Source organism: Myotis yumanensis, unplaced genomic scaffold (genome assembly GCF_028538775.1).
Source record: "Myotis yumanensis isolate MYYU_CA2020_CCGP unplaced genomic scaffold, mMyoYum1.0.hap1 SCAF_2, whole genome shotgun sequence".
In the NCBI taxonomy this organism is placed as follows: domain Eukaryota; kingdom Metazoa; phylum Chordata; class Mammalia; order Chiroptera; family Vespertilionidae; genus Myotis; species Myotis yumanensis.
Window position 1 is genome coordinate 173,617,410 of NW_027223753.1, and position 248,425 is coordinate 173,865,834.

The 248,425-nt window shown below is 43.6% G+C and overlaps 2 protein-coding genes, 1 non-coding gene and 1 pseudogene across 8 annotated transcripts; 3 read left to right on the forward strand and 1 right to left on the reverse strand.

The window, feature by feature from the left end:
• The first annotated feature begins 34,152 nt into the window (after positions 1–34,152).
• IGF2BP2 (insulin like growth factor 2 mRNA binding protein 2) lies at positions 34,153–188,931 on the forward strand. Of its 5 annotated transcripts, none has more exons than XM_070406637.1 (17): positions 34,153–34,397; positions 35,933–35,993; positions 149,038–149,086; positions 151,000–151,051; positions 153,761–153,824; positions 156,343–156,615; positions 158,790–158,924; positions 164,457–164,537; positions 166,685–166,807; positions 167,162–167,297; positions 170,361–170,492; positions 179,410–179,478; positions 180,336–180,452; positions 183,479–183,553; positions 183,714–183,845; positions 185,713–185,826; positions 187,155–188,931. In XM_070406637.1, the coding sequence occupies exons 1-17, from the start codon at positions 34,220–34,222 to the stop codon at positions 187,245–187,247; spliced, it is 1,884 nt and encodes a 627-aa protein (XP_070262738.1). In that variant the 5' UTR covers positions 34,153–34,219; the 3' UTR covers positions 187,248–188,931. The 5 variants fall into 5 exon arrangements, with proteins under 5 accessions (XP_070262738.1, XP_070262739.1, XP_070262742.1 ...); XM_070406638.1 differs by having other exon boundaries at positions 164,460–164,537; XM_070406641.1 differs by lacking the exon at positions 170,361–170,492.
• On the forward strand, positions 60,818–61,058 carry LOC139002233 (small nuclear ribonucleoprotein G pseudogene; annotated as a pseudogene).
• Positions 146,273–146,379, forward strand: LOC139004513 (U6 spliceosomal RNA). The gene has a single exon (XR_011470394.1). It is a non-coding gene; the product is annotated as a U6 spliceosomal RNA (small nuclear RNA).
• Positions 188,932–195,746: 6,815 nt separating the features above from the next.
• On the reverse strand, positions 195,747–230,866 carry SENP2 (SUMO specific peptidase 2). Of its 2 annotated transcripts, XM_070406643.1 has the most exons (17): positions 230,579–230,866; positions 228,294–228,349; positions 221,765–221,907; positions 221,264–221,330; positions 219,397–219,487; positions 214,848–215,016; positions 212,876–212,979; positions 211,485–211,579; positions 210,904–210,955; positions 210,426–210,489; positions 207,906–208,082; positions 206,305–206,436; positions 205,043–205,246; positions 204,418–204,497; positions 202,450–202,534; positions 200,441–200,536; positions 195,747–197,263 (listed from the first exon to the last, which is right to left on the reverse strand). In XM_070406643.1, the coding sequence occupies exons 1-17, from the start codon at positions 230,677–230,679 to the stop codon at positions 197,201–197,203; spliced, it is 1,779 nt and encodes a 592-aa protein (XP_070262744.1). In that variant the 5' UTR covers positions 230,680–230,866; the 3' UTR covers positions 195,747–197,200. The 2 variants fall into 2 exon arrangements, with proteins under 2 accessions (XP_070262744.1, XP_070262745.1); XM_070406644.1 differs by lacking the exons at positions 228,294–228,349; positions 230,579–230,866 and having other exon boundaries at positions 221,264–221,296; positions 221,765–221,833.
• Between the last annotated feature and the right edge of the window lie 17,559 nt (positions 230,867–248,425).

The following is a 248,425-nucleotide window of genomic DNA, read 5'->3' on the forward strand; positions in this document are numbered from 1 at the left end:
GTTAACTTCTTTTTTCACAGAGGTGACTGGTACCCTGAAATTGGCATCCATCATTCCCACACATATTTACATACCATTATCTTATGTGTATACTAGAGGCCTGGTGCATGGAATTTGTGCACAGGTAGGGTCCCTAGGCCTGGCTGGCGATCAGGGCCCATCAGGGCCTTCTGGCTGCCGGCGGGGGCCTTCCTTCATTCCGTGCCACCCCCTGGTGGTCAGTGCACATCATAGCAAACGATAGAACTCCTGGTCTCCTGGTTAAACTCCTGTGGGGACACTTTGCATATTAGCCTTTTATATATATTGATGCTTTCATAAACAATGTATACAATTATTTTACAATTTACAAACTGTACATAAATGATGTGATACTTTATATTTTTCTGATATTTTGTGTTTTTTATGCAACATGTTTTTTGAGGTTGACACATATTTTAACTTCTATTTAGTGTTCCATCATATGAATAAAGCACAATTTATCTATCCTCCTACTGTTGGACATTTAGGTTGTTCCATTTTTTTCTATTGCAAATAATACTGTAATAAAAAGTCTTGTACTTGTTTCTTATACAAATATGCAAGGTTTTTATGGGCTCTACATCTAGTAGGGGAATTGCTGGGACATAGGGTATATACTCTTTTTCAGGTTTGGTAGATATTTCCAAATTTCTCTTCAACAACTATTCAGTTTACACTCCCATTAGTGGTACCTGAGAATTTCCATTTGTCTACATTTTTGCCAATATATGATCCTATCAGATTAAATTTTGTTCATATAAAAAATATAAAATGGTACCTCATTGTAGCCTTACTTTACCTCTTCCTGATTACTAGGGAAGTGAGCATTTTTCATGTTTATTGCATGCTTAAATTTTCTCCTCTGTAAGTTATCCCTTATTCTTTGACTAATATTCTATTGGATTGTTTGCCTTTCTTTTTCTTTTTAATATATTTTTATTGATTTCAGAAAGGAATGGAGAGGGAGAGAGATAGAAACATCAATGATGAGAGAGATTCATTGATTGGTTGCCTTCTGCATGCCCCCTACTGGAGATTGAGCCCACAACCTGACCAGAATCGAACCCTGGACCCTTCAGTTTGCAGGCCAACACTCTATCCACTGAACCAAACCAAGCCAGGGCTTGTTTGCCTTTCTCTTATTGATTTGTTGTGGCACTTTAATCTTTGCCATATGCTTTTATCTTTTTCAGTCTCTTTTCCATTTTTGTGATAATCTTTGTCAAACAGAATTTTTAAATCTTAAATCTTAATCCTATATAATAAAAGCCTAACATGCTAAGTGTCCGACTGGTCATTCAACTGTTCGACCAGTCGCTATGATGCATACTGACCACCAGGGGGCTAGCTTACTGACCACCAGTCGGTTAGCTTGCTGCTGGGGTCCAGCCGATCAGGACTGGGCGAGATGGACCAGACATGCCCTGGAGCCCTCCCTCGATCCCTTCCCGGTCCTGGCCCAAATCGTGAGATCATGAACCAGTGGGATCCCTCGGCCTTGCCTACACCCCCTCGCAATCTGGGACCCTTCAGAGGATGTTGGAGAGCCAGTTTTGGCCCGATCCCTGCAGTACAGGTCGAGGGACTTCACCAGTGCACGAATCCGTGTACTATGCCTCTAGTAAATATATATATATACACTTTTTTTGTGTGATTTATGCTTTTATATCTTTTTAAAAAATATATCTTTTATTGATTTTTTACAGAGAGGGGGGGAGAGGGATAGAGAGTTAGAAACATCGATGAGAGAGAATCATCGATCAGCTGCCTCCTGCACACCCCCTACTGGGGATGTGCCCGCAACCAAGGTACATGCCCTTGACCGCAATCGAACCTGGGACTCTTGAGTCCACAGGCCAACACTCTATCTGCTGAGCCAAACTGGTTAGGGCAGTGCTTTTATATCTTAAGATATACTTTTAAAATTATTTTTAATTTTGTTAAGTGTGCTAATGTTTTTATGTTAGTTAGAAAAGACCTTATCAATTAGAAATGAATACTGGATTATTTACAAGTGAAATTAAATGACATCTGACATTTCCTCTGAATTGATCCATCAAAAAATGGTGGAGGAGCGCAGATGAAACAACATTGGCAAAATATTGACAATTAGTGTAGCTGGTTAATAGGTGCGTGGAGGTTCATTATTCTATCCTCACTTTACTTTATTCTTGGTTTGGAATTTTTCATAATTGTAAATGTAGAAAGAGAAAGGAAGTGGAAAACCCTCTCCTAACTCGAAGGCATAAAGGTATGATCATTTTTTAACCTACTGCAAATTGTCTTCTGTCTTCACTATTCTATTGACACTACTCTGAAAAAGCCACCAATGACACCTTAATTACCAAAATAAATGGAATCTTCTTAGCTTACATCTTATTGACCTCTCTGTGGAATATTACAAATTTGACAATTCTTTTTTTCTTTAACTTTTTATTATCAGAAATTTTAAATCTATATAAAATGAAGACACAATAGTATAATGAACTTCCAAGTGTTCATTACCACCTTGAACAATAATCAACACATAGCTATGCTTATGTCATCTCTTTTTCCAGGAACTTTCTCCCTTCCCATATTATTTCAAAGAAAATCCAAAATATTTTATTTATAACTAGTATGCAGGACTAAGTTTTGAGAACTTGTTTCTTAAATTAAAAATGCTAAGTTTTTTCAAAATAAAAAACACAATATCTAGTAAATGATCAATAATTTCTTGATACCATTACATATTCAATTGGAGTTCAGTTTGCAATTGTCTCAGGTGTTATATTTGAGAGTATGAGTATGGCTTTACAATTTGCTTGAGTCATGATAAAAAAAAAATAGATCTCTACATTGTGATTTGTTGGTCTGTCTCTTAATTCTCTTTCACTCCAGTTTCCTCCTCCACCTCTCTTTTTCCCTTGGATTTTAAGAAAATGGCTCATTTGTCCTGAAGAGTTTACCACAATCTGTAAGTTGAGGACTGCATTTCCATGGTGCCATTTAACATGTTTTTCTATCTTCTGATTTTCCCCCACCCCTTTGTAAATTGATAATTGGATGTAGAGACCTGGTCATGTTCAGTCTTAAATTTTTTTTGACACAACAACTTTATGGGTGGTATTGTGATCTTCCATTAGGAGGCACACTATGTCTAATTGTCTCTATTGGTGATGTTAGGAGCTATTGAACATTAATAACTAGACCAGCGGTTCTCAACCTGTGGGTCACGACCCCTTTGGCGGTCAAACGGCCCTTTCACAGGGGTCGCCTAAGACCATCCTGCATATCAGATATTTACATTACGATTCATAACAGTAGCAACATTACAGTTATGAAGTAGCAACGAAAATAATTTTATGGTTGGGTCACAACATGAGGAACTGTATTTAAAGGGCCAGAAGGTTGAGAACCACTGAACTAGACCCATTAATTCATTAGGACTTCCAAATGGTGATATTCAACATCTATATATGTTCATCAGATGTCTTTTCATTTATTAGCTGGAATACTTTTTTTTTTTTTACTTTTTAAATAAAGAAACCCTCTTATCTATTTAGCTACCCAATTTTACAGTTTACAAAGGGAAACAAGGATATTTTTTAAAAATAATGAATTATTTACTTACATCTTCCAGCAGTGACCAGTTAATTTTTAGTATTATTGTGAACTGGTATTAGCTTACACATATTTATGTAAACAAATTACCCCATCTTTGGCCAGTGGGAGACTCTGAAAGTTGGCTTCTAAGCCCATTGGCATTGGGCTTTGATAACTCTCTTTCTATTTAGTGTTGCAGGCTGCCCAGACATGGAATCAGCCATTTCTCCAAAGAATCTTAGTTCTGCTCTGCCTGGGTGGCTCGGTTGGTTGGAGGTTTGATTCCTGATCATGGTACATACCTAGGTTGCGGTTTGATCCCCAGTCGGAGTGCATTCGGGAGGCAACCATTCAATGTTTCTCTCTCTCTCTCTCTCTCTCTCTTTCCCCCTCTCTCTAAAAATCAATAAAAACATATCCTTGGGTTAGGGTTAAAAAAAATTTCAAAAAGAATCCTAGTTCCTTTTAGTGGGAAATAGTACTTTAAGATCACAATCTGGGTACTAGCATGTTCATTTTTACTTATTGGTCATTATGTTTAGGCCTTCAAAATGGACAGAACTGGAAAATTCTTTTTTCTAAGATAAATTCATCATGAGTTTATACTGATACTTCCAATTCAAATTGAGGGTTTATACTTAACTTCTATCTTACATCTGTATTTTCTTTTTCCCATGCTAGGAATCCCAGTTCTCAGTGGCACTGTGGCTGATACTAGAATATCGCATCATTAGTTCATTTCTTCACCCCACAGTACACATTCAACAGTCTCAAAAACAGTACCAACACGGCTACCAAAAACATGATTGCCATAAACAGTTTAAAAATGTTAAGCAATTCTTTTTGTCTTTAGGGTATATCCCACTGGGATAAGCACTCAAATTACTGTTTTAAATTCACTTGAAGTAGGTCTCCTCCGTGTGTGTTTGCCACTAACTTGATTCACAGTTAGGTTCATTTGCTTTATTTTACTTTCAATTTTAAGAGATTGTTTTTAAATCTTAATTTTGTTTTATAATTACATAAAATATTTACATAGTTGCAAGTCAAATCTGCAAACAAGTCTAGCTTCTATTTCTCTCCTCTACTCTATTTCCCCCTCCTCCTACAGATAACCTTTCAAAAAATGTTATGACTTATCCTTCCAAATTTTTAAAAATATAAGCAGTTCTTTTAAATAACTAGCTTTCACTATGAAATCCATTTTATTTGTGCTCTCCTTTACTTCTCTCTTGGTATAATTTTTGGTATTCAGGAACACCACCTCCACGACACAAAAAGAGAACCTGACAGGGAGAAGAAGCAGGTATAATTTGAGGGATCAACCAGGACTTCTGGTCCAGAAGGGATGGTTTGGGGGTCAGAGGACAAAGTGTTCCTCTTTAACTCTTAGCACCTTGTATGTGGCTGATGGAGGTAGAAGGGTAGCTAGAGAGTGGAAAGGTTGTTGCCTCTATCTTCAGAAAAGTTAGGGTTGAGGGATTTTTTTTTTAAAACTACCTTAATAGAAAAAAATATATATAAAATCAAAAACCACTTTAATCATCAGTACTTATAGATATTCCATCCTCTTTTGATTACGTGCCTTTTGACTATGACTCACACTAAGAAATACATTTTACATTGTGACCTAATAAAATATATATAAGAAACAAAGATTTCACAAAAGACTATATATTCTCACAATGCATGAGAGAGAAAAAGTCTAATAAAGTTTGTATTAAATACTATTAATACTTAAATACAATCTAGAGAAATTCCAAATAAATAATATAAAAGAATTGGGAAAGTTTGGGACTTGGAAAATGTGAATATCGTTTCTAGATCCATAAGACCTGCTTATTACTTTCCCTGAAGACAACCAACAAACTTGGTTATAGATAGTTCCAATACTTGAACCAACCATTTTAAGAGGTCAGATATTTAATTATTTATAACAAAGGACTAGAAATAATTCAATGTAGATTTAACTCAATAGAATATCCATCAAGGGAACTGGTAGGATTAACTGTATATACATACAATGGAATACAGTGAAATGTAAAAGAAAATGAGGACTACATTTATATATTGCTATAGAGTGATATCCCAGACATATTAGCAAATGAAAAAAAGCAGCCAAAAAAGTGTGTATGGTGTACTAGAGGGAAAGAAAAGCTAGAAACATGGACAGAAGCTAAAACTGTCTCAATATATCTTGTTTGATCCATTTGACTGTGGGGTCATGTAAACATTTTATATAATCATAAAACATGTAATTTTAAAAAAGCAATCCCTAAAAATCAAAAGCAAAATGAAATAAATAAACCTAACTGTATATTGAGTTGGTTGGCATAACCATACAAATATGAATTGTTTCAAATGAGTTTAAAATGCTGTAATTTGACTATATATTCTTAGTGGGATATACCCTCAGGACAACAAAAAAAACTGAAACAAAATCTTAAACTGTTTTCAGTAATTATAATGTTTGTGTTAGTGTCAGTACTGTTATTCTAATATTGTGGTGTGTGCCTTGTGGGATAAAGCAAAAGAGTGATTACATTGGTTTTTCAGTGTTGAGAAAAAAGTAGAAACAGACTAAGATAGATGAGGTTAAGTAAAAATCTTGTAATCCTAAACTGGAATTGGAAATATCACTATAAACTCATGGTGTATTTTATCATTTAATAAAAGAGTACTTCTAGCTATACTTATTGGAAAGGCCTAGAAACAAGGCCAATCACATACCTGTGAGCACCCTACCCAGACTGTGGTGTCCAAAATTCATTTCATATTTAAAGAAACCAGAGTTCTTCAGAGAGGTGATTGATTCCATATCTGGGGCAGGAAATATGTAAATTGAGCCTGAAACATGTCATAAAATAAGAAAGCCATTAAAAGCTACCGAGGGTGTGTTACAATAGCCCAAGAACCAATTTGAAGAGACATCCAATGCCCAGAAATAGGACAACTGCCTAATTGCCTAAAAATGTTCATAAGAATAAGTCATTATTTGAAATAACTGAAATACATTCATAAGTTCATAATGATCCTTTAAAAAAAGCAATAAAACTTATTAGTCACCTTTGGAAGCTTTAGAAATTACATAGCATCACTTTTGTTGCTGAAGAACTCACAGATTCAAGAGCATAAACTCTGTCTTGTGGGGCAGTGTTTCAGACCACCTCAGGTGTCTGTCATCAGAGATTTTTTAAAATGGGATTTATTATTGAATGCTTTTTCATTATCTATGCTCGGGTTTCTTTAGTTCATTAAGCAAACCATTGGTTGAGCCCCAACCTTATGTCAGGCACTGTGTTAGCACTTATGAGAAACAAGAGAGATATAATTTCTACCCTCATGGAGCTGTTTCAAATGAGAGGGAGGTAGTAAACAAATAATCACATAAAGAATTCTATAATACTTCTCTATTCAGCAACTTTCTACACCTCCCCCCACCCAATTTCCCTGATAATTTCCACATTGTTAGCCTTCTCTAGTGCCCATAGGTGCACTATTGTTTTCACTTGGCTCTTTCTAATCTATGTTCTAAGTCTTTTAGTTTTTCTTGCATTGTTTTTTTTTTAAAATCTTTTTTGTATAAATATTCTGAGATTTAGCTTTCTGGGTTAGTGTTTTTTCCCAATCAATTAGTTGCTCAGTGACACTCATTCATATTTTTACTAGTAGCCCAGTGCACAAAATCCGTGCACATTAAAAGGGAATTAATTGCCCTAACTGGTTTGGCTCAGTGGATAGAGTGTCGGCCTGCGGACTCGAGGGTCCCAGGTTCGATTCCAGTCAAGGGCATGTACCTTGGTTGTGGGCACATCCCCAGTAGGGAGTGTGCAGGAGGCAGCTGAATCGATGTTTCTCTCTCAGCAATGTTTCTAACTCTCTATCCCTCTCCCTTCCTCTCTGTAAAAAATCAATAAAATATATTTTTTTTAAAAAAGGGAATTAATTAGCAGAGATATTTTAATATTGCTATTTGCCCTTTCTCTATAATAGAATTGTGAGAGATGAAAGGAAATGAGTAAAATGTATATGAAAATAATATATAAATTTATTAATAAATAAACAGTAACAAAAGGACCTGATTCCATGAGGAAAGGGGCTCCCTCCTCCCTCCTGTCAGGGTCCGGGGTGCAGGAGAATGGGGTTCCTGGCTGGCAGGCCACTGACAGCAAGCTATCCAACAGCGGATTTTGTGAGGAATGGGGCTCCCTCCTTTCTACTGTTAGGGTCTGGTTTGAAGGTCGACCATGCCCACTGTTGGGCCAGACCCAGAGTTCTACCACGCCGTGGCCTCCACCTCAGCAACCCAGGACTGACTGCTGCTGGGCACTCCTGGTGCTCTGAGGGTGGGTTCTTCCCTCAGGCCACACGGGAAACAGCTGGGGAGGGCACAGCCCTTGGCAAAACGACCCAGGATTCAGTGGGTCCACGCTCAGAGGGCAGGTTCCTGCCTCAAACCCCGCCCTCACCAGAAACAGCTCTGGGAAACAGCTCGGGGGGAGGGTGCAGCCGTTGCCAAGACAACACCTACAGGACTGACTTCCTTCCGCTTGGTCGTGGTGGTGATGAACACCACCCATGGTTTTTATATAAGTAGATTATTCTTCAGTATGAATTTGGTTCATTTATTCAACCCCAAAATATTATAGGCATGTTTGTTTCAGGCACTGTGCTAACCACATGAATACAGAGCTTGAACATAGCTTCCATCTCAGGCAGGAAATGCACTTTAGTGAACAAATTCACAGTCTAATGTCAGGCAAATTGCACCTAGAATTGCAGCTTCATCACTTACTAGTTGGAACCTTACTTGATAAATTATATAGTTCCTTGTCCTCTTTTTCCTCCTGAGGATGGTCATGCTACTAACATAAATAAAACAGTGCCTGGAATTTGGTGGAGCCCCTGTGTGGGCTGTGTGCACTGTCCTATTATAGTTGAGCCTTGATTGCTGTTGTCATCACTGGGACAGATTGACACCCAGGCCAATCAGCTTCAAGGACTGATTATATGCCGTGACCTTTGCGTCATGGTTCATGATCTGAAGGAGGGGCCAACACACAAATGAAAATGCTATATAAGAAATATGAATTTAGAAGGCATTTGGGCCAGGTGGAGCCTCTTTCTTGAAGAGACACACTGACTTCTGGCCTGGTCCGCTATTTGTTTACTTGAATACACATTTGCCCTTTAGCAATGCATACAGGCATATCAAAGGTAAAGTTTGGTAAACAGTAAGAGGATTATCAGGTTAGGGAATTGCCTTGAGCCACCACTATCTCAACAGACCAGGTGCTTAGCGTCAGCCCTGCTAACACCCAAGGTCCATCGGCCCTCCACATTCCTTGGTGCACTCTCCTGACAGTATTAGCAAGTGGTGGCTTCCCGTAATGGTGACTATAGTAGATAAGCTGCTGTGCAGGAGTTGACCCTACAGAGCAGGACTTGCTTCAGTGGGGCTTTGGTGTTCACTGAGTCCACTCCTTGAGTATGTCGCTTGTGGAGGTGGTAGGGTTGTAATCTAGCATGGACTGAAGCTATCCACTGGGTACACTGGCTCTGGGGCCTCCTGGGAAGTCTCAAGTTAGCCACTGCCTGTGCCTTGCTATTGAGACTTGCTAAGGAGATGACTGCTACTTATATTGGGCTTGGAGGTGCCCTGGAAAGGCCAAGCTGAGAGCCAAGGCAGACTGCTATTAGCAACGGGCCTGGAGTCACTTAGTAAGAGGTAGGGGGTTATGCAAAGGCTAGAAGCTGCTTATTTGAGTGATATTAGGAAAGCCCAAAGCATGAAGCACGAGAGGCCAATTGTATGGAAAAGCCATTAAAAATGGCTTGGATGGACCCAGAATTTGAGGAGTGGGGTATCGCAGGGAATCACCAGGGTGGGATGAACTGTGTGAGCCAGGTTGATGGAGACTCAGATATGGCACCTGCCTGTCAGCTCTGTTGGGGCGGTCTCAGAAAAGAAACAATGGCTTCTGTCAGCACTTCTGTCTGACAGAAAGCTGCCCCTTGCCCCCCCACCCCACCCCTCATTCTTGCCCTGATGCCAGAAAATCCAGTTCCTCCCCATATGTTGCTGGTTCCTTTCAAGCTTCTGCCCCAGCACTGGAGCTCAGAGGAAGTGAGTCCAAGTAAATCCGTGCATGGGGTCTTTAAGAGGAACTTCCTGGGACTCCAACAGCCTCCATGTCATTCAGCTTCAATCCCCACTGGCTTTTATAACCCAAAGCTACAGGGCACTGGAACTCTGGGCTGGGGGATGTGAGTGGGGCTTGGATCCTTCACTCCTCAGGGGAGACCTCTGCATCAAGATATCCCTCCCATTTTTATCTGCCCCACGTGCGTGTGAGACCAGCCCAGTCTGCATCTCTGCCCCTCCTACTAGTCTTGATGTGGCTTCTTCTTTAAATCCCTAGTTGTAGGACTTACATTTACTTGGATTTCAAGTGGTTCTAAATGATGGTTGCTCTGTAGTGTAGTTGTATTTTTGATTGTGGGAGGCAGCGAGTACCATGTTTACCTATGCTGCCATCTTCACTGGAAATCCTGAGCTTTCGTTTCTTCACCTGAAACATAGAACTAATAACACTGTGTAAAATTGTGGGGATTACAGAAAATGTTCTCTAAGTGCCTGAATCACAGTAGCTGTTCAATAATATTAAACATTACAGACGTTATCAGTGTCCTACCATGTGCCTTCAGCACTCAGTGTTCCCATATAACCAATAGCTTCTCACTGCAAGCACCTGTGCCTCTCTGCCTGAGGGCTTTCTCTAGACACAGAAGTGTGATCAACACTTGCTTGAGCAGTCTGGAAATGTCAGGAAGTTAATGCCCCAGGAGCTTCTCTGTTAACCAATGATGAATGGAAGTTGCCCCCTTCCAACCAACTCCTACCCCATTCCATGCCTTCACCTATCTATTGTCTGTGTCCATGGGCTATGACCAATCTGTACTTCTAAATCCCTTCACGTTTTTTCACCCAACCTCCCAACCCCACTCCCATCTGGCAGCTGTCAAGATGTTCTTTGTATCTTTGAGTCTGTATCTGTTCTGCTGGTTCATTTATTTTGATTTTTAGATTCAATTGTTGATAGACATGTATTCATTGCCATTTTCTTGTTTCTATTCTTGATTTCTTTTTCTTCTTCTTCTTCTTAAAGAAAACCCTTTAACATTTCATGTAATACCAATTTGGTGGTGATGAACTCCTTTAGCTTTTTCTTATCTGGGAAGCTCTTTATTTGACCTTCAATTCTAAATGATAGTTTGCTGGGTGAGTAATCTTGGTTGTAGGTTCTTGCTTTTTATCACTTAAAATATTTTTCTTTTTTAAAAAAAAAAAATTCTTATTGTTGAAAGTATTACATATGGCCCCCTTCCCCCCCCCCCCCCACAATTGACCCCCTCCAGTCTGCCTCCCTACCCCAGGCCTTCAGCACCCTACTGTCTGTATCCATGGGTTATGTATATGTGCATACAAGGTCTTTGGTTGATTACTTTCCACCCACCCACCCTCTCCCACCTTCCCTTTGAGATTCCATTCTCTGTTCCATGCTTCCATGTCTCTGGGTCCACTCCATTCATCAGTTTATTTTGTTACTTAGATTTCACATATGAGTGCAATACTTGTCTTTCTCTGACTGACTTATTTCACTTAGCTTGATACTCTCCAGGTCCCTCCATGCTGTCTCGAAGGGTAAGAGATTCTTCTTTTTTACTGCTGCATAGTATTCCATGGTATAAATGTATCATATCTTTTTTATCCACTCACCTACTGATGGGCACTTGGGCTTTTTCCAGATCTTCGCTATTATAAATTGTGCTGCTATGAATAAAGGGATGCATACATTCTTTCTGACTGGTGCTTCAGTTTTCTTAGGATATATTCCTAGAAGTGGGATCACTGGGTCAAATGGCAGTTCCATATTCACTTTAATATATATATATGTATATATATATATATATATATATATATATATATGTATATATATATATATACATATATATATATATATTTTTTATTGATTTTTTACAGAGAGGAAGGGAGAGGGATAGAGAGTTAGAAACATCGATGACAGAGAAACATCAATCAGCTGCCTCCTGCACACCCCCTACTGGGGATGTGCCTGCAACCAAGGCACAGGCCCTTGACCAGAATCGAACCTGGGACCCTTGAGTCCACAGGTCGACGCTCTATACGCTGAGCCAAACCGGTTAGGGCATATTCACTTTAAATATTTCTTGCCACTGCTTTCTGGCCTGTAAAGTTTCTGTTGGGAAATTAGCTGACAATAATATGGGCACTCTCTTGTAGGTAACTAACTGCTTTTCTCTTGCTGCTTTTAAGATTCTCTCTTTGGCCCTAACCGGTTTGGCTCAGTGGATAGAGCGTCAGCCTGCGGACTGAAGGGTCCCAGGTTCGATTCCAGTCAAAGGCATGTACCTTGGTTACGGGCACATCCCCAGTAGGGGGTGTGCAGGAGGCAGCTGATTGATGTTTCTCTCTCATTGATGTTTCTAAGTCTCTATCCCTCTCCATCTCCCTTCCTCTCTGTAAAAAATCAATAAAATACATTAAAAAAAAGATTCTCTCTTTGTCTTTAATATGTGGCATTTTAATTATAATATGTCTTGGGGTAAGCCTCTTTGGGTTCATCTTGATTGGGACTCTCTGTGCTTCCTGAACTTGTATGTCTATTTCTTTTAATAGGTAAGGGAAGTTTTCTGTCATTATTTTTTCAAATAGGTTTTCAATGTCTTGCTCCCTCTCTTTTCCTTTGGCACCCCTATGACACGAATGTCAGTATGCTTGAAGTTGTCCCAGGGGCCCCTTACACTATCTTCATATTTTAAAATTATTTTTGCAGTTTTGATTGGGTGATTTTTGCTTCCTTATATTCCAAATTCTTGACTTGATTCTTGGCATCTTCTATTCTACTGTTGATTCACTGTAAATTATTCTTTATTTCAGTTAGTGTATCCTTCATTTCTGACTGGTCCTTTTTTATGTTGTTGACATTATTACTAATTTCCTTGAGAATCTCACTAAGTTCATTTAAATTCTCAGTAGTTCCTTGAGCATCTGTTTAACCATTGTTTTGAACTCTGTATCTGGTAGTTTTCTTGCTTCCATTTCATTTAACTTTTTTTCTGGAGATTTCTCCTGTTCTTTCATTTGTAACATGTTTGTCTCTGAATTTTGGCTGTTTCCCTGTGTTTATTTCTATGTATTAGGTAGAGCTGCTATGCATTCCAGACTTAGTATAGTAGCCTTCTGTAGTAGGTGTCCTGTAGGGCCCAGGGCGCAGCCTCCCCAGTCACCTGAGCTGGGGACTCCAGGTGCACCCATGTGAGCTGTGTGCACTGTTCTATTATAGTTGAGCCTTGGTTGACATTGGTGTCACTAGGAGGTATTGGCCCCAGGCCAATCAGTTGTGAGGATCAGCTAAGACTACAGCTAAAGAACTGCTGTGCAGGAGCTGACCCTATGGAGCAGGACTTGCTTCAGTGGGGCTTTGGTGCTCACCAAATCCATTCCTTTAGTGTGTCACTTGTAGGGTTGTAATTCAGTGTGGCAAAGCTGACAACTGGGTGTACTGGCTCTGGAGCCTCCTAGGAGGTGCAAAGTCAACCACTGCCTGTGCTCTGCTGGGGGCCATGCAGCATGAGCTACAAAGCAATCTGCAGATGGCTGCTACTTGTGTTAGGCTTGGAGTTACCCAGAAGAGGCCAACCTATGAACCAAAGTGGGCTGCTGCTAGTGCTGGGCCTGGGACCACTTGTTGAGAGCCATGCTGAGGCCAACTGGTGCTTGTTTGAGAGATTTTAGGAAAGTCTGAAGCATGAGGCAAGGAAGGCCAGTTGTATGGAAAAGCCATTGGAAATGACTTGGATGAGCCTGTAAGTAGGGAGTATCAGGGAACCACCAGGGTGGGGCAAAACATGTGAACCAGGTTGATGGAGATTCAGATATGGTGCCCCACCTGTTGGCTCTGTGGTGGGGAGGGCTTAGCAAAGAAACAATGGCTTATGCCAGCACTTCTCTCTGGGAGGAAGCTTCCCTCCAGCTCTCGCCCTGACTCCAGGCAAGTTAGTTCTTCCCCGAATGTCCCAGGTTTCTTTCAAGCTGCTGCCCCAGTGCTGGAGCTCAAGAGGGAGTGAGTCAGAGTAATTGAGCATGGGCCCTTTAAGAGGGGCCAACAGCATCTGTATCACTCATCTACAATCCCCAATGGTTTTTACAGCCAGAGATGTGGGGACTTCTCTTCCTGATACCAGAACCCTGGGCTCGGGGGCCTGGTGTGGGGCTGGGACCCCCTCACTCCTCAGGGAAATCTCCACAGCTAAGATATCCCTCCAAATTTTAAACTATCCCCCTGGGTGTAGGACCAGCTGATTCTGCCCCGCATCTCCATGCCTCCTACTAGTCTTAATGTATTTCTTTAATTCCCTAGTTGTAGAACCTCCATTCAGCTAGATTTCAGGTGGTTCTGAATGATGGTTATTCTGTATTTTGGTTGTAATTCTGATGTGGCTGTGGGAGGTGTCAAGTCCCAAGTTTACCTACACTGCCATCTTTTTTTTTTTTTAAGTATATTTTTATTGATTTCAGAGAGGAGGGGAGAGGGAGAGAGAGCTAGAAACATCAATGATGAGAGGGAATCATTGATTGGCTGCCTCTTGCACGTCCTACATTGGGGATTGAGCCCACAACTGGGGCATGTTGCCCTTAACCAGAATCGAACCCAGGACCCTTCAGTCCACAGGCCAACACTCTATCCATTGAACCAAACTGGCTAGGGCTCCATCACCCAGATTTAAATCCTGTAAATATTTTGGTGTTTATTTTATATAGCATATATTATTTTCCCCCATAAATTCAGAATAACACAATATGGTGTTTTTTTAAAAAAAATTCTAACTTCTAAATAACATTTCCCCAGATAGTAAAAAAAATTTTTTTAAGAAAATTTTCTTTTTTCTGCTCCCTTCTCCAATTCTTGTCAATGTTCAGGCCCTGGTGGTGGTGGTTGGTGAGGGAGGGGGACCAGGGGTAAGAGAAGGAGTCTCAGGCTGTGCCCACATCAGAATCACAGGGGAATCTTAGTAAAAACATGGATTCTGAAGCCCTGAAGGCTTGAAAAGACAAAACACCTTAGGCTGTGTCTCAGGGTCACCCAAATGTCAGCTGGGCTCTGCTGGTCCCTTCATGTCTGAGCCCCATTGTGGCCAGCCAAGGTCCACAGCCCTCCCACGCCTTCTGCTGATTGCGGAAGGCGTGCCTTCCAGAGGTCTGTATGCCTCCCAGCTCCAGCTTTTCTGAGAATATCTCTGTTCTCCAAACTGTCCATATGGCTCCTTGCTCCTCTTTCACCAAACCCTGACTCATAATACAGAACATAACTATGTTCAAGTTCACTCAGATGTAGGGGTCTGGGGAAAGGGTCACATTACCCTTTATAGCATAAAGCACTTAAAATTACTTTTTAAGCTTTCTGCTCATAAATGTCCTTTGATCATTCCCTACTGGAGGTTTCTCACTGACTTTACCCCATGCAGGGCCCGTCCTCCAAAAATTTCCTAGCCCTCCCCTATCCTCTCCTCACTCCCCCATCCTATAGAGAGCACCTTTTCCCCATCCTGGCCTCCAAGAAAAATTAATTTCCTGCTTCTACAAGTACAGTACAGCCTTTTGGCAGTTTTTGGTTGCCTGAGCCCTAGTCAGCCCTTACGCCCTAAGGGCATGACGTGGTATTTCCTGAAACAGAGACGGCTACTTCCCCAAGAAGAATTCTGTTAATAGATTTTATCCCTGAAAGACACCCCCAAAAGTGATCAGATCCAGCACTCTGCCTCCAGCTGGGAATTGAGGCTCGGAAATTAAATGAATCATGTTCATAAGAGTAAAAAGGTGGTGAAGACTAGACTCAGGTTTTCTGTTTCTAAAGCTGTGCCCGTTCCTTGTCAAATTGATGTTCACCACAGGATGGTAGCCACATTCTTTCGTTTTTGATATGAGTTAATAACTTACTCGAGAAAGCCTGCTTTCGTGTCTCATCGAAAGAAGCATCTTTGTCAACATTATCTATTCCTTTTGTTTTTGGCAACAGGGTTTAGGAGTAACCAAGTGGGACCATTCAAAATTCTTTCCTGCTGGATTAAAAAAAAAGACAACTTCTAAATTGAATAATATTATAGACCTTGTAGATACAGTAACTACCTACCTCTCTCTCACCTCCTTTTCTCCCAGAAAAGACAGGCCAGATGAAAAGCTCAGAAATGGTTATAACATTCGTTTTAAGAATGGAGTCACAATTCCCACTGACTTCCATTATTAATTTGATGATGCCTTATCACAGAAAAAATGTTTTGCCTATAAGATAGGCAAATATAAATATATTTAAGATGGTGATAAGATTTTATAGTCTTTTAAAAAATAATTCAAAGCCACAACATACACTTACTCTACTGAACCAAAACCCTCCTCAGACTGGAGCACAGTGAAAATGTGCTCACAGGTGCCCTGCCTGCCTTCTTCACATTTAGTCTTTCAGTCTAGCTTGAGCTCAGGACAAATTCCCCTAGAGAATGTGGCAACAGTTAGCTGTTAGCGTATTTCATTGACCTGGTGAATACTGCTAATAGTTCTATGTCTAGTTATTCTTTTTAAAATAGCAACAACTAGGAAAAGAACAAAGATCACTCACACACACACACCCCACAGGGGAAAAAAAAATCCCCTAAAATAGCAACAATAAAAAAAATGCCTACAAGCAGCTGCATGTGTATTATTTAAAAATTGTCCATCTGAATAATGGCAAATTTCTGACAAAAACAACAATTTTTGTTTGGGAATGGTACTAATTTAGCTGTTCTTTTTGACAGTAATTAACTAATCCGATCAGCTGCTTCTGGAGACCCTTCTGGAATGATTGCTAAAAATGTCTTTCATATAAAGGAGGGTGATCTTTTTAAAAACATTATCCAGGAGGGCATATGTCCAGTTTGTCTAAAATGGAAAAAAATTGCATAGATAAATGAAAGCAAATAATGGTATCTGGGATATAAAAATAGACGTCTTTCATTAAAACTAGAATTTAGTCCACTCATTCTAATATCAATGTTCATTGGTTTTTAAGATTTAGAAAAGAAACTCTCAGAAACCAATGACCAGATGTGGTACTGATCTTAAAACAAATTACGGAGGCAAATGGCATCTTGTTAAAAATGTTGGTAATTACAGCAATTTCATAGAGACATGTAACTTCTCTGAGGCTTATTCAGTTGAGTAATTGAGTAATATTTTCAGCCATGCCTTCTCTTCCCTCTTCTCAGAAATGTTGTGAGGCCAGAAATAATTTTCTGGCTTTGAACAAAAGGACTCACCAGGTTTATTGCATCTTATTCCAGGCCGTTCTTTAGTGCCTTATCAACATGATCAGAAAACGCCAACAATGCTGGACTTCTAGAACTTTTGCTTAGGTTTATTTTGAAGTCACATGATAAGTCTAAGACTTTACTTGGGCGAACTGCTAATTAAGAACTCTAATTTTGAGAAGAGGTCTAGTTCTTCCTTTGACACACGCTCCTATCTCTAATCCTTGTTCCTTTTTAGTGTTTATTAGGGGGTAAAAGGTAAAATGAAATCTATATTAGTATTACTGAGCGCCTTTTCTGGACCTGGCACTGATGTTTTAAAAGTATATGAGACAAATTCTAAGTGTCCAGGGAAGAGGGCCTGCATAGAAGTGTACAACCACGACAAGCCCCATTTCTAAAAACAATTTGCTGGTTTTGTCTAGCTCAAGTTCTTGGCCTTTCTGAGATTAATAGCCATATACCTTTGCCCTGGATCTCACTCACAGATAGTCTTGTTTCACTCTGCTAGAGCCAGGTTGTAATAAACAGCAGGTTTAATTCTGGACATCACAAACTTGCATTTGCAAAGGTGAGTGATCAGAGCGGTGAAGAGTAGACCTTCATTCATGGGGGGAGGCGTGCCACATTTGAGGGAATGGGGGGCTCTGAAAGAACTAGAGGTCATGCTGACGGCTAGTATGGCAGGGAAGGAGACTGTTCCGGTAGCTCCACACAGCATTGCCATTAAGAATAGTGCCTTACCTTCCCTCTCTGAGCCTCAGATTTCTCTAACATTCATAAAATAAGTTGGTGGGCTTGAAGATTTCTTTTAGCACTAAATGGTTTTGAGTTTCTAATTAGTGGGAAAATTGATTTCTGCTTAACTCAAGGAAAAGCTTTCTTTCAGTCTTCTGATAACCTTCTCCCAGAGGTGGTGAGCTCTCCGTTGGCATGGGCAGAGTTGGGGTAGCCACCCGTAAGGAGGCCTGTTGCAGAACCTCCTGCATCCACTGGAAAGGTGGATGAGATTATTGCTAAAGTCCTTTCTAACTAGTCTAGAAATTTTTCCTGTGTCAGGTAGTTGTCCGAAGAGCAACACTATAGTGATACTAACGTGCTCCAAGTCAAGAACCTCAGCAGGAGGAGGGAAAGCCCACAGCCTGCACTAGGGCAGTAACACCCTCACCTGCCAACTACTGAGTGCCAGGCCTCATGCCAGGTACTTGACATGTAGCATTTTTTAACTTACAGCAATTCCATGAGTTAGGTGTTATTCTCCTTCTACAAAATGGAATTGAGGCTCAGAGAGGCTAGGTAACTTTATTAAGGTCATACAGCTAGTAACTGAAAGTTAGGGAATTCAATTCTAGGCTTATTGGCTAACCTACAGCACTTCCCACAATGCTTTCCTGTCTCAGAGGAGCAGTGTACAATGGGAGGAGGCAAAGAACATAGGGAAAGGGCAGAACATCAAGGAATCCAAATGCAGTATAAATTAGAAACCACGAACTAAGACTAAAGCCTCATGGCCTGTGGGCAGGGAGGGGGTGTTTACTTACTGAGGCCAGTGTACCAATAATGGACACTTAATTGAAAAAACAAGAGGCTCCCAGTGTTTCTGCAGACATGACTATTTTAGACTGAATGTTTGCAGCCCCTCCAGTGAATCTAATTAGTGGGATTCCCTCCCTGGGACCGTCCCCAATCGATTTCAGGCATTTACCACTTTCCAACCTTTATTATAATTATATGACCCATGTTCCCTCTTAGACCATAGAGTCACTGACGGAAGTTGGTTTTTATTGGTATTTTATTGTTTTACTATATGCTGTACATTTACTTAAGTGTGTGCGTAAGTAATTCTGTGTATTCTGCCCTATTGTGTGCTGGAGGCTGGTCATTACAAATGGCACAGTCTGTCCTCTGCCTTCTGCTTCGGTTCAGCCATTAGAAGGCACTGGCGGGAGTGGGAGGAGAGTGAGATGGCATTTATTCCATCAGCTCCCAATCTGTCATGCTGCAATGAACAGTGACAGAGTTTCATCCAAGTCCAAGGTTTCTATGGGGAAGTCCTCCCTACAGCTCTCTTGTTCCTTTACATTGTCCCGCCCATCACTCTCCAGGCCAAGCAGTGTAATGGCCACCTGTTGCTGCTAGTGGCAAGGGGCATCACCAGCCCTTGTTCACGTTCTTTAACTGCACTCACATCTCTACATAGTATTTCTATTAGATTCTCAATCACTTGGATTGCGTGTGCCATCTGTTTCCTACCGGGATCCTGACTAATATATGTACTAAAAGCCTCATTAAAAAAAAGTCCTCTCACTTGTGAAGCTTGTTCCTTCCCATGGTATTTATTTATGTACTAGAGGCCCGGCACCGGTGGGGTCTCTCGGCCTGGCCTGCAGGGATCAGGCCAAAACCGGCTCTCCGACATCCCCTGGGGGGTCCCAGATTTCGAGAGGGCAGTGCTTGGGTGATGCACCCTGGAATTGGGCTCCTTCCTCTCTGGTTCCAGGTGTGTCACCCTAGAACCGCAGCTGCTAAGTCACCACAGCTCCTGTGCTGAGCATCTGCCCCCTGGTGGTTGGTGCGCGTCATGACTAGCACTGTCCAGTTCTGTGAGATTTGATGGTTGTGGAACCAGCTGCCTGATGGCTCTTTTAACTTCGTCCCACAAATGCTCAATTGGATTGAGATCTGGTGACTGTGGGGGCCACCTAAGCAAGGTAAAGTCTCCCTGATGTTCTAGAAACCACTCCTGCACAATGCGAGCACCATGACATGGTGCATTGTTTTGTTGGAAGAAGCCATCTCCATTGGGATACACCATCAACATGATAGGATGAACTTGATCAGCAACGATACTTAGGTATGTTGTGCTATTCAGACTTTGTTCCACACGAATTAAAGGGCCAAAATCATGCCAGGAAAACATGCCCTAAACCATAACACTGCCCCTACCAGCTTGAAGGGTCGTACTCATGCATGTGGGATGCATGCTTTCATGCTGTTTCCGCCAAATTCTCACTCTGCCATCTGCATGATGCAACTGGAAACGGGATTCATCGGACCACATGACTTTTTTCCAATGCTCGACTGTCCAATCCTTGTGTTCCTGTGTGAATTGGAGACGTTTTACCTTGGTAACTGCAGACAGCAAAGGTGTTCGAACAGGCCTTTGGCTTTCATATCCCATACGATGCAGTGTACGGCTAATTTGCCTACAAACGTCAGGTGGTCATAATAATCTGGCCACTCAGTGTACATATAGATTTCTAACTAATCTGCTTATCCTATTCTTTGATTTATAAATTTTAGCCATAATCTATTGGCTTTCCATTGAGGTCAATGATATTTGGTTCTTCCACATCTCCCTTTTTCTGACATAGTTAGATCCAAATGTTTTTTGTTAAATGAGATTGGTGAATGGAATGACAGCCTTTGTGCTTAGATAGGATGATTCACATCATAAAGATGTCTGCTATCCCTAAATTAATTTATAATATAATGTGATCTCAATAAAATACCAACAACTTTTTATGGAGCTAGATAGGTTGGTATTAAACTTCATATGGAAAAACAAACTTGTAAGAATAGCCAGTACCCCCAACCCCCAATAAAAAGATACAAGGCAGACTAGGCATATCAGACATGAAAACATACTATAAAGCCTTTATAATTAAACAGTGGGATATGGGCACATGAATAGGTAGACAGACCAGGAGAAAAATAAGTCCAGAAATAGAACCAAGTACATATGAAATTTTAGTATGTGATAAAGGTGGCATCTCAAAATATCTGGACCAAAAGGATTTTTAAATAAATAGTACTGGAACAACTAGTTAGCTATTTGAACATAAAGGTAAAATTAGATCCATACTTCATAACCACACTCGAAAATAAATTCCAAATGGAACAGGGATCTAAATATAAACATGAAACCACACAAGTTCTGTTTGAAAAAAAATGAATGCATTTCTGTCTAACCTGAGCATAGAGGAAAGTTTTCTAACTATAACTCAAAATCAAATGGAATGAAAGAAAAGATTGATAACCTTGACTACATTAAAATACACACACACACCAAAAAACCTTTTGCATAGAAAATAAAAAAAACAAAGTCAAAAGGCAAAACTTGGGAGAAAATATTTGCAACATGTTTACAGATAAAGGGCTTATATCCCTAATATTGAAAATTGAGGAGAAAAATAGATCAAAACAAAATAGAAGAATGGATGAAAGATATGAACAGAAAATGTACCCCAAAAATGAAATAGATATAACCCTTAAACATATGAAAAGAGTTTCCTTCTCACTACATTGAGATGCCATTTCTTACCTGTTAGATTAGCAAAAAAGTAAAAAATGCAATCACACACCTTGTTGGCAGGCTGTAGGGAAATAGGCACTCTTATGTACATTCTGTGGAATACAACTTAGTATAATCTTTATGAAGGAGATTTTCACACCCTATACTTAAAACACACATGTACACATATATAATCTTTTGACCTAGGAATCCCATTTCTAAGAATTTACCCTGAAGATAAATTTCAACAATACAAAAATATATGCATAAAGGTTATTTATAGCATCATTGTTTTTTAAAGTAAAAAATATTGAAAGCCACTGACATGCACAAATATATATGAGTACTATGCATTTGTTAAAAAAATTAGATTTCTATGAGATATGGAATGATTTCCAGGACATATTAAGTGAAGAAATCAAAGTGCAAAAGGGTATCTGCAGTAGGCTGCTGCTTTTTTTTTTTGGTAGAAAAATAAAAAACATACATGTACATAATTATTTATACAAAAAGAAACACAGGAAAGATAAACCAGAGGTTAATAGGATTGGTTACCCTCAGGGGTTGGTTGGGAATTAGTTAGAGAGAATTGCAGGAATAGGGGAGGGATGGAAGTCATCTGGCTATACCTTTTGTGTTTTTAAGCTTTACACACTCAACAACAGCAAAGAGAGAAAAATAAATAAAATCAACAAAGATGAGGGGAAAATGTTAATATAAAAAACAAACGTATGAACTAACCTTTCAAATAAGTGGGAAATAAAACTCAAATAACTTTTAACCACTGTATTCGGAGCATATGCCCTCAGCCTCAACACAAAAGAACTCTAAACTAATATTAGATAATAGTTAGAAACTTGGTGAACAGTCTTCTGTTTTTGCAGAAGCATGGGTTAGCAATTCTGTGTATTCTAGGATTGAGCAAATAAGTAAATATATTGGGGATAATGGAGGCCAGGTTTCTCACTGCTGAAGGAAAGATACAAATATGAAAAGTGGGTAGGAGAGAATGAACCCTGCAGTATTTCATTGGAATCAGGGGTATCATCAGTGTGATTTGTGATTTTGAATATAGTAATAGATAAATATATACAGGTATAGATCTTCATGTGTGTGTATTTACATACATAATCTATTTCCCAGCTCTTAATGATTATAAAAGTTTATAACATTTTGAATCACATAAATAATTCATTAATCCACACCCTATATAATAAAGAATATGCTAATTAGCCGAAACCGGTTTGGCTCAATGGATAGAGCGTCGGCCTGCAGACTGAAGGGTCCCAGGTTCGATTCCGGTCGGGGGCATGTACCTGGGTTGCGGGCACATCCCCAATGGGAGATGTGCAGGAGGCAGCTGATCGGTGTTTCTCTCTCATCGATGTTTCTGACTCTCTATCTCTCTCCCTTCCTCTCTGTAAAAAATCAATGAAATATATTTTAAAAAAAAAAGAATATGCTAATTAGACTGGATGGAGGAACGACCTTCCAGAACGACCAGTGGGCAGTGCTGTGGTGCCACGAGGCAGCCTGGCCATGAGGGTCAAGGCAGCTGGAGCCGTGAGGGCCGAGCCCTTGCGCAAATTTCGTGCATTGGGCCTCTAGTTGATATAATAAAAGAGGGAGAAGGGAAAGCCCTTCCTTACATAGAAAGCAAACTGATATAAAAGGCATGATAAAATCAGAACCATCATTTGGCAACTATCTATAATAGTAAAAGTGTAATATGCTAATTAGACTGGACATCCTTCTGGACGACCTTCCAGACGAAGCCAGGTCTGTGAGGGGGGAAGCCCGGGGAGGGAAGCCCGGGTCCCATGTGCCTGCCGGTGGCTGGAGGGAAGCCCGGGTCCCATGTGCCTGCCGGTGGCTGGAGGGAAGCCCGGGTCCCATGTGCCTGCCGGTGGCTAGAGGGAAGCCCGGGTCCTGGGTGCCAGAGGGAATCCGGTGCTGACAGCCGGGGGAAGGAAGCCCTACTCTTGCATGAATTTTGTGCATCAGGCCTCTAGTAATAATAATAATTAACCTATGCAAGAACCAACAGTAGATACTAAAACTAATGATTAACGTTTTGAGGAGTAACAGAGTGTTTATGTAATTTCAAAGTAGCTCTCTGAGAGATACTTAGTAACTTTATAATAGAGAAACCTGGCACATACCACCTTCAGTAAATGAGCAAAGTTAACATCACCAAAGTCAGTAATGGGACAAATCAGCATTGCGTGCCTCCTACCTGGATGCACAATATCACTTCTGGAGTATTCCTGCAAGAAAATCTACCACCTAAATCTAATCGTGAGGAAACATCAGACAGACCCAAATTAGGGGAACTCTACCAAGTAAGTAGCCTGGTTTTATCAGCAATGTTAACATCATGAAAAACAAAGACTGACTGAGGAACTGTCCAGATTAAAGGAGAGCAGAGACAAAACCACCAAATGCCAACAACTGACTTGGGATTTCCTTTTGCTATGATGTTGACACAATTGGTTAAATATGAATAGGTTTGTAGATTAGATAATAGTATTTATGTTTACTTCCTAGTTTTGATCATTATACTGGGGTTACAGAAAGTTCTTTTTTAAAAAAATAGATATTAAGTGAAGTACTTAGGCATAAAGAGATAACCTATCTTCAGTTTACTTTCAAACTATTCAAAGAAATAGTGAAAAGGATAAGACAAATGTGGTAAAATGTTAACATTTGGGGAATCTGCGCAAACATTATAAAGGACCTCTTTGTACTATTCTTGCTATATGTTCTATATAAAATATATATTATGTATAGCATATGTTCATATAAAATCTATATATATAAATATATGTATAAACTAAAACAAACAGTTGGTTTTTTAAAAAATTCATATTGCTGGGCTCTAGCTCTAAAATTTTGGGTTCAGGAGTCCTAGTGGTTGGCCTTCAGAAATCTGTATTTTTTAAATTTCTCCTGGTGATTATGATGCTTAATCTGGTTTGAGAATCATCCCTTGCCAGATAGAGTAATAAAAGTATTGTTATTGAGGAGGTTAAAAAAAAAAAAGATAGCTAACACTTATTTACCTACTACTCAGCTTTAAAAGCAAAAACAAATAGTTAAATGGAAATTCCATGTGTACCCCTCCAACTCCTATTCCCTTTTCTCCCCTCCCAGACATAATCATTATCGGAAATTTGGAGCTTTCCCAAAAATGTGAAATGGTGATAATTATCTCAAATTTGAGGTTTGTGATTCCCATGCACATTTTTAAAAAATATATTTTATTGATTTTTTACAGAGAAGAAGGGAGAGGGATAGAGAGTTAGAAACATCAATGAGAGAGAAATATTGACCAGCTGCCTCCTGCACATCCCCTACTGGGGATGTGCCCGCAACCAAGGTACATGCCCTTGACCGGAATCGAACCTGGGACCCTTGAGTCCACAGACTCACGCTCTATCCACTGAGCCAAACCGGTTAGGGCTCCCATGCACATTTTTATACATTTACTAGAGGCCCGGCACAAGTAATTCCTGCACAAGTATGGTCCCTAGGCCTGGCCTGCGATCACGTCCATCTTCCCTGGCTGCCCGCAGCTGGCCCCACTGCCCCCCACTGCCCCCACCCCCGGTTCCCCATTAGCCATCGGGTGATCGGTGCCTGATGGTCAGGGGAAGGGACCGAGAGGTTGGCTGTTCCCACCAGCTCGCTGGCCCCGCCCCCCACCATGGGTTGCCCTCTGTGTGTGGGGCAACTGGCGGGGCGGGGGCCTTGGCCTGGTGCCACCCATGTCCCTCGCCACCCACCTCATTCCCTGTTCACCATCAGGTGATCGGAGCCTGCTGGCTGGGGAAAGGGACCGAGAGGTCATCAGTGCACCTCATAGTGACTGGTCCAGTGGTTGTTCTGGTTGTTCCGCCAATTAGGGTCAATTTGAATATTAGCCTTTTATTATATAGGATAGAGGCCTGGTGCACAGGTGGGGGCCAGCTGGCCTGCCCTGATGGGGGCCCCGGATTGGGGTGGGGGTCCCCACTGGGTGGCAGGGCCGGCTGGGGCGAGGGGCTGCCAGGGGTTTGCAGGCTGGCCAAGCCCCTGATTAGGGTGGGGGGCCCCTGCTGGGGGGGTGGGGCCTGCCTGGGCAAAGGGCCGTGGTGGTTCTGATCCCTGGTCATTCTGATGGTTCCGCCGTTTCATTCGCTGGGCTTTTATTATATGGGCTACCATGCAAATGTGTCCATATCAGCAATATTCTTGTTTTGCATGTTTTCAGACCTTACTTAAGTGTTATTGTAACATATCCTACTACAATGTAACTTTTCATTCAGCATGATGTTCTGATTTAATGTTGATACATGTAGCCTATTTCATTTATTTTATCAGGAAGGGAAACACTTATGATTCTAGTTAACACAAATAAATGTGCATACTGACCTGATATACATTAAGTTTTTTACTATTCCACAATTTATTAATTTTTATCCATTTTCTTGCTGATGGACATTTAGGTTCCACTTCTCATTACCCTAGTGCTACCATGAACCTTGTATGTTTCCTTGCACATATGTAGAACTTCTTTAGAGGAGAAATTGCCAGGTCAAAGTGTGTATGTGTTTCTTCACTTTCTCTGAAGTTGTCAGTTTGTTTCTCTACTAGACCACACACAGTCAGCCATCCTATCCTATCTAATAATAGACAAACATGGTAATTGACCGTACCTTTGCTATGCCTCCCATTGGCTAATCAGCGAGATATGCAAATTAACTGCCAACAAAGATGGCGGTTAATTTGCATACATAGGCGCGAAGCGGCGGAGTAAATGTTTGAAGGCGGCTCCGGCCGAAACAGCAAAGACTGAAGGTGGCTCCGGCCAGAGTGAAGGCCTGGGTCCCGGGTGCCAGAGGAAAACCCGTGCTGGCAGCCAGGGGAAGGGAGAGCTTATTGCACGAATCTTTTCGTGCAACAGGCCTCTAGTCCTATATAATAAAAGCCTAATATGCAAATTGTCCCCTCAACCAGGAGTTCGACTACTTGCTATGATGTGCGCTGACCATCAGGGAGCAGTGCAGAACATGACGGGCATTGGCGATGCCGTGCTGGCAGCAGTGGAGGCGCTGCCGGCCCTGATGGGCCTTGATGAGAGCGGAACTAGGGTGGGATGGTGGAGCAGGTGAGTGGGCGGGGTCAGGCCAAGGCAGTTGTGAGTCACTGGTTGTCTGGTGGGGGCCCAATGCCCTACCGATCCGATCACAGGGCGACCAGTGGCAGCTGGGCAATTGGCGGGGCGATTGGGCCCCCACAGGCCGAGACCAGCAGCAGTGGCGGGGGGTGGGGCTGCCACCAGGCTCCCTCAGTGCCTGGGAGCCGGGCAGTGGCGGCGGGGGGCGGTGGTGTAATTGGTGGGGCGATTGGGCCCCTGCAGGTGATGACCAGCTGGGGCGGATTGGGGCAGTGGGGCGATTGGGCCCCGCAGGCAGCGACCAGCGGCAGCAGCAGGGGGCAGGTGGCCAGGGGAAGGGAGGGAGTACCCGGCCGGCAGCCAGCAGCCACTAGGGACCCTACCAGTGAACAAATTTCGTGCACTGGGCCTCTGGTCTATATATAAAAAAGCCTAAGTGACCGTTTGACCAGTCGCTATGACATGCACTGATCACCAGGGGGCAGATGCTCAACACAGGAGCTGCCCCCTGGTGGTCAGTGCGCTCCCATAGCGGGAGCGCTGCTTAGCTGACCAATGGGTGCCAGATGCCAGGCTCATGGCTGGTGAGTGCAGCTGCGGTGGTGTGAGCCTCTTCCAAGGACACTCCCCCTGTGTGCCCCTTCCCCCATCTGGACCGGGACCTGGACTGGCATCGGGACTGACTGGGCGCAAGCCCATCACCGCCTCTCGGTTATGGGCGAGTCAGTATCTCCCTAGGATGGGCGCACGGAGACCGGAGCGGCAGCAAACCTATCAAGCAGTGGTGGTGGCAGGTACAGCGGGGCCAGGATGAGCGGGAGTGGCTCGGGCTCCTTCCTGGCCACCTGTTGCTTTGTGTACTATTACATCGTTGGGGGATGTAGGACTGCCGGTTTCAGCCCAACCCCGCAGGCCAGGCCAAGGGACCCCACCGGTGCACAAATCTGTGCACCGTGCCTCTAGTAGTAACAGAAGAGAAGGCAGTCTATGGGCACAGATGCAGGTATGCGGGCAGATATAGTTGAAGTTTGTTAAAGGGCTCTTCTGAATGCTTCTATTTTCTCAATGAAATACAAAGCAAGGTTATCAACTGACACCTAGCATAGATGAAGAGCAATAGGAGGGTGTGAAGAGAGATGAGATGGTAAGAAAAGGCCATCTATGAGAAGGGAGAATGCTTGCCAGGGGGCCTCTACCTTCATTTTTACTAGATATTGACAAATTGCTCCCCAGAGCAATTTGTCAACTCTTGCCAGCAGTGGATGGATACTTCTGAGGCTCCACAGTTTCACCAATTCCTTTTCTCAACAGAATTTTAAAATTTTTGTCAATTTGTGAATAATTTTAGTTTAATTTGTCCAATTACTCACGAGTTAAGCTTACTGTCCATTTGAGGTTCACCTGTGAATGAGCCCGTTAATTTTTCCCCATTTTTCTAATGGTTGCCTTTTTCTGATTGATTTGTAAGTTCTCTTTATGCCGTTTGGATCATACATCACTGTTTACATTATGACTGTACAAATATTTTCACTGTTGTGCCTATGACCATTGCTCCTTTCTCGTATGACCATGTGTTTTTCCTAGTTAATGATTTCCTTGTTTTTCCATGTGCCTAGTTTTTCCTATACCTGTGATCCCCCCACCCCCTAATTTCCAAGATGCCTGCCATCCTCTCAGAAATAATTACGATGCATTTATATCTGAGTCCCATTTTGTTTTTGTTTTGTTTTTTGTTCCTTGAAGTCTTCACTTTCCAAGCCATCTATTCCTTTGTTCTAATCTGTGTGGCTGCTCTCTGGATGGCTGCATTCCTGGTATTCTGGATCTTCTCATCAGTCTCCTGGGTTGGATTCCGTATTTCTCAAATCCCATGTCTTCCTCTTCCATAGTGTTGCTGGCATTTCATCCTCCAGTAGCTTCCCCAAATGGAGACATGTTTAAATCCTTCATATCTTTTATTTTCCAGTATATTTTGCTTTTTACAGAGGCCTGGGTTAGCTTTTTTAAAAATACTTTACATGTAATCAAGGATTGAGCAAATAAACAAACCTATTGTGAATAATGGGAGTGAGGGAAGGAAAAGGATTGGAGGTTCGAAATGGGCTGTATGGTACAGAGCAGGAAATGGTGCAAAAGGCATTGGACAGCAGAGGCCTGTGACCTACCCAGGGATCCACAAACCCTCACTCGGGAACCTTTATTTAGTTTCAACGACTCAAAAGAATAACATAGAGCAGGAGGAGAAGGCTGTTCCGTGGGCACAGGGTCCTTCATGTCTTTTTAATTGATGGTCTAACTTGGTTTAGAATTCTAGATTGAAAATCATTTCCATTCAGTTTTGAAGGCATTGCTTTACTGCTTCCTGGTACCTTTATGTTTTAGAAAAAATACATTCCCATTCTCCTTCCAAATCCTTTTTATGGGACTTCTATTTTCTCCTAGATGCTTTTATGATTTGATTGAGTTCTAAATTTCACCAGGGTACGCTTTTGCTCTGGATCTTTTGTTCTGGGCCTTCAGTGAACCCCTTCAATCTGAGATGCACTTCTTTAATTCTGAACCACCACCACTACCCCCTTTCCCCCCCATTACTTTCTTAGTTCTCTCTTTCTCAAACTTATTTCTGAAGTGTGGAGCAGATGCTATTTCATGTCTCCGTGTCGTTGCATATACTATTCCTTCTGCCTAGGAAGCGTTTCTTCTGCTATTCCTTCTATCTTAGCAAACCCCTGCTCATCCTTCAAAACCCATTTCCAACATCCGTTCTTCCTCGATCCCCTCCCTGACCTTAGACTGAATGAGCTGTGCCTCTCTTTTATGCTCACAGTCTACTGTGGCACCTCGAATGCCACACTATCATCTGTTTATTCATCTTCCTCCTCCACTGATCACAAACTCTTTGAGAGCAGGCTGATGTTTACCCACTTCTGTCACCTCAGTGCCTAACATTATGTAATGCCATGAATAAAGGAATGAATTCAACAAGGAAAGTGAAAATTTCCTCCTGTTACATGTCAAGCATTGTGCAAAACAGGTACCATTGCATACATGTCCATTTAATCCTTAGAGTAAACCTCCGATGGCATTGCTTAATCAACAAATACTGCCTGAGCCCCTATTATATGCCAGGTTTGATACTGGCCAAAGATAAAAAAGACAAGACCTCATTTCTCTAGAAATTTGCCATCGAGTAGGGAAGAGAAGACTTTATTTTCTTATACAATTTTTTTTATTGTCTAAAGTTTTACATGTCTCCTTTCCCCCCAATTGACCCCCCCCTTATACAATTCTTAAAAACTTGACATTTAATTCACACAACATCAAATTCACCCACTTAAAATGTATACTTCAGTGGTTTTTAGTATATTCCGAAAGTCATGCAACCATCACCACCAGACAAGATATTTTTTATCTGTATAAACAAAGTTCTGGCCCTAGCTGGTTTGGCTCAGTGGGTCCTGGGTTCGATTCCACTCAAGGGCACATGCCTGGGTTGTGGGCTCCATCCCCAGTAGGGAGCATGCAGGAGGAAGCCAATCAATAATTCTCTCTCATCATTGATGTTTCTATCTCTCTCTCCCTGTCCCTTCCTCTCTGAAATCAGTAAAAATATATTTTAAAATATATAAAATAAATAAAAGAAGCTCTGTGTGTATCTTGGAGTCAAATCAGAGGAGGAGGCAGGAGTTTATCAGGGGAATAAATGCATTCCAGGGGAAGGGAGCAGCAGAACTGTGAGATGGCCCAGTATATGGGAAACAAGTGCAGGAGAGACAAAGTTTACAGGGAGGAAGTAGGTTGGGCTATTTTACAAGTGAGGAATCTGAAACTCAGAGAGATGAATGAACTCAACTAAGGTCAGACAATTTCTCTTTTGCCGATTCAAGCAAAGGTCTCTAAAAGAGATCACCCTACCACTGAATCGTTCCCAATGAGCAAGCAGGGGCTGACACCTCCACCTTCCGATATTATTTTCTTCTCACACAGTACAGCAAATGAGCTTCATTTTCCTGAACACTCCTTATATCACCCAGAAACATTGGCCATAATGACCACCATCGTTAGTTGAACAAAAACATTCCCACCACAGTTTAGCAGATTCAGAAGGTTATGCTATCAGAAGGAGCTCTGTCCACAGACAACAATGTTTTGGTCATGAAAGTCTGAGACAAAGCCTTAATATTTCATTGGCTCATGGTAAGCTAAAATGTGCTTGCTTGGCAGGTTTCAAGTCCTCCGTATGACCATGAAGAAACGGTTCTACTTTCCTACCACTCAGTTTTTCTACCTGCAAAGTGATATTACTAGATCTTGCCCCAGCTACCTTACCACCATTCTGCCCAGAAGAATCATTGGGAAACCAGGAGGATCTGTACTACCTTTGAAACTCTTGAGGAAAAGGTCAGTTAATACATGCTTTAAAAAGTAATATGCCTAATACAAGAATGTCTCCAAAAATTGGACCTCAGTTGAACATTTATAAAATCTTGGTTTATTAGGTTTAAATTTAGTCCAGATCAATTTCCATTTCATCTCTGGAATGGAGGTAAGAGTTAAGGGAACTCAGGAGAAAACAGATAGAAATTAAAGTTTTGTCAGGCAGGGGAAATGACCTCTGGATTTCTGGTTTTGCATTTGGAGGCTGTCCTCTTGTGTCCTCTACCCTCCTCTCTCTCCCAGGAGAAGAAACTGTGTGGATGCTACAACTCAGAGGTGTGGTGGAAACATGTCCTCCATCATCCTTACCATTCAAACCCTTCTGCAGCACCACTGTTTACAAACCACCAGCAGGGCGAAATACACAAATTACAGCAAAGAGCAGTTATTTCTCAGGAAAAAAAGTCTGAAAGTGACCTGGTGAAACAGGGCAGAAGAGTTCACCAGAAGCCACCTCTGCCAAGAATCCTTAGATGTTTGCTGCCCACTAGAGAACCCATGCTAAAATGTTTGTGGTTTTGCAGAACCAAGGGGTTGACATATCTGAAAATATTCTACAACAAACAAATTTTACTAACCTTTCAGAGAAGAATGAGATCAATGATCCCTGCCGCTCTCTCGTCTCTCTTTTAGAACTGAATTACTGGATAGAAAACGTGCAAACATAAAGGTGACCATACCAGTTAGGGCAGCGGTTCTCAACCTGTGGGTCGCGACCCCTTTGGCGGTCGAACGACCCTTTCACCGGGGTCGCCTAAGACCATCCTGCATATCAGATATTTACATTACGATTCATAACAGTAGCAACATTACAGTTATGAAGTAGCAACGAAAATAATTTTATGGTTGGGTCACAACATGAGGAACTGTATTTAAAGGGCCAGAAGGTTGAGAACCACTGAGTTACGGCATCTGTGTTACAAATCTGATGATAGTTACCCCCTCCCCGAGTCTGCTGAAATTTATGCACACACAGTATTTTTCATTTGTGATTCTCCACTACATTTTAGTAGGGAAGCATCCATACCCCGCTCATCTATTATTTTGGGGAATAATGGCCACTCCCAACTTCTGGAGCAGTAAAATCCAATTCCTTTTCTAGAGAGAGGAAATATGTTAATATTTGAAACCAAAGCAACTGAAATATGTAGGTGAGAATAAATACATTGTTTTCTCCTCTGGATACATAATTACTTGAGGAGTCTCCTTTCCCCAAAGAAAGTATTTTAAAGCGCACAAGTTTCTGGGGGAAAGAAAAAAAAAGCACCAAGTGCTTGTCCACTGTGACTCAACACACTACTGTTATCCTTCATGTAGCCCTTACAACAATCCTGCCAAGGGTTGGTTGTTCTATCCTCTTATTATAGACGAAGAAAGCTAGGCTCAAAAATGCTGGAACATTCCAGGATACACAGGTGGGGGCAGAGAGGAGGAAGATCTGAGCCCTAAGCAGATAGGCCTTGCACCTGACAGTGTTTTCGGGACTAGAATCACCTGGCAGTACTTGTGGAAAATACAAAATCCAGGGTCAGAGTCAGTCTTTAGGGTCCAAGGAACGTGTTTTTTCTTTTCTTTTCTTTTTTTAAAGAACCATGCTCCCTCCACCCCTCATCAACAGGAAAGCTTGGGAAAGACAGTACTTCACAGCCCAGCCAGGAGATTCGAACCCGTTCCATCCCTACATTTGTGGCTTCTCCACCAAGAGACCCCTTAAAAAAACACTCATATTTCTTCTGTCAAACCACCTCTCCTAAGCCCCTCCACCCAGCCCCCCACGTCCAGATCTTGGAATCTCCTTCTGTCCCTTCACCTCTGAATCCTGCCAATTTTTTTCTTTCTTGTAATATTTCATTTCCTGGCTGGGAATGGGCTCTAACCAGCAGACTTCCAGCCGGGCCTCTGAACTCGCAGCGGTCTCCAGTCGGTCTGGCTCCTTCCCAAGCCCCTCGGCTCGGGCAGCTCTCATCCCAACCCTGCCTCTTCCGTCGGTCGCGTTTGTTCCTCCGCTTGCAAGGACCTCTATCCTCTCCCGGCCTTTCCCATGTTCGGGGAACTCCTACACAGCCCGAGCGCCTCCGCTCCGGCTCTGGGACTGAACCCTGCCTCGCAGCGAGCTTCGTCCTCCTGGCCGCAGCCCCTGTCCCCTCCCCGCTCGCCTCCCCACCCGCCACCTGGCTTCGCCCCGGCAGCCCCGGGAGCCATCGGCACTTCCCAGAATAGAGAGCAGCTGCTAACGTCAGGCTGCCGCCCGCTGCGGGGTTCCCGGCGCACCGGGTGCGGGCGGAGGGGATGTGACTCTGCTCTGGCCTTCCGTCTCCCCACCCGGGCCGGGAAACTGAGGCCCAAGGCCAGGGGAACTTCCAGGGGGTGCAGAGTACGTGAGGGCCGACGGGTCCAGAGCCCCAGTCGTCCCGACTCCTGTCCGCGATCCCTCGACCACACGCGCCGCTGGAGAGCTGGGCGGGGAGCGGGTCTCGGAGCGAGCGCTCCGCCCGGGAACGCGCAGGGCGCCAGGCACGACCAACTCGCCGCGAGAGAAAGTTGTTGTCTCCCAGCCTGCACTCGCCTCTCACCTCTGAGACACACCTTCCCGCTGGCCCTGGCACCCGCGCTCGCACATCCGGTCCACCTTGCGCACACCCCTTTCCACGCGCTCCTACGGCCCCTCTCCCTCCCACGCTTGCGGCTCCCAGCCGCTCCCCCGCGCCCCCTTGCGCACTCCCACCCGCCCCGGGGCGCGCCTTCCCCGCCCCGCCGCTCGCCGGGTCTCTGCGCCGCGCCCGCCGGGGTTCTGGCGCCCGGGAGCCCCACTCCTGGGCCGCGACCCGCTTCCGCCCGCCGGGCGCGGAGCAGAAATCCGGGGAGGCGCGCGGAGCGCTCCGAGCGCGAGGCGAGGGGCGCACGGCGCTGGGCGGGGAGGGGGGCGCGCGCTCGCTCACTCTCGGCTGCGCACACGCCGGGACAAACTCTCTCACAGACACTAGCGGGGTGCGCTGCCGCCGCCGCCCGCCGCTGCTCCTCCTCCCGCCGCCGCCTCGAGAGGGAGAGAGGGAGGCAGAGAGAGCGCTTTGTCCGCGCGCCGCCGCCCGGCCCGGGACTCTGCCCCGAGGAGGGAGCCGCGCTGAGTCCCCGCCTCCGCCTCTGCCTCTGCCCCCGGGCGGGCCGGGCGGCCGCGGTGGGGGGAGCCAGGCTGAGGGTGGGGGTGGGTGGCGGGCGGGCGGAGGGCGGGGAGGGGGGGGCTGTGGAGGAGGAGGAGGAGGAGAGACGAGGGTAGCGGAGGAGGCGAGGAGTGCCGGGTACCGGGCCGGGGGAGCCGCGGGCTCTCGGGGAAGACACGGATGATGAACAAGCTTTACATCGGGAACCTGAGCCCCGCCGTCACCGCCGACGACCTCCGGCAGCTCTTCGGGGACAGGAAGCTGCCCCTGGCGGGACAGGTCCTGCTGAAGTCCGGCTACGCCTTCGTGGACTACCCGGACCAGAACTGGGCCATCCGCGCCATCGAGACCCTCTCGGGTGAGCACTCGGCGCTGTCCCCCTCCCCCTGCCTCTCCCAGCTCCAGCCCGGACGGCGCCCGAAGAGAGGCCGAGCCCGGCGGGCGGCGCCCGGCGGGGGCTCCCGTGCCTGCACGCTCCCTTCCTCGCGACGGACCCTCAGCTCTGACCGCCGCTCCCCTCCCCCACAGCTCGGACTCACTCCTTGCCCTCCAAGCAGCAGCCCTGGGGCGACCCCTGTGCGGCTCCGAGGGTCCCCGATGCTCGCTCGCTCTCTGGAGGGCACCCTCGTTCCCCTGGCTCTCCGAGCTGCTCTCCAGAGTTCCCCCACCCCCATCCTTAGAGAGTCCCCGTCCCCCCACTTCACTGACCTTCCCGTCCACCCCCTTTGTCAGGGTCCCCCCAAATCCTGCATCTCCTCGCTTGATCGGACCTTATCCCTTCCCGTGCCTCGTGCCCAGGACCTCCTGCCCCTGGCGTCCCTGAGCCTCACTCTCCTTTCGAGCCCCCTCCCCACCTAGCCCTGCAGTCCCCCACTTTCGGCACCCCCTCGGCGTCACCCTGATGGCCCTCTCTGAAGTTTTGAGGCTCCCTCAGCCCCAGCTCCTGTACGACGGCACATCTCTCTCGATCCTCTCCCGAACCTCAGTTGCCTCTCGCTCGTCTCTCAAGCGCTCCTATTTTTCTCTGAATTTTTTGTCCGATTTTATTGAGAAGAACTCGAGGCGGGGGGCTTTCCGCCGCCTGCCCCCCCGCCTCCCGCTCGGCCAGAAGCACCTTTTTACGAGGTGCCCTGTCTCAACTCGGTGGGGGCCCGGGCTGAGAACCGGGAAAGAGGAGACCGGGGGGCCCCGCGAGCGCGCTGGAGCCCAGACGGGAGACGGAGAGCGACACACACCCGCGCGCGCGCGCGCACTCCCCAACTCTCCCTCTCGCACACGCACCGCCTGGAGCTGCGCTCGCCCCCAGACCACGAGCCTGCACCCCATGAACCCGGGGACAGGCCGGAGCCCCTTCCCCACCAGCGTGCGGAGTGGGGGCGGGGCGGCGGCGAGGCCAAGGTGACACCCAGAAGCCCGCGGGGACTAGCCTCTTGCAGGAGTGGACCCCAGGGGGCTTCTGCGCGTCTTTTGGGGCCCAAGGGGAGGACTAGGCTGGGAGGGGAGCGCAGCGGAGGCTTCGGGACCCCGGGCAGCGTAATGAAGAGGTGGGGGCCGAGGGAAACGGGGCCGCGCCAGCCCTGCAGCTTGAGTTTCAAATGAGCTCATCCTTTCAAATTGGCGCCGCTCTTTAGTAAATTTGTTTTTCCGGTAATGCCACCCACAGCTATACCTGGGGTCGGATCCTGGCTCACACCCTTCCCATGTCGACCTCAGAGCCGGGGCGCCCATCTTTCTTCCCACTGGGAACCAAGTTTGCCCAGCTGGAGCCGGTAGGAGACCCCTTGAGGGCGCCCGAAGGCGGAGCCCGAGCGTTGAGTTCTGTGCGTGCCCCTCCTAGACCCCCGCCGGTTTCATACAAGGAAGGTTCTGAGTGCTTTAATTTCTGTTTTAAAGGTAAAGTGGAATTGCATGGGAAAATCATGGAAGTTGATTACTCAGTCTCTAAAAAGCTCAGGTAAATATATTTTGCTTAGTTATTTTGTGATTGGGCTTACGTATAAGTAAAATATGCACTCCGTTTTTTAAAAGGTGCTTTTGTAATTTTGTAAAAAGGCATTTGTTTTGTTATTGGATATAAGATAGTTTAGAAAGTTACATTATTTACTTTCATTATATAAGGTGTTTACTGGTCTTGGAAAATATCTGGTGCCTTATTGGAGTAGTGTGTGTGTGTATCGAGCACTAGCTATGTTAAATTTTGCAGGGACTGTTGAACTTGTTTGTCAAAACTTGCCTCCCATCCCTACCCCCAGCACAATGGTAACAAATGCTTGTCAAGACTTCCTGTGAGATGTTAAGAGTAAATATTTACTGTGTCAGCTAAATTGCTTAACCAAACTTAGCAATTAATTAGTTTTCTTTTTTAGCTAGCTTAATGTTGAATAATAAAATAATTTAGTAAGGGGTCAATATTTTGCATAGTACTGTAAAGAAGTGGGTTGTTTGGATTGGATAGCAGTTAAAAGCCAGGCTTTTGGAGTCACTGTGCCCGCTGAATATTGCTTCTGAGCGCTTTGTTGTTGCTTTTAAGATATGTTTGAGGCTAATCTAATATCACTATGAAATCTATAGTTATATTTAACTGCACTGTTGTTAATGAAGGAGTAAAAAGGTTTGTGGAGATTGGAATTCTCCTGTGATTTGCTTACATGAGAAATGTCTGTCCAGGAGGAGAGAATGAACAACATCTTTGTTTTAAAGTTCATTGTGGACTTTAAATTTGGACCCTTTATTACTTATTCTAGATTTTTTTCCTCCAATGTGTTGTAACTTAGTTTGTATCCCATTCACACACATTTCTTCACTATTAGTCATTAAGTAGCTGAATTGGAGAGACTCTAAGTCTTTGATTTACTATCTTTAAAAATCTCTGATACTCAATAATGTAATCATTTACTTGATTTTTGCCAGATATTAAAACAAACTATCCAAATTTAATGAATGCTTAGATATTTTGTTAAAGGATATTTAAAAATTGTCTGCACATTTACAGATATGTTTTATCTAAGCAGCCAGAACATCTTTTGTTTGCAAATGATTCTGTGGCATATCAGAAAACTACTTAATACTTTTTTAAAAAAAGGTAAAAGTTGTGATTTGCAGTTTTGTGTGTAATATTAAGGTAGTTCTCTCTAGGAAAAGATGTATTCTAAATTTGTATACTTTATTTTTTTGCTTGAGAAATCCAAGTTGTAGCTTTCTGATATATTATTTGTTGTAAGTTTAAATTATCAATCTTACAACACTTGAAAATTTGAATATATTGAACAAAGTTTGAAAGAATCACCTAAAATATTTAATTGGCTATGTTTCTACAAATGCCTAATTGTATTGGCAATATAGCTGTTTTGAGTCCTTTTTTTTAGGTTATAATTTGTAAAACTCAGTGCTATTTTAACTTTGGTGTCTCATTTCATGTTGCAATATAAGTGAAAACCAGTTTATCTAAAGTTATTAGTATCTCTTAAAACTTCTCACAAACATACTATTTTTTTGTTGTTGTTCAAAAGGCAGAGGTAATTTGCTGGTAGATGGAGTGTTATTTAAATAATTTTGTGGTGTTTATATAAGAGTTCAGAATTAAGAGCATATCCTAGATTTTTAGTATTAATTAAATAAAGAGCAATCTAAGGCTTATACAGCCCTATTAGTGCATGATTTCTTTGAACATGTGGGCGATAGGAAATACCTAGGAGGCAGATTAAAATGTGCTGTGTATGATTCACTACACTGAAGATGTCTGACATACCAAATGTATGCATAAGCTGTTGCTGTAGAGGGTTACATCATTTCTGATTGGATGGTTTTAATCTTTTTTTTTTTTTTCCCTTTATTAGTTTAAAATGCAGAAATTAGTTACTTGTACTGCAGGCTAAGGGAGAGATAGCTAATGAGTGGTATGTACTGAGCTTAGACTCCTGGGATGGAGCAGCTGTGTGTTCTCATGTACAGGGCACTACCACAGTGGTGGCTTTCAAAAAGCAGGGTACTGTGACATTTGAAACCAAAGCTTTTATATTATATGGTGACTATTTTAGTGTTCTTTTGTTGCATTTCTATGAAAATTAACACATTAGGAGTAAATTTGTCAGAGTTAAGTCAGTTCTATATGTGGTTTTGTGTTAGCTGAAGTGAAAATGTGAAGAAAACAATTCATCTTGATTGCTTGCTTACTTAAATAATCATTCAACAATTGAGTGCTCATACTCTTTATATTGTTCTGATTTCTTTGTGTTCTCAAGAATCAGTTTTAATGTATACATTCTGAATAGATTTTTTTAAGCCAATGATACTTTGGGAGGAGATGTTTTTATCTTAAGTTATGAAATTATTGGCATGCCATTTGCTTACCAATTGGGTCTTTGGTATATCAGTTTATATGTGCTGTTATATTAGACAGACTAGATACCATTATTTTCTAAGGTCACTCAGAAATAGAAAACTCTTTTTCCTCTTTTTGCCACATGTATTTCATTCTTATTAGATGCAAATTATTGTAATGTAAACCATATACAAACCATCTATTTCTCTTTCTAAGTTGGGTTCAGGCTCCGCTGAACAAAAATCTTTGAATCTTTTTTTCTCTATTCATATTTCTTGGTAGTATATATGAAACAAAGATTTCTCATTGAGGAACAAACTGGTAAGAGCTTTAACGTTCTGTTGAAAGCTGTGGAAGTTTCCTTGATAGAAATTTCATTTTTGATGTTGATGAGTGTTTAGTTGTGTGTGTGTGTGTGTGTGTGTGTATAGGCACTGTAAAAATTGTTTTGAACTAAGACATATGCTAACTTGAATGTGCTTTCTAACTGAAGTTGAATGATTCTGTAAGATACAAAACTTTGAAAAATGCAATTTCTGCCCACTTCTAGGAAGTAACTAATTGGTGCTAGACATGCTTTCACTGAGATGTGTGAATACTATGAGGTAGTGTAGGAAAAAGCTATGAATTTGTCTTTCATGACTTAAAAATCAGTAATTGTGTTCTCTCCAATGCAAATGAATTTGGTCTCCTATAGGAATGTTAAAGAAAACAGTATCTCAATTGTATTTTGCTTGTATGTACTACATTGTGTATAGTTGAATTAAATACCAAAAAAAAAAAAAACACCCAACTTCTAGCCCTCCCTACAACAAAGGCTTTTACCACAACAATTTTTAATTCTGTAGCAACAGGAAAGATTTTAAGAGGTTAAAATCATATGGTAGCCTCTTCTATCAAGAATTTGTTGAATTGGAAATTAATGCCTGGATTTAATTATATAGGTTCCATATGGGGACATACTACATATTAAGGTAAAATTTTTAAATCAAACTGTCAGGTTACTTTTGATTTGACTTCAAGTTGAATGTTTAGTTTCCCATTTTAAAAAAGACTAATAATTTTTTTTTTATGTGGTTCTAGGTAATGTCATAGAGAATCACATTTTTGTGACCTTTAGGAGATAATTTATTAAAATTAAAATGGAAGCAATAAAGAAAAAAATTACTTGATAATTTATGTAATAACATAGGTTTAAAATTCTACTTTATGTTTTTAAATGACTGGTCATTTGATGTTTTTACATTTAGTTAAATATTAAAAAAACATTGAAATCTATAAATCAAAATAGATTTTATATACTGCTTGATTTTTCAATTTTCCAAATTCATATCAATTTTAATTTGTATCATAGCAACTTATAAAAGTATTAAATTGCTAAACACCTAAATATTCTAAAAGGTGATTGGGTGGTATGTAATACATTTGCCAAATTGTGTTTTCAAAAATAATAAATTTTTTTGTAATTATGCCTTAGTATAAGATGACCAGTAAATTATGGTCTCAGAGTTGTTTTTTTATGTTAACTTGAGATTATCATTTATATAGAGAAAATGAAGAGATTAGTAATAGTTGTATAACACCTTTTATACATAAAGATGTAAAGTATAATATATTTTTCAAGAAAGATATTTTAAAGGACATTAGAAAAGTTATAACTAATTGCAGGTTAAAGTTAACATTTCACTATTGTTTTGATTTTATGGAAGTAGCTCTGTTTTTTAAACTGGGGGATGTAAATAATGTTAAAATGTGTGTAAAAGAAAAGTAACTTGGGTACATTTATTAAAAGTCAAAACTATGAAAGACAGATTTCTACAGGAACTATTTATACATATTTGATACTTTTCAACTTTATAAATATTTGCTGTCGACTGCTGAATCACTCACTCTTCCAAGTCTGCTAATGAAATCCTCAAAAGTAGATGAGCAATTGGTCAGAGTTGTTAGAGGATATTATTTAAACTTCAGTGTGTCATCTCTGATTCAGTGGGGTGTGTGCACATGGGTGTGTGTGTGTGTGTGTGTGTTTTGTTGGGGACAGTAGTTTCAAACAGATGGTATCTAGAGGGAAGAGAAGGAAATCTTTAATTGAGCAACAATTACTCTGGATTTCAGTTATGAACAGGCAAATGAAAATCAATAGACGTTTGAACCTTGTGACAAAGGGAATGAAATCCAATGATACTTGCCTTGAGTGATGCATAACTCGTAGGAGGTTAACCTTGTGGAAGCCAGGCACTGGCACCTTAGTGGCTTCTTCAGTGAGCATGCCGCTGGAAGGACTATCCAACGCAAACTTTACTCTCCTTCCTTTTTGCTTGGATGTCCCCTCTCACTAATACAGTTAACAAGTGACTGTGAAGGCTTTGATGATCTGTAAGCCATTTTTAAGCGTTAGAAAATTCAAGATTTGCATATGCATATTTCTTTAGAAATTCTATACTGGGCAAGGCAATACATTATTTTGCAAAACAAATGTACTGTGAGAAAATCAATTTCATTAGAAGAAACATAGGATTAAACTGGTTTCTTTGGAAGATGTTAAATTAGATATTTCAAAAAGTATTTTTAAAAATTCTATTTAAATATCACTAAAGTGCCTTCAATGTTCTTTTCCGCGGGGCTCTCTGTTCTAAAAGAAGAGAGTGGTGGAGCTTGGCTAAACCAATTTTCTAAAACTTTGCATAAAAACGTAATCTCTTAAAAGTTATGATTAACTTCTTAATTTGAAGGGTGAAACAAATCTGTTTAATAAAATATGTCCAAATTTATTAGTCAAAGTTTAATTCTTTTTATACTTAAATCTTTGGGTAGTTATTCAAAGCACTGTCATTGAAGGAAACATAATAGCAAATAAATAAGAAACACCTACCAGTTAGTGTTTCCTCTGGTTGTCACCATTAAATTTAAAAAAAAAATCTTTTACTTTATAATTTGACTTCATGCTTACAAACTTGTAATTTTCATTTGGTGGCATGGACTGTATGGGTTCTATTTTGGGAAGCAAAATTGCAGAGCGCTCAAAGCATTATTTTTAAGGTTTTACTTTTCCTGTGTTGATGATGGACTTTAGTCTGGTCTTTCCATAAAATAGTGAAGAAAAATTATTTTCTTCTGCAAAAAAATTCAGATTCTGTTGATTTGGCTTACAAAGAGGATGGGGACTATAATAACTGTTTCTTTAGTTTGGTTTAGACTCTAATGACATATTGAGGTGTAGAGTAAGTAGACCAGAGAAAATGAATGCTATTGCATTACTAGCAGGCAATGAAGTCCAAAGGCTCAGCATATGTCCATCATTTAATAGATAATATGTCTCCTCTCCAAGCCTCTGGTTCTCTCTAAATAATAGGCTTACAGTTTTGAGGTACGTTTTATTTGCTTATTCCTGGATTTCCTGGTTATTTATCTGTTTTACATGTTATTTCTTAAAATATGAATGTTTAGTTAGAATTTTCCCATTCTGTTTACTACCAAGAACATTTCATAAAATAGGTATTTTAATGAGTCCAATAAATGAAAATTAAGAGGTCTGATACATGTTTTAGACTTTCTAATACTTATCCAGATTATAAGAAACGTTGTACCTAATGACCAAGGAAGTATGTTATGGGATCATTGCAATAAGAATGGTATTTTCAGTTTCTCTTATTAGCATATAAATAATGTGTACAAATGCGTGACAGTTTGCCTTAGGGGAAGTTTGGATTTTTAATATTTGGTTTAAATATGACCAGAATGGTTGTTTCATGATTCCATGGGTAAAAAGTAGCCTTATCTCAGGGAGATTAATGTATTTTTAAGCACCTGCCACATCTTACATTTATTATTAGTGCTGATGATGTCAGAGCCTCTTTCACATATTTCATTCATTTCAAATGAAGAATATTTGACAATTAATATCCCCCTTTTTACAGATGAGGAAACTGAGTCTCAGAGAAATTTAATAATTTGCCCTAAAGCCTCATGGCCATTAGAGCTGGAACTCAGCTCTTCTGAGCTTCAGTCCAGTGTGCTTCACCTACATTGACATAGTTTAAATTAAAGAAGTCACCTGAAAGTGTTGTAAGATGCAAAGGGTGCCATTCAAGAGTTACGATGAAAATAGGTTTGTTTGTGAATGACCCATTGCAACAGTCTTATTCTTACATCAGTCTGCATGGTCTATACTTTGTTACAGTTTTTTAGAGAAAATAATTAGAAACAGAGGTGATTACCAGCAGCGTTGCCTCCTCCCATCCTCATGCTTGCCCTTAGGCAGAAGTGGGGGGGTGCCTAACTAAGCAGGTTGGATTTTGTTTTTACATTGCCTTTTTCAGGGTTGCCTTCTTTGTGTTATGAAATAGGACATTGCCAGGAAAGATATTTCTTTCAGCACCTGAGCCATACAGATCGCACAGGTAGCCGTGGCAAATGGAAGTCTAGGATGGGTTCTTCACAGGTTTCAGCCAAAACATTGCTGGAGGGCAGATCTGTGTTTTGGTTTAAGTGTTTTCCTGGCGGCTGCCAGGTCTTGCCCCAGATTTGGTGCCTCTCTCTGCTTCACTCTCCGTGTTGAATATAGCCTTTGACCTCTCCCCTGGGGATGGAATGAGTATTAACAGGATAGCATCCATAAAGTTTTCTCAGCGTTCTTCATCAATGATATAATCCCTCAAAAACATAGTCAAGAAACTAAGCATGTGCAGTACAGTCCATTTTTCCTCAATTGTAAACTTCGGCATTTATCCTCATTTCCTTTAACTTCTGTGTACACTCCTGTTTATGATAGTGGTGGGGGGAGGGAGGAAGGAATTATCAAGAAAAAGAATAGGTGGAAGAAGATTATTTCCAACTCCCTAGGTGTTTCATTGTTTCAGTTCGTGCAGTTCAGAGTGGGTATCGCATGTTCTGTGAAATTCTCATTCAGGAGATGGGAGAAGGAAGAGAGGTGACTGATGTGCTGGGCACTGGACTAGGCCTTCTACGTATTTCATCCTGACCATAGCCTGGAGAGAGCTGTATGTCATCCCTTTTACAGCAGGACCGCAAAGCTTCAGGCGCCAAAGCCCCTCCTTCCGCCTGACCACCTGCTTCCTAGAAGCCGTGGCCCTTACCCTCGTGGTCCATCTCATTTGAATATAGTAGCAGCACCCCAACAATAAAGTAGGATGTTTGCTAATGTGTACATAGGTTATAGAGTAACTTTGTCTATTTTTCCTAACTCAGAATAAGTGATAAAATTTACATGTATGTTACTGATAGGCAGAGGAAATGACACTGAAGTTTAGTATATTTTTAATATAGTGCAAGGGAAAGAAAACTAAAAGTGTTAGTCATAATTTGACGAAGCTTTCTTGAAGTAGCCTATAGTAGAAGCATTGGTAATTATATAAAGTTAAAAATATATTTTAAAAATATCATTGTGGCTAAAAATTAAATGTGAAAAACATATATGTATGCAGTATGGGGGGAGGGTTTGATATATATATATTTTTTAATCCTGAAAACACACACACACACACACACCAAAAAAAAATACTCAAGCTTTTTTGTTCAGGACCTAGAATGTTGCACGAAGTTTGATATGCTTTCATTTTTATCTGTGTATTTGAACATGTCTAGGGTTTAGGAGAAGGAAAATAAGGGATTCTTCCAAATTACCTTTTATAAAGTGGTTCATCTTATTAACATTAGAAAGTTTTAAACTTTTTTGACCCATGAAAATGTCAGTGATAGCAAAGGAAGTAGAAAAGATATATATGTGTTTTTGGATATAATACATAAACTTACAATGCATTTTTTGTGACTTTCTTTTAGTAAATAGGAATTAAGATGCAATGATATTGCCAATGAAATGAGATATATAAGAGTTTTGCTTCTAAGTATAGAGGTGCTTATTTGATAAGAACATGATTTTATGAAATTTATTATGAGGTTAAAATAATGAGTTTTCTTAGTCAAGAACTTCTAATAGAGCTTAAAATATTATCAGAAAAACATCCTTATTACCATGTCATATCTTCTCTTCATTCTTTCTCTTCAAAAAACAAAGTGAAAAGTATGTAATTGAGTGTTGATCCTGTGGACAGGTTAACCTCAAACCAATTCATGAAATAGAAGGTAATTTGAAAAGCTCATTTGGGGATAGGCTGTTTAGTTTTTTTGTATGTCAAGGAGCCCTTTTACTGTAGTCCCTCCTGATCTTTGTGATTTTTAACAATGGATATTTGGAGGGGGGGGGGGGAAAGGTGTTTTTCATTGTCATTGTATGGATAAGGTTTCGGAGTAAAATGTTTATGTATCTTTTGAGTCAGAGGTAGATGATGAAGCAATGTAACACCGAAAAAATGCAGTTTAGCCTCTTCAGTTGTAAGGAAGAAAGAAGAAAGGAGGAAGGGAAGGAGGAAAGGAAGCAGAGAGGGAAGAGAAAGGGAAAGGAAAAAGAGAGGGAGAGAGGGAAGGAGACTGAATAGAAGGGAGAGAGGGAAGGAGGCAGGCAGCCATACAAGCATAGGTGACTGAACTTTGTCAGGTTGCTCGTGCCCTCTCTGGAGAGCACGTGGGAGAGACTGGTGCTCACGGATGGTGTGTAGAAAACAGTAAGTGATTCCAGTGGTGGCACAGGACTGGAAGTCTCCCACAAGTTGTTCTTTTCTTTGATGTTTAAAAAGTCTAGGAGTACGGGGCTGGCCTGCCCCACAAAAGGTTTTACATTCCTTTCGATGAGGCCCCACACTGGCCACTTCTCCTTCGTGTTTGGATGGTGGGGCAGGGCTGGAAGGTGCCTGGTGTGCGGGCTTGCCTCCACCCTGTGCCCCCTCGCGGGCTGAGTTTGGGGAAGCCGGGAGGCCTGTGTGTGCTTGCTCAATGTGTTGGAATGTATGGGTTCTGTGGCGTATACTTACTCGGCAAGTGAAGCAGACATGCGCTCCTCAATGGTTGTGGGGGTCAAACGCCCTTGTAGGCTTTTGTGAGGGTTGAAAACTTGGGAAGGATTTTCCCAGGGCTGAAAGCTTCCCCACTCCCATCCCCCCCGACCCCCCGCAGTGCAATTTGTATTTATTCTCTGTGAAGGGAAAACACATCTTTTTTATTTTGAATCATTGAAGGATAGAGACAATATTGTGAATGCATAAATAAGCTGGCCTCTTTCTCCTGGATCCAGCTGTGCTCTTTCCTCCTTTCTCTTCAGACTGATAGCGATGCCTTCAAATCGTGGACACGGAATTCATACCCTGAGTTTTTAAAAACGCTCTGAGTTGTGTCGCCCTTAAAGATGACATTGAAGACCTTGAGAAACCAAGTTTTAAGCTCAGGTATTTAAAAATGTAGGATTTAGTCTTCCTTTTAAAGAATAAAAGAACAAACTACTAGTTGATTGATATTCTTTCAATTTTTCAGTTTATATATATATATATATATATATATATATATTCTTTTTTTTTTTTTAAATATATTTTATTGATTTTTTACAGAGAGGAAGGGAGAGGGATAGAGAGTTAGAAACATCGATGAGAGAGAAACATCGACCAGCTGCCTCCTGCACATCTCCCACTGGGGATGTGCCCGCAACCCAGGTACATGCCCTTGACCGGAATCGAACCTGGGACCCTTCAGTCCGCAGGCCGATGCTCTATCCACTGAGCCAAACCGGTTTCGGCAATATATATATTTTTAAATTTACACTTTATGTATTTATTTTATCCTTCACAGAGGTTTGAGATGACAAAGGTTCTGGTAGCTCAGTTATTTTAAATGACCGAAGAGACTTAGGTTTATAAAGTAGGTAAGTTTGAAGTGGATTTTGTCTTAAGGGATATTAAAGACTGGGAACAGGTGGTTGATTCTAATAGAATTCTTTATACATTTTATGAGACTTACCAGGGAAGAGTTAGCACTTTGGTTCATTGATTTTTGTATTAATGGTTTGTATTAATGGTGTGAATTTCAACAATGATTTCAAAACAATAATTTTGATACTGAAAATGATTTATGGCTTTAGTTCATATATAACAATTATGGTCAAGGTGTTGCTATCTGCCTTAAAAATCTCCAGCCCAAAATTCTGTCTTTTATTTCCCATGGCAGTGCTTTTAACAGCATATTCCACAGAGCCTTAGGATTCTGGGGAGGTGGTACATTTATGGGAAGGGAGCGTGGATGTCTGTACATGGGGGATTCGGCCTCTTACCCACCTTTCAGTCAGAAGGCAGCTGCCTTCATTGCTGTTTTATCTATTGAAGTTTCATCTAGAATTTGAGGTTTGCTGCTTTAAAAAAACAGTTTGAAAGTATTACTCCTAGGCCTTGAGTCCATCCCCTGGTCAGGCAGTTGAGCAGATCCAAAGCTCTTTCTCAAGGGCACTTGAGACCCTGCCTCTGTTACTTCCTGTATCTCCTTCCTTTGGGTTGGCCTTCCATCTCCTGTCACCTTCGCTTTAGTAACAGATGTTTGCTTTGCCAACTACATGCCAGACGACTAAATCTATGGATTTTTCTACATCATCAGCACAGAATGCTTGCCCCTCGGGAACTTTCCCGGGAACTCCTCGGCCAATGGTCCTCCAGCTCTTGGCAGAGCCATTGGGGCCGACTGCCTTTGAAGACTGAGGGATCTGGCGACATGGGCCCTGTGTTGGGGTTTCACAGGGGTGATCTTCAAAATATTTTCAACTGGTTATTATGGACGGCCAGCACATCAGCAGGGACGCAAACCATTGTTCTCTAACACACACTTCTTCAGTGTCTGTCCCGCGTGCATGATTCTTGTTTAGAAACAGGGTATTACTTCCAAACATATATATCAGTCTCTCAGTGATTTCTTAACCTGTGACCAAGGGCTCTTGGGGCGAGTCCTTAAAGCCCTTGGACTTCGGTTTCTGTGTTGTTTAAAGAGCCTCCTGGGGGGTTCTAATGTGCGGGGTGTGGGTAGGGGGCTCCCCTCTTTGCTTTGCTCCATGATCCTGTTCACTCCATCACTCTAGCTTCCTGCAGACTGGCTTTCGGAGGCTGATGATTTCATATTACGCACCCACATTTTATAGTAAGACTGTTAAGAGGGACCACAGTTTAGATCAGCGGTTCTCAACCTGTGGGTCGCGACCCCTTTGGCGGTCGAACGACCCTTTCACAGGGGTCGCCTAAGACCATCCTGCATATCAGATATTTACATTACAATTCATAACAGTAGCAACATTACAGTGATGAAGTAGCAACGAAAATAATTTTATGGTTGGGTCACAACATGAGGAACTGTATTTAAAGGGCCAGAAGGTTGAGAACCACTGGTTTAGATAGTTAGCTCCAGCCAACTGTTGCCGGTGGAAATGTAGGGTCAGTATGCCCAAATCTGATTTTTCAAGAGAAGCCAAAACTCAGAGTTCTTATGTTAAGTATTGACAACAATTAAAAAAAATTGAGGGATGCTGTGAGGGTCAAAGAGGATAGCTATGGGTTGAATCTGGCCCATGGGTTGCCAGTTTACTGCCTCTGCCACATGAAACCCTACATTTCTACAAAATATTATTGAAGATACTCTCCATTATGTTTAGTATCTCTTATGCTTAAGGCTTATCTGTGAGTGAGGTAATAGTCCTCTTGATAAACTGGATAAACTAGTATGTCTCTTATCTAATGATGATAGCTGTTTGGAAGCTCAAAATTAAAATTAGGTCTCAGTTGCAGCAACCATCCTTAGTCTAGTTTTCTGGAATCATTATTTTCTTCAATATAAAGGCCCTATCGTTTTATCTTTATCGCACGATCTTATTGTGTTTTTGTTACATTTAAGCCATCTGAAGTCCTTTTGTAAATATGGAATGTACATATGCTGAATATGCGATAATCTTACACGTTTATGTGTGTAGTGTTTCATAATTATGTTCACGAGCAAAAAGTAAGCCTCTGTTTTCATAGAAGTGGAGAAGCATGTTTCCACATCAGTCTAATTACACCTTCTCCGACTAAACACCGGGCCAACAGCTATAGGTATTGTTTTAAACCATTTTCTAAGGAAATGTGATTCTCATATGTCCAGCAAACATTTTAAAAAATAAGAACTTGAGTTCTGCCTATAAATCAACATCTGATATAAGGCAGGTAGTTTGAAAAGCATAGAATGTAGTTGGTGGGAAAATCCCATGGTGAAAAACTGCTTTTAAAAATATGTTTGAAAAGTGTTTTGGTTACTGTTGCACTTCCTTGTATTTAAGTTGAGGAAATTGAAGGCCATATGGATTTCACTTCTTGGCCTCGGGTTCAGTAAATGCTCCTTAAGGCCAAACTAAAAGAAAACTGCCAGTTGCCTATGAGATCTTTAAAAAAAAAAACCAACTAAAAAAACCCTCACAAAACTACTCTGACAGTTGGAATTAGCATTTTCAAAGTATCTCTTTGTCCTGTAACTTACATGCAGAACGAAATAGCTCATTAGTAACCTCTAGAAGCACGTCTGCAGAACGTAAGTTAGCAAGTCTTCCCTGGGAAGCCATAATAGAGACGCATCCAGGAGTGGAGGCATCAGGTTTTCCCTTGGCTCCTCTCGTTTGTGATGGATCTAAATTTCAGTTCCACAGAAATAGCCAGCTCTATTATTTGGACTTGAATGCCTTGAATAGTAGACATAACTTCTCATTAAATATTTTTGGATGAATTAAAATTAAAGCCATAATAAGATATCATTAATAATTTACTTTTATTTCTTTCCCTCTTTTTCTCTTTTCTTTATTTTCAAATGGGGTTGGGGGTGAGGGGAATACTAGTTCAAAAATTTTGCTCTTTTGTGACTGGGTTTTTTCAAACCCTAAGTGGAATAAAATCTTCATGGGCATGTTAGGTATGAAGGCTCTTTAAAACATGAGGTGAGCTGCAAAGAGCAGCTGCACAGGGCTGTAAAATGAGTTTGGAAAGCAGAGATTCAAATTTGCTGGAATCAGAATAGGTTTTGTAAATCAATTTTTTTTTTTTTTTTTTTACAGTGTAGGTTAATCTTAGTGTTATTAGATTCAGTATGATTACGTGACAATATAATTTTCACTGTAGCTATTTCTCTCTGTAACCCAAATTACATTACAGCAGAAAAACCTACTTAAAAAAAAACATACCAGCTATCCTCTTATTGTAAGACAATAGGTAGATTACAAGAATCAAACTCAAGGTGTGTTTTTACATAATAAATACGATCAGTTTAAGGAGACAGCATTGGAAGTTACTGTTAAAAACAAGGCAAGTGTAAAAAATGACAGGATTTACCAATGAATAAGATCATTCATAACCAGGAAAGTTCGACTGTTCTTAAATGTTAATTAAGAGAGAGAGAGAAAGAAAGAAATATCGATGTTTGAGAGAGAGACATTGATCGACTGCCTCCTGTATGCCCTCACCGGATTGAACCCGCAACCTAGGTATGTGCGCTGACCGGGAATAGAACCTGCCACCTTCTGGTGCATGGGACAATGCTCCAACCAGCTGAGCCACCTGGCCAGGGTTATTTCAAACATTTCCTGAGGATCAGGACTGTGGCAGCAGTTTAGCTGGGTTGTTGTAGCTCAGCACCTTTTATGAAATTGCAGTTAAGTTGCCAATTGTGACTGCAGTCATTTGAAGGCTCAGCTGGTCTAGAAGATCTACAACCATGCATGTGGTTGTTGGCAGGCCTCAGTTTCTCTCTGGCTGTTGTCTCAGTTCCTCACACCTGGGCTTCTGTATAGGTCTGCTCACAACATGACAGTAGGCGTCCCAGAATGAGTAATCCCAGTGAATGAGACACCACACTGCCTTTTACCACCTAGTCACCAAGTTACATAGAGTCACCGTGCCTTATTTTGTTCCTTAGACATGAGACATTCAGTGGGAAGGGATTAGTCAAAAGGTGACTACCAGAGGATGGGGAACATCACCAGCCATCTAGCGTTTAATTAAGTCAATCAGGAAAAGTCAGCAAATCAAAGACTTGGTTGGTTTGGGGCTTATGATGAAAAGTAATTCCCTTATATTAGTATTTATAATTAGCCCTTTTGGAGCAAACCTGGAATTCCTTATAAAACAACAATAATGCCGAAACCGGTTTGGCTCAATGGATAGAGCGTCGGCCTGCGGACTAAAAGGTCCCAGGTTCGATTCCAGTCAAGGGCATGTACCTGGGTTGCGGGCACATCCCCAGTAGATGTGCAGGAGGCAGCTGATCGATGTTTCTCTCTCATCGATGCTTCTGACTCTCTATCTCTCTCCCTTTCTCTCTGTAAAAAATCAATAAAATATATTAAAAAAACAACAACAATAATAACAATTATGGATTACTGAATCCTTTTATAATCTTTATTTAATTTTCATAATACCTTGTATAGTGAGGGATGCAGATGGCACTGTCCTCACTTCACAGGTTAGGGAATCAAGGCCCAGTTGTTCCAAGTCCTCAGGTGGGGCCATGTGTTTGGCATTTAACCTAAGTTGTTGTTTTTTTCTTTTTCACCTCTTTCTGGGGGTTTTTTCCCCCCTGAAAAATGATTTTAGTGACTCCCCTTTTTATAAAACACACTTAAATTTTTACCTTTTCAGCCTTATCTGGAAGAGCTGGGGGTTTTTCATGCCTAATCAAAAAGTTTAGAAGATTATTCTTGTATCAGTACAGATGCTTGTCACTTTTCTGCCAGCAACAAGAGTCCTTTTTGCTATTTTTGTAACTGGGTGAGGTCTGATTTCTCCAGAATTGTGCCATACTGTGGTTAGCCATGGTCTACAAGGGGAAAATATATTCACTCTTCTTTAAAATCACTGGTTTTCTAAGAAATATGCTACTTACTATAGTACATCTTTCTCAGGCAGATGCAGTGGTCACTTTGATATAAGACAAGGTGACTGTTTCTCTCTATTAAAAATGCAGAAACATTAGGCCCTCAGACCTTTGGTGCCTAGCTTTATTATGCATTTGTTTATTGAAGAAATTGGTAACATTTTGTACTGCTTTTGATGTGAGGCATGTCCTTGTCGATTTGATGTTGAATGAATCATTCTGTATGAGCATTTTGCCAAACTTAAGCAAACCTACCAACTTTGCTGTAGAATGTCCTAAATTACTTCGACTTTAGTCAAATACAGCATTTTAATAGTTAGGTCTTTACCTTTTTATTGAATCTCAGTGCTTATTTTACTTGCATTACACATTCCCATAACCCGTTTAGCCTTTTCTCTTAAAGGTCCTGTTAACTTGATTTGTGAAGTGAAACGTTTCTTTTTTGAATATGTATAGACGAGGATTATAGAATGTCAGACTTTTGTTAAGACTGCCTGCACTTTAAGAAAGATGCATGCTTTTCATATTGTTTAAAAAACATTGAGGTAAATATAGTATTACATTTTCTACACAGTTTATATATTCTATTCAAGCAGAATGTATCCTACATCATCCTTTCTTGAATGCTCAGAGTAGATTGTTGACCTCTCCATAGTTAAAAATTTTGATGTATTTTTTTTTTACAAAACAATCAGATGTTTATATTTCACTCCCTTAAGTAGTTTAAATGTACCTCTTATGATCTTGTTTATATTGGTTTGTTAAGTACCACCTCCCCCCTTAAAGAAAAGTTAGTAAATTCTAGTTCTGTTCTGTTGCAATTAGAATTAGTGGTATTTCACCATTCAGTGAGCTATCATCTTGATTCATTTTAGGTTTACAATGCTCTTGAGATGCAAACTGCTAATATCTGCCATCCTACTATGGAAGAATTTAGGATGATGCCTTTATAACTTTCTCGTGACAGGAAGTGGTTACAAATTCACCCATTCAAAGGAGAGCGTTCAATTTAAATCATGGCAATCCAGGATTATGTAACAGACAGAAAATGGAGACAGATTTGATCAGATTAATCACAGCATAACAACATGGAGATACTTCTTTTTTCAGTACTTTTATTTGGAATATATTCACCAAAAAGAATCCAATTATTAAGAGTACTGTAATTGGGGGCAATTTTAACTTTTGATGATTTGACACTTGATTCTGAAGTGCTCTTTAAAGGTAAAATTTAATTACAATTTAGTTGTAAAAGAAATAATTGTGGATAACTTCTAAGATTGAGCCTAGCAAGCTAAAGCTACCTTATCAAAAATAAGATGACAACTTCCAATATCCAGCTGTTAAGTAGGAGGGGCTGCCTGGGAGCTGTGTTCTAGTGGGAGGCACAAAGCCTGCAGCCACATTGCACTCCGAAGGGTGCTTTCAGCAGTTCACTTTCTACATTGATTTCAGTTCTTCTGACAACAAACTAGTGTTTGTAGGTGTTCTCATCTTGAGAAAAGCTTTGACTTCTATAAATTTTCTCTGTCCAGGGTCTTTAGGGCCCTGAGTGCTGTTGAAGGTGCTTCAGTCTGGTTGGTGGGATGTGCGAGAGGGATTCTGTCCCTAGTTGGTGATGGTGCATTTGGATGTTGAAATTACTTCTTGCCTGCTCTCAATGAACTTCCTCAGCTGAATCAGCTGCTTGAATGTCAGATAAAGTCCTATAACTTAAGAAATGTTTTTGAGACTCAGTAAGGAACTCAAGTTACTTCAATTCCAAAGAGCATTACTTTCGGACCTACTATGTGTATAAGGTAGGGTACAGTGGGGTCCCTGCATTAAGGAGTTAATCTCTGAGGACTCTTCCCCTCTTACTGTTTCCAAATCTATAGAAACAAGCCACAGGAAAACTGCTGCTTTCACCCTTACCCCAACACCAGCTTCGTGTGTTACCTTACTCTGGTTACCTAAGCTCACTTCTTAAATGCCTATGGTGTCTTAGGCCTGGAATGGGGTTACTACTTAGAGAGCAAAAAACTGGTAACCTGAACCTGACCTCCCTCTCCCTCTGGGTGCATTAGGTTTACATTCCAGATTACATTTTTTGATCACTTACTCCCAGGTATTCAGCAACACCTATGTGTGTGAGGCGTTGGTTAATTGCAGTAAAAAGTTCAAAGGTAGATAAACGAAAGTGATATTTGTCTGGACTCCCATAATGCCTGGGGACAAGGTCCAGTGCACCCTCTTGGGGCAGGGAATCTGCTGCCTGGTATGGTAAAATTTGTGTGGACACGAGACAAATGGCAGCTGGGTAGTCCCCTTGGAGATCCTTCTGTAAAGCTCCCCTAAGTCCTTCTGAACGTCCCCTCCCCCACCTAGGTTTTCACAGTTACCTCCACTGTTATGGTCTGACTTCATAGCTACTTGTGTGCACAGCAGCCCTGTCTGATTGTCTGCCTGTCACTAGGAAGGAAAGAATGACTTACTCATGGTGTGTGCCCAGCATGGTATGGAGGTGCTTACTAAAGGTTGAATTGTATTGTTCCTGATTTCATTCTGGTTGAGCTTTAGTAACTGCAATTCTCAGGCAGTGGTGCATTCTGGCAAACTAAAGTTACCTGTTTTAATTGATGATTATGCAGAAGATCCTTTTCTTTTTTAAAAAATATATTTTTATTGATTTCAGAGAGGAAGGGAGAGGGAGAGGAAGAGAAACATCAACGTTGAGAGAGAATCATTGATTGGCTGCTTCCTGCATGCACCACATTGGGAATCAAGCCTGCAACCCAGGCATGTGCCCTGACCAGGAATCGAACCACGACCTCCAGGTTCATAGGTAAAGAATCAACCACCGAGCCACACCAGTCGGGCAGAAAATCCTTTTCTTTGGCTCACACTGTTGAAAACCACTGCTGATTAGACTGGACATCCTTCTGGACAACCTTCCAGATGAAGCTGGGGCTGCGAGGGAATCCCGGGTCCTGGGAGCCTGCCGATGGCCGGAGGGAAGCCCAGGTCCTGGGTGCCAGAGGGAAGCCGGTGCTGGAAGCTGGGGGAAGGAAGGCCTACTCTTGCATGAATTTTGTGCATCGGGCCTCTAATATATTTATCATAAAATTAACTTAGAATAACTTAATAGTCAGAAAAGTGGCAGTGATTCTCAGTGCGGCCCTTGGGCCATCAGTATGTTGTTAGAAATGCAGATTTAAAAAAATACATATTTATATTGATTTCGGAGAGGAAGGGAGAGGGAGAGAATCATTGATTGGCTGTCTCTTGCACGTCCCACACTGGGGATCGAGCCCGAAACCCGGGCATGTGCCCTGACTGGGAATCGAACCATAAACTCCTGGTTCATAGGTCAATGCTCACCCACTGAGCCATGCCGGCTGAGCAGAAATGCAGTTTTTAAAGTTCTGCCTCAAACCTATTGAATCAGAAATTCCCAGCTGGGACCCAACAATCTGTGTTTTCACAATACAATACCTTTTAGATAGATGATTCTGATATTCTTTCAAGTTTAAGAGCTACTGGTGTAGGGCAACTGTTCTGAATCCTGGATGCCCATTATAATTACTTGGGGAGCTTTAAAAAAAATACAGAGCCTGAGTATACCCCCAGAAACTCTGATTCAGTCGGTCTGGGGTGGGGCCTAGCATAGCTATTTTTTAAATGCCCTCATTGGGTACTGATATGCAGCCAGAGTTGAGGACCACTGATGTAGGGGGTAGAACAGAACTTTGGGACATACTCCACATTATTCTCTGGAGCTTGCTTAAAAAAATTAATCCCAAATAATGCTTCTTTCTCCTAAAAGTTAGGAGATAAAGAAAATTTTATCCTTATATTTTGCTTAATGTCCTCTTGAGCGGGCAGTTCCCGCCTTTCATGGCATTGCATTAATAAAAACTTTCCCATAAAAGTAGGTGTTTTAAAGTCAGTGGTATTTCCCATAGACACAATGTCGTTTTTGGGTGTTGACTTCCTGGTCAAGGTCTTGGCATCAAATAAATCATAGATGGGACCAATACTGTGCCATAAAATCAACGATAGCAATAACTAGAAAGCTCCACAGTCATTTAAAATAATAAAATTATGCTCCAGGTCCAATAAAATCATCATAAATATAGTGCATAACCTAATACCTCCCCAAGAGTCTTGGTGCTGTAGAAAAATGCATGTGTCATAGGAAACAGTTTCCTGAACCTATTATGTAGTAAGAATTAACACTGTTTGCACTCTTAGAATTTCAAAAGGAAAGATTTGAATAGTTTTCAGGGGCCCTCAAACTGCGGCCCGCCGAAAACATTTATCTGGCCCGCCGGGTGTTTTTGCTGCTGCTGCCTGTTGCTTAGCAGCCGACTAGTTTTTTTTTAAACTATAGTCCCGCCCTCCAACGATCTGAGGGACAGTGAACTGGCCCCCTGTTTAAAAAGTTTGAGGACCCCTGGTTTAAGTCTTTTAAAATGTCTAAGGAAGACTTGATGAATTTCTTTTCCCCCAATAGACTTCCCAGGAACCTACAGGAGGATGGAAACACTGGGACCCAATCATTATCTGCAGGTGTTGGAGGTGGTGGTAATATGGGTGTTTCTGTTGTAAAAAAATCATCCTATCTACACTAATAAAAGAGAAACATGGTAATTAGCGTACAACTGCAACCCTTCCCATTGGCTAATCAGCATATCCTTATGCAAATTAACTGTCAGCCAAGATGGCGGCCGGCAGCCATGCACTGAAGCAAACAGGGAGGCTTGCTTGCTCCAGTGATGGCGAACTCCAACGTTCCCCGCCTGACTTGCCGGCCTCTCAGCTGCAACTCTAAGCAACTACGTTGCAAATATAGAAGCTAAACAAAACCCTAGAAATCGGCTTTCAGTCAGCCAGGCTTCAGCCAGTCGGACCGCAACATTGTATCAAATACAGAAGGTAAAGGCCAGAAACCTGTTTTCAGCAGCGAGGCCTCAGAGCTAAAGCTGGCCCAGAATAGAAAAAAAGAAAAAGAAAAAAAGCAGTTGGGAGCTTCAGTCACCCACCAGCCTGAAAACGGCCCTCAGCCCCTCACCCAGACTAGCCAGGCACCCCAGTGGGGACACCCACCCTGATCCAGGACACCCTTCAGGGCAAACCAGCCAGCCCCCACCCGTGCACCAGGCCTCTATTCTATATAGTAAAAGGCTAATATGCCTCCCGGCACCGGGATCAGCGTGACGGGGGCAGCGCCCAAACCCCCTGATCACCCTGCGGCTGTGTGTGTGACAGGGGTCGGGGCCACAACCTCCCTATCCGCCCTGCTCTGTTCGTGACAGGGGAAGGCGCCCCAACCCCCTGATCAGCCCTGCTATGTGCCTGATAGGGGGGAGCTCCCCAACCCCCTGATCGCCCTGCGGCTGTGTGTGTGACAGGGTGCGGTGCCCCAACCCCCTGATCAGCCCTGCTCTGTGCCTGATAGGGGGGAGCTCCCCAACCCCCTGATCACCCTGTGGCTCTGTGTGTGACAAGGTGCGGCGCCCCAACCCCCTGATCGGCCCTGCTCTGTTCGTGACAGGGGAAGGCGCCCCAACCCCCTGATCAGCCCTGCTCTGTGCCTGATAGGGGGGAGCTCCCCAATCCCCTGATCACCCTGCGGCTCTGTGTGTGACAGGGTGCAGCGCCCTAACCCCCTGATCGGCCCTGCTCTGTGGGTGATAGAGGGCAGCACCCCAACCCTGCCCCCCCAACCCCCCGCCCACGGGCCCTGCTCTGTGTGTGACGGGGTGGAGCCATCACCTCCCCATTAGCCCTGCCCTGAGTGTGACAGTGGCGGCGCCCCAACCCCCTGATCTGCCCTGCTCTGTGTGTGATAGGGGGCGGTGCCCCAACTCCCCTATCGGCCCTACTCTGTGAGTGACGGGGGAGCTCCTCAATCCCCTGATCGGCCCTGCTCTGTGAGTGACAGGGGGGAGCTCCTCAACCCCCTGATCGGCCATGCTCTGTGCTTGACAGTGGGGAGCTCTCCAACCCCCTGATGGGCCCTGCTCTGTGCGTGACAGGGGGGAGCTCCCCAACCCCCTGATGGGTCCTGCTCTGTGCGTGACAGGGGGTGGCCCCGCAACCTCTCTATCGACCCTGCCTTGAGTGTGACGGGGCGGTGCCCCAACCCCCCAATCGGCCCTACCCTGAGTGTGACTGAGGGTGGCATCGCAACCTCCCAATCCGCCCTGCTCTGTGCATGACAGGGGGCGGCGCCCCAACTCCCCAATCGGCCCCGCTCTGAGCCCGACCAGGGGCTGCACCTAGGGATTGGGCTTGTCCTCTGCCATCTGGGAGCAGGCCTAAGCCAGCAGGTCATTATCTCCCGAGGGGTCCCAGACTGCGAGAGGGCACAGGCCGGGCTGAGGGATCCCCTCTTCCCCCCGAGTGCACAAATTTTTGTGCACTGGGCCTCTAGTCCTATATAATAAAAGCCTAATATGCAAATTGTCCCCTCGGGCGATCGATTCAACTGCTCATCACAACGTTCGCTGACCACCAGGGGGCAGCACAGAACATGGCTGACAGTGGGCGGCAGTGGAGGCACTGCCGCCCCATGGGCCCTGATGAGAGTGGGACTGTGGTGGGATGGTGGAGCAGGTGAGGGGGTGGAACCAAGCCAAGGCGGGTGTGAGGTGGGGGGGGGTGGCAATCGCCCCACAGGCGGGATGGTGGAGCAGTTGAAGGGCCAGTGCCAGGCCACAGCGGGATGCCAGGCGGGGCTGTGAGGCCACCCTGAGGGATACCACCCATGCACGAATTCGTCTAGTCCAGCCGTGGGCAAACTACGGCCTGCGGGCCGGATGTGGCCCGTTTGAAATGAATAAAACTAAAAAGAAAAAAAAGACCGTACCCTTTTATGTAATGATGTTTACTTTGAATTTATATTAGTTCACACAAACACTCCATCCATGCTTTTGTTCCGGCCCTCCGGTCCAGTTTAAGAACCCATTGTGGCCCTCGAGTCAAAAAGTTTGCCCACCCCTGGTCTAGCCTCTTAATGAAAGGGCTGATCTAAGTAAGGTTTCTCCCCTTGGTTTCTTCCAAATTCTGCCTATCAGTAGAAATAAAGGTAAGAGAATGTGCGATCTGTATACTTCACACCTGACCGAAAAGCCATGGATTAGTTATTAAATCATTAGAGCCTGCTTTTTAAGAGAGGAACCGCGAATGTTCTCTTGTGGGTGGCCAGGTGGTCATAGACTTGGGAGAGTAGGGGCAAATGGTTTAGGGAAGGGTCCCACCCGGCTGTGCTCTTTCCCTCCAGTGTGCCTCCCGACAGGGCACTCTCTGGGCTTCCATCTCCTTTCCTAACGTGAGCATGAACATACCTACCTCCCAGGATTTTACGGATTGAATAGGTTGTACCCAGCATAGGAAGCTTTCCGTAGAAGTTACTTTAAATAGTTGAACTATTGATTGGTGAAACAGACATGAGGAATTTTATCAGTATCTTGCCCTTCTGGCCCCAGGAGTAGAAAGCCTGCTTCCTGGTGGACACTAAAGCAGATGGCGTTGTGGGAAGCTGGGGGAGACGGGCACGTGGCTCATCCTGCAAATCCTTCCTGGGAAAGAGTGATGTCTGCAGTCTGGGTTGTTAGGAAGGGCCAAGAATGGCTGGGCTTGAGAGTGCGTTGTTGGTGTCTTACCTGTAGCCAGGCCTGCATTATGACTCAGAATGCATTTTCAGTTAGGGATCCTGGTATGTTGCTCAGTGACTGAAGTGTTGTTTGGATCAAACTATTGTAGCAAACTTTTCTTGGCAAGTATGTCCTGCTGATACTGAGCTCAGTGTGCATATAATAGTTTTATATCAACTGCTATAAAATAACCACAAGTTCACAGTGACTCAGATTATACAGGTACTACACCGGAGACATTCTAAGGCGATTAGCAAATAAATGTACTACTAAGAGAAAAATCATTGCCGATTCTTTTCCTAGCTTAGGAATTCTTCTCATTGCCCCTGGAACTCTTGTCTCAAAAAATATACTGAGTTCTTTAACTAGAAACAGCTCTTTAAACTCTAGTATGCTTAGTAATTCAAACATAAATAAAAGAAAATAAAAATGATTAAGAAAAATGATTCAGTAAGTTTTTCCATAGATTTATAGAACTCGCAGAATCCAGAGACTTGGCGTTATCTAGACCAGCGGTTGCCAACCTTTTGAACCTCACGGACCACCAGTTGACGACTGCTGATCTAGACCACTCTCTCTGCCCTGTGGAAATTCATGCTGAGAGCTCAGAAAGCTTGTCAGGTGTCACACTGGACATTAATACAAAGTCATCCTCCTCACTGTCATTGCTATGCTTTTCCCTCTACCTCTCACAGCCTCTAAAAGATTTCTCATAAAATTTGTTTTTAAGTAAAGCTAAGTCCAGGAACAAAACATTCAATAATTTTCATTTTTTTAAAAAGAATTTACCAACCAGCATGATTCGTTTTTTTTTTGTTTACTTCGAGACACTTATAAAAATAGCACTGATAACACCATATGATCTAGCAGTTTCACGGCTGGGTGCTAGGCCCAAAATAATTGAGAGTAGGGACTCGAACAGATATTTGTACACTTAGGTTTATAGCAGTAGTATTCACAGTAGTCAAAAGGTGGAAGCAACTCAGGTGTCTGTGGGAATGGATAAACAAAATGTGGTATATTCATCCAATGGAATAGTATTCAGCCTTGAAAAGGAAGGAAATTCTGAAACGTGCTACAGTACGGATGAACCTTCAAGACTATGCTAAGTGAAATAAGCCAAATACTGTATGATTCCACTTTGAGGCGCCTACATTAGTCAAATTCGTAGAGGCACACGGTAAAATGGTAGTTGCCAGGAACTGGGGAATTAGTATTTAATAGATACAGAGTTTCAGTTTGGGAAGATGAAAAGTTCTAGAGATGGATGGTGGTAATGAATGCTCAACAGTGTAACTGTACTTAATACTGCTGAGCTGTACACTTAAAAATGGTAAATTTTATGTTATGTATATTTTATAAAGAAGTTAGGAGGGGAAAAAAGAGGTGACCGCCAAATAAAGCCACACTTACAAAACACACAACAGCCTGGCCGGCATGGCGCAGTGGTTGAGCGTAGACCTATGAACCAGGAGGTCATGGTTCAATTCCCAGTCAGGGCACATGCCTGGGTTGTGGGCTTGATCCCCACTGTGGGGCGTGCAGGAGGCAGCCGATTGATGATTCTCTCTGGTCATTGATGTCTGTCTGTCTGACTGTCTGTCTCTCTCTCTCTCTCTCTCTCCCTCCCCCTCTCCCTTCCTCTCTGAAATCAATAAAAAATTAAAAAAACACACACGCAACAAAACACTAATAGGAAGAGAACTCTGGCTGTTCACTAATGTGAATGAGACGGTGAAGTCAGGCTTCTAATTCTGGTTCTAACAACTAGCTCTGTGACCCACACATCTGGCCATTAGTTTTCACATCAGTAAAGAGGATGTTGGCTGAATCATCGCCACTCTTCTGCCTGCTCTAGAATTCTGAGTCTACAAGTCCTTAGCAAAGAAATACTTGTTTAGGAACAACTGCCTGTGTAAGATAAGGAGCCAGGCATACCTGCAATTCGAGGGCAGACCAGTTCTCCAAAACCTGTTCTGACCAACCCTTGTCTGGGGCATGTTTGAAAATAAAGGGTATCTCTGAGCTCGCTGAGTAGACACCATGAGCAAAGCTCACCTTCCTGAGTTAAAGAAATTTAGGGACAAGAAGTTATCATTGAAATTAAATGGTGGCAGACACATCCAAGGAATATTGCGGGGATTTGATCCCTTTATGAATCTTGCGGTAGATGAATGTGTGGAGGTGGCAATTAGTGGACAACAGAATAGTATCAGAATGATGGCAACACGAGGAAACTACCATCATGTTTGAAACCTTGGAGCAAGTATAAGGAATGACTATGTTCACCAGCGACATCAGCTGCTTCCACCTGTCCCCTCTCCGCAGCTCCTGTTTTACTACAATATAAAAATTGGGTTGTGCACATTTTCACATTGAACTTTTGTTAAATAACCTTTTGTACCGAGAAAAAAAGAAAAGAAGTAAGCATTTTAATCTGTCCATCCTGTCTCGCTGCTCTCCATGCTGGACCAGAGCTCCTTAGAGCTGTCAGATTCCAAAGCTGTATTTTAGGGTCCTGAACCTGTTTTTGACATCAGGCCCAGAGACGGGTTATTTCTTATTAAAAAATTTTTTTTAATTAAATATGTTTATATTGATTTTAAAGAGAAAGGGAGAGGGATGGAGAGATAGAAACATCAGTGGAAGAGAGAAACAGTGATCAGCTGCTTCTTGCATGCCTTCTACTGGGGATCCCGAAACTGGGGCATGTGCCCTGACCAGGAATCGAACCCGTGACCTTTCGATTCATGGGTCTATGCTCAACCACTGAGCCACGCAAGCCTGGCAGGGGCTATTTCTTATAGTGCCTTTGACCTAACAATTGTGGCATCAGAAATCAGTTTCTTTATCACTGTTGCAAGGATAAGACTTCCTTCCAAGTTGTTTTTGTTTTCAGTAATCCACGGAAAAGGTTCTGTCTTACCTGAGCTATATGTAAAAGTTGTTCCTTTTTTGGCTTTGGAGCAGATAGTTATTCCTTCCCCTTAGGTTTCACAAGTAGGCCCATGTGTAAGAGTTTTGCTTTTTATTAAGCACACAGACTGATTGACAGGCTGAGCTTACCTTTAACACACTCCGAGTGCCATGTGTGGGCAGCATGCGATACATTGGATCAGAGGAGGTATAGACAGCCTGGCGTGAAAAACAGGCTGTTGACTGGGCTAATTGCTTTATATGGATTATTGCCCATCTCCCAATAGCCCTGTGAGGCAAGTGGTGGCAACTTCATTCCTCAAAAGAGGAGACTGAAGTTCAGGGAGATTTCCACTCTCCTAAGGCCACCAGTGAGAAAGGCAACAAACCTTTCATCTGCCTTCACTACAAAGCCGTTTGTCTTTCTTCTATACCACACTCCTTAACGTAAGGAGACTTGTAGCCATGCTATTTGATAATTTTTTAGAACTGAAAGATTATCTCTGGTTCAAGAAGCGATTCTTATCCAACCTGATTTGTAATCCAGCACCCCCCCCCCGCCCCCCCATGCTGAGATCTGAACAGTTTTTCGACTATTGAGCCATGTTTATGATATCCATGACTTAAGAGTCAAACCTCTTTGCTCTTGTGTGTTGGACAATAGAATATTCTAGCTGGGATAGAGGAGGAAGAGCTGTGGCCTACTTAGGAGAGGGTCTTAGGGGCTTTGGGAGCTATCAATTGCAGTGCAAGGCCACTAGTTCTTCATAGGTCTGCTTATGGTACCTTTCAGGAATGCTTATGGTGTGACCAGATACTCTCCTGGTTGTGTTTGCATCTGTGGATTTCTAAGTGCTAGGCGCACTTAATCTATTTTTAACTTCTACTCTAACTCTAATTTATTATGGGATAGGACTTGGAGTTTATCATCCACTCTCATTCCACTCATTAGTCATTCAGTTAGACTTTAACAAGTCCAGATAAGAAATAGAAAGAATAATACTTGGTATTACTAATTGAGGGTGTGTCCTCTTTGTGTGGCTATATCTCCCTATTTCCTGAGGCTAATGTGGTATCTGACACATAATTGGTGTTCCCTGTGTGAATAGATGGAGAGATGAAAGAGCTTGCAGTTTTTAGAGAACTTTCATTGATATCTTTGATAACAGCTGTGTTAAAAGAATACATATGCAATCTCAATCTCTCTCTCTCTCTCTCTCTCTCTCTCTCTCTTACTTTTGGTATTGGGGAGAATTCAAAATTGAGTATTCAGATACTCAATTCCAAAATTGTTAGACTTTTATTCTTTATACCTGCTGTGTTTGGAGGGGTTATAATTTGATGTTATCTGAAGCTAATAAAGTAATGATCTGCTTTTTAACAGATTTGGCTATAGTTTGATGAGTGATTTGTCTATGTTCATATATTCAAGCAGATGGCAGTAATTAGCAATATCTTCAGTAAGGTGGAATTCAGTATGAGAAGGTGCATCAGGGCTTAATGAGGTTCAAAATGAAAGATGCAGCCACACTCCCATCTTCAAGTACTCAAATGATCCATACATGCAGGAATATCACACCGTCCCCTTCCTCCCTTCTCATAGTTTCCCATAATAGGGGAGCCCCCATTGTAAAAGTTGCTCTTTATTCCGTCTCTTTCCCTCCACCTCTGCCTGAGAGAGAGAGAGAGAGAGAAGGGGAATTAGGGACGTGGAAGCTTGTTTCTGGAACTATAGCATCCTTGTTAGGATTCCTGTAGAAACGTTGTTATGGAGTAATAGGTTATATCTATAATAATAAAAGTGTAATATGCTAATTTAGACCAGACAGCTGAATGACCTTCTGGACGAGGCCGGGGCTGCGAAGGCCGAGCCCCTTGCATAAATTTTGTGCATTGGGCCTCTGGTGATACTCTAAGCTTTTATTTTTTTTATTTTCATATTTTTAAATGTATTTAATTGATTTTTTACAGAGAGGAAGGGAGAGGGATAGAGAGTTAGAAACATCAATGAGAGAGAAACATGGATCAGCTGCCTCTTGCACACCTCCTACTGGGGATGTGCCCGCAACTAAGGTACATGCCCTTGACCGGAATCGAACCTGGGACCCTTCAGTCCGCAGGCTGACGCTCTATCCACTGAGCCAAACCGGTTAGGGCGATACTCTAAGCTTTTAATGCCTGGTTAGGATACTTAAGTGCACTTAAAAATCAGTTTTCCATGGCCTCCTCCTCTCACTTTTTCCTACTTTTACAATCCTACTAAAGATGAACGTCCTGGTGAATGGATAGGTCCTGTGAGAGTTGGGCCTCCAGGTGACAGCAGCTCACTCAGATGCACACCTTAGGGGAAGGGGCTCTGTCGTCTTTATCTGTGTGACAGCAGCTACCAGTCCAGTGCCTGCCACAGAGGACATGTTTTCCCCAACCCCCAATACTTGCTGAATTCATTTGAATTTAAGAAAAAGAAAATAGGAACTTTTACATTCTCTATTTTCAACCTTGTCAGTTTCTCAAAAACTTTCTTATCTCAAACTCCTCATCAGCACTGGCAGTAGGACATGCAGTTGGATTTATTTACTGATCTCCTTACATATACAAAACATTCAGTGGTCACCTATGATGTGCCAGCACTAAAAGCATAGCAGTGGACCAGTACAGTTCCGTCGCCTGCTCTTCTGGAGCTTATAGGCTGGTAGGACCCTCGTCAGAAGGAGGGCACTTACCAAGTCTGGGGTGAAACTGTTCTCTAGAAACCTGCTGTTTTAGCAATGTGTAGAATGACTTTGAATTAAGTGCTATCTCTGGCAAAATCTCTTCTCTTGCCTTAACTATTAGTGACAAAAAAGTGACTTTTACAATTATTCAGAATTGTCTTTAAAAATAAAATAATGAAAAACATTATATGGGCACTTTGCTTTTACATAGTCTTGGATTAGAGAGTAATTCTTATTTACCTTTTTAAATAAAGTCTGAAATAATAATTTTAGATATTTAAAAAATAACCTTTTCAGATATTTTATTGCAAATTATTAATTTTATGAGTTTTTTATTAAGGCAAACTATCTGTTTTCCTTGTGCCTGGTGACTAATTTCATTGCATATTGTTTCTATTCATAGCTCCCCAATCTTAGGTAAAATGGAGCAGATTTAATGGTGAATAGCTTCAGCTAGTTTCATATGGAAAAAAATAATTAAAATCATAGGAAGAGGGTCTGGAACGAAACCCACAGTATTTCTAAGGTATGCCTGTCTAGACATCTAGGATCAGCAAGAAGAGGAGACACAGGGCCTCCATCTCTCCACCGTCCCACAGAGCGAAATTTTTGCACAGCAAAGGAAACAGTCAAAATGAAAAGACAATCCATTGAATGGGAGAACATATTCACGATATATCTGATAAGCGGTTAATATCCAAAATTTATAAAGTACTTATAAAACTCAACACCAAAAAAAAACCAATCCAATTAAATAATGGGCAAAGGACCCGAGTAGACATGTCTCCAAGGAGGACATACAGATGGCCCAGTGGACATATGAAAAGATGCTCAACATCACTGGTCATCAGGAAAGTGCAAATTGAAACCACAGTGATATAACACCTCACACCTGTCAGAATGGCTATCATCAAGACATCCACAAATGGCAAGTGCTGATGAAGATGAGGAAAAGGGAACCCTCGTGCACTGTGCAGATTGGTGTAGCCACTGTGGAAAGCAGTGTGGAGTTACATCAAAATATTAAAATCAGGAACTGCCTTATAACCCAGTGATACCACTTTTGGGGAATATATCCAGAACAGTAATTCAAAAGAATGTATGCACCCCTATGTTTATTGCAGCATTACTACAGTGGTCAAGATTTGGAAGCAGCCCAAGTGCCCATCAGTAGATGAGTGGATACAAAGGCTGTGGTACATTTACACAATGGAATACTACTCAGCCGTAAAAAAGAAGGAAGTCGTCTTACCTTTTGCTACAGCATGGGTGGACCGGCAGAGTATTATGCTAAGTGAAATAAGCCAGTCAGAGAAAGACAAATACCATACGATTTCACTTATATGTGGAATCTAATGAACAAAAGAAAAATAGCAAACAAAATAGAAATAGACTCATAGATACAGATAACACACTTGACAGCTGTCAGAGGGGAGTTGGATGGGGGCAGAGTGAAAAAGGCGAAGGGATTAAGCAAAAAAACACACCAGCAAAACCTCATAGACACAAACTTATGGTGGTTACCAGAGGGAAAGGAAGATGGGGGAAGGAAAAAGGGTCAATAAATAGTGATGGAAGGAGACTTGCCTTGGGGTAGTGAACATACAATACAATATACAGATGATGTATTATAGAATGATGATACACCTGGAACCTATGTAATTTTATTAACCAATGTCACCCCAATAAATCCAATAACAAAATCATAGGAAGAAAAGGTAAGAAAATGATGATACAAAATAAGTAACATAAAGGGTAATTGGGATGGTGGCTGGGTTGGAAGAAAGTGAATTTTTTTTCTGGATAATTCTCTTTGTGATGCAAGATTTATTTCACTAGATTAGTATGATTTGCATGAGCCGTTTAAAGGGATTACATTCTGAACAGTTCCCTTAAAGCTCTTTATTATGTATAGCCTGAAGTCCTGTCACTTTTTCACACTCGTTTCTGGATGCTCTATAAAATATCAAGGGGCTTTCAAGATAAAAATAATCCTACTTGGGGGTTCCGGGGGAGCTCACTTCTGTCTAAAAATCAAAATGCTTAAACAGTACATTGTATCACACCTGCCTTTTTAAGGGATTGGAACACACCTGGTAGCAATGAGGTTTAACCTAGTTTCTCAGATGAGAACTCGAGGTAGAGGAAGGAGGAGCCAGTCCAGGGTGAGTTGAGGAGCTGGTTACCTTTGGCCTACTTTCCCTGGAATGACGCATTTCATCCTTCCAGGTCAGTCAGCAGCCTCAGCCCTGCATTAAGATTTTTGGTCACAAGTAACAGAAACTCACTTCATCCAGCTTAAGCATTTTTTTTTTTTTTTTTTTCATTTAACCAAGCTGCAGGGTGGGTGGGCTGGATGGAGTGGGCTTTAAGGACGATCAGGAAAACCAGGGGCTTGAACACAGCTGTGTATCTGTTTGGCTCCTTCACTCTTTTTCTCCAACTTTTGTCTTTATCTTTGAGCAATGGCTTCATTTTTCTCTTACTAAACATGGACTTTTCTCTGCATGGAAGTTAATACCATCCATGGTCAGTGCCAGTCTATAGCCATCTTTACTGCCTGTGGCCTGGAACAAAATAGGGTCCTTTTCCTCCTAGTTTCAGTTTGAAAATCCCAGGGAAGACTTCTGATTGGCCTGGCCTAAGTCATGTGGCTGTGACAGTGGATACAGCCAAGGGGATGAGGTACCCTAGGCTCAGTGTGTGTCATAAGCCCAGGGAGATCACAGACTGTTGCCTTTGAGGGAACTGTTATAAACAGGCAGCCCCAGCAGTTTTTTGCTTGCTTTAGTCCATGGGGACTCCGTTTCAACAACTAGTTAAGATTCTTTTCCAAGCTCATTAAAAATCTTTCAAGGTCTTTTTTTTGTTGTTTTTGCCAAGTTATGGACTTTATACCCCACTACACTTTAGGTTCCTCTTTCATTTTGCTCTGTGTTTTCGCAAGAACACACACTAGCATCCTGTGCTGCAGTATGAGAGTTATGGTTGACTGACTGAAGGAATACCACTGGCATAACTATGAAATCATAAAACTTGAGCGATGAAAGAGGTCCTGGATTCTATCTGCCTTCAATAGTTTCACTGATATTATGAGGTTTCCTAAACACAAAGGGCCAAGAAATAAAGGAGGACGAGTAGTTCTTCATATTCCCACATATTGGGCCTTGTTCTGGGAACTGGGTAGTGGAGTGAAGCAGACAGATAGGAAAGGTCATCAGACCTTACATTTATTTAAAGGAAGATCTTAACTAGAATCCAAATGTCTTTGATTTTTGGCTGAAATCATGTCAGTTTAGAGGTTATCTTTTAAGAAGGGGCTGACCCCTGAAGGGCTCTGAAGCTCTGTTTGTCAGTATCTGTGAGTGATTGTTTAAGACGCAAAGCAAAGTATTAGTAAGTGATGCTTGTTTAGCAGATAAAAATCTTTGGCAAGACGGCATCTATTGGAAAAAATAAATAGAAAAAGTTCTTGGTGGTGAGAGAATGAGGAAGAGCTCAATCTTTTAGAACCAAAGACTGGGATTTAAGTCTCAGCACTCCAGCTGCTAGCTTTGTAGCGTGGGCAAGTTGTGAAAGCTCTTATAGAGTCCCATTCCTCAGCTATAAAATGTCTTTACTTTATGTGTTTTTTTTGGTATTATATGAAAGTTAAGCAGTTAATTAAAAAATATATATTTGTATTGATTTCAGAGTGGAAGGGAGAGGGAGAGAGAGAAACATCAATGATGAGAGAGAACCATTGATCAGCTGCCTCCTGCATGCCCTCAACTAGGGATTGAGCCCTCAACCTGGGCAATGTGCCTTTGACTGGAATCAAACCTGGGAACCTTCAGTCCGCAGGCCGACGCTCTATCCACTGAGCCAAACGGGCTAGGGCAAGTAGTTAATTTTTAACAACAAATACACGTAATATAAAATTTACCATCTTACCATTTTTAAGTGTACAGTTCAGTGATGTTAAGTGCATTCATATTATTGTGCTCACCCATCTCCAGAACTCTTTTCATCTTGCAAAGCTAAAACTCTATACCCATTAAACAATAACTCCCCATTCACCTCTGCACCCAGCCCCTGGCAGCCACCATTCTACAAACAGATACTTTTTTTGTAAATGGTAAGATCTCAAAAAATGTTAGCTGTTATCCCTCTAAATCAGGAGTCAGCAAACTCTAGCCCACAGGCCAACTTTGGCCAGTAGCCTGTTTTGATGTAGGGTGTCTTTGAAGTAAGAGAGTTTTTTATATTTCTAAAGGGCTATACAAACAAAACAAAATAAGGAAAAATATGCCATAGAGACAGTAGGTAGCCCACAAAACCGAAAATATTTACTATGGGGTCCTTTAAGAATTTGATTTTAAAATGTGTGTGTGTGTGTGTGTGTGTGTGTGTGTACGTGTGTACATACTCTTCCAGATATCTTATGGGACTTATATGAACATCTACCCTAGACCATGAAATTCTCCATGGGGCCATGTTGCCCCTAAAGGATTGAAATTTGGGGGGTGGTGAGATATCTTAGAAATTATAATGATTTGGAGCCTTTCAAAGAGCCACAATATGTAAAAAGAGATATAGTACGTCTCTAGGCCCACGGTCGGTAAACTGCGGCTCTCGAGCTACATGTGGCTCTTTGGCCCCTTGAGTGTGGCTCTTCCACAAAATACCACGTGTGGGTGTGCGTACAGTGCGATTGAAACCTCGTGGCCCATGCGCAGAAGTCGGTTTTTGGCCTGGGCGAGTCTATTTTGAAGTACTGTTGATATTTGGCTCTGTTGACTAATGAGTTTGCCGACCACTGCTCTAGGCTATTGGTTGGGCATAAACAGATGTTAGCCACTTTGGTCAATCAGATCTTGAAAGTTGAGGTGTTTTTACATAAAGTGGTAAAAACCAAGAACCAGGTGCAGATGCACTGGCATGTAGAGTTACACAGTGACATCCCGGTTCGAATCCAACTGACTTATGTCCTTGAGTTTGTAATCAACTGCTGTGTTGAATTTCTGGGAACTCTTGGCCCTGCCCTCACGGATGAGAACTCCATTTGCTGACCAGGCAATCACAGTGGCCCTGCCCCCCCCCCCTCCCCCCTCCGCGCTTTAAGTCCTTCACCTCTGCAGAGCTCTGTGCAGCCCTAGAGAGGCCCAGAGCGAAATTAGGCCTTCCATTGCCATCTTCTAGCAGAGGCATCGATCTGTTTTCAGTAAGAGTCCAAATGTTCAGAAACCAACATATATGAGAGGCATGTTTATTATTATTATTTTTAAATATATTTTATTGACTTTTTACAGAGAGGAAGGGAGAAGGAGAGGGATTGAGAGTTAGAAACATCGATGAGAGAGAAACATCGATTCAGCTGCTTCCTGCACACTCCCTACTGGGGATGTGCCCGCAACCAAGGTACATGCCCTTGACTGGAATCGAACCTGGGACCCTTCAGTCCACAGACCGACGCTCTATCCACTGAGCCAAACCGATCAGGGCGAGGCATGTTTACTTTTATTGCTGTTCATGGAGCAAGAAGGTCCTCTCTTGGTTTACAAGCATCCTGAGTGTCTCGAATCTGAATCAACCATATGGCAGCCTTTAAGCTTATCATTATCCTTTGGTCCATAAACCTTCCTAAATGGCCTAGTTTCACCATGACATTTTAGTGGAATTAAACTTGAACCGGAAATTATGTAATTAATTACAATTGCTAATTGTGTCAAGCCTGTAACTTGATCACACAAGGCACAGAGCTGACAGGTGGTTAATCCCTACCGCATAACTTCTTCATATATGTTCCTTAAGAAAGGATTTAAAGCAATAGCCACAACAGCATGACTTTGGTAAAAATCTTAAGTGGGTGCTATTTGGTGACCAAGCTGGAAAGCCAGTGACTTCCACTTCCCAGCCCTCAACCTATGATCCCAGTCAACTTGCATGGAGGCTGCCCTGCAACCCACAAGTCTTGTGCTTTAACATATTCTCGTCACTGTGTGGACACAGTTAGTCATGAAGCTATTTTCAGACAAGACCGGTAGCTGTGCCCATCAATTTACATTCTGAGCTTCTGGTGCTGGAATAAAATTACTAGGAATAACCATTTTTTGATGACCACCTTGTAAGCGCCACTGTGTAGTGGAGGCTTCTTTCTCAAAATTAGTGGGTATTAATACAACTTTCTATATAAATGGATGTGAATGTTACATGGCACATTATAGAAAGCCATGCCCAGAGGTTAATTCCAAGCAGAGATGGTCAGTAAAACTTATTTCAAGACTACCTGAAGCAAACATAGGGTGCTGGCCTAGTTGAGTGTCAGTGTGGTAAAGAAGACAAGAGGTAGGTTTTGAAGTCAAACACCAGCGCTGGAAATTAGCTGTGACCTGAAGCAGATTTTGAAAATCTTCAACTGGCTTTTACTCATTGAAAAGAAAGGGGAAGGACTAATAATTCTCTACATCATTAAAAAAGTTCCTGGCACATGAAGTTCCTGGCACACAGCGGGCGTTGTTAGCAGTCCTGTCTATTGGGGCAACTCTTCCACTCTGCCCTCCCCTGAAGAAGAAGAAGGACTTGTCTTACTCTACTGAGTCAGGGTTTAAATTTAGCAAAATCCCAGTTAGTACATATATGTTTTCAGTGGTTTTGGGAACTATGTCTAATATTTGAAATGAGCTGTACTTGATTCATATTTTTTAACAGTATATATATTCTGCCCAATTCTAAAAAAAAAAAAAAAAGTTGGGTTGTTTTTTTTTTTTTTAGGCAGCTAATTCATTTCTTAGTCATACTTTGAACTGCCAGCACCTTACCCCATAAATGCAGCCCTGGTTAGAGCTCTTCATAGAGCCTATAACGCTTCAAACCCACTAACCTCATTTTGCACGTTTCCCCAAAACAGGCACCCTTGTGTGCGTGCACACACACACGATTTATGACCCAACTTTTGGGAACAATGTTAAAACAAACAAAATTCTTAGAAAGTTGTGAGATGCCTAAAATAGTTTGATTTTTAAATGGTTTAGGATCTTTTCCCATAAGACTTGGTGCTTGCTGCTATAAATAGAGGCATGCAAGTGGGTTCAGAGTAGTTTCTCTCTAGTCACAGTGCTTAAGAGGATCAAGAAGTCAGTTGTATTATCTTGATAGCTAAAGACTACTGTGAGCTTTTAACCTCATTCACTCCAAACTTAAAAACAAATTAACTTTACAAACCTGTAAGTCAGATTGAGAATATTTCACATGCAAAGCTTCCAGGTGCCCTAGCTGGTTTGGCTCAGTGGATACAGCGTTGGCCTGCGGACTGAAGGATCCCAGGTTCGATTCCCGTCAAGGGCATATGCCCCGGTTGCAGGCTCAGTCCCCAGTAGGGAGTGTCCAGGAGGCAGCCAATCAATAACTCTCCCGTCATTGATGTTTCTATCTCTCTCCCTCTCCCTTCCTCTCTGAAATAAAGAAAAATACATTGAATAAATAAATAAATAAATAAAAAGAAAAGCTTCCAGGTGTCTTGTCACTTTCCTTTATTAAGGACAGACAACTAGATTCTCCCTTTCACCCCTACTCCCTAACACTTTACATTATCACTAGGATTTTTCTAATGGGCTGTGATCATTGTTATAGCTGGGAGATGGGTACTTAGTATTTATCTACTTTTTCCCCCTATTTTTCTTTTTGGTCACCATTTATCCCCCCATACCCTTTTCACCTCTCCCCTTCCCCCACAATCCCCCCACTATTGTCATGTCCATGAGTTCTTTCTCTTTTTCTCTTTTTTGTTCAACCCTCCACCTCCACCCCACCCCTGAGCTGTCTGCCTGCTCTCTCTCTATGAGTCTGTCTCTGCTTTGCTTGTTAGTTCAGCTTGTTCATTAAATTCCACATATGAGTGAGATCAAATGATATTTGTCTTTCTCTGGCTGGCTTATTTCACTTAGCATAATGTTTTCCAGGTTCCATCTACTTTTATATTGTTGTTTTTTTAAATTGATTTTCACAGAGAGAGAGAGAGAGAGAGAGAGAGAGAAAGAGACAGACAGACAGACAGAAAGACATCGACGTGAGAGCAAAACATTGATCAGCTGCTTCCTGCACACCCCCTACTGGGAATTGAGCTCGCAACCTGGTTATGTGCCCTGACTGCGAATCGAACCTGCGACCTCTCAGTGCACAGGATGAGGCTCAACCACTGAGCCACACTGGTCAGGGTGTGTTTTATTTTATCTTTCATATAAACTATAACAGCCACATTTTTAAAAAACAGAACAGTTAGAGTTCCCTCTTTTTCTACTTTGTGTTTGGGATAGGGTGGTAGTATAATGTGTTTTTTCAGTCTCATCTTCTTAGGCTGTTCTAGGCAATGTATGGGAAAAGAAAAGAAACTCAAAATAAATAGATATGAGATCCCCAAAATGCACATATTATTTGAATTTTAAGGTTTCTCTTGAGAGTTTTCCGTCTGCACCTATCTAAAAAACTACCTAAATGTGTAGGTAAGTGTCATATGTAAGTATGGCAGCATGGCAGATATAGTATAACCGAAAGGGTAGAGGACTTGTGGGAGCCAAGATCTGGTTTTGCCACTTACTAGGTAAAAGAATCCTTGGGCACATTATCCAGCCTTATGAGCCCGTTTCTTTAGCTACTATAATGAGGACAGTACATGCTCTGCCTACCTCTTAGGGATTTTTTTAAAAAATATATTTTTATTGATTTTTACAGAGAAGAAGGGAGAGGGATAGAGAGTTAGAAACATCGATGAGAGAGAAACATCGATCAGCTGCCTCCTGCATACTCCCTACTGGGTATGTGCCCGCAACCAAGGTACATGCCCTTGACCAGAATCGAACCTGGGACCCTTGAGTCCGCAGGCCGACGCTCCATCCACTGAGCCAAACCGGTTAGGGCTAGGGATTTTTTTTTTGCTATTATTTTACACGAGAGGCCTGGTGCACGAATTCGTGCATAGGTGGGATCCCGAGGGGTGGGTGTGGCCGGCATGCGATCAGCCTTTTGGGTGGTGAGTGGGACGTCCTTGCTGGCCCGAGATCAGGATTCATCCCGCTGACATTCACACCAGTTGTTGGGAGCCAACTGATGGCCACTTTTATATTGTTTCTTCCTTGGAAAGTTTCTAGGGAGGGGGAAGTGGCCATGGTGGTGCTCGAGGGCGACTTCCAGGAAGCCTGCGGCGCCGGCAGGATCATGCCAGCAGTGCTGGTCCATTGGTGCCTGGCCCATTCTCTGGAGATTGGACCTGCAGGCCTACTGAGGGAGTGAGTGGCTGCTGGGGACTGGTGGGCCCCTGGGACGGGTCGGTCAGCTGAGCTGCGCTCGCACTGTGGGAGCGAACTAACCACCAGGGGGCAGCTCCTGTATTGAACATCTGCCCCCTGGTGGTCAGTGCGCGTCATAGTGACTGGTCGTTCGGTTGCTTAGGCTTTTATATATATATATATATAGACTAGAGGCCCGGTGCATAAAAATTTGTGCCCTCGGGGGGGGGGGGGGGGGGAGAGGGGGTCCCTCAGCCCATCCTATGCCCTCTCGCAGTCTGAGACCCCTTGGGAGATAACGACCTGCTGGCTTAGGCCTGCTCCCGGGTGGCAGAGGGCAGGCCCAATCCCTAGGTGCAGCCTCTGGTCGGGCTCAGAGCAGGGCCGATTGGGGAGTTGGGGCGCTGCCCCCTGTCATGCACAGAACAGGGCGGATCGGGAGGTTGCGATGCCACCCCTAGTCACGCTCAGGGTAGGGCCGATTGGGGGGTTGGGGCGCCGCCCCCTGTCACACTCAAGGTAGGGTCGATGGGGAGGTTGCGGTGCCACCCCCTGTCACGCACAGAGCAGGGCCAATCTGGGGGTTGGGGCGCTGCCCCCTGTCATGCACAGAGCAGGGCCCATCAGGGGGATTGGGGCTCTGTACCCTGTCACACACAGAGCAGGACCGAGCAGGGGGTTGAGGAGCTCCCCCCTGTCACGCACAGAGCAGGGCCGATCAGGGGGTTGAGGAGCTCCCCCCTGTCACTCACAGAGTAGGGCCGATAGGGGAGTTGGGGCACCGCCCTCTATCAACCACAGAGCAGGGCCGATCAGGGGGTTGGGGCGCTGCACCCTGTCACACACACAGCCGCAGGGCAATCAGGGGGTTGGGGAGCTCCCCCCTGTCACACACAGAGCATGGCTGATCAGGAGGTTGGGGCACCTTCCCCTGTCATGAATAGAGCAGGGCGGATAGGGAGGTTATGGCTCCACCCCCTGTCACAGAGCCGCAGGGCGATCAGGGGGTTTGGTCACTGCCCCATCACGCTGATCCCGGTGCCAGGAGGCCTTGCGGTTCCCCTGATCCCGGTGCTGGGAGGCATATTACCCTTTTACTATATAGAATAGAGGCCTGGTGCACAGGTGGGGGCCAGCTGGTTTGCCCTGAAGGGTGTCCTGGATCAGGGTGGGGGTCCCCACTGGGGTGCCTGGCCAGCCTGGGTGAGGGGCTGAGGGCCATTTTCAGGCTGGCGGGTAACTGAAGCTCCCAACCGCTCCTTTTCTTCTTCTTTTTTTAAAATTCTGGGCCAGCTTTAGCTCTGAGGCTCGGCTGTTGAAAGCAGGTTTCTGGCCTTTGTTTACCTTCTGTATTTGATACAATGTTGCGGTCCGGCTGGCTGAAGGCCGGCTGACTAAAGCAGGTTTCTGGGGTTTGGTTTAGCTTCTATATTTGCAACATAGTTGCTTAGAGTTGCAGCTGAGAGGCCAGCAAGTCAGGCGGGGAACGTTAGAGTCCGCCGTCACTGGAGCAAGCAAGCCTCCCTGTTTGCTTCAGTGCATGGCTGCCGGCCGCCATCTTGGCTGGCATTTAATTTGCATATCGCCCTGATTAGCCAGTGGGAAGGGTAGCGGCTGTACGGCTAATTACCATGTTTCTCTTTTATTAGATAGGATAGGTTGGCGACTTACTCACTTGGCTAGTGTGCATCATTATCTGTTGAACTAGGAACCCGAAATATGTAGCAATAGAAACAATCACATATATAACTTGTTCTCACTTAGCTCTTAGACAAAAGAAGGGAATACAAAAATACACAGAAGCACAGCATAACACTTTTGAAGACATTTTTAAATAGTGCAGATATGCCCAGTACTAGCTGAATGCATGTGTTGAAAACAGAAACACACACACACACAAACACACACGGTCCATACAGCCTGTCAAAGATCTTTAAATTTTTTTTAAAAAAATATATTTTATTGATTGTTTACATAGAGGAAGGGAGAGAGACAGAGAGCCAGAAACATCGATGAGAGAGAAACATCGATCAGCTGCCTCCTGCACATCTCCCACTGGGGATGTGCCCGCGACCCAGGTACATGCCCTTGACCGGAATTGAACCTGGAACCCTTCAGTCCGCAGGCCGACGCTCCATCCACTGAGCCAAACCGGTTTCGGCGGTCTTTAAACTTTCTATCTATTTTTCTGTAGTCTTGCCCTGACCATATTTTCTCTACATAAATTCATTTGCCATAAGAAACTGTGTAGCTACTTTAAAAAAAAAATTGTCTCACAAGTGATACAAAAATTCACTCTCCTTTCCATAAATAAGGGAAGAGATAAAACATTATAATCCACCTTTTACTTCCCACTCCTAATCCCAATCTCCTTCATCCAACCCCAGATGTAATCACGTTGCCTTTTGGCACCTGTCCTTCCAGGTACCTGGTTCGCTTTCTCTTCCTCTGCCTATGCCTGTATGTATCTAGAGAAAATACGTACTGTTGCATTTGTGTTCCTTTTGTTTTAAACGAAGGTTATACTAAGTGGAACGTTCTGCAGCTTGCATTTTGAGCATCAACTTGTCTAGGAGAACTTCCCATGATCTGGCTCATCCACATTAAGCTCTGCTTGCTGTTCTGTGTGGATTTGTTTCACCATTCTCCTATTGATGGACAGTTAGGTTGTTTTTAGTTCCAAACAATGCTGTGGTAGACATCTTTGTAAAATCCTCCTTAAGCCCCAGTTTTACTCAGTGGATAGGGTGTTGGCCCTCGGACTGAAGGGTTCCAGGTTTGATTCCGGTCAAGGGCATGTACCTTGGTTGCAAGCTCAATCCTGGGCCCTGTTTGGGGCGTGTACAGGAGGCAACCAATCTGTGTGTCTTTCTCATATCAATATTTCTCTCTCTTCCCCTCCCTTCCACTCTCTCTAAAAGTTAATGGAAAAATATCCTCGGGTGAGGATTAACAACAACTACAAAAATTCTACTTAAGCATATATGTGACTATTTCCCTGATGTAGGTATTGAAAAGTGGAATTACTAGGTCACAAATTGCATGCCTTTAAGTTTGACTAGTTAACACTACGGTGTCGGGTGAATTTCCCGCCAAAACATAAGATGGCGCGGGCAATTATTTAGGTTTCCCGCGCAAAATCAGAGTTAGTTTAAGATACCTATTACCCCAATGGGTATGAAACGGTTCGCATACGCAGGTAGGTATCTTTGTGAACGGCAAACAAACAAATATTTGGTAATACGCAGTTACAATCGGCCCGAGTTTACACGTTTCCCGCACTCCACCGCAAATCTATATAAACCGAGTTAAGACGGCTCCCGCGGAGTACGCGCAATTCACGAGAGCCGACTTAACTCGTTTCCCGCAATCCAAGTGTTAATTGCAAACTTAAAGGTAAAATTGACACTGTTGTTCACACTTAAGTTTCTTGCCCAGCTCCTCAGAACCAGTTAATTAAGCAAAGCTTTGCAGAGGGGAGGTATGGTTGTCTAGAGCAGATCAATGCTTCTTAAATCTTAACGTGTAGACCAATTACCTGGGGATTTTTTTAAACCGCAGATTATGACGCAGGAAGTTTGAAATGGGCCCTGAAGTTTTGCATCACTGACAAGCTCCCAGGTGATACTGACGCTGCTGAGCAGGGACCACCCTTTGAGGAGCAGGAATCTGATGGAGAGATCTCACTCCAGTTGGTTTCTGCTTATGGTTTGGGAGTTACTGTTTGTATGGGTGTGTGTGTCCACGCATTAACTCATGTACAGGGGTGTGTTTTCAGAGGAAGCTACATTTTGCCATACGTGTTTGAGCTCTAGCCCTAGAAGGCATGACCTTTAAAGTTCTGGCCTGTGAACACAAATGGCAAAATGTTGATGGCTGTTGAAACTGGGTGATGGGTACATATAGGTTCATAGTACTGGTCTCTCTCCTTTTGTAGAAACACTCATATACCAATCTATATATATCTACACTAATAAAAGAGAGACATGGTAATTAGCGTACGACCGCTACCCTTTTCATTGGCTAATCAGTGAGTATATGCAAATTAACTGACAACCAAGATGGCGGCTGGCAGCCATGCACTGAAGCAAGCAGGGAGGCTTGCTTGCTCCAGTGACTGCGGACTCCAACGTTCCCCGCCTGCCGCTGCCGGCCTCTCAGCTGCAACTCTAAGCAACTATGTACTATGTTGCAAATAAGAAGCTAAACAAAACCCTAGAAACCAGCCGGACTGAAAGCCAGCCAGACCGCAACATTGTATTGATGTTTTCAGCAGCAAGGCCTCAGAGCTAAAGCTGGCCCAGAATAAAAAAAAAAAAAAAAAAGAAGGAGCGGTTTGAAGCTTCAGTCACTCGCCAGCCGGAAAACAGCCCTCAGCCCCTCACCCAGACTGGCCAGGCACCCCAATGGGGACCCCCACCCTGATCCAGGACACCCTTCAGGGCAAACCAGCCAGCCCCTACCCATGCACCAGGCCTCTATTCTATATAGTAAAAGGGTAATATGCCTCCCGGCACCGGGATCAGCGGAGCAGCGAGGCTCCCGGCACCGGGATCAGCATGACGGGGCAGTGCCCAAACCCCCTGATCACCCTGCGGCTCTGTGTGTGACAGGGGGCGGGGCCACAACCTCCCTATCCGCCCTGCTCTGTTCGTGACAGGGGAAGGTGCCCCAACCCCCTGATCAGCCCTGCTCTGTGCCTGATGCGGGGAGCTCCCCAATCCCCTGATTGCCCTGTGGCTCTGTGTGTGACAGGGTGCAGTGCACCAACCCCCTGATTGGCCCTGCTCTGTGTGTGACAGGGTGCGGCGCCCCAACCTCCCCCTCCTGCCCCCCCCCCCCCCCCACGGGCCCTGCTCTGTGTGTGACAGGGTAGAGCCATAACCTCTCCATCGGCCCTGCCCCGAGTGTGACAGTCGCGGCGCCCCAACCCCCTGATCGGCCCTGCTCTGTGGGTGATAGAGGGTGGCGCCCCAACCCCCCTCCACGGGCCTTGCTCTGTGTGTGATAGGGTAGAGCCATAACCTCCCCATTGGCCCTGCCCTGAGTGTGACAGGATGCAGCGCCCCAACCCCCTGATCCGCCCTGCTCTGTGTGTGACAGGGGGCGGTGCCCCAACTCCCCTATTGGCCCTACTCTGTGAGTGACAGGGGGGAGCTCCTCAACCCCCTGATCGGCCTTGCTCTGTGTGTGACAGGGGGGAGCTCCCCAACCCCCTGATTGACCCTGCTCTGTGTGTGACAGGGTACGGAGCCCCAACCCCCCTGATGGGCCCTGCTCTGTGAGTGACAGGGGGCAGCGCCCCAACCCCCTGATGGGCCCTGCTCTGTGCATGACAGGGGGCAGCGCCCCAACCCCCTGATTGGCCCTGCTCTGTGAGTGACAGGGGGCAGCGCCCCAACCCCCTGATCAGCCCTGCTCTGTGCATGACAGGGGGTGGCGCCACAACCTCCCCATCGACCCTGCCTTGAGTGTGACAGGGGGCGGTGCCCCAACCCCCCAATCGGCCTTACCCTGAGCGTGACTGAGGGTGGCATCGCAACCTCCCGATCCGCCCTGCTCTGTGCATGACGGGGCGGCGCCCCAACTCCCCAATCTGCCCTGCTCTGAGCCTGACCAGGGGCTGCACTTAGGGATTGGGCTTGCCCTCTGCCACCTGGGAGCAGGACTAAGCCAACAGGTCATTATCTCCCGAGGGGTCCCAGACTGCTAGAGGGCACAGGCCGGGCTGGGGGACCCCCCTCCCCCCCCCCCCCCGAGTGCACAAATTTTTGTGCACCAGGCCTCTAGTATATATATGAAAGGCTAATATGCAAAGTGTCCCCTTGGGAGTTCAATTGCCTGCTATGACATGCTATGACCACCAGGGGGTGGTGCAGAGTGAAGGAAGGCCCCAGCCAGCAGCCAGAAGGCCCTGATGGGTCCTGATTGCCCGCCAGGCGTAGCGATCCTACCCCTGCACGAATTTCATGCACCGGGCCTCTAGTTTTAAAAGAAAAGAAAGAGCCTTTGAAATTTAAGTTGCTTCTAACCATTTTCAGTTTGGTACATGCTGCTATGCCTTTCCTGGATTTCCTCTGATAGATCATTTGGAAGTATTATATTTTAATCAGAAGTGTATTTTGATTTGTGTGAGTTTTAATGTTAATATATCCATGTGTTTTTGTTTGTTTCTTTGTTTTAATCCTTGCCCAAGGATATGTTTTTATTGATTTTAGAGAGAGGAAGGGAGAAAGAGAGAAACATGGATATGAGAGAGAAACATGGATGTGAGAGAGAAACATTGATCAATTGCCTCCCCAGTGCACCCCAACCAGGGATCAAACCCACAACCTAGGTATGTGCCCTGACTGGGAATTGAACCCTCAACCTTTTGGTGTATGGACTGACGCTCTAACCAACTGAGCCACCTGGCCAGGGCTATCCCCATATTTTCAGACATTTAAAAATAACCGCACGTAAAAAAGAAGAATCTCTTACCTTTGAGATAGCATGGAGGGATGTGGAGAGCATCGTGCTGCATGAAGTAAGTCCGTCAGAGAAAGACAAGTATCACATGATCTCACTCATATATGGAATCTAAGTAACAAAATAAATTGATGCACAGAGTGGATCCAGAGACATGGAAGCATGGAACGTAGTGCAGAATCTCAGAGGGAGGGTTAGGGAGGGTGGGTGGGTGGGAGGTAATCAACTAAGGACCTTGTATGCATATATGCATCATGGACACAGACAATCATGATGAAGAGTGTAGTTTCTTTTTATGGAGGTAACTGGCTATCTCTGTTTTTAGTACTTTGGCTACTAGGAAGCTCAGAACCCAACGAGCTGCTCTACTGTAGCAACTCGGTAGTCCCTTTGGCTTGCAGAATTGTATTCTAATTCCACTTCCCCCCACCTGCTGTCTTGACCTCCTAATCTAATTCCGTGTTTTCTTGCTCTGGTTTACTCGTTCCATTTTATTTTGCTGTTTTATTGTCTGTTTTTACCATAAGCCGCATCAAAATATTTATGAAACAGATGGTATATAAATAAAGAACATTGGAATTTTGAAAAAGTTGTGGACAAGACTGATGAGGAATGAAAATCAGTGTCATAGTTCTGAGAAAATGTTGGTGGCTGCGATGGCTGCTTTCTTTTTCTCCCTAGTTTTCCTGTCTCCCCGACCTGCCTCCCTGACTGGTCCATCTTCATCACCGCCACCCTCTCTTGTGGCTGTGACTGCACTCCGACCAGTGACGGCTCCGTCTCTATCTCCAGCCTCATCCAAACTCACAGATGCGTCGCCATGTTTCTGACTTCTCTCTTATCAGGTGGCTCCGCCTGAACGTTGGACAGTTACCTCAACTCAGCACGTTCAAAACAGCACAGACAGCACCCTCTCCCCAGACCTCCTCTCCGGCATGGCATCCCTGTTTGCACCACCATCCACTCTGCTGCTCCAGTCAGAGGAGCTCACTCTTTACTTTTTCCATTGTTAATCCTCCGTATCTAATCGGTAACAAAGACCTGTCACTTTAACATCTCAATATTTTGGGGTCTGTTCTCTCTACTGCTCCTTTCTGAAAGACTCTTTGGGGTTTTTAAGCTATCCTTGCCCACTTTGGGCTTTTCATTATTGCAGTAATCGCCAGTCAGCCTCTTCCTCCTTTTCTTCCCTCACTCCAGCCCATACTTTGCCCTGAAGTCAAGGTCTGCATTTATCTCCAGGCTGAAGTTTAGATCAGTTAGGCTGTGGTCGGCAAACTGCGGCTCGTGAGCCATATGTGGCTCTTTGGCCCCTTGAGTGTGGCTCTTCCACAAAATACCACGTGCAGGCGCGCATGTACAGTGCGATTGAAACTTCCTGGCCCATGCGCAGAAGTAGGTATTTTGTGGAAGAGCCAAAGAGCCGCATGTGGCTCGCGAGCTGCAGTTTGCTGACCAATGAGTTAGGCCTTTCATATGCTTGCCTTTGCTAAGCGTGTTAGTCTTGTGTTTACTAGTAGCTATTCCCCAACCTTGCCCGGAGCAACTGTCCCTGTGTCTGCCTCGGTGCACTCCAGTCTGCCTTTTAAGACTTGGCTCATTGTCCCTTTCTCAACCTCTCCAGGTTTCTTGCTTCTCAGGAGCCTGTACACCTCTCTGTTATAGAGCTTACCACTCTGTGATATATTATCCCATTTTATTGGATGCTGTTTGAGGGCCCAGATTGTGTCTATATTTCCAGTGTTACGCACCATATTCATGACCCACATGGTAAGTGCACCTTGCAATGTTTGTTGAATGAAGACATTGCAACTCTTAGAACTTCTTAGAAAACAACACTGGTATTAGTAGTCACATCAGCAGCTGTTACTACCATCATGAATTGAGCTCCTACATGCTCCGATACTGTTCTAAATGCTTTTCGAGTTTATCTCATATAAACGGCACGATCCTCTGTGGTCAATACTGCAATCACCCTTATTTTACAGATGAAGGAACTTCGGCACAGCACTTCAGTAACTTGTTAGAATTTGCCCAGATGATAAGTGGTGGAACCAAGATTTGAACCCACACTCCCTCTTAACCATCACATATTCTGTATGTGAGACTTAATGTGTCTACCCGTGGGAAGGCAGGACTTTGCCCAGTAGTTATTCTTTGAAGTCACTTTTATTTTCTGTCTGTGATTCTGCAGTGTGAGGAAACAAGGGGACATTTGAAACCTGGCGAATGCCGTTGGTATCATGTAAGATGTATGTTGCAGGCTCCCCGCCTCCCTCCCTCCTGCCCGGGGCTCTTTACTGTCCTCAGCTGTGTGCACTGGAGCAAGGATGCTGCCACATTCTTTGCTTGCTCTTCTAGAAGGCGCACATTCTGGAAGTCCTCCACAAAACTGTATGAAGAAGAGATGGAGAGTGGCAGGCAGCTCTCACCCCAGCGTATCAAAAGAGACTTGTTTTTGTCCTTAATCAGCACAGTCAGGACTTCCTGGAAGGGAGGGCCAAAGTGAGAAGAATTCCGAGATGGTGAATGGAGCTGGAAAAGGATTCGCCTTTGTCCGATCTCTGACAGGCATGTGCTCAGCACGTTAAAAGCATGACAAAGGGGCTTTTAGAACACTTGTTTTTAGAATACTCACAGGGCAAGAAAGTAAGATTGAGCTAATGAGTGACCACAATATGAAAATAAAGAAGTAAATATTTTAGCCTAAGGAGTTACACTAAAAAAAAATTAAAATAAGAAAGAGAATTCGACGTGAGAAAATGGGGTGAAAAAAAGTTGTGAGAAACTGTAGGGATAAGGCCAGTTGCTCATTCGTTCATTTGTGATATTTCTTTCTACCTTATAAACAAGTCCCTCCTTGGTCTAACTTGGTTTTTATGATGGGAACTTAAACTTAAAGTCTGTTTTATTTTGTTTTAACTAAGTGATTTGAGATATGAACATTGACTTTGAAAGCCGTATATTGGGGGAGATTTTCTACTTTAAAAAATTATTGTCAACATGGTCTCCATTCGAATTTGTAATCTGGACTTGCACTTTATGTAGCAACAATTTATATTTATTTCACACTTCTGCTTTTTAAATTACTTAAAAATAGAGTAGATCATTTTATTTTATCTTAGCCAAACACCCAAGTTCTATAGTCTCAGTGCTATAATAGTGATTGTTCTCCCTTAACAATATAGAGAAGTGGACTGATATATCTTGCTAGTCAACACACAGAGCAGTTAAATGGCTCCGTTATGGGAGCTGGAGCAGCATCTGAGGTATGAAGATTTGGCCAGCTGTCTTTTTGTAGTTTGTGTGCTCCCCTGGTCCTCAGTGAAAGGATTCGGAGTTGTGTTGACATTGTCTGGCCTCCTGGGTAGCAGTCACGAGTTTTGCTGCTCTTGGGAACCTGATTGGTACCGTGATGGAGCCATTAGGTCTCTTTAGTCCAGGGGTCCTCAAACTACGGCCCGCGGGCCACATGCAAATACAAATATTGTATTTGTTCCTGTTTTGTTTTTTTTACTTCAAAATAAGATATGTGCAGTGTGCATAGGAATTTGTTCATAGTTTTTTTTTAAACTATAGTCCGGCCCTCCGACGGTCTGAGGGACAGTGAACTGGCCCCCTGTTTAAAAAGTTTGAGGACCCCTGCTTTAGTCCCTCACTGGTATCATTTAAATCCTGGAGCTTCTGACGCAGGAGCTAGGTCTTATGCCCATTTGTTTAATAGGTGGCTTGGCCAGTGACATTATTGAGAGCAGACATTTAGAAGAATAAAAGAGAAGGGAACAAGGCCCTGACCAGATAGCTCAGTTGGTTTAGAGCATCGTCCTGATATGCCAAGGTTGCGGGTTTGATCCCCACTCAGGGCAGAATCAACCAATGAGTACATAAATAGGTGGAACAACAAATTTCTCTCTCTCTCTCTCTCTCTCTCATCAATAAATAGTAGTACTAAAGTGCTAATGTAAGGGGAAGATAAAAATTAGAGTCAGGCTGAAACCGGTTTGGCTCAGTGGATAGAGCCTCGGCCTTCGGACTCAAGGGTCCCAGGTTCGATTCCAGTCAAGGGCATATACCTGGGTTGCGGGCACATCCCCAGTAGGAGATGTGCAGGAGGCAGCTGATCCATGTTTCTCTCTCATCGATGTTTCTAACTCTCTATCTCTCTCCCTTCCTCTCTGTAAAAAATCAATAAAATATATTTTTTAAAAAATCAATAAAATATATTAAAAAAAAATCAGAGTCAGAAGCATGGGGAATAGATATTTGGGAAAGGATGAATTTGAAAAATCTTCCAGCCCTAACTAGTTTGGCTCAGTGGATAGAGCATCTGCCTGCGGACTCAAGGCTCCCAGGTTCGATTCCTGTCAAGGATATGTACCTTGGTTGCGGGCACATACCCAGTGGGGGGTGTGCAGGAGGCAGCTGATTGATGTTTCTCTCTAATCGATGTTTCTAACTCTATCCCTCTCCCTTCCTCTCTGTCAAAAATCAATAAAATATTTTAAAAAAAGAAAAATCTTCCAGTTACTGCATGAAAACATGCAAAAGCCAAACGAGCCCTCTTCTCTCTCTCTCTCTCTCTCTCTCTCTCTCTCTCTCTCTCTCTCTTAACCCTCACTTGAGGGTATTTTTCCCATTGTCTTTTTAGAGAGAGTGGAATTGAGGGAAGGAGGGAGGGAGGGAGAGAGAGACACATAGATATGAAAGAAACACATGTACCTGGGACTGGGGATTGAACCTTCAACCCAGGTACATGCCCTTGACCAGGAATCAAACCCATGACCCTTTGGTCTGTGGGCCAACGCTCTAACCAGCCTTCTCTCTTAAGCAAATAGAATGTGTACACTGAATAAAGCTCAATATGTGGAAGATGCAGAAAAATTCACAATATTTGTTATTCAGCAAACATTTTTGAGTATCTACTATGGGCCAGGCATTGTTGTAGGCCCTTGAGATGTGACAGCGAACAAAATATATAAAAATCTCTGCCCTCATAGAGCAAACAATTTAGTGTAGGGAAGCAGAAAATAAATACATAAGGTGTATGATTTAGAACCTTTTGGCTCCAAGTAATAGAAGTAGAATCGAGTTAGCTTAAGCGAAAGGAATTGCTGTGGGGAAGTTTCTGCTTGGCTCTCTTTGGGACAGATGTCTATTCCTGATCAACCAGTTATGGCCATAGGGACGTGCCTTCCAGACCAACCCTGGGATGAAGAGGCAGTTCCTGAAGGTGTGGGTGCAGTGTGAGCTGCTAAGAGTCTCAAAAATAGGTCTCTTGTAGGCTATCTTTCCTGCTCCATTGTTTGTTTTTTCATTACCAAGAATGAGTTTTGCAATGCAAATAAGCTCGTAGGGTTTGAAATGTACCATCTTAAAAAACTCCAAATACAAGACCACTTATTCAGACTGTAAGTAAATAGAAGGAAAAATGAGGGTACAGGAAGAAAAGAAAAAGATTGAATAATTGATGGCAGTTGTTGAGAAGAGACTCTAGCCAGACCCTTGGTTACCCAGAAGGCTTTTGGAAAGGGGAAACTTTACCTCCTTAAGTACATGTTTTAGCACTTCTGGGTATCAGTGTTTCTAAAATGGATTCCTCACTTCCCTGCTTCTTAAAACTGAGTATAGTGTATTTAGTTGTGGTACAGTGACCCTCTTAGGCTCTTTCCTGGTTTTGTAGGCCTGTTTGTCCCTATTCGAAATGGTCTCAGGCGTCCTGGCTTTTTAATTTCCGTGATGTTTCTTGGATTTTGAAAAGCCTTTCCACAATGTCATCTGTTACCAGTCGCTCTCTGCTGCTCTGACTGTGACTGCCTATAGGAGCTACTCTTCCTCTCATAATTTGTATTTGCTGCTAATTAAGCCACCTGCCACTTGGGTGTCACAGGTGCTATGGGAAGACAGTAGACCTCAGGATGAGACTGGAGTCTTTTAACTTGCCAGGTAATACAAACAAGCCACTTAACTTCTCATCCTTCTTTTCTTTTCTTTCTTTCTTTTTTTCTTTTGGTTAATTCTCACCTGAGGATATTTTTTCCATTGATTTTTTTTTTTTTTTTTTAGAGAGAGTGGGGAGAGGGAGGGGACAGAGAGAAACATCATCGGTTGCTTCCCACACGCACCTCAATCCAGCCTGCAATCGAGGTATGTGCCCTTGACCGGAATCGAACCTGGGACCCTTTGGGCCGACGCTCTAAACTGGCCGGGGCCAGAGTCGTCTTCTTAATCTGTAACCTTGGAATAAAGGTCCTTTTCTATAGGGTCATATCCAAAGGAGCAAATGAAGTATTTGTGAAAATACTTTGCAAATATAAACCACTACTGCTGCCCACATCTACATGATGGTCTCTGTTCTCTGGTTTTGCCTCTCTCACCACATCCCATTTTCCCTGAGAGAACGCGAGTGTTTCCTGTAAATCACTAGATATGTTCCCTGGGGTTGGCCGGTCCTACTTGACCAGTCCTGAATCCTAACTCTGTGGGTGGGTGAGCTCCTGCAGAACAAAGATACAAGCTTCATTCTCGGATGTTAATTATACACCCACTACCACATCCCTTCTTATGAGACACCGATTCTCTTGGCATTTGAGCCCTAGAGAGAGAGACAGTCTCCCTATTCTACTCACTGAGGGACGTGGAGGAGAGAGTCATTTCCCTTCTGGGCGTAGCTGGACCTTACACAGTTTGTGTGGGCCCCGAGTCCACAGGGGCTGAACTTCGGGGGAAAAGAATGTTGTGGCTGCTGCTACAGGCAGTTGTACTTTGTTAGACATAAAATATGAACTGGTTGCTCATTCATTCTTAGTTTGTGTTTTTTGCCTAATAGGCAGTAAGCATGGCAGAGACAGAGCCCTCTGGGTTCATTTGATGAAATAATTTCAAATCTTTTTTTTAAAAAAAATGTTTTTATTGATTTTAGAGAGGAAGGGAGAGGGAGAGAGAAATATTGATCAGCTGCCTCCTGCACACCCCCTATTGGGGATTGAGCCCGTAACCCGAGTATGTGCCCTGACCGGGAATTGAAACAGTGACCTTTTTATGCATGGGAAGATGCTCAACCAACTGAGCGACACTGGCCAGGGCAATTTCAAATCTTTTGAGACTGTGGTTTCTCCATCAGTAAAATGGACTTGAGAGCAAATCAAGGAACGGCCATAAAGCTGAAACCCTTTTTTTGGTCATGGTCTTCACATTTAAGAGATACTGGCTCTTGAGAAATGTTTGCTGTCTCTTGACAGCAAACTTTATTTTTGTGGATTCAGCCTTTATAAAAAGTATGTTTTATCGATTTTAGAGAGAGAGGCAGGGAGAGAGAGACAGAAAAACATCTATTGTCTGCCTCCTGTGCAGCCCCTACTGGGGATCGAGCCCGAAACCTGGGCATGTGCCCTGATCGGGAATCTACCCAGTGACCTTTTGTTGTATGGGATGGCACTCAACCAACTGGACAAGGCAGATTCAACCTTTTAAAGAGGCTTATTGATCTATCAAAAGCCTCAAAATGAAAGTGTGATGCTCCACCACGAGGGGGCAGTGCTACCCTAGTCACATGATCTGAACCTACAAATTGCAAATCTGAAGCTCTCTTCAATCTTCCACTTATAATTTGTTATTTCTTTATGTATATTAAATATATGGGAGAATACAAACACAATAAATGACTATTTAAGTGAGATTAAGTGATGTTTTTAAAAGTATTTAAATTAACTTAAAAAATAATTATTTAGCATACTGATATTATCATTGTCTTGGTATTTATCAAGTTAACCTGAATCCTGGAGTAAAAAAAATCTGTCCCAAAGGTTTGTAGTTTGTCATCAGCCTGTAGGTTACCTCAGCTACTTGTCTATGTCACCCAGGTTTCTTCTCCCTGCTTTATTTATGGGGATGCTGTGTGTCCAGCCAAGGATATTTTAATTAACAGTAGAGATATTCTTGGGAAAGTTTTCAATTTTCCTTCTTCCTTTTTCTATAGAAGGTAAAGAGCTAAATAAATGTTTATATAGTGTCATGATGCCACTAAGAACATAAAAGCGACTTTGTTTCTTTACCCTCGACCATAAGGAAGTCCTTTCTCTGTCACCTGAGTTTGAAGGTGAAATAGCCCCATTATGTGTTTTTCTCAAGTCAAAGCATATTGTTTCTCTTTTTCATAAATGACCAAGGGGTACATAAGAACTGAGGATCTGGCATTTGTCTATGTTTCAGATTATTTTTTTAAGGATAAATTCCTAGAAGTGGAATTACTGAGTCTCAAAGATTATAAATATTAGGACACTTGCTAATTATTGCCAAGTTGCTTTCCAAAAAGATTGTACTAATATATACCAGCTCCAGCAGTGTATAAAAGTATTTTTCTCACTGTAATACACTCCAGAATTGGATTCCTCCTTTTGACAACCTTGTTTTTTTCTTTCATACTTTAGAACTATAACTATTTTTTTTCTAGGTAGAGGATATGTTGATCAGTATTTCTCAAAATGTATCCTGGTGAGATATTACAGTAGAAAGTGGTTCAGTGGTCCAATAAATTTTTTCAAATGTTGCATACTTGTGCCTTTCTTGGAGATTTATGAAGCACACATGCATAGTAAGGCTCTGAGAAGTCCTGCAGTAAAAAAAAAAAGTTTAATTCCGTGTTTCCCAAATTTATTTATTTTATTACAGAGTCCTGGTTTTTTTTGTTTGTTTGTTTTTTTAAAGATAGCTGGTAATATCTTATGGAAATCGGATTGTATATTTTGGAAAATTTTAGGGATCACCACAGTGTTATAAGGATTCCATCTGAACTTAAATTCCATTGGTTTATGATCTTAGTTCTGGAAAAGAGAACCCACCATGGCTTGATTAAGCAGAAAAGAATGTCTTGAGGTATGTATAGAGAGCACAGAATGGTTCTCTGGGCTGAAGACACAGACTCCAGGTTGAGCTTCCAGGAATTACATAGAACTGGTTGACCAAGTGAGCTGCTGCCTCTGCCACCATCAGGTAGCTTCTGCCAAGATGGGAAACCATTGAGTCCACTCATGGGCCTCTCCCCTAGCAGGAAGTGTAGTGTTTTGGTTCCTATTTTAGGGAAGAGGAACTTTACACTATGGTGAGTGGAGGGAATGTTTAAAAGATCTGAGTAGCCACAGTTGGCAGACCTCCAAAAGGACAGAGTTGTGTGATGTGAACACCTCTGGATGTAGCTCAGAAAGTTGGAGTCTAACCTTGGCCTGGCCATTAGCAGCAACATGACCTTGGGCAAATCCATTTCCAAACTTGTGTGTCCTCTTCTCTAAAGAGGGGATGGTAATTCCTGCTTATCCAGGCAGAGGATTGGAGTCAAGATAGAAGTTTTGAGTGTGAATGTTGCTGGAAAAACTGTAAAGTATGAAATCAGTGAATTCTATTTTTCACACCCCATTTATGTCTCTAGACCAGGGGCTGGCAAAATTTTTATGTAAAAGGCCAGATAGACTATATGTCTTTGTAGGCCATATAGTCGCTTTCATTCCTATTTTAACTCTCTGCAGAAGCAGCTATAGGCAATATGTAAATGAATGAGCTTGGCTGTATTCCAACAAAATGTTACTTATGGACACTGAAATTTGAATTTTATATAATTTTTACATGTCATGGAATAGTATGCTTCTGATTTTTTCAACCATTTAAAAAATGGAAAACATTCTTAGCTTGCAGAATGTACAAAAAAAAAAGTGGCAGGCTAGATTTGGCCTATGGGCCATGATTTGCTACCTCCTGTTCTAGAACATTGCACTTAAAATATTTTAAAATGTAGAGTTGTTTTGCCTTAATGTGGTAGCAAATAAATTTGGATTTTTTTTTCTGATTATATTGTGTAAATAGAGCATGTAGTATCTTTGTAGTACCTTCCACGTTGATGGTCGTATTAAATTAATTTAGTAGCCATGTATGGGTCCATGTATAGTGAGAATACTCTGTGAAGGATTACTTTGCTATCCAACCAGTAGGTTCTGAGAACCTCTTTCCAATGTTTTGTGCGTAAGTTCATTCTGTGCCTTTGTTTTAGTAAAGGGATGGGACATTCGGGTATTTCTTTTATGGGAAAAGCTGATGTTGCATTTGATGCCATTCCCCTTCCCTGTCCACAATTCATGCTCCTCAAACCCACCCAATTCCCTCTTTGGAATGTTCTGATTTTAGGTTTAGAGCTTTGCTGCCTTGCGGACAAGTTTTTCTCAAAAAATCTTATTGCCATTGTAGGCTCATTATCCCGGTTGGAAAACCAGAACTTGCACCACAGTGTTTCCCTTGTCCTCAAGTCCCATAGAATCTCCTCAGTTGACAAAAGCCCGAGACCAGTTTTAAATAAATCAACAAGTAAAGCACCCGGGACAGCAGTTACAGTGCCGTGCTTCTGAACATCGACATATAGAAATGGAGAGCAGGAGGTGGGTGTGGCAGCAAAGGTGGGTGTGTGTGAGGAGGCGCGGGAGCAAGAAGGGAGAGGAGTGATCAGAGACTGAGGAAGGGGAGACTGTGTTTGCCCTCCCGGGTGCACCTGCCACTGGGTGAACCAGGCGCGGCTGCAGGTCACCTTTGGACGAGGGCAGTGCATCTCATGAGTGTGTTCATATCAGCTTCTCTTTCTTGACTGCTGCCATACTATATAGACTAACTCCGGGGTTTACTGAATCAAAGACGCTATATTTAATTTTGCTTTGCCTGTATCCCTTTTATTTGGGCTTTACTAAATATAGCTGGGTGGGAGGGGGGGAGGGAGGGAGGGAGGGAGAGAGGAGAAAACAGTATGTGTAGCAGAAGTTAAAACACACCAGAGCTTTGGCAGCTTTGGGACAGAAAAATAAAACTTTAAACCTGCTTTCTATTTTGAGGCCATCACAAGATGTTTTGTGCTGACGTTCATTCCTAAGTCACAAACAGGGGTAGGAGGGACAGGGAATTAAGTAAGTTATCTCTTGAAAAATGTTAATTTGAAATTGAGTTAAAATTAGCAAAGGGAAGAAGGGGGAGGAGTCAACCATTGGACTCAGCCTATTTGGAAGCAAAGTAATAAACACCTCGGGGGAGGGTCTGGGAGGGGGGTTGTTGAAGAGGCATGCAAATTTCCTTCCAGTTTTTGGCCTCTGCTCCTGCACAGAGCCCCATTGTCTCCCAGGAGGGGGCAAGGCTGAGTGCTTTGCTGTGGGAACTGGCTTGGCAAGTAGAGCCCGACACAGGTCAGCCTCTTCTCGAGGCTGTGATCTCAGAGTCAACATGATTTCTGACTAATAGGCAGTAGCTGTCGTAGCCTGGGCTGTTTTATCGTAATGTAATGATCACAGACGCGATGCGGTAATTGCCTATTTTTAGGTATTTCCCTACTGGGAATTGTGCATGCTGAGGACGGTCTCCAGGAAAGCTTTCTCCAGTCCTAGGAAACAGCCCCCCTTCCTGAGATAAGGCTTCCCTTCCGGGAAACCTGCTGGTGCCTGCAGATCAGCGTCTCCACCGCCACTGAGGTCCCTCGGCTTTGCTGAATGTTATTAGGAATGCTGACCCTCGGCTTCGGCCTTCTATGTCGGGTGCCCTGTGCCCCTCAGGACGTGTCTGCGGGTCAGCCTCCATAGCCAGCCTCTCTTCTGACTCGTGCAGGTGCAGACACATAAGCGGGAGAAGCTGTGAATGAGTGTGAGGAAGCCTCGGCGTGTCGTTTCATTCCCAGATACCCCACTTTGTACCCCGGCCTTCTTGTAACCCAGCCTTCCCGAAGGATAGCCCCGATGACGTCACAGCCCTGATGACATCACAGCCCTGCTAAAAAGTCTCCCGTAACCACGTGCATAGAGAAAATATTGAAAGGAAATGTGCCAAAATATTAGCAGTGGTTTTCTCCTTCTGATGAGCTGCTTCCTGGTGATAAGATTGATCTACTTTGTGGTTTTTAGTCTTTTCCAATTATTATTATTTTTTTTACAATAAATATATATAATACTATTTTTTGAGAAAAATGTTATTTTTATAATGATAAAAAATAACATTTACAAACTGTCAGCGGCTCCCAGTTGCTGATTATAATCCCTCCCCCAGCGTGACATTCAAGGCCTTTGCAATATTGCTCCAATCTCACCTCCTTCTCTCTGTCCTGCTCTCCAAGTTACAGCAAAACAGAGCTACTCACGTTACCAGATACATTTGCTGCTTTGTCCTTGCTTATGACCCTCTCTACCTGCCAGTTTTCCATTCTTCAGACTGACTTTACCTTCTTCAGAGAGTATTTTTCGTCACGTGCTCCTTTTGGAAAAGACTTGGAAAAAACATAGAAAAACACAAATAACAAATTCCTCAGTCCCACCGTTAACCCCACTTCCTAGAGAGAACCTCTGTTAGCATTTTGATATATGTCTTTCAGAAATATTTTTGAGCTGAGCGCGGCCAGCGCATCATCCTGAGTGTCTATTACTGATTTCATATTCTAACTTGTGTTGTTATTTCTACCTGTCTTATCTCATCTCAGCCCAGGTAATTGAGATCTCGGGGGATGGCGGAGGGGGCCTAGCTGTTTGTAAAAGCTGTTCAGGTGAATCTCTGTGCATCCAAGACTGAGAACCACATCTGCGAAGAGAAATCTTTCTTAAAAAAAAAAAAAAGGAACATGTCTTGCCATGGCATTGTAGGAGACACCAGGAGGTTGTCACTTTGAAGAGGGGAGAGTTCTGGCGGTGGTGAGAAGAACTGTGTTCTGTGTACTTTAAAGGGCCTGGATGAAATTCATCTCATAGCTTTTATTAAAAAAATAGCTTTGTGCATCTCACATTGCCCATCCTTTCCCCCACCCCCTCCCGACGGCTGCTGCCTCCTAGAGCACTAACTGAAATAGAACACAGCCCGTACAAGTTAGGTTGTCATGTTCATTTCTCTTACTATATCGAAGCCTTTCTCAGGTATTTGACCCCTATTCAAATACTGTGAAAAACATGCTTACTCTCAGACATGGTATTTCCCACCTTTGTGTCTCTTTTTACATGTTCAAACCCAGCACCCTCCCCCAGACAACAAGCGAAATTTTCTTCGCAAGCTTTTGTACCGCAGAGCGGGGTGGATATGTGCTGCAGTTTATCTTATGGAAAAGGAAACCCCAGCCCTTGCTCTAGCTCTCAAGTAGCCATGCACCCTGGAAGAACACACTTTCCGCTGTTTGCCCCTTACATCTAGTACAGGAAATGTTACTTTGCTAAGTTGTGCTTTCATGTTCTGAAACATGCCTGCATGTTGTTGTACAGTAGTGTTTAAATACAAACCAAAGTGATTTTGTTGCAGTGGAAATATTTCAATTAATGTTTATGGCTAAAACATATAAACAAAACCGGGGTTGAAATTAGTTGATTAATCATTGCATTCCTGGGGGCAGGGAGAATTTTGTTGAACTCTATCAAGCGAAGGATTAATGTCCTCTGCCTGTGAGGTCCTTGGGAAAGCCTGGGTTTTAATGTTCCTTGGTACAGGATATTTTTCTTTTGGCAAGAGCAAACAGCCAATACCACCAAGTAAAATGTGCTAAATAGCCAGCTCTTGGCATGAGGAGAGCATGTCACACTTCCAGCAGTAAAGCTTCAGTTCTTGTTCTCTGATATCACACATGCACACACATGCACACATATGCACACATGTATACACCCCTCCCAGTGAATGCAGTAGCATGTTACTGAGGCACCAGCCCGTGATCTCAGAGTGTACCTGTCATGTCTCTTTTCTTCTTTCTCTTTGTTTCCCCTGTCCACCAACTCTGTTATGTTGGGTTGAATGAGCAGCTTTTTCTTCACAGATTCTGCTCCCATGCGTACACCTTGTTTGTGTGTGTACATATCCTCAGGCAGGTCACCTTTTCTGCATTCGTATCCTTTAGTAGGAGTCCCGGGACTATACTTTTGGGGATACCAGATTAAGCATCATCATCAAAAAGAAAATAATCATGGCCAAATGGGAGAGGTTTTCCTAGGCTTTTAAGACATGATAGGATAGTACCAGCATGTCTGGGGAGAAATGTGATACATTTAAATCTTACCTTGTTACAAAAAAGTACTTGAGGTAAAGTACAAAAATTATTGAAGTATAAGGGGTAAAATGCACAACCAAAAGGAAAATTAAGGTAGGATATCAAAGTGAGGACAGATGGAAAGTATGCTACACATTATAAAAGTTGGGTCATAAATTCAACTCTGAAGGCAAAGAAACAGCTGATCCTTCTGCCGCCAAATTAGGGGGAAAAAGGGGAGCCCCCTGCTAGGGAATCTTGTTCTGAGTGTCAGGTACCTCCCAGGACAATTTCTGTCTTGGTTGGGGGGCTGGGAGCAGACCCCCAAACAATTTTAAAACAGCATGAGAATGGAGTAAGAATGTCCAGAAAAGGCAAAATCCACAGAGACAGCAAGCAGACTGATAATTTCCAGGGGCTGGAGAAGGGAAGATGGGGAGTGACTGCTAATGGGTACAGGTTTCTTTTTGGGGGTGGGGGTGGGGAGAAGTGTTCTTGTTAGATAGCGATAATGGTTGCATAACCTTGTGAATATACTTAAAAGCATTGAATTGTACACTTAAAATGGGTGGATTTTAGGGTATGTGAATTGTCCTATATAATAAAACCCTAATATGCAAATCGACCCAACGGTGGAAAGATTGACAGAACGACCAGTCGCTATGATATGCACTGACCACCAGAGGGCAGACGCTCAATGCAGAAGCTGCCCCCAGGTGGTCAGTGCGCTCCCACAGAGGGAGCGCCGCTCAGCCAGAAGCCGGGCTCATGGCTGGTGAGTGCAGTGGTGGTGGCGGGAGCCTCTCCTGCCTCCGTGGCAGAGCTAAGGAGCAGCGGGCCCAGTGGTAAGGAGCACCGAGCAGGCAGGTGGTAAGGAGTGAGGGGTCCTGGACTGCGAGAGGGCTCAAGCCAGGCTGAGGGACCCTCCCCCCCCAGCCCTCCCCCTCAGTGCATGAATTTCATGCACTGGGCCTCTAGCATCTCAATAAAGATGTTATGTTAAAAAATTAAAAATTCTATGATAAAAGATGGTAAAATAACATGTTGGGAAAAATCAGCTCATGAGTCTAAGATTCACATCTCCCACAAGATGCACACTTCTTGGGGGCAGTGGCATAGCTGAGGTGCTGCTTAAAAGGGATTCAGTCATACTGGGTAGAAATTGGACTTTGTAATCTCTATGTTTCTCTTCATTGTGAACATTCACTTTTGACCAACTATAAAAAGATGATGAGCCCTAGCTGGTTTGGCTCAGTTGATAGAGCATCAATCTGTGAACTAAAGCAACGGTCACCAACTGGTGGTCCGCAGACCGAGGTCCAAAAGGTTGGTGACTGCTGGACTAAAGGGTCCCAGGTTCGATTGTGGTCAAGGGCACATGCCCGGGTTGCGGGCTCAATCCCCAGTGGGGGGCGTGCAGGAGGCAGCCAATCAATGATTCTCTCTCATCATCGATGTTTCTCTCTTCCTCTTCCTTCCTCTCTTAAATTAGTAAAAATATATTTAAAAAAAAGATTCTCTCTTAAAAACAAGATGATGTAGTATGAGGCAATTGGGGCATATATGAACACTGACAACATATTAATAAGATAAAGAATTTACTTTTCATTGTGGATAGAGTATAAGTGAAACAAGATTGGCCATATGTTGATAACAGTTAAAGCTGGGTTCACCACACACTCTCTCTACTTTTGTGTACGTTTGAAATTTTCATGATAAAATGAAACAGAGTTTGTCTTTCTCTACAAAAAAATCTAGCAACATCGCCAGAGTTCTTGCTCATGAGAAATGGTATTGCAGCACTTGTCTCATTTGCTGATTTGTGGGTGACTTCTGAGAGGTTGGAAGCCTGGGTATTGTGTCTAAGTCACGTGTATAAGTAAGCATGAAATTCTAGGAGGGTCAAACACAACTTTTTCAGCCTTCCCTGTGCTGCTAGATGCTGCTGCATGGAGTTATAGAAGGAATAGTTGACACTCTTCAGAAAGGTGGAGGAGAACATTCTTTTCTCTTTTAAGAGTAATTTGCCCTATACGTTTGTCTCCTAATTCTCTACAGTGGGATTTGAGTGCTAAAGTACTTAAATTTAGTATCTTCTTGGGAAGGGAGCAAATTTTTTTTTTTTTTTTAGCAAGTTGCTAAAGAATAGCATTTATCCTTGACTTCCTACATGAACTTGGAACCCACACAACTATAATACACATACACCCCCCCCCCCCCCCCCCCCAAGACTGGAGAAAAAGGAGTAACGTGGACAGTCGGAACGTTTGTGAGTACCAGCTTCTCTTCCAGTACCTTTTCCAGGCACTGGTTGCTGTCAGGAGAGATGGAAAGTGGGCATTTGTATTTCCTTCTCTGACTCTGAAGACTGGAACTCTTATTCACAGAAACATTTATTACATTGATATCCCAGGTGCTGTATTACACTGGATGTACAGGTTCATTGTAATGGAAACTCATTCTGTGTTCGGCAAACATTTGTGTGTCTCCTATTTGCTAGGTGTGTTATCTTTACAGTGACCTGCACGGGAGCTGACTTGTTACACTAGTTTTGGGTTCCCTGCATTATCTTCCCCAAAGACCCAACTTTGATTTTGGGAACAATAATGGCTTACTAGGTGGTTACAAGCTATTCGGCTCAAGGTCAAATAGGTAAAAGTACTTTGAAGTGCAGTCAAATGTTTTACCAGTGTCTTCTGTCCCCAGAGCAGTTTGAATTGTTGAACGCACCAAGTGACTATGACATGAGAGTAGTTGGCGATAAATGTTTTGCTTCATAAATGCTTTAGGATAATGTTGCTGAGGATGTCGAGAAAACAACCGAATCTCCACAGTTCCAGGGCATCAGACAGTTTTATATACAGCATGGGGCAAAAGTAGGTAGGTGTACAGTTGTGAGTATGTGAAACTGAGTTTATTCTTGTACTATTATTATTTATTAATTATTGTATTATTTTTCCATAAAAACAACTGTAAACCTACTTTTGCTCCAGCCTGTATATGCATCTTAGTTCTCTCACTAAGTTAGGGTCCCTTGAGCTGCGCATGCTGCTGCCTGCTAGTCTCCTTCAACCATAGCAACACCACCACCTACTAACAACTACCTGTGCCGGGTACTTTCCATGCATTATCTCATTTAATCCTCAAAACAGCCCTGTGAGGTAGGTTGCCCTATTCTTGTTTTACAGAGAAGGAAACCCAAGCTGAGTAAGGTCAGATGTCTTTCCACACAATTAGTTAGCGGTAAATCTAAGAATCAAACCTAGGTTTTCTTATTTCCAAAGCCCATGCATTTCCTAGTAAAGTCTGCTGCCTCTTCTTGGTGTTTGGTAAATATCTGCTGACTGGATGCATATTTTGGATGCTTGATAGATCTTTACATATCTTCTAAATTTCTGTGAATAAAATGGTTACAAATCTGTAAGGAATATCAAAGGCATTATATGAGTGGGAATTTTTGAACAAACTCATGTTTTGTTGCCTTGACATCTGAAGGCAAAGACCACCTGGGCCATCTCCTGTTGCCATTTCAGGAGTGTGCCTTTTGTTTGCATCAGGCTTTCACAAAAGTACTCTCAGTGCTTACGGAAACAGTTCACTTTCTCTATTGGAAAGAAAATACTGTTCTTGGTCAGTTAGCCCAGTTGGTTTTGGAGCATAGTGTTAATAAAGGTTAGCCTCTTTGAAAAGGGCCAGTTAGCTTGGATGCATAAATAGCTGCTGTCACAGGCAGGACAAGGGTGCTTATAGATTGGATTCTATAAGCACTAATCAAACATTAATCATCACACGTTTACTGAGCATTTGCTGTGTGCCTGACACTATGCTAGGAGTGCTGAAGGATTTTTTTTTTTTAATGTGTGAGATACAGCTTCTAAAAGGATCACACCTAATTGGTGAAGGTAGGACTCATGGAGAAAGAAAAGCATGGCAACAGGAGCCATGTCTGTGTTTTGTTTGTTCGTTTTATCTCCTTATACTCAGCACTCAGATTAGTGCCTGGCACTTCATTAGAACTTGATAAATATTTTTTGAAAGGCTGACAATGTAGAGAAGAGAAATTAGTAGCTCTTTTGATGGCCTCATAGAAGTAGGTGGATTTGAACTGGACACTTAAGTCTGAATAAAAGTCAAGGACGAGGAGGAGAGTGGGAAACTGGGAAGGACATTCCAAATGCAAGTAGTTTGGAAATATGTGAGTGTGTATATAAATGTGCCCCAGGAATAGAATAGACCTGTTTTGCTAGGCCAGAGATAGGCTGTAACCATGGAGCATCGTGAGTGCTGGATGAAGACTTAGATTTTAATCTGTAGCCACCTGAGTTTCTGATCAGCAGAGAGGTATGATCAAAACAGGTAGCCATGGATCAAAAGGAGCGATGGGTGGGGAAGGCCAGTTAGGAAACCACAGAAGTTTAGGTAATGAGGACTAGGATATTGGCTGAGGAAGCTGAAAGAGGCATACAGATGGAAGAGATTGTGAAGAGAGGAGAAATAGGACCTGGTAAGTTAGTGGCTGGATATGCAAGTCTGGTAGGAAGAAGAAGAATCAGAGATGGCCCAGTGTTCCTGAACTGTAGAGAAAAGGGTGGTGCTCTTTTTTTATTAAGTATAATATGGAAACCAGAAGAGGGAGGTGAGTTTGAGGAGATAAGATTTTACATTTGAGATACTGGGACATCAAGGTGAAATGTCTACTTAGCGGAGGGAGAGGATGGCTGTGCCTTGCTGGTCCCATTTTCATTAATTTGTACACAACTGTAATAACATCAAATTATTAATAGTGGTTTTGTGATAAAATTACTAGTGGTCTTAATTTTCTAATTTCTTTCATATATTTATTTTATGACAAAAAAGTTTTTTTTAAAAATGAAACAAAATTTTAACAGGAAGAATGTGCACTGAATTACCTGAAATTCAAAGGAAAAGCAGGTGATCAGGTGGTGTAATGGTTTGCTTATCTTTTGGTTGGCTGGATTAATGATGGCCTACACCTTTCTTCTCTTTATTCAAAAAGACTGATTTTTGAACAGTGATGAAAGAATTCGGAGTGCCTGGAGGACTTAAATTGAAAGCACACCGTGAACTTCATCCACCAGTGTGTGCGGAGGGTCTGGGTTAGAGCAGAGATGTAAGGATGGCAGGAGGACCAGGAGATCCAAGAGAACTCTGATGATGTTTTCCCAGGATAATGCTCCCTCTCCTGTCTTGGCATCTTGTTTAAAAGTCTGGGTAGGTGGGAATTATCAGTGGAGAAAGAGTTCCTGGATTATAAGAGATCGAGTAGAAATTTCTAGAAATCCTTAGAAATGACTAGACATGATAGCATTTACTGAATTTTCTATTAGTTAGACTTTGGGCTAAGAGCTTTAGATGTATTATTGTTTCATTGAATTCTCACAACCACACTGACTTGTAGGTATTGTTACTCTGATTCCCATTTTACAGATGAGAAAACAGCATCTTAGAGATTCACTTGCCTGAGGAGTCACAGTTTAATAAGTGAAAGAGCCAAGACTTGAACTCAGGTGTGTCTTACCCTAGAACTTGTCACTCTAGGGAATAGGGTACATGCTTCTAGGCTAGAGGAATTTTTTGAAGGTTTCTAAAGTCCAAAGAGGTTTATAATATCTGTTTAAAGGCCAACAGATAATTCCCAATGTCAAAGGCAAAGAGAAGTGTGATCCCCTTACCATCAACTGGGGACTTTGTTAGAAGTGCAAATTCTCAGGCCTCACCCCAGATCTGTTGTATCCAAAACTCTGCAAGTGGGTCCTGCTACCCATGTGTTAAGTCCTGCAGGGGATTCTGATGGGGGCTAAAGTTTGAAACAACTGAGCTAGGATATCATCCTTACTTTTAAAGAGTCATATATTAAATCAGCAAAAGAAATAAAAGCCAAGATGCCATTGTTGTATTTGGTGTACTTTTAATTTTGTTAAAGATGTGTGCTTGCCTGATTTATCTCAGGAACAGGCTCTTTCCTATCTGAGCCAAGCTAATTCATGTTCTTGGCTTGGTATCAGGGACCTTTTTAACACACTGCAACTTTGCTCATTGTAGTAGTGCCTTTGCCTTTCAAGGAGAGATTGTATCCTGGCTAATTACAAGTCCGATTATAAGTCCTATTATTATTTTATTTTTTCACACTGGTTAGTAAAACAACTTGAAGTTTTTTCTCAAAATTACCCAGAAGAAGAAGTGATGGTCAAAAGAGATGAACCTGTATTTAGAGTATTGCTAGTTTTCAGAGCTTTTCAATATGCACCTGGGAGGCAGTGAGTGACACAGGGGTTACCACGGAGATTCCAGGGTAGCCCATCCCAGCCTCTGAGGAACAGGGACCAGTCTCCATTGAGAAGAGCAAGCAGGCCATTCACTAATTATTTACACTTCTTCTATCAACCCTAATTGCTTGTAGGAACTATAGACCCCAGCATTCATTGCAATCATTAGTGTCTAATCAGTAATTGATTATGCATTTTAATATTGCTAGGTGAATTGGATTTCCCTGGGATGACCCCAACTTCTTGTTTGTTTGTTTTTTTTCCCCTCCTGGCCTTTATTTTTAAGACCCAGAGTCTAATAAATAAACTAACAGGTAATTATCCATTTACAACATGATCTTGGCATGTACACGTTTAGGTTACATCACCATTCTCAATACCATCAAGTAGGAAACAGGAGAAGTTCTTAATTACTATACATATTTTAAAGTGACTTTACTGGCTGGAGAGAGGTAAGAGGATCTTATGCCATTTCTGAGGTTACCAATGACATTGGAGTTCTTTGTGTCAAGAACTTGGGGAACAGTTTTCACATAATGAGACTAATCAGGCTGATTCTTCAATTATGTGCGGACAGCCAGACCTTTTGGAACAGGGTTGTCACAATGCGGGCTATGTAGGGAGGTTGGGGTGAGGGTGATAGTTACTATTTTTTTTTTCAAGAGTTCAGCTTTTTATTGGACGTGTTACAAAAGAGGTTTAGTGAAAATGACCAAAGCCCATGTCATCAGCAGACTCCTCAGATTCTTCTTTCTTTGCTTCCACTTTCTTCTCCTCAGCTGTAAATGGAAAATTATAAGAGAGGGTTTCGCGTGCCAGCAAAAGTTACTGGTGTGCCATGTTTGGCACGTGTGCCAGGGGTTGCCCACCCCTGACCTAGACCATAAATACCAAAGACCTCCAAGCCCAGAGTTAGTGTAAAACATAAGGATAGTGAGAAGTAATGTCAGTGTATTACTAGTTTCCATAGTTTTTAAACATGTTAACACCTTAAAATCTAAATATCTTCAAAGTTAAAAGAGTACCTATTTATAAATTGTTAGAAGTTGGTTGGTAAAAATTTAGAAGCTATAAGTAAGTGGGTAATTAATTTTGGAAGAATGAGGATCCCTGAAAGTTAAAATATAGTAATGTTATTAATACACTAGAGGCCCGGTGCATGAAATTCATGCACTAGTGGGGGGTCCCTCAGCCCAGCCTGCACCCTCTTACAGTCTGGGAGGCCTCGGGGGATGTCCGACTGATGGCTTAGGCCCATGGAAAGCGAGTCTAAGCTGTCAGTCGGTCATCCTTAGTGCTGCTGTGGAGGCAGGAGAGGTTCCTGTCACCGCTGCTGTGCTTGCCAGCTGTGAGCCTGGCTTCTGGCTGAGTGGCACTCCCCCTGTGGGAGAGCACTGACTACCAGGGGTCAGCTCCTGTGTTGAGCATCTGCTCTCTGGTGGTCAGTGCACGTCATAGCGACCAGTCGTTCCGCTGTTCGGTCAATTTGCATATTAGCCTTTTATTATATAGGATCATTAGATAATTATCCTCAATTCTTAGTGATTTAAAAATAGTTCCTTTTGCTCTTTTCTAGGTCTCTGACTTATTTCTTCATTTTACCTGTTTTTTTGCTTTTGTTTGTTTTCGATTTTGCTTTTCTCTCTAATCACACTTACAAAAGAAGGCAGGCCAGGAAATGAAAAAGCCTACACTTAAATTTAGCAGGGCCAGATGTAACTTTTCAACTTAAAACATCAGAGAGAGCCTTTTCTGGTCCTGCTTCCAAACATAACAGTAGTTTCTATAAAATGTTTCAGGTAATTTCTGCAGGAGTCCCTAGCTTCAAGAATCTGTCATTTAAATGAAAGTTTTAAAGTTATAAATAGGTATCTCACCAGTATAATATGATATATGCTTGTTGTTGCCTCTATCTCTACTTCTGCACTTCCTTCCAGGGGCCCACAAAGCTTGTGAATCAGATTGTGCCTCAGACCCATGTTTGTGAGAGCTGGCTTTTCTGATCCAGAAGGAAGAGACGTTCACTTGGAGCTAGGCCTCCAGTGCTAGAAAGGCTAATCCTTCTGAGTTATGATACCTTAGCTGATTTCCCCAGTGTTGCTCAGAAAAATAAGGACTCGCCCTTCAGTAGATCATTCCTGCTGTTACTGGGAGGACGTGGAGTTGCCCGAGTGAGAAGCAGCTCCATGGCAGAGCAGTGCCTGCCATGCGGAGCACTGGCCCTTGAGATCGATGTTTGGAACTAGCAGGCGCTTTATGCCCACAGTTGCTGTGAGCAGTCAGGTGTGCTGTGGTTTCAGCAGCTCTGGAAGATGACTTTCTCTTTTTTTCCTTCTTTTTTTTTAAAATATATTTTTATTGATTTTAGAAATAAACTAGAAATGAGAAGGGAGAGGGAGAGAGAGATCGAAACATCAATGATGAGAGAGAGCCATTGGTTGACTGCCCCTGCAGGCGACTGGTGATCAAGCCCGTAACCCAGGCATGGGTGCCCTGACCGGGCATTGAACCGTGACCTCCTGGTTCATAGGTCAGTGCTCAACCTCTGAGCCACACCGGCTGGGCTGGAAGATGACTTTCTATCTCTTTGAATACCCCACCTCCCAATACACACACACACACACACACACACACACACACACACACTGATGCAGGATGTCCCCAAGCAAAAATTTGTCATGCCACATAGACTATATTTAAAGTTATATGAAAAATGGGCTTGTTTTTTAGGATCAGGGGTTAGATTAGAATTGACTGGAGCAGAGGGTAGGCTTCCCAGTAAACTGTAAACATTTTTGTGTTTCCCAGTAGGTTTGGAATCACTATTTCTGGGGTCCTAAAATGATGGATTGATTCTCTTAAGTCTGCAGTGATTTAGTTGTGGTTCTGCCTGGAGGAAGGTCGACTTCCCACCCCTAGGTTCTGGCTGCTTCAGTTAGCAAAGCAGGGAGGGGGAGGGGCGGGAGGAAGGAAGGGAGGTGGCCTTGCCAGAGAGAACTCTCAGACCACCCACCAACCCAAAGGTAGGCCAGGACAGCCTCCCCACAGCTGATGATTCTTATTCCCACCCAGTGGCTTTTGCAGTGTTAACTGATGCCAGTGATATTTCAACCTGTTGGGAAACAGCTAAACTGTGTACTGCGTCCAGAGCTGTTTGTTTGGCCAGCAACTCCAGGCTCTCATTTTTGTGGCCAGTGTTTTGTTTATGAGTGTCCTCTCCTCTATGGTTTCCGGCCTCAGTGACTAGGGGTGGGAGTTGTGGGGCTCGGGGGAGAGGACAGAAGACGACGGTTGGACTCATTTCCTGAATATTAGGCATTCCTGTGTCTCTTGGTCCCATCTTGGCTGGGCAGCGTTTCCCACTGGTTTGTCAGACCAGCTTTCCCAGCCTTCTCCGGGGGCGGGAAGGAAAACCACACCTTGCTCTGTCACCAGTTAACAGGCAGAGTTTTGTTCAGTAAATATTTATAGAACCTCCCTCGTAACCTCGAACCCTGCAACCTTTGTACCTTTGAAAAGTTTGTTCTCCCTCCCCAGCCTCCCAAGTAGCTGCCCGTCAGTGCACCTCCGAGGGACGGCGGGGGTGCCCTTCCTCTCCCACGGGCACCACAGAAACACATCCTTCCTGATCTTAACCCTGAACTTGGTGGGTTGTGACCCTTCCTCGGAGGAGAGAGAGTTCATGGGAAAGGGTTAGGGGTGGTTGCCTTTCACTGTTTTCCCCTTTGATTTGTCGAGTTAAACCTTTGTGATCAGAGGAAGTGGGGAGCCTCCATGAGCAGGGAGCCAGCCTCAGCCTCTCCCGGTTCAGCATGGGCGGGTCAGGGCAGCACCTCCACCAGCCTCAGCCTCTCCTGGCTCTGCATGGGCGGGCAGGTCAGGACGGCTCTTCTAGCTGCTCCTTCTCTGGCGATTTTAGAAATAAACTAGAAACAACCTAAATATCCAACAATAGGGAATTGGTTAAAGAAACGAGGCTTGTCTTTGTTAAGAAATACTAGGTTGAATTTTTAATGCTGTATGAGAACATGGTATCTTGAAGCAAAAGGGACAAACGGTGCAGAAAGCATGGTTCCAGTCCTATGAGAACAAAGAAGGGAAAGCATCGAGTTGTTAATGGTTTCCTTTGATGCGATTATGGGAGATTTTAACCTTCTTTTGTAATTTCCTGCAGTGAACATTTATTACCTTTTTTTTGTGGTTGTTTTTTTGCAGACTATATCATACACAAAAGTACATAAAACACATATATGAAGTTTAACGAATGAATCTAAAGTGGATAGGAGCCAGTTCAAAAATGTTAAAAGCAACATCACATTTATTTATTTATTTTAAACGTTTTATTTTATTATTTTTCAAATATATTTTTATTGATTTCCGAGAGAAAGGGAGAGAGACAAATGTCAACAATGAGAGAGAATCATTGATTGGCTGCCTCCTTCACGCCCCACACTGGGGATCAACTTGGCAACCCGGGCATGTGCCCTGACCGGGAATCAAACCGTGACCTCCTGGTTCCTAGGTCAATGGTCAACCACTGAGCCACACCGGCCGGGCAAAAGCAACATTACTCTTATCATTGGAATGCTGACAATAAATGTTTTATTAAAATTGTTTTGCCAGAGCCCTTCCCATGGTTATGGTAGGAAGAAAATAAGACTGTATATGGAAGTGTTGTCCTTATTAAATCTTAAAATGTCTACCAAAGCCAAGGAGTTATCTCTTCCTCTAAAGTGCCAAATCTGACAGGTGCATGTAAGCGGGAAGTCACTGCCGAAGTCTGAGGGCCATTTGTGTCACACAGAGATTCGCACTGAAAATGCATCATTTAAACCAGTTGTCCTGGCTGCATGCTCTTCCCTCGCAGGGAAGCCTGAGGCTCAGCGTGGACACCGGGAGAAGGACTGTGCCTGACTTGATATGAAAACATCTTTTCTGCGTCTCAGGCTGAATTTCCTTCATTTTCTGGGATTTCCTTGGTTGTAGCACCTGGGGGAAGAAGGTTGTATGTGCTGATTAGTTGATTTCACGAGAGTTGGGATTCCAAGGAGTATTATTTTTCTGCTTTATTATGGAATTAGTTAGCCTTTCACCTTTTGATTTGAAGTTTGACTGGAAGCAGGCAAGGAACTAATCCTAGTTTAATCCTTTCATCTGTTACTGTTGTCAAGGCCTCTACCTAATTTGTGGGACCTACTGCAGAATAAAAATGTGGGGTCATTTGTTAAAAAAAAAGAAACCAGGGGAAACAGTGTTGTAATAGTTACTAAAATAGCAAGCTTTTTTATTTCTTTCATGTTCTCTATCCTGACTTGTCATTGTGTATTTTCATTTGCTATTTCATGTCATTCTACGTAAAAAAAAAAATTAAAATTTTTAATTCTTAAGGATTTTACTGTTCACCTTTGTATTGTTCAATGCTAGTTTGAAATGCAGATATAAGAGCATTTAGCGCACATGAAAGATCACAAAAATTGCACAGCTTGTATTTTGTAGCTCACACATAGTTCTAACTATGTCCAGCACTAAACTAACTCAGCCATCTTTATTTCACTCAGTATGTGCACGTTCCACCAACATCCAACCTTCAGCTTACTGAGAGTAAGGGTTAATGTAAGAGGAACTATCTTTTCCTTTTATGTCATCGTTTTCAGTGTAAGTGGTTGGCTAACATGGGAAAGTAACATGGATAAGAAAGCATATTACAGGGTCCCTTGGTTGCTCAAGTTTCTTAGAATGCCCGTGACTCCTTTCAACATTCAAAGCAAGTTCTGGTTCCAATGCAAAGCATGCCTTCTTGGGCTGCACCTTTATTTATTCAGTTGTAGACATCACATGCTTACCTTGTACTTGCTCTGAGTCTTGCTGAAATCCTACATACGGTGGATAAATTCTGGGCTTTTAGGACATCATGGATGCTCTATGCAAATAGGGTAACAAGGAATAGCAATATGCACCGTGTACCTCTCTCCCTGCTCACACACATGCTTTATTATTGCACTGGACTTTAGTTACAAAATTCTGATTTGAAGTCAAAATTATTAAGAATTCCTTAATAACCAAGTGCAGGGCCCTGTGTGCCGGTATAGGTCACCATGCCCATGAAGCTGGTCCTGACTATTGTTATTTTTGTAATCCTAATGACCAGTTCTTGTTGTCACCCTCCCCATGGTTTTCTATTTTGGCTTATGAGTCCACCTTATCTGTAATTCCATGAGGCCCGGAATTCTGTTCAGGGTGAATTCCAAGCTTCTGACAGTGGCAGATTGTCAGGTGCCACTCGCTATTGTTACCCATTTTTTCTTTCATTGTGCGTTTATCAGTCAGACACGTTTGCTCATGGATCCTGAAAAGAAGTAAATGAAACTGAGTCCTGGCCGGTGTGGTTCAGTTAGTTCAGCGTCACCCCAGGCACTGAGAGGTGTTTGGTTCTATTTCCAGTCAGGGCCCATGTCCGGTTTATGGGCTTGATCTCCAGTCGGGGACGTGCAGGCGGCAGCCAATCTTTGTTTCTCTCTCACTTCTTTTCTCTCTAAAATCAATAACATGTGTTTTTTTTTTAAAGAAATGAAACTGAGTCTTGGGATTTAAGAAGTTTGATAAAAATCAAAATTTATAAGCAGTAGCTTCAGAATTGTACTTTTGCTGGCAGCAGGATATTCTCCATGTGTTGCTGTTGGGTTTATAAAATCATCTGTGGGCTGGTAAGATGTTTGCAAACCAATAACTTTCTGAACCTGTCTTTGAGTGGCCAGTGGAGTATTTTGCCCCTCTGCCCTTACTAGAACAAGTAAGTCCTCAGAAAATATCCCAAAATTCTTTACGTTTGTAACTAATCTTGACAGTCCCCTTGAGGCAGGGAGACCACAAATCTTGGTAGTCAAGAGCTTAAGTTCTGTTCTGGCAGAACCAAGTTTTACATCCTGGCTGTACCTCTGAATAGGTGTAAGACTTGAGGCAAGTCACCTATGGTTCTGAACTTGGTTTCCTCACCTGTGAAGAGGCAGTGAAAAAGTAGCTAACTCAAAGGGTTATGCTTGATAATATACAGAAAATGGGTTAGTTTGATGTTTGACACAGAATGGGCATTTAATTTTAACTATTATCTTATTAGCATAAAACTGAAAGAAAAGACTTCAAGTGATTGTGCTTGTAAGGCTGGTAAGTGAGTAAGTCTGATAATGAACATGTTATCAGATTAATAATAGTCTAGTCTAGTTCTGCCAGAAACCCAGCAGATAGGAATTGAATACAGAGGAGAAAATGGCCTTGGTCTGTGTTTTGAGAGTAGGAACTGTACGCCATTTATTTCAGCATCCTTAGCCCAGCACAATATCTAGCACATAGTAGGGACTTGTTGATTAAATGTTGAAGGAATGAATAGGCAGATATTTTATTTTTCACCTCATGTGACATCTATCCTTTTATAAATTTACAAAGAAGTCAAGAGATTTATTTTTCAAGCCAGTAAAAATTGTGTGGGCATATGTGATTTTGTGTGTCTCATAGGGCCCAATTTGCTTTTTGACAATTGAAAATAAAAAAAAGGAAGATAGCAAAAAACCAAACTGATAAAGCCTGGCAGTATCTTTAATATATATATATATATATATATATATATATATATATATATATATTCCTTAACTGAGGATATTTTTTCATTAATTTTTAAATATAGTTTTATTGATTTCAGAGAGAAAGGGAGAGGGAGAGAGAGATAGAAGCACCAACGATGAGAGAGAATCATTGATCAGCCTCCTCTTGCACACCCCTACTGGGGATTGATCCCGTAACCCGGGCATGTGCCCTTGACCAGAATTGAACCTGGGACCCTTCAGTCCACAGGCCAATGCTCTATCCACTGAGCCAAACTAATTAGGGCTCCATTGAATTTTAGAGAGAGTGGAAGGGAGGGGGAGAGACAGAGAAATATAGATGTGAGAGAGAGACATCGATTGTTTGCCTCCTGTGAGCCCCAACCAGGGCCAGGGATTGAGCTTGCTACTGAGGTACATGCCTTTGACTGGAATCGAACCCTGGACTTCAATCCACTGGTGGACGCTCTATCCACTGAGTCATACTGGCCAGGATGGTATCTTTATCTATACTAATAAAAGGGTAATATGCTAATTAGACCAGATGTCTTCTGGACGTCCTTCCGGACTAAGCCGCAGTGGCTGTGCGGGCCAAGGAGGGCTGGCAGCCGCGGCGGCTGGCAGTAGCAGCAGCAGCAGCGGGGTGATGGGGTTGGCACCTTTCCCTGATTGGCCTGGTCGCCTCCCACAGGGAGCGGGCCTAAGCCATCAGTAGGACATCCCCTGAGGGCTCCCGGACTGTGAGAGGAGGCAGGCCGGGCTGAGGGGACCGCCCAGTGCACGAATTTTCATGCACCAGGCCTGTAGTTTATCATAAAGATGGAATAACTGATACTTTTCTGTATCTGAACACTTGCCTGACCTGTGAATCATGGGCCTAGATGCAGATGGCCTGGAGCTACAGCCATGATCTGGGCCGCATTTTGGAGCTGGGCAGAAACCATAGCTATGTATGGCTGCTTATCTGGGCTCTGGAGTCCTAAGCTTTCCCCTAGAGCTCCCAGGCCAGAGAAGCTGTCCCCATGATGGGTGCAGTGTCTGCTCCCGGCCAAGCTCAACTGCTTTCCAGCAGGTGGTGGTGATTCCTGGGGAGCCAGGAGAAAGCCAGGCTTTTAGATTTGGGGGAAGATCTGTTTGCCTTTTGATAACAAAGCCTTTAGTTTAGGAAGACATTTGAGCCATAGGGCACAATTTGAAGGGCTTAAATTTGAAAGAAAATAATTGACAAAGTAATTCAAAAGCCATTTTCTAATTTATAAAAGACCAGAGATCCTTTGTATGTGGTTTTCTGCCAGTTCTATTTAAATCCTTTGCAATTTAAATTGGAGAGGATTAGTGCCCTGGAGAGGTGTTTTTGGCTTTGAAAATTCTGGATAAGTTAGAGAGTTTTAATCTAGTATACTCACAGTTGCCCCCCCCCCCTTTTTTTTGAAGTGTGCTATTGAAAAGCATATACACAGAGTAAGTTTTTTTTAGAACAATTAAATCCCAGACACAAGTATTTATTTCTGCCACTAATGACATGAAAGCACATAAAAAGGCAGCTTTTGGGGTATTTTTATTATTTGAAAATGATTTGATGCCATTAATATATTCTTATTCTATTTTTAAACTAGGTTTTGTGTAAATCCAATTGATTTATTTTTCTAAGAGTGGGAAGGAAAGTTATGCATCTATTTTATATACCCTCCCACCTTCTGAAATGCTTGAGAAACTATTTAAGGATCTTTAAGAATTAAAGATCCTCTTAAATCTTGACAGTCTGATTTTTAAAGTTTGTATTAAGAAATGGCTTCCTTCCCACTTTTGTGAAAGAACGTCTTCTGCGAAGGAAGCAGGCGTCATCTTGCATCCTGAGTTGTTGGATGAAGTAGCGGGAAGATTTGTTGATTGCCTTTTTCATGGACAGAAATGCAACTGCAAATGATAAAGAGATGAAAATAGTTAAACTACCCTGAGGCTTAAATCTGGAGTGATAAAACTATATAAAACATTTTCTGGGAGAGGATTATAGTGGCTGCAAAGACCAACAGCTGGTTCCTATGCCTGGATTACACCTCTTGGTTCTCCCTTCTGTGGTCAAGACCTGTTCATCCTTCAGAATCCAACTCAGTTGTCACCACTTTCTTCAAGGCTCCCTGACTGCTCTCTTGGCTTCCTTCCCTGTGTTGTTTTTGTGCTTCACATGTACTCTTCAAGGAAGAAGCATTCCCCACCTGGTTCTATAAATATCGGTGTTTATCTTTTGCGCTGGATTATGAGCCCTTTGAAGCTCTTTGGGTCTGTTTCATCTTTATGGTCTAACCCCCAGTAGATTGCCTGGAAAGTAATAAACACTCAGATTCTGTTGAACACTTAACTACCATAGGTGATACCAAAATAGATAGCAAGTGTTGGTAGAAATAAATTTATTTTAGAATTTCTTTTGTTTATGATTTCTAAAAACAATTCATTAATGGAGGGACAAAAGATAATACCCAGTGTTGGCAGTGGTATAGTAAGAGACTCATACGTTGGTGATGAGGGTATAAATTGGCACACCCCTTCTGGGAAACTATTTGAAAATTTGAGGTTCAAATATGGGCATACCCTTTGACCTAGTAATTCTGTTATCTATTATCAAATAATTAAAATCACCCCAATGTTACAACATAAAGCATAGTCCAAGATATAGAAATTACATGTCAATTATACCATAATAAAAATATTTTTAAAGACACAGCAGCAACAGCTTTCTGATATTATACAATTCAAACCAAGCAGTGAGTTCCTAAGAACTTGGAATGATAAATACAGTTTCTTGAAGTCCTCGTTTGATGTTCTCCTATATCATCCACCCCATTGTCTCACATATAGTAGAGGTCCAGTATATATTTTTAGTGAGTGAATGAATAAATAATTCCTTAAATTGAAACAAAAAGCACCAAGTACACAGAATAACCATTACTCCTTATGCCACTACCAAGTTTAACAACTTATTATTTGACATACTTGTTCCCAGTCTTAATTTGTTTATGCTTTCAAAATGATATGAGTAATATATGCACATATTCTTCATGCACAGTACTTTATAATCTGCAAAATTATTTTATATGTTATGTTCTCTTGGTCAAATCAGAAGAGACATCACTCCCATTTTATAGGCTTGGAGCAGAGCCAGGACTAAAGCTAACACTTCTGATTCCTGGTCCAATATTCGTTTTACTATGGGAGTCTTTTGAAGACTCTTAGGAAACAGGGAGTCCTGTTTATTAAGGGAGGGTCTGCAAATATTCCAGAAAGATGTGGGCAGATTAGGAAGAATTTAAAGGGGAGCCAGCACTGCTGGAAGGAAGGACATAGGATAGATGAAAGGAGCTAAATATGTATAGTTTGGCCAAAGGATGATTAAAGGGGATATGATATCAGTCCCTAAGAATGTGAAGGATGTAAACATCATGGAAAGAGAAAATGTAGTTAGAACCAATCAAAGCAGTATGTAAAAAGAAGTAAAAATGAATGCTAAACATGAAGAAAAGCTATTTCATGGGAAGACTTGTTCGTTTATGAATTGTAATCCCAAGAGAAGTATCAGAAGCCTATATAGGAAGTATTGACGACTGAGCTGTCCTGCCTGCATTTGGGGAGTGCTTTTCTAGTTCTAATTTTGATGGCTGAGATCATGGTCCTTCCTAACATGGACTTGCCAACCAGTTCTGAGTGCACAGTTTTGCATGTCTGGGTCGAAGGGAAGAGTCTTGTTACAATCTTTTAGAAGCCAACCTCAGGCAGTCCCCAGCGGCCTGCAGTCCAACCTTGCAGGCTGTCGGTGAAACCTAAATTGAAAACCTAACAGTTTAGCTGATTAACTCTGCCATCAGGTGACTGCTTCCTCTTTCCACAGTGCCCCCTGATGGGAATTTCTGGTTGTCAGCATGATACAGAGGAGCCTCATTTACTATAGAATTAACAATCCCCTTGGGTAAGCAGGTGGCAGCGTTCCTGAAGGAGCCCAGGAGGCAATGCAGTCCTTCATCCTTTGCACACAGTTTGATATTGCAGTCGTGTGGGTAGGGAATGATCTTGCACAGGCGTGTGTGAAGTTATATCCCCAGAAGGGGCACCAGAGCCCGTGGGGACATCAAATGAAATCTGAGGTCAAGCTGTAAAAGGTATCCACCTTTCACTGGGATGTAGCCACGGAATTATCTCTACCGTACAGGGGTCAGGTAAGGGAGATGTCCAGACTAAACAAGAATGTAGAGGGCAGTCTTAAAAGGAGTGTGATGTTTGGAATGCGAAGGGATCAGAGGTCTGTTGGGGCTCTAGGAAGGAGCTGGAAGGCACTCAGACCTGTGAATGTGCGGGCCACCCCACCTCTGAGCCACATGACCTCTAGTGCGGCAAACCTAGTGTCTTCTTAGACTTAGAGGCTTCCATCAGGTGCAGGAGCAGCCAGCCTTCATGATCTCGAGAATTTGATCTGGTAAACTGTACGGCACTGAAAAAGGTGATCCAGGGTCCCCTGTGGAGCCGTTGACGTGGCCACTAGGAAAACCTTCTGAGAGAGAGGGAAGATACAGATCAAATAAGCGCGGGGACCTAGCATGCTACCAAGTCAGAGCTAAGCTAGGGCTTTGGTGAATAAGTGTGAGTGTATATAGTTTGTAAACTAACATCACCTTCCCACTCCCATTGTATCTTTGCTGCCTTCTCCTTCGATGTCACTGTTCCCAGCCCCATTTATTCACTCATTCAAAAAAATGGAATGAGCCCTACTTTTGTGGCAGTTAGGAGTCCATGATGATAAGGATCTGAGTTGTGACCATGGTGGTAGGAATGAAAAAGAAAGGTGAATGTCCAGAGATATTCCGGAGCTATGGATGTGGGATTCGCGGCAGAGCTGGGACTACACCCTAGGTCTTCAGGTTCCTGGTACAGGCAGCTTTCCTTCTACCGTGTAAAGCACACCTCCTCCCAGAGGGGCTCTGTATTTTACCTTTTCTTTCCTGACCCAGGACTTGGCATTGGATTTACTGTAGATATGACAAACAGTGTCATACAAAGCAAAGATATGAGAACTGTGTACTCCTTTGCTGGGGTCCAGCCCCAGCGGGTCCAGGGGTCCCCAAAGGTGTGGACGGAGTCGGCGAAGAATGAATGACATGGAAACTGGTTTCAGTTCATCAGCACAGCGAGGTTCTCCCTCCAGGATCTCCAGCGAAGTTCTGGCTAGGATCTCCAGCGAAGTTCTGGTCAGGATCTCCAACCAAGTTCTGGTGCCATGTTCTCTCGCTAGGTTCTCCAGCCAGGTTCAGTCACCAGGTTCTTTAGCAAGGTTCTATCCAGGTTCTTTTGCCATGTTCTGTCTAGGTTCTCCAGTGAAGTTCTGTAGCCAGGTTCTGTCCAGGATCTTTTGCCATGTTCTCTGACTAGGTTCTGGTTAGGATCTGATGAGGAGCTGATGAGGAGCTGATGAGGAGCTGATGAGGAGCTGATGAGGATCTGATGTTTATTGTCTTGTTACATCCCATATTTATACCAGCCGATTTTAATCCTGTCAATTTCTATTACAAAGGTTAGGGCGTTTCTTATCTCCATTCCAGGGAGTAAAGATTATGTAGCTTAACTACCCGCCTGGCACTTAATTAAGGGGTTGTATCCCCTCCCTAACCTCAGGGAAAGATCCCCACCTGGGGAAACAACCTTTCTCGGAGAGGTGACCTTGGTTAAAACACATGGCGCTAAAGGGAGCAAACATATTAAGAACAGTATGCTATATACGCCAGGTCCATTGAAACATATGCTGTGCAGATGTTTCTTTCCTGCAGCAACTGTGTCAAGCAGCAAGGATGGACCGGCTTCCGGCACTCCTTAGTAATTTATATTTTCCTAGGGGCCCAATGCACGAATTCATGCACCTTGAAAGGAACTGTGGGCCACGGGGCTGCAGTAGGCACGGGGGGCAGCCCATCCTCCATGCCCCAGCCTGGCCCCTCCTGCCGCAGCCCCAGGTCCCCTGTCTACAGGCGGCCATGCTCCCTCTGCTGCCACTCCCATGCACTGTGGGTGCGAGTGCCAGGTGGGACCGCAGTGTGTGGGAGCAAAGAATTTTCAGTAAAGAATTTTCAGAAGCGCCCCGCCTTGGTCTGGAGCCCCGGCTCACCTGCTCCACCATCCCATCGCGGCCAATGCCCCCCATGTTCTGTGTATGCCCCCTGGTGTTCAGCGCATGTCATAGAAACCAGTTCCATTGTACCGGTTGTTCCGCTCTTCAGTCTATTTGCATATTAGCCTTTTATTATATAGGATGCTCTAAATTCTTTGAGGCAGTGGTCGGCAAACCGCGGCTCGCGAGCCACATGCGGCTCTTTGGCCCATTGAGTGTGGCTCTTCCACAAAATACCATGTGCAGGCGTGCACGTACAGTGCGATTGAAACTTCGTGGCCCATGCGCAGAAGTTGGTTTTCGGCCTGGGCGAGTCTGTTTTGAAGAAGTGGCGTTAGAAGAAGTCGGGGTACGTTCGCTGAGGTCGACCCCTCAGATTGAGGATGTTTTTAGCAAAGGCCAGCTTAGGAGTACCCTAATTAAGTTAATAACAATGTACCTACCTATATAGTTTAAGTTTAAAAAATTTGGCTCTCAAAAGAAATTTCAATCGTTGTACTGTTGATATTTGGCTCTGTTGACTAATGAGTTTGCCGACCACTGCTTTGAGGTATAATTTGCTGTGCACATAGATTTTTCAGTGATTCAAATGTATTTCCAAGGGTACATCTTGTCATAAAATACAGTTCTACTATGACATAAAGCACATAAAATTGTTTTCGTTAATAATTACTTTAATAATTTTGGGGGGGTGTAACTTGAGAGCTTACTCAGTGTGTGCTTTTTTGTGTAATGACTGTATCTTCACTATTACACTGGGGGGTGGGCACTGCTCTTTCTATTCTTCAGAGGGAGACAGAGTCACGGGAGTTGAGGAATTAGCAAAGATCTCACAGTAAATGACAAAACCTGGATTCAAACTCATTTAGTCTGGCTGCCAAGTTTGAATCTTTAACCACTGTACAATACTGTCTCTCAGAGAAGGCCTTTGGAGTTATGTTTTAGCCTGAATCTCTTAAGATCTGTCCAAAGAAATATGAGTTTACACAGTTAATTTCCCTGTTGTAAGCAACACTTAAAATGATATTCTAGGCCATGTTAATGCTGCCATGGAATACTGTAGACAAGTGTCAGCACACTTCACACCTCATTGGAAACCCATAAAAATAATTGCCAGGTGTTAACACAGACTTTTTTAAAAGAGAACTCTCATACGGCAGAAGCTCCAGATCTGCCCAGCATATGACTCTGCTCAGAAATAAGGTGGGGAGATACAGGCACTGAATAATTGCTGTCTGGGTTTTTATTTTGCTCTTACCAGGAAATAAGGGAAATGTATGTGGGATTTGGGAATCAGAAGACATTATTAGTTTCACTTTGGGCTCTAACATTATCATCACCTTTAAAATGGGGTTGATACTATTCGCCCTACCCACCTTCACAGAGCTGTTACTAGAATTACATGAGATAATGTATGTGAATGGAGATTAGCATGCCTGACTCTGCAGGTGCACATTACCTGTGGCTCCGGGGTGGGGGGTGGGGAGGAGAGGTGCCTTTTAGCAGAGGTGGCCAGCAGCTTGTAGGAATCTAAGGGTTCCCTTGCTTACTGTAATAATAAGGAATTGTGCACCCTCTTGTGGCGAAGTGAGGAGGTTAAGAGAGTTTTCTGAAAAATACTTGACTGCTGTTATTGTGGGTTTTTTAATTGTCACCAGAAATCCTTTCCCAGTAATGAATGTACACACTCTTTCTAAATAAATCCTTAAATTGCAATATGAATAAACTGGGGTCCGGCCAGCCTGCCCGAATGGGAGCCCATTGGGCCGGGCCGACGCAGGGGAGGGGCCATGGGCGGTTGGCTGGAGAGGGGTGGGGGGGTGGGGGGCGATTGGGGCCCAGATCAGGCTGGTTGGCTGCCACAGCACCGTCATAGCCTCTGGTCGTTCTGGTTGTTCCTCCATTCCGGTCGCTGGGTTTTTATTTATATAGATTGCTTACACTTTACCCAGTTTTGCTTGCAGTGAGATATTACAGTTTTTTCTTTAATCAGAATACGTGTATTATGTTTTCCTCCATTCATTTTCTGTTCCATTCAGAGAGCCTTGCTAGGTTTTTAAATTTGCCTAGGCTCCTGTATTGATTGTGCTTTCCTTTGTGCTGTTTTCATTTCTTTCTGCTACTTTTTTTTTTTTTTGCTCTGAGTTAGTATCTGTTAAGTTTTTAATACATAGTTGGGGCTTTGTTTGCCTGTGCCAGCAAAGGGCCTCTGGCACCCAGGATATACTCCATGCTCAGTACGTGTTGAGTGGATGCTGACACCCTTCTTGCCATTCCTCTGTTTCTTTCCTATTTACTATGCCCACCTGCTTTTCCTTGGCATCAGTTTTTGTGAAACAAATAAATCGAGGAAGTATGGCATTTCAGTCACAATATTATTTTTCTCCATTTCCTCTCTAGTAAAATGAGGGGGTGAGAATAGGTGACTTCCATACTCTGTAGAGAGAAGGGAGAAAGAAGGTCACGTTCTTGGGCAGCGCTGAGGAGGCTGTGAATGTCTCATGCCCATCAGCTTTATTAATCCTTCCTCAGCTCCTCCGTGAACAGAGGGGAAGCAGCAGAACAAGGAAAGGCAGGAGGCAGGGAAGAGACAGGATGAACAACAGGATAAGAGGCCATGGGGGGAGGCGGTAGAGGGGGATTAACAGGACAGTAGCAGCATTCCAGAAAGAAGCTGTAACATCCTGAGCGATGTGAAAACTTTTCATAATTTGTACACATTGCATTGTCTGTGATGCTCACAGGGGATTAGCTGACTCAACATCCTTTATTCCCACACATTGCTTACATTTGGAGAAAAAGCCTTTTCCCTAATTGAGTTATGAAGTCCCTGATCTTGTAGCAGTTGGCTTTATATGTTCTGCATTTTATTAAAAATTTTTCTTCCAACTTGGCTACTTAGAAGCATTTTGTTGGTTTTAGAGAGTCTGTGCCACTGGCATCACAGAGGGAGGCCCGTGTCTGCGTCCGGAGGGCCCTTGCAGTGTGGGGAGGGTGCAGGGAGAGCTTGTCTTGATTGGCTCCTACTTTTATAACATCAAGATTCACACCGATTTAACCACCAAGGGACTTAACAGCAAGTCAAAATGCCAGTTGAATAATGCACTGAGAAACACTAAATTACCCTTTAGGTTGGCTAGCAGTCTTCCCTTGGAGAAGTCAGGTTGCTATTAGTGCTTAGTAAGGAGTTATTCCATTTTATGAACCGAACAGATCTTTTTTAAAAAAATATTTTTTATTGTTGATAGTATTATAAGTATCGCCCATTCCCCCCCCACCCCCACTCCGTATCCCCTTCCTCCCAGTCCCTACTCCCTGCCCCCACAGGTCTTCACTGCCCTATTGCCCATGTCCATGAGCTATGCATATCTACATAATAGAAGCCTTAGTGACGGTTACGGCAGAACGACCAGAACAACTGGTCACTATGATGTGCACTGACCACCAGGGGGAAGATGCTCAATGCAGGAGCTGCCCTCTGGTGGTCAGTGTGCTCCCACAGGGGGAGCATCGCTCAGCCAGAAGCTGAGCTCATGGCTGGTGAGCATAGCTGCCACGGCGGGATCCTCTCCCAACTCCGTGGCAGCAGGTGCAGCGGGCCGGGATGAGTGCAAGTGGCACGGCGCCTGGCCCCGATTTGGGCTCCTCCCTGGCTGCCTGCCGCTTGAAACACTGCTATATCCCCTGAGTGGTCCCATACTGTGAGAGGGATGTCCGATTGCCAGCTTAGGCCTAATCCAGGGATCAGGCCTAGGCCGGCAGTTGGACATCCCCTGAGGGGTCCTGGACTATGAGAGGGCTCAGGCCAGGCTGAGGGATCTGCGCTCCCTCCCCGCCCGCAGTGCATGAATTTCGTGCACTGGGCCTCTAGTAAGTATATAGATTCTTTGGTTTATCTCTTCTTGTCCCCCCAGCCCCACATTGAGGTATGTCAGTCTGTTCCATGCCTCCAAGCTTCAGGTCTTATTTTGTTAGTCAATTCATTTTGTTCATTAGATTCCACAAATAAGTGAGATCATATGATATTTGTCTTTCTCAGATTGGCTTAATCCGTGTAATTAACTGAACAGATCTTTAAAAAAAAATTTTATTTATATATATATATATACACACACACACACACACACACACACACTAATAAAAGGATAATACGCTAATTAGACTGGACATCTTCTGGACATCCTTCCAAACAAAGCCACAGTGGCAGGGGCCGAGGCAGAGGCGGTTAGGGGGCGATCAGGCCAGCAGGGGAGGGCAGTCAGGGGGCGATTAGGCCGGCAGGGGAGCAGTTAGGCGTCAGTCAGGCCAGCAGGCAGACGAGCAGTTAGGAGCCAGCGGTCCTGGATTGTGAGAGGGATGTCTCACTGCCGGGATTGGGCCTAAACTGGCAGTTGGATATCCCCTGAGGGGTCCTGGATTGGAGAGGGTGCAGGCCGGGCTGAGGGAACCCACAACCCTCCCCCCGCCCCCCCCCCCCCCCCCCCCGTGCACGAATTTCATGCACTGGGCCTCTAGTATTTTAATTGATTTCAGAGAGGAAGGGAGAGGGAAAGAGAGATAGAAACATCAATGATGAGAGGAAATCATTGATTGGTTGCCTCCTACATGCCCCCTACTGGGGATGGAGCCCACAACTCTAGCATGTGCCCTTGACCAGAATCGAACCTGGAACCCTTCAGTCCACAGGCTGATGCTCTATCCACTAAGCCAAACTAGCTAGGGCTAAAATATATTTTTATTGATTTTAGAGAGGAAGGGAGAGGGAAAGAGATAGAAACATCAATGATGAGAGAGAATCATTGATTGGCTGCCTCCTTCATACCCCACACTGGGGAGCAAGCCCGCAACCTGGGCATGTGCTCTGATTGGAAATCGAACCCTGACCTCCTGGTTCATAAATCAATGCTCAACCACTGAGCGACACTGGCTGGGCTGAACAGATCATTTTTTATTTTTACTGCGTGCCAGGTACTGAGCAAAGTGCTAGAATTAAGATAAACTTCTGGCTTTCAAGGCCTCACACTCAGCTGAACCATGTAAGCAAGTGTCAGAGCCATGTGCTTTGTGCTTTAGAAGAGGGATATACAGGTGCTTGAGGCAGAGAGAAGAGATAGGCACCTCCTATGATCTTTATTGCTTATTGTCATTAAGCCATGAAGCCTAATGAGAAATTGGGCCATTGACTGACTTGCTGAGAAGTTCATGGTGGTTACTCATGGCCCTTCCCTCTCACCTGGAAGGTGACACTGAAGCACAACTTGTCCTTTCAGCTCTTTTCGATTTCGTGCTGTCCAGCAGTGCTTTTCACACTTTTGGTCTCTGGACCCCTTTATGCTCTTAGGCATTAATGAGGACTCCAAAGAGCTTTTGATTGTTACCATATCTGAAGATAAAACTAAGAAAGTTTGGAAGTATTTAATTGAATTGATAACAATAGTAAAACAATTACATGTTAATGTAAATAATATTTTATAAAATACTAGAGGCCCGGTGCACAAATTTGTGCATGGGTGGAATCCCGAGGTGGGGAGGGGACGGGACGCGATCAGCTCTCTGGGCCAGCGGTGAGACACCCTTGCGGGCCTGGGATCTGGATCTGTCCTGCTGATCACATTCGCGCTGGTTGTTGTGGAGCATCTAGGGAAGGAAAGTGGCTGTGGTGCTCGAGGCCAACTTCCAGGAGGCCAGTGGAGCTGTTGGGATTGTGCTGGCAGCGCTGGTCCATCAGTGCCTGGCCCGTTCCCCAGAAATTGGACCTGCAGGACTACTGAGGGAGTAAGTGGCTGTCCGGCGGGCTGGTGGGCCAGTCGTTCGGTTGCTTAGGCATATACACACACACACACGCGCGCGCGCACATGCCAGATTATTATGACCACCTGATGTTTGTAGGCAGATTAGCTATAATTTCGCGCTGAGGTTGCTAGAGGGCCAGACCATTATAAATAGGGAAGCAGGTTGTTTACCACGACAGTAGAAGTGATTTTTTTCTGAAGATATGGATAAACAACGTGATTTAAAAGCCTTTGAACCTGGCAGATTATATATATATGCTGAGTGGCCAGATTATTATGACCACCTCATCAGTACTTCATTGGCCACCTTTTGCCTTCAATACTGCGGCGATTCTTCTTGGTATTGACTCCATGAGATGTTGAAAGGTGCCACGCGAGGAATCTGACACCATGCCGGATGAATAGCACTGTCCAGTTCTGTGAGATTTGATGGTTGTGGAGCCAGCTGCCTGATGGCTGTTTTAACTTCGTCCCACAAATGCTCAATTGGATTGAGATCTGGTTATTGTGGAGGCCATCTAAGCAAGGTAAAGTCTCCCTCATGTTCTTGAAACCACTCCTGCACAACACGAGCACCGTGGCATGGTGCATTGTCTTGTTGGAAGAAGCCATCTCAATTGGGATACGCCATCAACATGATAGGATGAACTTGATCAGCAACGATACTTAGCTATGTTGTGCTATTCAGACGTTGTTCCACACAAATTAAAGGGCCCAAATCATGCCAGGAAAACATGCCCCAAACCATAACACTGCCCCCACCAGCTTGAAGGGTTGTATTCATGCATGTGGGGTGCATGCTTTCATGCTGTTTCCGCCAAATTCTCACTCTGCCATCTGCATGATGCAACTGGAAACATGATTCATCAGTCACATGACTTTTTTCCAATACTCGACTGTCCAATCCTTGTGTTCCTGTGCGAATTGGAGACATTTTATCTTGGTAACTGCAGACAGCAAAGGTGTTTGAATAGGCCTTCGGCTTCCATATCCCATATGATGCAGTGTATGGCTAATTTGCCTACAAATGTCAGGTGGTCATAATGATCTGGCCACTCAGAGTGTGTGTGTGTGTGTATCCCACGTTCAAAGGCTGTTAAATCGCATTGTTTATCCATATCTTAAAAAAAAAAATCACTTCTACTGTCGTGGTAAACAACCTGCTTCCCTATTTATAATGGTCTGGCCCTCTAGCAACTTCAGCATGAAATTATAGCTAATTTGCCTACAAATGTCAGGTGGTCATAATAATCTGGCCACTCAGTGTATATATAAAAGATAACTGTTTTATAAAGCCAACAAATTTAGTGAGAAAAAAAATGGTGTGGTTTACCTTTTTGTTTTTGCTGATCTCTTTCATGCCTTGCTTAAGAAAAGGCATACAGATTTGTGTATCTGCTTCTCCACTCAATCTGATGTAATTTATTATTTTGGTTAAGTATTTGAAGAAAATCTGGGCATACCCAGATATGTAGTTAGAAAAAAGAATGTTTTAAAAACATTTTAAATACGTTTTTTATTGATTTTAGAGAGAGGAAGGGAGAAAGGGAGAGAGGAGAAAGAAACATCAATGAGGAGAGATACATAGATCTGAGTATTGAGTTCATAATCCTGGTATGTGCCCTGACCAGGAATTGAACCTGTGACCTTTGGGTTCACTGGATGACACCCAAACAACTGAGTATTTTAATAGTCGTTCAGTTAATTATGGGTATTCTTCTTCGGTACTACACCAAAACTTGACAATTAGTAAGTAGTCTTTAAAGGTTAGTTTCCATATAGTATCTGAAACCATATGCATGAACTTTAATATTCTGTTATGTTAGAATCTTTTACTAATGCAGGATTTTGTAACATCATACATTCTTCATTTTGGATTACTATATTTAGATCTTCCAAATGTTGACATGCTGCTATTCAGTATGAAAAGAAATCACAGTCATCGCTATCATGACCGGTCTCCTCCTAAAACAGAGCTTCTCAACCTGTGGGTCGTGACCCCTTTGGGGGTCGAACGACCCTTTCACAGGGGTCACCTAAGACCATCGGAAAACACATATGTAATTACATATTTTTGTGATTAATCCCTATGCTTTAATTATGTTCAATTTGTAACAATGAAAATACATCCTGCATATCAGATATTTACATTATGATTCATAACAGTAGCAAAATTACAGTTATGAAGTAGCAACGAAAATAATTTTATGGTTGGGGTCACCACAACATGAGGAACTGTATTAAAGGGTTGCGGCATTAGGAGGTTGAGAACCACTGTCCTATAAGTCCTTAAGTTTGGGAAACTGCAAGCTCCTGATGGAAATACAAGTTTTCCAGAGTTGATTTTTGCGTGAGAGGTCATATTTCATCTTTAGTTACAAATACTGTCAGTGTTTTTTCTTCAAGTAATAGGCTCACTTCATTCATTTTTAAGAATGTCAAATACCCAATTCTGAATAAACATAGTTGGCTGTCAATCTGTCAAGAAAAAGTGGTGTTTCATGAAGAAAGTGGCCTTAAATTTAAGCTCACAACTCAAGCAACCACACAGGTGCCCTTCCTTGAGGCATCTTACTTCAGTATGCAGAAGTGTTCGATGCATGCTTTCCATTTTGTCACACAGAATATTTTAAAATGTCAGCATTGCAGGGTCAAGATTTTTAAAAAGTGATAATATTTATGGCTTACCAAGGACCCCTTTACTGAGAATGTACTAGTATAACAATGAGAATACTATGGCTAGTAGTACAGTTTGGTGCCATTGCCTTCATTCATGCTAAGGTTCCAGCAGTTTTACCCACGATTACTTTTGCACCATCTGTGCAAATATCAAAACAGTGAAAAAAAGGAAGTAACATTTTGGTAGTATTAGGAAAATAGTTTTAGCCGAATGGAACCCAGCAAAAGGTATTGGAGAGCCTAAGGGTCTGCAAATCACACGTTGAGAATGACATGGGCTAGTAGTTAAGAGCATGACTCAGAGTCTAGCCTGCCTGGGTTTGAATCCTGCTTCTGCTGCTGCTTAGCTGTGTGGCTTAGGGAGGATATTGGACCTCTCTGTGACGGTTACCTTAATCTGCCTGATAGTTAAGCCATCAGTGGGTATTGGTAAAACTTAATACCTAGTTGATTGATTGATTGATTATCTGGGGAAATGCCCAAAGGCCAGCTTGCCCAGAAGCTGTCTCTGTCAGTCTTCCAGAATGCCTGACGCGTCCACCAGTATAATTACTCTTCTGCATCCTTGTGGTAAAACACACCTTAACGGAGTTAAACCCCATAACCTAGAAGGGGCCGTATATTAGCTAGCAACTTAGCAGGAAGCAGTTTATCTAATTAACCTAACAACTCTTGCCAACTGAGTCAAGGCTCTGAAGGACTGTAGAAGGATAGTGCTTGATGAAGGGATAGTGCTTGATGATAGAGCTTGTAGGGAGGGGCTGCCCCCAAAGCAGCAAGGGGGTCCACTGGACAGCGAGAGTACAGTGAGGGAGTGCCGAGGGCAGGCTCTCTGGGGAGAGAAGGAGTGACAGTGACTTTGCCTCAGACATTGGGATTGGTCCTGGTCACTTTATCTGTGTGAATTGTAAACACCCTTCAGGCCCCCGTAATGTAAGCGCCCTTCCCTACACACTCTCCAGTTCTACGGTGCAGTGGCCTCTGGGCCGGTACAGTAAATCCCGTTAGTTTAAACCTCACTAATGTTGAACTGGTGACTGTTGGGAAGTAGGCAGTGCAATGCACAGGAAAGAGCAGCTCTGCAGTGAGGGTGTCAGAGCTGAAACCCTGCTCTCCTAAACACTGGCTGCATGGCCTTGGGCCTCTCCTTTGTTTATATAAAATGGGGCTGCCACTGCCTCACGAGGGGCTCATAACTATTAAATGGGGTAGCCGATGGTAGGCACTCAATAAATGCCTGTTACCTTTCCATGCCAGCTTCATTTATCTTAAGCTCCATCACTGCTAACTTATAATAAGGGGCCTACCTACAATTCAAACAAAGTCATTGTTACTTTTTGACTTTTATTAAGAAATGGAGATTTTAGAAAAAGGTAGGTGTAGAACTGAGGAATCGTGATGCTGCTGCTTCAGGATTTCAAGTAACATTTTACAGAAGCATCACCCATCCTCTTCACTGTTTCCAGGCCCCTGCGCCCCAATCCCAATCCCCTCTGCTCCATGGCACTGCTCTCGGGTTCATCAGCGCAGTCTGGGCGGAACCCAGTTACTGCTCGGTCTTTGCCCCTTGCGTGCTGTGTCTGCCCAAAGCGAAGCGGCAGCAGGAAGCGTGTGTGGCACAGCTGGCTCACGGCCACCTCTCCAAGGTCCTTCCCCAGACGCCTGCTCCCTCCTGGTTGCCACCCAGACTGGTTTCCCCAGTGCCCTAATCTCCCTGCTGTTCACAGAATCCCACTGTTCCTGGAATTTGTTTTATTGTTTCTAGAATCTGGGTGGCTGCACCTTTCATCCATACCCCCCTCAGTAAGTTTCAGAGAACCTTATGGTCATTAATGAGTCTATTTTCACAACCTCCCCAGAAGCAAGCCTCTTCTGTGTTGCAGATCAAAGAACCTACCACTGACACACGAGGAATCCAGCCAACTGGCCCTCCCCACACGGAAGGCGGGCCCTGTGCTAATCTCGCCTTGGCTTTTGACTTGCTGTGTGGCCTTCGTTTCCTCCTCCAGTGATAATATCTACCTCACAGGAATGTTGTGGAGTTCAACAACTGGTTGGAACAGTTCCTCTTGAACGCTGAACGATAGGGATCGGATCTGCTGCGGTGCCAGGGAACTCGGAGCTCTTTGTGGCAATCTAACCTGCACGTTCTCTCTGTGAGGTAGATAAGTGGCAGGTGATCCTATGCCCACTTTAGACCCTAGAAATGTGCATTTTACCGTCTCATGTTCACAGTTTCTATCCACTTCCCCTTTCCAGATCCACAGGAAGCCGTCTATCTGAGTGGAGGCTAAAGACTGGTGTACAAAGCAGGCTCTGTGTCATGGCAATCCTTTGGTTTGTGTGTCTGATTCCACTTTTGGTCTGAAGGAGAGAGATGCCTTCCTGGGACCTGGGTCCCTTCCTGGTGCCCTTTTTGGTTTTGGTCCCTTTCTCGATGTTCTGTTTCTTTGACCTCTGCAGCATTTGGCGCTAATAATGACCACACCTTCCCAAAACTTGGGTGTGATGTTAATACTCCCAGAATTCTGCCTCTGGGACTGACCAAAACTGGTTCCCCTAAATGCAGGCTGAGGTGGAGACCTTTTCTCAGTGTAATCTCAGAGGGAATCACATCCATTTTAAAGATTTGAACCAAAACCAGTGGTCAACTTCTAGATCTGAATTTCTAACTTGTTTTTTCTAAAATGTTTTTATTGATTTCCGAGAGGAAGGGAGAGGGAGAAAGAGATATAAACATCAATGATGAGAGAGTATCATTGACTGGCTGCCTCCTGCACGCTCCCTACTGGGGATCGAGCCCACAACCCGAGTATGTGCCCTGACCAGGTATCGAACCTTGACCTCCTGGTACATTGGTCCACGCTCAACCACTGAGCCACACCGGCCGGGCTGCATTTCTAACTTCTTGCTTGGTACGTCTTCCTAGATTGTCCTGACATCTTGCAGATTTCACATATTTAGAGTGGAATTTACTTTCCTCTCCCTCAACTACCCACCTGAAAAAACAAATTAGTCCCCTTTGGGATGAACTGAATTTCGTCAGGGGCACCGTCGTTAGTTCAAACCTTGGAGTCATTTGACCTCTCTTTCCGTCAACCCCTGCATCTGATGTGTCCCCCTAACCACCTGTTTGTGCCAGCCCACCCACATTCAGGTTTGTATCACACAGAGCTGCCCTGTTACATCAGGGCTTTCCTGCTGGATCCCTCTGCCACAGGCTCCGCCCACTGCAGTCAGGCGAGCCTTCTGTGGGGAAGCCTTGACCTTGCTTTCTCCCACTCTCAGGCTTCTCCCTGCCCTCTATTGCCTTACAACAATTGTAGTGATTATCTATTGCTGTGCAACAAACCCAAACTGTGTGACATAACACTACCACCAGGTTCTGGACTCCTGATCCTCTGGGTCGGGAACTTGGAAGGCACAGTGTGTCAGCTTGTCCCTGCTCTACGACGTCTGCAGCCTCCCGGGGACGATTCAAAGGCTGGGGCAGCTTGGCATCTGAGGGCTCACTTGCTCATGTTGCTGTGTTGTCTGAGCCCTCAGCTGGAGCTGTCATGGCAACAGTGGTCTCTCCCTGTGGTTGCTTGTGCTTCCTCACAGCGTGGTGGCCGGGTTCTTACCTTTTAAATGGAACTCAAGGGTACCTATCACAGAACGCTTTTCCAGGCACTGTGTTAACACTCCGGTGTGGGGTGAATTTCCCGCCAAAATATAAGATGGCGCGGGCAATTATTTAGGTTTCCCACGCAAAATCAGGGATTTTTATGATACCTATTACCCCAATGGGTATGAAACGGTTCGCATACGCAGGTAGGTATCTTTGTGAACGGCAAACAAACAAATATTTGGTAATACGCAGCTACAATCGGCCCGAGTTTACACGTTTCCCGCACTCCACCGCAAATCTATATGAACCGAGTTAAGACGGCTCCCGCGGAGTCCGCGCAATTCACGCGAGCCGACTTAACTCGTTTCCCCCACTCCAAGTGTTAAAAGACTTTCTAGCCCTGGCAGGTGTGGCTCAGTTGGTTGAGTGTTGTCCTGCGAACCAAAAGGTTGCTGGGTCGATTCCCAGTCAGGGCACATGCCCAGGTTGGGAGTTTGGTCCCCAGTTGGGGTGTGTATGGGAGGCAGCTGATCAATGTTTTTCTCTCTCATTGATTTTCCTTCCTCTCTCTCTCCCCCTTCCTCTCCCTCTCTCTCTCTCTCTCTCTCTCTCTCATCAATAAAAATATACAGGGTAATCCCCCCAAATATATACACACTTTGAAGACAGTGTTTATTAAAATACATTTTATTTTCAAAATATAATAGAATCTACAGCTATCAGCTGTTAATGTGTGTCTATATAAAAAAAAAAAGACTGCATTTTCATCTAATCTAACAATTTGGAGGGTTTAGATGAGGCACCTGGGGGCTGCGGTTGTCTAGATTGGATGGAATCATAGACATGTCCACAAACCCTTTCCCTTTACCACATAAACCTCAATGGATCCTGGTTCTCAAGACTTGTAAGTATCTGTTGATTTTATTGTCTTCTCTCCAGTTTAGCCAACGAGAAACATTTAAACAATGTTCAGCTCTTAAATAGCAAAAGCAAAACAAAGGACATAGCCTTTTGGGAACAGGAGAAAACAATATTTTTATGGCTAACAGTTTTCCTTTATAATAATAGTCTGGCCTTAAAAACACCCTAACATAGTAGATTCTTATAACTCAGTTATGATGAGATAATTATATATAATAATTTGTCTATAAATGTATAGTAGTCCCTCCTTATCCATAGGGAATATGTTCTAAGATTCCTGAAACCATAGATAATACCAAACCATATACAGTATATGCTATGGTTTTTTCCCTTTATATACACACACCTATGGTAAAGTTTAATTTATAAATTAGGCACAGTAAGAGATTAACAACAATAACTAATAAGATAGGACAATTATAACAATATGCTATAATAAAACTTATGTGTGAATACTAGGGGCCCAGTGCACGGATTAGTGCATTGGTGGGGTCCCACGCCTGGCCTGCACCCTCTTGCAATCCAGGACCCCTTGGGGGATGTCAGAGAGCCGGTTTCGGCCAGATCCCCACAGGCCATGCCGAGGGACCCCACTGATTGGCCTGCAAGGATCGCGCCAACACTGGCTTTCCAACATCCCCCGAGGGGTCCCAGATTGCAAGAGGGTGCAGGCCAGGCCGAGGGACCCCACTGGTGCACAAATCCATGCACCAGGCCTCTAGTATGCATATAAGATCTTTGGTTAAATCTCTTCCCACCCTCCCCCCTTACCCCTCTTCCCTCTGAGATTCATCAGTTTGTTCCATGTTTCCAGGCCTGTGGTTTTCACTCCTGCATTGAGCATCTGCCCCCTGGTGGTCAGTGCACGTCATAGCTATTGGTCGGCCGGTCGGCCAGTTGCTTAGACTTTTATATATATAGATGGTCTCTCCTCAAAATCTTACCATACTGTATACACCTTGATGGCTTTTCTCTGGTGTATCTGAATTGCTGGCGTCACTACCCTGTGCTTTGGGGCCATTAGTAAGTAAACTAAGGATTCCTGAACACAAGCACTGCAGTACCACAAGAGTCGATCTGATAACCGAGATGGCTACTGAGTGACTGAGGGTGGGTAGCGTGGATGTGCTGGACAGAGGATGATTCACGCCCTGGATGGGACAGCAGGATGGCATGTGATCTCATCACACTACTCAGAACGGCACACAATTTAAAACTTACTTCTTTTTAGAGAAAGTTTATTTCTGAAATTTTCCATTTAATGTTTTCAGATCACAGTTGACCATGGGTAACTGAAACTCATGGGTGCTAGTATCTACTGCACGTTTCTGTGTATATATCTGTGTATATAGGTGTGTACCTTTACCTATATTTACACACGTAACAGCATCAGGCCTTATCAGGCCTCAGTTCAGTGCCCGCCAGCCCTGATGTAGAGCTGTCCTTGCAGTCCTCCAGTGCACTGTGTGTGAGCAGAGTGGAGGGTCATTTCCTGGAGTCTGTGTGGCCTCGATCAGTCTGTTTATTCTTAGTTTGATTACCCCAGGGTGGGTCACACAGGCCTCTCACTTTACTTCCCTATTTTTTAATTTTATATTTTATTGATTTTTTACAGAGAGGAAGGGAGAGGGACAGAGAGTTAGAAACATCGATGAGAGAGAAACATTGATCAGCTGCCTCCTGTACACCCCCCACTGGGGATGTGCTTGCAACCAAGGTACATGCCCTTGACCGGAATCGAACCTGGAACCCTTCAGTCCGCAGGCCGACACTCTATCCACTGAGCCAAACCGGTCAGGGCTTTACTTCCCTGTTTTCACCTCCCACTGTGTCACCTACTTCCAGGCTCGCTCTGCCTCCTCGCTCCGCCTCCTAATGTGGAAAACTTAAACCGGTCAGTGTTGCCCCTCATTTCACAGTTCAGTTGGCTGGGGAAGGGAGGCAGTACTCTGTTGCGTACGATGTAGTTCTTGTTGCAGTCTCTCCTTTGGTTTTTTGAAATAACCCAGGAAGCTGCATCACTCTTCACCTGTCACTCCCTGTGGCGTGTCCTGATGGCGATCTCTTTGTCTTGTGCCTCAGTTTCATCCCCTGCAAAATGGGGATCAACAAACACTGCGCCTGGAAGTTTCTAAGGGCCACCAAGCAAGCTGGTTAGTTGGGTAAACAGGAGGCATGATCTGTCCGCCACCCAGAAGAAAGGCACCCCACGAGCAGGCCAAAGGCTGCCCCGACTTGCCAGAGGAGCGTTCTCTGTAAGCAGAAGAGTCAGGAAGAACGCTGACATGGGCGAATTTCCCCCGGGGTCTGCTGGTCCTAATGACAGAGGGGACCCACTAGATGGTGTTCATGTCCTTTCGGATGAAGGTGAAAGGGGAGGAGTGGGCAGAAAGGGAGAGGAAGACAGGTGTGTGAGAGACCTGCGTGAGGTCTAGACGGATACACAGCATTTTATTAGCCTGGAGGAAACCAGCATGAAAGTACAGTGTTTAGAGAAAGAACTGATTTCTGATAAAATCTGTAACTCATTGGCTGAGGTGAGGAGGTAGCAAAGTTTACAGTTCTAACCATAGACATGAAATTAAGAGAGAAAAAACCCACTTGCAGGGGGAAGAGAGTATGAGCTTCTCCTTTCCCTTATGACATCAGCTGGTGAAATTCACACACACAAGTCCACATGCGCACAGAGCCAGGTGTCCCTGGGACCTAGAAGCTCCCCTTGGAGTGACCTTCGATGTGGCTCGGCCATTTGTGGACTTGGCTACTCACTAGCACGTGTGCAGTCACTACTTGCTTCGTTCCAGAGTTTGTCTCTGACCACGCAGAGCATAACGATTCCAGCCTGGCCAGGTCGCCCCAGGTGAGCATTTCGGAAGCTCCGGGGCCTCCGTGTCCTGACCTCTGCAGAGTGAAGTTCCTCTGCGATCTGGAACCGGTTCTTCAAAGCCTTTGAGAACGCCAGCCGTCAGAGCTCGTCTCTGCATAACTGTGTGGCTGGAGTGGCCGCAGCAGCACGACTCCTGAGCGACCTGTCGGTGTCCTGTCACCTCAGCCGGTGAGAGCTGCTGGGAGCAGCGTGCTGGCCTCCCAGGGGTTTGCTGGGGAAGGCTAGCTCCTCACCAGGGCCAACTGTGGGCATCGCTCCCCAACTTCTGCTGGGTGACATCGCATTAGTCACTTTAAATTAGCTATGGTGACAGTATTCACACCATGGAACTTGGCAAAAACCACAAATCACCTCCTCCCCACCCCCACCTGAAGTGTAAGGGTGTATTATTGGTCCTTGGATCCAGGACAGCTAGCTTCTCTGATTTGAGTTTGTCTCTATCAAGGCTCATTCCTTTGTGCTCCAACCTTCACTCCCCAGTCAACACGTCTAGCCACTTCAAGGTCATCACGGCCTTCTTTCTGCTTATTTAGCTCATAGAGATGTCCATGCAGACGCAAGGAAGCGTGTGAAAGAAGAGCCTTTGGTTTTGAGCCTGTGGCTGCAGCAGATCCTCTTGCTGCTAGCGACAGCCTTCTTTGGTCTTTAATACTGTAGTTAGTCAACAATGGGTAGGGTCTTAATAGTTCTGTCACAGCCCACGCTCTTTGCCCCACAGATACCTGGAATGGCCAGTGACTGCCCTGCCCAAATGCCTGCAAAGATCTCCCATAGCCTACTGCGTAGTGCACACTCCTCACAGTGGAGTTAAATCATGCCGTCCTCTAGAGTTAGCATTCATCTGTCTCCTTAATAGATGTGTCCTGTTTGCCTTTGCCCAAACACAGTCTGTTCTCTCTTCTCTTAGCCCAAGCTCATCTCTGACCATCATAATCCTGTCATGGTCTCCACTGAATACCACCCGGAGCCATGGCTGGGATCCCTGACTTCTCAAGGACGTGACTCCTTTATGCTTCGAAGGGCAGCTCCTTGGGCAGGCCCTGGAGGCCCAGAGTAGCCGACCAAAGGGGTAGCTCCTGACTCTAAAGATGCAAGACCAGTGACTCTGGTGTCCCCCCACTCCTTGTTCATCTTCCTTGCTTCTCAGGTTTTGGTCACGGCTTTGCTCCTACGGGCCAGCTTTCCACCCAGACTTTTTTCTGTCCATCTGCCAGAATGGACAGAGGAGGGAGTGTCTGACATAATTTCTGGCAAAGTTATTGCTCTGGCCCTTGAACTACACTCACACCCTCCCTTGGCCCTGAACTTCTCAATTCAAGGCCTGTCCTCCTTGGTGCAAGCGGCAGCATTTTGGTTTGTTAAGGGTAAGTTAATAATTATATTAGGCTTTGTGGCCGCTATGGCCTCTGTCACAATGACTCTGTCCCATTGTAGTGGGAAAGCGGCTATAGACAATATGTAAACAAATGCATGTTTCAATAAAACTTTATTTGCAAAAACAGGCTTTGGGCTGGATGTAGCCCATGGGCCAGGGGTCCTCAAACTTTTTAAACAGGGGGCCAGTTCACTGTCCCTCAGACCGTTGGAGGGCTGGACTATAGTTTAAAAAAAAAAACTATGAACAAATTCCTATGCACATTGCACATATCTTATTTTGAAGTAAAAAAACAAAATGGGAACAAATACAATATTTGTATTTGCATGTGGCCTGCGGGCTGTAGTTTGAGGACCCCTGCCATGGGCCATAGTTTGCTGAACCCACCTGAGTCAAACACCTGCTAATATCTACACCTGGCGACTACTCACGTGCCTGACGGTCAGCCTGACTATGTGATGTCCATCAGTGTGGCCCAGGCAGGAGCTCATGCTGGGGACATGCCCACCTGGGAATCTTGCAGCCTCAGATGTGAGGGTCCTCGAGGACATTATTTGTCCCATTTGCTCTACCCATCAAGGAACACGACTCAAAACCAGGCAGGAGCACTGTGTTCTGAAGGCCAGTGTCACAGAGCAGCATTCCTGCAGTGCAGCCCTCGGTGTCCTGCTTTCATGTTTTCTGTCATGTTTCTACTGCTGGCACTGTTAGCTACTTCATATTCTCCTTTTAAAAATGATCCCCCTTTAAAAACCTTAACCAGTACTTTAAAAGGAAACTGTATATCGTTTATATAAATGGAAAACCAGTACCATTTGCAATAAATAGAAAGTAACCATAAAAACAAAATATACTGAAAACAAAGTGTTATTAAATTCTAGTTATTGTTGCTGCTTGGAAGGCTCCAAGGGTAACACCTTTTCTTTAAAAGAGGGAGGAAGATTAGTATTGCAGAGGTTATTGAAGACTGTCAGGTCCCAAACTGATCCATTTCTTGGTATAAAAAGTCATATTAGAAAATAAATGCGGTGCTTTTTTCTCTTTTTTTTAATTGCTGTATTTGCTCACCTACTGCAGTCGTTACATGGAACTCTGTCTCATGTCCCACCTAAAAACGCCACCAGAATGAAAGGGCTAGCGATTTGCGTGTGAGACAGATCCGTGTTCATATTCCTGGCTTCATCTTAGATTCCCTAACTGCAAAGTGGGAACTTAATACTTAACCCCCTTCGTTCATGCAGCGACTCGGAGCCCGGTGTTGAGTGTCTGGGCCAGCCTGCATGCTAGTGTGGGGCAGTTTTAGGCACCGGAATTGGTGCTGGTAAAGCACTCAGCACAGTGCCTATCCCTTGCGTGGGCACTGTTGTCCTTGGAATCCTGCAGAGTCACAGTGTCTTTTACAATAGCATCCACAAAACGTCTGTCATTGACCTATGAGGTTCTACAATCGCCTCACAGCAGAAAGACCTGGGGCAAGTTACTTAAATGCTCTTCTGGCTGTTGACCCGTGTGAGAATCAGTGCGGTGAAGTGTGTGAAGTGCTTTTGAATAGTAAAGTCTGCACCGGTTTATGGTTGGCAGTACCTTGGGTGGTGGGATGTGGTGTCCTGTCTCCCTCACCGTCTGGACCGAGGTCCTGGGAGGCAGACCGTGGCGGTGGGCTTCTAGCCATATCACCCCTTTGCGTTCGCAGCTTGTGCAAAACTGTCCGTGAATGGCAAATGTCACTCCTGTTGGTTCTCACTTCCTCTCTCCCTCTCTGCCGCCCAAGAGCAGGGCTTGTTACCTTATAAATTCTAATGAATCTTGGTGGTCCCTGCTTCCCATCGGGAAAACACTAGGCTGTCCCCGTTGGTACAGGCCTGGGGCATAAATGGGTCTCTTTGTCCTCTGGTGACTCCAGGTGCTGCTTGGGGTCACGTGTCACCTCCTGTAGTCACATTCTGCACTATTTGCCCTTTAGCTGGTTAATTCTCTGCTGTCTCAAAGTTTCGAAGCTCTGGCTCCACCTCCTGTGATTCTTAGCCACAGGGTTCTTTTCTTCTAGCCTTTACAAACCATTTTTCTTGGCTCACAGATTAAAGTCTGTCTGTCTATCAATGCCATTGAAAGGAGATTTCTAAAACTTCTCTGATTCTATTCTCAGAAGAAACCACTCACAGCACAGAAAGTCTTTCTTCAGAGGTTTCCTTTGCCTGGCCAACTTCGTTCTTGTACACATTTCTTTCCTTTTTAAAATTTTTATTGATTTCAGAGAGGAAGGGAGAGGGAGAGAGAAACATCAATGATGAGAGAGAATCATTGATCGGTTGCCTCCTGCACACCCCGCACTGAACATCGAGCCCTCAACCTGGGCATGTGCCCTTGACTGAAATTGAACTTGGGACCCTTCAGTCACAGGTCAAACCTCTATCCACTGAGCCAAACCGGCTAGAGCTTGTACACATTTCTGTAGGAGGAAGAGGCATGTGTTCTGTCCTTGAGGGAAGGTAGCCAGCAGGACTGGAGAATTCTTGACCCCGAGGAGGATTCTAGAAAGAGACCATCTGGCCCAGAGAAATGAAGTCACCCGCCACAGTCACATATCCGAGTGGTGGCCCCACGCCAACAGTTCTGATGCCTAGTCTAACTTTCTCCCCATGACCTCCCAGTCGGCTGGGTGGTATTATTCCAACCTGGGGAAATGAGCTTTCTCTCAGAGCTCTACAGCCATCAAAGGGCTGCAAGGAGCCTGGTCAGAGAGAGAGTGGTCCCTTTTCATTCAGATAACCTGGCCTGATCACAGTGGGTTGACTTCAGATAACCTGGCCTGATTACGTGGGCTTAAAAGGCAGCCACACGTGCAGTCTGTGTACTTGTGTATAGTCATCCCTTGACCATGCAGTGCTAGATGGTGGGATGAACAAATCCCAGGGTTGCAGAGCCTGGCTGGGCAGCAGAGATGTAAACAGACGGTTGTGATAAATGCAACAAACACGGTACTAGCTAAGGGCTGTGAGAGCACTGATCCTGCCACTCTAGGCAGCCTTCCCCCAGTTAACGTGAAATTTTGATCCTGACAACTGACGTTAACCAGACATGACCTGGAAACGAAGAGCACCCCCGACCCCATTTGGATGATCACCGATGTGATTGGCTTCCTCATGCCCCAGCATGGCCCTGAGGAAATACTCTCTCCTGACCAGAACAGGGGGCTCGAGGCAGCCAAGGGTATTAGTCTCCCTGGGACTGCATCTCTTAAACCTCCCCAAGGGAAAGTGGGGTGGCTCTTTATGACAAGAGGTTGGTGGCATGGGCATTGTGCCAACCCAGCAGCCCTGGCATGTAAGGAGCCAAATAAGGCAGCTGCCTCCCCAGAGAGCAGTGCTCTTTGCTGTTAGCAGAGGCAGGGGCGAGGCCTCCAGGGTTGGTTTGGTTTCTGTTGAATATAGGAAGAGGAAGAGGAAGGAAAAGAGGCATATTCTTTGGCAGCACAGAGCCTATTCGTAAGATTGCACTACAGACCAAAGGCAGAGCAGTTAGATCCATGTTTTTGGATAGACGTGGCAGAAAATACCAATAAAAGGATTCCAAAAATATGTTGGGCAGAGGAGTCATTATTGCAGTAAGTAAATAGGGCATTACTTTGATGGAGGCATTATTCAGGTTTTAGTGTAATGGTTTTAAACAATGAATCATGGTCATTCAGTCATCGTCCACTAACCTGAAACACTGTTGCAGTCCGGGGAACAGAAGAGTATTGTAATGGTAGTGGATGAGATGGTTTCATTTTGGGATAAAGAGGCACTTAATTTGGTGGTTAAGTGTGCCTGGCAGCCCCATGCCAGAGGAAGGTGAGGAATTGTCGTAGACTGCCCCGGTGGTGGGGTGCACACGGCCACAAGGCTCTCTTCTCTGAGGAGGGAAGTCAGTAGAGGAAAACGGCTTTGGAAAAGGAAGTTAATGCTGGGGCTGTGTTGTGTGATTTCCAGTGTTTTGCCCAGTGTTCTCTGGGCTTCATGATTCCTTTCTGGGTCTGGGAAAGGTTCTCACCTTCACGGTTCAGCTGAGCAGACAGGACGCCTTTCCTATCCTCGCCCCTGCCAGCCTCTCCTGCCTGCTCTCTTCAGACCTGATGCCCTGGCCTCCCTGCCTTCGTGCACCTCCTCCCCTGACACAGAAGGACCCTCTGGACCCCTCCCTCTAAACTTGCAACCCTTACCCTTGTGTCCCGGGCCCACTCTGCAGCCTGCTGCTCAGGACTCAGCTGAGGCATCGCCTTCCCTGGGGGCCCGGCCAGGTTTCCTTCTGTCTGTGTAGCCTCCCGGCTACGGTCCTGCAGGGCGCAGACCTGTGTCAGAGTCGTGTGGCATGGCGGGGGCCGGGGGGGGGGGGGGGGGCGGTGCACTGACTGCTTGCTTGGCGGGGTTCAGAATGTGAGCTCCTCGTGGTGGGGAATGCACTTTCCACCCGTCTCTCTGGTGTCCAGCATCATGAATGCTCAGTAAGGGTTTGTCAGATACATGAAATGAAGAAAGTTAATCAAACTGGGAGTCAGCTGCGGGGACACAGTAAAAGCAGGGAAGAATTCTGTGGCGATGTCCAGGGTGGTTGAGGTTCTTTGACATAAGAAAAATCATCAACCTCGTTCATAATTAAAATGCAAGTAAGACAGTATTTTTCACCTATGAACAGGCAGAAATCAAAATTTGATAACTGGGTTTTCAGATGTGTGGGGAAACAACACTATATTTGTGTGTTGACATTACAGATGTAGAGTCCTCTGACCCAGTGATTCCCCTTCTAAGAGCTTATTGTCCAAGATATACATACACATGTGCAAAACTAGGTAGATAGACAGACATTCATTACTGCAGTGTTGGTTTTCTGGCAGTAGCTAAAGATTAGAAACATCCTATCCCCATCAGTAAGAGACCAGTTAGGTTAATTATGGCTCATTCATAAAACTAACTATTATACAGCTGTCAAAAAGAACAGTACAGCTCTTTGTGTATGCGTATGAAACAATCTCCAAGTGAAAAGCATATATGGAGCATTAACAATTATATTTGCAGGGAGGGAAATGTTTACATGTTTTGTATAGAATACTCAGGAATGATAAAAACCTGGTATCAAGAACTGGAGGGCTGAAGAATAGGTACAGAAGGGTGAATTTTTCTACTATTTATTTTTCTATTTTGGTACCTTTTGAATGTTGTTCAACGAATATGTAGTACTTATCTACACCAATAAAAGAGAAAGATGCAAATTGACCTTCATGACGCCCAACAGCCAATCAGGAATGAGTATGCAAATTAACCCAACAAAGCTGGCGGGTTGATTTGCATACACAGGTGCCATGGTAACGGCGCAGGCGTTCCACACAGCCCCAGCCACTCTGGGCCTCTGGGCAGCGTGGGAAGGCGAAAAGGCAGCTTGGGGCCAGAACGAAGGTGAAAAGGCGGCTCCAGCCTGGAGCGAAGGCAGAAAGGCAGCTCCAGCCCGGAGTGAAGGTGGTCCTGGCAGCCAGGGGAAGGAAGGCCCATTCTTGCAAGAATCTTCGTGCATAGGGCTACTAGTTTCTAAAATAATTTGTTTTAAAGTAACCAGTCGAGTGGTAAATACGTGTCCAGATTTGCTGAGATCTGCAGAATCACTCTGTAAAAATCACAAAGAAGAATTCCATGTAATAGAAACACTTTTCATCCTGATATCTACCCCCCCCCCCCCCCCAAACACACACCATCCCCCTGCCTTTGAAGTCTTACCCATGGTTACCTAGACCAGCGGTTGCCGACCTTTCGGACCTCACGGACCACCGGTGGTCCACGGACCACCGGTTGGCGACTGCTGGAATAGACCATTGGAGTTGCAAAGGGCTCGGACACTTATCTAGTGGTGTTTTCCTGAGAGCTGAACACTGCTGCTCTTCCAGTACATGTGCCATGCCTTCCGTTTCTCTTGCCTGCTGCTACAGCGTGTTGGCTTTAAAAACATGAATGCTGTCTTTACAGAGCTATTTAGATGAGAGTTGCAATCGCAAGTAGAGTGTCACTACGACACTAATTAACCAACATATGACGTATGGGCCAGAGCTCTGTTTCTCTGTAGGGGAAACATAAGCTTTGATCCTCTGGGTTATTATATCAGTGGAATTCCTTGGAGGCATTATAGTCTCCTCATTCGGTTACACACCAAGACCTATACATACCTATACGAAATGGACACGCTCCTCCTTTGTGCCACCCTCCCCCCCCCCCATAGTAAATTTCATGAAATAACATTGTACCTTCAAAACCCAGATACCTTAGTAACCTTGGCAGTAGGGAAAGGGTGAACATAAAGCTTTCTGCTATAAGATAGAAAAGGACAGAAATGGGACAAGGGTGGCTGTAGAGGTGGGTTGTGATACAGGTGAAGTCACAAACTATTTTTGGATTGTAAGCCATCTCTCTCTCTATATATAAAAAGCTGATATGCAAAGTGTCCCCATGGGAGTTCGACTGGGAGACCAGGAGTTCCATCGATCGCTATGATGTGCTCTGACCCCGGGTGGGGGGCGGTGTGGAACAAAGGAAGGCCTGGCCAGCAGCTGGGGAAGGGAGGCCCAGCTGGCAGCCGGAAGGCCCCAATCAGCCCTGCTCGCCGGCCAGGCCTAGGGACCCTACCCGTGCACAAATGTCATGCACCAGGCCTCTAGTCCCATTATAAAATACTATGGACTTTGCCATCTAACTGACTTATTAAGTTATTAAAAATTGTGACCGGAAGAAAATGAAAGATTTGTTGATATGATTTTTTTTTTAATTCAGTCTCTATTTGTAGCCTAAGATCGATAGAGATACTTCTTGCTGCTCCTTACCTTCTCTCTGTGACAGTGCTGTTTTGCTGCCAAAATAAAGTGAATCTTAGATTTGGAAAGAATCTTGTTTAACTGCCTGTCATATTGTTTCAAATACCTCATGCCTGAGGTATTAACCAGAGAGGTTAAATGACTGGCCCAACATCAGCATGACAGCTTCTCCGAGGTACTGCTGCGGTTCAAGGGCTGATCCCCTATTCCCCGCGCAGCGCTCCTCCCCCTCTGTTTCTCTGTCGTGCTGAAATAATGGTAGCCTTGGGTAGCATAAAGTGTTCTATTAGGGGTGAGGAAGAATTATCTTGTTAGAAAATCCAGGGAATACATTTATATATGTTTTTAAGTCATTGTTCTCTAAGTGAAGGCCTCTGCTTTTGCTTATAAACATTAGTAAATAAAGGTGTTTGTATTTCCACAAGTATCTTACTTGAATATTAAAAATTTTGTCGTCCCCCCCCCCCCCCCCCCCCCCCCCCGCCACCACCACCACCACCAAAGAGCAAAAATATTCGGAATTAAGCACAATAATCAAGGTGCTCTTTGAGTCTGTAGGGTGATGCTCTATCCACTGAGCCAAACCGGTCAGGGAAGGTGCTCTTAAATGAAGAAGTATTTAGTCCCTTGGTTTGCCAGTTGTACTTCTCAGCTTCTGAAATTATCCTGAAAGAGGTCTTTAGCCTGAATCCACAGGTGCTTTGGTTCAACGACAGTAGCTTCTCTCCTGGGTCAGTGCTGGCTCCATGCAGTGCCCTCTGGTGACTGATCAGGTGAAGTCAGATTCATTCACATTTCCTAGGAGAAACAGGTACCAGCTCCCCTGAGCACAGCGGTACCAGAGCTGGGAATGAGCGATGCAAGGGGAGTGTGAGAGCGTCGTGCTTCTGTCGAAATAACCACGGTGCCCTCATCTGTAGGATGCACTGGAGCACTTTTCATAATTCCCTGGGGTTTGATGAGGGACCAATGAGAGGAGAGGACAGAAGCTCACCGCATACCCAGGAGGCTGGGACTCTGTGAACCGCTGTGGGAAGGGCATCTGCTCAACTCTCTTCCTGCCTCAATTATGCTGCTGAGGACCTGGCTCCATACAGTGAAAGGAACAGGGTCCCTGAAGTAGGAGGCTGCCCTGGGCTGCATCCAGGGAAGGAAGAGGGAAGAGATGGAATCTGAAGCTGTGGTCGCATGACCTCCTGTGGTCACCTGCTGAGCCAGGTAGATTGTTCACCTTTGTGCACGTCAGGCATTGACACCCATATGCCACTTCCCATGGATGGGTACTGCTGGTGCCTGCCCGGCTGTTGGTGCTGGCTTGGGAGGAAGTGATGAAAAGTCCGAAACCAACGGAGACAGATGCTCTGCGTCCTGTCTTTGTAAGATAGGGTACTCAGAAGAGAGTGTGAATCAGCAGCTGGAAGGAATTCCGTGCCTAAGCGCCAGAGGTTAACCCTGTCACAGACGCGTGTTCATTCATCCAGCGTCCCGAGCGACTCCTGGGTGCCTGGCACCAGGTTAGAATGGGATGCGCAGGGGCAGGGAGAGGATGGGCATCGCTCCGGAAGGGCACAGCTTGGGAATCCAGCGTTTCCTCTGTGGAAGGCTGGTCTCCCAAAATTGGTTATAAATCACAGGTGTGTATTTGGAGTTATGTCCCTACTCATTTGTCTCATTTCAAAATCGATGTAAAGGAATCTCAAGATGAAGCCTCATTCAGATGACGGGATCCTTTTTCAAATAAGAATAATTTATATGCCATTTCCCCCAGTTCATTCATCTGTTTTTAAAGTTGTCTATTTTCAAGAGTTTGCAAAGTGAATTTCATTGCAGTCAAATCATGTAACTTAGCTTAAAGAGCTGACCATTTTCTTTTTTACTCATCAACCAACACCTTATGAGGTATTAAAGATGTTCACTGATTTTGCGTGTGTGTCGTGTGAAGTACTTTTATTTTTTACTAGAATCCCGGTGCACAGATGGGGTCTCTTAGCCTGACCTGCGCCCTCTTGCAATCAGGGCCCTCTCAGGGGATGTTGGACTGCCGAGTTTCGGCCCAATCCCCACAGGCCTGGCCGAAACCTGGCAATCTGATATCCCCTGAGGGATGTAGCAGTGCTAAAGCGGCAGACAGCCAGAGAGGAGCCCCAGCTGGGGCGGGCGCAGCTCTGCTGCTGCTCATCCTGGAGCCGCTGCGCCTGCCGCCGCCACCACTCGGCAGCGCTGCTGCCATTGCAGCTGTGCTCGCCAGCTGTGAGCCCGGCTTCTAGCTGAGCAGGGGGCAGCTCCTGCATTGAGCGTCTGCCCACTGGTGGTTAGTGCGCGTCATAGCGACCAGTCAACTGGTCCTTCCGATTGTTTGGTTGTAACGGTCACTTAGGCTTTTATATATAGAGATTGGTATTGTATGAGAAGTTACTTTTATGACTCCTCTCCCAATTTTGAAAAATAACTCTTGTTATAACCTTTTTCATTTTCTCCAGAGCACTCCATCAGGTAGCAGCGGAAACCTCAGGGGGCTAAGTGCCAGGTGCAGACCCTGGGTGACAAGGAAAGCTTTAGCAACACCCCTTGTGAGAATGCAGGTATCTTACTGCTGTTAGAAATACCTGTCCCAGCTTTAACTCCCATACGCTTGGAAACAAGGGCTTGAGTGTTGCTATTTACTAGCTGCAATTACTTTATAAGGTTACTGAGCAGAAATAGGTGTGAAAAGATATTTTGTCCATTTCTAGTTAAAACATAAAAAATATGAGCTAGGCAACAGCAGGGATAGCCTTTTTTCTTGAAGATTTCATTAGACCAAGGGACCAACTCTAAAGTATATTCTTCTTTTCATTATTACTGAAATTAAGTAGAGAGATCTAAGGGTTGCTGAGGTCAGTATTCTCTTATGTGAGTGTTAATTGTTGTTGTTACTGTTCTTTACTCCTAGACTGTAAGCAATGTGAGGACATTTCTATTTTGTTCACTACTATACCCCAGAACCTAAGTGCTTGGCTTATAATAGACTAGAGGCCCAGCGCATGGGATTCGGGCACTGGTGGGGGGCGTGGCTTGTGGGGATCCGCCCACCGTGGGAGCGCCGGTCATCCCAGTCAGCTGAGTGGCTGTGGACCTGCCATCTGAGCAGCTGCTCCCTGATCCGGCATCTTCTGTGGAGCACTTGCCTCTCCAGGGGAACTGGTTGGGGCTGGGCCCAGGGACAGTAGCAGTGAGAGGCGGCGGAGTAGGCCTCAATCCTGTGGTGGCCACAAACCCACCTCCCAGCCTCCGGGGTCAGGTCTGCGAGTCTGGTGGCAGTGTTGCACAGCCTGCAGGCGTCGAAGGAGGTGGCAGGGAGCAAGGAGGAGGAGCCTGGGGCGAGGAGGTAATGATCGCAGCCCAGGTTCCTGCCCGTCGGCCCGGGATTTGCAGCCACTCATCCTGGTCAGATGAGCAGCGCTCCCACTGTAGTAGCAGACTGACCACCAGGAAGCAGCTCCTGCATTGAGTGTCTGCCCCCTGGTGGTCAGTTTGCATCATAGCAACTGGTTGGCCATTCATTCTTGTCATTCTGCCATGCAGTCGCTGGGCTTTTATTATATACTAGAGGCCCGGTGCACAAAAATTTGTGCACTCGGCGGGGACGGGGGGTCCCTCAGCCCAGCCTGTGCCCTCTCGCAGTCTGGGACCCCTCAGGGGATGACCACCTGCTTGGCTTAGGCCCGTTCCCCGGGGGATTGGCCCTAAGATGGCAATCAGATATCCCTCTGGCAGCCCGGCAACCCTCGGGGGATGTCCACTTGCCAGCGGGGAGCAGGCCTAAACTGCAGTCGGACATCCTTAGCGCTGCTGAGGAGGCAGGAGAGGCCCCACCACCACCGCTGTACTGGCAGCCATCAGCCTGGCTTGTGGCTGAGCAGAGCTCCTCCCATGTGAGAGGGCCCTGACCACCAGAGGGCAGCTCCTGCATTGAGCGCCTGCCCCCTGGTGGTCAGTGTGTGTCATAGTGACCAGTCATTCCCAGTTGTTCTGCTGTTAGGGTCAGTTTGCATATTACCCTTTTACTATATAGGATAGAGGCCTGGTGCACAGGTGGGGGCCGGCTGGTTTGCCCTGAAGGGTGTCCTGGATCAGGGTGGGGGTCCCGCTTGCGTGCCTGGCCAGCCTGGATGAGGGGCTGATGGCTGTTTGCAGCTGGTCACACCCCCTTCAGGGTGGGGGTCCCCACTGGGGTGCCTGGCCAGTCTGGGTGAGGGGCTGAGGGCCGTTTTCAGGCTGGCAGGTGACTGAAGCTCCCAACCTCTCCTTTTTTTCTTTTTTTCTTTTATTCTGGGATTTATTTACCTTCTATGGCTGTCACTGAAACTGAGAGCCGGCTTTAGCTCTGAGGCTCGGCTCCAGCTCTGAGACCTCGGCTGCTGAAAGCAGGTATCTGGGTTTGTTGGGCTTCTATAATTGAAACACTGTTGCAGCTCCAGCTCTGAGGCCCGGCTGGCTGAAAGCAGGTTTCTGGGGTTTGTTTAGCTTCTATAATTGCAACATTGTTTCTTAGAGTGCAGCTCAGAGGCCGGCAGCGGCAGGCGGGAAACCTTGGCTTTCTCCATCACTGGAGCAAGCAAGCCTCCTGTTTGCTTCAGCTGCCTGGCTGCCGGCCGCCATCTTGGTTGGCAGTTAATTTGCATATTGCCCTGATTAGCCAATGGGAAGCGTGTCAGAGGTACGGTTAATTACCATGTTTGTCTATTATTAGATAGGACTAGGGGCCTGGTGCACGAGTTTGTGCACCTTGAAAGGAACTGTGGTTGACCTCCTGCTGGGACAATTAGCATATTAGACTTTTATGTATATAGACTAGAGGTCCGGTGCATGAAATTCACGCACTGGGGAGGGAGGTGTCCTTCAGCCTGGATTGTGAGAGGGCGCAGGCCAGGCTGAGGGACCCCATTGGTGCATGATTGGGGCTGGGGAGGGACACTGGAGGTTGGCCAGCCAGGGAGGGACCAAAGGAGGGCTTCAGGGCGTGTCTGGCCCGTCTTGCTCAGTCCCGATCGGCCCGACCCCAGCAGCAAGCTAACCTACTGGTCAGAGCGTCTCTGCCCCTTGGTGGTCAGTGCATGTCATAGCGAGCGGTGGAGCGGCCTTAGCATATCATTAGCATATTACGCTTTGATTGGTTGAATGGCTGACCAGATGACCGGACACTTAGCATATTAGGCTTTTATTATATAGGACTAGAGGCCAGTGCATGAAAATTCATGCACTGGGGGCGGAGGTGTCCCTCAGCCTGGCCTGCACCCTCTCACAGTCCGGGTGCCCTCAGGGGATGTCCTACTGATGGCTTAAGCTGCAGTCAGGCCTCCCTCTGCAGGAAGCAACTGTGCAGGTGATCAGGGTTACAGCGCTGCCCTCATCACCACACTGTTGCCACCGTTGCCAGTGGTCTCCCTCTGTGGGAGGTGACTGGACCAATCAGGGGAAGGCACTGACCCCATCATCCCGCCGCTGCCTGGTCTGCGAGAGGCAACCAGGTGGCCGATCAGGGGATGGCGCCAGTCAGCGTGGCCCTGCTCCCCCAAGCCCCTCCGCCACTGCTGGTCACTGCCAGGGCGCCCTCCCTTCCCCCCGCCCCCATCGTCGTTCCCTCCCTTTGCCCGCTGGCACGTGCCTTGGCTGGCCTGGTGCCACCTGCCAGCCCCGCCCCCTGCCGACTGCTGTTTGGTTGATTTGCATATTATGCTTTTATTATGTAGGAGAATATTTAGTGAGCATTTGATAAATGAATTTGGAAAAGCTTTTAGTTTAACCTTAGAAATCATTCTGTTCTCCAAAATCAAATAAAATGTCCAGTATTTAACTTCCAATCAGAACATTTGGGTGCGGGGTGGTTTGGATTGTCCCCTCACCCCCACCCCAGTCCTCAGGGTAGGTGAGTGCTGGCTGGTTTACCTGGGCATGGGGGAGGAGTTCCTGTGTGAGGGGTGTGGCTTAGCTGGCTCGCTCCTGCCTTTCTCTGGGATTTAGGGCTGTATTAGAGATGAATTTAATTTTCCTTGATCATCATCCTGACTATGACAAATAAGATCAAAGTCTTATAACAGCTGGAAATAGTGCCTTCTTTTCAGAGGTACAAGGCTGTTGTTTATCACTTGTTCCCAAACATTGAGGACTCACCGCTTCTGGCTTGAGTTTTTAATTGTGAAATTATCTTCAGTTAGTCAGTGCATGCCATTGTACTTCTTGTCTTCAGGGGGAAAAACCCACCACCTCCACATGAGTCATTGTGTCTAATCCCATCACAGGAAGTGAATGTGGTGCCCACTGTGTCAGGAAATGTCTCCCCCAGTGGTTTCCAGTCAGCAGCAGCCTGTTGTGCTGAGCCGATGAGCATAAACGAGTGAAAGGAGCTGGCTTGGTTGGAGATGAGTCAGTGTCTTCGATGAGCACATGTTCTTATAGTTGGAAGACAAGAGTAGGGGATGGAGTGGGCCAGGAAAAAGAAGCCAGCTGTCAGCAACAACTGCTCCTGGAGAATTTGCTGATTGCTGGGCACCTGCTGTTTTAGATGCTACTTGGGCTAAGGAGGAAAAAAAGTGGAAAAGACGGAAGGGAGGGAGGGGAGGAGGGAGGGAGGGATTTGATGCTGTTGGGAGAACTAAAGGAAACAATTATTTGAAAATGAAGAAATGCTGAAAGGATGGCACAGTTGTTGGTCACGGGGCTCCCTTTGCCTTTGCAGAGCTGATTCTGTATTTACCATGTGCCACACAAGGCAGGCATTTATATACTCAGATTATAACTTGTAGTACATCGTGTTTATGCACAAGTTATGATGTGAAAATATTTGTGCTTACCCTAGTGTTAATTACGGATAATGGGTTGAAGCCCTTCTAAGAGTAATTAACCACCTCTGTAGAAGCACATTCCGGTTTTGCTACCTGGAATCTTCATCACAGTAGAATACAAGCATTACAGAAAATGCTTCTAGTTCTTATTCGGTTAGATGTTGGAAAGCTAGAAGCTGGCATGCAGATGTTTGGCTCGCAAAGACTCAGCCTTACCTCTCTGCCTCTCACCTTTCCAAATCTAAATGCCTGCTCGTACTCGGGCACACCTGAATGTCCTAGCCTTCTGAGGACTCTGTCTACCTGTCTGTACTTCACTCCACCCTTCTACACTCAACAGTCCATGTTTTGGGAGGGTTCTCAAACTTCGTCTTGCTGCAGGAAGTTCAGCACAGCCCTGGTTGGGGCCAGTGATGGTAGCAAAGGTTTATTAGGCTTGCAGGTACACTCAGCCTCCAGCCATGGACCAGAAGAGCCTGTCAGCCAGGGGCCTGACTCTGTGGAGGTGTTCACTAGTTAATCCCTTCATCACCTCCTCTGACCTGACTTCTCAGGACCACCTCATCATTACCTATACCATCATCTAGTTGGTTTTTCTCTTATCCCCTCCCACCTCATTCAACAATAATTAAGAATTGCTGATGTTTTCTTTTTTAAAAAATATATTTTATTGGTTTTTTACAGAGAGGAAGGGAGAGGGATAGAGAGTTAGAAACATCGATGAGAGAGAAACATCGATTCAGCGGCCTCCTGCACACTCCCTACTGGGTATGTGTCCGCAACCAAGGTACATGCCCTTGACTGGAATCAAACCTGGGACCCTTGAGTCCGCAGGCCGACGCTCTATCCACTGAGCCAAACCGGTTAGGGCTGATGTTTTCTGTGGAAGGGAATTCGGGGATTGTATTAGCAACCTCTTAAAAGGTCAGGGCCTTTTGAAGAGCTGGTCAACTCTTTGAGAGGGGATAGGAGGTAAGTGAGGTACCACGTCTCAGACACCTGCTTATTGTTTCTGTGACTTCTGGTCATTCAAGCACTGGACTTTCAATAGTTCCTGTCCCTGAATGCTCATAAAGCATGAGTGTGTTTGTTAGAGCCACTTGGGGGTTTATGATTTTGTGGACGTGAGTTTATATTGGGAAGTTCCTGGGTTCCTAACTGCAGCCCTCCTGGCTCAAAACTCTTGTGCTCACTGCAGCAGCACATATACTAAAATTGGAACGATACAGAGAAGACTAGCATGGCCCCTGCACAAGGATGACACGCAGATTCGTGAAGCGTTCCATAATTAAAAAGAAAAAGCTCTTTACAGTGGGCCACCGCAACGTCCGATTTCATCCTTTTACGGTTTGGCCTATAACACTGCTCATATCCACAAGGACTTCACTCTGATCATGTGCCCCTCCTCCCCCCTCAAAAACAAAACCAAACCAAAACTCCTCTGTTTACTTTTCAACAGTTTTTGTGCTGAAAGCATTTAGTTTTCTAACAACTATTAGACTACATTTATTTTAGATTCCATAGAGGCAGAGGCAGTTGTTCCTAATAATTTTGTAACGAAGTGACTAAACAATTTGTTTTATTGACTCTTAATCATTTCCTGTGCCCTGCCTCTGTGTGTGAGAGAGAGATTGGCTTTGGCTATCACCAGTTATTCATTTGCTTCCCTGAGGAGCCCTAGGTCCTGGTTCAATTTAGCACAGAATGACTCTTGTACAGAATGTGCAGACGCTTTAAGGGGAACTTTGAGAACTAATGAGGAATGGGCAACAGATAAAGTGCCTCAAACACATACTAATGAGGGCATGGGAGGCAGTGGAATCTGACTGTAGCATGGAGGGGAGGAGGGGTGTGGCCAGAGCTCCGGTGGTTTCAGCTCCCACAGTCCTTGGAGTAGGATAGCACACTTGCCCCTCTTACAGATCATGTACAATCCATGCCGTTTCCCTCCCTGTGTCATCTGATGGAGCTCAGAATTGCTATGGAAACAGATGGGACCTCGCTGGGGAGAATCTCATGGAATCCCACCCTCTCACAGGAATCTCCTTGCTTCTTCTGTTGCTTCTGTTGCAGTTTACCTGGGGGTCCCACAAGCCTTAGCTGGCCTAATTTTTAAATGCAACTTGAGATTCTGTGAGCTGATTTCCTACAATTTATGTTAACTTTGTTCTTTACTCAGGTCCCCAGCAGGAGGGATAACAATGTCTGAGTTAGACAGATAACAAGTTAGAGTTCCCAAGGTGGCTGATCAGACACTCCTGGCTAATTGAACATATGCCCGAAAACTATGGCATTATCTTCCCCACGTGCAATCTGGCATTTTACCTTTTTAAAAATACATGTGAAATGGTTCTGCAAATCACAGATTTCTCAACAATTAACTATGATTTTATTTCCCCAGCTAAATTGTTTAACAATGAAGAGACAGAGAAGGGGGCAGTAACAGGGTCATGAAAGGGATTTTGGGCGTGGTGACAGAGTCATTCAAAAAAGACAGGAGAGCCAAACTAGTATGGCTCAGAGGTTGAGCGTCGACCTATGAACCAGGAGGTCACGGGTTCAATTCCCGGGCAGGGCACATGCCTGGGTTGTGGGCTCAATCCCCAGTAGGGGGCCTGCCGGAGGCAGCTGATTAATGATTCTCTCTTACCATTGATGTTTCTATCTCTCTTTCCCTCTCTGAAATCAATAAAAAATATAATTTTTAAAAAGATAGAGAAATTCTTATTCTCATATTCCTATTCTTTTTTTTCTGCCTAATTTTAATGCTTAACAAAATCCAGAAACCATCTACATGACTCAGTTATCAGACCGGCAGGATATCCTGGAAAAAGAACACAATCCTCTGAATAAAAAAGCAGAAGGCCCAAACGTTCACCAGTAGGGTGGGTTAAATACACTTCAGTGCGTTCAGGTTATAAAATAGAATGAGAACACTTTCTATCTACCAACATAGAAAAATCTCCAATATATTACTGTTAGGTGAGAGTGTGCGGGGGGTGGGGGGGGGGGCAGTGCAGCAAGTGTATAGAACATGCAAATATTTCTGTAAGAAAAGGGAAAATACGAATTAATTTTGTATTTGCTGTTATCTGCATAAAGAAACTGAAGGATACCCAAGCCAGAAGTAAAAATGTTTATTTCTGTAAAAGATGAGGCAGAGGGTGAGTGGGAGTTAGACTTTATTATACCTTTGTATAGTATTCTAATTCTTGAATTATGACTGTATTACCTATTCAAAAATGAAGATAATTTTTTTAAAGAGAAGATGTACACTGTTAGGTAAGGGATAAGTGAAACCTGATCTTGTTTAAGCATATTACATATGTGATTTCAGCTATCAAGTTTTAGCCGATGTGCCCTTTGGGATAGGGCAGTGGTTCTCAACCTTCCTAATGCCGCGACCCTTTAATACAGTTCCTCATGTTGTGGTGACCCCCAATTTCATTGTTACAAATTGAACATAATTAAAGCATAGTGATTAATCACAAAAACAATATGTAATTACACATGTGTTTTCCGCAGGTCTTAGGCGACCCCTGTGAAAGAGTCGTTCGACCCCCAAAGGGGTCGCAACCCACAGGTTGAGAACCGCTAGGATAGGGTCATTTGCAGGACCATATATTTTGAGGAGGAAGGTGATAATCCTAGAATTAGAACCTGTATGGCAATTTAAGTTCTAACCACTTTGGTAGGAAATTGGAAAGGCAAATCTGCATTTAAACTGTTTAGCTTGTTCTGACTTCTTGGATTTTTTTAGAAAAACCCCTCACTCCCCCAAGTAATTGAAAACCTTAAAACATGATAGTCATGATTCACAGTGGAAATCTCTTGCTGATGCCTCGGTGAACACAGTGGGAAAGTGAACTCAAATTATGGTCTCAGCCTGTTCTTATTTAAGTTTGCATCCTGGAGAAAGTGTTGTATAGTCTGTGCTTTTATTTTTACAGGAGCAGAAAAATTCAGATTAGAAACATCCCTCCTCACCTGCAGTGGGAGGTAAGCCAGTGTCACTTCTGTTTTCACTGTCCTCTCGCTTCCCTTCCTCTTTTAGTTCCCTTTCACAGTTAGGAACTGGAGGTCCTCAGACTTGTCCCACCTTTCCCAGCGCCCTAATGTGCACGATCTGCCATGAGTTTGGGGTGGTGTCTGACCCTCTCATCATGCAGAATGTGCGCTTCGATCTCTCAAGTTCTGTCTTCTCAAGCACCAACAAACTGTAAAACAAAATGTATACCTGGTTTGTGATTTTTTAAAAATATGTTTCTTAAAATTGATTTCAGAGAGAGGAAAGGAGAGAGAGAGGGATAGAAACATCAATGATGAGAGAGAATCATTGATTGGCCGCCTCCTGCACACCCCTCCTGGGGATCGAGCCCACAACCTGGGCATGTGCCTGGACCAGGAATTGAACCGTGACCTCCTGGTTCATGGGTGGACGCTCAACCACTGAGCCACACCGGCCAAGCATGGTTTGTGACTTTTAACTCATGATTTTGTAAACAATTTTTACCTTTCTAAATTATGATTTTTTGGGGGGCTGGGAATCCATGGAAAACCAATAGTTTTGTTAGTTTGAGCATTTTTTTGTTTATTTTGATTTAACTGCTATGAATAACAGTTAAGATATATTTTCTGAATTGTAAAACTTATTATAAGATTGCTACCTTCAAATAAATGGACATATGAACAGACTGACAGAGGTTGGGGGGGAGGGGGGGGGGGGAGACTGGATAAATGAAGGTGAAAAGAGTAGCCAAAGAACATACATGCATAGCCCTTGGGCACATAGCAGTGGTGAAGGCCAGAGGAGGGGTGGCGGGAACTGGATGGAGGTGGGCAAAGGGGGGCAAATGGAGGACATCTGTAATAGTGTCAATAATAAAGAAATGTAATGCCCTGGCCGGTTTTGCCCAGTGGTTAGAGTGTTGGCCCGAGGATCCAAGGGCTGTAGGTTCGATTCCTGGCCCCGGTCATGGTGCAAGTGGGAGGCAACCAATCACTGTGTCTCTCTTGCGTCAATGTATCTTTCTCTCTCTCTCCCCCTCCTCTCTCTCCCTCCCACTTTCTCTAAAGAAATCAATGGAAAACATATCCTCAGGTGAAGATTTTTTAAAAATTAATAATAAATAAGATATAGAATATGGGGAGTGGCATTATTGCATTATTTAAAAACAATCTGCCTGATATTTTATTCCCCAACCCAAATGAAATAAAAATAGCTGTAAAGGAAAGATATGTTCTGTTTAATATATTCATTACTTCAAAACTTTTTTTAAAAATGTGTTTTTATTGATTGTAGAGAGAAAGGGAGAGGGAGAGAGAGAAACATTGATGAGAGAGAAACAGCAGTCAGCTGTCTCCTGTACACCCTCCACTGGGGGGCGTGTCCTGACCAGAAATCGAACCTGTGACCTCTTGGTGCTTGGGTCGACACTCAACCTCTGGGCCACACCAGTATTTTCATTACTGTAAAAAATCTTTTTATTATGCAAAACGTTAAACATACACATCCTCCTGTTCTTTAAAATAAAGAGATTCCTAGAGAAAACCAAAGGAAGAATGGTTCAAGCTTCCAAGAAACAGTGAGCCTTGTACTTGATTCTGCTCTCATTTCAAGAGCAGAAAATAGGTTCCAACTATCAGAATGAACATGATTGACAGTTACTGAGACTGAAATGCTGGTGTCATGTCAGGGGACAGATTACTTGGAATCCAGGAAGCACATCAAAGTCCCACATATTTATTCAGGTCCAACTGTTTTTATGGAAGACTTGAAATATCAATTTGATTGTGCTAGTCCTGTCACCGTCCTTGTTTTGCGATGGTTCATTTGCGTGGAGAGAGCACTGTACCGTTTCTATGAGCACAGTCTTGTGTTGCCATTCTGACATTGAAGCTTTCTCTTTCAGGTCTTGGATGGACTTTTGGCTCAGTATGGGACAGTGGAGAATGTCGAACAAGGTAATAAGTGAGGAAATTAGCCAACTGAATTTGGAGAGGGATGTTATCTATTATATCTTGTAGGTTGGGTCAACTCCTGGGAAAAATAATAAGTTCAAACTCCTTTGAAACAAACAAGCTTCTTAGAGTATATGTTTGTGTATCTATGTGTGAGAGATGCCTATATATAACCTATCTACCCGTATCTATATAATTTGTTTTTTCAAGGAATATGATTTTCAGGCTATTTTTTAATACTCTGTAATGGGCTCAAGCATTGGACAAACACTGTCAGGCTGGGATACGCGTAATTCACTTGGAAGTAATTGGGATTTACACTATTATAACAACTTCCTTCTTCCTGGTTAAAAATAACAATCTTGGACCGAGTGTTTCTCAAGAAGTAGGACTCCTATGCCAGAATCCTCTGGAGTGGTCGTAAAAATGCATATTCCTCGGGCTCCCCCTAGACCTACAAACGAGACCTTCTGGGGCAAGAGTTCATGCATCTGTATTTTAAACAAGTACTCCCACGTGATTTTTGTAGGTACTCAACTTAGAGAGCCACTGTCTTGGGAACAGTGTAATAAATGCCCATGAAATACATATTCTTCTGCCTCCCTTATTTTTACTTTTACCTTCTAAAACATGATGTGGGTTAGAGAGCGATTGGAACACACCCTGGGCAGAGGCCAGGGCTGGGCTCACGTTTATGACGTGTAAATCTCAGTGGCAGTTCCTCCCTAAGGCTTACACGTTCCCTCCCTACGAAGGCTGTGGCTACTTTGAAGTTATAGGATAAACTATAACCTTTTTGAGAATCTGATGGAAATTATAAACCAGGAAAATTCATATATCCACAGATTTGAATCTTTGGGTTGGGTAGGGAGAGTCAGGTTATAGAATTCCTAAAGCTTTAGTATAGTTCCAAGATTAAGAATCCCTACTCTATAGGGCAGTGATGGTGAACCTTTTGAGCTCGGCGTGTCAGCATTTTGAAAAACCCTAATTTAACTCTGGTGCCGTGTCACAGAGAGAAATTTTTTGATATTTGCAACCATAGTAAAACAAAGACTTATATTTTTGATATTTATTTTATATATTTAAATGCCATTTAAGAAAGAAAAATCAACCCAAAAAATGAGTTCGCATGTCACCTCTGACACGCGTGTCATAGGTTCGCCATCACTGCTATAGGCTCTTATTATTACTTTGAGAAGGAGCTTTATTGTGGTTTTCTTGAATTATTAGCCTTAACTTCATGTCGTTGTTAACTCCAGGTCTCCCAGTAGCTTAAAACATTTGAAGGGAGGGTTTGATTTAGTCATGTCTTCTTGTTTTTGTGGTTTTTTGGGGCGGTGGGGGTGGGGATCAATATTTTTGCTTTAAGTTTACTAGCTTGAATTGAACAAATTTTATCTTTCCTTTTGAATTTATTTTCAACTTCTGACTTTGGATGAAGAAGCAAGTGAAAGACAATAAGCCAGTTCACAAAATGATTTCTTATTGGCCATCCTTAGAGTTTATGTGTTCTCTCCTTTAGCCAAGTGAGTCGGGATTGTCAGTTTTCTTTAGTTATTGTATGTAGTTACTAGGTTTAACTCCCACAGTCAAGGAGTTCAGTCAAAGGGAAACAAAAGGAGTAATTCAACCTTATCAGTGAAATAAAAATAAAAATACTTTCTTATTTTCCATATATATCCAGTTATTTAAAACTAAATGCAAATTATAACAAATAAAATTTATACCTTGATAGTGGTATAATAAATTGATACAAACTTTTAGGAAAGTAATTTGAAATTATACATTAAAAGCATTGTGCTCTTTTACCCAGTTTATTTTTTCTTCTGTGATTGGCTTAAAGTAATTCAAAAGACCTAAAATTAATGATGTTTGCAACAAATATGGTTTTCAGCAACACTTTTTTTTAGAATAGCAAATACTGAAAACAATCCATTTGTCAACATTTGAGGGATGGTCAGGCAAAAATCATGACACAGTTGCCCTCCAGTGGTCGGCAAACTGCGGCTTGGCAAACGGCGGCTCACGAGCCACATGCGGCTCTTTGGCCCCTTGAGTGTGGCTCTTCCACAAAATACTGACTTCTGCGTATGGGCCATGAAGTTCCAATCACACAGTACGTGCGCGCCTGCACATGGTATTTTGTGGAAGAGCCACACTCAAAGGGCCAAAGAGCCTCATGTGGCTCGTGAGCCCCAGTTTGCCAACCACGGCCCTGGCCAGTTTGGCTTAGTGGATACAGCGTTGGCCTGTGGACCAAAGGGTCCTGGGTTCGATTCCAGTCTTCGTGCAGGAGGCAACCAGTCGATGTGTTTCTCTTACATCGATATTTCTATCTTTTCCTCTCCCACTTTCTCTAAAATCAGTGGAAAACTATCCTCAGGTGAGGATTGAAAAAAAAATCATGGCACAGTTATTGCAATTTTATGTAGGCATTAAAAAAATACAAAAAAATGTACAAGTAACCATTCAAAAGTGTTTAAAAAATAAGTGAAAATATAGCTTTGAGTTTTATGTAAATTGATTACAAATGTATATATACAATTGGTTACAAATCATTATGAATATAAATAAATAAATACAAGTAACTCTAGAGTTAGGACAGTGAATTATTTTGTGCATTTTTCTCTAAAGTAAGCCTGTTTACATTGAGCCAGAGGGCGGCAGCTTTTTTCCTCTATGACAATGTAGTTTTTGCTTCTTCCCCAGTCAACACAGACACAGAAACTGCCGTTGTCAACGTCACATATTCAACAAGAGAAGAAGCAAAAACGTAAGTGCATTTGGGCTTCCTTAAAGTTTCTGAATGGTTGTCTTTGAATTCCATTGAGTCCTGTGTTTATAAACCTTTTTGAAAAGATGCAGACCTTTGACGTGTCACTGGAATTCCAGAGCATTTATACCAGGATGTCTCTTTGTTGATTGCACAGAGACTTTATCTTGAGAAATATTGAGCTGTGGCATCCAAACCAAGGTGGGAGTGTTCTTGGCCTGGTCAGGAATAGAGCACCGGCTGTGATGCTGTGGCCGGGACTCTGCTTTGCCACGGGAGCCACTTCCACCTGGACCTTCCTCCAGGCACCGGATGAAGCAGCACAAGCCTTAGTTGTTGTTTTTTAATTTGTTTTTATTGATTTTTAGAGAGAAAGAGGAAGAGAGAGATAGAAAAATGGATGATGAGAGAGAATCACGGATCAGCTACCTCCTGCACGCCCCATCCTGGGCATGGAGCCCACAACCCGGGCATGTGCCCTTGACCGGGAATCGAACCCGGGACCGCCTGGTTCACAGGTCGATGCTCAACCACTGAGCCACGCCGGCCGGGGCCAAACCTTATTTTTTATCCACACTAATTGAATGGACACTCAGACATCCATTTTTACTCTGTTGAAGAGGGGATCCACCTCAGTGACATCAGCAGCAGGGAGAGGTGTCTGGAGGATATGAATCAAGGAGCATCTGGCTTGGGTTCTTTTTCCTACCCCCATTCACTCCCTAGTCCCCATTCGTGACTAAACTGCTTCAGTGGAGGTTACTTTTGAGCTTGACTATTAATGGACACGGGATTGAGGTTTTCAGAAAAACAACAAAAATAAGTTCCTTTTTATAGGAAGTTCTTGAAGGTCACTGTAACTAGAATAGGGTCATGCTTGGTTATATATCCCAGGAATACAGATTTATTTCTTTTTCAAGGTTTCAACACACATGAAGACTGTATATAATAGTAAAAGTTTGGAAAAAAAAAAAAAAATATATATATATATATATATATATATAAAATTTTCATACCGGTGGTTTTTAAAAAGTTAATTTTGTATTGGAAAAGGCAGTAATTCATTTGCTACTGACTTTTGCACACATCTATACCAGTAACTCACCTTTGCAGTTCTTGTCCAGCTGCCACTTTGGTAGGACCTTTCTACACATTACTTTGCTGCTTTTATTGAATTCAAAAGGTGCTGCTTTGTAATAAATTCACAAACCCTACACATTAAGCTAGTTCAATAGGGTTATTATTTTCACAGGCTGCCGAAAACATGTAAAAAAAAAATATGTTCCACGTCATGTATAATTTTTAGAATGCAATAGTGGGATATTATTTATTCCCTCTCAAATGAATAAATATTTTTAGATAATAATATTTTGTGCTTTTGAAGACCCAAGGAAACAAATGCTCCTTTAACTGTTATAGGATAGTAAATGTTGACACCTATCCAAATGGACACGGGGTCATGCTAATGTTAGAATTCTGCAACTCCACTAGGAATTTATCCTGTGTGCACAGTTATAGTTGCAAAGATGCCCATGGCAACATTGTATATACTAGTAAAAGGCTGGACTTCATCCTATATAATAAAGAGCTAATAGGCAAATGGTTGTCACGCCCTCGCGCCCTTGCGCCGGGGCCGGGGGACCTGAGGCTGCACCCCCCGCGCCCTGTAGGGCTTGATGGGGATGGGGCCGGCCAGGTCTGGGTCTTGCACGATTTCGAGGCGCACGCAGGTGGGCGAGGACTTGACTCTGGGTCCTGTGGCACGCCCCAGACTCTGACAGGAGCGAGATTTTCATATACATTTTATTAATTTTCTTTCATCTCTGACACTTATATTATAGAGAAAGGGCAAATAGCAATATTAAAATACTTCCTCTAATTAATTCCCTTTTAATGTGCATGAATTTTGTGCACCGGGCCACTAGTATATATATATATAACAATGGAGGATCATTTGCAAAAACTATGATAAATCAATAGAATGTTAAATAGCCAGTAAAAATTAAATTGGAGAATATTTAATGACTTGGAGAATGTGTAGAATATTAATGTTTTTTTAAAGGTTAGAGAAAAGTATGTATGATATCAACTTTTGTAAATATATTTCTGTTTAAGAAAAATAAGATAGATATCGCTGTTAGGACTTTTTCTTATTTGTGGTTATCTGTCTCTGAATTTTCAATGATACATACATACTATGATAAAGAGTCATAATTTTATACTGATATTAACAAAGAGTCTTTGATAAGGGGGAGACAGCCTTGGTTGGTGATAAAAAGCGGAATGCGTGATTGTATAGCAAGTGCGACCAGGCCTGTGGACTGTGATTAGTGTTCATTGTCAGCCACAAGCTCCGAGGGGGCAGCTGGGTGTCTGTGGTGCTCGCGCTGGTCCTCAGCGAGGGCGAAGGGGACTCCCACAGGCGAGAATGAGTGAGAGTGAGGACCAGTCCGCCGGCCCGCAGGGTCTTCTGGCCGCTGCTCTCTAACGGAGCTCGCTTGCTTCTGCTGCGTTTCAGAGCCATCGAGAAGCTGAGCGGGCATCAGTTTGAGAACTATTCCTTCAAGATTTCCTACATCCCGGATGAAGAAGTGAGCTCCCCTCCGCCCCCTCAGCGAGCCCAGCGTGGGGACCACTCTTCCAGGGAGCAAGGCCACGCCCCTGGGGGCTCTTCTCAGGCCAGACAGATTGATTTCCCGCTTCGGATCCTGGTCCCCACCCAGTTTGTTGGTGCCATCATCGGAAAGGAGGGCTTGACCATAAAGAACATCACTAAGCAGACCCAGTCCCGGTACGTGCCTCCGGGGCTTCCTTTGCTTCCTTCTGAGGGGTCCCCTGAGTGCCGGGGGGCCCAGCCTCCAGTGGCTCTTGCTTGCATCAGTGGGGGGACGGGGGCTGTGCTGTATGGGACGGTGGCTTCTTTAAACAGAACTGTTAACAGACTAACAGAAAGCCGGGCTTTAATGAGCTTTCATGCCAGTTGCCGGAAGGTTAAACCCTGAAACAGCAAAGGTTCATAAAGAAGACACTAATGACCTCACAGCCCAGGATTGTTCTTATAAGCTAACTAATGCTTGTGAATGCATCTGTTTCTAAAACAGCAGAGGTATGGAGCAGAACTTTGTGGGATCCTTGAACCCACTTACCTGAGCCCTGACCTCCTCTCCTGAGGCAGAGCGCTGGGCGGTAATCATTCCCTGAGACCCACCTAGATAGGCTCAGAAAAGCTACATCAGGGGAGTGGATGGGTCACTTGCTATATTGAGCAAGAAATAAAGTATATTAGCCTTACATTTAGTTTTCTGACTCAGGACACTGGACCGGTGGTAGGAGTTGTAGTGAGTAAAAAGACTTGTGGGGTTGTTGATTTTTCTGTGTTCATATGACCACAGCCAGATGTAACCAAGAAAGCACTGTACTTCAAAGCAAAGACCCTTGTTCAAGTTTTACCACGTAATGGCGTTACGATCTGGGAAAAATTTTCACTTCTCTGAGCATCAGTTGCTTCTTCTGTAAGCAAAGGTTACTGTGAAAATTAGGACCATCAGGCAGATTGAATGTAGTACAGACAGTCCTCGGGTTACGTCGGACTCGACGTACGTCGCCATCTCCCATTTATTTATAAAAAAAAAAAATAGTTCCGTCATTTCAACGTATGTACATATGTGCTTTATGTTTTTTTCTTATTTATTTACCACAAGTAAAGGTCACAAATTGTTATCTTTTAAATTTTTTTTTTTTTACTGTTTCACTTCATTACTGCTGTGTATGTGCTCCAGGTGAGTGACGTAGGTGCTTATGTCTGTGGGTTCCGACTCACAGGGAAATACGTGGCGCCGTAGGAACGGATCTCCGACGTAACCCGAGGACCTACTGTAATTATTATGAAAGCACTTAAATTGCAAAGCAGCAAATTACTGACAATTACTTACATGCCTTGTGCATTTTATTCAGGCCATGGATAGAGTGTCTTGTAACGTGAAAGAGAAAACACAACTTTTCTTAAAGCATCTGAGTTACTCCCAAATAATGGAAATTTATTTTGCATCCCAGAGTTCATTATCTTGGGAGTGAAATAAAGGGACAGTAGAGAGGGGAAATACCCTTTTATTTTAAAATCAGCCCTTTTGTCCTCTCTACGTTTTCTTCACTTTATGTAAAGTGATTTTTATTTATTTGTCTTTTTTGTTCAAAAAAATTGTTTAAAGTGGCTTTAAAAGTGCCACACGTTTAAATAAAAGCAAGGTTAGTGCTCAGCGTGTGTGCCCGTTTTTTAGAAGTAGGCTGAAGACTTGGATCTGGGCTTTCTAACAGAGTAAAAGGGGATGCAATCAATTATGTGATTTTGAAAAATTAACAAAAACAAGTCGGGCCATGACTACCTTGAGAAGCGGGATACAGTCATCAGGCTGCTGAGCCATGAGCTTTAAGAGCTGGAGGAAGGCAGGCTGCCAGTGGCAAGGAAACCAAAACTTAGGCAGAGCGAGGGATGCCTCTGCTTTCTCTCCACACTCAGATACCTAAAGCTTGCTTGAATTTGTGTTTGGATTTGGATTAACACATGGCTTTAAAAAGCTGCTGTCAGTTCAGAGAGTGGCACGGTGCCGACGTGCGTATTAACCCTGCTCCCTTTACTCCTCACTTCTACGGTCATCTGAAAGACGGCGCAAAATACTTCATTTACCCACCTGGCTTTGTGACCAAGTTGGCCGGGGGCCCCTGTCCCACAGCACGCCGTCAGAAATATGCCCTGCTAAATGGAGCCGCAAAGAATACGAGTTTGGCACAAGACCCCCTGCACTGCTTGCCGCCGTGGGGAATGGCACTGGTTGCAAACATGCTGATGACCACGCCTTGTCTGTCTGTGTCCTTGCTGTACGTTGGCTGGTGCGGCCCCGTCTTGGGACGAGCTAGGATCCTATCCCCGATGACGATGTGCTATGGCTCCTGATTCTTTTCCCACAGGGTAGACATCCATAGGAAGGAAAACTCTGGGGCTGCGGAGAAGCCCGTCACCATCCACGCCACCCCAGAGGGGACCTCGGAAGCGTGCCGCATGATTCTTGAAATCATGCATAAGGAGGCTGATGAGACCAAAATGTAAGTTTGCGGGCCATGTCCACGTCACTCAGCAGAGATTAAGAGTAGGTTCTCATTCATGGAACACAATACATTTTTTAAAAGCTGTAACTCTTACTAAGTGAAAGGAGCAGGGAAGGATTATTTTTAAGAAATTTGTTTCCAAAGAGAATACAGTGGAAAATAGATCTTGTACATTTATAATATGGCGGTTTCTCCGTTTGTATGTTTCTCCTGACGATCCTAATGCTTTCATCACTCAGTGGTAATAATTATTGGTAGGAATACATAGACCAGTGCTGTCCAGTGTCATGTGATGATGGGGATGTTCTATATCTGCCCTGTTCAATAAGATGGTGATTTGCTACATGTTGCTATGGAGTGCTGGAAATGTGACTAGTGCAATGGGGGAACTGAATCTTTTAATTTATTCAGATTTGAGTCGTTACATGTATGGCTAATGACTGTCACGTTGGACAGTGCAGGTATAGAAGGTGCACTGTCATCAAAACCATCACTTACTGTTCTGGGAAAGGTGTTTGTTTGTTTTTTAAATATATTTTACTGATTTTTCACAGAGAGGAAGGGAGAGGGATAGAGAATCAGAAACATCGATGAGAGAGGAACATCGATCAGCTGCCTCCTGCACACCTCCTACTGGGGATGTGTCTGCAACCCAGGTACATGCCCTTGACTGGAATTGAACCCGGGACCCTTCAGTCCGCAGGCCGACGTTCTATCCACTGAGCCAAACCGGTTAGGGCCTGGGAAAGGTTTTTGTCATCTGCCCCTACACCACTTGCACGCTTTTAAAATTGAATTACATTTCCTTTAGGAGTAGATACTGGTAGTGTGGGTAGCTACTTTATTCTTCTTCCTCTCTGTTTTCTTCTGTCTCCTCCTTTTCTTTTACAAAATACTTCTTAGGATTCCTGAGTGTTGTATCCATTTGAAGGGCAAATACAGTTCTTACTAAAGCAATTGGATTTTTATTACAAACAAATTAGTGGTAATTGAATAGATAATATAATAAAAAGGGTTATATGCAGTTTGGCAAAATCCACTTATGGGCATTGGTGGCATGTTCATAGAGAAGTACAGAGGGATGAATTGAATATAAAATTAATTTAGCAAATAATGTCAAATAAGAGTGCTCCAAAGCCAAAAAGAGGAAAGTAGTCCTAAAAACAAACAAACAAAAACACATTACAAATCTATCCTTAGATTTCATAAGGGACTCTAACCTTTCACTTATGAACAGTTAATTTCTTTCATTTACTGTATTGCAGGCTTTTAATCCACCCCCCCCCCCCCCCATTCCTCCCAATGCCATGGCTTAATTTGAAGAAGCTCCTCCCTCATCCAAGTTATTGAAAACTTTTAAAATAACACACTCTTTGGTCCTTCAACCTAGGTACCAAGCAACTTTCAATATTCTAAATAATTAACAAGACTGATTTATAAATTAGATATTTAAGTTTTTGTGTAGAGCCAAGATAGAGTTTGAATATCTTTGAAATAAATGTTTGGGTGGCCCACTGTGTTAAGCACTGTGTGGGGGTTGAGGCTACAGTCATGAACAAGACCCAGGCCTGCTTTCATGGAGCCTACAATCCAGTAGGAGAGACGTTCACTAAACAAGTAATCACACCAGCATGTAAGCACAGCTATGAAAAGTGGTGATGGTGGAAAATGACTTTATTACTGGAAGCCCTAACCAAGGCTTCAGGGGAGATGGGAGGAGATTGGGGATTTCAGAGACAGCCTCTCTGTGACATTTAAACTGAGCCCTGAGGGGGATGAGTAGGAGGTAGAGGTTGTAGGGGAAGAGGGATCCTAAACTTTCATTTTATTCATTTACCAAATAGTTATTGAGTGCCTACTGTGTGCCAGGCACTGCTCTATATGCCAGTGAACACAACTAACCTAAATAAATAAATAAATATGTCCCGCCCTCCCAAAGTTACACTCTAGCGGAGCTTCTTCAAGCATCCATGTATTTTGAGGCAGTAATAATGCATCTGTTAGATGCTCTTGATTTCAATAACAGAAAACGTAAGTGGCGTAAGCAATAGGAAGCAATTATGATGCCACATAGTAGGAAGTCCTAAGGTCAGAAAACTCCAAGGTCACTTGGCTCCTGGATTCAAAGACCCATGACTTTTCTTTCCACTTCACCATCTTCAAGGTGTCCAGTAGCTTCCTGGTGATGACACGATAGCTGTAGTGATTTCAGACCTGTGTCCTCACAGGATAATATTCAGAAGCTGGAAGAGAAGGCATCTTTGCCTTGCTCTTTTCTTTTTTTATTGTGGTAATAAAACCACATAACATAAAAGTTACCATCTTAACCATTTTTCAGTATACAGTTCAGTAGTGTTGAGTGTATTCACATTGTTGTGAAACAGGCCTGCCTCTAGCACTTTCTCATCCTGCAAAACCGAAACTCGGTTCCCATTAAACAACAACTCCCCTTTTCCCTCTCCCTCCAACCTCTGGTAACTACCATTCTACTTTTTCTTTCTATGAAAGAAAGTGGAATCATACAGTACTTGTCTTTTTGTGACTTGCTTATTTCACTTAACGTAATAGCCTCAAGATTCATCTGTGTTGCAGTGTGTGACAGGATTTCGCGTTTTGGCTATTGTAAATAGTGCTGTTATTAACACACGTGTGCAAATATCTCTCTGAGGCCCTGCTTCTAATCCTTTTGGATATATACCCAGAAGTGAGGTTGCTGGACTATATGGCAGTTCTATCTGAATTGTTTTGTGAAGCCTCCGCACTGTTTTCCATAGGAGTTGCACCACCAGTGCATAAGGGTTCCAATCGCTCCAGATTCTCACCAACACTTGTTATTTTCTGTTATTTTGATGGTAGATATATTAATTGGGTGTGAGGTAGTATTTTGTATTCACAATGCCTCATTGTCATTTGTATTTGCATGTCTGTGATGATTAGTGATGCCAAGAGTCTTTTTTATGCTTGTTGGCAATTGTATATCATTTTTAGAGAAATGTCTGTCAAGTCCTTTGCACATTTTTAAAATAGGTTATTTGACTTTTTTAAAATTGTTGGGTTGTAGGAGTTCTTTAAATGTTCTGAATATCAATCCCTTATCAGATACATAATTTGCAAATATTTTCTTCCACTCCACAGACTGTCTTTTTACTTTTGATTGTGTTCTTTGATACAGAAAAAATTTTAAGCTTGATGTAGTTCCATTTGTTTATTTTTTCTTTTTTTTGCCTGTGCTTTGGTGTCATAGCCAAGAAATCATTGCAAAAGTCCAATATCATGGAACTTTTACTCTGTGTATTTTCTAGGAATATTACAGTTTTAAGTTTTACATTTAGGTCTTTAGTACATTTTGAGTTAATTTTTGTATATGGAGTAAGATAAGGGTCCAGCCTCATTCTCTTGCTTATGCATACCTAGTTTTCCCAACACTGATGAAGAGACTATCTTTTCCCCGTTATGTAGCCTTGGCACCCTTGTCAAAGATCATATGACCATATACTTGAGGGTTTGTTTCTAGGATCTCTATTCTTTTCATTTGGTTTATTTGTCTCTTGATGCCAATGCCACACTGTTTTGATTACTGTGGCTTTGTAACACATTTTTGAAATGAGGAAATGGGAGTCCTCCCACTTTGTCCTTTTTCAAAGTTGTTTTGATTATTCAAGGCCTTTTGATATTCCATACAAATTTTGGAATGAATTTTTTTATTTCTGCAAAAGTTGTCATTGGGGTTTTGATAGGGGTTGCATTGCATCTGTAGATTACTTAGGGTAGTATGAACATTGAAACAATATTAAGTCTTCCAGTCCATGAATGTAGGATATCCTTCCATTGATTTATGTTGTCTTTTATTTTTTCAGCAGTGTTTTATAGTTTCATTGTATAAGTCTTTTACTTCCTTGGTTACGTTTATTCCTAAATATTTTATTCTATGATGCTATTGTAAATGGAATTGTTTAATTTCATTTTCATATTGTTTATTTTTAGTAGATAGAAACACAGCTGATTTGTGTGTGTAAATTGTGTATCTATGATGTTGCTCTATTAGTTTATTGTAACAGTTTTTTTGTGTGGAATCTTTAGGGTTTTTAACATATAAGATAATGTCATTAGCAAATAGAGATAATTTTATTTTTTCCTTTCCAATTTAGACACATTTTATTTCTTTTCCTTAACTAATTGCTCTGGCTAGGACTTCCACTACTATGTTGAATGGAAGTGGTAAGAGCAAGCTTCCTTGTCTTGTTCCTGTTCTTAAAGTAAAAGATGTCAGTCTTTCACTGTTGAATATGATGTTCACTGTGGGCTTTTCACAATGGAATTTATTATGTTGAGGTAGTTTTCTTCTATTCCTAGATTGTTGTGTGTTTTTATCATGAAAATATATTAAATTTTGTCAAATGCTTTTTCTGTATCAAGGTGATCCTATGGGTTTTGTTTCTCACTTAGTTAATGTGGTATATTACATTAATTGATTTTTATATGTTGAACTATCCTTGCATTCCGGGAATACATCCCACTTGGTCATAGTATATAGTCCTTATGTGCTTTCAAATTCAATTTTCTGGTAATTTTTAAAAGGATTTTTGCATCAACATTCAAAATCAGGGATACTGGTCAGTAGTTTTTGTTTGGTTGGTTGGTTTTGGTTTTTTTGAGGTGTCTTGTTTGGCTTTAGTATTAGAGTAAAGCTGACCTAATAGAATGAGCTTGGAAGTGTTCACTCCTCTTCAGTCTTTTGGAAGAGATGGAGAAGGATTGCTATTAATTAAGTCTTCTTTAAATGTTTGGTAGACTTCTTCAGGGAAGCTGTCAGGTCCTGGGGCATTTCTGTATTGGAAGGTTTTGGGTTATTCATTCAATTTCTTTACTTATTATTGGCCTGTTCAAATTTCCCTTATCTTTTTTTAATCCTTACATGAGGATATGTTTTATTATTATTATTATTGACTTTAGAGAGAAAGGAAAGGAGAGAGAGAAACATTAATATAAGAGAAACATCCATCAGTTGCCTCCCATATGAGCCTTGACCATCTGTAATTTTTATTGAATATATTGGGGTGACATTGGTTAATAAAATTATGTAGTTTTCAGGTGTACAATTCTATAATACATCATGAATATATTATATTGTGTGTTCACCACCCCAAGTCAAGTCTCCTTCCATCACCATTCCCCCCATACGTTCTTGTACCTCTACTTTGTTATTGATGTCACAAATTATTATTTATGTATTATATACCCATTAACATAGATTTACCGTTTTTGTTTTTTTCATTTAAATTTTATGCATCAAAGTTACTATAGTGTAGGTTATTGTATTTGTATATTTTTTAAAAAGAATCTTATATTTTTATGACTTTGTGTTGCTATCTACTGTGCTTTTATTTCAACTTAAGTTTCTTGTAGAGCAATTCTAATAGGAATGAACTCTCTAAGCTTTTGTTTTCCTGGAAAAGTCTTATTTCTCCTTCATTTTTGAAGGACAATTTGCCAGATATGGTATTCCTGGTTGACAGTTTTTTCTTTCAGCAGTTTGAATATATCATCCCACTCCCTCCTGGCCTGCAAAATTTCTGCCGAGAAATCCACCGATAATATGGAAACTCCTAGGTATGTGACTAATACTCTTATCTTGCTGCTATCAAAATTGTCCTTTGTCACCCTAGCCAGTTTGGTTCAGTAGTTAGAGCATTGGCCCACAGACTGAAAGATCACAGGTTCAGTTCCAGGCAAGGGCATGTACTTCGGTTACAGGCTCAATCCCCAGCCCCAGTAGGGTGCATGTAGGAAACAACCAATCAATGTATCTCTCTCACATCAATGAATGTGTCTGTGTCTCTCTCTCTCTCTCTCTTTCTTCCTCCTCCTCCTCCTCCTTCTCCTTTTCCTCCTCCTCCTCCTCCTCTTCCTCCTCCTCCCTTCTACTCTCCAAAAATCAGTGGGGCGGAAAAATGTCCTTGAGTGAGGATTGAAAAAAAAAAAAAAAGGTTGTGCTTTGTCTTTTGTCTGTGACTTTAGACACATGGGTTACAATATGTCTCAGTGTAGTTCTCTTTGGATTTATCCTAGTTGAAAGAGCATCTTGAATCTATATGTCCATTTCTTTCCTCAGATTTGGACAGGTTTCCATCATTATTTTTTTTTTTTTTTGAATAAGCTCTTTGCCCCTTCTCTTTCTTCTCCTTATGGATTCCCATGATGTGTATATTATCACTATAGTGTCCTTTAGCCTCTCTTTGCCTTCCTGTATTCTTTTTTCTCCTCTTGATTTCAGATGATCAGTCTTCAAGTTTGTTTTTCTTTTGCCTGTTTATGTCTACTATTGAACTTTTTAACTAAAAGTTTCAGTTTAGTTTTGTAATCTTTAGCTTTATTATTTGTTAGGTTGGTTTTTTATAGTTTCTGTCTCTTTATTGATTCTTATTTTGTACATACATCATTTTTCTGATTTCATTTAGTTGTCTGGTCTTTTTTAGGTCATTGAGTAGCTTTATGACAGTTTTTCACATTCTTTGTCAGGTAGTTCATAGGCCTGCATCTCTTTAGGATCCGTTTCTGGAGTTTTTTTTGATCCTTTGGTTAGTCATTGTTTCCCTGTTTCTTTGTATGTCTTGTAGTGTTTTTGCTGGAATTTACAACCACCTCTCTGTCTTTGCCTCCTGACTTCATTCAGGGAAGAACTTCACTAATGAGCCTGGCTGTAGGTTCTAGATCTCTCAAACCTTTTTGATCTCTTTCTCCACCTGGCTTCCGACTGTGTAACTGCAGCTCTAACATGCTGGTTACCTCTGTTTTCCCCACCTTCCACACTCCGGTGCCAGTCTCGTCAGCCCTCCAAGTCAGGAGAGACAGAAACCAATCTCTTGGGTAGCCCCCAGACAATCCAGAATGTTGGACTCATACTCCAATCTTTTGTTTCTGTTTTAAAGGGAGGAACCCTGGTATGAAGGATTGCTTCTTAGTTGCTCCTGGCTATGCTGTGTAGGGGAAGGAACATGAACAGGCATGCCAGATACCACAATTTTCCTTCCCCTTTTGCTGGAATTTCTTCTTGGTTTTATAATAGCCTGGGTGCTATAGCTTCTCAGTTGATCTCTAGGGTTCTCACAGAGGTATTTGTCTGTTGTTAATTTGGTATCTCTGGGGGTGGGGGGTTGGAGGACGTGAAGCTTTCTAGTTTGTCATTTGACTAATGTCATTAACCCTTGTACCTTTTTAAAAAATATATATTTTATTGATTTTTTACAGAGAGGAAGGGAGAGGGATAGAGAGTTAGAAACATCGATGAGAGAGAAACATCGATCAACCGCCTCTTGCACACCCCCTACTGGGGATGTGCCCACAACTGAGGTACATGCCCTTGACCGGAACCAAACCTGGGACCCCTCAGTCTGCAGGCCGACACTCCATCCACTGAGCCAAACTGGCCAGGGCAACCGTTGTACCTTTTTAAGAGCAAGGAAAGCCTTCCTAAAGTCACCTAACAGATTTCTCCTTATATCTCATTGGCCATATCTACCTCTTGGACTTACTCCCAATCAGGCACAGCAGGGGAGTATAATCACCATGGCTTGGCTTATGTTAATGAGAATTCACGCACTGGGATTAGTAAGGGACTCCTCTCCTAAAGCTCATTACCACTTGGTACCTGAACAAAACAGCTTCTATTTGTAAGAAAAACAAAAGAAGGTAATAGCCTTTGGGGAAGCAATTGCCTTTTCCACCTTAAATGTTAAATTGTTGGTTGTCTTTTTTAGAACTGAAGAGATTCCTCTGAAAATCTTGGCCCACAATGGCTTGGTTGGAAGACTTATTGGAAAAGAAGGCAGAAATTTGAAGAAAATTGAACATGAAACTGGGACCAAGATAACAATTTCATCGTAAGCCACCCATTCAGATTCGTTGTGCCCAGTAATGGAGAATTTGGTCATCTTGCTATGCCCAGTTCATTCATCTGCTTTTCTATAAAATGGGAGTGTAATCAGAAGTCACATAGTTATCTCCAAAACCATAAAGACAAATACATAAATAGTCACCAATCAGATATTTTACTATAGATGTGATCTGTCACTAGCAAGATTTGAGATAAGGCGGTAAGTGTTCTGTACTTCAGTGTGTGGTGAGGAAATTCGGTCTTCTCCCCACCGTCTCCACCAAGACTTGTTTGTTATCCTCTGGGATTTATTTCTCCTTATGATAAAAGAAAATTTCTGTTTTTTTTTCCTCGTGGCCAGCTTGCAGGATTTGAGCATATACAACCCTGAAAGAACCATCACTGTGAAGGGCACAGTCGAGGCCTGTGCCAGTGCTGAGATGGAGATTATGAAGAAGCTACGTGAGGCCTTTGAAAATGACATGCTGGCTGTAAATGTAAGTGCCTAATGCTTTCTTCTCCTGGTTTTCACATGTTTTCGGTAGAATTCAAGCCGCTCTAAGAATAGTTTTCCTTCAGATAGAGAATAAACATCTTCTAATAGTTATGCAGAGTTATTGCTGCCTTCTTGGGGGCAAGGGCATTAAACTAATCAGGAGACCATTATGATAAATGCACTGGACAAAATAGTGTGAAACCGTTAAAATCATAACTGAAAATTTTAAAATAAGGAATCGTCTATGATATAATGTTAGTAAAAAAAAAGTATATAAAAGTGTATAAAATTGGAGTTATAATTATGTAAAATAATATCTATCAAAATGATGGAAGGCTACATATAAAAATAGCTTTTATATTAGGAAGGTGGGTTTTTTTCCCAGTTGCCAATTGTAAAAGTAAATACTTTATTTTTTTTTTTTAATATATTTTATTGATTTTTTTTTTTTTACAGAGAGGAAGGGAGAGAGATAGAGAGTTAGAAACATCGATGAGAGAGAAACACCGATCAGCTGCCTCCTGCACATCTCCTACTGGGGATGTGCCCGCAACCAAGGTACATGCCCTTGACCGGAATCGAACCTGGGACCTTTCAGTCCGCAGGCCGACGCTCTATCCACTGAGCCAAACCGGTTTCAGCAAAAGTAAATACTTTAAAATGAACTTCTGATTTTCATCTCTTGCTTAATGATCTGCTCTTTTAGATTACCTAATAAATATTATCTACCACCTCAGCTCTAATATTCCTAACAGACTGATTTGGGTTTATCTTTCCTATTATTGCTATGTAGTTCCCACTTTATAATAGGAAGACACCAGTCTGGCATAAGAAATTTTAAAAGTATTTGTCCATTGCCAAAACTCAACTCAGTAAATGTTTTTATTTTCTATAATAATGATTTTCTAACATATATTGAAGAGGAAAGGATGCTGTAATGCATCCTCCTAACCCCATAATCCAGCTTCCACGGTTATCAACTCACAGCCTGTTTTGTTTCATCTGAACCATCATCATCCACTGCACCCTCCCCCCCTTTGGGTGACCTTGCAGCAAATCCTAGGCCTGGTAACATTTCAGAGGAGTAAAGCTGACAAAGAGCAGTTCCCTCCCTGCAGCACATCCCACAGCACCTACCCCCTTCCTCAGGTCAGTGCTCTCTCTCCCACCTGAGCAGCCACGTTACGTGGTACTTGGGAGACATGACGAGAAGCGTGACCTTCTCTCCCCATGTGTGTGTGTTTGTCTGTAGAAGTGTCATTAGCATCCAGTGATCTCATTATCTTCTTTCGGGATCTTGACATCTTACAAGAAACATCTCTTTCTGTGAACACCCAGAAAAGCTACAAAAGGGTCTGGGTGCTCCACTCGTCTTCACCTGAGCCCACCACGTAGATTCATTCATGTCTGTACCAAAGTCACACACTGATCGATGAATAGCAAAACTCCTAGATCTTATATATCCAGTTGGGTAAAGGTTAAGGACCCCAGCCCTACTGTTCCAAACATTCTAAAAGAAGGCAAGTTGGTAGGCGACCCTGGCCGCAGAAAAGAAGGAAGATGTTAGAGATCTGCTTAGGGTTTGAGGACACAAAGGCAGGAGAAGGAGAAGGTTGGGCACAGGCCAGGGTGGGTGACTACCTCTGTCTGCCATTGATGGGCTGTGTAGTTAAAGTTCGACTCTATCCCTTTTGCGGCCACCGCTGAAGTGCCAGCGGCCGATGAATTCAGACCCTTTTGACTTCTGACCAGAGCAGGAACCATAAAAGGCATTTCAAAGCATCTTCCCAAATTCACAGGAAGATTATCTTCTCTTCCCGAAGAGCTGAGACAGTAGTACAGTGTTCCATCCACGCCCGTCCGAAAGGATGATGAAGTTCAGGTTTAAGGACACTACAAAGAGCAGCAAATTGGCAAAGTTGTCCAGGTTTACAGGAAGAAATGTGCCATCGACATTGAACGAGTGCAGTGGGAGAAAGCGAGCGGTACAACTGCTCATGGGGGCATTCACCCCAGCAAGGTGGTTATCACTAGAGTAAAGCTGGACGGAGACCACGAAACAGTCCTTGAACATAAAGCCAAATCTGGCCAAGTAAGAAAGGAAAGGGGCAAATACCAAGAAGAACAATTGAGAAGATGCAGAAGTAAAGTAATCTCATATGCACCTTTCATGAAAAACTATTAAAATGGGTGATGGGGCGGGAACACCTTGACTCTAACCTATGGGAGCGTCCCCATGTTTGAATGTGAAATAAACAAGCAAGTGAGATGATCACGAAGCTGTTAACCAAATGGTGAAAAGGCCAAAGTTGTGAACCATTCTGCACCTGGACATGGAGATTCCATATGTGGTGTCCTAGATAGAGTTAGGAAACAAGTGTTAATCCAGTATGTGTGAAACATATCCATTCAACAAGTATTTATTGAGTACTTACTATGTACCTGGCACTGAGCCCACAACACAAGACAGTCTCCGTGCACAAGGAAATTATGTCTGCAAGGGGAAGAGGTGCCTACGCAGGTGATCCACATACCATGTGGGGAGTGCTCTCTAAGGAAATGTAGGAATGTTAGCACAGAAAGGGCATGTGGATGAGGCCTTCGGGGTGAGAGAAGGCTTCCCCGATGAGGGGACACCTACACTCAGGTGAAACCCACGTGATGAGTAGGACTCAGCCAGGTGAGGAGCGAGAGAAGCACGTTCCTTGCAGGGTGGGCAAAGTGTACTGGGGCCCAGAGGTGAGAGGCACAGGAGTGGCAGGTTGGGGAGGAGGGGTTGGCAGCAGAGAGGCTGGTGGTGTGGCCTGGGTCCCCAGGAAGAGACTCATTTGCTGCTGAGATGTGTAGATACTTTCATGGGTGGCAGAGAAACTTTGGAGGAACACCGTGGTCACATTGAGATTTGGAGAGCCCACCCCAGCAGCAGGGTGGGGAAGAGGTTGCAGGGCCAGGGCAGAGCTCATGAGGAGTCCCTGGTGCCACGGTGGCAGGAGATGGAGGTTGACCCAGGCAAGCCGAGACTCTGCTCGCCTTCCTTCATCTTGTTCTCCATTTCTGTTCCCAGCAACAAGCCAACCTGATCCCGGGGTTGAACCTCAGCGCACTTGGCATCTTTTCAACAGGATTATCTGTGCTGCCTCCACACGCGGGGCCCCGAGGACCTCCTCCTCCTCCTCCCCCCTACCACCCGTTCGCTGTAAGTAGCTCAGCTTCAGAGGGTTGCTCGCGCTCTGGGCACTTCCAGGCAGCAGCATGGCTCTGTCGTGTTGCTCAGAGCTAAAGCTTGAACGTGGAGGCCTTGCTCATAAGTGACCGTAGGAGGAATCCAGCATGTCTTAGACTTCTTCCTAATGGACAGATTGATATTATTCCTCCTTCCTCTAAACATGTACTATTAAATATAATAGGAAAGAAAGAATCCATTAGCAAAGACATTCACGAGAAGCCTGTTGATTGTAAAAAAAAGGATTTGTTCGTTCAAATAAGACTCTTCCTGAGTGCTGTTCATTCATTAAAATGCTAGGCTAGCCCTAGCCAGTTTGGCTCAGTGGGTAGAGCGTTGGCCTTTGGACTGAAGGGTTCCCGGTTCGATTCCGGCCGAGGGGACATGCCCGGGTTGCAGGCTCCATCCCCAGTGTGGGGCGTGCAGGAGGCAGCCCATCAGTGATTTCTCTCATCATTGATGTTCCTATCTCTCTTTCCCTCTCCCTTCCTCTCTGAAATCAATAAAAATATGTTTTTAAAAATAAATAAATAAAATGTTAGGCTACCTGGATGTCTCTTTCCCACCTATGTCTGCAACTCAGATGCATTCTGTTTTAATATTGGGCAGATTTTAAAAGAAAATAATAGTGTTTCAAAATACTTAGAACAATGCCTGGCGTTTAGTGGGCTCTCAGTAACTGTTGTTTGAATCACATTTAATAACAGAAGAAGAAATGGGAAGTTACGAGTTTTCTGCTTGTTGCCTGCTTGCGGCTCCCACTCATGAGCCTTGTTCAGAATCAGGGCATCACCAAAGTGGGAGTGGGGGACAGGATATTTGCCAGCTGTTTTTTTTTGTTTTTTAATATATTTTTATTGATTTCAGAGAGGAAGGCAGAGGGGGAGAGAGAGAGAGAAACATCAATTGGCTGCCTCCTGCACGCCCCGCACCAGGGATCGAGCCCACAACCCGAACATGTGCCCTGACCAGGAATCGAACCATGACCTCCTGGTTCATAGGTCCACTGAGCCACACCGCTGGGCTGCCAGCTGGTTTTTTATCCTGAACTCTATATACATACAGCTTATTCTTAAAGCAAACTTTCTCTCCCCCAACGTTTATACTGTTTAAATGGGAAGAATCCAGTTGGTGAACATAACCTTAGCCACTCCTTTCTTTCTAGTGCTTTGGGTTATCTGTAGAGAGACAGGATAAACCTACTCTGCTGTTTTACCAACAAAATACTGACATGAGTGGCAGCCATGTCCTCAGTCACAAGAACTTACACATTTCTGCAATCTGTTTATACACAGATCTGAGTCATTTCTAAATCTCTGTACCATTTATTTAAAATTATATCCATTTTCCCTTAAACTAAAGGATAGGGCCCAATATTAAGCCGTGTGTGTGTGTGTGTGTGTGTGTGTGTGTGTGTGTGTGTGTGTGTATGAGAGAGAGAGAGAGAGAGAGAGAGCGCGCGCGAGCGCGAGCTGGAGATGAGACAGGAGGGATTGTTGATGTTCCCAGGAGCAAAATAGATACAAGAGGGGCACGTCCTCATATCTTTGCTATGAGATTTGAGAATGAATGAGTTTGGCACAAGTCAGTGGCATTGAGACACACCTCATTTCTTAGGAGAAAAACTGTATATACTGCCTACAGAAGGTAACGTAAGGCCAGGCTACCCTCTCAACCTAAATACTTAAATGGGGGTGGGGGGAGATATAATAAAACAACCTACTTCTAAAATCGATCATCTAAAATGGGAGTCATCCTCTGTATTTTTCATCTTTTTCTTTTTTTTTTAACTTTTTAAAAATATATATATTTTATTGATTTTTTTACAGAGAGGAAGGGAGAGGGATAGAGAGCTAGAAACATCGATGAGAGAGAAACACCGATCAGCTGCCTCCTGCACGCCCCCTACTGGGGATGTGCCCACAACCAAGGCACATGCCCCTGACCGGAATCGAACCTGGGACCCTTCAGTCCGAAGGCCGACGCTCTATCCACTGGGCCAAACCGGTCAGGGCCATCTTTTTCTTAATGATTTGTAACAACTGTTTACATATTAAGGCTCTTAACCATTTGTCATATTGTAAATGTTTTTTTTCAACAGTTTATCATTTCTCTTCGCTTTATTTGTGGTGTCCTGTGCCATAATAATTTAAAATACATATATTGTGAACAAACTATTACATGAAGTAAACTGTAAATGTTTCCCTTCAGCCTTTCTTCTCTTACCCAAATTTTACCCACCAGCCATTCTCCAGAAATATAACACTACTATGTTTATATATATTTAAAATATTTCCTCAGCATATATACAATCGTATTTTTGAAAAATACAAATGGAGTGAATTAGAAGTTATTTTTTATGTTTTATCAGCATCTTTCCATAGCTGGACCTAATTCTCCTTACTGGTTAAATAATAAATTCCATTAGATGAATTTATTATAGTTTTTCTAATCACATGATTTTTAGACATTTAGATTGTTTCCAGGTTTTCTTTGCTACGGAGAGTGTAGAAATGAATATCTGTATACAGAAGTCTTTGCACCAGTATGTGAATATGAAAATTCTCTAAGATTACAGTTACTACATCAAAGGAGAGGTGCAATTTAAATTCTCACGGATTTCCTGTCAACAGAATTGGTGTGGAAATGTTAAGAATGAAGGTAGCTAAATCAGTGATGTTCCCTTTATGGATTCCTTGCCTCTGATGTCATGCTAAGGAAGGAACCTTTTCCCATCCCTGTGTTTGCTTATAGTAATTTTTAGTTGCTGGTTTGGGGGAATTGTTGCTTATATTTACATCTGTAACTCCTAGGGAATTTATTTTGACTTATACTTTGAGATAGGAATCTGGCTTTGTTTTTGTTGTGTTTTTTCCCAAATGGATAGCCAATTTTCCCCAAAATCATTTATTGAGTAATGTACCCTTTTATCACTCAACTTGAAATGTCAGCTTTGCCATGCACTGAATTCCCACTTAGTCATTCGTGGACACTGTCCCATTACTCATTTTGTTTTTACACTGTGATTACTATAGCCTTATATTCTCTGGACAGTTTTAACAGCAGGCTTCTTCTCAAAGAATGAATGGGAAAGATGACTAACTTTTACTACACTTGGGAAATTAGCGAATATGTAGGTATTTTCTGTTTCTTGAAGATTTGATAAGACATATCTGTGAAACATCTCAGCCTCTAACACTCGTAAGCTATATGATTTCTCTAAGTTGTTGGCATAGTTTTGTTAATTTATCTTTTTCTTAAAAGTATTCATTCCAACCCGGCCAGCTTGGCTCAGTGGTTGAGCTTCAACTTAGGAAGCAGGAGGTCATGGTCCATTTCCCAGTCAGGGCACTAGCCCGGATTGTGGGCTCGGTCCTAGTTTAGAGCAGGTACAGGAGGCAACCGATTGATGCTTCTCTTTCACATCAATGTTTCTCCCTCTCTGTCCCCCCTTGCTCTCTCTCTAAAAGCAATGAAAACATACCCTTGGATAAGGATTAAAAGAAAAAGGACTAACTATACCTTTATTGGTTTCTTTGCTCACTGCAGACAGTTCTTATATTCCATATTCTCTAATTTTTTTTTTTGAGTTGTTCGTTTGTTTGGAGTACTGCCTCAAACAACTCTTTTCAGGAATAATACATAAGTAGTATACTTTCTAAACCTTTCTGTGTCTGAAAATTCCTTTCTGATTCCCTCACACAGGAATGGAAGTCCAGCTGGATATTTAGAAGTTCTAGGGCCATAGTTCCTCTAGCATTTTGAAAACATTTAGCATCTCCTTTTAAGTGTGCTACTCCCCTGATTCTCTCTCTTGTCGGGAACTTTTGCCCTTCTGTCTGAGAGTGCTCTGCCTTTGTAGTATTTTGCCTTTACCCCTGGAATTCAGAAATCTGAATCTGAGCACTTTGATCTGAAGATTCAAGTTTTTCTTTGCTCAGGAAAGTCTTTTGCGTCTCTTATTAATTCCAGCATTGCTTCTCCTAATTCCACTGTGTTTTCTGCTTCTGGAGTTTCCAATTTATGGATAGTGGATCCTCTCATTCTACCCTTCATGTCTCTAATTCCCTTTTTGTTGTGAAGGGGTTAACCTTCTAATGCACAAATTGGCTTTTCAGGAGTGTCTGTTCATATATATATCTATATATATATGGCTTTTATTGAGTTTTTACTTCTCTAGTCATGTTTTTAATTTCCAAGATCAATCTACTTCTCTGATTGGTCTTCCCTCCTAGCAGTCTACTCAAGCACTGTCCTCTTCAATCTCACTAAGAAAGCAGGTGACTCTTAAAAAAAAATTCTCCCCCCTTTCTGAATTAATTCACTGGGGTCCTTTGCTTGCCTCACTCCCCTCTTTCATGCTGCTGATTCTCTACATACATCTGATGAGTTTTCATTTTTCATTCATGTATCCAATAAACTCAACAGAGCTCTAACATCTAAATATATTAGAACTTTTCCAAAGCTTGCACCGTGGGCCCCCTGACCCAGTGAATTCGGAATGCTCCAGGAGAGCAGTGCTGGGTGCAGTGCTCAAGGTCCCAGGCGGCAGAACGAGACAGATCTGTGCTCAGATCTTGGCTCTGCCTCACGCTAGCTTACCTGGTCCCTGTCAGCTCCAGAGGTTGTCCTAGGCGAGCTCACAGAGGGAATAAGGAGGTGCTTGAACAAGCTGGGTAGAACGGTGCACCTTCTGAGTCTTGGAGAGCTCTGTTCATGACCCTGACCCCTCTGGCCAAGTCTACTGCCCTTCCCAGGCCTGTGTCCATATCCCTGGTTCCCAGGGTGAGCACCTGCCCTCCTTGCAATGTGGCATCACACTGTTATCATACTAAAGCTGTACGCCTGATTTCTTCATGCTGCAGAGTGTCACCTAAATCATGCGTCAGATGGTCACAGGAAACAGCTTGGAATGAAGAACCCTATAGCTCTTCCAGGAAAAGTAGGCCCAACTGTTTAAATTTCCCTTTTTAATTTTCGAAAGTGTGTTTGGTATATACTCTTCTACCTATCGCCCCAGCATAGTCAAGCATAGGGGAGAAGCAGACACCAGGTCCCCTCTGACTCAGAATTTGACATGAACCATGGATAATAATGACCATGGCAGGCGGTGGGGCTCCCCTAGCAGTGGCACCTTCCCCATCACACCTCCACTCCCGTCCCCAGGGTCATAATGCTTTTGACACACTAAAAAATAGAGTAGTTTCTCCGTCATAAAATAGCTCGGGACCCTCCAACTGAGACAGTGAGCCCAGCTGCCATATTGGGGTTGGGGCTGCACACTGGCCTCCCCGCTCCCTGGGGCCTCGGTCCATCAGATGGCTACAACCTGCTTTCCCACTGAGGAAAACATGTATTTAGGCCGTCAACAGGTTACTTTTCTGATCGTTATGTCTAAGCACGTTTTGAAAGTCCTTTTCCACTTGAGATGATCGATGCCATGTAAGCTTGGGCCGATGGGAAATAGAAAGTATGCTCAGATAAGCCACACGTTTTATCACAAGTAAGTGCCACGCATTCGGCCATGCAGTGCCTGGTGACAGATTCTTCCTCCTGCGACCGTATTGAATGCCACGTAACATCCTCCAGGGGTACCCATTGCACTTGGGGTCAATCCATGTCCACACCTGGGCCCACAGGGCCCTGCGTGATCCCGCCTGCCTGCCTCCCCGTCATACCCTGCTGTGCTTTTATTCGCTTTTGCGATACCGGCCTCCTTTCTGTTCTTCAAACAGGCCAACCCCTTTTCTAGCTCTGGACCTCTGAGAATCGAGCTTCGAATGTTCCCTTCCCCGTGCCTTTCCCAAGGCTCCATCCCCTCCCAACTCAGAGGCCACCCCTCTAGCTAAATCACCATCCCATCCCTCATCCCGCAGCTCCCCTTCCTCACACCGCCCTGTTCATTTTCTTCACAGTAATTGCCTCCCCAGTAGAACCTAAGACCCATGGCGGCAGTGTGACCTCCTCTGTCTGAATAGCTGTGTCCCAGCACCTAGAACAGTGCTTCACACATAGTAGGTGCTCAAATCTCTTTTGCATGAATGGACGATTGAATGACCCCTCGCCAGTGTGATAAGACCTAAATGTCCTATTTTAGTCCATCTGTGGGTGAGGCTCGGAAAAGCTGAATAAATTCCTACAACTTGTAAAGAGCTAGTGGTTCAGCCTGGGGCCTTCTGAGCCTTCTGACTCCAAAAGCCCCCTTTTGTACACAAAGGCCAGCGGCAGAGCCTCTGGGAAGACCGGCTCCTGATTGCAGAGTCCGGGGCTCTTCCCGCACAGTCTTCTAAGCTGTGGTAGCTCACGAGTAACATGGGGAGCGGGGAATCTGTTCTCTTTATCCTTTTAAAGCTCATTCTCTCCCCTAACCCAAGTGGTAGATCTACATTTAACCGTGTTCATGTTGAGAGAATTTGAACCTGGAATAGCAGCCACACTGTGCAGCCTGTGTGTTCTTGACCTCACATGAGTTTCTGGAAAAGGCAAATTGCAATTGAAAAGAATTACTTCTGCTGTGAGGGCTGTCCAGGTGGGAAGAGGGCAGAAGTGTCCTTACCCCAAGCTAGAGCTTTGTCTGAGCAGAAAACCTGCAGCAGCTCTGCCCCCACCTGCCATGGCCCAGGGCAGCCCCCAGAACAGGGACCTGCACAGACAGGGGTCTGGAGCTGATGCTCTTCAAGAAAAGCAGGACCAAGTGAGCCAAACAATTGGAGGTGTGTGTGCAAGAGAACGCTGGTCTCCTAGCCCCCTCTTGTGGGTAGTAGGTGTCACTGCAGCCTCTTTCTAAGTCATGAAAGCAAAGGCTTGTACTACAGTGATGGGTCGCTTCTATAAGCCCCACAGGTGCTCTGCGCACCTAGAACTCCCCACAGAGATTGCACCTCTCTTTCTCTGAGGCCAGTCTGCTTTCCAAGCTCAAACGGGGAACATTTTCATTTTGTCCCTAATGTGCCATAAGGCAAAGTTGTGATATGGAGCTCAGATTCAGGAGACAAGGGAACCAGATTTGCTCAAGGGCCCTCCCTCAAGTGAAAGCTGGGACCCTTACCTCCTCATGTCTGACCACTGTTGGAATGGGTTTCCTGGGCGGTTTCTCACGGGGCAGGCGTGAGGGATCGGTGCCCAGAGCCCAGCTTTCCTCTGATGGGCATGTCGGCATTTACATGGCGGTGTGTAAAGCACATTTAACCTGACTTTGGTAACTCAGGCCAGTGTCCTGCCTAAAAGAATATACAAAATAAGCCCTGGTCGATCAGAGTGCCGCCTGCGGACCAGAGGGCATGTACCTTGGTTGCAAATTTGATCCCCAGCCCTGGTCAGAGTGCATGTGGGAGGCAGCCAGTTAATGTGTCTCTCTCACATTGATGTTTTCTCTCTCCCACCCCACCCCCACTTCCTCCCTTCCACTCTCACTCTTAAAAAAAAAAAAGAAAAATATCCTTGGGTGAGGATTAAAAAAATATATATATGTGTGTGTGTGTGTGTGTGTGTGTGTGTGTGTATATATATATATATATATATATATATATATATATATATATATATATATAAAATAAATAATAAATAGCGAGCCAGGGGCCGTCACATCCGAAACAACTGAACAGGTTGAGTCAGGTGACAAGGCCGGCAGGGGGGTTAGTGAGGGACAACCAAACGACTGAGCAGCAGGCTATGTGGGGCAACCAGGCCAGCAGGAGGGGCAGTAAGGGGCGACCAGGCCGGCAGAGGGGGGCTGTTGGGGGCTACCAGGCTGGCAGGAAGGGCAGTAAGGGGCGACCATGCTGGCAGGAGGGGCAGTTAGGGGTGACCAGGCTGGTGGGGGGGCAGTTGGGGGCGACCAGGTTGAGGGGGGGGGGCGGTGCAGTTAGGAGCCATCAGGTTGGCAGGCAGAGGCAGTTAGGGGCGGTCAGACAGGCAGGCAGGTGAGCAGTTAGGAGCCAGCGGTCCCAGATTGGAGAGGGTGCAGGCTGGGCTGAGGGGAACCCCCCACCCCCTATGAATTTCGTGCACCGGGCCTCTAGTATATACATAAAATCAGACATATTCCTGTTTCCAGGACTATTGTGAGGATTAAAAGTGTTTCAGAGTAGCCGTAACCGGTTTGGCTCTGTGGATAGAGCGTCGACCTGCAGACTGAAGGGTCCCAGGTTCGATTCCGGTCAAGGGCATGTACCTGGGTTGTGGGCACATCCCCAGTAGGGGGTGTGCAGGAGGCAGCTGATCGATGTTTCTCTCTCTCGTCGATGTTTCTAACTCTCTATCCCTCTCCCTTCCTCTCTGTAAAAAGTCAATAAAATATATATTTTTTAAAAAAGCGTTTCAGAGTAGATGTAAAGTATCTGTCACAGTGCCTAGTACAAGCAGGTTTTCAATAACAAAGCAGCTCCTTTTAAATGTAATTCTCCTAAAGCCCGTTTTCTTCTATCCACATCTGCCCTCCTGTCCCCTGCCTCCCCTTCCCCATGCTCACACACGTGTATTTATTCTTTCTCTTCCTCCTTCAGTCTGTTTTTAAGTTTCTCTCTTCTCAGCCTCCCCATTCCTTCTGAAACGCTGTGATGAGCTCACTGATTTCCCAGGAGCATCTCTGCTTGTTCTGTGTGACTCCTTGCATTGTGTGGGGGTGGGGGAGGGTGTGGGGGAGGGGGCGTGCGCACGCGTGTACTCGCTCCCGTGATAAGTTCCTAGGAGTCAAAAACATCTCAGCTAAAAACGCTAAACCCTCGGCCGGCCCAGCGCTCTGAGGGGGAAGGCGGTGCAGGGCTCCCAGTGCCGCAGGGAGGTGTGCGGTGGGACCGGGAGCCTGTGTTGCCGGCGGTAACCGTGCTGCCCCGAGTTTGGTGAGTGTCCCCGAGGGCACCGCTGACTGGCCCTTTCTCTCCTGCTGCAGAGCCACTCCGGATACTTCTCCAGCCTGTACCCCCCTCACCAGTTCAGCCCGTTCCCGCATCATCACTCCGTAAGTGCCCCTCGCTTCAGCCCATCCGCCCCTCCCCTCGCCTGTGGCTGGCACCACGTCGTCCTGGCGGACTGACCGGTGTGAGTGCCGGGCGCTGTGCTCCAGGTCGCCCTGGAATGGCCCACCACGGGGGTCCGTGTGCCCGGCCTGCGCTCTAGTGCGCAAAGGCTCCTCAGTGCGCTGGTGCTGTCCCGCTGAACGGCCTGAAATGCTCACAGGCCTATGGGTGCCGGTGCGAAAAGTGGCACAAATGAGTCGTCAGCGGGTCAAACCAGGAGGCTGTGTTGGGCTGAAGACCAGAGTTCTCAGAGATCTTTGAACAAAGTCTGGCGAACGGGGTCCTTTTATTTCTGTGAACCCCGTGGCACAGACCCCTGTGGCCTTGCCCACGTCTCTGGGCTGTCACCAGGCGGCTGGCCAGGCACCGTCTAGTGGAAATGCCGTTCGGCTGCAAGGCGGCCGGGCAGCGGGCAGCTTCTTGTTCCCGCCGACAGCCTCCCAGCCCCGTGTCAGACCATCCATTTCATGGATTTCTTGCCTGGAGACGGGCAAACCACACAATCCCATTTGTCTGTGGCAGAAAACCTGTGAATGGATGGCTTCCTGTGTCCAGCAAACGGGTGATAGGTGCCCAGGAGGCCTTTGCCTTTTGACCGGCGCATGGTGCTTGGTTGCGTTCAGGTTCCTTCTGCAGGCGTCACACCCGCAGAGCTCTAGGCCCCCAGAGAATCCGGGCGCCACTGGGGCCATCTTCTTGGTGGTGGGGCCACCCCACCAGGTGGCCCATGGTGGGTGGCGGGTAAGTTCCTGCAGGAGCCACCCCCTGGGAAGGCCTCTGTCTTGTCTTGCCCTTCCAGTACCCGGAGCAGGAGATCGTGAATCTCTTCATCCCGACCCAGGCCGTGGGGGCCATCATCGGGAAGAAGGGCGCGCACATCAAGCAGCTGGCTCGGTTTGCGGGCGCCTCCATCAAGGTAACGCCTCTCTCCATAGCGCCTGTGCCCCACCCACTTCCTCCACCACCACCGTGTTCCTGCTGTCAGTCCCCAGGATGGCAGCTCCTGCACCATCCAGGGACAGAGTCCCACGGGACCGGGACAAGCCGCCCACAGAACTTTCCCGCCCGCTCTCATCTTTACCTCTCTCATTCCTTTTCTGTCCAACTAACAACTGCATTAGAAACGGCATGCGTAGCAGAGGAGCCACCCAGCTCTCTGGGTGACCAGTGTCCCGCCCTGAAAGGCTGAGGACTTTTCCGAACTAAGGGAGTGAACTTAGTGGAGCAACCGTTCATGCCTAGCAGGTCAGCGCGTTGAGGCTTTAACTTAGTCTCCGCTTCACAAACCCTCGAACTAGGAGAAAGTAGTTGGAATGAAAAACTCTTTGAAAAGCAGCGGGCGATAAACAAGAAGCCGGTGGCATGACCTGACAGGAAGCCCTGGGACTGCAGAGAGCACAGGAAGGAAGGCCCTTGACCGATGGGAGGGGCCCGAGTGCAGGCGTCGCTGCAGTTACACACCCACATCCTGCCTCCTGGAGCACAAGGTGCAGATTGGTCAGGGAAGCTGAAAGGGGAGGATTCCTCGGCCCTGGTCCTGCTCCAAGCCCAGCTATCAGCTCGGACTCACAGGCAGCATGCTGAGCACGTCCTGAGCCTCATGAAACACTTTCGGAAACAGAGGTTCCATTGTTACCTAAAATAATGTGCTGCCATGCGACAACCCGGAATTCCGCACCACAGGTCTCGTGACTGGGGAGAGAATGCCTGCACTCTCGCCGAGAAGAGCTGGATCTCTCCCACAGCACGTGTGCTGCAGAGAAAAACCCAGGCACAACCGCTGAGTCGGGCAGAACAAGCATTGCAATGAGGGCATTAAGGAATTTGTTTTAGGGAAATCCTTTCCCCTCCCAGCCCTCGTTTACCCCACCTGTGAAGTAGTCAGGATGAGAGCCCTGGGGGTGGGGGTGGGGGTGGGGGTGGGGGGGAGACAGTGGTGGATCACATGGTGGGGCGGGGGCGCTTTGCACCCAGCAGGTGCGTTGCAGGGAGACCTGGTCCAGGCTGTGCTGGCCCCGCCCCCTGAGTAGGTGTGAAGACCACAGGGCTGGCTGCACCACCAGGCCCTTCCCCAGTGTTCAGTCCTGTAGTCTGACATCCCATGCAGGAGACAATGAGAGTATTTCAACTAAATCCTCCCTTTTTTTCCCCTAAGGGAGAGTTGGAGGTAGAGGCATTCAAGGCCGGCAGGGAAAGGACTGGCTCTTAGGTGTAAATTTTGAGCACTTACGGGGCCAATGACAGAAGTTAGAAATTGGGACCCAGATATTAATGAAGGCTGCAAAGCTAAAGAATGTGAGTGCCGCCCTAGCCTGTTTAGCTCAGTGGATAGAGCGTTGGCCTGAGGACTGAAGCGTCCTGGGTTCAATTCTGGTCAAGGGCACATGCCTGGGTTACAGGCTCAATCCCCAGTAGGGGGCGTTCAGGAGGCAGCTGATCAATGATTCTCTCATCATTGATGTTTCTCTCTCTCTCCCTTCCTCTCTGAAATCAATAAAAAATATATTTTAAAAAAAGTAATGTAAATGCCAAGATTTTACCAGGTTACGCTATTTTTCTGGTCCAGTGTTTTTCCGTATGTCCACCTGAGTGCTAGAGCAGAATCACTCCCAACAGTCCTTCCTGAAAATGAGGGAGAGCTCAGTCCCTTGGGCTTCACCCCACAGCATCCCCACAGCCTCTCTACACCCAGAAAGCCTGAGTGGTGGGGCATCACTGCGGATGGCCTCTGTGATGGGGAGAGGCAGGGCTGCCCGGGGGACAGGACGGGCTCCGCAGCCTGGCAGCGTGTGGATGCCCCTTATGCTGGGCCAACACCCTGCTCCTCCCCTAGCCCTGCCTCCAGCGCATAGGGAAGAGGAGAGAAAACCAGGGAAGCCAAGTATATGTGAGAGAAATTGCCCCCTTTTTCAAATCAACCTGGTCTTTGCTGGATCCCCTTTATCCCAAGTTTCTGAAAGCATCTGTCTCTGAAGCAAGACTCACACCAGAGGAGCCCGTTCCTCGCCTCGCCAGTCCCCAGAGTCCACACCAGGGCACGTTGGGAGAGCTTTCCACTAACCAGTACCCGGAAAGGATGGGTGGAGCTGAAGTGGGGGAGGTGCACCCCGAGACTGCTCTGGTTACATGCAGGCAAGAGCTGAGCTCCCCCTGCCTCCCTGCACAGCACCTGGTCCGTAGGCTTCAGATGCCACACAAAACCCAGACACCCAGACCTTGGTCTTGCTGCAGCCCCGGCTCACCCTGTGACCTTGGCAGTCACCTCACTTGTCTGGGTCCCATTTGCTTCAGCCATAAAATGAGGCCTTTATGCCTGGCCCTCCAGAGGGGCCTGTAGAACACCATCCTGAAACCTCAGGTCTGGGCTGGTGAATGCCAGGCGATTGAGGGGTGGGAGTTTCTCGCAGAATCTGAGCAAGGCAGGCACAGGTCACTAGGAAGTGAACAGGCCGGCAGACCTGATTTGGTCAATGGGCGCCAAGAATTAGCCCTTCAGGCATCTCTGGGCCGTGCCTGCTCTAGGTCGGCTGTTGCATGCGGCGGCTGCCTCTGGGCGCTGAGACTTAGCACCACGGTTACTTTCCTGCAAGCTGGCTACACGTGGAGGCCTCTGTGGGCCAGTCCCTCCTCCCCTCTAGGCCCTGGTTCAGTTGGCACAGTCTGTCCCTCCCTTTTCCTAGAGCTTTTGACTCCCTTAGTGACAGGAGGCCAGGCTCACTGGTGCTCGGGGCAGGGACAGGCAATGACTACTGGCCTGCTGCCAACTCTCCCTGGGCAGCCAAACACCCAGTGACTTCCTGTGTCCCAGCGTGGAGGCAGCGGTAAGACGAAACAAAGGTGGGAGCCCTGAACTCTCTTGCTGGTGTGTGTGCCGTCCACTGAGAGGAGGAGGGGCAGGGGGTGCAGCCGAGCGCAGCATGGTCCTTTCCTTGTGACCTGCAGATTGCCCCAGCGGAAGGCCCCGACGTCAGCGAAAGGATGGTCATCATCACCGGACCGCCAGAAGCCCAGTTCAAGGTCAGTGCGGTCTTGGGAGGTGGCGGGAGCAGCGCCCCACGCCTGTGCACGGCTTCCCTGGGGCTGGGTGTGCAGCTGCTGGCTCCCCATTCCCGCAGCCACACTGTGGAAGCCGGGGACTGGCAGCTGTGCGACCGTCCGACATGTCTCGCTCTCTCAGGCTCAGGGGCGGATCTTTGGGAAACTGAAAGAAGAAAACTTCTTTAACCCCAAAGAGGAGGTGAAGCTGGAAGCCCACATCAGAGTGCCCTCTTCCACTGCTGGCCGGGTGATCGGCAAGGGCGGCAAAACCGTGAGTGTGCCCGGAGCTGGCTTCATCTTGGGGCTGCCTCTCCGCCCGGCCTGACTCCCCTCAGACCCCGTTGGCTCTGCAAGAACCAAATGTAATGAGCGTCACTCGGAGCCAAGGGCCCCGATCCATGGTGCTGCTAGAGCCCAGTGTGTGTGCCCAGGAGCACCGCCTCGGGACCTGCCGGGAGGGTCTCCACCCCCTGGCACCGGAGGCTGCCTCCTGCCGCTCTGTATCCGCATGGGCAGCAGGAAATGGACAGGAAACTGACAGGGAGGAGAGCCCCACCCGCGCACACCCCTTCCGCAGACCACCGTCTGCACCGAATTTCACGCTCCAGGCCCGCGGCCTTGAGTGTCCTACACTCTCTCTACTCTTTAAACTCTCCCCACAGATGCCCAGAGGCCCTGACTCTCCCTCCTGCAGATTCGGTCTTCCGGTTACTTCCCAAACCTGGCCCTCTGCAGCCCGGAGTAGTTCAGCAGCAGGGCGGTGGGTGAGAAGGAAATTGTTCTGTAATAAAATATTCAAGGTTTTAGCCTGAAGGTGGCAATACCACAAATGCAATTTGAAAAGCAACAGTGAATGAACTCTGCAGCCTTTAGACATGAGCCGGTCGCCAACCCCAGGTGTGTTCTAGAGCGCAAGCTACCCGCCTGGAGGGAACACGGCCCCTGGGATGTTCCCGGCAACAAAGACTTATATTTTTGATATTTATTTTATATATTTAAATGCCATTTAACAAAGAAAAATCAACCAAAAAAATGAGTTCGCGTGTCATAGGTTCGCCATCACTGTTCTAGGTGGCAGGGATTCGGGAGGTTGCTGTGGGCCTGAGTGAGTGTGTGAGTGTGTGTGTGTGAGTGTGTGTGTGTTATATTTTCTTTATATAAAAACTCTTCAAGGAATCACAGATAGAATGATTTACCTTTAGGCAAAAGAGTGAAGCTGTGTGGCATGCGTGTTGCTCCCCACATCCAACTATGCAGGTTGGCGTGCAGTGGGCAAAAGGAAGCAGACAAAAGCGGTTCTCAACCTGTGGGTCGCGACCGCTTTGGCGGTCGAACGACCCTTTCACAGGGGTCGCCTAAGACCATCCTGCATATCAGATATTTACATTATAATTCATAACAGTAGCAACATTACAGTTATGAAGTAGCAACGAAAATAATTTTATGGTTGGGTCACAACATGAGGAACTGTATTTAAAGGGCCAGAAGGTTGAGAACCACTGAGATAAGACCACGAGGGTGTAGAATCCTGCGTCCTTCGAGGTCCTATTTGGTCATTTTAGAACCAGTCATTGAATTCTGTGTGCACCCCTCTCCCCCACTGTCAACTGTCCATCGTACGTGTGTGTGCTCAGCTCTGGGACAGGGCCGGGGCCATGGCGCAAACCCTCAGGAATGTGGTGCTACTGCGGCGGGTGAGGGGGCTGAGATAAGGCAGGACCCACGGCCTGGAGGCCTCACAAGGAGGGGTGGGCCTGGCAGAGTGGCAGGGAGAACACAGGGTAGGAACAGCATGAGCAAGACTCAGAGGCAAGAATGAGAATGAAGGGTCCTTAGCTGTCCAGCAGTGATTTCATCCCTGGGTTATTGGGATCCTGGGGCCCCAGGGAGCGTGGGTGGGAACCACACTGGTGAGAACTGCAGAATGAAAATTCCGCCCCATGGAGCAGCTCCATGGACTCAGGGACTGGACTCCCTGTCCCTGTCCTGGAGCCTCCCAGAGTCCAAACCAGCAGGGCCCCAGGTGACCAGGGCGGGGAAGGCCCAGGAGCGTGCCAGACTGAAGGGAAGGTGGGCACCTCCACCTCCTTGCTCTCCACCCCCCTGCTGCCCCCTGAGCCCACCTTTCTCCCTCCCAGGTGAATGAACTGCAGAACCTAACCAGCGCAGAAGTCATCGTGCCTCGTGACCAAACGCCGGATGAAAACGAGGAAGTGATCGTCAGAATTATTGGGCATTTCTTTGCGAGCCAGGTACTGTGCTGTGAGGGTCTGGTCTTTCTTGCCAGTCTCTTTTCAACTCTGACTAAGCTAGTGGTGGCCCGTCAGGTGGCCACCGCCCCTGCATATACCCATCGCCCTAACCCCGTCCCCGGGATGGAACCTCTCCCTGACCCTTCAGGCACCACTGCAGGGCAGGGCAGCTGTTCAGCACCTGCTCACCACCCTGTCCCCCGGCATGCTGCAGGACGCTGAGGGTAGGACTTCGTAGTCAGGCCAAGCACATTTCAAGCCCCCTCGCCCTCCTGTCCCCTCGTCCTCCTGCTCAGGCCCGACAGCCTTCCTCCGCTGGGAGACATACCCATAAGGGCCCACCCTTAGGGTTCCCGACTGCACCCTGAGAACCAACCTGCGTGCCAAAATCTCACCATTCAATGCTCATTACAGCAGACTCTCCTATCTCTTACCTCTACTTTTCCAAGTCACTACCACCCCCGCTCAGGACACAGGGCCTCCATACAGCTGCTTCTCGTTTATGCAGAAGGGACAGCTCTTTTTGGTGCTTTTTGTTGGTTGGGTTTTGGGATCGAGAAATCTCGGTCCTTGCTTAAGCCCATGAAGGCAGTCGAAGCTAAGCTGACATCCAAGCCTGCTCTCCCAAGGCTGTGCCTTTTTTTAAAAAATATATATATATGTATATATATATTTATTTATTTTTATTGATTTCAGATAGGGAGAGAGAGAAACATCAATGATGAGAGGGAATCATTGAATGGCTGCTTTCTGCAAGACCCCTACTGGGGATCGAGCCCATAACCCAGGCATATGCCTTTGACTGGAATTGAACATGGGACCCTTCAGTCTACAGGCTGACACTCTGTCCACTGAGCAAAACCAGCCAGGGCTGTGCCTTTGCCTAGAGAGCTGACTGTCCCTGGAGAGCAACTGCCACTTCGGCTGCCCCACCCCAGCGCCCCCCTGTGTGAGCCACAGGTTCCTGCAGTGGGTGGGCAGCACTGGGAGCCGTGTGTGTAGTTGGGAGGGGGGTGCTCTCTGACCTCCGCAAGGTCCCCTGGTCACTGGTTTCTGCTTCCTGGCCTGTTTGTCCAGCAATTAGCTGGAAGCTTTTGGTGTTCTACCCCCTCACCCTTGACCCAGCAGCCTTGAGGTTGAGTGGTGGTTGGCGGGGGGGGATTCTGCCACTTTACTTCCAGGCAGAAAAGGACCCGTAGTAAGGGCTTTAGTGGGTGGGTGACACTTTGCCCAGCTTAGCACCTCCTTTCCCCAAGGCTCAGCCCACCCCCATCGCTCATCCTGAGAACTGGGTTCCTTTTCTCCGCTCACCCCCTCTCCCGCTGCAGACCGCACAGCGCAAGATCAGGGAAATCGTACAACAGGTGAAGCAGCAGGAGCAGAAATACCCTCAGGGAGTCGCCTCACAGCGCAGCAAGTGAGGCTCCCACAGGCACCAGCAAAACAACGGATGAATGTAGCCCTTCCAACACCTGACACCACAAGACCAAACACAGCCAGCCGGATCGGGAGCAAACCAAAGACCATCCTGAGGAATGAGAAGTCTGCGGAGGCACAAGGGCTCTGCAGAGGCCCTGAGGACCTGGTGGCCAGGAGAGGGGTTTGAGGGAGGCTGGCGGCTCACGGCCCAGCCTCCCGCCTCCCCGGGCCTCTGCAGGCTGCCCAGCCATCCACTTCACCGCCCACTCGGATCCCTCCGTAACTCCCACCACGCTATCCCTTTTAGTTGAACTAACATAGGTGAAGGTGTTCAAAGCAAAGCAAAATTCACTTTCCTTTTGTGGAAAATTGTCTCTGTACATGTGTGTACATATTAGAAGGGGAAAGATGTTAAGATATGTGGCCTGTGGGTTACACAGGGTGCCTGCGGCGTTAATATATTTTAGAAATAATATATCAAATAACTCAACTAACTCCAATTCTTAATCAAGTATTAATTTTTTTTCTTTTTAAAGAGAAATCAGGCTTTTCTAGACGTTAAAGAATCAAGTCATTCTTTGGGAGGTCTAATGGTTTAATAAGGAGCTTCAAGGCCACCCACACAAATCCACCCAGAGGGAAATCTGGTCAGGACACTCTCGGCAGCTCCGGGTCACCTGTGTACGTCAACAGAAGGGATACCGTCTTCATCCCTGTCGAGCTCACACCCATTTCTCTTTGCTTCACGGGTTTTAAACTGGTTTTTGCATACCGCTCTATAAGTCTGTCTCTGTTTATCTCTCCCCGTCCTTCTCCACACCCATCCTTTTAGTCCCCACACCCCTCTGCCTCAGTCCCACTCTCTATGCACCCCCAGGCAAAGCAGTGCTCTGAGTATCACATCACACAGAAGGAACAAAAGCGAACACACAAACCAGCCTCAACTGACACTTGAACAGAACAAGAGTCAATGGTACTTGTCCTAGCTTTTCGGAAGAGGAAACAGGAACCCATCGAACCAACCAAAACAAAGAAAAACCCCCGCAAAGAAAGAGTATATTTTGTCTTTTTTACATTTTGGTGTATAAGCCATCCATTTTCAGCAAAATGATTTCTTTCTTTTGAAAAAAAAAAAAATGTGGAAAAAAATAGCAATTTACATGAGGTCGTTGGCCCAGGGCGTTAAATTTACAGATTTTTTTTAAAAGAGAAAAACACACAAAAAAAGCTACCTCAGGTGTTTTTTACCTCAGCACCTTGCTCTTGTGTTTCCCTTAGAGATTTTGTAAAACTGATAGGAGCATTTTTTTATTTTTTTAATAAAAATGAGTTGGAAAAAAAATACAATATCAGCTGCCAGCCCGGAGAAGGTGACGGTCCAAGTGTGCACCACCCGCCTTCCGCCAGCCAGGAGCCCACGTGGCCTTCTTTTGGACAAACCTTGAAAACGTTTATTAAAAAAGAAAGATGACCAAGAGACACAGAGAAGATGTTGGAGATGTCCTGAATCTCACTAGGGTACGTGCCATTAGGGCTTTTGCGCTAAAGGATGGACATGTACTGGTTTCTGTGAACAAGCCATTTTACCATCAGACTGCAATGCCAGTTTCCTCTACTGCAAACAGTGTTCTGTGACAAAAACAAAAACAAACAAACAAAAAAAAGAAATATATCCAGCTAACAAGATCCTGGTGTCTTGGTCTCTTATTTCGAGAAGCATCGCCTGTCCCAAGGGGTCAGCCGAGTTCCAGCTCTGAGGGGACTTGGGAAGTGGGTGGCACATACCTTTAGGACTGGCCAGCTCCTCCCAGGAGGTGGCTGGGAGAAGCTAAGTGCAGTCACCAGACCAGCAGCAGCATTAGCTCCGGGGAACTTTTTAGAAATGCAGGTTCTTGGGGTCCACCTTGAATCAAATTCTGGAGGTGGGGCCCCACAGTCCGTTTCAGCAGGCCCTCCAGTTGACTCCCATTGGTGCTCAAATTTGAGAACCACAGAACCAGAGGGATGGGCTGTGTATCAAGCGAGGTAAGACCAGCCTGTCTTTAATGAACTTGACGCCTGGCCAGGGAAGGAGTTTATCTTTCTGGGGGAGAAGAGGGAGGATAATGGGCCTGACAATTCAAGGGAAGAGGTACTTCCCTGCTCTCCAGAAACCACACTGAAAGGAGATTTGAACAGGCGGATGAGAGTGGTCCTGTTCCCTTTATGAGCCCATGTTCATAGAGCTGTGGGCTTTGCCAGAGATTGCTGGCTGCTAAAAGCCCAAGCAACTCAGGAATGAAGAGTTGGTACTTGACCGCCAGGGGTGGTCAGTCAAGCTTTTTGGGGTGACCACTCAAAGCCCAGCAGGGACGGGCGGAGGTGAACTGATAGGTTCCACAGTGGCCACATCCCCCTTCTAACAAACTGAGGGCTCCTAATTCACTTAAAATGTGTTCTTTGCCTATGTCCCATCCACACTCCTGATTTCCCTTTTATTTTCAATATCTGTGATGCTGATTTTAAAGTTTTTTTGTGTAGAAGCCAGCGGTTCCTCTCACTGCTGTGGTTGGCATGGACATGGGCAGGAACGTGCTATCCCCTCATGTGGCCATTAGAAACCCAAGTATCTGTGGCTTCATCTCCCTCCCCACTCAGGCCTCAAGCCCACTGCCCTCAGAAGAGGAAATGGAACATAGTCTGCTGGCCCGAGAGAAGCCGGGGCTCCTGACAATCGGGGTTATTTCTGAAAACCTTTCCCTTGGTTGAGGTGTGCATGCCAGATGAACAGCCAGAGAAACGGCACACCCTTAAAGGAAGGGCCTTAAATGTAGGCCTGAGGGCTTGGTGATGGATCTGTGAGGATGCAGAGCAATCGGCAGGAGAGGAGGCATAACGCAGGACCCCTCTTGGCTCTGCTGCTCAGATTTCCTTCCTTGGCCTTTATTCAGGTGGCAAAATTGGAGGTTTAACTCCAGCTCCTAAGCTGCCCATTTCCAAAATATGTGTCTGAACATATGAGAGACAAGTGAGGATGCTAACAGACGCCCTACTTGCCATGGGACAAAGCACCCAGAAGTGGTCCCAAGGTTGCAGCAATGGAGGGGAGCCACATGGAGAGGCAGGTGGCAGGAATGAGGCCAGCAGGCTTGTTCCTAGCCAAGGTGTTCTCTCGGCCCGTTTTCTGAGAGCCCGGGTGCTGGGTTGTTTGACACTTGATGCAGGCACTTCTGAGCTTCCCCAGGGCTGCGCGAGCTGAGACCACCCTTTACAGGACGGGGCCTACCCCGTCTTACCTACATAAGAGCAGCCGCCTGTGTGTGCCTTGTTCCCACATGTGGACTCAGGCAAACGGTATTTCATCTATAAATCCCAGACTTTTTCTGTCTTGACAAGACATCCTGACATCCCAGAAAGTCCTAATTGAGCATGATTTTATGAAAAAAATTAAATGGCAGTTGTTAAATGGAGACTTAGGTCAATACCAAATGTTTTGAAATTCATTAGCCTCCGAGACTCAAAAAGCCCCTCCCTGATCCTTTGGATTGACCCCCTTGAAAACCCGAGACCCACAGTGGCTTTGCATGTGCTAACATCTCCTAGGAATGGTAAGGAGGCCTGAACATCCCTTCTGTCCTAGTTACCTCCCCTGCCGCCCCAACTCTGCCTTGAGATGATGACTCCAACAAAGAGTTCTGGACGGGAAGGATGGCAGGCTGGCGGCAGAGTAGAAGAGGGTTCCAGCAGAGGAGAACTTACAAACTTGAGAAAAGGGAGAATCGATAGAGGTTTAGGGGGATTTCAACCAAGAACCAAAGGAAATGAGTAACCATAGATAGAAGGCATCTTGACAGGATGGGCAAAGGTGGGGAAAAACACTGGACTTCTAAGGGAAGCAGGGAAAACTGATAGATAACCTGGCTTCCATTTGGGATGGAAGTGACTCAGTGACTGAGTAGACAGATACGCAATAAGGACTGGAGTATGACAAGCTCTTGGCATAGTCATTCCTACATCCCTGGGGAAGGAAGTAGGCAAGAGAAGCATCCCCATGGTAACAGTTATGAAAAGCCCACACCGTAGGTATTGAGAGATTAGCTTGAATTGTATATGCATCCAAATCTCTCATTGTCTACAGCCTGATGGAGATTTCTTTGTCCTGCTACCACTAATGTCAAATAACATGACTAGCAAATTCCCATCTACTGTCAATTTTTGCTGCTGCTTTTTCTTTCCTCTCAACATTCCCTTTAAGGTGTGTGCTGGTGAATTAAAATTTAAGACATCCTGCATATGGGCTAATTTTCTATTCTAGCTCACATCAGCCACATCCAGGTGCTGTCTTTCTAGAAGCCAGGAGTGTTAATAGCTCTCTCAGGAATAGCTGGTATAAAGAGAAAACCTTAGAGAACAGAATTATGCTCCAGCTTAACCTCAACGCTCCTTGTATTCTCTTGTGAAAGCAAGATGCCCAGATGCAAGGCGGTTTGTTCCCATGGGTGACTGGGGGAACTGCCTCTAATCTCAGATGTGGCTGACAAACAAGAACATTCCCATTTGCCTCCAGTAACCTTCAGTGATCAGGACAACCAAAGGCAATTTACATATTTTATTTGGAGCTGGTAGTTTCTTGAGATTGCTGTGGCCACCACAAATTTGATGGATTAAAACAACAAATTTATCTTCTTATGGTCCTGGAGCCCCAAGTCCAAAATCAAGGTGTCAGCTGGGCCATGTTCCCCCAAAGGCTCTGCCAACTTGGGTGGCTCCAGGCTTCCTTGGCTTGTGGAAGGAATACTCCAGTCTCTGCTTCCAGTCTCATTGCCTCCTCTTTCCGTTAAAAACAAACAAAACAACCTCCAAACTCGTTTATAAAGTAACAGAGCCTGCCCAGACCACCGTTACTATAACACTGGGTGTCTTTCTCCAGATTTTGTTTTAGATGCATAAACAGATTTCCCCCCACAAAAAATGGGTATAAAATATCAAGTGCCTAGGCCCATCTTATTGCCTCCTCTTCTGTCTCAAAACTCCCTCTGCTTTTCTCTTATTCGGCATGTAAATGCACTTAGGGCCCACCCAATAATCCAGGGTAAATTCCTCAAGCAGTGTGGTGATTGGGGGGGGGGGGGGGGGGGGGTAGAAACGGGTATCGGGGGGGAAATGGTGACGGAAAAATAAAGTAATACAGATTCCAGGGATTGTTATGGACTTATGTTCTCAGAGGCCACCATTCAGCCCACTGTATATATCCAGGTTAGAAGACTATAATAAAGTATTTTTTAAACAGAGAAATTTGAATATGGACTGAGTATTAGATGATATCACCAATTATTAATTTTGTTAGATGGTAAAAATAACATGGGCTTTTTAAAAGTTAGGGAGACATTCTTAAGTATTTAGCTAGAATGACATGTCGGGGTTTTGCTTTAAAATACTCCAGACCCTCTTGTCCCCTCTGAATAAAAGGTGAGTCAAGATGAGCCACATTTGCCCAGATGGTGTGGCTCAATGGTTGAGCTCTGACCCACGAACCAGGAGTTCACCGTTCAATTCCCGGTCAGGCACATGCCTGGTTTGCAGGCTTGATCCCCCGGAAGTAGCTGACCAATGATTCTCATCATTGATGTTTCTCTCTCTCCCCGCTTCTCCCTTCCTCTGTCTGAAATCAATAAAAAACATTAAAAAAAAAAAATAAAGATGAGCCATTTACGGTAATGATTGTGTATCTTATAAAATGTAAGTCAATGACTATAATCTCTTGTGCCAGAACAAGTCCAAGTATCAATGAGTGATTTTCCCCTGATTTTATTGCTATACATAACTTGTCAGAAATTTTATTTCTAAGAATTTCTCCTAAGAGCATAACCCAAATATTGTGCAGTGTGGTGTGTGCAACAATACTGGATTAAATGATTTACGTTATAGCCATACACTGCAAAAGTATGCTGCTATTAAAATGTCAATATTTATTGACATGAAAATATGGTCAAAATAAATTAAATGAAGAGGGGTTATATAGCCATATATCGTATCAGTCCATACTTGTTAATAACAAAAATATATACATGCGCAAGCATACACAACACACAATTACACATAAGAAGGAGTATATGCCAAAGACCACGATTTATACCAAAATGTTAACACAATGTTATTAACTCTGGATGGTGAGTTTGCAAAATTCTTATTCTTTACCTTTGAGCAGTATTTTTTTTTCTGCTATGAACACCTCATACAGATACAACTGAAGTATAAGTGAGAACCACAGACTTTAGGATCACCATATGATCTTCAGGAGGTAATATGTGTGCTTGGGGTAGGAAGCAACACTTGCTTCCAAGAACTGTGTTGCCTCTCCTGACACTTTCCAAAGTATATCCATACAGGTTCCACGAGTGTCACAGGAAGGGCTAAGTGTCCTAACTTTTCAGAAATGGTCGATTAAGACAGTAATTCATTCTGTTGACTATGCATCACTTGGCACACATTCATTGAGCCATAGAATCCTTTGATCTGCATCCTACATAGATTAGGACTTTTACTTAACATATTTTAGGAAATATCAATGTGAAACCCTAAAGAACAAGGACTATTTATACCCCACATTTCTGCTGAGCTTCTGGCCTGTTTTCTCAGGTTGATTCATCTCAAAACAGCCTCATATTTATCACATCTTTGCAGTCTCAAGCTTTATAGTTTTAAATATAATTTGCATCTTGCTGCCAGTTCATTTAGAGCAGTGTTTTTCAAACTGTGGATTTCCATCTACTAGTGGGTTTAGGAATCAACTTGGTGGTCACAATGCACATTTTTAAAATATCAAGATAAAATTCAGAGGGTAGTAAGAATAAGTCATGTTTTTGTAAAACTTGTGTCCACATATACTCATGACACACAATATGAAATACATTTATTACTGAGTTGCAATAAAAAAAAAGTGAAAGCCAACGAATTAAAGAGATTAATTTATTGGGGAATAGATAAAATGAACACCTATTTCAAACACCCAAACCCTTTCCTTGTATATATATTTGGTAAATTTAAATTAAAAAATTATCAAAGGAACATAGTAAGCTAGATCTCCAACTTAAAAACAAGTACCAAAAGTTTAAATACTGGTTCCTTAAAGTTTTTCTCAAACTACCATAAAGAATTTAGATTCTCAATTAGTTCACAAAAGCCAATTTAAACAATGTAGCTGCACTACAGTACTAATGTTATTACTTAAATTACCTTGTTTATTTATTGTATCAGAAGTTCAACATATCTCCAAGGACACATTCTCCCCACACCCACACCTTGGTCCCAGCACCAAGCAACTCAACATGCAGGCAAACGATGACCATTGGGCAGGGCAAGCTGTGCTTCACAGTTCGGAGGAGGAAAAGACAGGAAGTCTAGCAGCCTAGGGAACTGAGGTAGAATATGGGGCCCTCCAGACATCTTCCACAAGCCCCAAGCCTTTCCCCTCTGCATCCCAACTCTGGTACAAGGTCAAACATGACAAAGACATCTGCTTATCAACAGTGGTTTATTTTTTCTACTTTAATCAATTTTTTGGAGATTGCCTACTAAAAAAGGTTCACTCTACCCTTTTTCAGACCCTCAAACTGCTCTAATAAATATATATCATCTCACTGACTTTAATATTGGTAATTTCACTATTGATATATGTTGATAAAATCATTAACTTTTTATCACCTGATTGCTTTTATCATAAACTGTTAAGATAAAAAAATTCTGTTACCAACAAATTTCTCTGCATCAAGACAGACATGGTCAGTGCCTAGAGAAGCATGAGTATCTCACATTAACTTCCGGAAGTCTGGGTTATGTAGAACGCCATTCTCTAACTCTGCTCTTATGACCTGGGAAACAGCTGCTCTATGAAGCCCCTCAGTAAGATGCTTAGAATGTAATACAAATACATTAACCCCCAGCCTCATTTATATGGGCAGAACACAGACTGCCATTCCTGACAGGATTTACCCCACATAGAACAAACATTCACCAAGGTACTACATTCCCAGGAGAACTTACTAGCGCTAAGTGGGAACCAGGTTTTCAGTATAATGCTACCCAGGCAATCTCTTTTTCGGCTGTGCCTGCTGCTCGATCCCAGTGCTCACTGGCCCCACTCCAGCAGCCCCGGGGAAGGAACCGAAGCTGCAGGAAGGGTTCTGTGCAGCCTGAGCCTGAGGGAGATGTGGGACAGCTGGCTCATTCTTTAACCACCACCTAAGCACACGTCCTCTGGTTTGCCCATCAAGTAGATGCAGCAGTTTAATCCACATCACAAGCCCCAGGTCCCACACCTAGACGTTCACATGTCTCAGGGAAACTGGCTGCAATCGCACGCCTCTGAGCAGCAGCCCAGGCCCTCCAGGGGCAGACATGTTCATTCATAGCTAACACATGCCCGCGTTTTCTGGTTTTACCTCTTGCTTTTGTGTACCAGGAAAAGTTTGGGAGTTTAGTAGGGAAAGGGTCAGAAATCATTTCAGCATATACTTTTCAGGTTCTGCCAGGCAACCTTTTATTACATTGAAAAAGCAACACTAGGCACTAGATCTTGCAAAATATGTTTTGACCAATTCTAAACTTTCTGAAATTAAAAATGCATAACCACTGTAAATTTTTTAATGAACAAAAAAGTTAAATACAAACTTTCATATGCAAAATAGATTATTCTAACCTCAGAGCCAAGTACTAAATTTTCTTCCACAATTTTCCTTAGGGTGGAATGGGGGGTGGGGGGAATGTAAATCCTAATGAATACAAAACTTAATTTCAGCTTTCTATATAGAAAAAAAAACACGTTGAGGAAAAATAGCTTTAAGCTGAATAGACCCTTTTGAAATAAACAGCTCAGGCCAGCCCTTACAATTCTGAGGTTTATCCTCAACCAGATCTGGGGTAAAAATGAAGATTTAGGGTTTAGTTACTTCAAATCCAGTTTCAAGAGCAGCAGTCACCTCATTTCCAGAAGGAAAAGTCTCTCTAGACCAGCGGTTCTCAACCTGTGGGTCGTGACCTCTTTGGCGGTCGAACGACCCTTTCACAGGGGTCGCCTAAGACCATCTGCATATCAGATATTTACATTATGTTTCATAACAGTAGCAACATTACATTTATGAAGTAGCAACGAAAATAATTTTATGGTTGGGTCACAACATGAGGAACTGTATTTAAAGGGCCAGAAGGTTGAGAACCACTGCTCTAGACCATTACAGTCTTCGGAAGATGCCTGGGCAGCCAAAATCCCTTGGCCACAGTCCCACTTTCCCGACACCATGCTGGTGCCGGAGTCTCTGCCTTCCCTGAAAGGCAATCAGAGGCCTACACCCCAGCGCTTCTCCTGGCATTTTCAAACCTCAAAAAAAAAAAAAAAAAAAAAAGACCTCCCGCTTCAGGTTGGCAGTTACTGCTCCAACGTCACAGAGAAGTCAACTAACACTTCCTTCCTCCCACCCCCACTGCTTTCCCGCTACATCTTCAGCAGGGAATGGCAGCTTGATTAACAGTCTTTTCAGAAATAAATAGTTCAAACAATTCAAAGTTAACTGTAAAAGAGCAGCAGAAAACAGCCACTGCCCATTATGTATGCAAATGAGTGAGCGAATGAATACATGTGAACAAACACAGAAAACAACAGCTCATAGAATAAATCCTGCATTTTCCACATTCACAGGGGGGAAAAATCTTTTTAAAAAAAGTATTAATTAGCGTTTGTTCCTATGTGGGTTGAATAGTCCAGGCTCTGAGCAGGCACAGTCTTACAAACAGGTTGCAAGCAGCCCTCTGCATACCGAGTCAGGACACTAGGGTGCAGGGCCTTCATGCATGTCTGACAGCTCAGTACCTGTGAGAGAACAGGCGATGCAGGGACTTTTAAACCCACAATGCATGAGGTATATGAAAACGTTTGTCCATGAAAGAACCACCAGCAGCTAAGGGACTGGGCCAGGCATTCTCACAGCAACTGCTGATGAAGGATTTCCCACACCATCTTCTTCCGGAAGAGAGGCATCTGGTGCTGCAAAGAATCCACCAACAACATATACATTAACTCACTTGCACAGCATCAACAACTTTTAGGTGAATCATGCAAATAAAGTAAGATGCCCTGTCCATTAGGTAAGCCTTAACTTTTTTACATCCTGGTGCAGACTTAGGAAGCCATGAAAAAGGAGGTTTATAATGTTTATTATTATACTAGGGGCCCAGTACACTAAATTTGTGCAAGGGGGGGGGGGGGGGGGGGGGTAGGTGTGTGTTCCCTCATCCCGACCTGCACCCTCTCCAGTCGGGGACCCCTTGGGAGAAGTCCTACCGCTGGTTTAGGCCTGATCTCTGGATGGGCCTAAACTGGAGGTTGGACTTCCCTCTTGTAATCTGGGACTGCTGACTCCTAACCACTCACCTGCCTGTCTGCCTGATAGCCCCTAATTGCCTCTGCCTGCCTGCTTGATTGCCCCTAACCCCTCTGCCGCATGCCTGATCACCCTTAACCTCACTGCCTGCCTTCCTGATCACCCCTAACTGCCCTCCCCTGCCGGCCTGATCTCGCCTCAACTGCCTCTGCCTGCCTGATCACCCCTAACTGCCCTCCCCTGCCGGTCTGGTTGCCCCCAACTGCCCTCCCCTGCTGGCTTTATCTCACCCCCAACGGCCCACCCTGCCGGCCTGATCTCGCCCCTAACGGCCCTCCCCTGCCGGCCTGATCTCACCCCCAACTGCCCTCCCCTGCCGGCCTGGTTGCCCCCAACTGCCCTCCCCTGCTGGCCTGATCTCGCCCCAACTGTCCTCCCCTGTAGGCCTGATCACCCCTAATGGCCTCTGCCTTGGCCCCCACCACCATGGCTTTGTCCAGAAGGAAGTCGGACATCCAGAAGATGGCCAGTCGACCCGGTCTAATTAGCATATGACCCTTTTAGTAATATAGCTACATTATATAGGATAGGATTGCTTAAATGGGGGGTGGGGGGTGCCTTTTTCATCAGGAGGAGATGCTTTTGGCAGACAAAAATACATATGTCTGGACTGATAACCAGTCATATGCACTATACTGCCAAACCGGTCATTAAAAAATTGAACCGCTTTCTTACACCTTACACCAAACAACTGTTGCCCTTAAAACCCCTCATCAGCCCCCCACCTTAGGTTCTGCCTTCACAGTTCACCCAGATTAGGTTCTGATTGGTCGGTTTCTATGCCAGTCAGCATCAAAAGCTCCGCCTCCTAGGCAGCCATTGGCTTCTCACACTTTACCCAGATTTGGTTCTGATTGGTTGGTTTCTATGCCAGTCAGTATCTCCAGGCCTATCAATGGGCCTGATCAGAGAGGTGGGGCTGATCAGCAGCCCCAGCAGAGGCCCAAGGGAAAGAGAGTCACGGCTGATGGCCAGGCCCGGAGCGAGAGAGAAAGGCAAGTGTTCATCAACTGCTGCCACAGAGGCTATGGATTAGATCCTGCTTCTCTCTCCAGGCCTCTCTTTGGGCCTGATCTGCAGCCCCCTCAGCAGTCAGTGCTGGGTCGGGGCGCCCACAGCGGTGGCAGTGACTGACTTCCTGTTGGTCGAGCCTTTGGTCGTTTTGGATGTTACGGACCCTGGGCTTTTATATATTAGGATGTATCATTAGTATTTTTACATGTTAAGGAAAATTTGCAGAATTATACAGTAAAGTCCAACAACCTCATAACAAAAATGTGTACCAAAAATGGGAATATCCAAGAAGTGGCACAATAGATAACTTTTCCTACTTATATCTTTTTTTCAAAACATTCTAAAATTAATATATTCTGCTCTCTGAGAAAAACATGAACTCTAAGTAAAGAAAAAACAACTCAACAGATTTCTTTATGCTCTACCAAATGTTGTGCATTGCCAATACTGTTCAAACAGCAACTTCTCCCCTTCAAATCTTATGTCATTAGGCTCAGAACAAATAACCACTTGTTATTTAAAAGCATCAAAAAATGAGATTCTTTGCTTAGTGTTATTTTGCTTTAATTGATAATCACTACATGGGGCAATTTTCAAAGCAGCAACATACAAGGTAAATCCAAAATCATCTGTAACTCAACTAGTCCTCTTTTAATGAAATCTGAAGTTACGCCCTTGAGGTATTCCTGGTGTCTCGTTATAAATACTGGATAGCCCTGACCGGTTTGGCTCAGTGGATAGAGTGTCAGCCTGCAGACTGAAGGGTCCCAGGTTCGAGTCTGGTCAAGGGCATGTACCTTGGCTGCAGGCACATCCCCAGTGAGGAGTGTGCAGGAGGCAGCTGATCGATGTTTCTAACTCTCTATCCCTCTCCCTTCCTCTCTGTAAAAAAATCAATAAAATATATTAAAAAATAATAATAAAAATAAATAGCTGGCTATACCCCTTTACTAGTGATTTCCCACCTGGAGAGACCAAAAAAGTCTTAAGTCATGGATTTGTATTTTCTTTTCTTTTTTTTCTTTCTTTCTGGATTTGTATATTTTAAATAGCTCAAAACATGTAGTAAAAAACTGTACATTTATTCTTAGTAAAAGTGCTGAAGCTCATAATAAGTGCCTTTATTTAAGACTGGAACAGTATTAATTCCACATCAGAGCCCTGGTTCTTTCACGTTGCCCCAAAGCTTGGAATGGGGTTATCAGTCCTACTAGTCAATAAGTACAGTTTGGTAGACAACATCTATCAAAATGAGGTGTGGTTAAGAAAAATATTTTTAGAGGGGGTTTTCTTCAGTTGTAAAAAGGTTGAGAATCCACTGTTACAAACACAAATTTTCGTTTCCAACATATTTTAATTTTCACTCAAATACAGAGCTTTGGGAACCAATAATAACTAGAATAGAAGGGAAAAGCAGAATTCATAATTACAGCTTAGACCTGTGGCTTACAAGGCCTGATTTCCCCTCGCAGTTACCTATTCTGACCTGCCTCCTTCAGCTAAAAATATCAGTCATATTCAGAAACTGGTGAACACTGGAGGTGAAAGACAGCATACTGACACAATGATCATGAAGACTTGGAAAAACCGAGAGCAGATGCAGTGACAAACCCTCATATTAGCAAGAGTAGGGCTACAGCCAAGTTTAGAGCAATGACAGCAGCACAGCTACCATTATTAAGATCTTAATGTGCGCCAGGCACTGCTAACATGCTTTAAGTTTATCTTGTTTAGTAACAAGTGGATGGGGAAGAGTCTTCACTCACCTGAGTAAATGTGATAGGTTTGTCCCTAGACATATAATCTGCATATTTACAAGTAAACATTCCACAATCACTCCCATTCAACTGTTGAGGAATCTCCTAAAATTACAAAAAAAGGAAGGGAAGAAGAGGTAAAATTTCATTAAATACAAACTCCTTTGGCTTTTTCTAAATGTTACTGTGGATAAACAATATTATAAAGGTAAATATTAAACATATACACAATAGACACACACACACACACACACACACACACACACACACACACACAATTAGTCTTTATGTAGCATTAAAATCCCAACCATGACATGGAGTATGTGACCCCATAGAAAATGTTTTTCAGAAGGAAATAGAAAAGGAAAGTGAGAGTTCCATGAAGAAACTTTAAAGAAACCAAATTGAAAGAAGGTTTATTACCAAGAAAAGGAATTCTAGTCAGAATTATTTCAGAAATTTATAAATTCTGAAAAGGGCTAAGTGTGGCTCAATCAGGAATATGTCTACAAGACAGCTAACCTACTTCAATATTGCAGAGTTAAGTTTCTCCTCCCTAGAGGAGAATAAGACTACTGCTCTGGCAAGCAGGGGAAGATTAAAAAAAAACAAGAAAAAACAAACCTCTCGAAACAATAGAAACTGACAAACAAAAACAGATCCAGAGATAGAGAAGCATCGATCAGACCATCAAACCTCAGAGGGAAGGTAGGGGAGGGTGGGGGTTAGGGGGAGAGATCAACCAAAGGACTTATATGTAAGCATATAGGCCTAACCAATGGACACAGACAACAGGGGGGTGAGGGCATGAGAGGGGGAGGATGGGGGTAATGTGGGGATAAGGACACATATGTAATATCTTAATCAATAAAGAAATTTAAAAAACAAAACAAAACAAACAAAAAAAACCTCTTGTAGGCTCTAACTAATTAGGAAACCTTGCCTTGCTGCTCAGTTCTGTGCCGAAGCAAAAGGGTATCATAAGCCCAAGTGACATAATAAACGCACACATTCCCCAGCCCCGCTGCACTAATCTGGGCCAGCCCCTCACACACTTCGGCTCTGTTATAATGAGCACAAGGTAATAAGAGCATAAGAGAGTCTGATTCCACTGCTGGAAAACATACTAGATGAAAACAGCTCAATTTTTAGTCAAAGAAATACAGATGATTATTGTGGAAAAATTGTTTAAACATGCACACCACCCATACAGATGGTAGGTACTTCTCACTTTTCTCCCAAGCCCAGCATCTCCTACAGACTGGAAAGAACTATAATTGCCAATATACAAATAAAGACAACTTGTTTTCTTTGTTACATTTCCCAGTACACGGTTTTCATCCTAACAGACTTCTTGTATCTGTGCTCTCCTCAGGAAAATTTAAAGCTTACCTTTCTAATTATTCAACTTAGAAACGAAAATGCTTTTGGCCAGGTAGACACAGGCTAGGGCTAAAACTAAATTAATGTACCTTACTTTAAAAAGAAGCCATTAGGACTCAAAGATGTACACTTTTTTCAACCCTGAATGAGATTCAAACCTGGCAAGACCCAAACACATTCACAAACAGCATAGAACTGTCCAGTAGGAGATGTGCAGAAGGCAGCTGATCGATGTTTCTCTCTCATCGATGTTTCTAAAGGCGACTAAAGACATAAATATATAAAATGTCAAGGTAAGTTTTGAACAAGAACTTCAAATTTTCATTAGGGCCTACCAAGACAAGTGGCTGACCTGAATTTATTGAGGTTTTTCTTTTCTGCTTTTTCTTCAATTTTTTGAGACATATGAGCATGTAGATAACATTTATAAGTTAAGCAAGAAGATAAAGGCTATGAAGCAAACATCTTGGTTAAAAAGATTAAGAAGTAGATCATTCATAAGATGTACACACACTTCAGGAGAATGCATGCCTAAGGGTGAGTGTGAGGGAGGGAGGGAGGAGGTCAAGCAGAAGTAATATGCCTCTGACAGTAAGTGCAACGAAGTACGTGAAATACAGATGCTCAGCACTTACATGTGGCTTCATGCTGTAGTGCGTCCACTCTAAAAGATTCAGATCAACATTTCTTTTGGTCTTACTTTCATCCTGCAAATACTGACTAAAAAACAACAAGAAACAATGTATTGACAAACCCCTTAAAGACAACATTATAATTACAAAGGACTTTGTGATGTTTAACAGATATGCCATTCTCAATCCCATCTCCATAAGCTTTTGGTCTTAATTTTTAATTTTGGGATTCTTTTCTGCTTACAAAAATTGTACATGCTTTTTTTCTAAAAGTTAAAACATATAAATGTAAAATGCAAAAGACCCATAATAACCACTTCAGAATTATTATTAATAGTTTGCTGTGGCTGGCTGGTGTAGCTCAGTGGTTGAGCATCCACCCATGCATGAAGAGGTCATGGGTTTCGATTCCTGGTTAAGGTACAAGTCCAGGTTGTGGACTCAATCCCCAGTGCGGGGTGTGCAGGAGGTATCCAATCAATGTTGATGTTTCTCTCTCATAGATGTTTCTCTCTTTCCCTCTCCCTTCCTCTCTCTTTAAAAGCAATAAAAACTTTTTAAAAAAATCATGCACGTCTTGGCTAGTGTTGCTAAATGATTAGAGCATCGGCCTGCACACCAAAGGGTTTCAGGTTCAATTCCTGGTCAAAGGCATGTACCTGAGTTTGCTCCCCACCGTGCAGGAGGAAACCAGTCGGATGCCTCATCAATGTGTCTCTCTCTCCCCCCGCCCTATCTTATACTTCTCTCTGAAAAGCAATGGAAAACATATTCATGTGAGGGTTAACAAACAAAAAAAGTTTGCTGTGTATTCCTCTACTCCACCCTGTACACACAATTCAAACATACATTTTAGTCCCAGTCTGGTTGCTCAGTTGGTTGGAACATTTGTCCTAAACACCAAAAAGGTTTCAGGTTTGATCCCCGGTTGGGGCGCATCTGGGAAGCTACCCATCGATGTTTCTCTCTTACACGAATGTTTCTCTCTCTCTATTAAAAAATGAACTTCATGTTACAACCTTTTTTCTCACTTAAGGACAGATATAAAACAAAACAATTGGCGTGGACTTTTAAAAAAAGATACAGCCGAAACCGGTTTGGCTCAGTGGATAGAGCGTCGGCCTGCGGACTGAAAGGTCCCAGGTTCGATTCCGGTCAAGGGCATGTACCTGGGTTGCGGGCACATCCCCAGTAGGAGATGTGCAGAAGGCAGCTGATCGATGTTTCTCTCTCATCGATGTTTCTAACTCTCTATCTCTCTCCCTTCCTCTCTGTAAAAAATCAATAAAATATATTTTTAAATAAATAAAGAAAGAAAGAAAGATACAAAGCCAATTCCAATGAAAAACAAAAAAAAGGCAGGAAGACTATTCTAAATTAAAGGCGACTAAAGACATAAAATACATGCATGAACCCTGAATGGTTTCCTGGATAAGGAAACAAAATCAGAACATGGACCACATACTACATTAAAAAATACGTTTTTATTGATTTCAGAGAGGAAGGGAGAGCAAGAGAGAAACATCAATGATGAGAATCATTGACCAGCTGCCTCCTGCATGCCCCCCACTGGGGACTGAGCCTGAAACCTGGGCATGTGCCCTGACAGAATCAAACTGTGACCTCCTGGTTCATAGGTCAATGCTCAACCACTGAGCCACACTGGCCGGGCATCATTCAGAATAATGTTATCAATCCCAAATAAATCTCATTCAAATCCCAGGATTCTAATAAGATATATTTTACATTATAACACAAGACAAACTTGCTTTCAATGATGCTACTAAACAAGACTTCTCAGTTAAGATCAGATATTAGGTTATTTTTAAACAAAAGAGTGGGTTCAAGTTAAGTCCTGAACAACTGGGAAGATAGCCTTGACTATACATTAGACTACAGGATTAAACTGAAGACAGATCACCTACCAAAGGCATAATGAGGTAACAGTGGAGTTTTTTAGCCTTTACTTACAGGAGAATTTCACAGATCCTGTTGCCCTTCTGTCCCATAGAATCCAGATATTTAAGACACCTTTTTCTTAGGTCTATCACCTATAATGGAAAAATGCAACATACAGAAACAATCATAACAGGAGTGAGAATTTTATTTCTAAAAAAGAAAAGCATCTTTTAAAAAAGTCAATACATGTACCAACATGAATGATCTCTAAGACACATTTTTAATAAACATCACAGATGAGCTTCATTTCTATAAAACTTGACTCTTCTATTCCTACAGAAAGGCTTAGAAACTCAATCCCCAAAACACCAGTGGTCCTCTCAGAGTAATGAGATTTCTTTTTTGCTTTTTTCTTTATACCTTTACTTTTCTACAACTAACCTGTACCATCTTGTAAACAAAACTAACAAATGACCCATGTGTACTAAAACTCTTGCCTATTAAAAATGAAAGCTACTCAGCGAAAGCAACTCTCTTCTATCTTTCTAAGATGTTCAACTCAAGAACCAAGAAGGGATTCTGTAGAGTATGCCTTTAACATATAGTATGAACTTTTCACTGGACAGAAAAGGGCAGCCTTCATTATTTAAGAAAACGGTCATTATCCAAACTCCAACAATTAACCCTCTCGACTCACCACCAGGCTCCAATGTACCTTCCGATGAATAGGTACCAGAATTAGTTCCTGTTCAAAGAGATTGACCCCTTTGGTCCATCTTTTCACTGCTTGGTAACCCCCAGACTTTAATTTGGGATAGAAGAAAGTACTGAATGCATGAAGTACTGGATAGCCTTGTTTTTTATTTCTTTCCACGAGAAGATTCATGTAAAAATTAATGACCTGTAATACCAAGAGTAAGCATTGGAACACGGCAAGTACATTATCAAAACTAAGTTTCTAACCTAACTGAATTCAGATTCATTAGACGGTAAGAAGCCTAGCGAAGGGAAGGTACCAGAGAAGGAGATAAAAGAACTCTCCATGGCAGAAGATGAAATATAAAAATAATCAGTATAAAATGGGAGGAACTAAAAAGAAATGAAATTATACTTTTGAAACATATTAATAAGAGAGTCAAGAGAAGGAACTCAAGAAGGAAGTCTGCAATAATGAAAAGGAGTATGTAACCGTATCACAAAAAAATATGCAGAAATATTAAATGGAAGTAAATTTTGCTATATATAAATTATACCTCAATTTTAAAATATTAACTCAAAGGAAATATACCAAAACATTAATATTTTATTAGTTTTTTAGTGGTGGCACTTCTTTCATTTTTCCTGTATTTTCTAAATTTTATGTAATAAACATGTTAAATTATCATGTGAAATAAAACATACTAGTATTACAAGAATTTGTTTATATATAGTCAGTAGTCATGGGAGGGCGGGCAGGAAGGAAGGCAAAGAAAGAAAATGTAGGGACTGAGCAGTTGGGTAAAGGACCAACTGGAAAATTGGCAAGAATTAAAAGCTAGCTTGAGCTAAATATGTAAGGACACAAGATGACAATTAGGTGAATTTTTGCAGTTATCACTCAAATGAAATAAAGAAAAAGACATATAGTGTACATATAGTGATCAATATATCCCTTTATTTTAAAAATTAGAACAGCTCCTATAAAAATATCACTTGCTGCTTTCTTCCATTCATCAGCTGCACCTAGGGTTTATAAAAACATCAATGAAGACTAGTGAATGAAGTGGTGGATGAAGTGAAACACAGATGCAGAACAGGGAAATAATGCCAATTAAAGGCAGCAAACAATCAGAATGAACCATCTCTCTAAAGTTCAAGATGCTTTTGTTGTAGATTAAACTAAAAGTTGCTTTACCAAGCCCTTATAATTGGGTAGATACCACTGTGGTTATGGATAGTAACTGGTCAAGCATAACTTACTTCATCATTGAGCCAGTGAAAGTTCCTCAGGGTCTGGATGTCCCCTCGAGTGATGCGCAATTTGAAAGCACTACTTAGGATCTCATCCTGTGGGCCATGGCCCAGGGCGTTACTGATTTCCTTTTCCATGTCCTAAATTAGAAAGTCCAGAGGTTGCTACTTTAATATAAAGCCACTATCAGAGACTGAAAAAGCCAATTTCACCTCTGTTAACACCTGACCCTTGAGAAAATATACCTCAAAGACCTACTAAATTAACGTATGAAAAGATTTAAACTTAGACTACAAAAGTCTTACTAATGGTTATAAAAAATGCTAGTTGAATTATTAGCTTCTGAAAATAATTTGTGAATATTATTTACATTTAAGGTAGTCTCAAGTATCCCACTGCCATTTATTGAGCACTATGGGCCAAACATGGTACCAGATGCTTGAAGCACATCATTGATCCCTGCCTCTGGGGAAAATAAATTTTATGGAAAAGGCAACACTCACAGAATTTAGGTTACGTGCTCGAACTCATGGATTATTAACAGGCAGAGCCACGATTTGAACCCAGGAGTGGCTAACTTACTAGCCTTTGCTCCTTTCAAAATACTTTATTAAGAGTATCTTCATACTTTCTTTATTTCCCTCCTAAACTATTATTTAACTACATCAAAGTAATAAAATTAGGACACCTAAGAGATCACACTATTCATCTTGGATATGAGAGTAAGCAAACAGGCAGAAACTGGGAAACTAGGCAGCAGTCTAACCCTGAGTCCTTAGTGAATAGATGGCTTCATCTAAAAAATTATGCAGATAAATACATATTTAAGCTACAAGACCAAATCTATAAACCCAACAGAAATTATTTCAGACCAATATTGTTAATATTGCTTGTCCCTACTGCACACAGTTTTGTAATTGTATGGCTCCCTTGCCACCTGCATGCCCAATATATAGTAAGTGCTCAAGAGGTAATCACTGAATAGGACAGACTACCACCTACTAAGATGACAGTGAAGAAGGAGCCAATAAAGAGTAATAATATATCTAAATTGAACTTAAAAGTTTAAGGAAGACCTAGACTTTAAAGTTTGTACCTTTAACAAATTGAGGATTGAGTTTTAGAAATAAAAGTGGGGGGGTGGGGGGGGGGGAGGAGCCAAGATATGAGCTCACCTTTAAAATTTTTAACTACCTTCATTTCCTTGTTTTCTATAAGTTTTTACTATTTTCAAATGCAATGATCAACAAAAGAATTTTAGTAAACCATAGTCACTTAAAACTGCAACGAACTCATTCCTCATGCCAAACCCATTCTATGTAACCCAAAACATTTTATGGTTAGAGACTATACAAAGAATCCATTATATTCCAAGATATGTAACAATTATGTCTACCCACATTTGTTAAACATTAAACTGATCCCTTAGGCGACCTTCACAGATCACTAATGATCCATGTAGTCAGTGAGTGAATAGCCTGTATGATGGATTTCTTTCATAAATTTATCCATAGCCTGGAGAAACTCTTCAAAACAGTCACTCAAGTCTTGAATAACTTGGGTTATTCAAAACCATGTCTCTTATTCTGAGCAACACATGAAACAATACCTCTGTAAGTTCAAGAAGATCATCTGTTCTTTTATCTCTCTCTTTGCCTGAGCAATTTTTTTCTTTTGTCTCAAGTGTTGACATTTTCCTCCTGAATAAGCCATTGCTCCCACTGCCCAGGCGGAGTCGGGCTGACACTTCTTCGGACAGGTCAGGTTCCAGCTGGTGTCCCCTCCTCTGATTAAAAAAGTTTCTATATTCTATTGACTTGTTTAATACTTGTATATGTAAGCATACATAACACATGAAATATAAAACAGTGACATTATCTTGAAGGAATAGAGAATTAACAAATCATCATATGAGTAGCTTTAGCATATCTGTTCCTGCAAGAGGGACCAAACAATGTTCAAGATATAAGGCTCACAGGACACTTCCATTACAAAACCATGAAACAGAACACTCATCATTTTCCCTGAAGGTAAACAAGAAAAGTATTTTTCAGTTCTCTTATCCAAATTAAAAATAATTTAGTTAAAAAATATATTTGAAAGTATTAAACAGCAAAACATACAACCATAATCCCATCACCTAGAATAAACCACTGCAATCCATATATTAAGTAAACTTCTAAAAATTATAAATTATAAAAAAAAATGTTCAAAACATTAATGTATCACTTAAGTTTTACAAAATCAACACCAATGTAACCACCATTCAGGTTAACAAGTAGCATCCTGCCAGCATCCCAGAAACTCTGGTAAGACCCTTCCTTATCATGACCCCATGTAACCCTTAATACTGAATTTAATATGTATTCAAACTATTTTTAAAATTTGGAAATTTATTTAGAAATAAAGTTTTGGACTAGAACCACATTCTCAACACACCTAGCCAGTACTCTTCACTCTAGTTAACTGCCAGGCATACCAGGTCTGGGATACCAGTAGCTGCTGGCCCTTCCCCTGGTCGCAGACAGCAAAGCCTTCAAGTTCAGCAGGGGTAGAAGTAGGATGTGGTCTTCAAATTATTACCACCACAACCACCACTACCCCATCCATCTTCTCTCAGGCTTTCTGCATAGTTTTTGTCCCATGGGTGGTAAATGATAATTACACACAAAGGGCTTCACTCTGAATCACCAGAAATGGGGAAATCAGAGAAGGTAACGTTCTAAGATTTATGACTTAAGACCATGGCTTAAAACTATAACTTAGGCCCTAACCGGTTTGGCTCAGTGGATAGAGCGTCGGCCTGCGGACTCAAGGGTCCCAGGTTCGATTCCGGTCAAGGGCATGTACATTGGTTGCGGGTACATACCCAGTAGGGAGTGTGCAGGAGGCAGCTGATGGATGTTTCTAACTCTCTCTCCCTCTCCCTTCCTCTCTGTAAAAAATCAATAAAATATATATATTTTTTAAAAAAACCAACACAAAATAAAATCCCCCCCAAAAAAATACGACTATAACTTAGGCCAGGGGTGGGCAAACTTTTTGACTCGAGGGCCACAGTGGGTTCTTAAATTGGACCGGAGGGCCGGAACAAAAGCATGGATGGAGTGTTTGTGTGAACTAATATAAATTCAAAGTAAACATCATTACATAAAAGGGTACGGTCTTTTTTTTTTTTTTAGTTTTATTCATTTCAAACGGACCGGATCCGGCCCGCGGGCCGTAGTTTGCCCACGGCTGACTTAGGCCCTACTGGTGTGGTTCAGTGGTTGAGCATCGACCCATGAACTTACTAGGTCATGGTTCGATTCCCAGTCAGGGCATATGCCTGGGTTGCGGGCTTGATCCCCAGTAGGGGGCATGTAAGAGGCAGCCAATCAATGATTCTCTCTCATCATTGATGTTTCTGTCTCTCTCTTCCTCTCCCTTCCACTCTGAAAAAAAAAAAAAAAAAATATATATATATATATATATATATATATATATATATATTTTTTTTTTTTTTTTTTTTTTTTTTTAAAGAGTATGACTTAGTCGTAAGACTAATTCTTGTAGTCCCCTAGACTTTGGTATTTGTATATATCTAAGATGTGAAATAATCTAAAACTTCAAGTTTGCATTTAATTTAGGAATTTTTTTTGGATATGGAATGTTTGCCATTATTATAAAAATATTGGTATTGCTATGGAGATCACTGGAACACATTATTCTGATAACTTATATAGAAAAAATCTAATTAAGTATGAGATTGATACTATTTTCAAGTAAATCTAAAATCTTGACTCTGAAAATAAAGTCCTGAGTATATATCTCTCCAAGAGATGTATGGTTTTTAAAAATTCTCTAAAAGAAGCCAGGCAACACCCATAGGGCTGAGATGGAGGCAAATTAGTCTCTCTTACAAACAAGGTGGCTATCACACAGCAATAAAATTCCAGCAACTCAGAAGGAAGCTATCTTCCTTGAAGTTGTATATCTTCAATGTCTGTTGATTTCTCAAAGAAAACAACAGAGTTAGCAATCAAATTAACATATATCATCTTTCTTTTTTTCATGGGCACCAAAATATTAATAGTAAGTTAGGTGAAAGAGATAAAATATATAAATTTTAACTAGGGTTTCTACTTACACCTTCATTTTCAAGTCTAATTCCAACTGTCTTCTCTATATCTGAAATTCTACCCTTTGAACACCTGAGGGGGAAAATATAGAGATTACAGATTGGATTATTTTAACCTGGTACGTGTAAGACTAGTTTTAGAAATAAAACAGAATCATTTACAAACAAAAATTGCCTTGAACTATCATCCAAATCCTAACGCACATAGAACTGCCTCCACTGGTCACATACTAGAGATGCCCACCGTACCACACTCTTTTCTAAGTGGCATCTGTACCTCCCAACCCCTAATGCCTAGGAGACAAAGGCCCACTCCCAAGTTAGGGTGGGCATCTGACACAAAAGCTATGTATATACCCATATATGCTGACCAGCTAACCAGAGGTGAGGAGAGTTCACAATTCTTCAGACATGGTTACTCATAAATATAGCTTATAAGTAAGAAAATAATGTCAAAAGAAAACTTAGAATGAGCTGAACCAGGTACCTCTTTTCACTCCTCATTGGACATAGAGGTCCCCTTGTTTCAGCAGCTCTATCTGTGAGGATGGTAAAGAAAAAATAAAGTGTCTTCTTTATTAATCAATATATAGCTAGAATTTCAACTTACATAGTCTCCAAAGTATTAAGACACTGACTTACATTGAAATGTTAGAATAAATTCCAAAAACACTAGCCTCCTTACAAATCAAGTTGCTTAAAAATGCATAAATCGCTTTCTTCTTTAAATATAATCTTTAGTGTAAATTGATGTCTGCTCATTTGGAAAGCTATCATTTAGTGTCAAGAAAATTAATATAAGAAAAATAAAGAAATTAATTTTAGGCTCACAAAATATATACTACTATATATAAAAGCTAGAAATTATAATAAAGAGGTATTTTATAAATCTGTTTCATCTTGAAATAACCTTTTTACTAAATTATAGTACTGGGTAAACCAGTCAACACCCTGGGTCTAATAAAGTTTTAAGGTCACACCATCTTTCATAAGTACACCATTTGTCAATTTTATATGTACATGGACTAAGTTCAGTATATTAAGATAGAGCTAAATCTGGGAACTCACATTGTTTTGGAACAAACTGAGTTGTTCTGACTCCATGACTTTGCTCTTCCCCCCAGCCTTTGGTCTTTAATGTATCCATGTGACATCTTTGAGAACTTAGAAACACAAAAAGCAAAGACGTTCAGATACAAAAGGAAAATCTACCATAAATACTCATTATCTCTGTCTGACAAGCTTCTCTAAACAGGAGTTATTGATTACCCTGAATCATCAAATTACAAGAGAGAGCATGTAACACAGCACCATCTGGGACTAGGATAAAATGATTCTAATCCTGATTCTAATATTTCTGTCAAGTTACTAACCTCCAGTTGTTCTATTTGTAAAATTGCATGTTCTCAAGCCCCAGCATCACCCTAACTGAAAAATCTCATGTGATAAAACTCTGGTCAAAAGATGGAAAATTTTACATAATACACTAAAATGGATCCTAAAACAACACATTAAAGGCAGGAATGTGAAAAGCAAAATAGGTTGAGGATTTTGCCGACGTGACAAAACCAATAGTTCACGAAGCATACTGCTGTTTTCAACAGTGGCTAGACAAAATGGAAAAAATATTAACATTCGGACTTACTACACTAAGAGAACTAAAATTTTAAAAATTCACAACCAAAATTAAAATTCCCAGATATTTCTTTGTTATTTCTGCACTCAACCAGCTAATCTTGTGACTGTTTCACCTTCAACTTGCTGTTACATAATTTCTGGGACAGCCCTCTGTGTATTTGCACTTGTTAAAATTATCAAATGTACCTAAATTCTAAGCTCACATATTTTTTGTCCCCTTTTTATAAGGCCAGATATCAACTCCTCCTGCCATTCTCATCTATTTGCTCAAATCATTAGAGTATTAACAAAGAGTCTTATAAGAAAAACTTCTTATGACCTGTGTGACTTTAATCTTCTATCTAAAGTGGAGGGTTTCCAATTGTGCTAAGATGCATCCACTAAGATGCCTCAGGAACTGTGTACATAGGGAGGTAGGTGCAAGGGCGGGGGGTGGGGGGGGGGGGGGGGGAGAAGTGAGGGACATGCAGGAAAGGAGGAGGGGGAAAGAGGCAGACAGAGAGACAGAGACAGAGATTGTGGCGAATGTGTATATTGGGAGTTGAAAAAACTCTCTGCTTCCTGATTTCAACCAGTGATTCCACTTTCCTATATCAGAGTTTTAAGTCAGAGTACACTTGAACAAGGATTCTAAAGCTAACAGAAAACTATATTTACAAAAGCACTATTCTATATAACCATTACTAGATGACAAATTACAGGCTAGTTCTCTCCATGTTAATCTCTTTTTTTCCCCATAAAACCCTTCCTACCAATTCCCTCTCGAAAAATAAGGAAAAAAGATGTCTGGCAAAGCACTGATCTTGTTAGCTCATCTTTACCTATGATGAGTTGAAGTTACAGGAGGAACAGAGTTTCCATGAACACCTTCTTTAAGTCGCTCCAATAACCTTCGGTACTTCTCTCTTTCTTCTTTTTGAACACCCTAAATAGAAGAAAGCATGTTGGATAACTTCTAGCACATTAAACATATAAGTAAATCTTAAGCAAAGGCTTAACAGGTCATAGATGTGTTTTATTGGTCAGCACAGGGCTCTTTAAATTTATTTTTTTAATTGGGGGGGGGGGGGAGAGAGAGAAACACCAATTTGTCCTCCACTTATTTATGCATTCATTCATTGGTTGGTTGATTCTTTTATGTGCCCTGACTGGGGATCAAACCCAAGACCTTGGCATTTCAGGAAGATGCTCCAACCAAGATACTCAGCCAGGGCCAAAATTTCTTTAAATTAATTACCAACTTTATAAATTGAAAAAAGATATCCAAAAATTTATCTTCTTTTGAAAAACCAAATCAACAATCTGGAGCTACATAAGGCTATTCCCTTTAGATGGCCCATTCACTCTAGCCCACTTCACTCATTTACATCATCTCCTAGACCTGGATGGCTTCTGAGATTTTGACAGCAGAACTAGGTTGACCACAAATTCAGCAGAATAAACCACTTGCATATTCAGAACATTCAGCTTCCAAATGGGACTGGTCTCACCATAGTCACCAATGACGATGTATGGCCAGATCCAACAGATACTTTTTCAGCCTTATATTAACCCCTCTCTTTAGCATCTCATCCTGATGACCTCGCCTTGCCCTCCTGGACAATACACTCTCCTGATTTCTGCATATCTTCTCAGTCTCCATTGCAGATCATTTCTTCTTCTGCCTGTCCAAAATGCCAAAGGTCCTGCCCAGTATCCCTTCTCACACTACATTTTCTCCCTGAACAATGTCTCAGCTCCCTTAATTTATATAACACCAATATTCAGAATATTCTGCCTTCTTCTCAAAACTCTGAGCCAGATCACTTTGCATGTTCCACAGGCACTTTAAACAATGTCTAAAACTGAAGTCATTAAATTCCCCCTAACCACCCAGGGCATCTTGGTCAGTGGCACGTATTTACCAAGACTGAAATCTGGGACTCAGGCTCTTCCTGCTAACTTTGTATCACTCCTAACCAATGAATATGTCCTTGCTAATATTACCTTCTAATATTTCTAGAATATATCCTATGTATACCCTATATGTGCTCAGTTTCGTTTCTGATTTCTCATCTAACAGGTATTGTAGGCTACTTTATAATACCTCTCCTTAAAACCCGCTCCAGGGCTGCAGTCCATTTCCTCTCTCTGCCTACTTCTGTTTGTTCAATACAACTATTTATGAATAAGGTCCCAGAGGTCAGGGACCATGTTTTATTCAGTTCTAATTACTGACACTGGGCACCCAAACAAGTATTTCTAAGATGAGTGAAACTAAGTGGCTCAGAAAACCATGTAGCAATAGGTGATGGTCCTAGGGAATGCCAGATAGAGAAATCATTCTAAATGCTCCTGGAATAAGTGAAGACTTGAAAAGGGAAGTGAAGAGAATCTTGTTGATGAAGATATCATGCTAAGTGCCCTGAAAAGGGCAGGAAAGAGTAGACATATACACCACTTAACTTCTCTTACTTAGTCACAGTTATTACATACAGCTTCTAAAAGAAACAAGTTAGAACAATCCAGGCACCCAAAAAGAACCCATTCTTTTCCTAACATGACTCCTTTTTCTTTCTTATAGTGAAAATAATCTGGAAATTGACTAAATTACATCCATATAGAATATCTCTAGAAGTATCAGAATCAAACAGGGTGGAAGGGCCAGGCATGGAAATGAGACTGAGACGTCTGTAGTCACTGTACACCCTTTTATACCTTTTGAATTTTATGCTATAGTACATATATTACTTATCCCCCCCACCCCAAATTCATAAAATAGTTTTCAAAAGAGATCAGACTGGTAGGGCTTACCTCCTCCACAGTACAATGGGGACGCCTCAGACCCTTGCCACCCTCTTCAATAATCATCTCTGTTACAACCTGTTCCTGAGGTTTCCACATTAAGGAACTCTCTGGATTGCCTTTGCTATGGCGGCGGCCACCTGGTCTTCTATTATAGCCGTCTGAGTTCAAAGTAAACCTGAGAGACAGAAAAAAAAAAAGAAACATGTGTCACCAAACTGCTTAAATTGCTGGATTCTAAGCTTCAGACCATTCTGTGATTAGGCTTCCCAGATTAAGCCTGCTCCTGGCAAATCAGACAACTAGCATTCACAAAAGTTAGATCTATCTCTAGAGTAGAGGTAGAATTCTACTATGGAACATCTATTTCCAGTCACCAGGGCTGCCCCATGAGAGCCTCTGCCTTCTTCCTCAGGCCCAACTTTCCAACCCCAACTCTGGAATTAGCTCCCCTACTACACATACCCTCCCCTTGTGCTGCACTTTTCCTTTACTCACTTGGCATCGCTGGAATTAATTATTGTGTGATTGTGTAATGTCTATATTCCACACCAAACTTTAAATTCCATGAAGACAGAGATTACATCGTTTCATCACTGGATCTTAGAACAGGATCTAAGCCGAAAGGCACTCAATATTTGCTGGATGCTAAATTAATGATTGTAAATTAATAACTGCTAAAGAAATGAAAGCCATGAAGCCCCTAGACATTGTTGCTGGTGGAAGAGCCTGCCTCTCCTACCATCACCAATAATCGGACAAACTGACATCATATCTTCCTGATGTAATGTTTTAAAAACACTACATGTATGAGACTTTTACCAAAAAAAAAAGCTGCATAATCTAAAACAAATCATGAATAAGTGTCCGACAAAATTAAAGGACATTCTACAAAAGAAATGTTCTGTTGGGTGGGGTGAAAGTTAGGTTTACTGTTGTGAGGATGCAAAACAGAGTTTATTATTATTTATTAATTACTGTATTATTTTCCATCCAAAATAATAGATGCCCCACCCTGTACTCTTTAAAAATATCCATGCTATTAAAGGAAGTCTGAGGAGTTGTTCCAGATTAAAGGAGATCAACAAGACTGAAAATTAAACCTAATGCATGATTCTGCACTGAATGTGGACCAGAAAAAATACTCTATTATGGATAAATTTAAATAAGACAAATAGTATTATATTAAATTTTCTAATTTTTGTAATCTATGATTACATAAGTAAATGTCCTTATTCTTACGAAATAAAGCACTGAAGTACTATGATTAGAAGGACATGAGTCTAAGACTCTCAAATGGTTCAGAAAAAATATTATGTATATATGACAGAAAATGATAAAGAAATTGGCAAAATGATAACTGGTTAATCTGTGTCAAATGAAGACAAAATACACAAAAACTGTCATAACTGGATGAAGAAATAAACAAGCCTACAATTACAGCAGGAAACATCAATACTCCTTGTTCATCAATCAATAAAAAAGTAGACAGAAACCAGTAAGGCCTGTAAAACATCAACAACTTGAGCTGACATTTATAGAACACTCCACCCAACAATAGCAAAATACACATTCTTTTCAAGTGCACATTGGACATCACCCTTATAGACCATATTCTAGGCTATAAAACAAATGCTAAAATTTAAAAGAATTGAAATCATACTAAGTATATTCTCTGATCACAATGGAATTAAACTAAATAACTGAAAGATATCTGGAAAGTCCCAAATATCTGGATATTAAACAACAGAATTCTACACTTCAAAATAATCACTGGTTAAAGAGAAAGTACAACAGAAATTAGAAAATATTTTTAAATTGAATAAAAATTAAAACAAATTTTTCAAAATGTGTGGGATGCAGCTGAAGCAATGCTTATAGAGATAATTATAGCATTAAATGCTTAGAAAATAAGTTCACTTCTAAATATTCAAGTATGTATCTCCCAAGGACAAGGACATCTTTTACATAACCATAATACAGTCATCAAAACCCAGGAACTTCAGCAATGACACAATATGTAACATGTAGCCACATTTAAATGTCTCCAAAGACATTAAAAGTATCCTTCACGACAATATTTTTACTATCTTGAATCCAATGCAGAAGCTCACATAGCATTTAGTTGTCATGTATCTTTAGTCTCCTTTAAACTGAAAGTTTTTTAGCCTCTCTTCATCTTTATAATGACGAGTACAGGCCTCAACCAGGTTTCTCATTCTTAGACTCAGATTGATTTTTGCAGGAATATGAATTAACCGATGTCTTCAGCACAATATATCTGGAGGCCACAATGTCTCTTTGTCTCACTGTGAATGGCTTTTACTTTGTTCCTTTCCTTAAGATGGAGTCATCAGGCAGTTTTCTTTACCCTAAAGTTATTATTTTTCCGTTGTAATTATTAAGTAATTTGTGGGGAGAAATTTTGAGTATATATAAGTATCCCATACCTCATCAAACTTTTACTTACTAGGTTCAGCTCAATTGATTCCTATATGTATCAATTACTGTAATAGTTACAAAATGGTCATTTTCTAATTCAATCATTCCCTTTACACTTACTTGTTGGCATCCTACTATAAAGATCTTTCTCTCCCACAATATATATTTAATTACAACACCTATATCCTGTCTTTATTCATTTTGATGTTTAAATTGTTCCCAATTTGGCCAGTGAAAGCCCCTTTAAGTTTCCTCCTGTGTCACGTTGACATGTCCCCAGTTTCTGAACACTCCTTTTATTTCTGGCACAAGACATTACAAATTCATTTTGTACTTTCTTTCCTATCTCTACAATCAACCATTCATCCAACTCCAGAAAACCCAGTTTTTAGTTAGGGTCTCATTTTTAAACTAGAGGCCTGGTGCACAAATTCATGCACCAATGGTGTCCCTTGGCCTGGCCTGTGGGATTGGGCCAAAACCGGCTCTCCAACATCCCCTGAGGGGTCCCAGACTGCGAGAGGGCGCAGGCCAGGCCGAGGGACCCCACCAGTGCACTATCAGGGCCGAGGAGGGACCACAGGAGGGTGTGTCCGGCCCATCTTGCTCAGTCCTGATCAGCCAGACCCCAGAAGCAAGCTAACCTACCAGTCAGAGTGTCTGCACCCTAGTGGTCAGTGCACATCATAGTGACTGGTTGACCGATCGGCTCTCTGCCCCCTGATGGTCAGTGCATGTCATAGCGAGCAGTTGAGCGGCTTTATCATATCATTAGCATATTATGCTGTGATTGGTTGAATAGATGACCGGACACTAAGCATATTAGGCTTTTATTATATAGGATATGAGTGGATAGCCAAGGATTAAGAGTCTTTGAATAGACTCTAATATGAAACATAAGATCAAAAATAAACCAAAGGGGACAAGGAATTTAGAGGAAGCAGAAAAGCAGGGAGAAGAAATTTTAAAATAATTAGGAGCTTTAGAGAAATAAGATATTACATCCTTACAATAAGAACAAGAGGCTTGGAGAAAGAAAAACCATGGGGAGTAGGGAAAGGGAGGATGGTTACACCTTAAAAACTATGAAGTGCCCTAACCAGTTTGGCTCAGTGGATAGATCTTCGGCCTAAGGACTGAAGGGTCCCAGGTTCGATTCCGGTCAAGGGCATATACCTTGGTTGCAGGCATATCCCCAGTAGCGAGTGTGCATGAGGCAGCTGGTTGATGTTTCTCTCTCATTGATGTTTCTAACTTTCTATCCCTCTCCCTTCCTCTCTGTAAAAAAATCAAAGAATATATAAAAACAAACAAACACACAAAAAACTATGAAGCCCCTTCACAAAGAAATCAGTAAAAAAGATTTCTTTTTAAAGGGCAAGGATAACAAAAGAGAATTTATAGGAAAATTAGATCAATGCAAAAGGTCAAATATATTTTTTAAAAAAATGTTTAATATCCAAGTAATAGAAATTCTAGAAAGTAGGAACACAAAAAGAAGAAAATTACCGTAATGAAAAAACAGTTCAGCGTATGAAAATTCATCAGGCTAGACCAGGGGTGGGCAAACTTTTTGACTCGAGGGCCACAATGGGTTCTTAAACTGGACCGGAGGGCCGGAACAAAAGCATGGATGGAGTGTTTGTGTGAACTAATATAAATTCAAAGTAAGGTTGCGTTGGTGGTATAGTGGTGAGCATAGCTGCCTTCCAAAGTAAACATCATTACATAAAAGGGTACGGTCTTTTTTTTTTTTTAGTTTTATTCATTTCAAACAGGCCGGATCCGGCCCGCGGGCCATAATTTGCCCACGGCTGGGCTAGACACATTATTTCCACACTTTTCTGCATACATATTATACTTTTTAAAAAGTTTGTAAGTGAATGGCAATTCTTTTTCAAAAGGTTTTCAAAATCAGATGCTATGGGCATATAATATGGCAGAAAAAGTAACACATACCTGAGTTCAAGTTTCTCATTAGCTGCATGATATTCGGTAAGGTCGAGTACTTACTTAACAAGATTACATAATAGAAAAAAGTGTGAATGCCTAGCAAGAGTAAGCACCTAATATGTGCTAAGTTTCCATGTAAAGAAAGGCAGAATTTAACACTTACTCAAAGGAAGGCAGGACTCTGCGAGGCTGATCTCGAGTTACTGTCACTCTGATCTTTGGATAATCACTTATTCCATTAGGAGATTTATTACCTATTTTAAAAATGCATTTGTAATTGTAAATGAGTAAATAAATAAATTAATTAATTAAAAAACATCTGTGAACACTGCATTAGAAAAGAAACTGTATGATCAGTCTATACTGTAGAATCATATATGTTATTTTTTCAAATTCTATTACTATACAGCACAGAGATTAGAACAACCTTTGTAAGTTTAAAGGAAAAGCAATAGTGCTTAGTTTGTCATTGATCTCAGATAAGCAATAACAATTCATGGGCAAGCATTCCTAGTTTTGCTTGCTGGGATCAATAAGAGGCATGAAGAACTTAATGATTATAAAACTCCCTACAACCTAATCAAATTAAGAGAATTTTTCAAGTTGTTTTTTCCTCCCAAGAAAACAGAAGTATTTTTAAGTGAAAACCTGCCACATGTTACTACATTTCACTGGAAGCTTCTAACACTTGTGAAGTGGTTACTATACTTCAAAAAATGGTAACCAAATTTTCATCAGCCACATTTTCTTTGGAGCTATTTCAGGGGCTTGGAGTGCCTGAGGACTCCAAAATGCAATTGTAGCAGCAAAACCTAAACTGACCTGAATTCATTTGCTTGCAAAACCTGACTTGAACCAATGTTCAAATCCAATGGGTTTTTACAATAATATTCAATAAACACAAAATATCTAAAATAGAATAAATTCAGAATCCCCAAACACGTTTCTAAGGGCTTCAGGTTAGAGACTGTGGACTTGATTATATTAGAAACCTGCCCCAGGAATACATGTGCTTCTCTGACTAGACTACACAAACCCACAGAATATACTGCTGATGCCTCGGGCAGGATAAATCTACTAGCCTTTCCATGTCAATTTTAATGGTAAATAATTTTAAACATTTATATAGTCAAACAATATAAATAGATTATGAAATTTAATTTGTATTTACTTTTTAAATAAAATGAAAGGCTTCAAAGAAGTATCATCTTTGTCCCCAGGTCCCTTGGAACTAGATTCTCAGACTTGGGGGTACACATTTATTTTCCTTTCAACTGTCACTAGAGGTACTTGACTTAAAAAATTTGTTTGAGAAGCTACTCTAAGGTTTTTATCATTTCCTTAGCTTCTTGCACTTTTGACTTCTAAACCCACAACTTCTCTAAAAGCTCTTTTTCCCCTTCCTCTCAAACTTTACATACCTACCTGGCAGAGATCACACCATTTTCAGGACTCTGGTTTCTCCCTATTGCCCCGCTCCACCCACCCCCCACCCCATAGCACTGTACACAGTATATTACAAAATTAACAATTCAATTTTGGGGTCTGGATGATATAGAGGTTCCTAATCCATAAAACTATGAGAACTGGAGACCTAAGGTTGCTCCCCAATCAGATTCACACATAAAAAAAAGTCCTTCTAAGGCAGAGTTTTACTATTTTTGTTATTATTGCTATTTGTTTTATTATTAAAGGTTTCATTATTTTGTTATTAAGTATTTTATTATTTTATTATTCTGAATAACTTAGCATAGTGCCTAGCACAGAGGAAGTGCTCAGGAAATGTTTGTGTGTTGTTTTTAGGGAATGAAACTTGATCTAAGTCACATTATGGACACTGATAATCCAAATAGAAAACACAACAGTAAATTCAAAGACAATTGTAAAGGAAAGCTATTTGCCTTTTAGAATGACAGAGAGAATGTCTGTGTTTTCATATCAAAGCAGTGTTCTCCTTTCATAGTCTCAAAACTCAGAAAAAAGAGGCAGGAGGAGGAAGGGGGAAACAAAAATATTTTTGTCCACCTCACCCAGTTTCAGCATGTTGTTCCAGGATCCGGAACCTGTCAGTTCATAAGATGAAGAGTTCGAAAATACCTTAAAATCAAATAAAATAACCTCTGTAGTATATAATTTTAGAATTTAAATAAGTTTCTAATATGAAAAAATACAAATCACTCTATTGGTGCTAGCTCACAGAAGAGATATCATTAATAAAACCAGATATTTAATTTGTGAAGACTCACAAAATGATGTAAAAAAATTAACAATTCCAAGGTCTCCAAACATACTTATTATGCAGTAATTGAGCTCTTTATAAATATTTCTTAAATATGTAATTTCTTTTATAAAGTGTAATTTCTTAAACTTTTAAGTTTTTGGCCTATATATCAAGGCTAATAAAGACATGCATATTTCTGGATAGAAGTCATTCTACACATTAATGCCCAAAATGAGAATATTTCCAAAATTTAGTTTCAATGATTAAGTGCCAAAATCAGTAGTGCCAAAGGAGTCCTATCCCCACTGACCTCTCCTGAAGGAGCCGCATTCCGTGTTCCGTTACAAGCAGAAGCTACAGAAGCTACCATGGGCTTTGTGGTCAGCTGGAATGGGAATCCAAACAAGCTGGCAGCATTGTAGAAACTGTTTTTCACTTGGTGAATAAAGCAATCTAGAAAATGTAATACAGATTACATATACATATAAACCTAGAGTAATAAACTTCTGGCAAAAAAAAATAATATTGCAGCCCAGCGGTGTGGCTCAGAGGTTGAGTGTCGCCCCAGGAACCAGGAGGTCACGGTCCAATTCCTGGTCAGGGCACATGCCCAGGCTGTGGGCTGGCCCCCAGTAGGGGACGTGCAGGAGGCAGATCAATGATTCTCTCTCATCATTGATGTTTCTATCTCTCCCCCCTTCTCCCTTTTGCTTCTCTGAAATCAGTAAAAACATCCTATATAATAAAAGGCTAACATGCAAAACGACCAGTCGCTATGACGCACACTCACCACCAGGGGAAAGATGCTCAATGCTGGAGCTGCCCCTGGTGGTTAGTGCACTCTCACAGGGGGAGCACCGCTCAGCCAGAAGCCAAGCTCACAGCAGGTGAGCACAGCGGTGGCAGTGGGAGACTCTCCTGCCTCCATGGCAGTGCTAAGGATGTCCAACTGCTGGCTCCCAGACTGCAAGAGGTTGCAGGCCAGGCTGAGGGACCCCCTCCCGAGTGCACGAATTTCGTGCACCAGGCCTCTAGTATTTTAAAAAAGTAATAAGATTGTATCTAAAAAAGGCCTCTCAATTTTTATTAGAAGTCCTATTTTCAATCATTGAGATAAAAAGTTACCTGTAAAAAGACTTTTCTCCTACTTGAATAACTGAAATTCCAGCACTGTGTTTTTTGTATTTTTAGTAAGATATCTGGGATGCTACAAAAATATTAAACTATCACACAGATTTCACACATAAAAGTCCTGAAAGGACAGCTTTCAAGCAATGATTTTTCCCAAATATATAAAACAAAAAGAGCCCTAGCTGATTTGGCTCAGTGGATTGAGCATCGACCTGCAGACTGAAGGGTCCTGGGTTTGATTCTGGTCAAGGGCACATGCCTGGGTTGTGGGGTCGAACCCCAGTGTGGGGCGTGCAGGAGGCAGCTGATCAATGATTCTCTCTCATCTTTGGTGTTTCTATCTCTCTCTCCCTTCCTCTCTGAAATCAATAAAATATATCCTATATAATAAAAGGGTAATATACAAATTGACCCTAACAGCAGAACAACTGGGAATGACTGGTCACTATGACACACACTGACCACCAGGGGGCAGGCGCTCAATGCAGCGCTAAGCATGTCCCACTGCACCTTAGGCCTGCTCCCCACTGGCAAGTGGACATCCCCCAAGGGCTCCCGGGCTGCCAGAGGGATGTCTGACTGCCAGTTTAGGCCTGATTCCCCGGGGAGCAGGCCTAAGCCAGCAGGTGGACATGCCCCGAGGGGTCTCAGACTGCGAAAGGGCACAGGCTGGGCTGAGGGCCACCCCCCCACCCCCCGAGTGCACAAATTTTTGTGCACCGGGCCTCTAGTATATAAATAAAAGAAAAGAAATCTATACCAAAGGGTCAGGGGCATAACTTAACAACCTGGAGTTTACAGTCACTAGGTATGGCAGAATCCTACAGGAAACACATCATTTACTCACAGGCTTGTCCTTATTTCCTGGGCAGGTAACATTATAGTTGTCCTAAACAGCTACTTACTAAGTGCCTACAGTATCTTGACTACGCCAAGGTAGAAATTACTGAAGTGTAAGATATGCAATTCTTAAACATCTATGATAAAACAAAGCTATCCCTCTACTGGAGAAAATGTGTCAGACTCACCCTCCCTGCCACCAAACAAAGATTACAAAATAAGCAAGTAAATAAACAAGGGGGAGGGGTAAATTTGTGTTTTCTTAACTTCCTCCTTTTATCACTACCCTTTTCTTACTTCCTACACTGATAACTTATTTTCTACAATTTACTTTCTATTTCCTAATTAAGGGTATTCTAAAGCACTGGTTTGAAAGAAAGAGTTCATCACCTTAGCCACCTTCTGCTTTAGAGAAAAACAGCCTGAAATTGAAATGGTGGCTTTTAAGCAACAAGCACTCCAGAACAGATAAGATATATAATACTTTCCAGAAAGATAGTGAAATAACTTAAACAGCAGGGAGGATGTGATAACTGGGTAAAGCAGAATCCAATCTGAAGTCATTTGAAACTAGAGAATAGTTCAAAGAACCAGTTTGCAAATGACCTGTTTCATAGTTAAAAGAAACAAAGTTTACAAATATCCTGTTTCTCATTTTTAGGAATTAGAAAGAATTCCAGGTTATCCCTCTAATAATGAGCTTTATATGGGAGAAACAGCTTTAGGGATTGGTGATTAACCTACAGATAGTCATCCAAGCTCAGAGGACAAGAGGTACTCTTACCCGGCCATGTTGCTCAGTGGTTGAGCAGTGACTCATGAACCAAGAGGTCACCAGTTCGATTCCCAGTCAGGGCATATACCCAGGTTGCAGGCTCGATCCCCAGTAGGGATGTTTCTATTTCTCTATCCCTCCCCCTTCCTCTCTCTAAAAAATCAATAAAAACATATTTTTAAAAAAGAGGTACTCTTAACAACTTAATAATGGACACTAAAAAGTAACATAATATTTATTTTCCTACAAATTTTGTCAAAATCTGAGTATGCCTAAGATTATATCAAAAGTTCACATAGACTTAAAAAAAAAAAAAAGGCCTGCCTCATCTATAAAATGGGATAAGACCACTTTATTTTCCTGAGACTAACCTAAAATCTCTTAAAATCCTTTTCTTCTATAAGTCATGAGTCTGAATTGTAAGGTCCTCCTTTTCTTTAAGCCTTCCTTTCTTTTCTCTGAAAAGCAACCAATAGAGCTGTACTGCCAATATAGTAGCCACTAGCTACATGTAAGTTATCCAAGTTTCAATTCAATTAAAATTATAAATTCAGTTCCTCGGTTGCACTAACCCCATTTCAAGTGCTCAATAGCCATCGTGGCAGATAGTTCTATTAACATTACTATAAACCTTTACAAACTCTGCCAGTATTACCTCTGCTACTCACTGCTTCCCCCTTGCCTTAGGTTTCCTTCTATAGTTCCCATTCAGAAAATCATAACACATATTTCATGGAAATCGTGGAGGAAGAGATCCTTAACATAGAAGTCCATATAATGGATGACTGCCAGAATTATTTCTGGAAACGTCTATAATTTCACTGTGTACGTTATTTGTTTACCACATACAGTTATTTATATTTTTCTTTAAACTGGACTCTCTTTTGGTAAACAAATGTATTTGAAAGGTAATTTTTAAAAATATTTTTACTTATTGATTGATTTTAGAGAGAAAGAGAGGGAGAGAGGGAGAAACATCAATTTTGTTGTCCCACTCATTATACATTCATTGGTAGCTTCTTGTATGTGCCCTGACCAGGAATTGAACCTGCAAGCTTGGTGTATGCGGATGACGCTCTAACCAACTGAGCTACCTGGCCAGGACTGAAAGGTAATTTTTTATTTTCAATTTCGGTTTACATTCAATATTATTCTGTATTTGTTTCAGGTGTACAGCATAGTGGTTATAAAATCATGTACTTTATAGAGCAGCTCTCCAATATTTCAAGTACCCACTTGGTCCCATACATAGTTATTATGATATATATTCCCTATGCTGAAATTTACATCTCTGTAACTATTCTGTAACTACCTATTTATACTTCTTTTAATATATTTTCATTGATTTCAGAGAAGAAGGGAGAGAGAGAGAGAAACATCAATGATGAGAGAGTCATTGATCAGCTGCCTCCTGCATGCCCCACACTGGGGATCAAGCCCTCAACTCAGGCATGTGCCCTGACGGGGAATCAAACCTTGACCTCCTGGTTCATAGGTCAACACTCAACCATTGAGCCATGCCAGCTGGGCTGATTTATATTTCTTAATTTATACTTCTTAATTCGTTCACCTTTTTCACCCAGTCCCCCAACCTTCCTCCCCTGTCAAACATCAGTCTGTTTTCTGTACCTATGAATCTGTTTCTACTGTGAATTTTGTTCATATAAGTGAAATGATATTGGTATTTGTCTTTTTCCATCTGACTTACTTCACTTAGCATAATACCCTCCAGATCCATCCATGCTGTCACAAATGGTAAATTTTCATTCTTTTTTATGGCTGAGTAGTATTCCACTGTGTATTATATACCACAGCTTTTTGTTGTTGTTTTTAAAAAATGTTTTTATTGATTTTTTTAGAGAGAGAGGAATAGAGGGAAACATCGATGTGAGAGTGAAACATCAATCAGTTACCTCCCACATGCACCCCAACTGGGGATTGAACCTGCAACCTGGGTATGTGGCCTGTCTAGGAATCGAACTAACAACGTTTCAGTGCATGGGGTGATGCTCAATCAACTGAGCCACACCAGCCAGGGCTCACAGCTTTTTTTTTCCACTGTCAATTGATGGACATATTGGGTTGCTTCCATATCTTGGCTATGGTTAAACAATGCTGCAATGAACATGGAGGTGCATATATTCCTTTGAATTAAAGTTTTGGGTTTCTTTGGATGTTGAAAGGTAATTTTATATTACTTGTGTGAATGTAAAGCAACATTATTTGCCTTATAAAGAAATGAAAACACAACAATATTAAGTTCTAGCTGGGCCTATTAAATAAGAAGAGATTAGCATGTACTATTGAGCCTTGAATAACACAGGTTTGAACTGTGCAGGTCCATGTATGCACAGATTTTTTTCAATACTGTAAATGTACTTTCACTTCCTTATGATTTTCTTAACATTTTTCCTAGCTTACTTTATTGTGAGAATGCAGTGTGTGTGTGTGTGTGTGTGTGTGTAATCAACTATTTATTGGTAAGGCTTCCAGTCAAAAGAAGACTATTAGTTAAATTCTAGGGGAGTCAAAAGTTATACATACATTTTCGACTTTATGAGGGAAATGATTACCCTAACCCCCATGTTGTTTTAAAGGTCAACTGTTTTAGACAGGTATTGAAGACATACTAAGCATTCACTCAAGATTTTCTGCTTAAAATAACCAGAAATTTAAAATAACTGAAAAGGATACAACTTTTTAAGTACATAACATAATTCAAATATTACTTAATATTAGGAACACTGTACCTCCTAAAATCATTTCTTGACTGATATCCTGTGCTTTGGGAAATATCATTCTAATGAATTTGGATATTCCTGGCATTCAAAGGCCTCCATAAGTTGACCTATCTCTCTCTTGCCAACTTTTTCCCCTAAGTTTTACCCACTAGTTCCTGAACTGCACAACTTTCCAATACAATTCCCTCTACCTAAAAAGCTTTTCCTTAATATTGCTCCCTGCTGATATCCTATCCATCCTTCAGGACCCATCTCACATACTAGCTCCTTCCCCAACTATCCATTGAGACTCTTAACCAGCTAATTGGACAGTATTTTGTTACTACCTTTCTTATTTCATTTATCATGTTCTCATTGACATTGTTATTATTTATGTGCTTGGCTTATATCCCCTACTATATAATCATATACCCTTACAACTATAAGGTTTTTAAAAATAGAGATCCTGTCTTACTCATTTTTGTATTTCCTGCAGAATCTCAGATACTACTTAGCAGTAAGACATGCTCAGAAAGTACTCAAGAGATTAAAATGAAATCTTAACACATATGTGTCTACTCTTCACCACATCTGAAGGTAGATCCACATTCATATGCATTTTTTAGAAATAAGAAAATATTATTATAGTAATCCATGGTACCTTTTCCTTTTACTCTAACTTTATTCTCTTCTATGAAATGATGTCTAGCCCTTTAGATTGTAGGGAAGTAAACAATTTGAGGCAACACATTAGATTGATTCACTCAGCTATCTGAACCAGATGTCTCAGTTTGAAGTAGTTTTTATAATGTTTTTTCCACAAATTTAAAAAGCAACTTTTCTTTAAAAAAAAAAAAGGCAACTTTTCTTTCTTTTTTTTTTCTTCTTATTAATCCTTACCCGAGAATATTTTTCTATTGATTTTCAGAGAGAGTGGAAGGGAGGGGAAGAGACAGAGAACGAAACATCGATTGGTTGCCTCCCGCATATGCCCTGACTAGGGCCAAGGATGGAGCCTGTAACCGAGGTACATGCCCTTGACAGGAATCAAATCCAGGACCCTTCAGTCCACAGGCCAATGCTCTATCTACTGAGCCAAACTGGCTAGGGCAAAGCAACTTTTCCTTATAGAAAGATTTCGAATTTTAAAATGTATATTAAAAAAATCTTTAAAAAATGTATATTCAATCTATAGGCTTATCTATCTAGAAAGACATTTAGTTCCCCAGTTACCTCCAGGAAAGATAACTGAGTAGAAAAGGAATTCGAAAGAGACTTACTTTTCACTATATATACTTTTTAGCTTTTGAATTCTGTTACATACATATAGTTTTCCTATTAAAACACTAATTTTTAAAATTAATAATCAATACCTAATCTTGGTCTTTTGGCTGGTATTTCATCAGTGTCCACTGTAGAAAACAGAGTGCTGAAACAAAAGAAAAGAAATATATATACACATATGTACTTATATATACACACATAACCATTTCTATAAGTAAACTTAACGTTTATATAACACACCTCCCTCTATCCACTTTGTCATAAAATGAGATCAAACTGATGTTTTAAAAGAGAATGCTACTCGCCCTGGTAGTTGTGGCTCAGTTGGTTGAGTATCATCCCATGCACCAAGAGGCCGTGGGTTCAATTCCCGGTCAAGGCACATACCCGGGTTTCGGGCTCAAGCCCCAGTAGGGGTTGTACAGGAGGCAGCCAATCGATGTTCTGTTCTCTCTCCCTGTCCCTTTCTCTCTCTAAAATCAATTATAAAACAAAAAATAAAATAGTACAAAAAAGAGAATGTCACTCCATAGTAGGACTTAATACCATGGTTCCAACTATTTGAAAGAGACCCAAACTCCCTATCATGTAGTATCTGTAATCTGGCTAAAGTCCAAAGTTGAAGCTGGTCAGAAATCACTTAGGTAAATGAACATAGGTTAAGAGCCTAGGACTTCCTCCTTTTCTCCAGAAATGACTTAAAAAACCAGCACCCCCCTCCCCAGTTACTTTCTATCTTAGATAGAAGTAGACAATATAAGAAGCCTTGAAAGACAGTTCTTAGCCAGAAAAGCTGTAATATTTAACTGCATTTTTTTTCATGGAAACTATATTACAGTGATAATAAAGTATTTGAAAATTCAGAAAAGTTATCGAACCTTTACCTCAACAATGTTAAAGCTTCATGATACACTACTAATCATCTAAAGATGACTGTGACTGATCATATTTACAAAAAAGGAACAGAATAAATCCCAGGATAATACAATTTAGTTCATTACTTTAAACATCCCAAGACCTCCTGGCTTCATTTTGACTAAAAAATGGCTTACATTGAGAAGAGTTGTTTTAGATTAAGGATGGGCAGTAAAGAATAGTATTTCCATCTCCAAACCACTGTTCCCCTGACTAGCAGGAATTCACAGCAAAAAGAGAGAAGACAGGGGAGAGCAAATAAATATTCCCTTATTTAATAAATACCAACTGCCTATCATGCACCAACCTCCGCACAAGGCCCTCTGGGTGGAATAAACAAATACTACTCATATATACTAAGCATCATGCTAGGCACTTTACAAAATGTTCTCAAATGAGCCTGATATCAACCCTACAGAAAGGTAGAAAGGAATAATAAGTTGAAACCCTACCCTCTCTGAACACATAATGGAATTTAGCTAACAATCTATCTCATCAATGACCTGCATTCTCGGATTCCTGTATTAATTCTCTTGTTCTCTCACACTCCAAGAAACCAACTTTCTATGATCTTGAGGCTTAATAATAATAATAATAATAATAAATAAAAATGAACGCGACATTTGATCATTGGGGGGAAGGGTGTAAAGAACTGTTATGGTATTTTATTCTCTAGAAGATTAAGTCTTAGGCAAAGGGGCGCACACTGTGAAGGTATAAACCAAGGGGTAAAATGCTAAGTAAAAACAGGCTTTACTCTTTCCCCAAAAATTTTAACTTACGAGTACAGACTAGTGATCTTTTTAAAGGAATGAAGTACCTACCTACCTACCCCCCCTCCCCATATACTAATGCTGAAGCTAAGAATCACTCTCCCTACCTCTCTGCCCAAGGGCGTGTGGACACACACACACACACACACACGCACACACACACACACACACACACACACAGTCTGACAACTGTTTCGGAACAAGACAGCTGCTGTTTCGGTGCTGAGAGAACAGCATTTGCAGTCAAAACGGCTCTGGGCAAGCTATCAACCTCACTTCCCTTAACCGCACTTACTGCCCACAGATGACACTTGGGAGTGTGCTTTGTAAACAGAGAGCCCAAACAAATCGTTCGTGCTCCACCTGAGAGCAGCAAAGTATGGTAAAGCCCCATTTGTGGACAGGAAGCGGCGTGGACTCGGACAAGAACAGCCAATGTCCTGACCATCACCTGCCACTCCGAAGACAACCAGCATCTTCCGTCACCAGGAGCGGCATCAGCCCAGGGCGGAGGAAGCAGCTACGTCACCAGGGCACCCGCGACCCGCACCTCCACCGCCGCGGCCCAGCGGCGCGTCCGGGCTGCGCTCCTCCGCCGGGGCCCGCCAGGCGGGATCGGCGCTCGCCGCCGGACCCGGGATAGGGGAGGGGACCCACGGGCCAGCGCTCAGCCCCTCTCCGCTCACCTGTTCGAGCGCCGTCGCTTCAGCAGGGCCCGAGCAGGGGGCACCGACCGGTCGCAGAAGCGGAAAATGGTGCCGAGAATCCTAACCAGCCATTTGTACATACCAAGCCGAAGCAGCAGCGGCGGCCGACACACCCCGAGACGCAAACCCCAGAGCTGTCGCCGCCGCTGCCGCCTTCGCCGCCTCAGCCACCACAGCCAAGGCTCAGTCGCCGACTGGTGACGCGAGCGGCAGGCCCACACATACAACGTCCCCAGGGCTACGGGAGGACCCCGCCTGCCTCCGCGCTCAACGTCACCTCCTCCCTCCCGACCGGAAGGCATCTTCGTCCTCGATCTGCGCACGCGCACTCTAAGGGCTGGCCGCGGCCCAATCAGGGGTGAGATCGAAAGGGATGTGGGTGGGGCTCTTCCCTTCGGCGGAGCCAATCCTGAGGCGGCCCGCGGGACAAGGCCCACAGGCTGCACGTGAGGCTTCTACAGCAGGGAGGGGGCGCTCCGAGGGCCTGAACTACAGGAGGCGCTCAGTACGTGCTTGAGTGCCCAAGAGAAAGGTAGGTCAGATGAATTAACAAGTGTTTGCCGTGGAAGGAGCCCTTCATTTTGCTTCTACCTTGTACTTGACAGGCACTGTCACCTTCGTTTCTCCCAGCAACCACAGGCAATGGAGAATCTTGTGCCCCCCTCTTTTTTTTTTTTTTAATAAATAAGGAAATCGAGGGACAGAGCGATTAAGTAATGTGCCTAAGGTTATAAAGCAAGCTGGAAGTTGAACCCGGGTCTGAGAACCAGCACCAATCCCCCACCCTAGAAGTCTTCTGGGAGGGACGAGATTACAAGTTACAAGACAATTGGCTTTATTCATCATTTGTTCAATAAATAATATTCTGAAATTCTGCCGCAAGCCACTCCCCTAGAGCTTCAGAACCACTAGCTACCCACCTTTGGCTACCTCCACTCTGGCTTGGGGGCAGGGGCAGGGGCAGGGGCAGTTCCTGTACACAGCTAACACTAGGATGTCACTGAAAGTTTGAGAATACAGTATTAGCAGAATTACAACGCCTAGAACAGCGGTTCTCAACCTGTGGGTCGCGACCCCTTTGGGGGGTCGAACGACCCTTTCACAGGGGTCGCCTAAGACCATCGGAAAACACATATATAATTACATACTGTTTTTGTGATTAATCACTATGCTTCAATTATGTTCAATTTGTAACAATGAAAACACATCCTGCATATCAGATATTTACATTACGATTCATAACAGTAGCAAAATTACAGTTATGAAGTAGCAATGAAAATAATTTTATGGTTGGGGGTCACCACAACATTAGGAACTGTATTAATGGGTCGCGGCATTAGGAAGGTTGAGAACCACTGGCCTAGAAGATTTAGAAGTGGCTATTGCAAGCACAGCATCTACAGCCCATTGCCTCCCCAAAGGACTCTCCTTCCCCCAAGGTCATCTCTCCACTCTTCTCAACATCTCTTACAAGCCACCAACAGAGAAGAATTTCCCTCCCACCTGCAACCCAACCCATTTCATAATTTAAAACTAATGCTGGCTTTTTTTTTTTTTTTGCAGAGCAGTTTAGCAGTGTCCCAGCTGTCCATTCCACTTTAAGAGTTGGTCTTTGCTTTTGCCAAACTAAGAACACCATGCAAGTATTGAGAAGAGATTCCTCAAAACAAAAGAGCAGTCTTCATTCAAAAAATAAATCAGAACCCTGATCAGACGGCTCAGTTGGTTGGTGTGTCGCCTGTACACCAAAAGGTTGTGGGTTTGATTCCTGGTCAGGACACATACTAGGTTGCAGGTTTGATCCCTGGTTGGGTACGTACAGGAGGCAACTGAAAGATTAACATTGTGGTACTCTGGCAAGCTAAATAGCCATCTCAGGCAGTGATTAAAGAAAACTGGATTTATTTAAGGAAAATGGGATAGAAGGTGGGGATATCCAACCGGAAGGGCTACACAGAGAAAAAGGGGCCTTGGAGACAGGTGCAGGGGGTTAGCCCAGGATGAGCAGCCACTATCCATTGCTCCCCTGGTTGCAAGTCTCATGGGGTCCCTTGGCTTAGAGGTTAGGGGATATATTCCTGGGGGGGAATGACACAGGAGGGAGATCTCTCCGCATGCACTGGATCCTTTGTCCTGAGTGCATTCATATCTTTCTTGCAGGTGGAAATCTTAGGGAAGTTCTCAGGGGAGGAGTTTAACAGAAGTCATCAGCTCTCCAGGTGTGCCCTTTCAGGGTCGTGATCTCCACTGATTGGTCTGTACCAGGGCAGGGGGTCATTAGTCAATGTAGCTGGTTCTGAGGCAGCCATGGTGTCACTTGTCTGGTTTTGCTGGTTTTCTGGTTCTGGTGCTGAAATGCAACTGAGGCCTAAATGTTATCTTTAGGGAGGAAAAGGTTAAGGGGTCTAAACCACCTGACCAGTGATATGAAAGATCCAAGGTCCAAACTGTGTGACCAGTGATATGCTAGGGGGAGGATAGGTTGCCCTGGGGGCAAGGTTCTTGTTTTCCCAGTTTTGCCCCTTGGTAGGCATCTGGAGCTTTCTGCCATGGTGGGTTTCTGTACCTGGCCATCGTCCTTGCTCTGAGGGTCTAAAAACCCCTCCTCCCCCCCCCCCCACCCCTCCCCCCAACCCCGCCTTCAAGGATTTTTTTGCCACTGAATTCTTTCAGAGAAAAGGGCCATAGGGTCTCTTCTATAGCTGCTACCTGCTGAAAGGGGGCGACGTTTTCCTTCAAAGCAAAAGATCCTTGCTCTCTGTCAGAGGGATGATGAGGCCTGGGCACTAAAGGAGGTTGTGATGGTGTCTAGGGGTGGTATTTCCTGAGTACAAGTAGGCCTTGTAACCTGGTGGATACAAACTGTTTTATAAATTTTAATATTATTGGGGCAAAAGCTAGAATGACAAGAATTATGACAAATAGTCCAATAAAAGGAAAAGTTCCAGTTGTTAAATAATTTCAACTCAAAGGATGAGAGAAAAATGAAACATTAATTTAGAGGATTGTAGTAAAATATTTAAGAATCAGAATCTAGTTTAGTTTAGCTAATGGGTGAAAAATAAAACTTTGAAGATAATGAACTGAACTAGAGTCTAACATTTACAACTATGTATGTGGAATCTATTGAAACACATTTTCCCTCCTAAAATTACCCTCATTTTTATCAAAGAGTATTTTATCACGTTTAGTTTTAATTTGGTCTGATAATTTGCATGAATACAACAAAAATAGTAATGGATTATATAGACTCTTTCAGATCTATTTTGCTGGAACTTTACTTACAGGGAATATTCAGATTGAGCTTCAATCGATGTTTCTCTTTCTTTCTCCTCCTTCCTCTCCCTAAAAATCAATTTAAAAAAAATATATCCTCAGGTTAGGATTTTTAAAAATCAGAAAACTACAACCTGCTTTAGAATAGCAGCTTCTCCCAGGTTCTGGCCACCAAAATTTAAGAAATCTGAGTATCAAGTCTCAGAGCACTCTAGCACAACACAACACATTTTTTTCTTTTTCTGCCTCATCAATAGCACCTGCACATACCCAATGTTGAAATATATAGTTTCCCACCATGAAAAGTGGAAACCTCAGTCTGAATCTCTGAGACTCATCAGCAAACAATGACTCCTGAGTGTGGTAGCCCTCACCCCCTTCCACCTCAGAAACTGTACATCCCCTTTGTGTCCTCTTAATGTCTCTAGTTGATCTCAGAAACAGAGAAAAGGAGGGGACTCCGCCTTACCATAGCTCCCACCTGGGACTCATCTGCCATTTGATGCCTTCACAATGTCCTGTTGTCCATAGTAGGGCCATAAGCTGAAAAGGAAAATGGGGGGGCTTGCAACCTAGTTCAGTATCTGGTAAAACTGTAGTCTTACTTCCCCACTCTGACTGACTTGGGTGGAGCTGCAGAGTCTAACCCCAGGTCCCGCCACAGCTGACAAGGGCAGAGCTGCGGAGCTGTGGAGCATGACCCCAAGGCCCCGCTGACTTGGGCGGAGCTGGGGGGACCCTCAGGGTCCTGCCACAGGAGGAGATATATAGGTCAGAGCCTCCCCATGAGTTCAGTTCAGACTTTGGATCTGGAATTCCCCTGGACTAGCAGATCTGAGAAATAAAGGTTAAACTTTCCTCCCTCAGAGTGCTGGCTGATTGTTCTCTCATGCATTCTGCCACAACCAAGCCGCTGTGCATCCATTGGTCAAGGAATGAGATTATTCTTAACCCTAACCCCACTGCCACAGCCATTCCCAAACCCAGAAACTCTTGCGGGGGGAGGGGGGAATAGGGGAGGGGCGGAGGAGGGGGGAGCAGAGAAGAATCCAAAAGCCATATGGAGTAACAAGGACAATGAGATTTCTGCCTTTTGCTTGGCTAATTTTCACTCTTAAACTGCCAGAAGGACACAACCTCATTGCTTAAGTTTTCATTGGGTATCCTAAACAGTTACTACAGTTTTCCAAAAAGATGGTCATCGTCCTTTGACTGAGATCCTCTCCTTCAAGCCTTTCCATGCCCCAGCCCCCATCTTCCTCAAACCCCACCTCCCTCCACAGAACAATGTAGGCCCAGCTCTCCAATCCAGTCTTGCAAATTTTTCCTTTGTCATCATTCCCAGACTGTTAAAAGATTTCCTTTCAACTCGGTTTTTGCTGACCCTTGTGCAAATGGAGTTGTGGGCCATTTGATAGAATGGGGAAGGAAGCCACAGTTTAGATGTTGGTTTAATCCTAATGTACCTAAAATCTTACATAATTCACCACCCTGAAGATTCATTTTCTTCTGAGAATGTGACTTTTTTATAATGTGTCTTTGACCTTAATCTGTTTTAATAATACCCTTGGCCTTATTATCCAAAAGCAAATACAGTTCTTTCTTGTCCTAGATTTCATTTGCTTACATTGACTACTAAAGACTAGGCCTGCCTCATGTGGAGAAATAATAGCTAGCAGCAGGCCCTACCTAAGCTTAACCAAACCTGCTTTTCAGATCTGTGGGCTGGTTAAATGTGTTTTCTTGCCTCTCCTCCCTTCTCATATCTAATAAATCATGTACCTTGCCAGTTGAACATCTTACATTTTCCTCAGACCTGCCCCTTCCCCTCTCCAAACCCAAAGAGCTACAGTCATTCAGGAACTGATCATGTCTCACACCACTGTGAAATAGGAATTTTTAGGGGTGAAAAAGGCAGGTTTAGGGAATTTTTTTAATTAAGGGGGGTCCATGGAAGAAACAGGGCTACAGAGCTACAAAGGTTACATTTCCATAAGACAAGGAAGCAGGGAGCCAGCAGAAATTATACTTCCATAAGAAAGGGAACCGGGAGTAGCCAAAGGTCCATATTTACAAAATAAAGAAGGAGGGCCCCACAAGTCCCACCTGAGGTTTGACCTTTGAGCTCAAGTGTTGCTATAGTGACCAAATCAAAGGGGGAATACTGGCCAATCAGAGGGGATATTGAGGCACAAGAACTGTAGCCTTTATAAACTGGGGAAAAAGGAACTCTTTCCCCCGCCCCGTGTGGGAGTCTGAGCTGTGAGATTCTTTCCCCTTCCCCGTCTGGGAGCCTGTACTTGTTCTTCAATAAATTTCCACCTTTGCTATACCATCTTCCGTTCGTGGATTCATTCTTCCACTCTGATGGACAAAGAGCTCGGGAACCAGCCAGCCCAGGGGAACACCGCGTGTTTCAGGCCAAAATTCCCGTATCAACTTCAATAGCCAGCTCCTTTTCTACCCTGTCCCTCTTCTATGCTATTTTCAAGGTGATCTCTCTTTGTCTTTTTTGTGGTTGTTTTGTTGCCTTTAGTTGTTGTTAAGGAAGATGAATTAATGTTGTTGTTGTTCTTACTTAGTAAGGACAGTAAATTTATAAATTAGATTTCTGGTTTTCTGTTATTACTGAATCACTAAAATTGGCTGGGTTGATTTTCACCAAATTCCGGAGGTTTATTTGGAGTGGTGAAACTGAGGGTCCTTGTGACTTTGATTAAATTTAGTTTTAATTTTAGCTCTAGAATTCATATCCCTGTCTCTCTCCATGCCCCTCAAAGACCTAGCCTTCCCCTGGGTAATCAGCAACCCCCCAAGGCAACAGAACACAGTAGCGAGGACCTGAGTAATGATTACAAGGTCTGGGCACCTGGCCAGCTAAAGAGACCACACAACATTTGCACCTACGTTATGTTTCAGTTCCCCCTGGCTACTTTCTCATGAGGCCAGACAGAGGGATACCTGAGTAGACCTCAGAGCCCTCTTCAAGACCTGAAGAAACGATTTATTACCCTTATCTCACCTCTAACCACTCAGCTCCCAGCACTCCCTCAAGCCCCCCCAAACCCACAGTGTTTTGCGATTTTGCCCGGTATAATCTGTAACCCACACGCTTTCGGGGAGTCAGGTCTTTAGAGCACTAGCCTCCCATCTCCATATTGGCCAATTCGATATTAAACTATTCTTTTTTCTATACTGCAAACTCCTGCTCGTGCATATCTTTGAGCCAGTGCGTGCATGCAGGTGGCCTCAAGGAAAAATATTGGAGGCCTGGCAACAGTGGTCTGACTTAAATATGGACAACCCTACATTTTCCTTTGGACAGCTCTAGGGGGAACTTCAAAAGAGAGACAAGGTCTCGGGGAGCAGCTGAAACTGAGGTGCAGCCAGAAGAGGATGCCACCACGTGAGAAAGATCCTGCTGAGTTAGACAGCAGGAACTCCTTGTTGAGACTAAAAAATAATAATAATACTTTTCCTCCTTCTAAGTTCTTCTAGCTGGACTAATAACCAAATTATCAGAGACAGATTAACAGCAGAGAATCAATTTTTAAAAAATATATTTTTTTATTGATTTCAGAGAGGAAAGGAGAGGGAGAGAGAGAGAGAGAGATAAAACATCAATGGTGTGCCCTAGCCATTTTGGGTCAGTGGATAGAGTGTCGGCCTGCAGACTGATGAGTCGAAGGTTCGATTCTGGTCAGGGCCACATGCCTAGGTTGCAGGCTCAATCCCCTGTGGGGGTGTGCAAGAGGAGCCGATTAATGATTCTCATCATTAATGTTTCTATCTCTCTCCCTCTCCCTTCCTCTCTGAAATAAAAAATATATATATTTTTTTTAAAAAGAAACATCAATGGTGAGAGAATCATTGATGAATCATTGACTGGCTGCCTCCTGCACGTGCCCCACTGGGGATCAAGCCCACAACCTGGCCATGTGCCCTGACCAGGAATCAAACTGTGACCTCCTGGTTCATAGGTCGACGCTCAACCACTGAGCCATGCTGGCCAGGTGAAAATCAAAATTTTAATACACACACGGGGGATTCACATGCACACTAAAATTCCAAAGACAGCAAGGTAAAATTGTGTGTATGTATCATTTTGGACAAAGTATGTAAGTGAGGGGTAGGGGTCTGAGATTTCAAAAGTGCGAATGGGCGATTCACAGGTAGTTGAGGAAAAGTTGAACATAAGTTCAAGAGAGGTAAATTTTTGCTAGGCAACCCAGAATCAACTCGATGGGGTAATAGTAAATAAGTCCCTGTTTGATGCACTCCCACCCACCGTACTAATTCAAATTAGGCTGCTAAGGCAAACATCCTAAGATTTCCTTTCTGGAGTAAGTCCCTCTGAATCTCTTAGGTAGGAAAGATGGGAATGTGAAAGATTCTTTCTGAGCTTTTTCTTAATAACCAGCCTAAAATTCAATGACCCCAAAAGGAATAACTCTTGGTCTCACCCTCAAATGGTTCACGATGGTTCCAGATGGGAGCCCAAAGAAGAAATCACAAGGACAGACCTTCCAAATGACAGGGTGGGAAAAGCCCTGTGTGCATGCTCCAAGGAATGATTATTATCTATAATTATAAAAATGTGCCGAAACCAGTTTGGTTCAGTGGATAGAGCGTCGGCCTGCGGACTGAGGGGTCCCGGGTTCGATTCTGGTCAAGGGCATGTACCTGGGTTGCGGGCACATCCCCAGTGGGAGATGTGCAGGAGGCAGCTGATCGATGTTTCTCTCTCATCGATGTTTCTAACTCTCTATCTCTCTCCCTTCCTCTCTGTAAAAAATCAATATATTAAAAAAAAATGTAATATGCTAATTAGACTGGACAGCCAAACGACCTTCTGGACATCCATCCTGACAAAGCCGCAGTGGTGGGGGCCGAGGCAGAGGTGGTAAGGGGCGATTGGCTAGGGACGATCAGGCAGGCAGGCGAGCAGTTAGGGGTGATCAGGCAGAGGGGTTAGGGGTGATCAGGCAGGCAGGCAGTGTGGTTAGGGGCGATCAGGCAGGCAGGGAGGAGAGCAGTTAGGAGCCAGCAGTCCCAGATTGTGAGAGGGACATCCAACTGCCAGTTTAGGCCCGATCCCGCTGTGGGCATCCAAGCGTCCAGACTTGTGGGCAGTTGGGCATCCCCGGAGGGGGCCTGGATTGGGAGAGGGTGTAGGCCAGGCTGAAGGACACGTCTCTCCCCCCCTCCCCCACCCCGTGCACGAATTTCATGCACCAGGCCTCTAGTTCTCTAATGAAGGCCCAGAATTCTCATGAAAAGGCTTGGGCAACCCGCTAAGTTAAAGTAAAAACATAAATCTTATTCTAATAACTATTTTAAAATAACAGCTTAAGATCCAAATAAATCTAAAATACATGGTACTGATGGACATCAAATATTGCTTATTCCCCAAAAATTTTTGTTGAATTTTGTACAGTGCAAGAGCAGAGAGAATTTTTTGGATACCTTTGACAACCCAATATGGAGTCACTGCCAGCCATGAATTATGGCAAGTGCTATGTCAAGACTGAGGTACTGGGGTGTAAAAGGAACATCCTTGGTGGGGGTTTGAAATGCCCAAAGCCACAAGTCTGGACGCTTGGATAAAAACTCCATCTGCACACGCATATGAGTGGGACCTCCACACCTTGTGGGGGATAAGAACTCAGAGTTCTGACCACCCAGGGCTCAGGCTTGGCTGTACCACTGTTACAGAATTTACCAGGCAACCGAAAAATACACAGGAGTACCAGGAGATACAGGAAAAACCCACTTATTTCCAGATGTACTAGTACGATGACTCAGGGGAACCTGTTTCCAAATCCTGAGCAAGCCAATATGGAGGAAGCTTTCTCTTTATACTCTTTGGTTTCTTTGGCCCCCAAATATGGATCAGACTTTCGGACCTTTCACGGGCTTTGCAAAAAGCCCCGAGTGTTGGGATGGGGGACGTGAGACCACACCTAAAGGCCTGGCCTGTCACCAGCGCTGATAACTCCCTCTGGGGATTGTGTATTGTTCATGGTTTATGGCCTCTGTAAAATATGAGTACAGTAGGTCCTCGGGTTATGTCGGAGATCCGTTCCTACGGCATGATGTAACTCGATTTCACCATAAGTCAGAACCCACCTACATAAGCGCCTACGTCACTCACATGGAGCACATACACAGCAGTAATGAAGTGAAACAGTAAAAAAAATTTAAAAGAAAGATAACAATTCCTGACCTTTACTTGTGGTAAATAAATAATAAAAAACAAAGTACATGTGTACATACGTCAAAATGACTGAACTTTTTTTTTAAATAAATACTGTAAATGGGAGATGGCGATGTAACTATGAAACAATGTACGTCAAGTCCGACGTAACCCAAGGACTGCCTATATTTAGGTAAATAGGTCTTGCAAGACCAGATAATTAAGGAAGGGGCAGTGACTTGATTATAGGCTAACAAGAATGTGCATTAAGGATATTGATTAACTAGGTACAGAGTCAGGCTCCTGGGCCCCTTCCCGTCCCCCACCCCCCCCCCCCCCAAAAAAAAATGTCTATTTTCCTTATCACCATGGGTCGTGCCCAGAGCTCTGCGGACTTCCACTCCCTCCACCGACATGTGCTGCCACTGTAGCCACCTGGCTTGAGACCAACACCCATCTGTCCACTCACAGACGCCACCAATGACTGGGGCTTCACACCTGACACTCACTCTGCTCTCTTCTATCAGGTAAGCTCCCTCTCTGTGTGCAACCTGCATGTGACTCTATTAGCTTATTGAGCTGGTCTCCCCTAATAAACCTGGCATTATAGAAAGACACAAATGTGTGTGAGCGACTCCTTTTGGCGATGTTCCTTTGCTCACAGCATTTTTTTTTTAATCCTCTCCTGAGGATAAGTTTTTATTGATTCTAGAGAGAGAGGAAGGTACAGGGAAAGACAGAGAGAGGAACATTGATGTGAGAGAGAAACATCCATTGGTTACATCCAGTGCACACCCCAACTGGGGATTGAACCTGTAACTTGGTTCAATGTGCCCTGACCTGGAATCGGACTCGGGACCTTTCAGTGTGCTTCAACCAACTGAGCCATACCGACCAGGGAAAATTTTTTTTTTTAGAACTTTTAGTAAGTAAGAGAATTTTGCCTTTGTCTTGCCAGTGTACATACTGACCTTCTTAAAGCAGTCTCTCCTTGAAATGTGCAGCACTCTGAACACAGCAGTTACTGAAAGCACTGACTTTGTTTGATGCAATGTTTGTAAGGAAGTCCTGGTAATTCTATTCCATGAAAAATACTTCTTAGGCCCCAAAAGTAGTATGCAAACATTTTCCTTCTTGTCTTGTAATAAACTAGCCCCCAAATTATTCACATAATAATGTCAAGTTAACATAAGTATATTATCTTATATATTTACTAGTGACCCGGTGCACGGATTTGTGCATATTGAAAGGAAATTAATTAGAAGATGGCCAATGGGGTGGGACTAGGTGAGGTGGGCTGGACTTGCTCTAGAGCCAACCTCCCGTGGTCCCTCCCCAGTGTCGGTGGGTTGAGCAGGGTCCCTCTGGCAGGTAGGTTCCCTTGGCCTGGCCTGCGGGGATAGGACCGAAACCGGGGGTCCTGGAGTGTGAGAGGGCATTCTGCAAAGTTGTACAGGGTATGAATGCAAATGCAAGTGTGCAGTAAACCAGATTCAGAGATGACAGTGCCTCAGCAACAACATAACCCACAGCTGAAGGTGGAATCGCATGGCCCCATGAGGAATTGGGCTCCCTCCTCTCTGGTTTCAGGTTGCATCACCCAAGAACCACCACTGCCAAGTCACTGCAGCTCGGCAGCTCCCCCATTTAGCGTCTGCCCCCCTGGTGGTCAGTGCACATCATAGCGACCAGTTGGACGGGCAGAGGGACACTTAGCATATTAGCTTTATATATATATATAGACTAGGGGCCCGGTGCATGAAAATTTGTGCACAGGTAGGGTCCCTAGGCCTGGCCAGCGATCAGGGCTGATCAGGGCCTTCCGGCTGCTGACCAGGGCCTCCTTTCCCCAGCTGCCGGCTGCCAGCCAGGGCCTTCCTTCTTTCCGCACAGCCACCTGGTGGTCAGTGCACATCATAGAGGGTGATTGAACTCTCGGTGGAATTCTCAAGGGGACACTTTGCATATTAGCCTTTTATATATATAGATGTTATTTATTACATAGTATTATCTACACTAATAAAAGAGAAACATGGTAATTAGCGTACAACCACTACCCTTCCCATTGGCTAATCAGCATATCCTTATGCAAATTAACTGTCAGCCAAGATGGCGGCCGGCAGCCATGCACTGAAGCAAACAGGGAGGCTTGCTTGTTCCAGTGACGGTGGACTCCAACATTCCCCGCCTGACTTGCTGGCCTCTGAGCTGCAACTCAAAGCAACTATGTACTATGTTGCAAATAAGAAGCTAAACAAAACCCCAGAAACTGGCTTTCAGTCAGCCAGGTTCAGCCAGCCGGACCGCAACATTGTATCAAATACAGAAGGAAAAACAAAGGCCAGAAACCGGCTTTCAGCAGCCGAGGCCTCAGAGCTAAAGCTGGCCCAGAATAAAAAAAAAAAGAAAAGAAAAAAAGGAGCTGTTGGGAACTTTAGTCACCCGCCAGCCTGAAAACGGCCCTCAGCCCCTCACCCAGACTGGCCAGGCACCCCAGTGGGGACCCCCACCCTGATCCAGTACACCCTTCAGGGAAAACCAGCCGGCCCCCACCCGTGCACCAGGCCTCTATTCTATATAGTAAAAGGCTAATATGCCTCCCAACACCGGAATCAGCGTGACGGGGGGCAGCGCCCAAACCCCCTGATCGCCCTGCGGCTCTGTGAGTGACAGAGGGCGGGGCCAGAACCTCCCTATCTGCCCTGCTCTGTTCATGACAGGGGAAGGCGCCCCAACCCCCTGATCAGCCCTGCTCTGTGCCTGATGGGGGGAGCTCCCCAACCCCCTGATCGGCCCTGCTCTGTGTGTGACAGGGTGCGGCGCCCCAACCCCCGGGCCCTGCCCTGTGTGACAGGGTAGAGCCATAACCTCTCCATCGGCCCTGCCCTGAGTGTGACAGTGGCGGCGCCCCTACCCCCTGATCGGCCCTGCTCTGTGGGTGATAGAGGATGGTGCCCCAACCCCCCTCCACGGGCCTTGCTCTGTGTGTGACAGGGTAGAGCCATAACCTCCCTATTGGCCCTGCCCTGAGTGTGACAGGGTGCAGCGCCCCAACCCCCTGATCTGCCCTGCTCTGTGTGTGACAGGGGGCGGTGCCCCAACTCCCCTATCGGCCCTACTCTGTGAGTGACAGGGGGGAGCTCCCCAACCCCCTGATCGACCCTGCTCTTTGTGTGACAGGGTACGGAGCCCCAACCCCCTGATTGGCCTTGCTCTGTGAGTGACAGGGGGCAGCGCCCCAACCCCCTGATCGGCCCTGCTCTGTGTGTCACAGGGGGTGGCGCCGCAACCTCCCCATTGACCCTGCCTTGAGTGTGACAGGGGGCGGTGCCCCAACCCCCAATCGGCCCTACCCTGAGTGTGACTGAAGGTGGCATTGCAACCTCCCGATCCACCCTGCTCTGTGCATGACAGGGGGCGGCGCCCCAACTCCCCAATCGGCCCTGCTCTGAGCCCCACCAGGGACTGCACCTAGGGATTGGGCCTGCCCTCTGCCACCCAGGAGCAGGCCTAAGCCAGCAGGTCATTATCTCCCGAGGGGTCCCAGACTGCGAGAGGGCACAGGCCGGGCTGGGGGACCCCCCTTCCCTCCTGAGTGCACAAATTTTTGTGCACCAGGCCTCTAGTATTATATATTATTTATTAGATTTATTTGTATTATTACATAATAGTAACATACTAACTTATAGTTAGTATAATTATCCTATATAATAAAAGGCTAGCCCTAACCAGTTTGGCTCAGTGGATAGAGCATTGGCCTGCGGACTCAAGGGTCCCAGGTTTGATTCCGGTCAAGAGCATGTACCTTGGTTGTGGACACATCCCCAGTAGGGAGTGTGCAGGAGGCAGCTGATCGATGGTTCTCTCTTATCGATGTTTCTAACTGTCTATCCCTCTCCCTTCCTCTCTGTAAAAAATCAATAAAATATATATTTTTTTAAAAGGCTAATATGCAAATTGTCCCCTCGACTGAGAGTTCGTCCGGGAGTTTGACCAGCGGGTGGGGCCGGCCGGCCAACCACCCGCAGCCCTTCCCCCTCCAGCCTGCCCAGCCCAATTGGCCTGATCTGGATGAGCTGTCCGGACCCCGCCCGTGCACGAATTCATTCACTGGGTCTCTAGTAGTAATATAACTAAGTGAACAAGAAAAAAATTAGGTTCCTACTACCTTGAAGATAAAAACCAATGTCCTATGCATGACCTACAAAGTTCTTTACAGGCTGTCTTCAAATAACTTTATCATTTCCCTATTTATACATTCCAACTCTCAATCCACGCTTCATGTATGCCTCCAAGTCTTTTCCTTGTGCCTGGAATGCTCTTTCTCCACCTTCTTCACCCTGCAAACTCCTACCTAATCTCTGAAACCCAGATCAAAACTCACCTCCTATGTGAAGCTTTTCCAGTGGCTCCTTCCCCTGGGATACTCAGCATCTTACTGCTTCCACCTCAGTTCTCCTATGGAATATGTATCCATACCTCTATGTTAGTATTATCATTAATGGGTCTGTGTGCTTGGGGGAAGGATCCATCTCTTATTTTTTCCTTATTGTTTTTTAAAATGGCAGTTCAAGAAATGTTTCAATAAATGATGGAATGATGAATGAAATAAGTATATTGATTTGGGGAAAGTTATCCTGATCTTGCTGAATATGCATGAAGAAAACAGACTTATCTTTCCAAACTTGGACCACAACTGAAAGATGGCAGGGTCATTCATGAGAATGAGAAGACGTAAGTAAAGATGTTATAGTGAATCATTTACCAGCTTGAAACCCTAGACCAGGGCAAGAGGGGACATAGGTCACCTTTCTTGACTGTTGAAGCCAATGAGAGTTATAAAACCACCTCCCCTCAGATCCATCACACTTCCATACCTGTTTTTCCTGCTCTTGGAAACTTGCCTGCTTTTTTCTACCCTGCTCTCTGTAGCAAGTGATTTTTAGGTGTGTTTTTTTGTTTTTGTTTTAGTTTTTCTTTAGCCAACCCTGGCTGGTGTTGCTCAGTTGGTTGGGTATCATCCCATACACCAAAAGGTTGCAGGTTTGATTTCTGGTCAGGGCACATGTCTGGGTTTCAGGCTCAATTCCTAGTAGGGGGCATGCAGGAAGCAGCCAATCGATTGATGTTTCTCTCTCTCCCTCTCCCTTCTCGTCTCTCTAAAAAAAGTCAATAAAAAATCTTTTTTTAAAAAAGCCAGTACATAATAATTGATTAAAGATGAGGAAAATTGTAATATTCTTGAGCTGTGATCATTTATCGGAGTTATATATTGAGAACATTGACCATTATTCACTCTTTTTCAAATGATTTTAATTGATTGATTTTAGAGAGAGAAAGAGAAAAAGGGTAAGAGAGAAACATTGACTTGTTGTTCCACTTATTTATGCATTCATTGATTGCTTCTTGTATGTGCCCAGAGATCAAACCTGCAACCTTGGCATAGCAGGACAACACTCTAGCCAACTAGACACCCAGCCAGGGCCTGCATTATTCGCTCTTGACTATTTGATGAGAAATGAGGAAATGGTTTTCTTCAGGATACCTTTGACTAAATGTTAATGTTCAAATGGTTATGAGCTGGCCCATCTTTTGGAATTTTTAAAAAAACTTTTCTTTGGAAATAAATATGGGTACACAGGAAGTTGCAAAAATAGTTCAGAGATGTCCCATGTATCCTAACACAGTTTTCCCCAATTTTAACATCTTACATAACTAGAATGGACTATCAAGACCAAAAAATTGACATTGGTATAATCCACAGAATCTATTTAGGTTTTACCAGTTTTACATGCACTCGTGTTTGTGGTGTGTGTGTGTGTGTGTGTGTGTGTGTGTGTGTGATCTCATCACAGGTGTAGATTCCTGTAACCACCACTACAATCAAGAGATTCTCAAACATTCCTTGTGCTCCCTCTTCATAGTCACATCCATTCTCAGGTCTTCTCTACATCTCCCCTCCCCCATCCTTTGAAATGTTTTTAAATATATGTATTTGATATTTCTCACTACCCTGAAAAAGAGGGGATGGGTTTCCCACTGATTCTTGTGCTGTTTTGAATGCTGCAAGTAGAAAGGGCCATAAGACTAGGACTTAGGGCAGTGATGGCGAACCTATGACATGCGTGTCAGAGGTGACACGCGAACTCATTTTTTTGGTTGATTTTTCTTTGTTCAATGGCATTTAAATATATAAAATAAATATCAAAAATATAAATCTTTGTTTTACTATGGTTGCAAATATAAAAAAATTTCTCTATGTGACATGGCACCAGAGTTAAGTTAGGGTTTTTCAAAATGCTGACACGCCGAGCTCAAAAGGTTCGCCATCACTGACTTAGGGGAACCCTCTGTGCCCACCGGTGGGATAATCATTAATAGTAAAACAAAGATGTTAAAAGTAACACAAAGCCTCCCCACGGAAATGATTTTTGTTCCTATACTTGGCTAGTTTCCAGGAAAATATACATTGGCTCTGTGTAGATAAACACTTGGCATGGTACTAAAACTGATAGGCACTCAACAAATATTTATCAGGCAAGTACACTGATCCAACAGGGAGCCATGTGTTCCATAACCGGTTCCTAGCAGAATGTGAAACAATGCTCCATTTGTTCCCGAAGGCAGTTGTTTTCAAATTAGTAGAGCTTTTTGAAAATGGAAAAGTAAAATAGCTAGCAGGTCACCTATTAGGTTTTCCTATTTCCATATCTCTAATTTACTTGTCCAAGCAGCAGACAAAACACAAAAATAGACTAAACTGCTGACTAAAGTTATTAACCTGAAACATCGCTGCTGTAAACTGCTCTCCGTTCCTAAAACCCCAGAGATTCTCCACCAGATCCTTCTGCTCAGCATTGCGCAGCCCACCTTTTAAGGGGTAGGAGTTTTGGGGAGGAGAGGTGCGGATTGTGTGACCAGTTAGATAATAACAATAGTTACCAAGTGGTGAGTGCACTTACCTTGGTAGTGGGCAAAGTGCTAAGAACTTTCATTTAATCCATATAATAACCCTGTGAGGTGTGTGATTTTATTATCTCCACTAGAGGCCCAGTGCATGAAAATTCATGCATGGGGAGGGGGGTCCCTTCAGCCCAGCCTGCACCCTCTCCAATCCGGGACCCCTCGGGGGATGTCTGACTGCTGGTTTAGGTCCGATTCCCTAAACCGGCAGTCTGACATCCCTCTCACAATCCTGGACCACTGGCTCCTAATTGCTCACCTGCCTGCCTGCCTGATCGCCCCTCACTGCCTCTGCGTGCCGGCCTGATAGCCCCTAACTACACCCCCATCAGCCTGGTGGCCCCTAAGTGCCCCCGCCTGCCAGCCTGGTTGCCTTCACTAACCCCCCTGCTGGCCTGGTCGCCCCACGTGGGCTGCTTGTTCAGTCATTTGGTCGTCCCTCACTGACCCCCCTTGCTAGCCTGGTTGTAGGCAGCCATCTTGTGAGGGCATGAGGGTCAATTTGCATATTACTTCTTTATTATATAGGATTTTACAGTTGAGAACACTAAGACTTAGAGAACTTAAATAGTTCCCTTAAGGCCACACACTAGTGACTGGAAGTGGTGGGATTTGCAACCAGGTCATTTGACCAGAGCCAGAAATCTTGGCATCCATTAGGTCTGAGGTGTGACACAGATATATATATAATGCTTTTTAACGCCCACCCCCCCCCCCCCCCCCTCCGTAATTCTAATGTACTGATTCCTTGGGAAGCATTGCTAGAAACTACTTCCTGTAAGGAATCCCCTGCAAATTAAGGTGCTGAGAACTAATAAACTTAGATCAGAGATGCTCGTACTTCATAAACACATACTTCAGATAGACAAAGCTAAGTGACTAGTGGTTTTTGCCTACTGCTTTGGATGAAAGTATATTCTTAAATTGCTTGTGTCTTTATTTTTATGCTCATCAGACCACCAAAAGCCTAAGCATTACAAGCACTCCCCCAGAAAGAGAATTAAATTATCTTGTAGCTATAAAGCACATGTTTAGTTACTTCCAAGACTGAGGTGGATGGATTCTGGCATAGTTCTCTAAAGTCTTTGCATTTGTTTTTCTTTAAAAGAAGGAGAAACAGAAGGAGGAGGAGGAGGCAGAGGAGGAAGAGAAGAGGGAGGAGGAGAACTAATAACTAGATAGGAAATCTAGATAGAAGAAATAAAAATAAAGATATATAATACCATAAAAAAGTTTCTTTTATTCTGAAGCATATTTTGGCACATGTAGGTATACAATTGGACTTAATGAAACGTTCTTAATAAAATCTAAAGACTGTCCTATGAGAAATGAGTGTGTGAATTAACATAACAAGTAGTTTTGTATACACAGGCCAACCGAACACTAACTGG

What these genes read in the sequence shown, in the direction of transcription:
- IGF2BP2 (XM_070406637.1), top strand. Translation starts at nt 34,220, where the DNA reads ATGATGAACAAGCTTTACATCGGGAACCTGAGCCCCGCCGTCACCGCC. An exon ending in CGCCATCGAGACCCTCTCGG is followed by an intron (nt 34,398 to 35,932) that starts GTGAGCACTCGG and finishes TCTGTTTTAAAG; the next exon opens with GTAAAGTGGAATTGCATGGG. An exon ending in CCCCCTACCACCCGTTCGCT is followed by an intron (nt 170,493 to 179,409) that starts GTAAGTAGCTCA and finishes CTCCTGCTGCAG; the next exon opens with AGCCACTCCGGATACTTCTC.
- SENP2 (XM_070406643.1), bottom strand. Translation starts at nt 230,679, where the DNA reads ATGTACAAATGGCTGGTTAGGATTCTCGGCACCATTTTCCGCTTCTGC. An exon ending in GAACAACATGCTGAAACTGG is followed by an intron (nt 219,488 to 221,263) that starts GTGAGGTGGACA and finishes TTTTTAAAATAG; the next exon opens with GTAATAAATCTCCTAATGGA. An exon ending in CCCATTGTACTGTGGAGGAG is followed by an intron (nt 212,980 to 214,847) that starts GTAAGCCCTACC and finishes TCTTCTATTTAG; the next exon opens with GGTGTTCAAAAAGAAGAAAG.